This window comes from Tursiops truncatus, chromosome 12, assembly GCF_011762595.2.
Source record: "Tursiops truncatus isolate mTurTru1 chromosome 12, mTurTru1.mat.Y, whole genome shotgun sequence".
In the NCBI taxonomy this organism is placed as follows: Eukaryota; Metazoa; Chordata; class Mammalia; order Artiodactyla; family Delphinidae; genus Tursiops; species Tursiops truncatus.
Window position 1 is genome coordinate 41087845 of NC_047045.1, and position 288358 is coordinate 41376202.

Sequence of the window (288358 nt, forward strand, 5' to 3'; positions counted from 1 at the left end):
TAATTTTCTTTTTTTTTAAATTAATTAATTTTTGGCTGTGTTGGGTCTTCATTGCTGCACGTGGGCTTTCTCTAGTTGCGGCGAGCAGGGGCTACTCTTCATTGCGGTGTGTGGGCTTCTCATTGCTGTGGCTTCTCTTGTTGCGGAGCATGGGCTCTAGGCGCACGGGCTTCAGTAGTTCTGGCACACGGGCTTAGTTACTCCGCGGCATGTGGGATCTTCCCGGACCAGGGCTCGAACCCCTGTCCCCTGCATTGGCAGGTGGATTCTTAACCACTGCGCCACCAGGGAAGCCCCCCCCCCCTTTTTTTTTAAAGGATATTTCCCCTAGAGATGTTTTAAAAAACTGTCATTTTGCTTCTGAGGTATTTGCAAGCCTTGCCTCTTTGGTTTTTTGATGTCATAAGCATCCTGAATAAAATGACATACTGCAGCTCACAGGGAGACTTTGCATCTCTGCAGGACAAGTGTAATCTGAAAAGCTTCGAGGCACACACATAAAAATTTAACATTAAAAGTTGTTGTAGCAAGAGTTTTTCCTATATTTAAAAAATTCACACTGAAACAAGTCAATTAAATTTTATTACAACCAAGAATATAAAATAAATGCAATGTAATTTATTTTTGTCTTAACAGTCATTTCAGGAAGGATGTCAGGACAACTCAAAAGCGGGAAACACTCGGCTCCAAAGCAGCAGCTCATCCTGCACCCCGCGGAGCAAGCCTCGCTGGAAGGCAGGGTGCAGGGGCGGGGGGCAGCTGGCTCTGAGTGCACACCTCGCAGCAGTGTGTGGAAAGCACACACAGTCATGTCTATAATCGTATAAAGAGGGACGCGTGCAGAAAATGACTGAAAAAAGAGACGACGACAGGTACACTTCACAAATAGGAATTATGGGAAATACAAACTAGGCAGTTTAGAGAGGATATACTACATAACATATATAAAAAGTACTTTAAATTGTTAAAAAGGACATCTTCAGTCCAGATTTTGTGTAATACTTTTAGTGTCTACGCAGACAAATCTTTAAAAAAATTAAATAGTATTAATTTACTAAATATTTAAGAGATAACAGTGCATTAAGGATTTTTTTTTCATATAATACATACATATCACTCCTTTGCAGTGATAGCACAGAAGAGTAAGTATGGCCTTAGGTACAACACATTTTAAAAAAATCCTAAAACAATGAACTTTGCTTTATGATATTTGTGACTATTCTTGAAGATTAAGGAAACCTAAACAGCTATGTTTTATATAAAATATTATTTATACTTGAATCCTTCAAGCCTCCTTTAGTCTAACTGCCATTTCACTGCCTTTCTCCATTCCCCAGAAAGATAACACCATAGAGGTTAGGATTCATAATTTTCATAGAATATTCCTTCATTGTATAGTTTCTGTTACATACAATTATTCAAAGCAGATTAAGCTGCAAGTCTTATTGTCCAACTATTTTTTCTTTTATCTTTAGCAGAGAAAACAGCATCCTTTTAGAGGCATACAACTAGCAGTTGCTTCACCAGGAATGAGGCAGTGAACACGTAAGCAAATGCCATCCCTTTCCATTCTTAAATGTAAATTGCGTTTACAAGAGCAAAGAGTAGTGCAGAAGTTCAAAGTTCTAAGTACTAAAGTTTTAAAACCACACAGATATAAAAATATACATGTCCTTGGTTTTTGTATGTTACTGCATGATCTACTTCATCATAAGGATTGTTTCAGCCTCATAGTATCAGTCCTGCCACCAGGCTACCTTACCCTTGACTCAGCTGTCCTGAAACCCTAGAGTCCCTTTTCCCAAACACACAACTTACCAGAAAGCTAACTCGGAAACTGATTTGTACTGTGGAGTGCAGAAGACCTTCACTTTGCTTGCTTCCTTCCTTCCTTCCCATAACCTCCCCTGGTTTGGAAGTCCACCCTGCACTCTCAGGGACATTGATGGTAATAAATTTTTAAAGAGGAATGGGGTCATTTGGGGACCAAAAAGGTAAATTTTAACCTCAAAAAGCTTCACAGGTCTCCTTCGAGGTCCCCCAGTTTTAGGGCCCATAAGTATGTTAAAGGCTTTGTTCCCTTTACAAGGAAAAGGAAATTATGAACCAAAATTATTTCAAAGGGTAATGAGCACCAGTGGCCATCACCAACTCTCAGGCAAGAGCACAGGAGGAAAGGGCCAGTACCAGTGCAGTGACCAGAAACCCAGTCACACGTGTAATTGGCGTATCTGGCTAGATCCTGTGTGGAGAACACCGGGAGCAACTGAGAACATCCCCTCACGGTTTCTGTATCAGTTCTGCCACTAAAATTCACTACATACAAGGAAAGCAGGGTAGTCCCATGATCATATAAGCGCATATCACAAGGATTTATATCAAAGTTGCTTATAAAGTATTAAGGGGCATGATATTTTGGTTCATGCACATATTTGGGTTCGTCTTTTACTAAATGTAAGCTCTCCTTGAGGGCAGGAACAGAGCTTCTATTTTCACTGTAATTTCCTACAAACACTTAGTTGTGTTCTGCCTACAAGGGCCACCCAACTGTTGCTGAAAGGCTGCTGTGAACATTTCAAATATATATTAATGCCTGTGGTGATATTAATTGCTGGCTTTCTTGAAGGTAGACAAACATAGAAAACTCTCCATGACACTTGTTTATTACAGAGCAAAATTTGGAATAATAACTCTCTCCAAGTGGGTTTAGAAGTAAACGAATAGACCTTCACGTTCTAAGATGGTTTCATTTATGAGCCTGTCATCCCAGGAAAGCGTCCTGTCATGGAATCAATCATAAGCTCTTCAAGGACAGGAAGTAGGTCTTGCCCTTTGTGTCTCACCCCCCAGCATAATGCTGGGCACGAGGTAAGGGTGCAGTGAGCATCTGATGACAGTGAGGCTTCAGGTCACAGGACAGAACTTTACTTGGGTAGCTACGTTATGCAGAGGGCTACTAATTTCTCATTTGCAAAAATGGAAGGGGTAAATTACTATGGAGACAATCAGAAATTCCTTCCAGTGGAGCATGTCAACAGTTTCATCTTCAGTGTTGATGAGTGTCACTGTATAGTCTTTGTTATTAACAAGCATTATTATGCTGAGATCAGTAAGGTCCTTGCTGGCTACAGGATCACATCAATAGTGCAAAATGTATACTGGCTTCTGTCTAAAACTTATTTTACTTGTATATGGACCCAGAGTATCATAACCAGGTAGATAAGTTCACAAAGAAGAGTTAAAAAATGCATATAACTTGCATATACAATAATCAGCTATTTCTTCTAGCTCAAGAAAACATTAAAACGAGGCTGGTGCTGCTAGTAGCATTTAGAAGAACACAAGTTTCTTGCCCCTTACATTACAACGGGAGCTCTAAGTCTTTACATTTCCTTGTGACTCTGCTGAGCGTCCTCACGCTGGCTAAGAAAGAGCTCAGTCTCTAAGTCATAGATCATAGAAATGCAAATAGCACTTATCTAATAGGTCGTATACTATCTGCCCATAGTTTAGGCACAATTATTAAGTTTTCTCCTAGGGGCAAAAGAAAGCATTCAGTGCAATGAAAAGATTCTTGATAGAATTAAGTTTCAGTAATAACAGCAAAATTATGCATACATAATACATACTTTAAACATGAACAAAACCTAAATTTTTAACATGCTTTAAAAATAGTCACTCTATGTCTAATGCAAATACGAATGGAGAACACTGCTCTTTATTTTAAAAGCAGATTAATTTGCAGGCTTCTATTTGAGTACCCTTGATTATGTAAGAAAGTTACTCAAACTGACCCAGATGTGAAGAAACCAACAGTTCTTTAGAGAAGCCAACTTTATGTACAATACACACTAAAAGCTTTTCCTTCCCTTTGATCAACATTACTCCTTAAAGAAATCCTAGTGCAGTTAATATTCTCTTCAGTTTTCTGGTGTGGGTCACCAGAGGACTGTGTTTCATCAAAGCTCTTGAAACCCTTTTTAAAGTAGACGTAAGCTACATGAAGGTTAAAATTATAATTCTTAATTACTGGATACTATTCAGAATAAGATGATTCTGGGAACTAAGTTCCATATGAATGGTTATATAAAAATTACCACGTACTTTAGTTCTTCATAGCATAAAGCATAGTAACTGCAAAGATCTAGGCTGTTTTTGGTTGCAGGTTCCCTCTGTACCACCATTTGTCTTTTTATTAGACCTTCCCTGAAACTAGAGAAATAAAAACGTAATAGTAAAGTACTGTGGGACAGTAACAGTTCCCATTTAAGACTTCCATGAGCAAAAGAGTTATATTCTGTGAAAACAACATAGTGCTTTAAAAGGTGCATATTTACCTGTGTTGCTAGATCAGTTCATGAAGTACAAAACTATACACCACTGGAATTCTGTTTCTAAAACATTAAAATCCTAGTAAAAGAGCTTTGAAAAGATAAATCATAGAGATTGCTACAGCATGAGAAAGGTGCACCAGGAAATCCTCCCCCAAAATGCTGAAGGTGACAGAAGTTAAGTGCTGGGATTAGATCAGACGCTTTATCAGAGAAGTCACAATGGAACACATGCAGGGAAAGGGTGCTGGGGAAACCACAAAAATCTTCTTTAAGTCAATAAAGACATCAGTCAGTCCTGCAAAATGCTCAGTAAATAGTTTTCCTCCTAAGTGGATGAGTTTTAAACAGCATCAGAGTTTGCATTTTTGGTTCTCTTCAATGCAGACGTCATATTGCTGGAGTCTGTGCTCTGGCTGTAGCGGGTCAGTAGCGGTGGGCCTGGTGAGATGGGTGGTACTGTGCGCTCTGCTGAGATGAGGAGGAATAGCCTAGTGAGCTCTGGGACTGAGAGGATCCCTGAACACTGCTTTGGTAATTCAGGCGCGAACTGGAGTGCTAGGAGAAGGAAACAGGAAAAGGGAGTGACTGATGGAGGAAGGGAACAGCTCAAGATGCTAATCACAACAGGACGGAGAGATGAGCCATTCTCATCAGAGGCTCCCGGTTCTGACCCATCGTAGCGACAGTTAATTTAGTTTGTTAATACATTTTGCTGACTTGACATCACAGCCTGCCACCACTGTTCTGGCATGCACGAAAGTTGGCTGGATTTCTTTGGGAGATAAGCTACACTGGCAACGAAAGGTAGAGGGGAAACTTAGGCTAATTCTGATTAGTTTCTCTTTGCATAACTGAGATTTGCAAACAGGAATAATCAGTTTGGCATATTGAATCAGTGGTGTTCATAATGTATACTGATGTGCTGTTAGTTTTCTCATTATAAATAACAAAGTTGTTGTGATTAAGAAAAGAGTTTTCAGAGGGAGAGGCTAGAGTGGCTTCAGCAGCTTCACCTACATGACAGAGCCAGGCAAGGCTGGGTAGGGGTGGCAGCAATAAGTGCTTTTTATAAACTTCAGGTGACATTTATTTTTTTTAATTAATTATTTATTTATTTGGCTGCACAGGGTCTTAGTTGCGGCACCCGGGATCTTTAGTTGTGGCATGAGGGATCTAGTTCCCTGACCAGGGATCGAACCCAGGCCCCCTGCATTGGGAGCGCGGAGCCTTAGCCACTGGACCACCAGAGAAGTCCTTCAGGTAACATTTAGAATTTTAAAAAATTTCATATGTGAAAATTCTCTCAAGAGAAGGCTGAGACAAATGTATTTCAGTTCAATGTATTTTTATTACCTTAAGTGAAACATTCATCTTCATAGTACCAAGGGCAAATATGAAAAAAATATGTAAAAGAAAAATTCACCTATAGAATAAGAACAGGGTGCCTGGTTAAATATAAGCATAGCTGGAACCAGTGTCTTTGGCTATGCCCAGAAGGCTGGTTCTTCCTGTGAGCGAAGTGGGAAAGATCATATGTAATAAAGCTATTACTTGGAGTTAAAAATGTAAATGACCTTGAGGTGGCACTGGCGGTTTGCGGAAGGACAAATAAGCAAGCGTGCCCCACTCAGCGCACAAGAGGCAGCCAAGCTGGACTTGCAACATCGGGTCCAAGATAACAGAGCAATAAGATAGTCTTGGTTAAAAATAATCTCGCTTAACTCCTTCCTGTGTTACACAACTCTGACGAGTTGTGTTGTTGTAAGAAGCCTTTCCAGATTCTAACTATGTTTTATTGTCAGTTTATTATGGGGAAAAAAAATGTCCTTTCCATTCACAAGGCCTACAGTTGCTGAGCTGGCTACGACTGCTTTCACTTTAGCTGATTAGACTCAGCATAGTAGCTCCTCCGTACTGGATAAAGAACAAATGTGTCCATAATATGAGAGTTGCAGACAGGTGCAATGGGACTCCCTCACCCCTCATGCTAGTCTTTCCAACTAACTAGCTGAGAAAGCTACCCATTTCACAGATATGCTGTTTTATTTTTAAGTAGACAGCTCAGTATGGACAAAGAAAAGCATTTGAAGAACTCCTGGATTTGAAAGGAATAAATACAATAGCTAAGTAATCTGTCCATGATCGACTATAATCAGGTTAATATAACACAATCAGAGACACAAAGATGAGCCAGTATATAGTAAAGGTTTGTTGCTCATATAATAAGAATAAACTAATGTTAGGGGGAAAACTGACTTTATAGTAAAATTCAAATATGTTCATGACTACTACCCAAATAGCAAGCTGTTTTTAGCAGATCAAACTGATGCCTTGATTACTTTAATTGGAACCAATGGAAGTGCTATTATATACTCCTCTGCTTGCAGGGAATCTTCCAAGATAAGTTCTCAAAGTAGTTGTGCTGAGATATTCAGAATGTAAAGCCAGTTAGACAGCTATTTATTATGTCTTTCTTGTTAATGTTTCTCTTGTTTCCAGTTCCTAATCAGTGAGTTTATGTCTTCCTTGCCCACGGTTTTGTTTTCTGTTATCTATCTCCTGTGTGCTTCTTCTCCACCAGTTCCCTGAGGGACTGTGGTTCTAAACCTTTTTTTTTTAAACCTTTAAATTCCTTTCCCTTCTTAGATCTTTTCTTACCTTGTTACTACCTTGAAAACTTTTTTTTCTCCCAAGAATCCCTACAGTTTTCACCAGTATTTTTACCTCTCTCTCCAAATACCAATTCTTAGACTTTTTTCCTTTAATTTCCTGAATTGGTAATACCTTTAATTTCCTGAATTGGTAATACAATTGTAGTTTTCTTTTAAATCTTAATAACAAAACGTATTTTCTAGCCTCAAAATTATTTCTAGTGAGATTTAACAGTTATTCCTGAGAAGTCTCAATCTTAGTCCCTTTCTCTTCTATGTTTATGTGGCTACTTACTGATTATTTCCTCCCAGTGATGGCAGATCCTTCTGAAGTATGCTGCTTACTTTTTTCAAAATAAGCCGCCATTCCTCTCCCTTTTCAATTGCTTATCTATCTAGGTATCTTTTTCTGACTCAAACCTGATAGGCAGCTGTAAGGGTAAAATGAGACATTTTCTTTGAGGAGGAGCTGCCTGCCTCACCTTCCCTCCTCAGGGTTTTAGGATAATCAAATCAAGAAACAAAATATCTTGCAATTACATGAAATGACAAAAATCTTCATTTTCATATAACGCCCTAGAAACAGGATTGTACAGTTTGTATAGTCAAACTTTAGAGTTAAGTACCACTTAATTCTAAAAGGATCTACTATAAGTCTACTTCCCATTTTATAAAATGTATTGTTAAAAAAGAGACGACAGGCTCAAAATGGAGTCACTTGTGCTAAGCCCACATCACCAAACTGAGACAGTGCCTAACCTAACTGCAGTTTCAGCCCCTCCCAGGAATGTACTCCTCCCCAGTCAGTCTGGAATCTCCTAGTCAGCATTAGAGAAGTAATCTACTTGGTAGACTCCTGTAGTCCCCAAAGGAAGGTTCCCCGGGCCTGAAACAATCATCTCTCTGTTAGTGTCCTTGTCCCACCTCCTTCTGCCGATAAACGTCTTCCATTTTGTACAGCTCTTCAGAGCTTCTCTGTATTTGCTAGGGGAGATGCTACCTGACACATGAATCACTGAATATAGCCAATAAGACCTTTAAAATTTACTCAGTTGCATTTAGTTTTTTAACAGTATATGAAAATTAAAAAGTACAAAATTCAGGGGAGTACCTGATAATCTGACGGCATTACAGGCCCGCCTGAGTTTGTGCCTGAAGGCCCTAGCCGCGGTTTCTTGTTTGGAGGCACCTGATTAAGGCCGGAGTCCTGACTGTGCTGCAGCCCTGCTCCGGCGGCCCCGGGCCCCGCCCCGGCCCCTCCTGCAGTCCCGTTGGCCTGGGTGCTGTTCTGCTGCTGCGGGGCTGCCTGTGGAGGGGCTGCTGCCTGCTGCGGCGGGGCTGCGGGCTGCGGATGTTGGTTCTGCTGCTGTTGCTGATTCTTGTAGAGAGGGAAAAAAAGCAAGCTTGCTGTGGAACTAAATTACATCTTCCATGACACGATATGCACGTGAGACTGCTGACCAACCTGGGGAGGGACCTCTGTGGGACACCAAAGTGACTGGAATGACCAGAGAATGGAGCAGCCAGGGAATACAGCAGCTCCAGAAGTCAAAGTACTGAGCCCCGAACAGGACCCGTTCTCTGAAGTTCATTTAGATTTGCACAGTAACCCTCCAAGTCAGTCACAGACATCCCACTGAAGAGCACAGGCACACAGGAAATAGCAACTCATTAAAACAGCTATAATAGTCTTTTCAATCAATTTGGAAAAGTAGGGCTGTGTGGGGAGGAGTCAACTGCAATCAAAGAATAGAGCGATGCTTTAAAAGCAGCCTGCATAAAGTGACGGCAATGACATGAACAAACAGAAAGCAAGAATTAAGAATCAGGGAATAAAACAGGCAATAGAACGAATCAGGAAGTTCATTTATCTGTGAATGCATATTTCAAATCGCAAAGTACATCTACAATAAAGTAAGTACATAATTAAATAAAAGGCAGTTAAATATATGGGAATTATTAAATTATCCATTCCTAAGTGCAGTATATACCTTGTCACCTTTCTCTTCAGGTTCATCTTCATTAAGGAATTCTCGTTTGGGGTATGGAATCTGGCAGCCAGCAAACACACTAAAAACCATGAAAAGGAAAAAAAAAGAATTCATGTCATGACGTAAAATCTACAATATCACTGACCTTGTTCATTTAAAATTCCACTATTTTTTCTTAAAAAAATTTTTTTTTCTTAAAAAAAATTCCACTTTTTTTTCCTACTCTTCATCTGTGGCTGGTTATGCCTCTCAACACAATTTAAGCAATAAGAAAAGAACAATTTGTCATCTAAGTTTACATGAATTGCCACTTTCAATAACACATCTTAACTGTGGTTATAGCTAGTTGACATATATGACACAGAAATTTCTCCACACAAACTTCAGCAGCACTAAGAACAACTGAATGTGCGTTTGCTTCAACAGTGAAAATAATTTTCTCAAGAAAAGCTGCACCTCTAATAAATCCAAGCACAATTTATATATGTGGGTGTAACAAGGATGGGGAAGTGGAGGAGTCTGGTTGTACAGTAGACACACAGAATTTTAAAATCTCAGTTCCCTACTGATTTGGTGTGAACTGTTCTGGCTGACCGATCTATAAAAGTCTCCTCTGTTCTCAGCTTTAGTTTTCATCTGTAAAACGGATTAATGGTCATTCCTAAAATACTTGTTTTCATTCACACCTCTCTACAGCTTTGCCTGTTTCAAAATACAGGACCTCCCTCTTGACTAGTTTTTCTCTGCAGCAGTATTAACAAAGAAAGTAAAATACTTCAGTAACAAGTGCTTCTCTTGCTTTCAGCCACCATCCAACATCCTCAGCCTGGAGCACAGCACACAGAAAAGGAAGGATACATACTCTAATGTCGGCAAGGGGTCCTCCTGAAAATAGGGATCCTGCAGAGCCTGCTCTGAGGTAATTCTCTTGGTTGGATCCATAGTAAGGAGTTTCTGAAGCTTGAATAACACATAAGAAATTGACAGCACATGAAAAGTTTGTTTCCAAGTCAATGTTTTGACTTTTGTGTTAATGTCTAATAGAATATCAAATGCAATTTTGTATAGCTCACCACAATATTAATACACTAGACACATTTATGTGAGACTAGCAGAAATCATTAGCATTAGAGCCCTTTTAGAATTTAAATTTTTTTCTGCTGATAAACCACTGGACAAGGCTAAAAGTCAAGGGTGACATCTCAAAAGAGAAAGATTTAATTTTGCCCCAGCATCCACCAATTTCCTTTCTTTCTAAAGAGGAGGAAGAGCTGGGACAATTCCGTGGTAAGCAGGGCTGTGCTAAAGGATCCAAGTTCCCAGTCTGGGAGAGATGCACCTACCAAGAGGAACACTTTGCTGTCAGGCTTGACCTTGTGTTTCTCCATGTACTTTATGAGGCTACTGTTGGCGTACCTGTAGACATGAGAATCACACACTATTAAGAACACTCACACAATTTACAATTTTTAATGGAAAGTTCCAAGATTGGTTTTCCTATATGGTATGTGTTAAGTTAAGCCATTGTTTTTTCTAATTAAAAAGGAACACATAACCAAATGTTGGTAAATGTGTGAAGAAATAAGAATTGTTACACACAGCATGTAGGAGTTTATATTGTTAAAATTACTTTGTAAGATAATGACTCATGAACTATAAGAGTTGAAAATGTGAGTATCCTGTGACCCAGCAATTCCTTTCCTAGGTACATACTCTATATCAGGATATCAACCCCTCAGGCTGAAGGGTGAGTAAATGGGTATTATTCATTTTATTATCCTAAATAGACTACATATTTTCATCATATATATTGTTTCCTATATATGAAATACTTCAAATTAAAAAGGTCAAAAAATAGGTGATCTATGTTCATGGTAGAAAATTTAGAGAATATAGAAAAGCATAAAGAAAAAAATTGAAATCACTCATAATCAACCTAGCAGCAATAAAAAAACACTGTCATCAAGATTTTGATAATTTTCTTTTGTCCTTTTTCATGCATATATATGATACAAACACAGGCATTTTTGTCTTTATAAAATTAGAATCATACTATATAAATTGTGCTAACTTTTTTCACTTAATATTGTTTCATAAACATTTTTCCTTGCCAAATGCTCTTTAAACTTATTATTTGTACTGAATGTATATTTTCTACTGTTACTAACGATGTTTGTTTCACAACAGTTGTAAAACGCAGGTTCTTGAAGGTCAATCTAGTACACATGTAGGGAGACAATACTGCATGGCAGGTGAGAATCAGAGACCCCTACCAGACCCTGGCACAATCATTTACCAATTGTGTGATCTTGGGCAGTTAGTTAACCTCTAGGAAAGCCTTAGGTGCCTCATCTTAGCTATGTGTGGCTGCTTTGACTGCCTTCTCAGGATAAATTCTTAGAATTATTAGGTCAAAGGGTATGTACATTTCAAAGCCTTCTTGCTACACAAACCTGGCCCTCAGACCAGAAGCATGGGCACCAGAGAGCCTGCAGTAGGAATGCATGTACTCAGGCCCTATCCCAGATTCTGAATCACAATCCACATTTTTAACAAGGTCTCCATGTGATTTGTAGGTACATTAAAGTTTGAGAAGCATTCATTCTCTCACCAGTAGCATATAAGTAAGCGTGCCCATTATTATATTACCCTTGCCAACACTAGGTATTTTTATTTTAAAAAATCTTTGCCATGTATATTAATTTAACAATTATTTTCCTCCAATACCAGGAACATTTTTATTGGCAAGGTAGCCATTAAGTTTGGTAATGGAAAGAAACTTTAAGGTTTATGTAGAAATGGAGTCTGTCAACATGGCTTTAGTCTTTATGTTGAATCAACTGATTTCTTGGGTTAACTCCAGATTCTAGGTTATTTGTTTCTATCATAATATAAAAAGTCTTGAAGTTGAGAAATCCTATTGCTCAATTCCCATTGTGGTTTCTTATTTTTCCTAGTATTAAAGCTAAGATAAATTCTTTGTCATTTTCTGAATTATCCTCTTCCAGATTTGCTACAGTTTAAGAGCTGAACAGTTTTCAAAGTGACTCAAACTTTTTATACACATTATAAAGCATTTTATCAGACCATGTTTATTCAAACATTCAATTTTTAAAGTCAACTTACTTATTTCCTTTTAATTCTATTTTCACCTTGCCTTCTAATGAGCTAATGAGAGCTGACAGCTGACATTGGAAAGATTACAGCAACTTCCGTTATTATCCTTCACAATTCACTTTAAGGGTAATTTTTTTGGTTCTTTTTATCTAATATAAACAAGTTATTATTCGTTTACTTTTTATGTCATCTGATATAACATTTTCTGGAATTTTTTTCTTTATTATACTTTGACATGTATGTATTGTATTAGATTTAGCTAATTTTTAATAAATTCTTGTCTTATGCATCAGTAGCCTGATTTTATGTGGATAAAACTGTCTGCTTAGGAAGTATGGCTCTTATCTCTGAACTTTTCCTATTACCTTTCTAACTGAATTTCAGTTATCTTTTAAAATTTCTCTCCTTTTATCTCTGGTTATTGTAAATACTATCATTTTATGTAAAATTCTTCCTCTGGCCTTTAAATACTAAGATAAAATGTTAAGTGCCTTCATTAATTTTCTCTATCTATCTTTTATATTACTAGTGTATCTTCAATTACTTGAACCACTTTCTCTTCTTTTTTTTTTTTTTGAGGTACGCGGGCCTCTCACTGTTGTGGCCTCTCCCGTTGCGGAGCACAGGCTCCGGACGCCCAGGCCCAGCCGCTCCGTGGCATGTGGGATCTTCCCGGACCGGGGCAGGAACCCGTGTCCCCTGCATCGGCAGGCGGACTCTCAACCACTGTGCCACCAGGGAAGCCCGAACCACTTTCATTTAATACCCATTTGACAAGTAACTAATGAGACTGCACTATGTACCAGGCCCTGGGGATACCTATAATGGTGTATAAAATAGGCACCATCCATATTCTAGAGGGAAAGATGGTAACTGTTCAAAAGCCAACTGCAGAGCAAAGTGATCAGTGCCAAGAGAAGCAGCACAGGATATGCTATGGGAGTACAGAGGGGAAGCACCTAACTCAGACTAGCAGGTCAAGGGGAAATCTCGTCAGGATAGAAAGGATAAATAAAGGAGTTAATCGGATGAACTAGGTGGGAGGAAAGTATATCCCAGACTGAAGGAACAGCATGTGTAAAAATCCAGAGGTCAAAGGAAACTTAGGGGTTTTGAGGCTCTTAAAGAAATTCATGATGTCTAGGCTATAGAGTACAAAGTGGACAGAGGTTTAGGAGATGAACTTGGTGATGTAGAAGCCAAGGCTCTGTAAGCTATATTAAGAAATTGAGAGCAATGGTGAATTAAGAGCAACTTGAAGACTGACATGATCAAATGTGCTTCTGGCAATGACTGCAGTACAGACAGTGAGGTGGAGTGAAGACTGAAGGTAGAAATCACTTAGGAGGCCGCTGCAGGATTCCAGGCGAGAGACAGTGGTGGTCTGGCCTACAACAGTGGAACGGTAGATGGAGAGAAATACAAAGATCCAAAGGATATTTAGAACAAAGAATTTACTGGATTTGCTAATTGTTTAGACACTGGGGGGTAAAATGGAAGACAGTGAGATAGAAGAAGGATCAGGGATTTGGCTTGAACAATCAGATGCATCATGGAGCTATTTCCTAAGATAAGAAATATAGTGGGAGGAGAGGTTTAGGAGGACAGATGATGAGTTCAGTTTTGGACATGTATTTTGAAGTGTTTATGGGACATTCAAGTTGGGATTCCATAAGGCAATTAGATAAATGGGTCTGAAACTTGGGAAAGAGATCTGAGTAGGATGTATAAACTGGGAGCTATCAGCATAACTGATGGTACATTGTGGCCATCAAAATCACGGAGACTGCCTGGGGAAATGTCTAGAGTGAGAAGAGAGCCCAATTCAGACCCTTGAGCAATGTCAGTGCTCTCTTTAAGGGATGAAAAGAGGCAAGGACCCTACCAAGGACTGTGTAAAAGAGAGGCCCAAAATGATTAGTGCCATTCCCTGCTTCTCTTTATGATGTCTGCTTTTGTTCCTACAAGCCCTCCAGTCCTGAAATTTTTCTGTTAAGATGCCCAAGAGAGAACCTCTTCCATCTTTTCCTCTGGGTGTGCACATTTATAACAAACTTCTCTCACTTCTACTCAGCATACATGTCCCCACCAGTTTGTTTTACTCAAATCCCAGGCCATGTGTTCTTCCTCCTGCCACCCTTCCTGGTTGCCTAGCCCAGCATTTCAGTCACCAGTCATTAGTTAGATAAAGACAAAATCATAGTTGTGGCCTTGAACTGAGCCTTTATCAAGCTAAAACAGAAGAGACATTTAAACTATCCACTGACCCTTAAATTCTTAAAAGTTTTTAAATACTACAGCCTAAGCCTGGCATATATGTTAACAACATCTGGAATATCTTCTTTAAATCATAAACATAATTAATACACTAAAATCTAAGTTTCTGGTTGAAATAATATCTTTTTAAAAAAGGATTAATTTAAATATTCCCATTGAATATTACTTATATGTAATATGGAATTACTTACGTCGTTCTTCTAAAGTCTTTTTGAAGTGTGGGGTATTCTGGCATCTTTCTAATATCTTCCCAGTCTTTATCTTACAAAAAATATTGAATATTGTTATAGGAAATAGTGTTACTTATCAAAAATCTAGTTATTTTAGCTTAAATATATATATTAAAACTAAATATACATTAAAATATGCTTTTCAAAAAGAATGTTTTTGAAATATGACTCATTATTTTGAAATAAATAAATAAATTACCTGCAGGAAACCCCATGACACTAAATATCCGATCTAGTTGATCATGATGAAAGGGATTGCTTGTTTTTATATCTTCCTGACGACAGTGAAAAATAGGTTCTGAAGTCAACAATTCAGCAAATATGCAACCTATTGCCCATATGTCTATAAAGGAAGAAAAACAAGTTTTTGCACACATTTATTATATTTCTTTGGTTATAATTTCTGGGTATAATCACAACCTACATATAAAAATACTTTTGGGGGTAGGGGGATGGACGAAATAGGTAAAAGGGATTAAGAGGTACAAACTTCCAGCTATAAAAAAGTCAGAGGGATGTAATGTACACATAGGGAATACAGTTGATGATACTGTAACAACTTTGTATGGTGACAGATGGTAACTGGACTTATTGTGATTATTTTATAATGTATAAAAATATCAAATCACTATGTTGTACATGTTAAACTAATATAACATTGTATATCAAGTATAACTTTTATAAAGTAAAGTATCCCCAAAATAAAAAAAATTTTTTTAAACTTTTCAGTGAAGCAATACACAAAATACAATAAGTATATTAAGAAAACATATATATCACATGAAATAGCTGTATCATCACATAACATACTGAAAGCCAAATAAAATACATTTTCTTGTAAATTTCCTGATCAAGATAAGCTTGGGAAACTCAATTTAGCAAGCAATGCATTTACATTTAGGCAAAAGCCTTTCAAACCACTATTAATAATTTAATCGCCAAAGGAGTCAACTGATAACCTACTACAAGGCATAATACTCAAGATCTGACAGACTGAAATAATATCATCATCAGGTGCGGTGATACATTTCTTTAAAGCAATCAAATGCATAATGACAGAGCAGAATTTCTGAGCTGTCAGTCTAGACAGACAGTACAGATCGCACAAGATGATTTGGAAAAACTCAACTTTTGTCTGAAAGACACCAACTTCAGTTTTTTCAACAAATAGTGAGCTCTAGAAGCTGATAAATACAAGTATATATAGACACTGCACGACACCAGTAGAGATAGATGTGATCCGAACATATTCACTTAGATGGTGCCCCAACTCTCCAATGTGCCAAGATAAAATTAGGCATCTTTCAAAGTTTTATTAACTATTTCAAATAACCAGTTATGGATTATTCTATTTGGATTTTATACATTGAAAGACTATAATAGTTTTAATTTAGATTCTAAGAGTATAATGTTATATTCACAATGTTTTGCCAAATGTACATGTGAATTTTTGTAAGATGTATGTTCATACTCGCCCACTTAAATAAATGCTGTTTAATAAGTGTTTAAAGTATTTTATTTATTTTTTTAAATAAATGCTGTTTAATAAGTATTTTTTTTAAAAAACAACACACAGGACTTCCCTGGTGGCACGGTGGTTAAGAATCCACTTGCCACTGCAGGGGACACGGGTTCGATCCCTGGTCCGGGAAGATCCCACATGCCGCGAAGCAACTAAGCCCATGCACCACAACTACTGAGCTTGTGCTCTGGAGCCCATGAGCCACAACTACGGAGCCCACGTGCCATAACTACTGACACTCGTGCGCCTAGAGCCCGTGCTCCGCAACAAGACAATCCGCCACAATGAGAAGTCCTCGCACCACAACGAAGAGTAGCCCCTGCTCGCCACAACTAGAGAAAGCCCACGAGCAGCAATAAAGACCCAATGCAGCCATAAATAAATAAATAAATTAATTAATTAAAAAAAAAGAATGAGTGAACGTGTATTTATTACATCTGCTATGAATACACTTCAAGCCTAAAGATAACTAATGTGGGGATTACTCTTTTTCTATGTCTTAGCTTTTTTCTTAACTGCTATCCAGAATAAGTAATTGGGACTTGACTAAAATTAGAAATTAGCAATTATGTTTTTATCTTTAATTCGTAAATCTTATTTTTACTGAGCAAGTAAGTCGCAAGCTGGTTAAAATTCAATTTCAGTTCTCTTTACCCTGAGGAAATAAGAAATATAGTTGGTTTCCAATTCATACCCAATTACCTTTATTTCCAAAAAAACACATCTATTTTTTATTCCAACAGTAGAGCAGTTAATCAGAAAATATTCATAAAACTATGCTTCTGAAAGTGTGGGGACCACATACAACAGAATCACCAGTGGTACCTGTTAAACAGAGGCCTCACTACCATGGGTTTGCTAAGAATCTCAGAGTGAGACAGATTTTGGTGGGGCATCATTTAGTTGGTTTTTGGCTGAACCTGCCTTTTCTTCCTGGAAATCTCCCTTCTAGACATAGACTGCACAGTGCTTGGTAAGAGCCCAATGCACATGGGTGTCTGCTGTTGTCACATCCTGTACTCCCACCCTATGCCCTGGGTTATCTCATCATCAGTCCTGTTCTAAGGCACCCCCTGTTGCTTCCAACTGACACTCCCCTTCTCTCTGGCTTACATTTGGTTTCTTCCTATCCTCTGGTACCTTCTGAGATTGTCTAGATTTTACTGTTCTCAATAGAGAGACCTAATAACAGAAAAAGCAAACATAATTCTAAATGTCTCAAAAATATAGCCCCTCAGTAAAAGTCATTCATTGGAATGTAAATAGAGTCAGGGTCTGATTTTCACTCCTCATTCTAAGGACCGCTCCATCCCTTCCATTTGCTTTTTGTAGTTCTCCTTTATTCAAAGACAGCTGCCACTGTCCTTGGCAGACAGAGTGGCAGCCTCTGGTAAGGGGCCTTATTACTATAAGCTCAACTGCCAGGGGACAGGTCTAAGGTCAGTCTCACACTCCTCTACTATCAAACACAAACTGGTTTTCCTCACAGTGCTGTGGCTACTCATAGCCTTTTTCGCTAATTTAACAAAATCCTTTAGCAGTATTTACGGAGAATTATAATATTCTGCACTGTGCTAGTGTCTGAATCCCTAGACAAAGAAAGTATAAATGTGTTCTGGGTATCTGAGTTTTGCAGAAATCAGACCTCCTGACGAATGAGGACGTTACTATATTTTTGTTTCCCTTTTTACCCATGAATAGGTTAATTATGAGTCTAATCTTTTCAAACGTGAGAACTTCATTTATAGTTCTTTGGCTGCCAGCAGGTTTTTCATAAGCTTAACAAAAAAAGGATTGAGCTGACTTGTCTATTTTTAATAATTTTACAGCTTAAGTGCCTTTATCAAATAGAACTCAACAAAAGCGGCTAAACAAAACAGATATTAGTCTAATACAAGTAAACAGAAAATTCAAGAAAAGGAAAATTTAAAGAAACACACTTAGAGCAAATTTAAGTACCTTACAGAACTAGCCCTTCACATTAACAGTACTATTTACTCCCTCCCTCCCCTCTCTTTTTACCTCCTTTAAAGCAATATCTAGGTCTGAGGACAGCTCTCTCTTCCTGACTCCCTCAATTAGCAGCTGGGACCTCTGAGGACACTGTAATGACAGGTAGCAAAATCTCTGATGCCTCTGTTCTGAAGGAGACTTAAAATTTTACAGAGTATGTTTATAACAGGTTTTCTTACTCAGTTTTTTCACTTGGTGAGATGGCAAGATGCTGAGCACAGCTAATCTACCCAGGCTCTATTTCCTACCTTAATGGAGAAACTGCCATTCTGAAAACTGTAATGGCAAGAGAGAAAGATTAGTCATATTGTTTCTTGCTTAGGAAAGGACTGACTGACTAACTTTTCCCCAAATAGAAGGGGCTCTCTCCAATAACTACACTACTCCCGTTTTTCTGTTTTTTTCTTTTTGTGAAGAAAACAAGTCTAAACCTCTCTCCAGTTCTTCTGATTGATAGTAAGTAAAAAATAACATTTGCATGTTATTGTTTCTATAGCAACTCAACAAGATCAGATACTTCTATCCTCTGAAAGAAAATTTCTTTTTTTAAAGGAATCATATTCTCCTATACAGTTAAAAATCCAAATCTACCAGATTACAAAATCTGGGAATATAAACAACAGGACTTTTACAAAGAAATTTAAAGTGGTTTTTACAAAGCAGCTTTATTATTATACCATTTAGTATTTATGATAATGCAATATCATATGATAATGATATGATAATGTAATACTTACCAACTATAAGTAAATCATTTTAGACTAACTTACCAATGGCCTTTGTATAATGCCTTGCACCAAGCAAAAGTTCTGGAGCCCGATACCAAAAAGTCACAACTACTGGATCCAAATCTGCTAGTGGCTTTAGAGGAGAATTGAATAATCTGGCAAAACCCATGTCAGCTAAAAAATAAAATAATAAGAAATCAGGTTGGCATGCTCTTATAACCATGCAAGGTTGATGACAATAGCCACTAACCTTATAAAGCAATCCTTTTTCCTCTCTTTTCAACCAGTGGTCTGTACCAGGCACCAAATCTCCCCTTCTGAGGTAGATACTACTATTGTGCTTATTTTACTGATGAAGAAACTGAGGCTTAGAGATATTCTGACTTGTCCAAGGTCATAGAACTAGTAACTACAGAGTCAGAATTAGAATCCAGGTCTGACTTCAGATTCCTGGCTTTCAGAGACAGAATAATATTCTTAAATATTTTAAAAATAGAAAATAGTCTAAAAGTTTCCATGATTGATTATGATTTCTGTATGCCTATATATCGAAAAAACCTGACTATATCTTAGTTCAGTGTGTGCTAGAGTTGGTTGGCTCTCATGGACCCAGCAGAGCCAATTCATACACATCTTTTGAACTCTGTTCAGTAACGTCATGTTTGTGGCTTGAAATTGGCTATGGTGGGAGTATTTACATCATGGAAAACAGCAAATGCTACAAATTGGGGTTTTTCCCCCCAGAGAGCCAGTTGTTGTATAGTTATCAGCACATCACATACATGGTTCCAAGAACACAGAACACATAAGAGAGAATGTTATAATTCAGCATTTAACGAAGGTCTATACCAAAGATAACTAAAATATTAGAGGTGCACAAAAGTAGTAAAAAGACTATTACTACAATAAGGTGTTGGTGACTAATTTTCTTAAGATTTCCTAAAGAATAAATACCTTATACCTATAAAGCACTTCAGATTTACAAATGGTTTTCACATACATCATACATCACTTCGTCTAATCCTCATAAGAATGCTGGTTTAATAAGTACTGCCCTTGCCACACTTCTGTGATGAAGAATCTAAGGCCCAAAGCAGTTCAATGACTTGCCCAAAGTCACAGGGATAGGAAGTGAAAATGCCAGTTTACAAACAAAAAGCATGTTATAATTTAGCAGCTACATTCTTAACCATGGAACTGATATCCAATAGATTACACATATGATAACTGCATGTCACAAAGGCAAAAATCACAAAAATGATAAACCTCTATAATATGAAATAGATTCACAGTAAGTATATTTTGACTGTATAAGGGTCCCTAGTGTACTATACAATGCAAAATAGTACAGTAAAGTTTCAACTACAGAGTATCATTTAATCTAAAACCAATATACTATGATATACATTAAATTTTTAATTTACAGTGACTTTGTTTCTTTAGAGTTTGAATAATTTACAAGACTTTCTGAGAATGCTTTGGAGGACCCAGGTCTTAAAAAATAAAGCTACCCAAAGATGCCTATGCTGATGCCTACACTTTCTTAAGCAAATTTCCCTATAGCAAACACAAATATTCAAAACCATTCTACCAATATTACACCTACCTCAAAGCACTGCTCTATATATTTAGTAGATGCTGATTGTTGTTGATGGCAAAGTAATATGATGGAATACTCTTTCATACAAAGAAAAGCATGCTATTTTTAAGTAAAGGCTAAAGCCAGTATTTCTCCCCTTATTCTCCACCTTCTAAGTTTTATATAAGCCACATCTATTCACTGAAAAATGAAATCAAGGCCAGACGAAACAATAAATATTCTTAAAAACAATTCCCATCTATTGTATGAACTTTAAAGGAGTTTCAAACCATTTTTCAAATAATTACTAATTTAGACAAAAGGTAATTAGCCTAAACATTCCTAACACCTATTTTCCTAATAGGTGTTTCCTAATAGATATGAGTGAAATTGTTCAATTCAACAGACAGGGGTAGTAAAATTCTGGTGTGGGTGCTAATTAGACAGTATCAAATGATAGAAAAGCAGCAGAAGGCAGTGTCTACTGCCAAGGAGCTTACATGAAGGTGAGATGACAAAACACATGGAGTAGATAAAAATAAAAAGGATAAGTACTGTAAGACTAAAGGAGAGTTGCTGCTGGTTTCTACTAGACTTGAAGTCCCTTGAGGGAAGGGGTTATGTCTCCTTCACAGTTTTATCTGGAACAATGTCTGATAAACATTTGTAGGAGTGGACTAAATCGAAAGTGGAACTTGAGCTGGATTCTGAAGGATGGATCATTGTGAGCAGTAAAGGCGGCGATGAGCATTTTAGGTAAGGCCTGGAAGTCTTCAGGTTGCTGGGGAGGGGAAGCCTCAGATACAGGGAAGGGCACAGTATGTTTTCCATTTGACTATGCTTTCTTTCCCTTTCAGTCAAAAAAGAACTGTTACAAAGTGTGAAGCATAGACATCAGAGCATTACTGATTTTTTTAAAAAATAATGTGCTATTAAAACAAAATTTAAAAACAATTTAATCAACTAGATTAATCGTTCACTAGACCTTTAATACCAATTATTGCTTACTTTTAACCCTGATTTTATCTTTAATCTTGGATAGAATTATAATCCTAAAACTCTTAACAATAAGGCAATTAACTGGCCTGGCTAGAATACACAATTTATGTTGAGGAGTAGTAGGGCTATTTGGGAGAATAAGGAGAAGACATTAAGTTTGGTGACTGGCATAAATGTGATGACTGGTACCGCATGGGAAAGTATAAGATGATGATGATGAATTTGGTTTGGAATTAATGCAATATAGGTTGCCAGCAGAACACCCAAATAGAGATAAACATTTCATCTAGGGTGAGAGAATAGAATCTGAGATGCAGATCTCAGAATCATTTTCATAGAACCCAAGCTTTTGAGGCCACAACATATCAATTCCCTAAAGAAGTCATTGTGGAGGGAGGCCATGTCCCAAGCCAGTACATAGGCTGTCTTGAAACAAAAGGGTAATAGGAATAAGAGGCAAAAATGAATAAAATACAGAAGTAACAGCAAAAGTAGTAGATAGAAAAATAGAATTACATGATGTCATATAGACCAAAGGAAAAGACGGTCACAAGGCCAGACTAGCCAGAAGAACAAATAACAAGACAGTAAAGGAAAACAACAACTAAACACAGGCCATTAGATTTGGTAAGACAGATATCATAGATGGCCTTTTAGAGAGCAGTTTCAATAGAGGGGCAGAATTAAGACATCAGATAATAACAAATTAGGGTAAGTGAAAACAATGCGTAAACATCATGTATTTTAGAAGTAGAGGAACAAGGGGAAAAATTGAACAAATTGTAAAGAAAACAAAATGGATATGAGAAAATTTATGTTAAACTGGGGTGAGGACTATGGAGAACAGTATGGAGGTTCCTTAAAAAACTAAAAGTAGAACTACCATACGACCCAGCAATCCCACTACTGGGCATATACCCTGAGAAAACCGTAATTCAAAAAGAGTCATGTACTACAGTGTTCATTGCAGCACTACTTACAATAGCCAGGACATGGAAGCAACCTAAGTGTCCATCGACAGATGAATGGATAAAGAAGATGTGGCACATATATACAATGGAATATTACTCAGCCATAAAAAGAAACGAAATTGAGTTATTTGTAGTGAGGTGGATGGACCTAGAGACTGTCATATAGAGTGATGTAAGTCAGAAAAACAAATACTGTATGCTAACATATATATATAGAATCTAAAAAAAAAAAAGGTTCTGAAGAACCTAGGGGCAGGACAGGAATAAAGACGCAGACATAGAGAATGGACTTGAGGACAGGGGGCGGGGGAAAGGTAAGCTGGGACGAAGTGAGAGAGTAGCACTGACACACACACACTACCAAATGTAAAATAGATAGCTAGTGGGAAGCAGCTGCATAGCACAGGGAGATCAGCTCGGTGCTTTGTGACCACCTAGAGGGGTGGGATAGGGAGGGTGGGAGGGAATGCAAGAGGGAGGGGATATGGGGATATATGTACACGTATAGCTGATTCACTTTGTCATACAGCAGAAACTAACACAACAATGTGAAGCAATTATACTCCAATAAAGATGTTAAAAAAAAATTGGGGTGAGGATTATGAATGTTTAAAGGAGAAGAGGAGAAACTTGAGAAGGAGAGAATGGAGATACTGTAATAAGAAGGGCTCAAGTACAGCAGGAAGATATTTAGAAGCTAGGAAGGACATCAGATAGGACTTAGGAGAAAGAGACACTCTTTCTCTGAGACTGTTTCAAAGGCAGAGCTGTGCTGACAAAAAGTGGTCAGTGAGGTCATACCAGATAACTCCGATATCACTAGGCAGCAGTGTTTGGAGGGAAAGAGACCCCAGACTTGGAATTCAAGTCCTTCCTTTGAAAGGCTGAGTAAGCTACAGTCTCTCTAAATCCAGCTTTCCTTATCTGCAGTATCTACCATAGAGGGTGGTTGTGTAAAGCAAATGAGATAACGTTTGAAAGTATCTATCTTAGTGTCCCCCATAGAAGGACCATCCTTTATTTCCCTTTCACGAGGGTCTAGAAAAACTAGGTACTCAATAAATGCCTCCAAGTAAAAGTGTGAGAGTGAAACAGAAAAGTGAGGAGCGGTAGAAAGGGGATGGGAGGGAGGAGGAAGGAAAGTGGAAAGGGAAGGAAAGCAGCCACCTGGTTCTTAACTAACAACAACAGAATTTTTTTATGACTCAATCTCAGTAAACTCAGAGTAGAGGTTTAAAGAAAGAAATGTTGGTTTAGAACAGCTTCTTCAGGAACTGGGCTAGTGAATTAATTGAAGAAGTAGAAAACCAAGCAGCAGGGCACGCTTGGTTGAAGCAGGACAGAATGAATTTGTAGTATGTCAAGTTAGCACAATTCCGCACCACTTCGACCATGATATATTCTAACAGCAAAGAAAGCAGGTTGCTGAAACAAAATTTACTTTAAGATCTTTCTAAAAAGCATTGGACATTCAATAAATGTTAAGTTCTATTATAAGAAATTAGAACAAAGCATTTCTTAGCTCATTTTCTCCCCAAATATGTCATAGGTATAAATGATGGCAATTTCTTTCAGAACTTTCAAGTTGCAAAGAAATTTTTAATTCAGAGACAAGACTTCTGCCAGTGCCTTAATCTAAGACTGGCAAGCAAGAGAGTCTATAAATATATACATTCATTTGGAAAAGATATGTTGGTACCTGGCACAGGACATGTGGTGGAGGGAGGGGAGGGCGGGGGGAGGTATCTGTGAAGATCTGTATGTACTAGGTCAGGGTGAGAGGGATGTATTCCGGGAAACATTTGGTAAAGCTGAGACAAAAGTAAGATTCAGAGATTATGTTTAGGGTGACTGTGCAGGACAGTAACAGTAGCATAAACACACACTTGGGGTATTGTATGGGAATGAATTTTTTGCTTGCTTCAGCTTAGAATTATAGAACCTTATTTTGGGAATAAATCTGAGGGATTTTACAAACTATCTATCTACATTTCCCAACATCTTTTCTACAAATATTATGAGGAATTAATTTTTAAATTAACTACTTAAATAAGAGTATTAAAAAGGGAAACCATCTTTGCAGTCACTTCAGTTTCTTAGTAAATTATTTTAGAAATAATTACCTACCTATTTTGACTCTCCCCCTCTCAGGACCTTCTCCCATTACTAGGATATTTGCTGGTTTCTAGAAATAAAAATAGAGCATTCAAATTACTATATTTATTCTTTTGACATGCTCTAAAATGGAAAAAAGTTCTTATAATATGAAAATATCACTTTTGGATTTTCATCAAAACTATAGTTGAATATCAAGTACCCTCTATATAGTTAAAGCATTTGACATACTTGAAGTTAGCACTAACTTTCCAAAAACATCCTTGCTATAGAAACATCTTATTTTCAAAATCATATCATACAAAAAAATCACAAAGGAATTAAAGCTATCATTTCTATTTACCCCACAAAAGTAAAGAGTAAGAATAATTCTTAAACCTGCACAAATTATAAGCTGTCCTATTGCTGCCCACAATAAAGGGCTTTTGTGGTTGAAAATTTTTACATAAAATTTCCAGCCACAATATAACTACCTTCATTTAAATGAATCAAGTGGAATATTCCTTGCTAAATATTTCTAAGCTACTACTATAGGAAAACATGGTAAACATTCAGCAGACTCCATTAAAATTCATACACATTTTCAGCCATAGTTCATGTAAAAGTGAGAAATTCCAAATATAATCTCAAGATGTAGGAAAATAAAAGCCAAGGCTAATACAGAGCTATATAAAGAAAAGAGTAGGCTGCAAATGTATCCAGCATCTTTTAAGTCATCCTTTTTTGTAGACATTTGGAAACAGAGAAACTGTGAAGATACACACTTTTGGGCAAGTAAGTCTCCTCTGCAAACTCTTTGGAGAGAAAAATTTATGATTCATTTATTTAATCAATGAATATATTTTTAGTGTCTTCTAGGGAGAAAGAACCAACCATACTAACCATACAAAGAATTAAGAGGAAAAATAAAGGCACAGTAAACCAAGTTCCTAACCTCCAGATGCTCACTACATAAGTAGAAAGAAATATCAGAAGTTTTGTATAATTCTAGAAGGTAATGCTAATTATGAGTTATGGAGAGGACTGAGATCTTGGGTTAGAGGCTAAACTAGATTACTTTTAAGATCTCTTCCAATTTTCCAGCTCTTTTTAAAGTTTCAATGAAAACAATAAGCATTAAAGAAAAAAAAAGTTCAAAGAAGGAACTGATTAACAAGAGCTTCCATTGTTAAGGGAAATGTTCACTGGAGGTGGGGCAGCGGCTATGTCCATTATCCAGATCCTGAAAAATGAACAGAAGCTAGAATGGCAGAGCAGAAGAAAGCTAAGGGCTGGGCTTCCCTGGTGGCGCAGTGGTTGAGAGTCCACCTGCCGATGCAGGGGACACGGGTTCGTGTCCGGTCCGGGAAGATCCCACATGCCGCGGAGTGGCTGGGCCCGTGAGCCATGGCCGCTGGCCTGCGCGTCCGGAGCCTGTGCTCCGCAACCTGTGCTCCGCAAGCTTAGGAGAGAGTAATAAGTCTGACTTGACAGAAGGCAGAGGACTCATGTTGGAGGTGGTAAAATGAACCTAGACCCTGCAGAGTCTTAACTGCCAGGTGAAGTAATCGGACCTTTGTACACATTACAGGCAGTGAGATTACAGGAAAGAGGGAGGTATCAGAACTGGGTGTAAGGTGATAAGCGCTTCATCCAAGGACTTCTCAGCTGAAATGACGAGGGAGTTATGGAGCTGAGGAACATTTTAAAGGAGAAATTAACAGGACTTTGTGACTAGTTGAAGGCAGAAGATTAAGACAAAGGGTGATAAAGATTTCATTAAGGTTTTGAGTTTATGTGACTGGAAGAATGGTGCCCTTGTGATAGAAAATTTATGAGAGGTACTGATTTGGGAGGGGGAACAACAAAGAGAAGGAGATGGCACATTGAGTTTGAGTGATATGAGAGGCCTAGTTGTACTAGCCAGGGGAGTGGAAATAGGAAGATTTAGATTTTTTTTAAAAATAAATTTATATTTTATTTATTTATTTTTGGCTGCGCTGGGTCTTTACTGCTGCATGCGGGCATTCTCTAGTTGCGGTGCGGGGGCTACTCTTCATTGCAGTGCGCGGCCTTCTCATTGTGGTGGCTTCTCTTATTGCAGAGCACGGGCTCTAGGTGCATGGGCTTCAGTAGTTGCAGCACGCAGGCTCAGTAGTTGTGGCTCGTGGGCTCCAGAGCGCAGGATCAGTAGTTGTGGCGCATGGGCTTAGTTGCTCCATAGCATGTGGGATCTTCCTGGACCAGGGCTCAAACCTGTGTCTCCTGCATTGGCAGGCAGATTCTTAACCACTGTGCCACCAGGGAAACCCAAAGATTTAGATTTGAAAGTTATTGTCACTGGAGTGTGATAATTGAAGACATGAGACAAGATTAGTTTACTGTAGCAGAAAGAGAAAAATGCATCAGACAAAAAACCAAACCTTCAAAATGCAAGTTTAACAACTATTTATCAAAGATCCATTATGTATAAAATACTGTCCTGCAGACTTTCAGGAAACAAAGAGAAATAAAACATGAAGCCCTTGACTTCAAGGAGTTTAATATCTAGTAGGGAAAGACAGACAGATTACTTTTTAGAGTACAAGGCAGATTACAGAAAGTACCAAAACAGCAAAATAAATTGCCAGGAATAGATGATTCTTCTCAGTGAATATCAGGATAGTCTTTAGGAAGGAGATGACTTTAGATGAATTTAAGAGTGCCTAAGATTTTGATAAGCATAAACAGAAGAATGACTTTTCAGGCTTAGAGAACCCTAAAAGTAAGAGCCTGGTCACAAAGAAAACCCAGGGACATGACATACTGGGAGAGCCTACAAGTATTTTGATTTTGAGTAGAGCATAGAATGCTCAGTGTAGAGCATTCCTAAGGCTAGGAACTATGTTGGAAATTAAACGTCACATTAAAGAAACTACAATTTATGCTATAGGCTAAGCCGAGACAAGACAGTGAGACAATCAGATCTATATTTAGGAAAAAACTCTGGTAGCACTGTGAAGGATGAACTGAGAAGGAAAGGTGGACCACAAAGTAGAGACAGAGACCAGTTGGAAGTGGTTACAATAGTCAAGGGAAAAGTAAGGGGTCCCTAACTTGTGACAATGGTCATGGAGCAACACATAAGAGCATTTCAAGGGAAAAGTTCAAGATTTGGCATTGCCTTTTTGCACCACCTTCACTTCCCTCCATAGTCACTCATTCAACAAATACTGATTGAGTATCTAGCAGTGATTTAGATGCTAGAGATACAGTAGTAAACAAAACCAGGCAAGATCCTTGACCTCATGGAGCTTACATTCTAGTGGGAAGAGAAGGGCAATAAATAACAAATGTACAGTACATCAGTATTGATAAGTACTGTGGATAAAAATTAAATAAGGAGAACACAAAGAGATTTCCGCATCTGGTATTATGGCTGAGTAGGTGCTCTAGGAGACCCTGCCATTACAGAACAACAATATATATGCTGCCTAAGAAACGTTCCTTGAAGGATCCTTGATCTCACAAGAGATAAGGCAGGGGTCCCCAGCCCCCGGGCCGCAAACCAGTACCAGTCCGGCCGCACAGCAGGAGGTGAGCGGCAGGCAAGTGAGCGAAGCTTCATCTGCTGCTCCCCATCGATCCCCATCGCTCGCATTACCGCCTGCACCATCCTCCCCACTCCAATTCATGGAAAAACTGTCTTCCATGAAACTGGTCCCTGGTGCCAAAACGTCTCGGGAACCACTGAGATAAGGATATCTACAACAACCCCAGCCCCACCCCCAAATAAGGGCTGGAGAAGGAAGGAAAGGCAGGATGGACCTGGGAGCAGATGCCAGTAACACACTTCACTGGGGACACTGAACCCTGGACCACCAGCAAGGTGAAGAAACTGAGCCTGTTCCCTGACAATCAGTCAAGACTCCCAGGGGGACTAAAGTAAACCAGAAGAAGCAAAAGGAAACCCTCTCTGTAGGAAAAACTTCCTAACTTAGGCCTAAGGACTAAAACAATACATTTTCCTGCTGAAAACATACTTTAATCCATTCACATACTATTTACAAGAGATCCATCTAAGTGGAAGGACCATAAAAGCTGAAAGTAAAAGGCTATTAAAAAAGCAGGCAAACTACTAAAAGAATCAACTATAGTAATGTCAGACAAAATAGCTTTTAAGACAAAAGCATTATTAGGAGTAGAGATGGTCACCATGTAATGATACAAGATTCAATTCACCCGGAAGAGAGAACACTCCTAAAACTCATTATGTACTTGAAATATATATGTATTTGATATAATTTCAGGGAGGGAAAAGACCAAGGATAACAAACGTTTCTCAATAATTGATATGTCAAGCAGACAAAAGATTAGTAAGATATAGACCATCCAAAGGACACAATTAACAAAGTTGATCTAACAGGCATATACACAACTTTTTACCCAATAATTAGAGAGTACACATTTTTTTTTTCAATCATACATGGAACATTTACAAATGTTGTTAGTGTACTAGCAGGTCTCAAGAAATTTCAAGGAATTGTTATCAAACAGACTATGTTCTCTGACCACAATGAAATTAAGTTAAAAGTCAATTACAGGGACTTCCCTGGTGGTGCAGTGGTTAAGAATCAGCCTGCCAATGCAGGGGACACAGGTTCGATCCCTGGTCCTAGAAGATCCCACTTGCCGTGGAGCAACTAAGTCTGTGCGCCACAACTGCTGAGCCTGCGCTCTACAACTACTGAAGCCCATGTGCCGCCAACTACTGAGCCCACGTGCTGCAACTACTGAAGCTCACACGCCTAGAACCCATGCTCCGCAACAAGAGAAGCCACTGCAATGAAAAACCCACACTCGTCGCAACTAGAGAAAGCCCACACACAGCAATGAAGACCCAATGCAGCCCCCCCCCAAAAAAAGTCAATTACAAAAGTATAAATCTAAAACTCCATATATTTGGAAATGTAAAAATACCTCTAAATTATTCAAAGGTAAAAGGAGAAAGTACGAAGAAATTTAAAATACTCAGAAATGGAATAATGATAATACGACCTATCAAAACCTGTGGAACTTACAAGGGAAATGTATAGCCTTAAATATTTACGTTAGGAAGAAAGGCTGAAAATAATTATGTGCCTAAGTTAAGAAGTTAAAACAAAACAAAATTCAACAGACTAAAACAAAAGAAAGTAGAAGTATAAAGGTAAGGACAGGAATTTATGAACAAGAGAGGATTTATGAAGCCTTTAGGATAACTACATCAAAAGGAGAGAAAATGCAAATAGATGATATTACAAATTTTAAAAAGGAACATAACTATAGATTCAGTGGAGGTTAGAAAGATAAAAGAACCCTATTAAAAAACTATATCTATTAATTTAAAAATATATACAAAATAGGCAAATTCAAGAAACTGTAACCTACAAATTGACTCAAAATGAATTAGAAAACCTGAAGAAACCAAGAAGTAGTAAATAAAGTAAAACTGGACTTAAAAATCTTGCTACCAAAGGGTAAGCTGGGACGAAGTGAGAGAGTGGTATGGACTTATATACACTACCAAATGTAGAACAGATAGCTAGTGGGAAGCAGCTGCATAGCACAGGGAGATCAGCTTGGTGCTCTGTGACCACCTAGAGGGGTGGGATAGGGAGGGTGGGAGGGAGACGCAAGAGGGAGGAGATATGGGGATGTATGTATATGTATAGCTGATTCACTTTGTTTAAAGCAAAAACTAACACACCATTGTAAAGCAATTATACTCCAATAAAGATGTTAAAAAGAAAAATCTTGCTACCAAGAAAACAGATGATCACAGAGGCAAGTTCTCCAAATTTTCAATGAACAGATTGTTTCAATTTTATTCAAATGTTTTCAGAGAATAGAAGAAGAGGGAATACTCCCAACACATTCTAGAAAGCCAGTATAACCTTGACAGAAAAACCAAAAAAGGATAAGAAAGAAAAACTTCAGGCCAACTCCACTCAAAAATATTAAACAAAATAGTAATAAGCCAAATCCAGAAAAAGGAATGCCAGGATGGCTTAATATAAGAAAATCTATATAAGTCCATCACCACAGTGACAGATTAAAGAAGAAAGATGATTTAATTATCTTGATAGAGGCTGAAAAAGCAGCTCATAAAATTTAACACCCAGTCATGATAAAAACTCTCAGCAAGTTAGACTAGAAAAAACCTCCTTAACCTGATAATGGGTATATATCAAAAACTAAGAAAGAAACATTGAAATCATTTCCTTTAAAATCAGGAATAATGTAAGAATACCCACTATTAACACTTCTAAAATCAACACTGTACTATAAGTCTATTACTATAAAACAATAATTAAAGACATATATATTAGAAAGGCAAAAATAAAACTATTGTTATTTTCAGATAATATAATTATCTACATAGAAAGCCCAAAGTATTTACAGGCAAATTATTAGCAAAAGTAAGAGAGTTTAGAATGTCTGGCTACTTGAACAATATGAACAAGTCAACTGTATTTCTGTATATCAGGAAAAAAAAGCTAGGAAATATAATTTTTCAAAGGCAGCATTTCTATAGCAACAACAACAAAAAAGTATAAGGTGCCTAGAAATAAATATATCAAAAGATTTACAAGATTTTTATACAGAACACCTTGAAACCTTGTTTTAAATGATATTAAGAAGTTCTAAATAAATTAAGAGCTCATGTTAATAGATAAGAAGACTCAATATAGTAAAGACATCAATTCTCCCAATACTTCTCTGTATATTCAATGCAATTTCAATCAAAATTCCATCAGAGTTTCCTTGTGGAACTTGAAAAGCTGATTTTAAAATGTATGTGAAAGAGCAAAGAGCTAAGAATAGCCAAGATATTCACAAAGTGTTAGGGGTAGGGGATGAGGAGAGGAATCTTGCTCAAAACATTATATCAAGATTTATTTTAAAGCTATAGTGATTAAACAGTGTGGTTCTAGTACAGGGATAGACAAACTGATCAATGGGAGAGAATGGAGAACCCAGATGGAACCAAAATACTGAGAGAGAACTTCAGATCAGTGGAGAAAGGAAGAGCTAACCAATAAGTGGTGCTGGCACAACAGGTTATCTAAGTGGGAAAAAAATAAGTAAAATGAATCCTCACCTCATATCATATAAACAACAATTTCAGGAGGATTAAGGAATTAAATGTGAAAAGCAAAACTTTAAAACTTTGGAGGAAAAAAAAACTGGAGAATATCTTTCTGAGGTGAGGAAGAATTTCTTAAACAAGATACAAAGAATAACCATAAGAGAAAAGACATAAATTTGTCTATTAAAATAACTTCCAATCATCAAAGATAAGGAAAATAAAAAGACAAAGCACAGACAGGCAGAAGTATTTGCAACACTTATCAGTAACAAAGGTTTAGTATCCAGAATAAAGAACTCCTACAAATCAATATAAAATACAAGCTAACAGAAAAATGGACAAAACATCCAAACAGGGATTTAACAAAAAGAAGAAAATGTTTAACCACTAAGCATATGAAAAGATGATGCTATACCTCATCAATAATGGGGAAAATGCAAATTAAAATCACAGTGAGATACCATTTTACACCTAGTAAATTGGTTAAAAATTAAGAACAGTTGAGTAGGAAGTAGCTCAGGGGAGCTCCAATACATTGCTGGTGGGAGAATAAATTGGTACAACTTTTTTGGAAAACAATTTGGCATCATCTTGCAAAACTGAACAATTGCATACCCTTTGACTCAGTAATTCCATTTTTAGAAACACCAAAGAATGTTCATAGCAGCACAGTTTGTAATAAAAAAAAAAAATCTGGACGCAACCCAAATTTCTAGCCAATAGGAAAATGGAGAAATTAATCGTGGTAGAGTCACACAATGAATTTTAAAACAGCAGTGAAAATCACTGAATTACAAACAAAAGTAAAAAATGTTCAGATCTTGGAAGCATTATGTTGAGAGAAAAAAAGCAAGTTTTAGAAGACTATATACACAGGATGCCATTTTCATAAAACTTAAAACCGAGCAAAGCTAAAAAATGTTCTGTTCAGGCATATATACAAATGTGATAAACCTATTTTTTAAAAGGAGTGAATAATAGGTTCAAAATTCAGGATATTTGTTACCTCTTGGGAGGAGACAAGAGGACAGGATGAGGGAAAAAACATAAATAGAAGCAAGCTATTGGTAATATTCCAGTTATTGTGTTAAGTGATAGGCTCTTGACTGTCATGCTTTGTAAGATAATATATAAAGCAAGGAATGGGGATAGGTACTGTTGGGAGTGGGATGACAGGGTGTTATTTCCAACATCATTTAAGCATAATTTTAAATTACTTACATAATGCCTCTCTGAGAAGGTAACATCTGGGATAAGACGTGAAGAAAGTGCAGTAATAAGGGAAGAGCAACTTGAAAGGCTTAAGGCACAGGTAAAGCAGAGACACGCTACGGAGAACAGTGGGCATCGGGGAGAACAGAGTGGTAAGGCACTGATGATTCTAAAGAGAAGGAAACCCTAGGTAGTGCTTGCTTGCTGTTTGCAGTGGTTCTGCTTTTGGCACAAGTCATTTGGGTAGCAGAACTGGATGGGTTTCTGTTTTTGTGTGTGTGTGTTTGTGGTACGCGGGCCTCTCACTATTGTGGTGTCTTCCGCTGCGGAGCACAGGCTCCGGACGCGCAGGCTCAGCGGCCATGGCTCACGGTCCCAGCCGCTCCGCGGCATGTGGGATATTCCCGGGCCGGGGCACGAACCCGTGTCCCCTGCATCGGCAGGCAGACTCTCAACCACTGCGCTACCAGGGAAGCTCCTGGATGGGTTCTTGAGCACTGTCTAGCCTGTGTTCTGAGAGTTGATGAGGGCTGCCACGAGATCTGCAGCAGAGCAAGATCATGGTGTTCGGAGAAGTGAGGAAAAACCTTGGTGAGCTGGCAGGGTGACTCACTGGAGAAAGAGCAAGGAGGTCAGTGCGGTTGCAGTCAACGTGAGAGGAGGGGAGTTTGCCCAGGGGCAGCAGAGGAGGGGTGGGGCAAAGGTTAGGGAGGGGTGCCGGTCAGACAGAATGACGTGGGGGCTCGGAAAGACTAGGTTTTTCATGACTAGAATTAGCATCGTTTTGTTATATTATCCATCTTACCCATAATTTTTACAAATTGCATAATTTATTTTATATATATCCTGCCCAATCTCTGATAGCAGGGTTTGGAGAGATTACCATTTTCTACTATATTATATATTTCCATAATGTTTGATTTTGTATATTTTGGTATTGTTTACAAGTAGATAAATGGTATTTTAAAAATATAAGAAAAAAATAATGCTGAGAGGAATAAAGGGTAGAAGAACAAGAGCCAGTGAAAGAACTGGTGAAAGAGCATCCAAGGTAAGAAAACGGTCAGCATAGGGTTCTAGAAGCTAAGAGTTTAAAAAGGAAGAGGTAGCCTTCAGGTGCAACAGAATGAAAGCTGAGAAGAGGCAACCTTGGGACAATGAGAAGGTCACTGGTGACACAGAAAAAATAATTTCTGTGCATTTACAGAAGCTAGACACAATAAATGAGACCCAAATAAGTGGAAAAAAGGTAAAGGCAGATTTAGAGTACATTTTTCAAGGCCTTAGTGAGAATGGGAATCTCTGGGATACAACAATTTTTTAAATTGTAAAATCATCAAATAAACCATTTTATGTACCATTTGTTACACTTCGCAATTCCTAAATTTTGGATTTAGGAATTAAATCCTTTTAAAATAAATATATAAGATAAAAACACAAAGCATGATATAAGGGAACAAAAATTGCTTCGTATAAGAAATGAAAATAGATTATGAGCTGCTGAATGGGAGAAAAGCAGGAAGTTCATCTTGGACCACTGTTAGCTCTTATTAGAAGTTCCTGCAGTCACACCATATGGAAACAGAGAATATGAATATGAGCACAACCACAATGGAATGAGGAGAGAGAGAGAGAGAGAGAGAAAAGAGGATCTAGCTAGTTCTGAAGACAGTAGAGAATACCTTTGACGTGATCTACTTGAAGCCCATGGAAGCTCTAAGAGTGAGGCCTGAGATGAGGGCAGAAGTGGTGACATGGTTTAGGGGAGCAGCGACTGTGAGCTCTTTTGTACAGTCTGAGAAAGGAACCTAGAGCTTGGGCAGTATCCATAGAGAAGGGTTCCTGTAGTCAAGTAAAAATCTTGAATCACAGAGGGAATCTTTTTCTTTTTTTTGCGGTACGCGGGCCTCTCACTGTTGTGGCCTCTCCCGTCGCGGAGCACAGGCTCCGGACACGCAGGCTCAGCGGCCATGGCTCACGGGCCCAGCCGCTCCGCGGCACGTGGGATCTTCCCTGACCGGGGCATGAACCCGTGTCCCCTGCATCGGCAGGCGGACTCTAAACCACTGCGCCACCAGGGAAGCCCGGGAATCATTTTTTAATGCACACCTCTTAACTGGGATTTATCTGTCCCCTTCAGGACGAGTGAATGTGTTATGGTCATAAGATACTTGATGTTTCAAAATAACAACAATAACAGCAAAATAAATAACATGATCACCATGAAAATGCATTTAACTTAGGGAACTATATTCAATAGCCTGTAATAAATCATAATGGAAAATAAAATAAATAAAATGCATTTAACTTTTCAAAGCATTTTCACATCGATTTTCTTCTTCTTAAGGGAAATACTCAAGGACCTACAGGGCTAGGGGCAAGTCTCTGAACAACTCCATATAACCCTCAAGATTCCACACTGAGTTGTGTTTACAGATATTATGCTGAATTTTCAAAAGACTAACTTTGACAGTGATTAATTAAGTGAAGGTATATGCTATTAAAAAACAAAGGAAACTGCAGCTCATGCACACACACCCACACACACACGTACAAACCTAAAAGAATGAAAAAAGGATACCAAAATTGTTCTGACCTAGTTACATCCCAGTTAACACAGACTATGCTTTACTAAAACCCCTCTTCTTACTGTGAACACAAAATGCCAGCTGTGAAAGAAAGTGATACTGCTGGGTTTGCACACTTTAGTTACCATAGAAACAGTAGAAATGGCAGGAGTTGGATGTCTCATATTCAAGTTATCAGCAATAAAATTGGACAGACAAATCAAGGCTGCAGGGTTCGTTTTAGTTAAATTGTATTTTAAAGGCAAAAGTCAGGGAATTAATGTGATAAACAGTATGGTTACTCAGAAATTATTCTTGAAATATCTATATTTTAGCAGAATTTAGTTAATTCTTGAATGTACATTCATGATGTTTTGCATGTATTCTAGATTTGCTTTTTCCTTTTATAGAATCAATTTTTTTCACAGGGTTAAATTTATTTCAGTTAATTGGCACATCATAAATAGAACAGCCTAAAGATATACAATTATCCTACTACATTTGCTTTACATTTCCTACACCAGGACATTTGGAACAAAAATATGAAACCCACAAGATGACTCTCATCAGCACCAGTAAAGAAGACAGAAAAACAAACACAACTGTCTACAATCCTGAATAATAGGAAAAAACCGATCAGACATCAACTGGACTAGTTTCTGAACAATGAACAGTGCTAGCCTAATATTAATGGCTACAACTATTCTTTTCTTTAAATACAGAAGTGGCATGACTCTCGTCACATTTCATACAGAAGTACATTCCCAGGAGAAAATTTTCAGTTTATGTTCCTTTCTTTACACTGTTCTCCATTGTTCACCTTGAACAAATAAGATTCTGTATTGTAACAAACAGGACAAAGAACTAAGAGTGAGAGACATGCTTTTTTTCTTAAGCACAATAGTCATTTGCTAGTAGCATCAGTCTATCATAATTTTACCTCTTAAAATAACTTCATTGACAGTAAAGGATTTAAAAATATAGAGAATCTGATTATTGTGACTGCAACCTCCTAAAGGACAGGGAAGATATTTCTATCACCACTTTATGTATCTGCTGAAATCCAGGCATACAGCGTTTAATAAATATTTGTTGAATGGGTTCGCAGAGCGAGTTGAAGGTGAATGCCAGAGGACTTGGATCTCAGCTAAAGGACAGTATTCCAGTTACTGAACTTTCAGCAAGTGGACCTTTTGAAAGTCATGATCTTCTTCAAAAAGATTTTTCTTGTGTGAAAAATGAACTTTTGCCCAGTCATCCTCTCGAATTAACAGAAAAAAATTTCCAGCTCAACCAAGATAAAATGAACTTTTCCACACTGAGAAACATCCAGGGTCTATTTGCTCCACTAAAACTACAAATGGAATTCAAGGCAGTGCAGCAGGTTCAGTGTCTTCCATTTCTTCCCAGCTCAAACCTTTCATTGGATATCTTGAGGGGTAATGATGAGACTATTGGACTTGAAGATATTCTTAATGACCCGTCACAAAATGAAATAATGGGAGAACCACATTTGATGGTTGAATATAAGCTCGGTTTACTGTAATGCAGTGTGCTGTTCATGGAAATAGAGGGGCTGCATCTTTATAGTCATTTTTTACTATAATTTGATGTGCACAACATTAAAAGTACTGACACATGAGAATTTTTGCCTAAATAGTATCTGTGATCATTTGAAATTATTTGGGTCTTTGGTTTATGTGATAATTGAAAGCACTAAAGGGAGATGGTTTTAAAACTTCTAATTTATATTAAAACAATAGCTTTCTATATCTTTAAAAAATGTTGCTAATTAATATCATAAAACTATCCACAGGTTCCAATTCAGCCTGTTTTCTAGTTATTCCATAAATTTACTTTTACGTAACGATTATCAGTATTTGAGTCTGCAAACTTCATAGTAGCATCTTTCAGAATAAACATCTGTTCAGTGGCAGCATTTCAAAGTAAGTACAAAATAAGAGTATTATATTTTACCTTCTTTCAGTATAGTCCATTAACACTCATAAGAATAACACTTGCTTTATTGATGCTACTTTAGAATTATAACTATATTCTTTGATTCTTTCAGGTTGAAAAGTATAAGTTCAGAGGTTTTGATTTTGGTCTTGTTTTTAAAGTGAAAAATTAAATAAAACAATCAGCAGATGTCAATTAAAAAAACAGATTTGTTGAATGAATGAACAATTAAATGAATGAATGAAAATTGCCAATGCTCAGTATTCATCGTCCTTTGGTAGGCAAGTTCTCAATTTTGAAAGAAATTGTTAAGAAACCAGAGTGAGCACTTACCATGAAATATGCCAGGCTCACTTCTGAATATAGATTTTTTAAAGACCTAATTTTAATTCAGTCCAGGGTTTCAACAATCCCTCATATGCCAATGACTCCAAAATCTATACCTCTAGGTCTCTAAGCTTCTATATATCTAGAGAGATGTCAACTGTATGCTGGCTATCTCCACAATCATCTCAAATTCAACTTGTTCAAACTGAATCTTCACTGTCTCTCTTTCTGATAGTATTCCCTTCTCAGTCACTCAATCAACAAAAGCAGAAGTCTGAACACCTGTCCTTTATTCCTAAAATCTAACCAATCCTCAGGCCTGATTATCTTACCTCCTAAAGATTTATCTGCTATCTCCCTCCCCATCTTGATTACCTCTGACCTGATTCAGGCCTTCATCATTTCTCAACCAGCTCATTACAACAGCCTGAGAAAGCTGCTATCCCTGCACCCTCAAACCAATTCTCCACATCCCTGTCTCAGTAGTGTTTCTCAAGCAAAAACCTGACCAGCTCAGCTCTGACTGACCACAGGAAAAACCCATGCTTCTAAACGTGACAATTAAGATCCACTGTAATCTGGTCCCTACTTCTTTCTTCTTCCTCTTCTTTCACTACTTTTTTGCTTTGCCCCAGTAATATCAAAGCGCTCACAGTTTCTTACCCCATTCCCTTATTCATGCTGTCCCCTCTGCCTGGAATGTTCTCCCCACCCACGTCCCCCAAGTCATTCTTATAAATTTCTACTCATCCTTTCAGATTCAGCTCAGTCCTCCAAGAGAGCCCCATCCCAACTGGTTAGGTATGCTTCTGTACTCTCAGTACCTTATGCATAGCTAATCCCTGAACATACTTTACAGTTTCTCTTTTGAACCTTACTATTTTATGATTATCAATTTATGTGTATCTTCCCCACCACACATTCATTAGGAAAGGGACTGTATTTTACCCATCCCTGTATTTCCAGTGCCCAGCATACTGTCTGGAACACCTTAGAAGGACGAAATATGTTTATAAAGCAAACATTCTAGGTCTAAAAACCAGTACTTCCCCCACAGAAATCCAGAAAAATGGACATTAGGTTCCATAGTTCTATTAGTGTCATACTTTAGGTGTACTGTGGGTTAAATAGGCCTTTGTATTCAGAGAACCTAACCACTATTTAAAGTGCTCTTTCTCAGCGAAAATTCCTTCCCAGTTAGAAATTATGTATCAATAACTAGATGTAGGCTGTCTTAAAATGAGCAGTCTATAATACTAAAGGCTGTGATTAATTTCATTTTACCTTAAAATGGTCTAGAGGTATCTGTAACGGGTACTTATGTTAATTAAACCTCGGTATTCATGGTAAACAGCTGCCAGCCCAGCTCTGCACAACAGTTAACAATGCACTTCTTTGTCTTTGCCTTTTAGGAGTGGTTACAGGCCTGAACAGCAGAGATAAGGTTTTCTTTTCTCTAACAAGAACCAATAAAAAGCAGCCTTTATAAAAAGCTTTATGCAAGACAAACACATGTATCTAGAAGGCAATTTACCTAACAAACTTCAAGGTCACCAACAGTATAATCAAGATATATTCCACACTGACAGCAAGGCCAGGAAACAAGGCTACAAAGGTATTCACAGATGCTATCCTGTTCATTAACTAGTACAATCCATCTGCAGAGAAGCAACACTGGTAGAAAGTAGTTTTCCATTTACATTTGTGACAGTCACATTCAAATCAAATAATTTATTCTTATTATCATGAGAAATTAAGAATGCCAGAGGTAGAAGTTATCAAACAGCCCTCTCATTTTACTCATGAAGAAACACAAAAAAACCTATAACCTCAACTAAGTCCACTGTCCACAGTGGCAGACCCAGGCTTAGCACCTAAGTCTCTCAGAGATGCACTCCAGGCCAGGGTTATGAGAACAAAAGCACACTTGGCAAATAAACAATACTTAATTGACTTACAGTCCTCACCAACAGAAGACTTCTACCCAGATGTGTGCTTAGTTGAAAATATGATCACACAAAATAACCATCATAAATAATCTCCCAGTGAAATGAATCATCAGTCCTTAAATGCAAGGTCCCCTCTTGACGAAGACACCATCATTCTCAGTAAGGGATCTTGAATCATCCTACGGTGTTGGTCAAATAGAATGCCTGTGGTAGCATACACATTTGTCCTAATTCATCAATTTGTAATTAAAATGGGTATATTTTATTGTACATAAATTCTACTTCAATAAAATTAATTTAATAAAATAGTATGTCTGAATTGATTCTTCAGTTCTAAACATAGGCCTCAAAGTACTGGGGCTCCTTCTGTACGCCTTCACTCCTAACCAGTTTCTGCCATTGCTGTCACTGTGGAATGTATCTTGACTATATACCCTTTTAGGGACTATGAAGTTAACTTGGCAAATAGCCTTCTAGAAATGTGTTTGTCAGTACAGGCTAAGAGAACTATACTAAAGTCAGGATCATCAAAAGAGCCCTGTCGCCGAGCTGAACCTTCAGAGGCCTCATAAGCCACTGTGAGTCAAACCACGTCCCCTTTGAAGCTGGCCCTCTTAGAAGTGCGATTCTTAGTGTGTATCACCTGCCTGTCAAACAGATGGTAGAGCACTATGCTCTAACTCAGACCAGCAGATGTGCAGGACTCTGCTGCAAGCTCTGGTTACTGGGCTATGGTATGGATGATGGAAAAACTGACATGCCAGAAAGAATCACAGCCCCGTATCTAGAACACACCTCAATAATACCTTCTTACATTTGTAAGCTGTGTGTCACAGTATCCAGAGCATTGTAAGAAATGTTACCATACCTATCTTTACAAGGCCTTGTACAGAAGCAGTAGAAGCATCTGTACACAGATGACATGACTACCATCAAAGGCCTTTAGGCTGCCATCACGAGCAGCTGAGCCACAGACTGTGGAGGACCAGCTCTAAGGAACTAGTTAGGAACCAAAGGTCACCAGCAAAAGCCCTAGTGTGATTCTTCAGCATGACAAGATCTGTAATTGTCCAAAATCACCTAAAATTGAAGGTTGGAAGATAACCAGGCCATACTTAACTTTTTTCATTGTTAGCTCTGCATTCTGAAAGAAATTAGGGTGACTAAATCATATTAAAATAAATGCTGCTTTCTGTCACAATTTGTCAAGTGAAACGTTAATAAATCAAATGAAAAATAATAGTCATTTGATTAGCATGGAATTGTTAGAATGAAAAGTTAAGTGAAACACTAACTTTGATCTATTTAAGCCGGTTTTTTTAAACTTTTTAAAATATAAAATATTTAGCAATATTTAAATATAAACTAGATGAAACATGGCCTACTTTTTTTTTTTTTAAACAGCAAGAAGCATGTTTCACATATTTACAGTAGGGCTCTACTCTGTAAAGCATAAGTGGCTAGGAGGAGTATCAGGCTACAGGAATTCTGGGGAAGCAAGTGGTTAAAAGAAAGGGCATCGCTGCACTGCTGATGATATTCAGAAGAATGGACAGAAGCTTCTACAGAAAGGAAATCAGGAGGAATTCAGAAACTCTGGAGCTAAGACAATGGAATCAACAACAATATAAAGCACTTATCATTATTGCCATTTTACAAATGAGTAAACTGAGGCTTAAGTAGCAAGATTAACTATCTTGGAAATATTTTTTTTATTTTTTTTTGGCTGTGTTGGGTTTTTGTTGCTGCACGTGGGCTTTCTCTAGTTGTGGCGAGCGGGGGCTACTCTTCGTTGCGGTGCGCGGGCTTCTCATTGCAGTGGCTTCTCTTGTTGCGGAGCACAGGCTCTAGGTGCGTGGGCTTCAGTAGCTGTGGCCCATGGGCTCAGTAGTTGTAGCTCGCAGGCTTTAGAGTGCAGGCTCAGTAGTTGTGGCGCACGGGCTTAGTTGCTCCGTGGCATGTGGGATCTTCCCGGACCAGGGCTCGAACCCGTGTCCCCTGCATTGGCAGGTGGATTCTTAACCACTGCACCACCAGAGAAGTCCGGAAATAATTTTTTTTTTAATCTAGGATCTCAAAGCTCCCATATCATAAGAACTAAGCAAAGCTAAAACTCTAAAACATTATGAAAATGCTTGCAAAATGCTGCCATGATGGCTACAGTAAGATTTTAAGGGTTTCTTTGAATTATAAACATTTGCCTTATCAGGCCCTGTTTAGCACAGACAAAATTAAAGACTTGATGCATCTCCTTGTCACACAAGTTATGAAGAGAAGCTGTGAGGCAAAGAGAGATTTCTAGACAATTCTCCAACAACCAAGCATTTATTTTAATCAAACTTTCACAAAGAAGAACAGCACAGCACTTTTTTTCCAGCTGAGTAGAAAACAGAGGGCCATCTTTGACTTCATATATTGGATTCTCATGCTGTGCTGTTCCTAAAAAGTCTTCAAATGCTCTTTTTGGCTAAAGGACTATATTTCATGCTGTCCTTTCACTGCTTGTCAGCTAGCTGTTACAACTCAGCAGCATTACCAAACTTGGAAAACAAAGGATTTGCTATCATTTAAAGTTTCCTTTGCATTTTTACTTTTGCTTTACACAAATGTGTGAAAAAGAAAAATAGAAATAAAAAAGTACTAATATTAGTGATAAGCATATGCCTCAGACTGCATAACAAAGAAAGAACCTCTAGGTATGTTCAAAGTGAAAAATACTGGATCTCAATTGAACACACCCTCCAGATTTAAGTGGATTAAACTTGTGGTTCAATGCAGGGTGGGACAGGAGGGAGGGAAGAGAAGAGGAGGGGAAAAGTAAGGAACATATACCAAATTCTGGGAATAAATCACTGAAGAACGTAAAAGGGAAGGAATAATTGGTACACTATAATGTTTTTTCACTCTCTAGAACTATCCCGAAACTCTTACTACACAAGCAATTTTTATACATGGAAAAAATTATATATGAAAGGAGGGGGCTTCCTGCATTTTCTATACTATATTATAACTAAATTAAAAGGACAATAACAGGATCCAAACATCATTTAAAAGCCTCTCAGACTCTATGGTACGCAGCTTCAGACACGGTTTCCAATCATCCCCACCCCCAGTATACACACTCTTACGTAACTACTCCTCTTGAGTGTAGGCTATACCTAGTGACTTCTAATGAACAGAATACGGCAAAAGTAATGAGGCGTCACTTCCATGATTAACTTACAGAAGACTGTGACTTCCATCTTGCTAACACACATTCTCTCTCTCTCTCTCAAGTTTGCCACTCTGGTAAAGAGAACTGCCATGTTTTGAGATGCTCTATGGAGAAGTCAACGTAACAAGGAAACAAGGAGGCCTCCACCCATCAGCCTGTGAATTCTGCAAATAACCACGTGAGTGAACTAGAAGTGGACTCTTCCCAATCAAGACTTGAGTTGACTGCAACCTTTCAAAGAGACTCTGACACAGAGAATCCAAGTAAGCCACACCTAGATTCCTGACCCATAGAATCTGTGAGATGATAAATGTTGTTTAAACTTGGGACTTGCTGATTAACTAAAATGAAGCAACAGACATTCTAGCTCCAGAGAAATGTGTAATAAATGACTCTGGGTGATCTTGGCATATTAACTGGCAAAACTACATAGTTTTGGTTTGGCGATATTTTTTTTTCTTCCTTATGACACACCGTTGGTTCAGGCAGAATTTTTACTGGATTTTCAACAGCGCTGTAGGCTGTTTATGACATGTTGGCTATGTATATTTTACGTGTCTATTAATAACAAATTGCCCCCACATGTAGTATCTTTATTTTTAAAATAATTAATTAATTAATTGTTTATTTTTGGCTGTGTTGGGTCTTTGTTGCTGTGCACGGGTTTTCTCTAGTTGAGGCGAGCGCGGGCTACTCTTTGTTACAGTGGGTGGGCTGCTCATTGTGGTGGATTCTCTTGTTGCAGAGCACGGGCTCTAGGCATGTGGGCTTCAGTAGTCGTGGAACGCGGGCTCAGTAGTTGTGGCTCACGGGCTCTAGAGTTCAGGCTCAGTAGTTGTGGCGCACTGGTTTAGTTGCTCCGAGGCATGTGGGCTCTTCCCGGACCAGGGCTCTAACCCGTGTCCCCAGCATTGGCAGGCGGATTCTTAACCACTGCACCACCAGAGAAGCCCAAGAAGCTCATAATTTTGAAAAAGAGATAAACTATATCTTGGCATTCTTCCAACCTACCAGAATAGTAATCCCATAAAAATGAGTCATCCTGTATTTCATCTTCTTACTCTTAGCTATATCCTGCTGTAAAATTAAAATACATCTTTCCTCCCTTGGTGTTTACAAGTTCCAAATATTTATAAACTTATGTCTCAACTGTCTCTCTGCTAAGATGAATATATTTAGCTCCTTTTCTCCTTTCCTTTTAAAGCAATTCCTCAATATAAGTCATCTTTTTGGTGACTTTATTTAAATTCTCTATTTCTGTATTAAATTCTAGTATTCAAATGACATAATTAAAATACTGTTCCAGATATGAAATCAATCACAATGAAGAACACCAACCTCACTGATGATGTAATGCTTCTTTGTGTGAAGTCCAAAACACTGGTTTTTACTTACTTTTTAAATTTGTTAGGTTATACTATTACTGCAAATTTATATTTACTCTAACACCTTTAATTGTATGGATTTTCTAGGTTTCTCACACCAAATTAAAATTTAGAGATGGTAGGCACTCTGAAACAGTTGTGACTAACAAATAGTGTAAAGCCAGATTCCCTATCATAATAAGAAATGAAGCATTTAAAAACCCTAACTCATTGACTAAAAATGCAACTCTACTCTTCAGCTCACATACAAAATAATAATTTTTCAAATGTCTCCAACATATCCCTTTTAACCATATTCATACTTGATATATTCTATCTTTCTGTATCTACCACTGAATATATCTATAAAGTAAACATACAGTTTAAATCTTCTACTCCTGAAAATACTTTGGCAAAACCATGAGAATATGACAATATGGTCCAGATAGCAGACCTCATGATCAGAGAAAGAATTGAGTAGGCTATCACAGACTATATTCCTACTGGCTTAAAGTTTCAAATCTTATTAGAGTTACTTAAGCAGTAGAGGCACTAGGGGAATGTATAGATAAAATACAAACAAGTGTTATACTAGGTCAGAACCACCTTCAGAACACATCTTCGATATTGTGTCCATGCTAATACAGACGGCCAATAGGCACATGAAAAGAGGCTCCACGTTCCCTGTTGGCACAGTGGTTAAGAATCCTCCAATGCAGGGGACACGGGTTCAAGCCCTGGTCCGGGAAGATCCCACGTGCCGCGGAACAACTAAACCTGTGCGCCACAACTACTGAGCCTGCATTCTAGAGCCCGCGAGCCACAACTACTGAGCCCGCACGCCACAACTACTGAAGCCCACATGCCACAACTACTGAAGCCCACATGCCTAGAGCTCATGCTCTGCAAGAAGAGAAGCCACCACAATGAGAAGCCCACATACCACAATGAAAAGTAGCCCCCGCTTGCCACAACTAGAGAAAGCCCAAACGCATCAACAAAGACCCAACACAGCCAAAAATTAATTAATTAATTATTTTAAAAAAGAGGCTCCACATTACTAATTATTAGAGAAATACAAATCAAAACTACAATGAGGTGCCACCAGTCAGAATGGCCATCATTAAAAAGTCTACAACTAACAAATGCTGGAGAGGGTGTGGAGGAAAGGGAACACTCTTATACTGTTGGTGGGAATGTAAGTTGGTGAAGCTACTATGGAAAACAGTATGGAGTTTCCTTAAAAAATTAATAATAGAGTTACCATATGATCCAGCAATCCCACTCCTGGGAACATATCCAAACAAAACCATAATTCACAAAGATACGTTCACCCTTACATTCATAGCAACACTATTCACAACAGCCAAGACGTGGAAACAACCTAAATGTCCATCAACAGATGAATGGATAAAGATGTGGTACGTATATAAAATAGAATACTACTCAGCCATAAAAAAGAATGAAATAATGCCATTTGCAGCAACATAGATGCAACTAGAGATTATCATACCAAGTGAAGCAAGTCAGAAAGAGAAAGACAAATACCATGTGGTATCACTTATATGTGGAATCTAAAGTATGACACAAATGAACCTATCTATGAAACAGAAACAGAATCACAGACATAGGGAACAGACTGGTGGTTGCCAAGGGGGAGGGGGTTGGCGGAGGGATGGAGTGGGAGGTTGAGGTTAGCAGATGTAAGCTATTATATATAGAATGGATAAACAACAAGGTCCTACTATATAACACAGGGAACTATATTCAATATCCTATGAGAAACCATAACGGAAAAGAATATTTTTAAAAAGAATGTGTGTGTGTGTGTGTGTGTGTGTGTGTATAAATAAATATAACTGAATCACTTTGCTGTACAGCAGAAATTAACACCACGTTGTAAATCAACTATACTTCAATTAAAAACATACATATTGTGTCCATGCTATGGATGAAGTAATAATAATCAATGGTGGCTTCTTTAATGGAGAAAAATAATTTCATTTGGGAAAAAAAAACTTCATTCTGTTGCTCACAAACTTTTAGCACTTAAAAACAAACAAACTCCCTAGCCTGATATTAGGGCCTTCCTCGATCAGGCTCCAACCCATATCTTCCTAGTCTTACTTCATACTACCCTAATTCAGCTTATCCATTTTTGAGCCAGACAGAACTACACACTCTTTCTGGGATAATTCAAGTGCTTTCTCACCTCAGAAATGTTACATCTAACACTTCATTAGGTTACCCTCATCTCTCAAATCTCTATTTAAATTCTACTCATCCTTCAAAGTCCAGCTCAAATGGCACCTCTCTGAAGCTTGTCCTTATTCCCCCACTCAGAACCTCTTCTAACCCTGAATAGCATTTAGTCTGTACTTCTCACATTGCCATGTTCACATTCTCTCTCGTCTATCGGATAGTAAAATTGTTTGTGTACATGTCATTATTTCTTCTCTCAGACTAAACTCCTGAGAAGATCTTGATACAGTCATGTTTGTACTGTCCTCACCCTTTCATGCTTTGAACATACAAGGAAATAATAAAAATTTATTTTGAGAAGTGTGCTGAATACATATGTTACCTGATCCAAAAACATTCCGTAGTAATTAATATTCTTACTGATATTCATTCACTAAGGAAATATTTACTCAGTACCTATTGTGTACTGGAGCAGTAGTGTACCAAAATGAGTCATAGACCCCACTCTCTCAATAAGTTTATGGTCTAGAACATCTTCTAGGCATCTATATAAATTACTATAGTACTAATAGGCAAATGCCAGAAGAGAAGTAAAGATGAAGTACAACAGCAACCAACAAGGAGGAGAGATTATTTCTAAGTAATGATGGATATGAGGATAAGTTTTAACATTTGTGCAGGTCCTGAAAGACAGGTAATATTTGAATACGTAGAGACGGGGTAAGGAGTTTTAGCAGGAGAAATAAAGGCCACTGAGGCAAGAACTCTCAGGAGGATCCAGGGAACAATCAATAGTTAAACAGTACAGTGTAAGTAAAAGATTACAGGGATACAGAAGAAAATTTTTAAAGGCAGTTGGAGCTATACCTGAGAAGACCTCAAAAGCCAAAAAAGGAACTATAGCTTTAGTCTGTAAGCGATGAGAAACTGTTTCAAAGTTCTTAAGCAGGGGCTGAGTAATTATTCAGAAGATCTAAAGTGGACTGGAAGGGAAAGAGATTGTTGATAAGGAGACAATTTAAGAGGCTAGCACCATACTACAAGAAAAAGATAATAAAGGCCTGAACTAGGAATGAGGCACTAGGAATGGAAACAGATGAATGGAAGAGATATTTTAGAGGTGAAACTGACAGGATTAGGCAAGTTCTGGATGTGGAGTACAAGGGTCTGCAAGTGGTAAAAGAAGTTTCTAGGCTAGGAGGCGGGTGTTGCCATAACCAAAATAGAGGACACTAAAGCAGCAGCAAGTTTGGATGGGAGAAAACTGAATCCTGGTTATATTAGGTTTTAGTACCACTGGATATTCAGGCAGTGACATCACAAATAAAATGTGTTAATCTATGCTATGTAGAACAAAATATACAATTTTGTGACAAAAAGAGCTGAGATCAGTTAATCTTCAGTAAAGGATTCTGATCAATGATTCAAACATGAATATGACCTCAAAAATATAACTCACATAGGCTATGTTATATACAGCAAATTAAAATCTAAAACCATTTATGAAGGAAGGTTTGACCTAGAACAACTTCAGGTACCCAAGGATCATTTTAAAACATGCTGATTCACGGTTAATAGTAACGTGGATAAGTGGAAGGCTTTGAGAACCTTAGTTTAAAATTATGAGGTGAAATGCTTCTATTGAAATGGTAAATGCATTTTTGTGGTCCCTGTCATTTGGCCCCAATGTAACTTCAATGCCACATCAAGAGATGCTCAAGCCAGAAGACTAGGCCTGACTGACAAGGTAGCAAGGGGTACTATCTAGATCCCCTTATGTATTCATTCCTTTCTATAATAAATACTTCTCCTCAATTAAAAAAATTGAGTCGACCTAGATCTATCCCTACTATATCCCTAGAATCTGCAAAAGCCTAAGCAAAATAAAACTTGCAACTATAAACTCAGTGGTATTACAGCTATTAAGTACCCATATTTCTTAAGAACAAAAAATCTCATCAACATAAACTAAAATGATAACAATGAAAAGATGAATAAAATAACTTGACATTAATAAATGTTTGTTATATGTGTACTGAGTAAAAAAGTAAAACCAAACATCAAACATTTGAATTATGGATAATATGCCTAATAAGTATTGATATATTTCCCCTGTTAGTTACTTATTTACTTATTGTTAATACTAATAACATTCTATTTACTGGAGGCAGTGTCATTATTTCAGTTTAGCTTTGAAAACAATGTGAACTCAGTCTTTAATTATTAAACTGTTTACTAATGGTGAGCAAAATTATGAAAAACAAAATGAATCAAAAGGTACTTGTTTTGCATATGGCCATCCCATTAAGATTACGCTCATCGTAAATCAACTATACTCCATTAAAAATTAAAAAAAAAAAAAGATTATGCCAATCATTTGTTGAAAATCACAATGACATTTTATAGCTGTGCGTAAATGTAAGGGAAGAATATACACCAAAAGTTAATAATGGTAATCTTTTGATCATAGGCTTATGGCGATTTTTATTTCCTTCTTTTTTGCTTATGTGTATTTTCAAATTTTTCTATAATTCATGTTCATCGTAACTGTACCAAGAAGAAAAGATATTTCTGAAAAGAGAAAGACACATATTGAGCGATTTAAAAGAAACATACTTACCAGATCTCTGTGAAGCACCCAATTTGCATGGAGGTAATGGATACCATCAAGAATCTGGTAAAGTAATGATTTAACCATAGATCTTGGCAACTGCATGGGCTTTTTATTTGCTTTTGATGCACGATGAAACTTAATAATATGCTAAAAATTAAAATATATATATTATAATAACATAGTCTTTGCCTGTGTCAATAAAACATAATCAAGGCTGCAATAAATTCTCTACATTTTAAGATTACTTATTAAAGGCCAATAATGACACAAAGAAAAATAATTTGAATAATAAGAACAAACCAAAACAATCTATATTGAGGGTAAATATGACAGTATTAATGTGGTTATAATGACTAGATTTACTGAAACCATTAAGATTTTCATTAAATAAAACCAAGAAGTAAAAAGGGTTGGTATTTAAAAACCTGCCTAAAAAATTGTATTAGTTGTATTCCCTACTGACAGAAAGAGTAAACAAAAGGAAAAAAACCCTGTAAATCTTTCTTATTCTATAAAAAGTTAATGCATTTGGGTAACATCACTGGCTATATGTATTATTAGAATTATTGGAAAGTTCACCTTCTTTGGCACATAATGAAATTAGGATATATTCTTAGTAGTCAATATTAAATAGCAAATCACTACTAGAAAGAAGCAGGGAGAGAAAAAAGAAGAATTCAGTCCCATTGAAATAAGTACAACCAGATCATCATATTCAAATTTTTATGTACACATGTTACACTGTGGGTTATAAAACTTTGTAATGAAGGGGAAGAAATTCTACCTGCGCCCACCCCTCACATCCACCTCTATCTCCACTCCACCCTTGTCCAAAACATGCCAAAATGGGTACTAAATATCCATGGCAGAGGAGATTGTTGTCAATATCTGCTATAAAAGCATAAACTGAAATCTCCTTCAAGACCTATGAGTTTGCTAAAGTTATTCCTAAAAAGATTTATAATTTTTATAGATGACAAACCACACTATATTGAATCAAAATTTAATTATCCAAAATTTGAACTTACTGCCAAATTGGAATTTTTTTACTTTTGGCAACTCCTGGGATAAAATGTTTAAATGCCCTGATTCCTAACTTTAAACATTTGGAATTAAAAATTTTGGCTTCTTTTATATAGATAAAAACAACCCTAATATTTGCAAAACCGTAGGTACTCTTCCATTTGGTGGAGTCCATTTTAAATGGCAAAATGCTGCAAGATTGACCTTAATTTAGAGAGAGAAACTATTCACAGGTACATAACTGGTTAAATTTGAACTACTGTGTGGACCACAAAAGAAAGCAATTTTCACTACACATATTAGTAAACTGCCATTAATTACCTGGCTAAAATTACAATTTCCCACTCAGTAAGATTTTTTGAAGTGAAATTTCTGAATGTTACAAATACTATCTTCTCAGTAAAACAGGATGCTAATGTTTATTGCTCTAATTCTTTTAAATCAAAATTTACATTTAGTATATTTATTTTGAACTATGGTCAACAGAGAAAGTTTTCCTTTCTGTGCAATAGCAGTATGGAACACATACATTTATTTCTTCATACCTATATAAAATTACCCTAAAAACAAAGTGAGTTTAGACTTACCCATAAATCATGCTCGGCATAATCAAACAGCAGCCACACCTTCCTGTCACTGTGAGAAAGGAACACCTTCTGCAGGGCGATCACATTAGGGTGCTTCAATTCTCGCAAAAGCTGAATGCAAGAGGAAGAGAGGGGTCACTATCCTGTTAGCAAGGGGAGGGGGGATGATGCATACTGGCATGCTAGTTTTGCCTTAACTCCCATAACTTCAAAATGAAATTTTTGAAAATTTAGACAATCCAGATAAGCAACATTAAACACACACACACACACACACACACATGCACACCCAAATACCGCTACTCAGAGATAAGCTTTGTTAACATCTTGGTGCATTTCTTTCCAATCCTTTTTCTATGTGTATGTGTGTGTTTTTAAAATGGGATCCTTTTACATGGTAAAATGTAAAATAGTAAAAGCAAAAGTAATATCATATTGCTAAATAATTAAATATATTTTACATGTGCGTATTTTTTTTTTAACTAGAGGAAAAACTTGGGAAGCAGAAATACTGTTTGTATCCACTCCAGCACAGTATGTGCTCAATAAATATTAGACAAAAGAAGGAAAGATATTTAACAATCCCTAACTTATCCATGCCTAGAGCATGAGACTGAGGTTTTTTAGAAGAGTAATGAGCATAAGGCAATGATTCTCAAACCCACTGATAAAAATTGGTGTGGAGAAGAGGTCCTGTAAATAGGGAAAAGAATAGGCCTACACAAAGCAGAAAGCTTCAAGCTGGACTCTGATAATAAGAAGGAAAGATAGACCAGATCAGCAAGTGAAAACTTAGTACTTGGCACATAACAGGCAGTTGCTTGATAAAATATTTAGCAACAATAACGTTAGCTGCTCAAGGTGAAAGCCTTATAAATATGCCTGCCTCATGCTGTCCTTAACCAGGGTTCAGACTTAATAGGTAGAAACATACTCAGTTTGATAAATATTTCAAATGCCTTTTAAATGTAAAGCTCTGTGGAAGATACAAAAAGGCAGAGTTTATAAATTGTCTTTCTCACACTTAATCCTCCTAACAACACTATGATGCACACAGAAGCTGAGGTTCAGTGTCATAAAAATAACTTGAGCAAAGTTCAACATTAGAAAGAGAAGAGGTTTGGATTTAAATAGATCTGCCTGATTCCAAAGTCCATGCTTTTTCCAGTTCAGCTAAAGTCCTTGTCTTCAATTCCTACAATGTGGTAGGGAAGACAGACATACAAATAGATCAATGAGGCAGAGAAAAATAAATCACTTAGTCATCTTAATAACTTTAAATGAGTAGCGCATACCTTGAATGCTTGTGCTGGAATCATGTCAAAGTCATCTGAACTCCACCTCTGCAACTTTTATAGGCCACTTCCCAGTTGTGTATTTCTTCACTACTTTCAATGACAGATTTCTCAATTCTCTCATTTTGCCTCTGTCACTCAGCTCTTTCTCTTCACCTACACCTTGACAACCTTGCTGGAAAGTGCTCTACCAGCTATAACTTGGGCATGATTCCCAGATGTGACTCCCTGGGTTCTCCCTCCAAACCATATGCCCTGGAACACAGCTAAGAAATAAAAGTAGGATGGGCTGAGCTGCCCCTAGCAGGTCTTTACTTCTCACAGCCTGCCTCAGGATTCTACCTGTATTTCCTGTTGGATGTAGGTGGGAAAGAAGGAGCTGGAAGAAAAATGACCAGAGAAGATACAACAGTCCTACTCCCTTGCTGAGGGGTAGGGTTGGGGGTGCAGAATTAGGTGGGTGCTCAGCTATCAGCTACTGTCTCTGCTCCCATGGCCTAAGAAATCTTAAGCAGTCCTGCTTCTGGCTTCAGATGCAAATGTTACACATCATATGTTCCTAATTAATGATGGAATCAGAGAAAGCGGCATTTTAGATTAATGCAGAGCTATATTCAGACAGTTTCCTGCTTTTTGAATGCTTTAGGCTCCTAGACTCAGTCAAATGATGTGTTTAATGATGACCTCACTTGCCATGGTCAACCTTGCTATTGATGAACTTAGAGAATTTGATTTTATTAAGTGTCTACCCAGAATATATGTTCTCTTTCCTGCTTGCAGGGGAAGGAAAGGTGAAACTCACTTCTGCATCTAAACCAGGCTCTTGAAACACCAAACACTGGCACAGACTCCTGAACCCTGGACCCCACTTGTCTGGGAGAGGGCACGTCACATGTAGCAATATTTAATCAATACCTCTAAAAAAATTATGTTTTTTGTGACTACAAATTACTGATCACTCTACAATGAATCTACCTTAAGTCCTATGTTATTTTGTTTTGGTTTTTTTTGTTTGTTTGTTTTTTGCAGTACGCGGGCCTCTCACTGTTGTGGCCTCTCCCGCTGCGGAGCACAGGCTCCGGACGCGCAGGCTTAGCGGTCATGGCTCACGGGCCCAGCCGCTCCGCAGCATGTGGGATCTTCCCGGACCGAGGCAGAAACCCGTGTCCCCTGCATCGGCAGGCGGACTCTCAACCACTGCACCACCAGGGAAGCCCTTAAGTCCTATGTTTGAACATTATTTTGAATAGGTTATACATCTATATAGTTCAAAAATCAGAAGTACATAAAAGGAGATACATTGAGATGTCTCATTATCACTCCTGCTTCCAGTGACCACAGGCCCTCTTGCCTCCTAGAAGTAACAACTTTTATTAGTTACTTGTTCATCTTTCCAGTGTTTGTTTACGCAAATAAAAGCAAATATGAATATTTACACAAAAGATAGCACCTATTTATTTTTAACTTTATCCTGTAAATCTCACATTACCAGTACAATATTAGTTTACAGAAATCCTTCTGTTCTTTCTTACAGCTCCATGATATTTCCAGGTCACTTTTTTTGTGGTAAAATATATATAACATAAAATTTACCATTTTAACTATTTTTAAGTATGCAGTTCAGTGGCAGTAAGTACATTCATATTGTTGTGTAAGAACCACCACTGTATCCTTTCTTCAGAATGTTTTCACAAACTGAAACTCTGTGCCAGTATGCATCTCCCATTCCCAGCCCCTGGTATCTGCTATTCTATTTTCTGTCTCTATGAATTTAACTATTCCAGGTACCTCATATAAATGGATCTGTGCAATATTTGTTCTTTTGTGTCTGGCTTTTTTCACTTAACATGTCTTCAAGATTCATCCATGTTGTAGCATGTATCAGGATTTCCTTCCTTTTTAAGGCTAAGTAGTATTTCATCGTATGTACATACCACATTTGCTTATTCATTCATCCCTCCCATCATCCCATGGACATCTGGGTTGATTCTACCTTTTGGCTATTATGAATAATGCTGCCTTGAAGACTGATGTACAAACATCTGTTTGAGTCCTTGCTTTCAATTCTTTTATATACTCAGAAGTAGAATTGCTGGACCCTATAGTAATTCTATGTTTGATTTTTTTGAGGAATTGCCATTCATTCAGGTTACCTTTTAATATGACATACAGGAGGGAAGAGGGTAAAGTTTGCAACTGCATGCATTTACTAGAAAATTTCCCCTTATCTCCAAAACTGCATTATAAAGAAACATACACTTTCCATTTCTGCATACCTACTATGCCTTTTCTACCCTACAGGTCTTTTTGCTTTTCGGCCACACCACACGGCATGTGGGATCTTAGTTCCCCAACCAGGAATCAAACCCGTGCCCCCTGCAGTGGAAATGCAGAGTACTGACCACTGGACCACCAGGGAATTCCAACCCTTCAAGTCTTTATAAGTCACTAAATATCAATGTGAAGGCAGGCTGAGGCTAATAAACAGCAAACTATGTCTGTTTCATTCCCTCTCCTAATTCATTTTTCACTCTATAGCCAGAGTGGTGTTTAAAAAATACAGAGTTGCAGCCATAAAAAAAGAAGGAAATTTTGCCATTTGCAGCAACATGGATGGACCTGGAGGGTATTATGCTAAGTGAAATAGGTCAGACAGAGAAAGACAAATACTGTCTTACATGTGGAATACACTTACACGTGGAATCTAAAAAATACAACAAACTAGTGACCACAACAAAAAAGAAGCAGACTCACAGATATAGAGAACAAACTAATGGTCACCAGTGCAGAGAAGTGGGGAGGGGCAATATAGGGATAGGGGATTAAGAGGTACAAACTATTATGCATAACATAAGCTACAAAGACATATTGTACAACACAGGGAATATAGCCAATATTTTATAATAATTATAAATAGAGAATAACCTTTAAAACTGTGAAAGACTAATATTATATGCCTGTAACATATAATATTGTACATCAGCTATACTTCAATTAAACAAAAAGAAATCGATCATCTCTGTCACTAGGGACAGAACTGAGGAAGTAAAGCAAGAGATAAGGCAAAGGGCAAATAATAAGGAGGCTTGTAAGCCATGCAGAAGTGTCACCAGCGAGGTTCTCCAATATCACTAGAAACATGCTGGGTACGGTGGGTTAGTGGAGAAGTCAGCTGATATACAAGGTACCACGCTGTGACTTTCTTCCGTGCATGTCTCATGGTCGGGCCACTGAATGAGTGACTTTGGGGTTGATGGAGTTTAGGATGACTCAGATTTGACTTCCCTGAATCATCTGTACTTGATATGTATTTATCTTAGTAGACTTGATATGTATTTATGTTAGTATACTTGATATGTATTTGTATTAGTATACTTTTATACAGTATTAACTGTTTACATCCACCTCCTCTAGCAGACCATAGGCTTTTTGGGGACAAACACAATTTTAAATATATCTCTACAGGGACCAGTACAATGTGTGGCATGTAGAAGTGATCTCATCCAGTTTGGAGGCTTTAAATGTCACCTGTACATATTAACTCCCAAATGTTTATTTCCAGCCCACACAGATTCCCTGAAGTGCAGCTACGCATGTATATACAACTGCCTCAACATCTCTACTTGAATGGCTAAAAGCCGATACTGAGGTTGTGATCTCCACCTCCCCTGCCCTCTTCTCCAACTGCTCTTCCCCAATCTCAGTTAGAAGCAACTCCATCATTCCAGTTACTCAGGCAAAAAAAATCTCATCTACTTTAGCTCAATCCTCAATATCACCTCCTCAAGTCTTCTACAGTCCTTCTATTTAAAATGATAACCACCCCTGTGCATCTTTATTTGTCTGCAAAGTACTATCACTATCAAATATACTATAGTTCTATATCCCTTATCTATAATTCTAGAGAGCTCAGAAAACCAAAAGCTTTCTAGTAACTCAGGTAAGAGAAAAAATTTACACTTAAGTGGAAAAATGCATTGTCAAAGGCACATCATTTCAGGTTATCTGATTCTGATTCTATGGAAGCTATTTTACAACTCTGTACATTATAGATAACTGACAATGATGCAGAATAAGTCATGTCTATCTACACACAAATTCTGTCCTGTCCAGTAGATGTTCATTGACTTCCCTCTCCCATTGTGGGAGATGCTAGTTTTGCCTTAATTTGCACATCATTTCAATATTCCTGATCTATAAATGTGTCTGTCCTATGAATTCTTCTTTGAATGGGTTATAACATCTACTTGGTTCCTTCATTTAATAAGTTAAATAAAATCTTTAAAATGTGTTCATTTTACATCTGGATCACAGTCATAATTTTACCTATTTTGAAAACTCCCCTTTAATACTCATTTTATAGAAGTATCTCATTTGCACTAACATGAAGTGGCTATAGTCTTTATTTAGTCCATTGAGTGTGAATGCTCATACTTTTATTATAAAAGAAATAATAATAGGTTTGGTTACTGCATCAGAATTCCCCCTGGGTGTTAGGTAATACATAATATATATACCACATTATCTTCCTAACAATAATTTACTTTATGTTGTTTATTGTCTGTTTCTCTCCATTAACATATAAACTCCATGAAGGCAAAGTTTCCACTGGTTTTATAACCCCAGTGCTTAAAATGGTACCTAGCACACAGTAAGTACTCAATAAATATTTGTCAAAAGAATTAAATATACTGAACTTACCTGGTTCTTAAAAAATCAACCAGTAAATAGCTTGGAATATTATAAAACGTTGCTATCCTTTCAAAAGGCGTTTTGAGAGATTTTGTTTTTAATAAATTGAATAGACTGTGTCTAAAATAGTTCTTCTAGGGACTCTAACTTTCCACAAGCTCCATTTACTTTAGGCTTGAAAAGGCATTTTTCTCTCAACTAGCACCCACTCTAGCAAAAGTATGAGTGCTGGCTTGATGTAAAGAGCAGAAACATAGCTCTTAATAGGTCAGGGTGAGATATTTAACCTGGTACAGAACCGAAAGAGCCCCTAAGGGGTACTATGAGGGTGTTCCTTGAAAGGACTGTGAATGCAATAAATGCTACAAAATCCTGAAGAAAATGATACATAGGGGGCTTCCCTGGTGGCGCAGTGGTTGAGAGTCCACCTGCCAATGCACGGGACACGGGTTCGTGCCCCAGTCCGGGAAGATCCCACATGCGCGGAGCGGCTGGGCCCGTGAGCCATGACCGCTAAGCCTGCGCATCTGGAGCCTGTGTTCCGCAATGGGAGAGGCCACAACACTGAGGGGCCCGCGTACCGCAAAAAAAAAAAAAAGATACATAGGAACAGAGAACAAAGGGAGACACACTGAGGAACTAATAAAGCACAGATTAATCAAATCACTGTTTACTTTCAACGCTAGCAAAAATAAATATGCTAGGTCCTAGACAAACGCCACATGAAAGTGTATTCTGTCTCTATTTACTGAAACACACAAAAAAGTAAATTTCTCTACTGCTATTTACTGAAGAAACAAATGAGCAAAAACAGTAAACAACACAAATGGCCAGCCAATAGTCAGAAAACTGATAATTATGGTATATCCACGTATCACTGTCTCAAATATATATGCCAAAAGTTTTTAAATACATGAGAAAAGACTTCTGCTCTAATGTTATAATAAAAGGCTGTGTGGTGATCGTTTTGTAATGTACAGAAATATCGAATTACTATGTTGTGCACCTGGAACAAAGATAGTATTGTAGGTCAATTATACTTCAATTTTTAAAAATCAGAGAAAGGGAAAAAATGTGTTTTTTTCCCTAGCCAGGCACACTGGTACAGAATTTCCCATTTATTTGCCTTCATCAGATTTAAATTTCATCTTTTATTTTGCAGGAGGGTGAAGGGGATCAGAATATGCCACTCCAAAATATGACACTTTGGCATAAGAATGATTTTGAGCTGAAGGCATTTGACATTCAACAGATGCAGAAAGGAGCCTTCCTGCAGCTTCCCTTATCTGACTAAAAGTAGAAACTCTAAGAATTGAGGACTGCCATAAATCCCCTCTCCCAGGGAAGTTTTATGACCATGAAGAAGACATAAAGTCAGCATTGCCTTGGACCAGCACAAACAAGCCATGCTAAGACAGCCCTTATCTTCCATTGGTTTCCCCTATACATTTACCTTCCCACAGTTTGCAGCCCCTAGAAGTCTAAAAACCCTTTCCTTTGTCTTGTAATGTCTCTGAAATTTATTGCTCTTTGTTAAAAATGACATCAGGCCTCAGGCCTACCCATTTCTTGGCATCTTCATTTCTTTTCTAGGAAAGGCCCTGTGTCACACAAAACTTAACATCAAATAAAATTTGTATGCTTTTCTCTTGTTAAAAAATAAATTAAAATAAATAAAGGTTGCAAAATATAAAATATGTTTATAAACCAGGAAATATATCAAAACATCAACATAGTTATCTCTGGGTAGTGGGATTATGTGTGATTTTTCTTTCTTCCTATTTTTCTACTTTACAAGTTTTCTAAATGAGCGTTACTCTTATAATGTACACATACACGTGAGCGCGCACACACACACACACACACACACACACACACACACAGAAAAGATAGCTCTTTCTCTCCAGAAATCTACCTGCTAAGATATCAATACTATCATGCTAGCTAAGCTTCTTACACAGTTGATCTGAGAAGGGATAAAAGAAAGGAGATGATCATGCTTGTACTTTCCTGAATTCTTGGCAAAATTAGATTTTACCAACGGAGTTTAATCTCTTGTCACACAAATACTTGTTCAACATGACATCATGCAACTACAAATATGCTTTAATCACATAAAGAGCAGTTAAGTATAGCATGATTTTCCTGTGAAAATCCCACACTAAGTGATAACATCCCCTGTGCCAGACACTTACAGAGTACTAACGTGATCCAAAAGGAGCCTAATGAAGAATGTGCAGTGGGCATGCCAAGACTTGTATCTGATCCCCCTTCCAGGGCATCTAAGTGACTATTTAAAGTGTCTACTCTTCACTATCCTAAACATAAAACAATCTAAAGCTATAATCCTAAACTTTTTTCTCTAAAGCACTATTTAGGATCCTGACTCCATTGAGCCTTGTGCTAAATTAACATTTACAGAATCCATTTGTATTTTTATCCACACATCTTTCTTCCTCTTTCATCCGTACTTTCTGTTCTCCAAGTCTCTGATGCCCCCAGGGCTTCTAGATTTTTCTTTTTCAGGGTATCTCATTGGAAAGGGTCCTCTTATACTTCAATAACGCACTTATCTCAAAGTAAATCCAATTTTTTATTCTTATTTGATCTGTTATAAGTAATGGTATGATTCATTTGACCATTGATCTTTATTTTTAGAAAACTTTATTTTAGAGACTTCCCTGGGGGCACAGTGGTTAAGAATCCGCCTGCCAATGCAGGCGACACAGGTTGGATCCCTCGTCCAGGAAGATCTCACATGCCGCGGAGCAACTAAGCCCATGTGCCACAATGACTGAGCCTGCGTTCTAGAGCCCATGTGCCACAACTACTGAAGCCCGCGCGCCTAGAGCCCGTGCTCCTTAACAAGAGAAGCCACCGCAATGAGAAGCCCGCGCACCGTAACAAAGAGTGGCCCCTGCTCGCCGCAACTAGAGAAAAGCCCGCGCGCAGCAACGAAGACCCAACACAGCCATAAAGAAATAAATAAAATTTTTTAAAGAAAACTTTATTTTAGAAAGCACTCACGGAGTGTATCTTTTTTTTTTTTAATGTGTAACCCTCCCCTCTCTGCAAAAAAAAAAAATGATGATAAATGAGGCAACGTACTTTATGGCAAATAGGAGATTCACCTAACTTCAAAATGCCCCAGCATTCCTAAACTGAAATTTAAAAACTTACATTTTGAAACCTGACACTTTCACACCTGTGACAACCTTTTTGGAAGGACTTTACAAGCACGTAGATACATTATAACCTTCCAGCAGGTGGCACTCACATGCTGAAGAGGGGTCTATAAAACAGTTAACCAGCCCTGGTTCAAGGCGGCCCTAAATTTTCTGCTTTATTTTACTCTAGTGACACTGCTTAGGTACCAGTCAGAAGCTTCAAGGAGGTCAATGTTCCCCATCGCCACCCGACAGAAGTAATAGTGAGGTAGCAGGTATAATGCAAAAAGTACAGATTTTAGAATTCAGAGACCTGAGTTTAAGCCCTGACCCAGCTCTATGACAAAGCAAGTTGCTTAACCCCTCTAAGCGTTATGGAGGAATAAAAATATCTACTGACAAACATACAGTTTCTGTAAGGATTTAAAAAAATGTACATTAACTACATAACACAATGCTTAGAAAATATTAAATACTTGACAAATTATAGTTATTACTCTTATACCTACCACTATTGGCAAGAACGTTGTGAGGACTAAATGAGATAACAGATGTAGAATGTCTGGCATGCTACAAGTTCTTGACAAACAATAGCTGTTACTTATGCTGTACATAAGTGAGAAAGGTTAAGCACTCCAGGCAGTCAGAGATACTTGTTTGAGAGATGCTGCAATGGGAAATGCCATCTCATCTCCTTCCCAAAGTGCCTAAAACACTCCTCTAGTAGATTCTATAATAATAGTATAGCTATAGGAAAGTTATTTCGCTTTCCATTTGCAACAAACAATCTAGTTTCCTCTTCTCTGACTTCAAGTACTACATGTACTTGGTCTGAGAAAGATATTTGAAACCAAGTGCAGTCTGTAAGAAATAAGTTTACATCCCCTTGACTACAAAAGCATATATGTTCTTTTAAAATATGAGTATTTAATCTTTTATGTAACATATTCCAAATGAGAAAATTGGATACACTTCTTGGATACAGGAAACTGGTTGAATAAATTAAGGTCCATCCCTACAGTAGAATATTATATAGCCATTAAAAAGAATGCAGTAAGAATAAGATAGACCTGTATTTTTGGTTTGGAATGATTAGTAAGATATAGTACTAAGTGATAAAGATGGAACAGAATATATAGCATCCCTTGGTATTTTTAAAAGATATACATACATGCTGGTATATGCTTAAGAAGCACTGGTAAGGCCAGAGGTCAGCTACAGTAGTTACTTTTCAATGGCACTCTGAGTATATAAACTTTAAATACAAAAAATAAAAGATACAAATCAAAATAAAGAGTTTACAAAGTAAAACCTAAATTACCTGGAATTCTCAGGGGCATTTTGATTCATTGAGGGGTAATAAGAAAATCTTTCCTTGCTTCAATGATCCTTGCTGTAAACCTTCCCTACCTTCACAATTATCAAAACTAAATTTATCTTTGACTTTAGGCATATTTTCAGTGTTTTGGGGTTTCAGTAAATATGAACTCCTAACAAATGTTTATTTCCTCCTCATTTATCCTTTTTTCTCCTTGAAGTAAAATGAGGAGAAAAAAAAACTAACTTAAAACTCCTTATTTAGATCCTGCCTTCAAAAGAAAAAAAGTATTTTCTTATTCCCCTCTGTCTCTAGTCCTCTTTTCCTTCTCCTCTATTCTGCAGTCTCTTTTGATACCTTACCCATGTGTCCGAGGTTTAGCTACTACTATTGAGAATCTCAAACCTCATTCTTTACCCCTAATCTCACCCCTAAACTCTGACATCAGTTTCCAACTGTGCATTCTATACATCCATATGGAAATCCCACTGCACCTCAAAACCCACAGATCCAAAACTGAACATCACTTGCCCACCTCCACCCAAGAATAGTGGGTCCACTATTCTTGCAATCACACCAGTATGTCCCAATCACCAAGGCAAATTCAAAACCTTAAAACCAGTGTTCAGTTACTGAAGAAGTGCTATATACTCCACCTTTTAAATATCACTCATGAATTCTCACCTTGACAATTAAAATAAACCTTTAACTGGTATTTATACATGTGCTCTTGTCTCTGCCTGGAAACATCTTCCCTACCCTCTTCACCTGATTAACGCCTACTTGCTTTTTAGAAAGGACTAATTTATCACTGCCTCTAAAAAGCCTTCCCTGAAACTCCTAGTCCAAGTGGGTGCCTCTCTCCTGTGTTTCCTTCCATCCTGTATTTCTCTTAACATGCCACTAATTAAATAAAATTATAATGTAGTTTAATTATCTATCTCCCCTAATAGATTGTAAGGTTCTAGAATGCAGGAACTATGTCTTCCACCTCTACATTTCCATTGTCTACAAGCCTGACACAGGGTTGGTATTTAACAAATGGTGGCTGAATTAATGAGTGATGATCTATCGCCTATCTTTTCACGCATTGACATGCATATCGCCTACATCTCATGCACTGACATCAAGATATCTTCCTAAAATGAAGAGTCTAATAATGTTAATTCTCCCATCCTAAAATCTTAAATGGCTTCAAAGGTAAAACTCCCAAATAAAACATTCAAAACCATCCACTCCAAAGGCTAAATCTATTTTTCCTACAAATAATTTATTGGCGGGGGGAGACTGAGATTCAAGATAAAACTGCACTGTAAAGATTTTAACCAGGGCTTCCCTGGTGGCACAGTGGTTGAGAGTCTGCCTGCCGATGCAGGGGATACGGGTTCGTGCCCTGGTCCGGGAAGATCCCACATGCCGCGGAGCGGCTGGGCCCGTGAGTCATGGCCCCTGAGCCTGCGCATCCGGAGCCTGTGCTCCGCAACGGGAGAGGCCACAACAGTGAGAGGCCCACGTACCGCAAAAAAAAAAAAAAAAAATTTAACCAGCAATGAGGCAGGTAGATAAGATCCAACTTAAGGACCAGTGAGCTTTGCCCTGATAAAGGGAATATCATAACTGGCATAAGTTGTGGCCTTCACCTTTGGGATACTCCCTTTACAATCATCATGAATGGGCTCCCAAGGTCTCCACTGCACAGAATTCTACCCATTACCTATTGTCTCTTGTAAAGCCTTGCCCTGGGACATGGGGATGAGGCAGAAACATGATGGAAAGTACCCATCAGGTAGCAATGACATAAAAAAGTCAAAATTCATTAATAAATATTTAAGTGCCCAGCAAATTTCAGGCACAGGGAGCCTCAGGGAGTTTATGGCCTAATAGAGACCAAAGAGAAGGCAGATAAAGCAAATAATTTTAAAACTATAATTATGATGAGGCTATTAAGAAAAATACAGAATATGCATATACAGCAAACATAACCTAGTCTGGAAAGTCAGAGAAGGTACTCCTAATGAAGTATGCTTGTTGGAAAGAGGGAACTGAGAATTACAGAGACTCAACCAGCAAGAAAAGTGTACTAGCAGATATTCTCATCATGTCATGAATATACTGAATCTAAGAACTCCTTCATTACTCATCTTCTAGGAGTAAATATTAAATGAAATCCCTACTTTATTCTAAATTTGCTATGGCAGACTTCTATCATATGTAATAGAGCATAGCTCTCTTCTTTCCAGATGAATATTTATAAAACCACTTATAGCACAGGACCTGGCACAAAGTAGGCACTCAACAAGTTTTCTTGAATAAGAAAATGAAAGCAATGGTACATGAATTGGTTTTTGAACACGTTGGTTAGATGACATTTATCCCACATTGCGAGAATATTGTTTTCAAAACTGCCATTATCAATAAGAAACTGACAAACAGAATTAAGAATGTTCAAAAAAGTTAATGTCTGAAAAATAACTTGAAATTGGTAATTAATTAATTCAGCAAAATAATGTAGTAGTAGTTTTATCTTAGATACCCATAATAAACCTTATTCTTATCTCAGTGCACTCTCAAGCTATCTGGTTTTATATCTAACCCATATCTTTATAACTTGGTTGGCCAAAAAGTTCGTTCGGGTTTTCCATTAAGATGTTATAGAAAAACCTGAATGGACTTTTTGGCCAACCCAATACATTTCTAAAATGCACAGTTTACATTTTCTTTAGTAAAAACAGGCAGCCAAGTAGCCCTGGAATTCATCTCTTCCCCCGCACCGCCCCCCAGTTCCTAGACAGTACTGGCTGAGGATGTATAGGGAGAGGGTAAGGCTTTTGCTTTCTGAAGGAACTTGTCTAACGTGTGTTAGATGTTCCACTTTTCAGAATGACTGGTCTGACAACCCACCCCAGATGCTACAACGAAATGTACTAACATTTACAATTTATAGCTAAGGGTTTTAATTATTAATGGCTAAATTATCAGTACCAATAATCCAATGTATTTCATATCACTGTGCTTCTAGAGAAGATAAATGCAGTGAAGTCAAGGCTCAAATAAATTAATCATTTGTAGTTCCTGAAGACCTCACAGGAATTTTAACAGTAGTAATAAGGAAAGCTACTAAATGATCTAACCAAAATATAATCCAGGAAATGTCTACTGTATTGTTTCCATTAAATAGAAAATCTACTTCCTTCCTACTCTGCTAAGAAATCTTTATACGCATTATGAGAAAACACAGAGGGGGATGAGTTTCCACAATGAAATAAATTACTTCTTTCTTTTAAAATTATTTCTTTTATTATTTTCTTTTAAACATCTACTAGATTTAATCAATAAATTCTATTTCTACTGAGTGTTAACTTTAATTTTTTTTAAATAACTACAATGTGACATATGTGGTTTTTATGAAAATATGTTAAACACTGTTTAGGAAAAAACTAGAAATCACCATAATAATTAAAATAGTTCAGGGCTTCCCTGGTGGCTCAGTGGTTAGGAATCCGCCTGCCAGTGCGGGGGACACTGGTCCGGGAAGATCCCACATGCCGCGGAGCAGCTAAGCCTGTGTGCCAGAATTACTGAAGCCCACGTGCCTGGAGCCCGTGCTCCGCAACAAGAGAAGCCACCGCCACGAGCAGCCCACGCACCGCAGCGAAGACCCAATGCAGCCAAAAACAAAAACAAAAAAAATAGTTCACAACACTATAACTTTCCATAATTTTGTGTTTATCAGAGCACATATGCAAAAAGGACAACATTTAAGTAAGCTTTCTGGGAATGATTTTGGAGCTTTGAAATTTAATATCTACTCAAGGCTGTTTGCAATGTACATATAAAATGTCAAATCTCACTAGACTGTTCTCTTTGAAATGTTATTCTCCAACATAAGTTCTGATCACACTCTTTAAACTTAAAAGAAACAAACATCCACTCTGGGGAAAGCTCCTTTTAAATAAAATCCACAGGGAAAAGGTGGATTCATTTGACTACAAAACTATCTTTCACAGAAAATATATTCTAAACAAAGGCTAACAACAAACTTGGAGAACATCACCAAATTGTAAGACATTAGAGGGAATTTGCTTGATTTATAGAGCTTATAAAAAATCATTAAGAAAAAAAGAAAAACACTTCAACAGTGGGTAGGGAATACGAACAGACATTTCAAAAAATAGATACAAATTTAAATAGTCAAAAATTATATGAAAATATGGCTATCTCACTTAATTTAAGAATACAAATTGAAGCAATGGAGACATATTTTTCATCTATCAGACTGGGGAATTTTTTAAAAGCTTAATAATATCTAAGTGGTATCAACAGGAAACTGATTGAATAAATTAAGGTCTATCCCTACAGTAAAATATTAAATAGCCATTAAAAAGAATGAAGTAAGAATAAAACAGATCTGTATTTTTGGTGATATTAAGTGATAAAGATGGAACAGAATGTATAGCATCCCTTGCTGTTTTTAAAAGATATACATGTGCTAGCATATGCATAAAAAGCATTGGTAAGGCCAGAAGAAGTCATCTATAGTAGTTACTTTTGTGTAGGAGGACTAGGTTGAGGAAAGTAGAAGTGTAAAATTTTTCATTTTAAGTCTTTCTATATCTTTTGAATTCTTATTATGTTTATATGTTCTTATCACTCATATTTTTCTTTAATATTTCTGAAATGTCAACAGGAGTTACCTAGAGGAACAAATTATGAATAATTTTGATTTGCTACCCTATAATGTTCTACAGTTTTTAAAAATTAATTTTTAGAAAAATCTACTCTAAGATATTGTCAAACTGCAACTTATAACCCATTAGTGGATTATGAAATCAGTTTAGTGAGTTGCAAACAGCATTCCCCACCCGACTCCCCAAGTGAAATCATTGAACTGGACTGGAGTAGAAAATAATTGAAAACACCAGTGCACATCATAGGTTATGAGCAAGAGAGAGCGCCAGAGCAAGAGTGGATCACAGTCAAAAAGTTTGAAAACCACTGCTCCAGGACATTATGTTAAGAAGTATTTTGAATAGAGCAGTCAGGAAAAATCTTAACAACCTTATAATTTCCATTTCAAAACCAAGAATTGTTTTATATTAAACTGAGTTTTTATGTGTCAATTCTTACTTTTAGTACGACCAACTTGAAAAACAGTACTAGTTGAAATGGTAATGAAGAAAAAATATAATTTTCAAAAGTCACAGAGAAAACTCTAAAAAGAGGAAAAAGATGTATTAATAAGACAGATGACATACGCTAAGACTTGAATGATTTCTAAGAAATGAACCTATATACATATATTTGGAATGCCCCCCCATTGTAACTTATACATATTAATAATCTCTGGAATTGACAAGATTGAAATTAAAAGTTTAGTTAAGATTGTTTATAAAGAGATCACCAAAATAACAGATTTTTGAAAATGCTAGGCTATCTCAGAATTTTAGAATATTGACAAAAGACCACATAGCTCAGATACACGTACAACAGATCATGAGGGCATGTATTTTAAGTTGTTTTTTTGGTGTCAAAGGATGTGTTTGTTCTGGTTACAAACACAATCTATTGCCTAATTGCATGTTTGATAAGAGCAGATAACTACAAAATGACTAGCCAGGATTAGGAACATAGTCCAGTCCCTAAATTAAAGGACTACAGGGCAATGAAATCAAAAGACTTTGGTTACCAAAGGGGAAAGGTGGGGGGGAGGATAAATTAGGAGTTTGGGATTAACATATAAACACTATTACCTATAAAATAGATGATCAATAAGGACCTACTGTATAGCATGGGGAACTCTATTCAATACTCTGTAATAACCTATATGGGAAAAGAATCTGAAAAAGAATGGATATAATGTATATGTATAACTGAATCACTCTGCTGTACACCTGAAACTAACACAACATTGGAAATCAAGTATACTCCAATATAAAATAAAAATTAAATTTAAAAAAAAGATTTTGTTTTCACTAACATGGCAACCACACCATGTATTTTAGGCAGCCAGAGTATCCACAGAAAGCTTGTTTTTTAATTTTACTAACTTCCGTTTCATGTATCTTTATGACTTACCTTACGTTATCTTTTGCTCCCTTTTATCCACTCCCGATCCTTCACTAGCCTTGCCAGCTGTCTACTTCCTTTGTTCCTTTCCATTCATTAAGGACTTTACTATTAACAATCTCATGCCCTTCAAAACTCCTATGGCAATTATATGTACCACTCATTTGGAATTTAACAAATGGCCTCTTGAATTATTTATATTTTTATACATATCCTAATGTTTTTATATATAGATATATACCTATATTAACTACTTGGTAAACTCTATGGTCATTCCATATATGAGTATAGTCAGTATCAGTAAATCCTTTTAGTTATATTTTTAAGTTCTCATATAACCTAGAAGTCAAAAGTTGTTCAAGGCATAGGTTCCATGACTAAATAAATTTAGATAATTTATATATGCCCAGGAGTGTGGGAGCATAGGCCAAAGCTAATGCTGGAAGTGATGAGGCCAACAGTTCTAAACGAGAGAGGGAGGGAGGATAGCACCTGACATGGGTAACAGCAATAAGGATAGAAAGATGGATAAAAAGAGGGCAGGACAGAATCAGTAGGATTTAGTAACTGATAGGCTGATGGCAAATGATCTAGGATGCTATAAGCACGTGAATAGATAATGTTACAAATTTCAGAAAAAGCATTACAGCTTTGAGGTGGAGAGAAATGTTGACTTTAGAACCAGACCTAATGAGTTTGAGATGTCCATGGGGCATAAGGATGGTGGTCTTGGATATGGATCTGGAACTCAGCAGACAGCACTCAATTGGAGGCAAAAAAACTGGGGAGTCATTAGCACAGAGATGAAGTTGCCCAGGAAGTGTTTTCATGAGAAGGTCAATTAGCAGAGAGCTCTTTTGAGGCAAAAACACACACACACATTTAAGGGACTGAAAAAGAGACATTTAAGAGAAAGAGGATCACACAAGGACTCAGAATATGTGCTCAAGAAGTAGAAGTCTCCTCCTCTGAGGAGAGAAAAATGTACGGTTATAAAATCCATGAAGAATTTCCTTCCTCTCAGAAGGGAGAACAGATAATGATTTCAAATGTTGAGAGAAGTGTCTATTGGATTTGTCAACCTGTGTCGGAGGCATGGAGGAAGCTTAAAAAGAATAGTTTTCTCCACTGAAACTATAAATTCCATGCGGATAGATACCATGCTTGTCTTACTCATCGTTATTTACTTCAAGGAGAACAAGGCAAGTCATGTGGTGGGCACTCAATAAATACTTTTTTTTTTTTTTCCCGGTACGTGGGCCTCTCACTGTTGTGGCCTCTCCCATTGCGGAGCACAGGCTCTGGACGCGCAGGCTCAGCAGCCATGGCTCACGGGCCTAGCCGCTCCACAGCATGTGGGATCTTCCCAGACCAGGGCACGAACCCATGTCCCCTGCATCGGCAGGCAGACACTCAACCACTGCGCCACCAGGGAAGCCCCTCAATACTTTTTGAACCAAGGTGGAAGGTGGAAACAAATCCAGATTACAACAAAAGCTAGGCTGCCCTTGATAGTTAATGGTGAGGAGAAACCACTTGGTTATGAATGGAGGGGCACTAAGGGCTCAGAGAGGTGGTTTTATACTGTTTTGCTCTGTTACTATAGGAGAGATTTCAACATTTTTTAAATATATAGAGAGAAAAATCCATAGAGAAGAAAAAGTAAACATCTGCTCAGATGTTTGCACATGCCCATTTCCAGAATTATTTGCTAATGTTAGCCTAAATGAATATCTAACTGGTTGAATATTTGGATTTAAAAAAAAAAAAAAAGAGTAGAAGAAAAACAAATCAAGGGCTCCCCTGGTGGCACAGTGGTTAAGAATCCGCCTGCCAATGTAGGGGACACAGGTTCGAACCCTGGTCCGGGAAGATCCCACATGACGCAGAGCAACTAAGCCCGTGCACCACAGCCACTGAGCTTATGCTCTAGAGCCTGCGAGCCGCAACTACTGAGCCCACGTGCTGCAACTACTGAAGCCCGCACGCCTAGAGCCCGTGCTCCGCAACAAGAGAAGCCACTGCAATGAGAAGCCTGCGCACTGCAACAAAGAGTAGCGCCCGCTCACTGCAACTAGAGAAAGCCCGCGCACAGCAACGAAGACCCAACGCAGCCAAAAATAAATAAAATAAATTTTTTTAAAAAATCAAGCAACATAGGATTATGATACAAAACAGCCTCCTTATGAGCGAGTGAGTATGGTGAAATCAACAATTAAACCACTATATCTTTTCCCAGCTTCCTCCCTTCCTTTACTTGTAAACTCACAAATTCTTTAAAGATGTCCCTGTAACAGTGGCAACAAGACCTTGTAAAAGTCATTGGTTGGTAAGGCTGAGGTGGTGAGGAGGGGGCAGAACTAAGGGAAAAGGGAAGGAAGAAGAAGGAGCTGAAAAATCCTTCGGGAAGGATATTCTTAAGTCAGGAACTACTACTAACATAGTCTCAGTTGTCAATATAGTGATATGGTAAGATCCACACCATATAAAAAACAAAAAACATGATCTCACATAAACTCCCATGGTTCAGAACACCTCAATTTTAAATCTATGCAATCTATTAAATGTGAGCACTTTCTTGAAAAATCTGATCAAACAAAATAATGCTACTTTGTCAGCAGTTGCTCTTATCCTAAAAATATTCCTGAAAATATCAACACTGAAGCTCCATGACAATCCTGATTCGCCCGCTTTCTCACTGACTGGCCTCTTGCTTGCATCCGACCTCGGCCACACCAAACCGCCTCTAGGCTACCTGATGCACCATGCTGCCTCATACCACAGCTCCTTCCTTGCCAGAAAGTAATTTACCCCAACCTGCAAACACTCAGACACTCACTTTCAAGAGTCAACTCAAGCACCCTGTCTTTTTTTTTTAATTTTATTTATTTATTTACACAGCATGTTCTTATTAGTCATCAATTTTATACACATCAGTGTATACATGTCAATCCCAATCTCCCAATCCATCACACCACCACCTCCACCCCCCGCGGCTTTCCCCGCTTGGTGTCCATACGCTTGTTCTCTACATCTGTGTCTCAATTTCTGCCCTGAAAACCGGTTCATCTGTACCATTTTTCTAGGTTCCACATATATGTGTTAATATACAATATTTCTTTTTCTCTTTCTGACTTACTTCACTCTGTATGACACTCTCTAGATCCATCCATGTCTCAACAAATGACCCAATTCCATTCCTTTATATGGCTGAGTAATATTCCATTGTATATATGTACCACAACTTCTTTATCCATTCATCTGTTGATGGGCATTTAGGTGGCTTCCATGACCTGGCTATTGTAAATAGTGCTGCAGTAAACACTGGGGTGCATGTGTCTTTTTGAATTACGGCTTTCTCGGGTATATGCCCAGTAGTAGGATTGCTGGATCATATGGTAATTCTATTTTTAGTTTCTTAAGGAATCTCCATACTGTTCTCCATAGTGGCTGTATCAATTTACATTCCCACCAACAGTGCAAGAGGGTTCCCTTTTCTCCACACCCTCTCCAGCATTTGTTGTTGCTAGATTTTCTGATGATGCACATTCTAACTGATGTGAGGTGATACCTCATTGTAGTTTTCATTTGCACTTCTCTAATAATTAGGGATGTTGAGCAGCCTTTCATGTGCTTCTTGGCCATCTGTATGTCTTCTCTGGAGAAATGTCTATTTAAGTCTTCTGCCCATTTTTGGATTGGGTTGTTTGTTTTTTTAATATTGAGCTGCAAGAGCTGTTTATATATTTTGGAGATTGATCCTTTGTCCGTTGATTCGTTTGTAAATATTTTCTCCCATTCTGTGTTGTCTTTTCTTCTTGTTTATGGTTTCCTTTGCTGTGCAAAAGCTTTTAAGTTTCATTAGGTCCCATTTGTTTGTTTTTATTTCCATTACTCTAGGAAGTGGATCAAAAAAGATCTTGCTGTAATTTAAGTCAAAGAGTGTTCTTCCTATGTTTTCCTCTAACAGTTTTATAGTGTCCAGTCTTACATTTAGGTCTCGAATCCATTTTGAGTTTATTTTTGTGTACGGTGTTAGGGAGTGTTCTAATTTCATTCTTTTACATGTAGCTGTCCAGTTTCCCCAGCACGACTTATTGAAGAGACTGTCTTTTCTCCATTGTATATCCTTGCCTCCTTTGTCATAGATTAATTGACCATAGGTGTGTGGGTTTATCTCTGGGCTTTCTATCTTGTTCCCATGATCTATGTTTCTGTTTTTGTGCCAGTACCATATTGTCTTGATTACTGTAGCTTTGTAGTATAGTCTGAAGTCAGGGAGCCTGATTCCTCCAGCTCCATTTTTTCCCCTTAAGACTGCTTTGGCTATTTGGGGTCTTTTGTGTCTCCATACAAAGTTTAAGATTTTTTGTTCTAGTTCTGTGAAAACTGCCATTGGTAATTTGATAGGGATTGCATTGAATCTGTAGATTGCTTTGGGTAGTATAGTCATTTTCACAATATTGATTCTTCCAATCCAAGAACATGGTATATCTCTCCATCTGTTTGTGTCATCTTTAAGTTCTTTCATCAGTGTCTTATAGTTTTCTGCATACAGGTCTTTTGTCTCCCTAGGTAGGCTACTTCCTAGGTACTTTATTCTTTTTGTTGCAATGGTAAATGGAAGTGTTTCCTTAATTTCTCTTTCAGATTTTTCATCATTAGTGTATAGGAATGCAAGAGATTTCTGTGCATTAATTGTGTATCCTGCAACTTTACCAAATTCATTAATTAGCTCTAGTAGTTTTCTGGTGGCATCTTTAGGATTCTCTATGTATAGTATCGTGTCATCTGCAAACAGTGACAGTGTTACGTCTTCTTTTCCAAATTGTATTCCTTTTATTTCTTTTTCTTCTCTGATTGCCATGGCTAGGCCTTCCAAAACTATGTTGAATAATAGTGGTGAGAGTGGACATCCTTGTCTTGTTCCTGATCTGAGAGGAAATGCTTTCAGTTTTTCACCATTGAGAATGATGTTTGCTGTGGGTTTGTCATATATATGGCCTTTATTATGTTGAGGTAGGTTCCCTCTATGCTGACTTTCTGGAGAGTTTTTATCATAAATGGGTGTTGAATTTTGTCAAAAGCTTTTTCTGCATCTATTGAGATGATCATATGGTTTTTATTCTTCAATTTGTTAATATGGTGTATCACACTGATTAATTTGCATATAATGAAGAATCCTTGCATCCCTGGGATAAATCCCACTTGACCATGGTGTATGATCCTTTTAATGTGTTGTTGGATTCTGTTTCCTAGTATTTTGTTGAGGAGTTTTGCATCTATATTCATCAGTGATACTGGTCTGTAATTTCCTTTTTTTGTAGTATCTTTGTTTGATTTCAGTATCAGGGTGATGATGGCCTCATAGAATGAGTTTGGAGTGTTCCTTCCTCTGCAATTTTTTGGAAGAGTTTGAGAAGGATGGGTGTTAGCTCTTCTCTAAATGTTTGATAGAATTCACCTGTGAAGCCATCTGGTCCTTGACTTTTGTTCGCTGCAAGATTTTTAATCACAGTTTCAATTTCATCACTTGTGATTGGTCTGTTCATATTTTCTATTTCTTCCTGGTTCAGTCTTGGAAGGTTATACCTTTCTAAGAATTTGTCCATTTCTTCCAGGTTGTCCATTTTATTGGCACAGAGTTGCTTGTAGTAGTCTCTTAGGATGCTTTGTAATTCTGGGGTGTCTGTTGTAACTTCTACTTTTTCATTTCTAATTTTATTGATTTGAGTTCTCTCCCTCATTTTCTTGATGAGTCTGGCTAATGGTTTATCAATTTTGTTTATCTTCTCAAAGAACCAGCTTTTAGTTTTATTGATTTTTGCTATTGTTTTCTTTGTTTTTATTTCATTTATTTCTGCTCTGATCTTTATGATTTCTTTCCTTCTGCTAACTTTGGGTTTTGTTTGTTCTTCTTTTTCTAGTTCCTTTAGGTGTAAGGTTAGATTGTTTATTTGAGATGTTTCTTGTTTCTTGAGGTAGGCTTTTATTGCTATAAACTTATCTCTTAGAAATGCTTTTGCTGCCTCCCATAAGTTTTGGACCATTGTGTTTTCATTGTCATTTGTCTCTAGGTATTTTTTGATTTCCTCTTTGATTTCTTCAGTGATCTCTTGGTTATTTAGTAACGTAGTGTTTAGCCTCCATGTGTATGTGTTTTTTACCTTCTTTCCCCTGTAATTCATTTCTAATCTCACAGCATTGTGGTCAGAAAAGATGCTTGATATGATTTCAGTTTTCTTAAATTTACTGAGGCTTGATTTGTGACCCAAGATGTGATCTATCCTGGAGAATGTTCTGTGTGCACTTGAGAATAAAGTGTAATCTGCTGTTTTTGGATGGAATGTCCTATAAAGATCAATTAAATTTATCTGGTCTATTCTGTCATTTAAAGCTTGTGTTTCCTTATTTATTTTCACTTTGGAAGATCTGTCCATTGGTGTAAGTGAGGTGTTAAAGTCCCTCACTATTATTGTGTTACTGTCGATTTCCTCTTTTACAGCTGTTAGCAGTTGCCTTATGTATTGAGGTGCTCCTATGCTGGGCGCATATATATTTAAAATTGTTATATCTTCTTCTTGGATTGATCCCTTGATCATTATGTAGTGTCCTTCTTTGTCTCTTTTAACAGTCTTTATTTTAAAGTCTATTTTATCTGATATGAGTATTGCTACTCCAGCTTTCTTTTGATTTCCATTTGCATGGAGTATCTTTTTCCGTCCCCTCACTTTCAGTCTGTATGTGTCCCTAGGTCTGAAGTGGGTCTCTTGTAGACAGCATATATATGGGTCTTGTTTTTGTATCCATTCAGCAAGCCTGTGTCTTTTGGTTGGAACATTTAATCCATTCACGTTTAAGGTAATTATCGATATGTATGTTCCTATGACCATTTTCTTAATTGTTTTGGGTTTGTTTTTGTAGGTCGTTTTCTTCTCTTGTGTTTCCCACTTAGAGAAGTTCCTTTAGCATTCGTTGTAGAGCTGGTTTCGTGGTGCTGAATTCTCTTAGCTTTTGCTTGTCTGTAAAGCTTTTGATTTCTCCATCAAATCTGAATGAGATCCTTGCCGGGTAGAGTAATCTTGGCTGTAGGTTCTTCCCTTTCATCACTTTAAATATGTCATGCCACTCCATTCTGGCTTGTAGAGTTTCTGCTGAGAAATCAGCTGTTAACCTTATGGGAGTTCCCTTGTATGTTATTTGTCGTTTTCTCCTTGCTGCTTTCAATAATTTTTCTTTGTCTTTAATTTTTGCCAGTTTAATTACTATGTGTCTCAGCGTGTCTCTCCTTGGGTTTATCCTGTATGGGACTTGCTGTGCTTTCTGGACTTGGGTGGCTATTTCCTTTCCCATGTTAGGGAAGTTTTCGACTATATTTCTTCAAATATTTTCTTGGGTCCTTCCGCTCTCTCTTCTTCTTCTGGGACCCCTATAATGCGAATGTTGTTGCGTTTAATGTTGTCCCAGAGGTCTCTTAGGCTGTCTTCATTTCTTTTCATTCTCTTTTCTTTATTCTGTTCCACAGCAGTGAATTCCACCATTCTGTCTTCCAGGTCACTTAACCGTTCTTCTGCCTCAGTTATTCTGCTATTGATTCCTTCTACTGTAGTTTTCATTTCAGTTATTGTATTGTTCATCTCTGTTTGTTTGTTCTTTAATTCTCCTAGGTCTTTGTTAAACATGTCTTGCATCTTCTCGATCTTTGCCTCCACTGTTTTTCCGAGGTCCTGGATCATCTTCACTATCATTATTCTGAATTCTTTCTCTGGAAGGCTGCCTATCTCCACTTCATTTAGTTGTTTCTCTGGGGTGCTATCTTGTTCTTTCATCTGGTACATAGCCCTCTGCCTTTTCATCTTGTCTATCTTTCTGTGAATGCGGTTTTTGTTCCACAGGCTGCAGGATTGTAGTTCTTCTTGCTTCTGCTGTCTGCCCTCTGGTGGATGAGGCTATCTCATCCTGTCCTTTTTGAAGCCTTTTCCTGATGGCCCCTTTTTATCTTTCTCTGCCCACCACCCACCCTCTCTCAAAATACAACTGGACACGCTTCACTGGTACCAAACTGAAACAGAGTCACTTATGTCAGGGATAAACTGGAGATGGTCAACCCAGGTGCATAAAGGAAACTAACCTAATCTTACAGGAATTTAGAGCTCCTATCAGAAATCAACAGAGGACACCAGCCAATCCCCAAATGCCAAGTCTTTCATGTCACCTCTGGACTTCCTTGTTCACATGACTCAGGCAACCATCCAAAGTCAAGAAAGAAGACCACTAGGCAATCAATCAGCTGAAAAAACCAAGTAACTGCCATATCTATCCCATAAAAATTCCTTAGTCTGTGAGCGACTCAGAACTCATTGCTCCTGTAGCCTTGAGTTTCCCAGCTTACAAGTTGAAGCCTCCCAATAAACTCATCTTTCTGCTTTGTTTTATTGAGTATGCAGAGTTTGTCTTTTTACATACCCCATTATTCTCACTTACCTCTATCATACCACTTATAACATCTGATTGTTTTATAGCACCTGACCAGACAGTCACCTGCCACTTTTCCAGGCTGGAACAATCCTTTTTCATTCATCTTATTCCCCAAATCCTATGACAGAACTTGACATATAACATGGCTAGGCCAAGTGAAATACAAAAGATTACTGCCCAAAGCTTTGGAAATACAAAATTCAAGACTATCCACCAAAGCAACACCCTAACTAGATATCTATAGCTTTGCCAACAATCCACATCACCATTAGACCTACTGAATTTGAACCCTAGAAATAAGCAATAACAAAACAGAATCATTTCCAAATAGAAATAAATGTACTATTTTTGCCCTGATTATGAAGGATGTAAGTTAAAACATAACTCAGTGTATACTATATTTCTTCCCAGATGTAAATGTGATTAAAACTATAATTCTACATGCAGAAATGTGTTTCAATTATATTGCTATGTTTCCATCGGCCTTAATTTTACAGATTTTCTATAGCCACAAAAATGGCTGTTGCAGTTCTGAAAAGAGTGATGAAATCTATATTAGAAGTCATAAATCTTTCATTCATCTACCATGAGTCATTTTTGCTTAATTGGTATATCTTATGTTAATGACTTAGGGTAGGGACATAGAGAGTTTTAAACATTTTTACATTGTAAAAGTAATACATGCTCAATTGCAAAATCTGAATCAGAAGACAGAAAAGCACAAAGAAGAAAATGTACATCATTGGTAATCCTACCAACCAAAGACAACTTGTTAATATTTTGATATGTATCTCCTAAACTTTCTCCTATGCACATATACATATGATAATAACAATCACCATGACCATGAAAAGGCTGCCATTTTTTATGATCACAGAATAATACAGGAACCATACTAAGCAATTCAGCCACATTATTTCATTTAATCTTCAAAAAAAACCAATGAGATAGGTACTGTTTCTAGCTCTCTTTCAGAGCAGAAAAACTAAGGAGGCTTAGAGGCTGAACAACTTGCACAAAGTCACAAAGCTAATAAATGGCAGAATAAGAATTAAGATAAATCTTTTGATGCCTAGGTTCCAGATCCTATCTGTCTATGTACATGTGTATGTACACTCACATACACACACATATTTTCAAATATGTACACCAAAATATAGGAACACACTAACCACAGTTCTGTAACCAGCCTTTTTTCACTTAACATATTGGAAACAACTTTTCTGTCAATAAATGTCTGTATCAGCAGTTTTGATGGCTGCATAGCATTCCACTGTCTGGTTACGAAATAGACTGCTTTAAATAGTACATTTGTGTTATTCCAATATTATATATGCTTTTAATAGTATAAATATTAATATTATTAAAATTATGATTATAATTATCAAAACTATAATTTATAAAAATTATAAATATAAATAAGCATTTATCAATGCTGTGATAAATAGCTTTGTACATTTGTCTAATTAACTCCTTAAGATAAAAATAGCCAAAAGAGAAAAGCTCTTTTTTAAGGCTTTTGGTACTTATTCAGTTCCTAGCTACATTTCAAGTGCTCAGAAGTCCTACAACTGGTGGCTACAGTATTGAACAGCACAGCTACTTCCCTCATTGCAGAGTTCCATTTGACAGCGCTGGTCTAGATTGTTCTAGATCATGCAGATCATTGTTCAATTTTTAAATAGTGCACAGCTTCCCCTCTCGACGTGAAGCTGGTTAGGGTAGGAAGCCCCTCTATATACACATACTCCTGGAGACCACCCTCTGCTCTGACCCTACAGCTGCATCACACAGGATGTGCTCTAGAGCAGCGGTCCCCAACCTTTTTGGCACAAAGGACCAGTTTCGTGGAAGACAATTTTTCAATGGACCGGGGTGGGGGGGTGGGGGGGGGGTCAGGGATGATTCAAGTTCATTACATTTATTGTGCACTTTATTTCTATTATTATTACATTGTAATATATAATGAAATAATTATACAACTCACCACACTGCAGAATCAGTGGGAGCCCTGAGCTTGTTTTCACTTGCCACTCACTGATAGGGTTTTGATATGAGTTTGCAAGCAATTGACTTATTATGGTCTCTGTGAAGTCAAACCTCTCTGCTAACGATAGTCTGTATTTGCAGCCGCTCCCCAGCGCTAGCATCACTGACTCAGCTCCACCTCAGATCATCAGGCTTTAGAGTCTCATAAGGAGCGCACAACCTAGATCCCTCGCGTGCGTAGTTCACAGTAGGGTTCGTGCTCCTATGAGACTCTAATGCCACCGCTGATCTGACAGGAGGCGGAGCTCAGGCGGTAATGCGAGCAACAGGGAGCAGCTGTAAATACAGATGAAGCTTTGCTCCCTCGACTGCTGCGCACCTCCTGCTGTGCAGTCTGGTTCCTAACAGGTCACAGACTGGTACCAGTCCGTGGCCCAGGGGCTGGGGCCCCCTGCTCTAGAGTGTCAGCTCCCTCCTGCAGCTCCACCGAGGCTAGGAGATCGAGATTTTACCTACTGATATTACTGTTCCTATTCTTGTCTCCAGCCCTGGCTCCCAGCCTGAACATGTTACTAGGTTTACATGGAGGAGCAGGCTTTCTGACCAACCTTAGTAAGTTTCCCTTGAACGTGCTGGCTGGCAACTGGCAAGTGTGCCCTCACTCTACTCTTACCTTTACTGTTTCCTACCAAAGCTCTTCAATATGATGACACTGGGAATGAGACCCTTTTTTAATTTTCCAAGAGTGAAATAAATTCTTCTGAATTCTACCATTTGGGTTCTTTCCACAGAAAACTGGTAAGAGGGTGAAAGGTGAATCACTACCTTGAACTCAGAAATTAAAGCTTTTAAAATACATAGATATTAAAACAGTTTCCAATAACAACTTGATATCTAAACTGGCTCTCTTTACTCTTCCATTTAAAATCTACTTAAGAAATCAGTACCTGGAAAAGGTTTCCCTTAGTAAAGTGTCAGAATATAATAAGCAAGAAACAGCAAATTTTCACAAATTTATTTTGTAAACAGCAACTGGACTCTACATAGTATCACTATTCATGGAAATGCAATTTCCTTGAGGTAGAAAGGAAAGACGTATTGTCCAATTTTCTACATAAGAAAATAAATATCAGCTCCCATGTAATTACAGAATGAAAGAGCAAAGACAAAAAAACAGAAATTCTGGGAATGTAAATTGATATAGCCACTATGGAAAAGAGTATGGAGGTTCCTTAAAAAACTAAAAATAGAACTACCATATGACCCAGCAATCCCACTACTGGGCATATACCCAGAGGAGACCATAATTCAAAAAAACACATGAACCCCAATGTTCACAGCAGCACTATTCACAGTACCCAGGACATGGAAGCAACCTAAATGTCCATCAACAGAGGAATAGATAAAGAAGATGTGGTACATATATACAGTGGAATATTACTCAGCCATAAAAAGGAATGAAATTGGGTCATTTGTAGAGACGTGGATGGACGTAGAGCATGTCATACAGAGTGCAGTAAGTCAGAAAGACAAAAGCAAATATCGTATAATAACACATATATGTGGAATCTAGGAAAATGGTGCAGTTGATCTTATTTGCAAAGCAGAAATAGAGACACAGAGAACAAATGTATGGATACCAAGGGGGAAAGGGGTGGGGTGGGAGGAATTGGGAGGCTGGTATTGACACATATACATTATTGATACTATGTATAAAATAGACAACTGATGGGACCATACTGTATAGCACAGGGAACTCTACCTAATGCACTGTGGTAACCTAGGAGGGAGGGGATATCTGTATATGTGTGGCTGATTCATTTTGTTGTGCAGTGGGGGCTAACACAACATTGTAAAGCAACCATACGCCAATAAAATTTTTTTAAAAAACAGACATTCTAATTCAAATTCTAATTCACAATCATACCAGGAAGCCCATTTTAAGAAGCTGTATTATTCTTGAAAATTTTATACACCATCAAAAATATATATGAGTACAATCTGACCAAAATTAATATTAAAGATAAAACCTCTTATGCGCAATCACGTTATTTGTTAGCGATATACAACTGTACTGCATGACATTACTGTTTTGCGAAGCAGACAAATAGGATTTTAACTTAAGGAATTCATCATCACAAAAAAGATTGCAGTATCAATTCTTACTTCATGCGCAAACTCACTCTAATTCAGTCAACAAAATACGTACAGAGTTGAAAATATTATGACATACAAAGTAGATCACATATAACAATGCAAAGTACATACTAGACACCATTTAAGAAGGATGCTTGTGACCAGAAAAAGCAAAAAACAATAGAAAGAAATTAATTTCTAAACAAAAAAACAAAACTAGTCTTCAAGCCAACTCAAACAAAAACAGTTTTGTTATATAAGCTTTCACTTCATGCTTTGTCTAAGTGCCAAGACTGTCTTGTGAGGGAAGATCTGTTCTGTCTCCTCAGCAACTCACCTGGGAGTCATTTTATCTCATCTGGGAGAAGCTCTGAAACCACCATGTTCTATGACTGCCAGACCTGGCTGACTTGTACATAGGATCAGGAGCCAACCACATAGAAACAACTCTGAACAGTACCCTGGGGCAACAGTCAAAAGATAGAGCAGGTCTGAATAGAAATATAACACACCCCTAAAACACACAAGAGGAATCTAATCCACAATGCTACAGACTTCACTTCCCATTAGATTCAAGTACTACATCCAAAAAACAAAAAAGAGGCAAGCCACAACTGATCTAATCTTATCCTGTCTATATAATAAGAGCTTCAAAATAATTTACAGCTATTAGGGGTGTCCCTTATAAAGTTCTCAAAAGCAAGAAAGGCAATGTAAGAAATGAGAGCCATTTTATACAGAAAAGAAATTCAAGTACATGAAAAAGCTAATGCTTTTTCAACCTAAAATCCGACACCAATTAAACCTGATGAAAAGAGAAAAAATGACACCTACTATAGGTTTCTTAGGGATATACTGTGATACATAATATTAGTGTCTACATATTTATATGTTAATAATAGATAAACACTGAATGCCAGCTATTTGCTGTAGGGCAGTATTAACAAAGTAATGAATTGTGCCTATTTATTAATTATAACTTCTACATCCAAGGCTAATTACTTTTTTAAGGAAGGGCTTGTCTTTTTTTTTTTTTTTTCTTGGTACGCCGGCCTCTCACCGCCGTGGCCTCTCCCGTTGCGGAGCACAGGCTCCGAACGCGCAGGCCCAGCGGCCATGGCTCACGGGCCCAGCCACTCCGCGGCATGTGGGATCTTCCCGGACGGGGGCACGAACCCGCGTCCCCTGCATCGGCAGGCGGACTCTCAACCACTGCGCCACCAGGGAAGCCCAAGGAAGGGCTTGTCTTGACAAAAGTGCTTAGTAAATGAAAACATGATTTGGATTTCAAAAGGGTGTTTGAATTATACAAGTCTTACATTTTATACCGGGCTCAACAGACTTTTTATGTACTACAGCTTTAACAGAGGTAAGCAAATTTCATCGTCAATTAAAACTGGGAAAGTCCTAGTGCTTTATCCATCCCTCAAAAAAAGATTTTGGTATGATTAAGTAAGAAGGAGCAAGAAAATCACTGAAAGACAACAATCTGACACTTGTAAGTAAAAGGAAAGAAAGTGAGATTTATCTTAATGGAGAATTTATAGGCTAACTAAATACATATATTGGATTACCCAAATAGTTTGCTCGTGTTTTTCTGTAACATCTTAACAGGAAAACCCGAATGAACTTTTTGGCCAATACAAGACAATAAGTTTATTAAATAGATCATATGAACCGCAGGTATTTTTTGGTACTAGCTGGTAAGAGTAGCTACCTTTTTCTTTTCTTTTTTTTTCTTTTTTACTGCAGTTGTACAAATTCGCCATGCTCTGAGATAGTGTCTCCTCGACTGATGTTATGTAAGACTTCAATAGCTGTGCTCTCCCCTCTCTCCCCTGCCAAAAAAGTTCTGGGCTCAAGTAAGTTTGGAAATCCTGAGTTGAGCAGGTTTCTTGATTACATCTCAGAGCCCTTAGCATGCTAAGGTATGCTATGGCCCTCCAGCAACCTTTCCTAAATATATTTGACCATGGAATCCTCCCCCTTCCAAAGCAGAGCTTCCAGTAATATTTGCAGGTACCAGTATTCTGTGCAACATGATTTGGGAAAGAAATACTACTCTCAAGACAGCCTACATGTTCTATGTTGAACAGACACGTACATTTACTAGATAAGCTGTACAATAAACATTAAACAACACTGGATCTTTGGAAATAGCAGGCTTATATGGAACCATAGTGCTAACGTCTATGGACAATTTCTCTTCTAACAGATTTCACAAAGAAGACAGGGCCTTTGTTTTATTAGCTCTCACTCTCCCCTCCTCCTTATCTGCGGCGAGCCGTTTCTGACCGGCAGAATAACGAGCCGCCACACGCAAGATTCTTCTCGTATCACACTTTATTGGAGCACAGCTTGGTTGAAGAAAGATGGAAGGAAGACCCCGCAATCCTATAGCAGTCTGCTTATATAGGGATTAAGTACATGTGTCGCTCTGTGATTGGCTTTTGCCGATGGTGCGATTTGTGAGCCAGCATCGGATAGGTCGCTACTTTAAAACCTCATTAGTATACTTAGCGCAAGCGCAGTGGCCACAGGAAGGATGACTCAGCTTATTTCAGCTTCCTGCCGCGTAGCAGTTAGCTGACCGCGCCCTACACTTATCCCTGTCTTTAGGGTCCTTGCTATCCAGGTTTCCTTGGTAAGGCAGAGGAAGCAAGGATGATGAAACATAAAAGGATCTATGTAAGTGAACAGGATCATGGGGAAGCAGGATAAACGATGTTTATCCACAGTGGCTGGAAACTGTCACTAGAGGAGTAGGTTAGTTAAAGAAAGGGAGCTAGGGCTTCCCTGGTGGCGCAGTGGTTGAGAGTCTGCCTGCCGATGCAGGGGACACGGGTTCGTACCCCGGTCCGGGAAGATCCCACATGCCGCGGAGCGGCTAGGCCCGTGAGCCATGGCCGCTGAGCCTGCGCGTCCGGAGCCTCCGAAACGGGAGAGGCCACAACAGTGAGAGGCCCGCGTACCGCAAAAAAAAAAAAAAAAAAAAGGGGAGCTAGATTAGTGCTAATCAAGGAGAATATAGTTTCACCTCAGAAAGGCATGCATGAAGCTCACAACAGCAGGAAGTCAAGCAGATCTAGAGTAAGATAGCAAGGGAAAGTGTAAAAGGTCGCGAGACACTGTTCATGACTGAAAAGAGAGCCGGCTAGTTAAAAAGCAACATACTAGCCACAATACGCTGCATGAGACTGCCTTGTAGTGCTTTATTCTAAGGTTCTTTGTACCTAACAAAATTCCTTTGAATGAGGCCTAAAACAGACATATCTTTAATCAAAACCTCTAAAGAATGTTAATTTGACTTCATATGTATTTTCACCAAACAATGTTTTATAAGTACAAAATAACAATGTTGAAATAAAGTTTCCTTTGATTTTAAAATTTTTTACTTTGGTAATATTTTACTAAGAAAAGGATTATAATCATACTGCATATTCTTTTTTTTACTGGGATAAAATTTATATAACACAAACTTTACCATTTTAAAGAATATAATTCGGTGACTTCAAGTACATTCATTCATAATGTTGTGCAACCATCACCACTATCTAATTCCAGAATATTTTCATCATCCCAAAAGAAATCCCATACCCAGTAAGCAGTTACTCCCCACTCCTCCCTCATCCCAGCCCCTGGCAACCATTAACCTGCTTTCTGTCTCTATGGATTTGCCTACTCTGGACTTTTCATAAAATGGAATCATCTAATATGTGGCTTTTTGTGTCTGGCTTCTTTCACTTAATGTTATTAAGGTTCATCCATACTGCAGCAAGTATCAGTACTTTACTCATTCTCATAGGTGAATAATATTCAATATATAGATACACCACATTTTGTTTATCCATTAATCAGCTGGTAGACATGTGAGTTGTTTCCACATTTTGGCTATTATGAATAATGCTACTATAAACATTTGTGTACGAGTTTTTGTTTGAACACCTGTTTTCAGTCCTCTTGGGTATATACATAGGAGTGGAATTGCTGGGTTGTACGGTAATTCTATGTTTAACTTTTTGAAGAACCACCAAAATATTTTCCACAGCATCTACACTATTTTACATTACCACCAGCAGTGTATGAGGGTTCCAACCTCCACATCTTCACCAACAGTTATTATTTTCCTTTTATTATTATTGTTGTTGTTGTTGTTGTTATCATTCTAGTGGATATGAAATGGTATCTCACTGCGGCTTTGATTTCATAATATCTAACTTATCAAATAGTAGCTTACTAAGTGAGGCTCAACATTATGTTAGTAGGTTAACGGGGTCAAAATTAACTTGGTCATTTAAACTCAGCCAATATTTTTTGAACATTCTTATATACAAGACACGGTGTAAGCTTTAAGTACTTAATTAATTAAAAGTCTAACGAATCTTTAATGTCTTTACAATGGTGCTATCATTCATTTTGTGTGTTCAGCTCCTTGGCAAAAACTTTATTTAAATGATCATCAAATCTCTGAACCTTGAAATGTCATGCAATTTGCTTTTCATAGCATTTTTATATGATTAAGTAATAAACCAAAAACAATGGAACATCTTTCTTTCATAAGAATAATTTTAAAGTATTTTTGGATTGTAAATATTTTTATATTAGCATCCTAAAATAGTTGGCACTACTCAGTGACATTCTTCATGAACAAAAGCATATTACATTTATTAAGAAAGCATACATTTTCTCTATGGAAGGAAGTGTAACAATACTAATTGTGTTTTTAATCCATGGGGACCATTAAGTTGAGTTACATAAATAATATTGTAACTTCTCTTCTGAGCTTGGGATAGGCAGATAATGAAAAATATATATAAGGTAATTAATTTACAGATGTAAAATGTTTCCTTAATTCCACATCTAACACAACTTTTAAGAATTTTTTAAAAATTTAAATAATACTAAAGTAAATTTGTGATTACAAATTTACCAACATATTTATCATTTTTATCAGAGTATTTAACATATTACACCATAGAATTAATAAGCACTCTCTCTGTATAAAAAAATAAGCCAAGCCATAAAACTCATACTTCATCTATTTATAAAAAGTATCCATCACTGGACCATCTGTGAGTTCAAGCATTTTATTAAACTTTAATTTGAAAATCATGACAAAGAAGAATATCTAATGAATGACATGGGAACAGTGTGCACTGTGTAATCCCAGGTAATGCTGGTGCTGAGGATTCAGTAAACACACTGTGAGAACCACTACCTTAGATCACTGCAAAGAGTCTTCCTACAGAAAGATCCATTTAGAGAAGTATAAAATAATCTTTCTAGAATATTTAGTCAGACATGCCTAGGATAGTCGCAGGCTTTGACAGACTCCTCAAGATAAACAGGAAACAGGGGCTCAAGTGTATCACTCCACAAAGTCTACATATTTCTCAAAACAACACTTTAAATCCTTTGGTGGAATAAAGCAGACAATCAATCAATCAGAACTTAGACCTCTGTACATATTATACACTTCAACTAACATTTACAACAGCACTCTGGAAATCTGAGATGGAGAAATAAATCTTGTTTCAAGTCTTTGATTCCATTAGAAAATAACTCTTGTTTTCAAGACTTATTTTTTGATTCTTCCTGTTGAACACATTTTAAACATTGAATATGAAGAGACAAAAAAGGAAGATTCCCAGGTGCCAGGAACAAAGAGAGAAACTGAATCAGAGCCAAAAGAAGGAGCTGATATGAAAAGCCCATGGGGATTTGAGACCTGGAAACAGGTCCTAGAAGCTGGGGTTCTAAATTCGTACTCAAAAACAGAAGATGATGTCTTAGTTGTGTATGTTTGAGGCACTGGAACGAGCCTCCTCCACAGAGCCCAGAGCCTATGAAGAACAACAGTGAGAAGTTGGTGAAAAGAGGACTAGAAAAACTCTATCCAATGGCCTAGTGAAGCAGTAAGAAGTGTGCTGCATGTCCTGGGCCTTGTGTTGTGCAGTATGTAGAACACATGCAAGGCAAAGAGAAACCTTAAAATCAGAGAGAAAACAGATTTCCTAGAAAGGCAAGGCTATTACACTGACAGCAGACATCACATCAGCAGTAAACAAGGCCAGAGGACCATGAATCTTCAAAGTGCTGAAAAAACTAACTTCTAATTCTATATCCAGCTAAATTCTATTTCAAAAATGAGGGCAAAATAGACATTTTTGGTCAAAGTCCCCCCAAAAAATTGTCGTTAAACAAGCCCTTGATGGAAAAAACACTAAAAATATACCTCAATAAGGAGTGTGCACAAAAAAGAATTATGTAAGTAAATCTAAATAAGCCCTGACTGTAAAGAAACTAAAAATATACCAAGTTGGGGGGGGCGGTGGTTAAATTAAAAAACGGTAGAACTAAAATAATAGAGAGAAATAACAGGAGGGAGAGAGCTAAGTTAAAGAGTTCTAAAGTTCTTGTACTACTTGGAGGAAGCTGGAAAAACTTGAGAATTTAAGTCAAATATGTATGTAAAAATGCAAGAGTAATTATGATTACTAAATCAGAAAGAATATGTTATTTCCAAATCAGAAGTCTAGAAAAAAAGGAAACAAGGAAAACTCGATCCATACTTCAGAAGTCAGAAAAGAAGGGGGAAAAAAATCAAAGCATGGGACATAGAAAACATGAGAATAAGACAGAAATAAATCTAAATATACAAATAAGCACATTAATGTAAACAGATTAAATTCTCCCAACTCAAAAAGGATGCCTAGATTAGAAAGGATATTAAATTTAAAAGAGAATTAAAAATAATTCCACTTTAAAATTCGTGAATCACTATATTATACACCTGAAATTTATATAATATTGTACATCAACTCTACCTCAATAAAAAAATAAACAATTTTTTAAAATTATAGTTCCACAAAAATCAATTTCAATTAGAAGGGTGTTACTGTTTCTCGGGAATAAAGAGCTAGAATAGTAAGCAGAATGGTTTTTTAACATGCCAGTGATTTAACAATCTGATAGATTACAAGTGTTCTGAAAATCCTGATTCATGAAGCTATGTAGCAGCAAATGGAATCAGCATCCCCCAGTGCTTTGAGACTTGTACTTTGGAGAATCAATGAACTTCTCTGCAATAGAAAACAACCTTACATTGCACTGCCATTTCAAAAGAAGCTTTTGACAAGGCAGTGATTCAGGGCCCTGACTGGGATAAAGTGTGACTTTCAAGACACTGGACAAGACTTCTTTCAGGATCTTTGGCAGAGTCTCTGATGCTAATGTAAAAGCAATGATTCATAGAGACCTATGGAGCGTCTTCCTTCACCAAAACAGCAAAACCAGATGTGTTACCAGGTACCCCATCAGCTTTGATGGCAAGCCACTTTTCACTGTTTTATCTCTCAATGGTCTTTCCAGTTCCCAAAATGAGTTCACAAAACAAGAATTCTTGATGGCATCAGCATGCTCTTAAAGGACAAAAAAAAGAAACTAGCTTCACTAAGTATCATCAGAACTCATTCGGTTACATGCTGGAAGAAAACAGCATAAGTGCTGACTCTTTTAAAAGCTTGTTTGAGGGACTACCAGGAAAAAAATGTCCATGATTCTAGAAGAGGCCCTCGTTGTTCTGCTCTTGCCCACAAACCATCCAGAGTTCAGAGGGCTTCACCCAGGCCTCCCCAATCTTACTGCTAGTTTAGCTTACAAGATTTTTAAGATAAGCCTTTTGTGTTGGGGCAAATCCAAATTTAGGTAAGGTTCCAACCTTTTCAAATTAAGCCACCTTCTTGTCAAAACAATTTCACACTGTCCAGTAAGCTTTCTATCTGGGCAGACATAGGGGCCTCTTCAGCTTTGCAGGCTTCCGGCTTCCATTAGCAAGAACCTTGCCAGATGAGAGAAAGCTCAGCTCTGTATCCCTGCACCCTCAATCTTTTAGAGTAAGACCAAAAGACACGCAAGTTTTGCCCTACTTTCTTTTTCTTTTCTCTACTTTTTCCCTTTTTTTACTGTAGTATTTTTTTTCCATTTAAACTAGACTCTGCATAAATACAGATGACATAGTAAAGTTTCATTGATTCTTATCAATGGGAAACTGTTCAATATAGTCGCCTATACATGAAGCAACAATGAAAACTACACATAATCTAAATGGAAACACTAATGATCCATGAACCCTGTACTTGTGTAAAGTAAGGGAAGGGAAAAAAATACCTATACAGTTTTGACTTAAGGAGAAAAAAAGCTTTATAAAGGCAATTTTCAAAGTAACAGAAAAATGTATTTTTAAAACCCTTTTTTTGTTTGTTTTCAACCTTCAGTTCACAAACTCCTAAAGTCCTAAAATCCATTCATGGATAAAGAATTCCTGATCTCTTACCTTTAAAGTCATAAAATATGGATTTGCAACCAAAAAAAATACTGGCAAATATTGGACTTGACTACAATAGGCAGAATGTATTTTCCAAAGATGGCCACGACAGTAACTCTGGTACTACATGCTCTTCTAGAGGTTGCCACTCTCCCAGCAAGAGATGACATCTATCTGGGTATGCATATGATCACTTGTAACCACCAATGCAGTGAGTGAAAGTGACAATGCATAGCTTTTGAGGTTACCATGTTGTGCAGAAGCAAGGCCACATGTAGGCACTGTGGTCAACAGTCCTAGCCTCTTCAAGTGCTCCCAGACCAAGTGCCAGACATGGTGGTGAACAAACCTTCAAATTATCGAATAATTTTTCAAATTATTCCAGCCCGGGACTTCCCTGGTGGTCCAATGGTTAAGACTCTGTGCTTCCACTGCAGGGGGCTCGGGTTTGATCCCTGGTCAGGGAACTAAGAGCCTGCATGCCTCGCAGCCAAAAAAAACAAAAAACAAATTATTCCAGCCCCAGCAGTTGATCCCAAACTTCAAGTCTTCCCAACTGAAACCCCAGCCATCATACAACTGAGAAAACCATCCCTACTGCGCCCTTTTGGAGTCCCCAACTCACAGAATCCATGTACATAATAAAAACGGTTTTTATGCCACTAAGTTTTGGAATGGGTGTTAAGTAGCAATACTAACTGGAATAGCTATCTCAGGGGGGAAAAGTTAATCCAATCTCTAAAATTGCATGTTTTTTTAGCCTAAACAAAGTTAGTCTCCCTGTCTTCCAACAAAAGATTGATAAAATTATATATGGGCTTTCTCTTGGGTCTACCACCCCAAATTTTTAAATAACTAAATCAAACTTATACTAGCGACTCCTGATTTTCACAACTGACATTAAAGGCCTTTTATACTCTTTTTTTATACACTTTTTTTTTTTGGCTGCGCTGCACGGCTTGTGGGATCTTAGTTCCCCGACCAGGGATTGAACCCAGGCCCTTGGCAGGGAAAGCGCCGAGTCCTAACCACTGGACCGCCAGGGAATTCCTATACTTCAACTCTTAAATAAGTCCCACAGAAATTATATGAACAAAGTCATGGCCACTGGCTCATGCTAGCTAAATTGCTCATATAAATTGTGATACTTCCCCCTGCTGAGTATTAGAGAAATATTATCTCCCCATTATTTAGAAATGATTAACAAAGTCCAATAACTCCTAATATGTCTTTTTTACGTAGTCAACATTTGATGGTAATCATTTCTTGCAAAAGCTAAGAGACTAGAAAATATACAAACATTCTGAACAAACCAATTTTAAAAGGAAATAATAAAAAACTAGCCATTATAAATGCAACAAAGTACATGAAATCTTACTAAAGTGCAATCATTGACTCAAGGCAATAGAAACTGGTTCTGAAATACCCTCTCTAGCACTATTATTCAGAAGATCCCTTTTGTCTATTCCAGTATCTGGAAAAAGAGAAGGAAAAACACATATCAACAAAACAAGTACATAACCTTGTGAGAGGTGAAAATGTATGACTGACCATTGCCCACTGATCCATCCTCCAAGGGACAAGAAGGTTGGGTAGCCTAGCACCACTTCCTTACCAAATCTTAGTGTAATGGTTCTCATTCTAGCTGGAAACATTCTGGAGCAGAGGAGTGATACAATCATATTTATAGTTTAAGAAGATTAATTCAGTGGCTATATTTAGGATAGGGTGGTAGAAAGGCAAGAACAGACTACTACTGCTAAAGTTTAGGCACAGAGAGATAAGGGCTTAGATAAAGGCAGTAAAAGTAAAATTGGAAAAACTAAGGATGAAATACTTCTTGAACAAAAAATTAACAAGATTTGGAAATCAAGTTGGGTAAATCTGGAACTATTACATAAAAGACTCCTTTCAATAGATGAGAGAAGATATATAGGTAGATAAGATTAATTTTTAGTTTCTGTGCCTGAATTAAATATGAAACTATAGCGCAACATCAGGAAATATTAATATACAGGCTCTTTCCTAGCTGGAAAATAAAATATACACAATCACCTAGACTTCTAAATTATACAGAATGAGGATGGTATCAGCCAGCGGAGTCTTTGAAAATGGCACTGTGAATATAGAGATGAATAGAGCCAAGTAAGCAAATGCAAAGGGTCTTGACAAAAGCATCCAAAAACAGTTAAATCTCCAGCTGATATCCATCCACTAAGTAAGCTACGTTAGGACAGAATTATTATTGTCTGTGTTTTTTTCACTACTGTATCTCCAGCATCTGGAATTTATTGAATGAGCCAGTAATTAAAGTACATTAAATACAACCTCCATAAAATATAATCTATGACAGCTTCAAAGGATTTCTTATGGATCCGTAGCTTTCAAAAATTCCAGCAAGAGAATGGAAACGAAAGAGAATGGTGGCCAAACTAGAACATATGGAATTAGTTCATGCTTTTAGAACCTTGAAAAAGCCAACAAGTCTGAGTTAACAGAAATTAAACCAAATTTAGAGGGAGAAAACTAAAGTAAATAGAAGAGGAAAACATAGGATTAATAAGCTTACTTATAAACATAATGTCTTTCCCAAACCCTCTTGAAAAAATAATGAATTAAATGCTGATATGAAACGTAATATTACTAAAGATCAATAGTATTGTAATAGTGATAGTAAGAAGAGCTTAAAATGGATAATATAATTTATACAATTTAAATGTAAAAAGATTTAAAATATCTTGACATTGATTTTACAAAATTGGTAGACCAAATAAATAAATAAATCAGAGGAAGAGATCCTGAACAAAATCCATCATGCAGCCTAAGAGGTTAGAACATCATTATAAGAGTATTATGGGCTTGCTCTAACAGTCTCATAAGCAGCCCATAAACTTCGGGATACAGGTATTATATTTAAATAGAACTTAAGAATTATTTAACTGAAATCTGGCAGGATTTAAATTTTCTATTTAAACTGTTCAAGTCTAATTAAAAGAGGAAAAATATTGATTTAATACAAATTCAAAAATGAACTTCTACATAAGCAAGAAACTCACTGGGAAGCTCACTTTACATCAACGTGTAAAATCCTTGGTTACAGTCTGCTTAAAAATGCTTTTTAAAAAATAAATTGTTGGGCTTCCCTGGTGGCACAGTGGTTGAGAGTCTGCCTGCCGATGCAGGGGACACGGGTTCGTGCGCCGGTCCGGGAAGATCCCACATGCCGTGGAGCGGCTAGGCCCGTGAGCCATCGCTGCTAAGCCTGCCCGTCCGGAGCCTGTGCTCTGCAACGGGAGAGGCCACAACAGTGAGAGGCCCGCGTACCGCAAAAAAATTAAAAATAAACTGTTAAGTTCCATTGGCTTGATTTTATAAATAAACTCTTTCAGGAAGCATTTCTCTTTTTCAACCCAACTTGTAAAAGATGTAGTTTTTGCCATAAGAAATCGGTAGGGTGTTGCTATGGGAACAATATTTTAATATCCTTTTAAAACACCAGTAGCTTCAAAGAACAATGAGGTAAAGAAAAGAGAGGGGGAGAAGTATTTCACAATACTATTGTATTCCTAGTATTTCACAATACAACCATTATAATCATGCTGCAACAGAGCTTCACATACTTTTTTCATTCTGTACTTTAGAGAGAAAGTATTAGGAGATACTTTAGGAGCTAACAGGAGAGTATTAGCAAAGGCAAATTAACACCAGCTGTTTTGAGACAGAATAAAGAATAAACAGATGTAATGAGGTCCTTCTCTCAAAAGTTAAAGAAAGGAAAGGATTCTGATGTGAGGTAGAACTACTGAAGGACTATCCCCACTGATAATCCTGGAAAGCCCTCAGAATCAAAAAATGTGTTCTTTCAACTCAAGCCTGGAGAAAATGGGGAAGGGGGAATTGACTAAAGGAGGTAAGGCCCGAAAATGTTTCCCACTTATTGTTTCCTCTCCCCTCCTCACTTACTTATCCTTTAAAGCCCACCTTAACTATTTTCTTACCTATGAAACTTTGAGAACACCTGTCCAAAGTGGCCTCACTCCACTTACTGTACTACTCTTTCAGAATGTATTCAATCACATCACCATAGTACTAATCACACTTGAAAATGTGTCTTAGCTCTCTGACCAACATATAAGCTCTGTGATGGCGCTTCCCTGGTGGTGCAGTGGTTAAGAATCCACCTGCCAATGCAGGGAACATGGGTTCGAGCCCTGGTCCGGGAAGATCCCACATGCCACGGAGCAACTAAGCCCGTGCACCACAACTACTGAGGCTGCGCTCTAGAGCCCGCAAGCCACAACTACTGAGACCATGCACCACAACTACTGAAGCCTGTGCACCTAGAGCCCATGCTCCGCAACAAGAGAAGCCACTGCGATGAGAGGCCTGTGCACTGCAACGAGCGGTGGCCCCTGCTCGCCACAACTAGAGAAAGCCCGCGCGCGCAGAAACAAAGACCCAACGCAGCCAAAAATAAAATAAATAAATTTTTTAAAAAAAGCTCTGTGAGGGAAAGAACTATATTATTTGCACAATCTGTTGTACATCATCTTCACCATCCAGATCATCATTTTCTCCTCTCCCTCCTCCTCCTCTTAGATGTCTCTAGGCATCTCAAATTCAACACGTTGAAAAAGAAAAATCCATCCCTCTGCTCTCCAACCTAGCTCTCTGCTAGGATTCCCCTCTCAAAAAGAGCCATCACCATCTACTAAACTAGCTGCCAGAGCCAGAGAAATCTAGAAATTCTTGCCACCTACCTCTTCCTCACTACCCGTAGGCAATTCAACAATTTCTATCAGTTTGACCTCAGAAATATCTCTCAATTTTTTCCACTTCTTTCTATCTCTCCTAGGCTGAATTTCTGCAATAATTTTCTAACTACCCTCCCTATATCTTCTTCCTCATCTCCACTCTCATCTATTGACACTAGATGAGAGTAGTAATTTAAAAAAATAATCTGGGAATCCCTGGTGGTCCAGTGGGTAAGATTCCATGCTCCCACTGCACGGGACCTCGGTTCAATCCCTAGTCAGGGAACTAGATCCCGCATGCTGTAACTAAGACCCCGCACAGCCAAATAAATAAATAAATATTTTTAAAAAAAATCTGATCATGCCCCAAATCTTTCCTACAGCCTACACAGTTCCAAGTGCTGGCCCTGTTTTTTTCTCTTAGGTCATTTTCATCCTCACTTGTCATTCCAGACACACTGGCATCCTCTGTACCCTCAAATGTGCCATGCTACCTCATACTTCTTTCTACACAATGTTCCCTCTACTCTGCCTAGTCAGTGCTTATTCATCCTTCAAATCCCTGCACAAGCATTACTTCCTTGGGGAAATCCTCCTTGATGCCCTAACTTCAGCTGATGTACTTTTGTTATTCTGCCATGTACTTTTCCTTAGCTCTTGTCAAACTGTACAAATACTTGCTTATGTAAACATTTGCTTATTAACTATGTTCCCCAACAGGCTTACAGGGCCTAGCACATAGAATAGCCAAAATATACTTACTAAACGAATAATAATAATAGAATCAAATATTTAATGAACCCTATATACCAGACACTATGCTAAATCTTCCATAAATTAGCTCATTTCATCTTCCAAATCCTTATTAGATAAATAATATTATTATCCCTATTTTTTACAGACAAAGAGAGATTAGTAATTTATCCAAGATCACAGGGCCATTAAGTATTAAAAGCTAAGACGGGAACCTCAATCTCTCAAATACAAAAACTCATCCTTTTTACCATTAATTGAATTTGCCTCCCTCAAACCACTGCCTATAGGACTAAATACTTGTTGATTATTTTAAATGTCTACTCAAGCTAAACAGATAGATATTAAGATACTTTCACACTAAGATAAAGAGTAATGGCAAAAAGTATTTAACCAGAATTTCTTTTAATTTGGAGATATTAATCCACTGAGTTAACCAACATAGCAGGGTTACTAGCTGGGTCCCAGAAATAAAGAGGTAGTTGTCCTGGAACTAAATAGCTGGGGAGACAGGCCTCTGCTGATGTGGAGCAAGGCTCTGTGCTAGTGTAACATGAGCCTTGCTATGGGCAACTCAGCCCCTACTTCTGACTTCACTAGGAGTCAACAACCAAATCCAAGGACCCTTCATGGGATTTATTATACCCCAATTAACTGGAGATTAGGGAAGAATCTTAATGAATTCTCAAAATGTTTTTCTGTGTTCAGCTTAACCGGGCTAACTTACCGAAGGAGGTAGCAATCATGGTTGTTTTACTTCCTGGCAAACCTAGTCAACCCAAAGACAGTACAAGGAAACCCAGGTCTACCCAGAACTGGATGGACAGAGAACTTGATTTGAGTTTGTCAATAATCTACTAATATGAAATTTGTAAGAAAGCTTCTTTCAGAAAGAAGTCAGAGCTGAGTATTGGAAAATGTTTAAACAAGAACAGAGTCATACTTACAGAACAAGCTATAATTCAGCTTTCTTAACTTTGATTTCATTAACCTAATTATGGGTACAAATAGGGCCATAATTAAGCGGCCTCATACATGCAAACAGTCAGGATGTACAGAGAAATCACTTTCAAAGATAACTGACAAAGAAACACTACTAAGTAAACTCAGTATATTAGAATATTTCCCCTAGATTCGAGCCAGCTGCTATTTAATAATTCACTTACATTTAGAGTTCAATTTCTTCTGATTGAGACATCTTTGAGCCTTACTACTCAAAGTGACTTCTTGGACCAGCAATATAAGCATTCTTTGAGAGCTTGTTAGAAATTTAGAACATCCGGTTCCACCCTAGACTTACTGAATGAGAATCTGCATTTTAACAAGATCCCCAGGTGATATGTAGGCTCATGAAGTTTGAGAATCTCTGGATTACGGAATGACCAGCTGTGATAATGCTGTAGACAGCTAATATAAAAAGAATATAAGAAAAAAAAAAGAATATAGGATAACCGATTCATTTGCTGTACATCTGAAACTAACACAACATCGTAAATCAACTAAATGCCAATAAAAATTTTAAAAAAAGAATATAGGATAATCGATTCACTTTGCTGTACATCTGAAACTAACACAACATTGTAAATCAACTAAATCCCAATAAAAATTTAAAAAAAAAAGAATATAGGAAAATCCATAAAGACAGAAGGCAGATTACTGGCAGCCAGGGGCTGAGGGGAAGGGGGAAAGGGAAATGTGTCACTACTCGGTACAAAGTTTCTTTCTGGGATGATGAAAATGTTCTAGAATTAGACAGTAGTGACCATTGCACAACTGTGTGAACCAATGAACTGTATACTATAAAAGGATGAATTTTATGGTATATGAATTATATCTCAATTTTTAGAAAAGAAGAATATAATAGCACTGGGCCCTTTGCAGTCTCCCCCCATGAAGGAGTCTAACTGGTTATTTCAATACTTTATGGTTGGCTGGTTTCAATACTAGCTGTTGGCTATTAAAATTAAATATGGAGGGGGGACCTTCAAGATGTCAGAGGAGTAAGACGTGGAGATCACCTTCCTCCCCACAAATACATCAAAAATACATCTACATGTGGAACAACTCCTACAGAACACCTACTGAACGCTGGCAGAAGACCTCAGACTTCCCAAAAGGCTAGAAAATCCCCACGTACCTGGGTGGGGCAAAAGAAGAAAGAAATAACAGAGACAAAAGAACACGGTGGACCTACACCTCTGGGAGGGAGCTGTGAAGGAGGAAATGTTTCCACACATTAGGAAGACCCTTCAATGGCGGAGGTGGGGGGTGGGTGGGGGGAAGCTTCGGAGTCACGGAGCAGAGCGCAGCAACAGGGGTGCGGAGGGCAAAGCGGAGAGATTCCCGCGCAGAGGATCGGAGCCGACCAGCGCTCACCAGCCCGAGAGGCTTGTCTGCTCACCCGCCGGAGCGGGCGGGGGCTGGGAGCTGAGGCTTGGGCTTCGGTCGGATCCCAGGGAGAGGACTGGGGTTGGCTGCGTGAACACAGCCTGAAAGGGGCTAGTGCGCCACAGCTAGCCGGGAGGGAATACAAGAAAAATTCTGGACCTGCCTAAGAGGCAAGAGACCATTGTTTCAGGGTGCGCGAGGAGAGGGGATTCAGAGCACCGCCTAAATGAGCTCCAGAGATGGGCGCGAGCAGCGGCTATCAGCGCGGACCCCAGGGACGGGCATGAAACGCTAAGGCTGCTGCTACAGCCACCAAGAAGCCTGTGTGCAAGCACAGGTCACTGTCCACACCTCCCCTCCCGGGAGCCTGTGCAGCCCGCCACTGTCAGGGTCCCAAGATCCAGGGACAACTTCCCCGGGAGAACACACGGCACGCCTCAGGCTTCTGCAGCATCACGCCAGCCTCTGCCACTGCAGGCTTGCCCCGCATTCCAATTATAACTACCGTACCCCTCCCTGCCCCCGGCCTGAATGAGCAAGAGTCCCCTAATCAGTTACTGCTTTAACCCCATCCAGTCTGGGCGTGGAACAGACGCCCTCAGGCAACCTACATGCAGAGGCGGGGCCAAATCCAAAGCTGAACCCCAGCATTTGTACGAACAAAGAAGAGAAAGGGAAATCTCTCCCAGCAGTCTCAGGAGCAGTGGATTAAATCTCCACAATCAACTTGATGTACCCTGCATCTGTGGAATACCTGAATAGATAATGAATCATCCCAAATTGAGGCAGTGGACTTTGGGAGCAACTGTAGACTTGGGGTTTGCTGTCTGAGACTGATTTGTTTCTGATTTTTATGTTTATCTTAGTATAGTTCTCAGCACTTGTTATTGGTGGATTTGTTTATTGGTTTGGTTGTGCTCTTACTTTTTTATTTTATTTAATAATTTTTTTTCTTTCTTTTTTTTCTCCCTTTTCTTCTGAGCTGTGTGGCTGACAGGGTCTTCGTGCTCTGGCCTGCTGTCAGGCCTGAGCCTCTGAGGTGGGAGAGCTCAGTTCAGGACATTGGTGCCCAAGAGACCTCCTGGCCCTACATAATATCCATCGGCGAGATCTCTCCCAGAGATCTCCTTCTGAACGCTAAGACCCAGCTCCACCCAACAGCCAGCAAGCTCCAGTGCTGCAGGTCCCATGCCAAACAACTAGCAACACAGGAACACAACCCCACCCATTAGCAGAGAGGCTGCCTAAAATCATACTAAGTTCACAGACAGCCCAAAACACACCACCAGATCCGGCCCACCCAGCAAAACGACAAGATACAGCCCCACCCACCAGAACACAGGCACCAGTCCCCTCCACCAGGAAGCCTACATAAGCCACTGAACCAACCTCACCCACTGGGGGCAAACACCAAAAACAATGGGAACTACAAACCTGCAGCCTGCGAAAGGGGGCCCCCAAACACAGTAAGTTTAACAAAATGAGAAGACAGAGAAATACGCAGCAGATGAAGGAACAAGGTAAAAACCCACCAAATGAAACATATGAAGAGGAAGGAGGCAGTCTACCTGAAAAAGAATTCAGAGTCATGATAGTAAAGATGATCCAAAATCTTGGAAACAGAATGGAGAAAACATAAGAAACATTTAACAAGGATCTAGAAGAACTAAAGAGCAAACAAACAATGATGAACAACACAATAAATGTAATTAAAAACTCTCTAGAAGGAATCAATAGCAGAATAACTGAGGCAGAAGAACAGATAAGTGACCTGGAAAATAAAATAGTGGAAATAACTATCACAGAGCAGAATAAAGAAAAAAGAATGAAAAGAATTGAGGACAGTCTCAGAGACCTCTGGGACAACATTAAACGCACCAACATTCGAATTATAGGGGTCCCAGAAGAAAAAGAGAAAAAGAAAGGGTCTGAGAAAATATTTGAAGACATTATATTGCAAACTTCCCTAACATGGGAAGGGAAATAGTCAATCAAGTCCAAGAAGCACGGAGAGACCCATACAAAATAAATCCAGGGAGAAATATGCCAAGACACATATTAATCAAACTATCAAAAATAAAATACAAAGAAAAAATACTAAAAGCAGCAAATGAAAAGCAACAAATAACATACAAGGGAATCCCCATAAGGTTAACAGCTGATCTTTCAGCAGAAACTCCACAAGCCAGAAGGGAGTGGCAGGACATATTTAAAGTCCTGCTTTAAAGATGAAAGGGAAAAACCTACAACCAAGACTACTCTACCCAGCAAGGATCTCAGTCAGATTCGACGGAGAAATTAAAAACTTTACAGACAAGCAGAAGTTAAGAGAATTCAGCACCACCAAACCAGTTTTACAACAAATGCTAAAAGAACTTCTCTAGGCAGGAAACACTAGAGAAGAAAAAGACCTACAATAACAAACCCAAAACAATTAAGAAAATGGTAATAGCAACATACATATCAATAATTACCTTAAATGTAAATGGATTAAATGCTCCAACCAAAAGACACAGACTGGCTGAATGGTTACAAAAACAAGACCCTTATATTTGCCATCTACAACAGACCCACTCCAGACCTAGGGACACATACAGACTGAAAGTGTGGGGATGGACAAAGATACTCCATGCAAATGGAAATCAAAAGAAAGCTGGAGTAGCAATTCTCATATCAGACAAAACAGACTTTAAGATAAAAGACTATTAGGAGAGACAAAGAAGGACACTACATAATGATCAAGAGGTCAATCCAAGAAGATATGAGATAGACCATATCTTGGGTCACAAATCAAGCCTTGGTAAATTTAAGAAAATTGAAATCGTTATCAAGTATCTTTTCCGACCACAATGCTATGAGACTAGATATCAATTACAAGAAAAAATCTGTAAAAAATACAAACACATGGAGGCTAACAATATGCTACTAAAAAACGAAGAGAGCATTGAAGAAATCAAAGAGCAAATCAAAAAATACCTAGAGACAAATGACAATGAAAACATGACGATCCAAAACCTATGGGATGCAGCAAAAGCAGTTCTAAGAGGGAAGTTTATACCAATACAACCCTACGTCAAGAAACAAGAAAAATCTCAAATAAACAACCTAACCTTACATGTAAAGCAATTAGAGAAAGAAGAACAAAAAAACCCCAACATTAGCAGAAGGAAAGAAATCATAAAGGTCAGATCAGAAATAAATGAAAAAGAAATGAAGGAAATGATAGCAAAGATCAATAAAACTAAAAGCTGGTCCTTTGAGAAGATAAACAAAATTGATAAACCATTAGCCAGACTCATCAAGAAAAAAAGGGAGAAGACGCAAATCAACAGAATTAGAAATGAAAAAGGAGAAGTAACAACTGACACTGCAGAAATACAAAGGATCATGAGAGATTACTACAAGCAGCTATAAAATAGACAACCTGGAAGAAATGGACAAATTCTTAGAAAGGTATAACTTTCCAAGACTGAACCAGGAAGAAATAGAAAATAGAAACAGACCAATCACAAGTAATGAAATTGAAACTGTGATTAAAAATCTTCCAACAAACAAAAGCCCAGGACCAGATGGCTTCACAGGCGAATTCTATCAAACATTTAGAGAAGAGCTAAGGCCTAACCTTCTCAAATTCTTCCAAAATATAGCAGAAGGAGGAACTCTCCCAAACTCATTCTATGAGTCCACAATCACCCTTATACCAAAACCAGACAAAGATGTCACAAAAAAAGAAAACTACAGGCCAATAGATGCAAAAATCCTCAACAAAATAGTAGCAAACAGAATCCAACAACACATTCAAAGGATCATACACCATGATCAAGTGGGGTTTACCGTAGTAAGGTAGATAGCTAGTGGGAAGCAGCCGCATGGCACAGGGATATTGGCTCGGTGCTTTTTGACCGCCTGGAGGGGTGGGATAGGAAGGGTGGGAGGGAGGGAGACGCAAGAGGGAAGACATATGGGAACATATGTATATGTATAACTGATTCACTTTGTTATAAAACAGAAACTAACACACCATTGTAAAGCAATTATACCCCAATAAAGATGTTAAAAAAAAAAAGAGGACTTGTTCTAGGGCTTCCCTGGTGGCGCAGTGGTTGAGAGTCTGCCTGCTGATGCAGGGGACACAGGTTCGTGCCCCGGTCCGGGAGGATCCCACATGCCACGGAGCGGCTGGGCCCGTGAGCCATGGCCGCTGAGCCTGCACGTCCGGAGCCTGTGCTCCGCAACAGGAGAGGCCACAACAGTGAGAGGCCCGCGTACCGCAAAAAAAAAAAAAAAAGTCCACAAACAATAAATGCTGGAGAGGGTGTGGAGAAAAGGGAACCCTCTTGCACTGTTGGTGGGAATGTAAATTTATATAGCCACTATGGAGAACAATATGGAGGTTGCTTAAAAAACTGAAAATAGAACTACCATACGACCCAGCAATCCCACTACTGGGCATATACCCTGAGAAAACCATAATTCAAAAGAGTCATGTACCACAATGTTCATTGCAGCACTACTTACAATAGGCAGAACATGGGAGCAACCTAAGTGTCCATCGACAGATGAACGGATAAAGAAGATGTGGCACACATATACAATGGAATATTACTCAGCCATAAAAAGAAATGAAAGTTATTTGTAGTGAGGTGGATGGACCTAGAGTCTGTCATACAGAGTGAAGTAAGTCAGAAAGAGAAAAACAAATACTGTATGCTAACACATATATATGGAATCTAAAAAAACAAAAAAAGGTTCTGACGAACCTAGGGGCAGGACAGGAATAAAGATTCATACGTAGAGAATGGACTTGAGGACACAGGGAGGGGAAAGGGTAAGCTGGGACGAAGTGAGAGAGTAGCATGGACATATATACACTACCAAATGTAAAATAGATAGCTAGTGGGAAGCAGCTGCATAGCACAGGGAGATCAGCTTGGTGCTTTGCAACCACCTAGAGGGGTGGGACAAGGAGGGTGGGAGGGAGATGCAAGAGGGAGGGGATATGGGGATATATGTATACGTATAGCTGATTTACTTTGTTATACAGAAGAAACTGACATAACATTGTAAAGCAATTATACTCCAATAAAGATGTTAAAAAAAATTAAATATGGAGAGTTACAATGTAAACCACTCTCAAATAAAATCACCCAACTTTCTCTTTCCTACTGTGTAAACTATCCAATGTTCAGTAGCTGTACTATGCATAGCCTATGAATGGCAAATCATCTAGCTCTTCATAAAGACAGAAGAAGGGGTAATGAATAGCTTGAACAGAAATAAATATATAATGATTATATTGTAAAAAATCCTTGAAATTTTACAGTATTATATTTCTTATTATAATATTACTCTTATACGATATTCTATATATTTCCCCAAACAATTAAGCAATCAAGTCTGAAATTCAGTTCACCATCCTCACCTAACTACCCCCTCGTGCCCAACTCTCCTCTTTTGCTCAGTAAACTGGACCATCATCTAACTAGCTGATCAAGAGAGAAACATTGTGTTCAACCTTATCTTCTCTCTCATTCACCATCACTAAATGTCTCCTTCCTCCAACCTCTCTGCTACGATCTAATACAAACCACTATCATCTTTCATTTTGGCTTCAGCAAAAACTTTTTAACAGGTCTTCCTACATCCATTCTTGCCCCTCTCCAACCCACTCAGAAGGCAAAGATCGTTTTAAAATTCAAACTTAATATTATCGCTCTTAAAAATCTGCAATGGCTTCCTGATGTTCTTAGGATAACCCTTGGTAATTTACGAAGTCATTCAAGATGGCTCCAGCCTATCACTTCACATTTCTACTCCCAACTCTTCTTCTCAAGCCAACCATATTAGAGTTCTTTCGTTCCTTTGATGCACCAAGCTCTCTAGTTTTTACTTTGTATTTTTTATACCACTAGTACTTTATTAAGTTACAATTTATATACAGTAAAATGCATAAATCTTAAGTGATTAGCTTGAATTTCGACAAACTTATACACCTATGCAACCACCAACCAGATGAAGGCTTAACATTTCCATCATCCCTTTAAGTTCCTATGTGCCCCTTTCCACTCAACCCTTCCCCCCACTCCAGGAAACTATTCTGATTTCTATCATAGTATGGATTCTGTTGTTCTTGAATTTCATATAAGTGAGATCATGCCCATATGTATTCTTTGGAGTCCAGCTTCTTTTGCTCAACTTAATGTTTCTGAGATGCATCCATGTTAGTGTATGTATCAGTTTTCTTTTTTAGAGTTGAGTAGTAATTTTTCTTATAGGTATACCATGAATTGTTCATCCATTCTACTGATGGACATTTGGATTGCTTCCTGTTTGGGGTTATGAATAAAGCTGCTATGAACATTCTTTACAAGTTTTCTGTGGGCATGTGTGTTAATTTTTCTTGGATAAATGTACATAGAAATTGAATTGCTGGATCATACAACAGATATGTGTATAAATTCATCAGAAACTGCCAAACTTTTTGAAAAAGTAGCTGTACATTTTTATGCTTCCACCAGCACGTTACTCCATACCCTTACCAACAATGGTGTAATCAGTCTTCTTAATTTTAGCCATTCTAGTGGATGTACAGTATTTTTAAATTTAGTTTAATTTTTTATTAAAATAATATATTTATACTGTTAAAAAATAACATAGCAGATATTATACAGTAAGTCCCCTACATACGAACGAGTTCCATTTGGAGAGAGCATTCGTAAGTCCAATTTGGTCGTAAGTCCAACAAAGTTACCCTAGGTACCCAACTAACACAATATGTACTGTATTGTAATAGGTTTATAATACTTTTCACACAAATAATACATAAAAAAACAAACACAAACTAAAGAAAACATTTTTAATCCTACAGTACAGTACCTTGAAAAGTACAGTAGTACCATACAACAGCTGGCGTAGAGGGGCTGGCACTGAGTGAACAGGCAAGAAGAGTTACTGACTGGAGGAGGGAGAGGAGGTTGGATATGGTAGAAATGAAGGATCGTCAGCAATAGGAGACAGAAGGCAAGCTGCAATTTCACTCACGCCTGACACTGATGGCACAGGTTTTGGTTACTTGCTGGAACCAGATGCATGTTCGCATCTTTGAAAGTTCACAATTTGAAGGTTCGTGTGTAGAGGACTTACTATAATTAAATAATCCTCTGGTCCATCCTTCCCCTTCCCTATATACAACTACTTTAAACTTTACTGTTTTTGGTTCCTCTGATTATTTCATATCTCTAAGTAAATATTTATATCACTATTCTTGACTCACCAACTTTAAACATTATTGATTTTCTGATATAATAGATGCAACTATAGCTCATTCACCAACCCCCATCTCCATCTTCTTATATTCATATGATCATTTTCAGTTTATCTACTGTTTACTTTAAAAATTATTCTTAACACCAATTTTTTGTTTCAACTTTGGACAATGCCTCTATTATTCACACATTAGTGAAGGTAATCCTAGCTGCTGCAGTAAATAAATACCCAATTTCAGTTGCTTAACACAACAGAAATTTACATATTGTTGCCGTAATAACTAAATAATTTGGTAAGCTTGAAAGGACTTAAACCAGCACACTCCTCCATAGTTGTTCATAAAACTAAGAGTACCCATGCTCTCTCTCACTTCTGGGCCTTCCTACATGTGTTTCCTCGGGCCACATGCTCTCCCCCACTTCCTTCCTTCTCCTTCACCCAGCCAACTCCTATTTGTCTTTCAGACTTGTAGTACCTCAAAACGCCCAAGGAGTCGTCCCAGACTCCCAGGAATGGGCTAGCTGCTCCTCTAGCACTCTGTGCTTATCTCGTCTTGGCCTTGATTATAGTGTTGAAATTGGTGTTTTCTTCTATGTCTCCTCCAAAACTATAAACTTCTTCAGGGAAAAATTTTGTTCACTACTGTATCCTTAGCATTTAACACAATGCCTGGATTATAACAGATACTCAAATATTTCATGAAAAAATCAACTTCTTTGAATAATTATTCATATAAATATTATTTCCACCAGTTATTCATTAAATCATACATGGTTATGGGAATCAGAACGGATCCAAAATTTTAGATAATGAAAACAGTTCACAAAGTTTAATATTAGATTTCAAATAATAATTTGCCCAAACAGAAAGTTTAAAATCTAGTATTGAAAAAACTTCAGCCTGTAATTGTTAATATTGTTAAAATAACAAATTCAAATAAACTGTTGCATTTATTCAATAATTAATTAAGAGCCCACTTTGTTCCAAGCACAGTATTAGACAGATTCCAAGGATTCAAGAGTGAATATATCAGACACAATCCCTGACCTAAATTTTATGAAGGCAGAGTGAATCCACACTAAAAATATTTTTTAAATGCTAATGTATGAACAAAAACAAAAAACCTACAACAATGGAAATCTCAATTCCATAAAGCCCACTGGACTGTTAACTTTTGTTTTAGAGAAAAATGAAAGCATTTCAAATTGTGAATTAATAACTTAGTTGAGCAATTTTTTATGTAATAAAAAATTTCCTTATGCTTCTGGGGAAATTCTGCTATAAAGCTACCTACCATCTGAGTATGAACCTACATACCATGCATAACTGAATAGATAGGAAGACAGTCCCAGATAAGAAGAAAAACAGATAACACAAGTACAGACATTCTTTGTGGAATTACAAACAGCTACAGTGATGGAACAGACCTACTTTTGGCAAATGGTAGAAAAAAAAGACAGAAAATACATAAGACATAAGAAACAAGAAGAGAAACAACAAACAGGATAAGCAATTAGAGAAAAAGAAGTGAAATGAAAAATCAAACGACGAGATAAAGATATTAGTTAGCATACTAATAAGCTTCACACTGTTTTGAATTCCAGGTAAGAATTTGGGGAACAATTAGAATTTCTTTTCCAAATCTCCTACTGACTTGTGAAGCCCACAAGCTCATCAATTCACCTATACCACAGTACAGATTTAGCACAACACACACAAAAAAATGATAATGCAACACTACCCAAACCACACACTGAGTGTCAACTCGATTACATGTTCCACAATTGGGTATGCATCTACGACCTGATTAGCATTTAGATATTATAATTAAAATGTCTGATTCTTACATATTTAAACATGTTATTTCATTATAAATTATTACCTTTTTATTTTTTATAATATATTAAGGGATTATGGTGATTTTTTAAATTAGGCATATCATCTATGAATTTCAGTTCAGGATAATAAAGGGGACTAGGGATTAATTATTATAAAATGGGAGATTGGGTCCATTGGGGCTGAGACGCACTGCTACAGCATAGATATCTAGGAATGAAGTTGTTCGGTAAAAAGGTATGTGTATCTTAACTTTGCTAGACAAACAAACTGTTTTCCTCAGTGTTGCAATATAATAATTTACAATTCCACTAATACTACATGCCAGTTCCAGTATTCTACATCATTGCAAATACTTGATACTGTTTACCAATCTGGAGGGCAAAAAAGTATATCTTACTATGGTTTTATATTTCTCTGATCATTAATATAATTGAGCATCTTTTTTATTTATTGGCTATTAATGTTTCAATTTTTTAAAAGTTCCTGTTTAACTCTTTAGCCTGTTTTTCTACTGGATTAAAACAACCTAACTTTAAGAATTCTTTCTGAGGAGAATTAAAGTATAAATACCATGCCAGCAACATCCAAAGACCAAAACCACAAATAAAGTTAAGCTTATTAATCAGATTAATTTAACATAAGGTGGCAAAATTCAGAAAGGCTGGCAATCCAGAAGAAAAAAAAAAGCTTCTTTTTAAAATTAGAATTTACTTACAGAGAAAAAAGGTGACAAAACAGCTTGTACCCATAAATCAACTATACTTCAATAAAATAAATTTTTTAAAAAACAGCTTGTACCTAAACCTTAGTTACTTACTACTCTGCAAATAAGATTTTCAAATATCTTTTTCTTTTCTAATATTATTTTACTATATAAATACCAGGCGGGCTTCCCTGGTGGCAGAGTGGTTGGGAATCCGCCTGCCAATGCAGGGGACAGGGGATAGGGGTTCAAGCCGTGGTCCAGGAGGTTCCCACACACCGCGGAGCAATGAAGCCCGTGCACCACAACTGCTGAGCCTGCGCTCCAGAGCCCGCGAGCCACAACTACGGACGCCCGCGTGCCTAGAGCCCGTGCTCCGCAACAGGAGAAGCCACCGCAGTGGGAGGCCCGTGCACCGCAGCGAAGAGTAGCCCCCACTTGCCACAGCTGGAGAGGGCACGCACACAGCGAGAAAGACCCAGCACAGTCAAAAATAAATAAATAAAATTAATTAATTAATTAAAAAAAAGAATACCTAACATTATCTTAAGCAAACTGTAATCTGCTGGCAGTCATTTTGTTTTAAATGCTGATTTTCTTCAACTATTTGAATGCTATATTATCTAATAACATCACTACAATCTAAAAACTGTAAAATTTCCAATTAATTAGAACAATCTTCTAAGAAAAATAGCCCATTCAAGCTTTGAAATTACTGAGCTGCTGAGTATACTAAGAAGCTTGTAAACCAATACAGTAAGTCCTTCTACATACAAACAAGTTACATTCTGAGAGCGCATTTTTAAGTCCAATTTGTTAGTAAGTTCAACAAAGTTAGCCCAGGTACCCAACTAATACAATCGGCTATATGGTACTGAACTGTAATAGGTTTATAATACTTTTCACACAAATAATACATAAAAAACAAACAAACATAAAAAATAAAGAAAACATTTTTCATCTTACAGTACAGTACCTTGAAACATACAGCAGTACCAGCTACATCACCGCTGCTTTTACACTTGGTTCCGGACATCCTGGGCTTGAAATAAAGATACTGTACTACTGTACTCTATACAGTACTGTACAGTAAAGTACACAAAAGCACAACACTTGGGCTTCCCTGGTGGCACAGTGGTTGAGAGTCTGCCTGCCGATGCAGGGGACGCGGGTTCATGCCCCGGTCCGGGAAGATCCCACATGCCGCGGAGCGGCTGGGCCTGTGAGCCATGGCCGCTGAGCCTGCGCGTCCGGAGCCTGTGCTCTGCAGCGGGAGAGGCCGCAACAGTGAGAGGCCCGCGTACCGCAAAAACAAACAAACAAAAAAAAAGCACAACACTTGTAGAGGATGCATGCATGTCAGACCCGTGAACTAACTTAACGTGATTGGACACGCGAACACAGGTTCACATCTTTGAAAGTCTGCAACTTGAAGGTTCATATGTAGGGAACTTACTGTATCTATGTTTTATCAGTTTATCTCATTCCCATTATAATAATATATAACTGTCCATTATAATAAAATACAATTATCTGGTTTTGAACTATAATCTTCATCCTTTCCAAATGCAGTCTATTAACTCTAGTTTGTATCTGTTAAAGTTCTACTTCATCTTGACTTTGCACTGTTCTGATTGGTTACTGTTTGTTTGTTATTTTATTTATTTATTTATTATTTGTTTGGCTGTGTTGGGTCTTCGTTGCTGCATGCGGGCTTTCTCTAGTTACGGCGAGCAGGGGCTACTCTTCGTTGTGGTGCATGGGCTTCTCATAGCAGTGGATTCTCTTGTTTCGCAACATGGGCTCTAGGTGCGTGGGCTTCAGTAGTTGTGGCACGCAGGCTCAGTAGTTGTGGCTTGCAGGCTCTAGAGTGCAGGCTCAGATGTTGTGGCACACGGGCTTAGTTGCTCCATGGCATGTGGGATCTTCCCGGACCAGGGATCGAACCCATGTCCCCTGCACTGGCAGGCGGATTCTTAACCACTGCACCACCCGTTCGTTCATTATTTAAGTCAAAGATCTATATTAAAAATGTGAACAGCTTATATCACCAGAAGTCATATAAGGCCAAAGTAAGAGAAGAATAATATGTGAGACTATGTCATTATGATAATCTACTGGTACCTGAAGTAACTAAACTCCTTTTCCCAAATAATCTAAATTTTTTGTTAAAATGTGTTATTGTACCAAAATCCTAATTACGGCCTTTCCCTATTTGTGATCCCTATCACTTTAGACTTCCCTGTCCACTAGCTCTCTCCACTGACTCAAGATGGCTACTGATCGGCCAAGTGCCTTCATTCCTCGTTTTCCTGGTTACTACCTGAAACCCTACCAGCTGCCTAACAGGTCCCCCAGCCTGCCTTAACTCCCTCATTATCTACTCCCTACTCTTTTTCTCCCAGGTGAAGAACTATCCCCCAAACCCGCTGCTTGGATAATACAATTTCCATTCCATACTTCTGGGTGCCATAAAACCACCTATCCTCTGACACTATGGCTTATCTCCCCCAATCCCTACTCTAATTTCTAATGCCTTGAATTCTCGGCCAGTGACCTGAACCTGAAGAACCTGTTCCCATTTAAAAAACTATGACAAGGCAAGATGTATCCTGGCATGTAAGATTTTAATTCTGAATGTGTTCTCCATAGAAACAATGTTATAAGTAGCCCTCAAGTACTACAGTACTAGAGTACCATAATTCAGCTACCCATAGGCCAAACAGGTTTTGGTGGCAGAGACCAGTAACCTGGGCATCATTTATGTCAATGTTTCCTGAGGGAAAAGACATTTCACATTCCCAAAAACTGATTTAAAAAGACTGCCACCTTCCTGAAAATACTGCTCTGTATTCTCTCAGCAAGCAACACTATGTGTTCCAAAGAGTAGTGATCAATATCTGTTAACTGACTGATATATTTGAGGAAGGGGCACAACTGTATCTGCCGCTGAAGTACATTTTAAATATAACTTAGCATTCAGAGACCACAACAAAGTGACTGAATTTTTAAAAGACATTTACCGGCCCCCTATTTATTATTACTGATCTAAGCTAAGGCCACCCACAATTTACTTTTCCATCACACTAACAAATTCAACTTAAAAGAAAATGGGAAAGCTAACCTTCACTGGGAACTGAAGGTTATGAGCCAAAAGGCTTACATACTTTAATTTATCCTTAGTACAATTCTGTGAGATTAGGTACTATTAATCTAATTTTAGACATGAAGAAACTAAGGTTAACAGAAATCAGATATGTTGATAGTTGGTTTATAGGATTAATAATTTTTATTAGGCCAAAAAAAGAAAAAAAGAGACTGCACAGACTGAGAAAGATGTTTAATTCCAAATCCAGATAAATCAAAGTAGTCTGAAAGATGAACTAGAAATAAGAGTGGAAATTAGCCATATTTTAACCCAAGAACTTAGATGCAGTATGTACCACTAACATATATGCAAGGCTCAGACTCTCTCCTCTCACATGCAACTCCTCCCTCCTAAGAACTTACATGATTCTTGAACATATTTGAAAAGAAGTGTTTTGTCAAAATATTTATGAGATTTAGTTGATAGTCTGGTTATAAGGTGAAGCTGAGGATGATCTGGAACATCAGCAAGTTAAGAGGCTCAGGGATTCTGAGAATCCGAGCAACCTGTGGACTGCTGCATGGCCTGCTTCCTTGGCACTGCCAGCCCTCGAAGCAAATCAGGTACAACCTGATTCTCCCTGAAAACACCTTCATTTCTACAGCCACCTAGAAAATGGGTCCTTGCTCAAGATATAGAGAAGTAATGGTGAAGTCCAGATACAACCGCAAGTCTATCTGATACCAAAGTCCATATTCTCTCCCCCTTTACAATCTGAAACCTAAGGCATATTTTTTTTTCAAATAAATACTTTGTTTTCCCACTTCAGTCTCTTATTTTGAATGTAGAATTACCAAGTTTGTTAAATTTTATAATTCAGTATCTTCTATAATAATAAACTTTAAAAATTAAATGTGTAGTTCCTTAAAAATAATTTACTTTGACCACAGAAAACAACTTTAACTAAAAGTGATGATTTTTTAGTCAGAGTTTAAATAGGAAAAAGTTACTATCAATAATAATAATAAAACAACCATTGACACACACACACGAGAAACTGGTGAGCAAGACCAGTATTATCTCTTCTCAAACTGTTCCTTCTCACATTTGTCACCTTTATACAAAACCCCAGAAACTTATATGGCCCACCTCTTTTCTACCACTGGCAACAATAGGTATTTAAATCTGCTGCTGAGAATACAAAGATTGGTCACTTAGTCTTCTCAGAGGAAACATAAAGCAGCTTGAAACATACTCCAAAAGGTGCATGCATGCACACACACGTACACGTATACACACACACACACAAATAATAATAACTTTGAAGAGACTCATGACCTAATATCTACAATAAGGTAGACAGATACACGAAAGGACTGGAGAATCTATCTTGCTTGCTGACTCCTTCTACCCGCCCCCTTGCACTTTTTCAGCTTTTGAAAGGATTTATTTTCTATCCTATGATGGTTCCTCCCTCTGTGCTGACCCTATATCCATCTCCCAGACTCATCCTAAAATAATCCCAAACCCTACTCCCCAACTCATACAAGGCTTCATTTTTCATTACAAGAGTCAGCAAGAATATATTTATTTAAATGCCAAACAAACTAAATATATTATCTTCATGAGAAAAGTAGTAACTATCACTATCCAATGCAAGGGGAAAAAAAAAAATCCCCACATTTTAAAGAAGAAAAAAATCTATGCTGAGTCTTCAATCCCAAAAGTAAACTTCTGTTTGTCTCTAAGGAGAACACAAAGATCATACCAAAGAACAGATTTTGCTCCAAGATGATTTCATACATGATTAATTTAGTTCTAGTCTCCCAAATCATGCCAAACTTTTTATGAAAATAATTATTACAGAAGACCATGTTAAAAGTCTACTGAAAAAAGAAAACTTTTTATACCTTTAGTATTTTTCACAAAAATCTTAATATTATATTTTGATTTTGTCCCTTGCATAGAAAGGGTAAAGTACCTGAATCACAGATTTATTTCCACAAATCTATACTCTTAGAAAGTTGGACACATATTTAAGAAAAAATCTGCACTCAGTGCAACATAAAAGCAATTGAGATACAATTAAATAATCTTAATGAAAATAAACAGACATTTCTCAATTTTCATGAAATTTAGCAAAACAGTTTTAAGATTGATAAAAATAAATGTATTAGTAAGAATTAGAGCTTTGAGACTTCCCTGGTGGCACAGTGGTTAAGAATCCACCTGTCAATGCAGGGGACACGGGTTCGAGCCCTGGTCCAGGAAGATCCCACATCCTGTGGAACAACTAAGCCCATGCACCACAACTACTGAGCTTGCACTCTAGAGCCCGCATGCCACAACTACTGAAGCCCACGTGCCTAGAGCCCATGCTCCACAACAAGGGAAGCCACCACAATGAGAAGCTCGTGCACCGCAGCAAAGAGAAGGCCCCGCTTGCCACAATTAGAGAAAGTCTGCGTGCAGCAACGAAGACCCAACAGAGCCAAAAATAAAATAAATAAAAATAAAAAAAGAATTAAAGTTCTCAAGGAATCCACAGCAAACACACATTTTACCATTTCCATTTCATTAAAAAAAAAAACAAAAAAAAACAAGGGCTAATTCCTTGAAGACAAGGGAAAGTTCCAAGCATTCCACTTAAGTTTACATAGCGGCCTGCTACTCCACCAAGGTGGCAAGACAGGGAGAAAAAATAGTAGCAAATAATGTTTTAACTGCCACTCCACCCTGCCTGCTTTGTGCTATGCAGAAAAACGGCAAGCAACAATCCATTACAACTGATCCCACCTGTCACCATGGGAGCATCGATTCTGGGATGCTGGCAGATACATACACTGGGCAAAACTGAGCAGAGGTGACTGAGGAAGTGGCTTCTCAGCAACACAAGGCAAAACTGAGGAAGACGCAATCTGACATGAAGTCAGGTTTTCTCTATTCCTCTTCCCTCCTCAACCTATGCCCTCCATCCTTCTTCCCTTGACTAATTTTCCTTCCAGTCTGTCTTCACTTTCTTTGGGACCATCTCAATTTTTTGAAGAGTACTCCAGAGTTATAATTTTTCTTATATCCCACAGAACTAGCATAATTTTTTTTTTTTTTTTTTTTTTTTTTTTGCGGTATGCAGGCCTCTCACTGTTGTGGCCTCTCCTGGACCGGGGCACGAACCCGCGTCCCCTGCATCGGCAGGCGGACTCTCAACCACGGTGCCATCAGGGAAGCCCACAATTATTATTTTGATAGTTAAAATTTTACCTTTGTATTACCCCAGATGAAATTACATTTTATAAAAAATTGATGGACTCCTCACTCTTATGGGAAAAAAATCCTCTGTATTTTTGCAAAGAAAAATGTCTAGAAGACTATACACAAAATATTAATACTGATTATTTCTAAGTGTTAGTGTTAACAGATGCTCTTAACATGATTCTTCCACACTCTCTGAGATTTTTTTTTTTTTTTTTTTTTTTTTTTTTTTTTGCGGTATGCGGGCCTCTCAGTGTTGTGGCCTCTCCCATTGAGGAGCACAGGCTCCGGACGCACAGGCTCAGCGGCCATGGCTCATGGGCCCAGCCGCTCCGCGGCATGTGGGATCTTCCCGGACCGGGGCACGAACCCGTGTCCCCTGCATCGGCAGGTGGACTCTCAACCACTGTGCCAGCAGGGAAGCCCTCTGAGAATTTTATAATAAACATTTTTGAATTTCATAACCAGGAAACAAGTTAATAGGATCTGAATTAATGGTGTTTATCACTTTTTCAACCTAGCAACCTTGTGATTACACAGGCCACAAAGGTAAAAAAAAAACTTTACATTAGAACTCCCCTGTAACCCCAAGCTAAAAGGGCTCATGTTCACATGTTCCTAGTATGTTCATCACCCAGAATTATTCCCTGTTACGGCATATTGTAAACTGTAAAGCACTGTACAAAGATATGGGGTTATAATTCACCTGTGATCAATAAGGTTCAAATGAAATTAAAATGTGATACGATTTTCTTTATTGGTGACACTTGAGGTAGTGATGCATCTTAGTTCTTTAACTTCTTCCCATCCTGTACACATTCTTCCAAGTTCACTCCATGGCTACAAGTTCTTTGACTTCTTTTCTCATCATTCAACCCTGCTCTCAGAAGGTGTCCTGCAGTCACAGTCCCATCCTTTTAGAGTAATGAGTGAAATTGTTCCTAATTTTCTCCAAATCAAAAGCCTCCTACCTATGTGTCTATATATGAACGAGAAAATGCCAGGAGGTAGATAATATTATGGAATACAGAAGGAAAAAGGCAAAGAACAAGTTCTATCTGCTTTTTCATTTATGATGTTGTCTACATTCTCCCCAACCTATCAGTCCCTCCTAACCTCTCTGACTCTCTACCACCTTACATTTTCTGTCCTACTGCATCAGTCAAAAAAAATTCGAATTCTCCCTTCTTACACTGGGCTTATAATGAAGAAAACAGTACAGTCATGCAGACTGGTGCCATGACTGGTCTCCTACTTTAGGTGGACTATAACACTTCTATAACCTTATTTTTGATCAGCACATTTTCACATAGCCTTCAATAACTTAAAACATTCACCACATTAACATTCACACACACAAAAAAAGAGGCACACAAGAATGTAACTACCTCATCATCTCCCTAGCAAACTGACATATGTTGACACCATCCTTCCTTCTGTCACTGTAGGTTCACAGGATGAACTATCTGTTCCATTTCCTATTCAAGGCCAATCCCTCCAGTTTTGCTTGTGATCCATTGATTCTTACAAATTCCTCTTTCACAGACCCTTGATCCACTAATAATCCCATATGCCTTTACTGATTTCCCCCTGAATTTACTGAGCTATAAGTGCATACCATTTTCGAGTTTTATTGTTGATACAAACCCATGAAACCATCATGACAATCACAATGATGAAGACTTACATCATCCCCAAGAGACTCCTCATGCTCCTTTGTAATACATCCCTGTTTCTATTCCTATCCCCACACAGTCAATGATCTACTATCCACCACTACAGATTAGTTTTCATTTTCTAGAATTTTCTATCATTGAAACTAGGTAATAAAGACTGTAACCATGCCAATATGCAAAGCTGTGGGTATGTCCAGGAAATATCTGAAAAGACTCTAATCTCACATCTCTTAATGCCATACAAGCAGGACTTAAAGGCTAAAGCAGAGTTTCATTAAACAACAAGATACCACTACACACCTATTAGAATGGCTAAATCCAGAACACTGACAACAACAAATATTGGTGAGGATGTGGAGCAACAGGAACTCTCATCCACTGGTAGTGAGAATGCAAAATGGCACAGCCACTTTGTAAGACAGTTTGGTGGTTTCTTACTAAACTAAACATACTCTTACCATGCAGTCCAGCAACTGTGCTGATATTTGCCCAAAGGAATTGAAAAGTTATGTCCACAAAAAACCCTACACACAAGGTTTACAGCAGCTTTACTCATAAGTACCAAAACTTGGAAGCAACCAAGATGTAGTTTGGTAGATGAATGTGTAAACAAACTGTAATACATCCAGACGATGGAATGTTATTCAGCACTAAAAAGAAATGAGCTATCAAGCCATGACAGATATGGAGGAATTTTAAATGCATATTATTAAGTGAAAGAAGCCAATCTCAAAAGGCTACATACTGTATGATTCCATCTATATGACATTCTGGAAAAGGCAAAATTATGTAAACAGTAAAAAGATCTGTGATTATGGGGAAGGGGGGTGGGGAATGGGTTTAGGATGAACAGGTGGGGCACAGAAGATTTTTAGGGCAGTGGAACTACTCTATATGATACCATAATGGTGGATACATGTCATTAGACATCTGTCCAAACCCATAAAATATACAACACCAAGAGTGAACCCTAATGTAAACTATGGTCTTTGAGTACCAACATAGGTTCATCAGTTGTAACAAATGTACTACTCTGGTGGCGGATGTTGATAATAGGTTAGGCTATGCATGTGTGGGGGTAGGGAGTATATGGGAAATCTCTAGAACTTTCATTCAATTTTGCTGTAAACTTAATACTGCTCTAAAAAGTAAAGTCTATTTAAAAAAAGAAGAAGAACCATACAGCAATTTTGGAATCAAAAAGTAAAATAACTACAATGAAAATTTCACTAGAGGGGGGCTTAGCAGCAAATTCAAGCTGGCAGAAGAAAGAATCATTAAACTTGAAGATAGGCAATTGAAAACATCCTGTCTGAGCAATAAATAGAAAAAGAGAATTAGAAAAAAATCAACAGAGCCTCAGTGACCTTTGGGAGACCATCAAGCCTATAAATATACTCATAATGGCAGTCTCAGGAGGAGAGGAGAGAAAGAAAAGGGCAGAAAGAATATCTAAAGAAATGATGGCTGAAAACTTCCCAACTCTGATTAAAAAAAAAAAAAATTAATCTCTACATCCAAGAAACTCAATGAATTCAAAGTAGGTTCCACACCTACACATATAATCAAACTTTCAAAAGACAAAGAGAGAATCTTGAAAGTAGCAAGAAAATAACTCCTAATGTTCAAGAGATTTTCATGGATTAACAGCTGACTTCTCATCAGAAACCATGGAGGCCAAAAGGCAGTGAGATAACATAGTCAAGGTGAAGAAAGAAAAAGACTGTCATTCAAGAATTCTATATCCGTCAAAACTATGCTGCAAAAAACAAAGGAGAAATAGGTGATAAAGGAAAAAAAGAAGAAATTAAGATAGTCCCAAATACAAAAACTGAGAAAATTCATTCCTAGAAGATCTGCTCTACAAAAAAATACTAAAGGGAGACCTTCAGTTAAAATCAAAGAACTATATATATGACAGTAACCCATATCTACACAAAAAATAAAGAAAACTGGTAAAGGTAACAACATGGGTAAATAGAAAAGACAGCATAAATGTATTTTTGTTCTTAACTCTTTTTTCTTCTATGTGATTTAAAAGACAACTGCATAGCACATATATACAATGGAATATTACTTGGCCATAAAAAGAAAGGAAATTGAGCTATTTGTAATGAGGTGGATGGACCTAGAGTCTGTCATACAGAGTGAAGTAAGTCAGAAAGAGAAGGACAAACACTGTATGCTAACACATATATATGGAATTTAAGAAAAAAAAATGACATGAAGAACCTAGGGGTAAGACAGGAATAAAGACACAGACCTACTAGAGAATGGGCTTAATGATATGGGGAGGGGGAAGTGTAAGCTGTGACAAAGCGAGAGAGTGGCATAGACATATACACTACCAAATGTAAAACAGATAGCTAGTGGGAAGCAGCCGCATAGCACAGGGAGATCAGCTCGGTGGTTTGTGACCACCTACAGGGGTGGGATAGGGAGGGTGGGAGGGAGGGAGATGCAAGAGGGAAGAGATATGGGAACATATGTATATGTATAACTGATTCACTTTGTTATAAAGCAGAAACTAACTAACCATTGTAAAGCAATTATACTCCAATAAAGATGTAAAAAAAAAAGACAACTGTATAAAGCAATAATTATAAAACTGTGTCCATGAGCTTATAATTTACAAAGTATGCACTTAGCCACTATGCAATAACATACATGCTAACTTTCTGTCAAAATCCCTATCATGTTGCAGTTAAGTCATTCAGGAAATGATAAAAAAAAATTACTCAATCCAGAAACTCTGCATACTTCCTAAAGTTCTATTAGGCAAACCCTCAATAAAAATATAGAGACTGTGAATGAGTTTAAGAGTTAAGTTTTTCCAGCTTCCGCACAACAAAAGAAGCAATCAACAAAATGAAAAGGCAACCTACAGAGTACAAGATATTTGCAAACTATTTATCTGATAAGTGGTTAATATCTAAAATATATCAGGAAAGCATACAACTCAATTGCAAAAATCATCAACATCATCATCCAATTAAAAAATGGGCAGAGGGACTGAACAGATATTTTTCCAAAGAATAAAATATACAGATGGCCAGTAGGTCCATGAAAAGGTGCTCAACATGACTAATCATCAAGGAAATGCAAATCAAAACCACAGTAAGATATCACCTCACACCTGTTAAAATGGCTACTATCATAAAACAAGACATGACAAATGCTAGTGAGGATGCTGAGAAAACGGAACCCATGTATTCCTCAGAAGATATGTCTCTGTTTCAAAAAGAACATCTAGAATTGGGTTTTCATTTCCTAATAATCAATACCTTAAATTGCAGCTATTAACCCAATTAACTCACGGAAGTTGAATTAATGCTATACTAAATTATGGTACTCTAAAATAGCAAAATTGCACACCAGTAATATTCATATTGATTGAAATAATAATGTTTATGACTTTCAGGGAGTTAAAAATCATATATCAAATGCTTATTCTGGTAGGGCATTATAAACACCAATTTACAGTTAATGGAAAACTGCCAAAATGAAAATTTTAAATAATAAATTTATATTCTAAAGCAAACTTAGGATCATATAGAACTTTTTTGTTCTGTTTATTTATTGATTTATTCAAAAAACATTTATGGGGCACCTGCTATGTGCCAGGTAGTTATGCTAGGAACTAGGGATAAAAAGACAAGGTCCCTGCCCTTCAAACTGTGCACAGTCTAGTGAGAAGCTCCCATTCTGAAATCAAAGAATTTATGACTAGAAGGGACCTTATAATTCCCTTATTTCACAAATAAGGAAACTGAGACTCATGGCTAGCTTAGCCACTAAGGCAGACACTCAGTTGTAAATAAATCCTGCCTCATGTGTTCTTTGCATCATTCTTTTTCCTATGATTAAGAGTGATGATGTAGTGCTTCCATGTGAGTGAAGTAGAAATATGGAACCATGGGCAATATATGTAATAATTACCAAATGAGAGACAGAAATATCTAATGGATATGGACAATATATTTAATAATTTAGAGACAGAAATCCCTTATAGATGTGATATCATGATAAAGCCCCAATAAGAAACTACAACACTAAAATAAGAAACTGAAGAACTATAATAAGGGAACAAAATATTAAGACTTCTAAGCCATAATTATGATTTTGCCTCTGTTTACTGATCTGTAAAATGGGGATATTAAAAGTACTTCTTTCATGATTGTGAAAATTAAATTAATTAATACTTAAAAGCACTTAGTAAGCCTGGTACCTGGTAAATACTCAGGAAATGTTAGGTATTCTTATGGACAATCATTTCTTAAATGTACAAGTATGCCATATAAAGACAAAAAAAAATGATCTTTCTTTAAGGAATTCTCCTGTTACTATGATACTTATTTTTCTAGCAACTAGTAAAATGTAACACCAAAACACTTATTTCAGAAAAAATATTTTATATGCATAGTATCTAACAGTATCACCCTCTTCTCTATAAAGACATATATCACTCCTAAAACTACAGAAAAGACAGATATTAATTAAATTACTAATTTAAATTAATAATTATACTCAATCATAATTCAAATTAATTAAATAATCATTTAGCTCAGTATTCCTAAGATTATAAATCCTAAATATCATTAAGACAATGTTCAACGATGACTTTCAAGTAATCAAAAAGTTTATGCAACTTTTCTCATCTTATATAAAATATCCTTAAACTAATTAACATCTTTGAAATAACATGCATTCTATATATTAGTGAAGCTTTTATATTAATATCAATCACCATCCAATATCGTAACAAAATAAATAATGTATTTATGTCCACTTACTGCAATCTCTCTACAAGCCGACATGGATATTCCTGTGCCTTCAATTTGCTTCAATGCATATTCCTTTTCATCTTTTCTGCATATGAACAAAAAAAATTATTTTCTTCTACAAGTTATTTTCAAATTCAAAACTGTAACTACAAAAACAATGAAATGCACAACTCTCAGTAATATGTAAACACCCTCACTATGCATGCATTGCTTATTATTTCTGATAATATTTCCATTACAATAATGTGAAATATCAAACAAATTCATGTCACAATGAAAACACTAGACAGAGCCAAAACACGAAGTACAAAATTGAAACAGAACAGGATACTAAACACAGCATTAGTTTCAAAAAGTAAACAAGCATAAATATAAACTCAAGCATATTGTAAGATAATTCTACTGTCTTAATTATCTGGAGTCCATGAAAGCATTCTGTTATAAACATTAATTACAAAAATAAATGACAGATGTAAACTTCTACATTTGTTTAAAGTAATTTCACAGTATAAGACCCACTTAATAAATGGGGGAGTTATAGAAGAATGTTTACCCACTAAGACACGCTAGTTTTCACCTAGGACAGGGGACATTCAAAATCCCTAAGACCTCAACCAAAAGCCTTGGAAACACTTCAAAATTGGCCACCAACACCTCATTCTCAAGATATCTAGGAAAAACTCAGTAGTTACAGTGAATTTTCCAATTAATGGAGGTAGAATTAGGAATTCTGGGAAACCCCGCTAGTTACCAGGGTGCTTAACCAAGGGAAGACAACAGATCAATAATGGTGATAGGTCCATAAAAACAGTAATAGTATCAGATGAGTGTCTAGTGCAACACTGTATCCTCAGGGTACTGACACCAGAACCAGCCACAGCAAGGCCCCAGCTGAATGTCACAAATGTGATTCCTACCACTGGTTATTCTGACAAGAGGAGTATAATCCATGCCCTCTGAGTTTTGCCTTTTGATTATATTAGAGCCTCAACAGGGTATCACCATGTCATGAAGGTTTTGTCAAATGATAGTACCTAAGTAGTGCTGCATCTGTCCTACTTACCTATTCCTCATTTTCCCCATTCTGTGTTTACTAGCAGATAAAGCAGTTTAAGAGGTTACTCATAATATGCATTTTAAAACATCATTTTACGTGCATTTTGAAGATTTTCACAATCGTCTGTTTTGAGCAAATAATTGAGTTATGGTTACTTTTTCCCACAGTCTGAAAATTAGATCCATTTTTCTTCCAATATATGACATTCAGGAAACAATTAAGCAGCATTTTGATAAACAGAAATTGTACCACATATGTCAACAGGATAGACTGTTACGCAATTATTAAAATCATAATCATGGAGATCACTGGAAACATGGAAAATGTTTACCATATGTTGCTGAGAAAATACATAAATCATACCGTATAAAAATATGTACATTTAGACATATGTTGAAGGTGATATAAAAAAAGAAAAAGTTGTGTTAAGATATAGAAAGTTATGTTAACTACCTTAATGCCAATATTATATTGTCTTTTAAATTAGAATTAGAGGGAAAAAGAAAAAATACAAAGTAATTTGATACTCTGAAAACAGTCACCTATTAAAACAATCTTTAGTATTTTCAAAGTGATATCTTAGGCATGTTTTAAAGAGCAAAGTGTTCCTTTTTCTCCATCCTGTTTCCTCCAAACATAAAACTACACGTTTTTCAGACCACCCAGAGGCCACTAAGCAGTATAAGCAGCAGGTGAAGGTGACTGAATGTAATTAAAGCCAAATATCCCCCCTACCTTGAAAGTATGTATGGGTATGTGTGTGAAAGCATTTGTGCCTGAGATGCTTAACACAATGCTTACAATGTAAATTTCATACAATTAATAATTAAATTAACTACCAGGTATCTACTACTAAATATTTAATTGAATAAATTCTTAAAGTTATACATGCTTTCTGACAAAACTTTCATATGGAATTATAATTTTCTTTTAAACAGAAATATTTCAATCCCCAGTTCCCCTAAATGAAGTGCTCTAAAAGCTCATGTAATTGCATAGTTTTATTTTTAATACTGTAAAGAATATTACACAATCTGGATAGGTTATTGTTGCTATGGAAACTATAAGATTTTTGCAGTAAGTCAAAAAGTGCAAAATTAACACATCACATTAATGACTTTTGAATTTCACATCCAGGCTGTCAAAAGAATTTGAAAGCCTGAGCAGAATAGACTGAAGCATAGGCCTCTTACTCTGAATTATATGGATAGGATCTAGGAACAAACCCAGTAATTATTTCACTTAATAAGTTTAAATATAACTTCCATCTGCTAAATTAATAAAATACTCAAAAATCTGCAAACTTAAGATTTATCTGCAGCTTTTGCATTGAGAATGAAATAAAGTGCATATATCATTACCAGTTCTCTTGTATATTAACTGTTGGATGATAAGCAATGATGTGGCACCTCTGAGGTTCACCATATGAAGAAGTGGCAGAATCCCAGCGGGCATATGGACTCACTTTCATCACTGTGCTATTTCAATGCGAATCTGTGGTCAGATGCCAATACCTTAGTTATGAAAACTAAAGATTTGTCCTTTCCCACAATGCCCACAAATATTTCAGTGACTGGCACACGGGGCAGAGAAGCCTTATTGCTCTCATCCCATGTGAGAGCCCTTCTCCGGGAGCTCGTGTGAAAATTCATACCCCATGGCTTATATGTTTCAGGCACACATAATATTAAGTATCATAAAGGTATAATTTGTTCTTTTACCTGACAAGGCTGAAAAGGAGGTGAACCTGGCCTCCATGGCTGTGATAACCTGGCTTTTAGAGGCAGCCCAGTTCTTCCCTAAAACTATTTTATTTCTAAATTACTTTTATCTAAATAAAATAAGTTTATTATTTACTGTAATAAAGACAGAGCAATTCCAAAGCCTTCAGGGAAACTGCTTTCTAAATTTTAGTGCATATTAGATACTACCGTTAGAGCAACTGCACATTGAAAATAATTAAAGGAGTTTACTAAATAAATCCAGGTGAATTAAAAATAAATTTATAGTATAAACATGGATTTATTTAATACAGAATATTTTGAATTTAAAGACATTTCTCCTATACATCTGTAATATGTATCAAAACCATGCCAGCTTCCCTCTCAGCATTCATCACAAAGAAAAACAAGTGTTCAATGGGAACATTATATAACTACAAAATAGAAAAATTAATTTGGCAGAGACTGGGATTCTATTACATTTTCCATCTGAGACACTATGTTCTGGAAAACTCTTGATGCAAGCAATTCTATAGATAGTACAAAAAATAAGAAGCACATATTTGTGCAAATTGTAGAAATCACTGCCTTAAAATGAAAGCATTATCTCAGGCAGAAAACTAGGCTCAGTGGTAGAATTTAAATGTAATTCAGGGAAGAATTTCTCAAGCCTAAAGATGCAGTTTCAGTAGCAACAACTTTTGAATGAACTATTAGGAACTGGTCTGATGAAAAAAATAGTCTTATACCTTTCAAAAATGTCCAAGTTTGATGACCAGCCTCCAGTCACGTTTAGCAAGGTGAAGCACCATACAGCAGCTCGTATGCACAAGTGTAGTTAAGGTATGGTCAAACCCCACTCGTTACAATCATAATTAGACAGGTCCAAGGCTTTTTGGCTCCTATTAATAATACTACCAGGTGTCCAGATCAGCCCTGGGCCATCTTTGGTCCCAAGGACCTATGACAGACAAAAAATTTAGAAGAATCTTTTAAGAAAAGATGAAGGAATTCAAGCTCAAGCAAAATCAAGGGAAAAATTTTAGTCTTCAAACTAATAGGGTTAAAATCCTTTTTTGTTTCTAAGGAAAACAGAGGCTCCTTACTGTTTTATTTTACATCAAGCAACAAACAAACACAGAGTCAATATTTTATGTTCCAATACTGTGCCAAACTCTGAGGATGAACAAAATTAAAGACTAGCTACCCTAGATATCAGAGTTCACAATCCACCTGGAAAGAGGTTCTGAGTGGGAAATATAAACAGATAACTCTGATATGACCCCCTCTGCATCCAAGACGTATGCATAACAGGCACAGAGAGAATGAGATTAGTATTTCTTCTCAGAGCTTTAAGGAAGATAACTACATAGTGATGCCTTTGAGGGAGGAGTTTCCCAGGCAGAAAAGGGATGAGAGGGTCAGAGAACTCCAGGTAGAAGTAGAGCATGAAAGAAATAAACAGGAAACCTCTGGTATTCAGTATGGCTGGAAGCTGGGGGCATGATGACAAGGTGCAAGAGATGAGGTTAGGTTAGAAAAGTAAAGGGAGGGGCTTCCCTGGTGGCGCAGTGGTTGAGAGTCCGCCTGCCGATGCAGGGGACACGGGTTCTTGCCCCGGTCCAGGAAGATCCCACATGCCGCGGAGCGGCTGGGCCCGTGAGCCATGGCCACTGAGCCTGCGCATCCGGAGCCTGTGCCCCGCAACGGGAGAGGCCACAACAGTGAGAGGCCCGCGTACCGCAAAAAAAAAAAAAAAAAAAGAAAAGAAAAGTAAAGGGAAGGGACCAAATGAGTTCTGCAAAGAAACTTGTACTTCATATATAAACAGTGTGGAGCAAAAGGTTTTGAGAACAGAGAAGATACATAACAGATCTTTGCTCAGAGAGATAAATCTGGTAACTACAAACTGGTGGTAGAGCAAACATCTGGGAGGTTGCTCAAACGTCCAAAGAGAAGATGAGGACTAGATTAGAATAGGCAGAGGAGAACAAATATGGACTCAAAAGACATTCCTAAAAAAAAAAAAAAAAAGACATTCCTGCGTCAGAAGTGATATAATTTAGTAACCAATTTGATTCTGTAGGTGAAGGAAAGGAAGGCTGTGAAGATGGGTGAAGCTTCCACTTTGCCTAATCGTGCCAATGATAACGATTAAGCAGAGAAATGATGACATGAATAAATGGAGACCAGGAAATATAAGATTTTATCCTAAAGGCAATGAAAGTTACATATGAAGACTAATCTTATTAGGAAGGACTGAGATTAGAGGTGTGAAAAACAATTAGGAGTCACTGCAATGAAAGGGTGAGAAGGAAAGACCCTGGATTAGTATAACAGAATGTTAGCTTCCAAGAGGGGCTCACGACAATCCTGTTACAACCTCCTCATGAAGATGAAGAAGTTAGGCCATCAGCCAGAAGCAGAGCTCAGATGAAATCTTCCAAATGCAACATTCTCCATAACAGAATGGTAACTAACAATAAGACTGGAGAAAAGAAGAAATACTTGTGACAGTCATTTTTAAAGAGGAATTGGCAGGACCAAATGAACAAATAAGGAAAATCAAGAAGGCTGAATCAAAGATAAGTCTGGGGTTCTGGCCTGGTTGATGGGGAGGATGATACCATTGAGAACAAAACTCAGGCCACATCTCAGAAGGTTCTTCAGCTTGTAAATGATTCCTTCAGATAGAAAGAAACTCTAACCAAAAATATCTGAGAAGTTCAAAAAGAAGATGCCCTGAAGATGTTACCAGGCTTATTGTGGTGATCATTTCACAATACATACAAATATTGAATCATTACAATTTTTTACACCTGAAACTAATATAATATTATATGTCAATTACACCTTGATTTAAAAAAAAAAAAGATGTTTACTGAGAGCCTGCCATAGGAGTTTCAGATTTAAAGGACTTGAGCTTACAAACATGATATTGGATTGGAGGAAGTAGCACGTAGATAAATAACTTTTTTGGTGCCCAGGAAAGAAGTTGAGGCAACATGGGAAGGAGGAAAGGAGAACAAGAGAGAGGGAAGAAAAGAAGAAAGACAGAACAATTTCTGAACACTTCTCTCTCACATCCCTTAGGAAGACAAACAATTCTATGAATTCGTCCTTTAAGTTTTCTTTTCCAAACCTTAAGACTAGAATTCAAATTAATGGAATCATCAGAAATATAGTACTCAAGATGGCACAGTATGACCATCTACAGATTTTATAACCAGGTGTTACCAATAAGACTTTATTCAAACAATATGACACCTGAGTCTTGCCAACTTTTTTTTTTTTTGCAGTTTTTTAAAATTGAAGTACAGCTGATTTACAGTGTGTCAGGTGTACAGCAAAGAGATACAGTTATGCACATATATAATCTTTTTCAGATTCCTTTCCGTTATAGGTTATTACAAGATACTGAATATAGTTCCCTGTGCTATAACAGTAGGTCCTTGTTCTTTATCAATTTTATATATAGTAGTATCTGTTACTCCCAAATCCCTAACTTATCCGTCCCCCCTTTATGTCTGTGAGTCTATCTCTGTTTTGTAATCGTATGGTATTTGTCTTTCTCTGACATACTTCACTTAGTATGATAATCTCTAGGTACATTCATTTTGTTGCAAATGGCATTATTTCATTCTTTTTTATGGCTGAGTAATATTCCACTGTGTATATATACCACATCTTCTTTATCCATTCACCTGTTGATGGACATTTAGGTTGCTTCCATGTCTTGGCTACTGTAAATAGTGCTATGAATATTGGGGTACATATATCTTTTCAAATTAGAGTTTTCTCCAGATATATGCCCAAGAGAGGGACTGCAGGATCATGTGCCAACTCTATTTTTAGTTTTTCAAGGAACCTCCATACTGTTCTCCATAGTGGCTGCACCAATTTACATTCCCACACCAACAGTGTACGAGGTTTCCTTTTTCTCCACACCCTCTCCAGCATTTGTTATTTATAGACATTTTTTTTTTTTTGGCTATGCTGCACAGCATGTAAGATCTTAGCTCCCCAATCAGGGATCGAACCCATGGCCCCTGCAGTGAGTGGAAGCATGGAGTCCTAACCACTGGACTGCCAGGGAATTCCTGTAGGCTTTTTAATGACAGCCATTCTGCCCAGTGTGAGATGATACCTCATTATAGTTTCAACTTGCATTTCTCTAATAATTAGTGATACTGAGCATCTTTTCATGTGCCTGTTGGCCATCTGTATGTCTTCTTTGCAGAAATGTCTATTTAGGATTTCTGCCCATTTTTTTATTGAGTTGCTTCTATTTTTTTATATTAAGTTGCATGAGCTATTTGTATATTTTGGAAATTAATCCCTTGTCAGTATCACTGTTTGCAAATATTTTCTCACAGTCTGAAGGCTGTCTTTTCATTTTGTTTATGGTTTCTTTTGCTTTGCAAATGCTTTTAAGTTTAACTACGTCCCATTTGTTTATTTTTTGGGTTTGTTTTCCATTACTCTCAGAGATGGATCTAACAAAATATTGCTGTGATTTACATCAAAGAGTGTTCTGCCTTTGTTTTCCTCTAGGAGTTTTATAGTGTCCAGTCTTACATTGAAGTCTATAATCCATTTTGAGTTTATTTTGGTATATGGTATTAGAGAATGTTTTAATTTTATTCTTTTACATCTAGCTGTCCAGTTTTCCCAGCACCACTTACTGAAGAGACTGTCTTTTCTCCATTCTATGTTCTTGCCTCCTTTGTCATAGATTAATTGACCACAAGTGCATGGGTTTATTTCTGTTCTTTCTATCCCGTTCCATTGAGCTATGTGTCTGCTTTTGTGCCAGTACCATCCTGATTTGATTACTGCAGCTTTGTAGTACAGTCCGAAGTCAGGGAACGTGATTCCTCCAGCTCTGTTCTTTCTTCTAAAGATTGTTTTTGCTATTCGGGGTCTTTTGTGTTTCCACACAAATTTAAAAAATTTTTGTTCCAGTTCTGTGAAAAATGTCACTGGTAATTTGAAAGGGACTGCATTGAATCCGTAGACTACTTTGGGTAGTATAGTCATTTTCACAATATTGATTCTTCTAATCTAAGAACATGGTATATCTCTCCATCTGTTTGTGTCATCTTCAATTTCTTTCATCAGTGTCTTACAGTTTTCAGAGTACAGGTCTTTTGCCTCCTTAGGTAGGTTTACTCCTAGGTATTTTATTCTTTTTGATGTGATAGTAAATGGGATTGTTTCCTTAATTTCTCTTTCTGATATGTTGTTGTTAGTATATAGAAATGCAACAGATTTTTGTGTATTTATTTTGTATCCAGCAACGTGACTGAATCCACTGATGAGCTCAAGTAGTTTTCTGGTGGCATCTTTAGGATTTTCTATGTCTAGTATCATGTCATCTGCAAACAGTGACAGTTTTACTTCTTCCTTTCCAACTTGGATTTCTTTTATTTCTTTTTCTTTTCAGATTGCTGTGCTTAGGACTTCCAAACCCATGTTGAGTAAACATGGCGACAGTGGGCATCCTTGTCTTATTCCTGATCTTAGAGGGAATGCTTTCAGCTTTTCACCACTGAGTATGATGTTAGCTGTGGGTTTGTCAATAATTGTTTTCTTCAAGAAAAATGCTGCCATAAATCAATGTTATATCACTTTTGCTTAATATATGATGATTTCCCTTAGCAGATTAAGAGGCTTCCATATCACATAGAAAATAAGAAAAAAACATTCTTGGGGGTGAGGCTAATGGCGGACTCTGGGAAGGCTCACCCCAAGGAGTACTTCCAGGAGCTTCTGCTGCCAGTGTTCTTGTCCTCACAGTAAGCCACAGCCAACCCCCCCTCCTGCCTCTGCAGGAGACCCTCCAATACTAGCAGTTTTTCAGGGCAGAAAAAGCACATATTTGAAAATGAAGCACAGATATCTTCAGCTTCTCCAGTGAACAGAGCAACTGAAATCAGATATTCTAATAAGAGTACTCTTAAAATCATAACAGGTATGCTGATAGAGGTAAAAAGATAAAAATAGCCTGGGTCAGAAGATCTTTGTAAAATTTACACAATTCTTCCACAAATGTTCTTCATACCAAAAGAAAAGAAATTTTCCGCCCAGATAACAGACAGCAGAAGCAAGAAGAACTACAATCCTGCAGCCTGTGGAACAAAAACCACATTCACAGGAAGAGAGAAAAGATGAAAATGCAGAGGGCTATGTACCAGATGAAAGAACAAGATAGAACCCCAGAGAAACAACTAAATGGAGATAGGCAACCTTCCAGAAAAAGAACTCAGAATAATGATAGTGAAGATGATCCAGGACCTCAGAAAAAGAATGGAGGCAAAGATCGAGAAGATGCAAGAAATGTTTAACAAAGACCTAGAAGAATTAAAGAACAAACAAACAGAGAGAATGATACAATAACTGAAATGAAAACTACACAAGAAAGAATCAATAGCAAAATAACTGAGGCAGAAGAACGGTTAAGTGACCTGGAAGACAGAATGGTGGAATTCACTGCTGTGGAACAGAATAAAGAAAAATGAATGAAAAGAAATGAAGACAGCCTAAGAGACCTCTGGGACAACATTAAACACAAAAACGTTCGCATTATAGGGGTCCCAGAAGGAGAAGAGAGAGCGGAAGGACCCAAGAAAATATTTGAAGAAATATAGTCGAAAACTTCCCTAACATGGGAAAGGAAATAGCCACCCAAGTCCAGGAAGCGCAGAGAGTCCCATACAGGATAAACCCAAGGAGAAACATATCAAGACAATAGTAACCAAATTGGCAAAAATTAAAGACAAAGAAAAATTATTGAAAGCAGCAAGGCAAAAACAAAAAATAACATACAAGGGAACTCCCATAAGGTTAACAGCTGATTTCTCAGCAGAAACTCTACAAGCCAGAATGGAGTGGCATGACATATTTAAAGTGATGAAAGGTAAGAACCTAAAACCAAGATTACTCTACCCAGCAAGGATCTCATTCAGATTCGATGGAGAAATCAAAAGCTTCACAGACAAGCACAAGCTAAGAGAATTCAGCACCACCAAATCAGCTATACAACAAATACTAAAGGAACTTCTCTAAGTGGGAAACACAAGAGAAGAAAACGACCTACAAAAACAAACCCAAAACAATTAAGAAAATGGTCATAGGAACATACATATCGATAATTATCTTAAACGTGAATGGATTAAATGCTCCAACCAAAAGACACAGGCTTGCTGAATGGATACAAAAACAAGACCCATATACATGCTGTCTACAAGAGACCCACTTCAGACCTAGGGACACATACAGACTGAAAGTGAGGGGATGGAAAAAGATATTCCATGCAAATGGAAATCAAAAGAAAGCTGGAGTAGGAATACTCAAATCAGATAAAATGACTTTAAAATAAAGAATGTTACAAGAGACAAGGAAGGACACTACATAATGATCAAGGGATCAATCCAAGAAGAAGATATAACAATTTTAAATATATATGCACCCAACATAGGACCACCTCAATACATAAGGCAACTGCTAACAGCTATAAAAGAGGAAATCGATAGCAACACAATAATAGTGGGGGACTTTAACACCTCACTTACACCAATAAACAGATCATCCAAAATGAAAATAAATAAGGAAAGAGAAGTTTTAAATGACACAACAGACCGGATAGATTTAATTCATCTTTACAGCACATATTATCCAAAAACAGCAGATTACACTTTCTTCTCAAGTGCGCATAGAACATTCTCCAGGATAGATCACATCTTGGGTCACAAACCAAACCTCAGTAAATTTAAGAAAACAAATCATATCAAGCATCTTTTCTGACCACAACGCTATGAGATTAGAAATGAATTACAGGGGAAAAAACATAAAAAACACAAACACATGGCAGCTAAACAATGTTACTAAATAACCAAGAGATCACTGAAGAAATCAAAGAGGAAATCAAAAAATACCTAGAGACAAATGACAATGAAAACACAACGATCCAAAACCTATGGGATGTGGCAAAAGCAGTTCTAAGAGGGAAGTTTATAGCAATACAAGCCTACCTCAAGAAACAAGAAACATCTCAAATAAACAAACTAATCTTACACCTAAAGGAACTACAGAAAGCAGAACAAACAAAACCCAAAGTTAGCAGAAGATATCATAAAGATCACAGCAAAAATAAATGAAATAGAAACAAAGAAAACAATAACAAAGATCAATAAAACTAAAACCTGGTTCTTTGGGAAAATAAACAAAATTGATAAACCAATAGCCAGACTCATCAAGAAAAAGAGGGAGAGAACTCAAATCAATATAATTAGAAATGAAAAAGGAGAAGTTACAACAGACACCCCAGAATTACAAAGCATCCTAAGAGACTACTACAAGCAACTCTGTGCCAATAAAATGGACAACCTGGAAGAAATGGACAAATTCTTAGAAAGGTATAACTTTCCAGGACTGAACCAGGAAGAAATAGAAAATATGAACAGACCACTCACAAGTAAGGAAATTGAAACTGTGATTAAAAATCTTCCAACAAACAAAAGTCCAGGACCAGACGGCTTCACAGGTGAATTCTATCAAACATTTAGAGAAGAGCTAACACCCATCCTCCTCAAACTCTTCCAAAGAATTGCAGAGAAAGGAATATTCCCAAACACGTTTTCTGAGGCCACCATCACCCTGATACCAAAAGACAAAGATACTACAAAAAAAGAAAATTACAGACCAATATCACTGATGAACATAGATGCAAAAATCCTCAACAAAATGCTAGGAAACAGAATCCAACAACACATTAAAAGGATCATACACCATGATCAAGTGGGATTTATCCCAGGGATGCAAGGATTCTTCAATATACGCAAGTCAATCAACGTGAGACACCATATTAACAAATTGAAGAATAAAAACCATATGATCATCTCAATAGATGCAGAAAAAGCTTCTGACAAAATTCGACACCCATTTATGACAAAAGAACTCCAGAAAGTGGGCGTAGAGGGAACCTACCCCAACATAATAAAGGCCATATACGACAAACCCACAGCAAACATCATTCTCATTGGTGAAACTGAAAGCATTTCCTCTAAGATCAAGAACAAGACAAGGATGTCCACTCTCACCACTACTGTTCAACATAGTTTTGGAAGGCCTAGCCACGGCAATCAGAGAAGAAAAAGAAATAAAAGGAATATAATTTGGAAAAGAAGATGTAACACTGTCACTGTTTGCAGATGACATGATACTATACATAGAGAATCCTAAAGATGCCACCAGAAAACTACTAGAGCTAATCAATGAATTTGGTAAAGTTGCAGGATACAAAATTAATGCACAGATATCTCTTGCATTCCTAAACACTAGTGATGAAAAATCTGAAAGAGAAATTAAGGAAACACTCCCATTTACCACTGCAACAAAAAGAATAAAATACCTAGGAATAAACCTACCTAGGGAGACAAAAGACCTGTATGCAGAAAACTTATTATAAGACACTGATGAAAGAAATTAAAGATGATACCAACAGATGGAGAGATATACAATGTTCTTGGATTGGAAGAATCAATATTGTGAAAATGACTATACTACCCAAAGCAATCTACAGATGCAATGCAATCCCTATCAAACTACCAATGGCATTTCTTACAGAACTAGAACAAAAATCTTAAACTTTGTATGGAGACACAAAAGACCCCAAATAGCCAAAGATGTCTTGAGGGTAAAAAACGGAGCTGGAGGAATCAGACTCCCTGACTTCAGACTATACTACAAAGCTACAGTAATCAAGACAATATGGTACTGGCACAAAATCAGAAACATAGATCAATGGAACAGGATAGAAAGCCCAGAGATAAACCCACACACCTATGGTCAACTAATCTATGACAAAGGAGGCAAGGATATACAATGGAGAAAGGACAGCCTCTTCATTAAGTGGTGCTGGGAAAACTGGACAGCTACATGTAAAAGAATGAAATTAGAACACTCCCTAACACTATACACAAAAATAAACTCAAAATGGATTCGAGACCTAAATGTAAGACCGGACACAATAAAGCTCTTAGAGGAAACCACAGGAAGAACACTCTTTGACAGAAATCACAGCAAGATTTTTTTTGAGCCACCTCCTACAGTAATGGAAATTAAAACAAAAATAAACAAATGGGACCTAATGAAACTTAAAAGCTTTTGCACAGCAAAGGAAACCATAAACAAGATGAAAAGACAACACTCAGATGGGAGAAAATATTTGCAAACGAATCAACAGACAAAGGATTAATCTCTAAAATATATAAACAGCTCATGAAGCTCAATATTAGAAAAACAAACAACCCAATCCAAAAATGGGCAGAAGACCTAAATAGACATTTCTCCAAAGAAGACATACAGATGGCCAAGAAGCACATGAAAGGCTGCTCAACATCATTAATTATTAGAGAAATGCAAATTAAAACTACAATGAGGTATCACCTCACACCAGTTACAATGTGCACCACCAGAAAACCTACAAACAACAAATGCTGGAGAGGGTGTGGAGAAAAGGGAACCCTCTTGCACTGTTGGTGGGAATGCAAATTGATACAACCACTATGGAGAGCCGTATGGAGGTTACTTAAAAAACTGAAAATAGAATTACCATATGATCCAGCAATCCCACTACTGGGCATATACCCAGAGAAAACCATAATTCAAAAAGACACATGCACCCCAATGTTCATTGCTGCACTGTTTACAATAGCCAGGTCATGGAAGCAACCTAAATGCCCATCGATAGACGAATGGATAAAGAAGTTGTGGTACATATATACAATGGAATATTACTCAGCTATAAAAAGGAATGAAATTGGGTCATTTGTAGAGACATGGATGAATCTAGAGACTGTAATACAGAGTGAAGTAAGTCAGAAAGAGAAAAACAAATATTGTATATTAACGCATATATGTGGAACCTAGAAAAATGGTACAGATGAACCAGCCTGCAGGGCAGAAATTGAGACATAAATGTAAAGAACAAACGCATAGACACCAAGGGGGGAAAGTGGCGGGGGGTGTGATGAATCGGGAGATTGGGATTGACATATATACACTAATATGTATAAAATGGATAATAAGAACCTGCTGCATAAAAAAATAAATTCAAAAATTCAAATTTCTAAAAAAAGGAAAAAAAGAGTAAAATATGCAATAAAATTTTTGAAAAACAAAAACCAAAAATATCATTTAGTTTTACATTGGTAATTCTGAATTATTCAATATCATGAACTCTATATTCACTCAGCCTAGCAGCAATGATTCCTTATTTGGGGACTCTTTCCTTTATTATACAATACCATAATGTTTTTTAATTTATCATGAAATTTTCCAAAAATGAACAAACAAAAAATCAAAATAAATGACAGTGATACTCTATGTAACTCTCACACAGCTTCAACAATTATCAATACGTGGCCAATCTTATTTCTACTGCCTCCACTTTTCTTGATTATTTTGAAACAAAACCCAGACATCCTATCATTTGCCATAACAATTCAATACCATAGCATTTTTAATTAGCAGGATTTTTTCATTTAAATGACAATAGTCCTTTAAAAATAATTCTGAAATATTGAAAATCTTGTACCAGAGGATACTGTTATTATTTTGTATTCCCCTTATTAACAAATAATGTCAAATAACACTAGCACCTTCTTTATGCTTTCATGTACCATATATTTCATCTACTCGTTCTCTAAGTATCACCAAAGTACAGTAATAGTCTCTCTTATTCAAGCTCAGTATTTCCCTGCAACATGGAAATCTGACAGTTTATCTTTTTGCCTTCATTCTTTAGAAAGACTGCTTTTTATTTAGTCTCTTTTCTTAAAAACTAATTTATTAATATATCTCTTTCTCTAAAAAACAATCTTCATTTTATAATATTTCTTTTATTCAGAATTCTAATTCAGATAAACATTTACTGTTTTAAAAGCTCTAAAATAATAAAATTCCAGAGACTCCTATTATGGCAAATTCTTATTGCTCAGAAGTGATTTTAATTAAAACAAACATATCTGCAGTAATGCTTTAAGAATTCAGGTATCAAAAGTGTTAAGTTTAGGGCTTCCCTGGTGGCGCAGTGGTTGAGAGTCCGCCTGCCGATGTAGGGGACATGGGTTCGTGCCCCGGTCCGGGAAGATCCCACATGCCGCGAAGCGGCTGCGCCCGTGAGCCACGGCCGCTGAGCCTGCGCGTCTGGAGCCTGTTGCTCCGCAGCGGGAGAGGCCACAGCAGTGAGAGGCCCGCGTACCACAAAAAAAAAAAAAAAAAAAAAAAAAAAATCCATGCTACATTCAAGAAATTAGCAGAAGACAAGTATAGCTAGAACACAGAGATGAAGTAATACATAAAAAGAGTAAAGAAGATGGAATTACCATAGTCTTGTATGGTATGCTAAAAAAGCTGGCATTTTTCCTGTATAATGGGAAGCCATCACAGGTTTTCAAGCAAGAGAAATATATGATCAAACAAGTATTCTCAATTAGCAGATAGTATGCAGGATGAATCAGAAGGTTTAAAGCCAGAGGTAGGCAGACCATTGTAAAAGTTCTGGGAAGGACTGCTGAAGGTCAAAATTAGAGTAAATAAGGTAAGAATGGAGGGAATGCATTCAAGAGGCCATCCAGATATAGACTTATCTACTGTGGTCAAATATATATATAGAAACACTGTGGGCATTAAAGAAGTATTTGATGAATAAATGTGTATGCACATATGTGTACATGTAAATAAGAGAGTGCTAAGCAGACAGCCAGAGAAACAGCTGAAGATGACTGAGGTTTCCAGTGAGTGAAAGCAAGGCTATTTACACCACACCTTCTACTACCCCTGCCCAAGAAAAGAATAATACTGACAATGAGCCAGCTAGCAAGTAAAGAATAAATTCATTTTGGATGTGTAGATTTTGAAGTGACTACTGGATAGCCAGGAGAAGATGAACAAAAGGAAATAAAGTGCAATTTAGAAAAGAAAACATCACTACACAGGCAACTGTTAAAGTCACAGAAGTAAACGTGATCAAAAAGAGAGCACAGAAGAGCTGAAGATGGTAGCCTAGGCTCTTTCACATCATGGCACCTACTTAATGTTAACATTTATATTGCTTACCAGAGTCAACTGACAGTGCTCATGGGCTGCCACTGCCCCAAACTCCACCAGTGGCTGAAGAACTTAGAGGATTAGTAATAGGACCCATAACCTATTCACAGTAGCCGTGCCACAGGGATTGGGAAGCCCTTCTCTGCTGAATGCCACTACCTTCAACAGGCTGCAGGAGAAACATTTAAAGGTCCTTGATAATAGGTAAATCTAGATGTGAGACACTAAAAGAAAATTGGTCTGACTTCTAAAAAAAAAAAAAAGAAGAAAAGACTCATAAAAAAGGTAGGGTTGGGGGATAGTCTACTCAAGACATGTAACAACTAAATATTATGCACAAAAACCTTATAGATTGTAGTTTATAAAAAAACAGCTACAGGGCTTCCCTGGTGGCGCGGTGGTTGAGAGTCCGCCTGCCGATGCAGGGGACACGGGTTCATGCCCCAGTCCGGGAAGACCCCACATGCCACGGAGCGGCTCGGCCCGTGAGCCATGGCCGCTGAGCCTGCGCGTCCGGAGCCTGTGCTCCACAACGGGAAAGGCCACAACAGTGAGAGGCCCGCATACCGCAAAAAAAAAAAAAAGTTCACCAGAAAGCAACGATCTCCTTCTAGAAGGGAAGGAGAAAAATATAAATATTTTGTCATTCTCTAGTCTAGCACTATCAAATCAGATAGAACTAGATCATCAACCTGCTCCTTTAGGTACACTTTCAGATTTCAGTCTTCATGAAATCATCTCAAATCATAAGTATCAATGAGAAAACAAACACTCAAAAAAGAAATCCACAAGTCAAGATATCAAAATCAACACTTAAAATTTAAATATATACTAGTTTTTCACCATACTCCTGAAAGTTCAGCCAAACTGCTGTGGCCTCTCCCGTTGCGGAGCACAGGCTCCGGACGCGCAGGCTCAGCGGCCATGGCTCACGGGCGCAGCCGCTCCCCGGCATGTGGGATCCTCCCGGACTGGGGCATGAACCCGCGGCCCCTGCATCGGCAGGCGGACTCTCAACCACTGCGCCACCAGGGAAGCCCAGGAACCTTCTTTCGATAAAGTTTAAGCTATTACATGTTTTTCTTGGCTGATCTTAAGTACTATGATAACAGAGAATGTGATACTGTGATATAATAAGAAAACATATCGTGGGGTCTTCCTCAGGGGTTCCTCGCTCACAACTCCTAAAATCCTTGTAATTTCCTAAGTGATTAGAGCATATGAGCATCTTTTCTTATAATATTTGGTTTTTATTCCTGGAATAGCTTCAGAAGGATAAAAATAAAAGAAGCTCTTTTGTTATTCATAACAAGCCCCTTTCAACCACACCTGAGTTTATGTTAATGAAGTGACTTTTGGAAAGTCCTTAGAGAACCACTTGATGGGGACTGGTTGCCTGGGGAACAAACCAAGTAATCAGAACTTTGAGCATGCCCACCGCCACCCCAACCCCAAATGGGGCCCTGGGGATTTAATTATTCACCAATGGTCAAGGATTTAATCAATCACACCTACATAATGAAGCCTCCATAAAAATCCCTAAAGTACAGAATTCAGAGAGCTTCTGGGCTGGTGAACAAGAACACATCCACTTGCTGGGATGGTGGTACACCCCAAAACTCCACAGGGACAGAAGCTCTTGTGCTTGGGACCCTTCTGGACACAGACCTAGCCCTATATATTCTTCATCTGACTGTTCATTTGTATCCTTTAATATATCCTTTGTAATAAACCAGTAATCTAGTAAGTAAACTGTTTTCCTGAGTTCTATGAGCCATTCTAGTAAATGACTGAACCTGAGGAAGGGGTTGTGGGGACCTTCAATTTGTAGCTGAGTCAGAGGTTGTGGGCAACCTGGGGGACCCAACACTTGCCACTGGCATCTGAAGTGAGGGGCAGTCTTGTGGGACTGAGCCTTTAACCTGTGGGGTCGAAACTGAGTTAAATTGTAGGATGCCCAGCTGGTGTCGGAGAATTGGCCAGTATGGGGAAAAAACCTGCACATCTCTGGTGTCAGAAGTAATTTGGGAAGTGTTGGGTGTAAGGGGAGTTGTGAATAGAGAGATAAACAGAGTTTTTCCTTTCAGATAGTCTATTTCCTAATACAGTAAGTATCCGTGCTAGAATCCGAACCATTTGAACCATTATAATCCACAATCACTGAAATACACTTGAAAAAGCAAATTCCTTTAAATGACTTTACTTGAAACTTTAATCAACATGACATATATCATAAAGTAAAAAGTCAGCTATTAGCTATAAAGAATTAATTTTTTTTAGAAGTTTCCATATAGGTTAACCTGGATTAGTCTGTATAAAAATTCAGGTAAACCTAATGTTGTCAGATGATCCATTTCATAGAAATATCAACCTAAGATCAAATTCTAGTCACTAAAAAGCTAAAAAACAAAACAAGAAGTTAGGAAAATAAAGCTGTTGCCCAGACAAGAACAAAGATAAATACCAATAATAGGGACTTCCCTGGTGGCACAGTGGTTAAGAATCCGCCTGCCAATGCAGGGGACACAGGTTTGAGCCCTGGTCCGGGAAGATCCCACATGCTGCCGAGCAACTAAGCCCGTGCACCACAACTACTGAGCCTGCGCTCTAGAGCCCGCGGTACAACTACTGAGCCTGCACTCTAGAGCCTGTATGCCACAACTACTGAAGCCCGTGTGCCTACAGCCCGTGCTCCGCAACAAGAGAAGCCACTGCAATGAGAAGCTCGCACACCGCAACAAAGAGTAGCCCCTGCTCGCCGCAACTAGAGAAAGCCCGCATGCAGCAATGAAGACCCAATGAAGCCAAAAATAAATAAAATAAATTTATTAAAAAACAATAATAATGAATCAAGTCATAATTTATGAGAAAAAAAGCATTTTTCTTTTATCATTAAATCACCTTTAAAACTTAAAAATTTATGCTATCCAGTACCACAACACATTTATAATAAGAGTTATAAAAGTAGCTACATTTATATAGTACTTAGTATAAGGTAGGTATCGTTCTTTGAGCCTCAACCACATTAACTCTTTTAATCCTCACAACGTGCTAGGAAGCAAGTACTATACTCTCTCCATTGTACAGATGAGGACACTAAAAGCAGAGAGGTTAGATCACTCTAGGTCACACAGCTAGTTAAGGGGCGGATCCAAGATTCACCAGGATCTAGGAAGCCTGGCTCCAGAGTCTGTGCTTTTGGTCACTACAGCTTCACTTCTTCTTATCCCCCTTCTGCAAAAGGGAATAGCACGTGTCAAGGCTCAGAGGCAAAAAAGAACGATGAATTTGAAGTTTGGTAAAGCTGGTTTAGAATAGGGGAAAGCAAGTTAAAGCTGAATGAAAAGAAGGCAGGGCCAGTTCAAACAGGAACAGGTAAGCCACATTAAGGAAACTGGACTTCATCCCAAGCAGAAAAGGATTTTAATCAATCTGTGTTTTTGTGAATAGTTTGGAGGTGAAGAGGGAACAAGGAGACTAACATTAAAAGGCCTTTGCAGTAATTTAAGAGATGACTACAGTCTAAATTAGAATGGTGGCAGAAGAAATAAAAAGTAGATGGAACTGAAAGATAATTAGGAAACAGTATCAACAGAACATGCGGTTAAGAAACAACAGAAAGTAAAGCAAAAATGATTCTCACTTTTTGACTTGGACAACTGGGTGACAGTGGTGCCATTCACTGAGCTAAAAAGAACAGACTGGGGAAGTTTCTGTAAATTGAAGTTGAGAGAACTTGTTTAAATGGAGATGTCGAAAAGGCATTTGGATAAACCTAGAGCTTAGAAGGAAGATGTGGGCTAGAGACAGAGAGTGAAAAAATTTAGAAATGAAACTCATGACAATAGCAGAGAGGACAGAACCCTGAAGAACATCATTTAAGGAGAAGAACCTCCACAGTATTAACAGTGTATACTACACTACATGATGCTTAACACTGCTCAGTGGTTTCTAATTATGTTACTTTACTCTGGTCTTCCCAACTAACACAAACGTCACTGAAAGCAAGGACTCGTTCTATTAGGGCTTTGCAACTCCCCAGCTTTTAACATATCAATGGCTAGTTGTGGGGTACTTAACCAACTGAGATATGCGAAAGGGATACATAAAATATAATTGACTTTAGGAAGTTCCTTTTTTTAGGGTTCCTCTGATCTTTCAATTTGCCCCAGGCTTTTGCTCCCCTCCACACTTGCTGCACTGATTGCTCTAACTCAGCAAAGAAGTTGTTGGTAATTGATGATGTGGGACTTACACAATGGTTCTGTGGTAGACTCTCTCATTCTCAACACCTATAAGCAAATCCAGTTGAAATTAAGAGAAAAATGGAGGCGTTCTTATTTAAGATAATAGACACAGTTTGTTCTATTGCATTTTACTACAACAGTAGAAATGTTTATATTTTTATATTATACTGTCAAATCACAAAATACTTGTTGTGTTTGGCCCTCGGTCTTTTCCACACTGATTGATCTTCCTGATCTCTCTTTCCTTTATTCTTCTCTACATCAGACAAGGTTGACCTTTCCAGAAATTTTGTGAACACTCTACTCTAGCCTGAGGTCAAAGCTCTCTGCTCTGCATTCACCAAGCACATTTCTGTACTATACACATGACATGAGGTCAAAGCTGAGGTCAAAGCTCTCTGCTCTGCATTCACCAAGCACATTTCTGTACTATACACATGACATGCATCATATACCACTTCGTAAGGTAACTTTTCCATAGTATGTGATTTAAAGAGCTTAGATGATGGAATTATACACCTATTACATTGATGCTAAGTCACACAGCTAAGAAATTACTTATACCCTCATAGTACCAGTTTTTGCACCTGTTAATTAAGAATAATACTAACATTGCACAATTTTCAAGATAAATGAGATCACATATGTAAAATACCTAGAACAGTGTTATAGCTGAGATATAGTCTTTGCCCTACAGAAGTTCACCAGAGAGTAGAGGAAGTAAGTAATGTGCACAGTTACTAAATATAAGGTATTATGTGAAAAAGTGCCTGAATCCCATCATTTAAAATATTTTTACAACCATCAATTTAATCCTATCTTTCTCAAAGAAGTTTAGGTGAGGGAAAGGGACTGCAGGGTGGGAGAAGAGTCCTCTTATGACCTGATATGAGCAATACTTCACATCTTTTATATCACTAATTAGGATAATCTATTGAGATTATCATAGGTCATGAAAAGAAACTAGATGGTTTCCCCGATAAGATCAGGAACAAGGCAAGAATATCTGCTCACTCTACTCCTGTTGAAAATCATACTGGAAGTCCTAGCCAATACAATAAAATGTGGAAAGGAAATAAAAAGTACACAGATTAAGAAATAAAATTGTATTTGTATAACTGTCTGGAGAAAATCCAAAGAACAAGAGAACTCCTGGAACAAATAAGCAATGATAGCAAGGTTGCAGGATACAAGGTTAATATACAAAAGCAATTGCTTTCTTATATACCAGCAATGAAAAGTTGGAATTGAAAATTAAATACACAATAATATTTACAATAGCACCCAAAAAAATGAATTACTTAGGTATAAACCTAACAAAACATGTGTAAGATCTATACAAGGAAAACTATAGAACTGAAGAATCAAAAAATATCTAAATGAAGGGAGAGATATTCCATGTACATGACTAAGAAAACCTAATATTGTCAAGATGTAAATTCTTCTCAATTTGATCTATAGATTCAACATAATCCCAATCAAAATCCCAGCCAGTTATTTTGTGGACACTGACAAACTGACACTCAAGTTGATATGGTATAATCACATTGGAAGACAGTTTGGCAGCTTCCTACAAAACTAAACATACTCTTATCATACAATCCAGCAGCTGCACTCCTTGATATTTATCAAAATGAACTGAAAACTTCAGTCCCCACAAAAATCTGCACACAAATGTTTATAGCAACTTTATTCATAACTGCCAAAACTTAGAAGCAGCCAAGATATCTTTCAGTAGGTGAATGAATAGATTAACTGTGGTATATCCAGATGGTGCGATATAATTCAACACTAAAAAGAAATGAGCTATCAAGCCATGAAAAGGCATGGAGGAAGCTTAATGCTTATTACTAAGTGAAAAAGGCTCAACTGGGGCTTCCCTGGTGGCGCAGTGGTTGAGAGTCCGCCTGCCGATGCAGGGGACACGGGTTCGTGCCCTGGTCCGGGAAGATCCCACATGCCGCGGAGCGGCTGGGCCCGGGAGCCACGGCCACTGAGCCTGTACATCCGGAGCCTGTGCTCCGCAACGGGAGAGGCCACAAGAGTGAGAGGCCCGCGTACAGCAAAAAAAAAAAAAAAAAAAACCTAACCTGAAAAGGTTACGTACTGTATGATTACAATTATGACATTCTGGAAAGAGAAAACTATATAGACAAAAAAAGATCTGTGCTTGCCAGGGGCTCAAAGGAAGGGAGGCAGGGATAAATGGATGGAGCACAGGTGAGAGACAGGAGGGAAGGGAGCAGGGCAGAACCATTAAAAGAATAACACAGCTGTTGAGGATATGGCAAATACTGGTTAGAACAAACTAGGCCCAAGATGGAGGAAGAATCTACTTCCAGTAGATCCTGAGCCTCAATATACGCTCATTGTAATACACCCACAGGTGCCATGACAGTTCCAAGGCTGACCCTAAAAGGCCAAAAAGTGGGCAGTGGCCCAATTCCTAGAAATCCCCACCCCTTCTCCAAGATAGTTAGAATATTCTTCCCACTTGTTAGCCTATGAAATTACCCAGCCCATAAAAACTAACCACCCCACAGCACGGGGCCACTCTTGCCTTTGGAGACATCTGCATTGTGCCTATGGAATGTGTATCTCTCTAAATAAACTTGCTTTCACTTTACTATGGCTTGCTCTTGAATTTTGCCCTGCACGAAGCCAAGAACCCTCACTTGGCTGCCCGTCCCAGGAACTCGCCCAAGACCTGTGACATGACCAACCTCTTGTGCCCCATTCTCCTGCAACAGGGGATATGTTTAGAGCAGTAAAATTATTCTGTATGATACTGTAATGGTGGATACATGTGATTATGCATTTTGTCAAACCCACAGAATATACAACACAAAGAGTGACCCTTAAGGTAAACTACGGATTTAGTTAATAACAATGAATAATAATGGCTCATCTATTGTAGCAAACATACCACTAAAGCAAGATGTTAATCATAGGGAGATGGGGGTGGGGAGGATAGGGTTGAGGCAGTAAAGGGTATATAGGAACTCTCTGTACTTTCCACTCAATTTTTCTGTAAACCTAAAGCTGCTCTAGGGACTTCCCTGGTGGTGCAGTGGTTAAGAATCCGCCTGCCAACGCAAGGGACATGGTTCAAGCCCTGGTCCGGGAAGATCCCACATGCCGCGGAGCAACTCAGCCTGTGCGCCCCAACTACTGAGCCTGCACTCTAGAGCCTGCGAGCTACAACTACTGAGCCCACGGGCCACAGCTACTGAAGCCCGTGCGCCTAGAGCCTGTGCTCTGCGACAAGAGAAGCCACCACAATGAAAAGCCTGCACACCTCAACGAAGAGCAGGCCCCGCTCGCCAGAACTAGAGAAAGCCCACGCGCAGCAACAAAGACCCAACGCAGCCAAAATAAATTAATTAATTAAAGAAAGAAAGAAAGAAATTACTTCCAATCTATTGTTGGTAAATAGAAAATATCCTCCAACTGGCCAGTGAAAAAACCAAAAGAGGGACTTCCCTGGCAGTCCAGTGGTTAAGACTCCGTGCTTCCAATGCAGGGGGGTGCAGGTTCGATCCCTGCTTGGGGAACTAAGATCCCACAGCCTGCCTAGCGTGGCCAAAAAATTTTAAAAAAAAGAAAAGAGAGAGAAAGGAGAAAGGGCGTAGGAGGTAAAATTGCAGCTAACTCAATAAAAAGCCTGAAACTCCTCTAGTTAAGAAGAGCAGCTCCTCTGAATAGAAGGAAAGTGAAAGAAATAGTGAAATTGGGTTGATCGTAAAATGGAGTGATCCTGTGCAGGGCACAGAGTAGAAACTTAATAAATATATACTCCCCTAACTTCACATAGGTGTATATCCTTAATATACAGTATAGTATGCAGTCACTTGATATCAATACAAATATAATTTCCAGAAGACATAAGAAAACCATTCCTCTACTTCCCATTCAGAATCTATCTGAAAACTAGCCATGTTATTAACTTTAAGAATACAACACTGTTAGCTGCTATAGGTCTTAAAAAAAAAAAAAACCCTACTCAAGTATCATCTGAAGAAAGTTCATAAATGGTTTCATAAATTCAAAGAAAGTAATATCTGTGATATCTGACACCTAAATGGCAACATATTTGTATTTTTTTAAAAAATCAAAGAAGTATTACCCAGGAAAGTTATGTCATATTATTTTCTGAAAAATAACTCATTAAGAAAGTCTCTATAAAAACATATTTTACAAATGTGTGGGATCTGTCTGTTTCTCTCCTGAAACAAGAACTAACTTGAGAGAAGAGCATATTAACAAGTTCTGAAGAGAGAGGTAATTAGCATATTGGAAACTCAAGATTTTTGGCACATGGGTCTGTCCTCCAGTCATGAGTCATGGACTAGGCTGCCTATTTATTGTGAAGCAATCTTTCAGTAAAAAGGGCAGCAAGGAAGAATACAACATGAATAATGACTTGGATAACTTCTGAGGAAGAAATCATAGTGAAATTAGGTCTGAGAAAGTTAGATAGCATATACTATACATTATGCTAATGCTCTTTTCCTTTTACTCTTACTGTTTAGTTAACAGCAGAGAAACTGAAATTTAGTCCTTAGTTCTATTTAACGTTTTCCATTTTTTATGGATTTTAGTAATACTGAATAAAATTATTCAAGTATTAGCTTGGCTTTACGTTTTGTGAAATGCACCATTATAAATTATTTTGTGATAACATTTGTGAAAACCTCTCACCTGTCACATACCCACCCCAGCACACACACACAATGACACCAGAAGGCAACACTCTGCTTTACCTTCTGCTGAAAAGTCTGCTACCTCCAACGCTTGAGGTCCATACACGAAGCCCTCCTGGAATCTATGAACACAGCAGAGGCAAAAGGCAGAGAAGTTTATGTAGATTTAAAGTTACACTGCCCAAAACATAAAATGCCAAATGCCTACCACAAGTCTACATATCTGCCAAGGATATCAGATTCTGGATTTGACAATGAGTAAATCAACACTATACTGATATCATTCAGAGTTCATTATACATTATGCAGCTAATTACCTGAAAAAAAACAAAAGTTGAGCCTTAACTAATATATATTCTCACCAATATAGGTGATTTACACTATCAAAAATGTTAATAACAAATTTTTAAAATCATGTGAGAGAGCCAATACATATATAAGGAATATATAAGAAATTAAGTAGAAAAATATACTTCACATAATGAAGTGTGATAGACTCTACAGCTCAAGGTACATTCTTTCTTAGGACCGGAGACTGCTGGGAATATAGGAGAAAAACAATTAGAAACAGACATGCATAGGGGAAAGGGAAAAGTAGAACTGTAAAGATATTCTAATGCCAAGATTTAATTTAAGTCTGACAGCAATGTTGAAATGAGTCAGATATTACATATGCTAAGCAGTATAGGGGAAATCTACCTTGTTCGAATCATATGAAATATAAACATGAAATGCTTTTCAGAAAACATTCATGTAAAAAAATTAAGAATTTAGGGACTTCCCTGGCAGTCCAGTTAAACTCTGCGCTCCCAATGCACAGTTAAAACTGCATTTTTAAACTCTGCGCAGTTAAAACTCTGCGCAGGTTAAAACTCTGCGCTCCCAATGCGGGGGGGCAAGTGTTCAATCCCTGGTCAGGGAACTAAGATCCCGCATGCCCCACAGTGCAGCAAAAAAAAAAAAAATTAAGAATTTAATCAGGTGTATAGCTGATTCACTTTGTTATAAAGCAGAAACTAACACACCATTGTAAAGCAATTATACTCCAATAAAGATGTTAAAAAAAAAAGAATGAGATACAAATAAATTACACTATATAGCAAAAAAAAAAGGAATTTAATCAGGTAAAACATTTAGATCTCAGATTTCATTTCATTCTTTGCTGATGTTGGGCTTAAAGACTACAAAATGCAGCTAGTATATGAGAAAAGGAGTCAGATAAATTTTACTAGCTATTAAATTTAAAAGAGGGAGGCATGCTATCTTTATGTAATATCGAGAAATCCTTAAAAATACCATCAAACAATGAGGAAAGAAAGAACGAAGCATTGTCTTAAAACATGATGATATGTCGGGCTTCCCTGGTGGCGCAGTGGTTGAGAGTCCGCCTGCCAATGCAGGCGACACGGGTTCGTGCCCCGGTCGGGGAAGATCCCACATGCCGCGGAGCGGCTGGGCCCGTGAGCCATGGCCACTGAGCCTGCGCGTCCGGAGCCTGTGCTCCGCAACGGGAGAGGCCACAACAGTGAGAGACCCGCGTACCGCAAGAAAAAAAAAAAAAATCCGCCTGCCAATGCAGGGGACTCGGGTTCGAGCCCTGGTCTGGGAAGATCCCACATGCCCGTGCGCCACAACTACGGAGCCTGCACTCTAGAGCCTGCAAGCCACAACTACTGAGCCCACGCACCACAACTACTGAAGCCCTCACACCTAGAGCCCGTGCTCCGCAACAAAGAGAAGCCACCGCAACGAGAAACCCACGCACCACAACGAAGAATAGCCCCTGCTCACCACAACTAGAGAAAGCCTGCGCTCAGCTATGAGGGTCCAACACAGCCAAAAATAAACTTATTTTAAAAATAGTAATAATCACAGAATGTTATATTTTGCAAAAATTTAAATCAGTGCATTTGACATAAATTAACAATTTAATAAAAGTTGTTAACTAAGAAACACAGAGAATATAGAGTGCCAAGCCAAAAAATTTGGGGAGGAAACCCAAAGAAGCAAAGCAAAAGGCTGAGCTGGTCAAAAGAGCCTAGAGTAACAGACAGGGCTAAATGGCAGCCAGTAGGTCACAGTCTCCAAGAGATGGTTGTATCGTGTTACTAATTTAGCAGTTTGCCCAGTACTCTCTGCCTTGGGTGTATCTTAATTCCCAAAACAACCTTATAGACTACACCCTCCTCTAACACAGTGCTTGTGACATTTTAAGCTAAGGACCTGATACACAGTAACTACTTTCATATTGCATATATTTTTAAAAACCTGAGATAAGATCCCACCTAATAAAACAATAATGGAGCAAAAGCTTATCTAGTATGTATGATGTGCCAGGCACAGTTCTAAAGCTCTACAAGTACTAGCTCACTTGGTCTTTACAACTCTGAGATAAGTTCTGTTATTATCCTCACTTTACAGATGAAAAACTGAGACACAGGGAGCTTAAGAAACTTGCCTAGGGACTCCCCTGGTGGTCCAGTGGGTGAGACTCCACGTTGCCAAAGCAGGGGTCCCGGGTTCGATCCGTGGTCAGAGAACTAGTTGCATGCTGCAACTAAGTTCGCATGCCACAACTAAAAGATCCCGCGTGCTGCAACAAAGATCCCGCATGCTGCAACTAAGACCCGGTGCAGCCTAAATAATTAATTAATTAATTTAAAAGGAAAAAAAAAAAACTTGCCTAAACGCACAAAGCCTTAAATGGCAGACCTGCGATTCAAACCCAGACTGTCTACTTCTAGACCACACTCTTAGTCACTGTATCATCATCCAGACTATGGAATTAAAATCACACAAACCAAGCACTTAACTATAGGTAAAAAGTTAAACAATTAAAAACTGTTCTTAAGTATTCAATCATGTTATATATATTCTTCAGCATTTGCGACATTTCCTTGGAAAATTAAAATTCAAATGATTGTTGTACAAAATATGTTAAAAAATGAGAAATGCTTACAATACAAAACCAAAAGAAAAAATTTAAAAACAAAAAAAGGCCTAAAAAAGACTAAAGAACATATATCCAAATAACATTCAAATAATATTGGTGTTAGAGTAGCAAAATTGAGTGATTCCATTTCCATTTATTAAAACGTGTTGTCATATGATTACACAACTAAGACATTTTTAAACCTTCAAAAAAATTCAACACAATGGATACTACCACATACCAATTAGGATGGCTACTATCAAAAAAAAATTTTTTTAAGGAAAAAAACAACAAGCGTTGGCAAGGCTGTGGAAAAGTTGGGACCCCTATATACTGTTGGTGAGAATGTAAAATGGTGCAGTTGCTATAGAAAATACTATGACAGTTCTTCAAAAGATTAATAACAGAATTACTACATTATTCAGCAATTCCACTTCTGGGTATATAGCCAAAGGAGTTCAAAGCAGGGATTCTCAAAGAAATATCTGTACACCCATGTTCACAACAGCCTTATTCATAACAGCCAAAAGGTGGAAGCCACCCAAGTCTCCATCAATGGATGAATGGATAAACAAAATGTGCTATATACATACGATGGAATAGTATTCAGCCTTGAAAAAGAAGAAAATGCCTGCACATACTACAACATGGCCTAACCTTGAGGACATTACGCTAGATAAAATAAATAAGTCCCAAAAGGACAAATACTGATGATTCTTCTTATATGAGGTACCAGAGTCATCAAATTCATAGAGATAAAAAGTAGGATGGTGGTTGCCAGGGGCTGGGAGAAGGGGAAAAATGGGAAGTTATTCTTTAATAGGTACAGGGTATCAGTTTTACAAAATGAAAAGGATTTTGTGAATAGATGGTGGTGATGGTGGCACAAAAACATTAATGTATTCGATGTCGCTGAACTGTACACTTAAAAATGATTAAAATGGTAAGTTTTATTTTATGTGTACATATGTTGTCACAATTCTTTAAAAAAGTAATAGGTGTTAAGTGTATAACATACAAAAAGGTATGTATAAAAAAAGATAAAGAAAATTATGTTATTTCATCTTCCAGAAAAAGTACTATAAATCCTTTTTTTAAAATGTATTTCTTTTATTTATTTATTTTTGGCTGCATTGGGTCTTCGTTGCTGTGCACGGGCTTTCTCTAATTGTGGTGAGTAGGGGCTACTCTTCGTTGCAGTGCGCGGGCTTCTCATTGCAGTGGCTTCTCTTGCTGCAGAGCACGAGCTCTGGGCTCGTGGGCTCTAAAGCGCAGGCTCAGTAGTTATGGCGCTTGGGCTTAGTTGCTCCGCAGCATGTGGAATTTTCCCAGACCAGGGCTCGAACCTGTGTCCCCTGCATTGGCAGGCAGATTCTTAACCACTGCACCACCAGGGAAGCCCTATAAATCTCTTTTTAATGTATATTGTTACATGGTTGAAACAAGTATACTATACACTTTTTTTTAAAAAAGTAATTACTATCAATGCTATGCTTACCAATGTCAATCCTCCTTAGTACTGAAATAATTTTACTAAACATTTAATTGGAAAAAAAATTTTTTTAACTCAAAAGTTAAAATAATTAAAGCATTAATTTTGCACCAAGAACTTAAAGAGTATAATATCAAAATAATAGTTTAAATTTTCTAGGTTTCCCAGCAGAACAGCTTCTCTACTCAGAGTTACCAAAGTTACATTCTTGTATTTTAAGACTTTCAATCAAATCTCTTTTGTAAGAGATTACACATGTATTATTACTACTTAGGCTATATTGGTCTCCCTACCTCCATTCTCAATCCCTTTTGCAGCAGACATACTGGCGGCCTACCATATACCCATTCTCCCTTTCTTGCTTAGTAACAGACCCTAGTTTTACTCTGGGCAGCATACCCACATAAGAGTGTACACTTCCTAGCCTTCCTTGCTGCTAGGACTGGTGAATGAGCTAGAAGTGGAAGTCATTGGATGGGACTTCCAGGAAAGCTACTGAAAGGGGATGATTTGGTTGTGTGTCTGTCTGCAACTTGGACACGATGAATGGCACTCCAGCAGTCATTTTGGACCATGAGGTAACAGAATTTATGCCAAAGGACAGTGAGGCAGACAGAAGGAACTCAGGTCCTTGATGAACTCAGATCCTAGAGTCACCATACAAAGCTTCAGTGTGAGAAATATACCTCTATCTTGTTGAGACCACTTGTTTTGTATCTAGGTAAACCAGAATCTAATTAAATAACTCACTTTTATGCTGCTATTAGTGATCTTTCTAAAATGTAAATCATAATTATCAAAATCCTTATCTTGCCACATAGGCCCTTCCATGACTTCTTTGGCCTCTGCTTATTTCTGCAGCCTTACCTTAACCTTAAGCTCCAGCCATAAAGAACCACATGTAGGATGGTGACCGCAGTTAACAATACTGTATTGCATGTTTGAAAGTTGCTAAGGGAATAGATCTTAAAAGTTCTCATCACAAGAAAAAAGAATTTTGTAACTACGTATGGTGACATACTAAAAAGAAATAGGGAGAGAATATGTATTCTGCACCCAGGATATGGTGTACAATCTATGCCATTAGGTCAATTTTATTAACTGTGTTACCTAAATTGTCAAAATCCTAAAGATTCCTAACTGTACTGTTGTATCATTTACTATGAAACGTATATTTAAACTTTTACTCTGGAAAAAATAAGAAAAGAAATTCAAATGTGATTCATTTCAAATCACAAAAATTCTGATATTAAGGAATATATTAGAAGACATCAGGATTCTAAGCCAGTTGATAATACTTAATTTCGTTAACTATAAAATATCATTTCTCTTCCCAAACAAACCAAGTATCCTGAGTGGATAAATAAATCTTTTTTTTTTTTTTCAGTACAACTTTTGAGGTCTTGAGGAGAAAAAGGCAACAGAGAACATTTTCTCTCTTGCAAGACATCCTTACAACAAATATTCACTGAGTATCATTTATGTGCCAAGCATTGTACTAGGCAGTTAAATACAGAATAATGAGCTCTTTGAAAAAGCACCAAGGTACTAAGAGTGTATTTATCCTCATCTACGTGAGATGAGAAAGCTTAGAGGAGATGGCATTTAAATTGTTTTAACGGGAAAATGAAACTTAAGAAAAAGAGGGATTTAATTTTCCATATTTTATGAGCTCCATTTGTTTTTAGGTAAAATAGGAGGAGCCAGTGTCTTTTTAGTGCCCACTATGTAGCCCTGTACCAGGTTCTTTACATTTAATTATCTCAATTAAGCCTCATAAAATTTCTGTGAGATACTTCTTAACCTCATTTTAAAGGCTAAGAAATATAATACATAATTTGTTAAACAGCTAGGATCTGAGCTCGGAAATCTCTGCCTCTAACAACTGATACTCATTACACATTAGCTCTTAAAGTTTTAGATATAAACATAAAATATAGGGGCCAAGAGAAAGTTATCAATAAATAACTCACCAATTAACTTAGCTTCCATATGCTTCATCACTAACTACAACAGTTTAGCTGGGTATAAGGAAGCCACTTTTTAAGTGACGAGGAAAAAACTGACTTTAAAGAGCACAACTGATAGAATCAAAATTCAAACTTTCTGAAGTAAGCTTTAAAGCATAAATAAAAACCAACAGCAAAACTTCAGAATAAATCTTTCTCATTACAATCGTCTTTCATTCCCTCCAGTATTAAGTAGGAGAATACATTGCAAGAGATAACGTCTCTCCTAAATTCTATGTATGTTTTACAATCCCAATCGATGACCCTGAGAGAAAGCCTATTTCTCACCACATAATACTGATATTTAGAATAATACCTCAGATGAGTAACTACATCCATTAAAAGTTTAGTAAAAATACTAATAATAATAGAGTCCAAACAAGAAAATAACTCTAGGGAAAAAATTAATTTAATGCTATGACTGTTGTGATTCAACAATCCTTACCCAGATCTCCTCAAGCCTCAAAAGAAATGTATTGTTACAACAGTGCATGTATCCAGGCAACTCTTTATAAGAGGTTCAGGAAAGGATATAACCTAAAACTAAGTAAGAAGTCCCCGGAAATGGTGGCACAAGACATTTCAGATAGGTAGAATAAAGTGTCCCAACAGTGAGGATGGTTCAATGCAATGGTGAATAACCAAAAAAGCTTTAAATTTTCTCCTATGGGAATATTTTAAAATTCAGAAAATTTTATCTATATGAAAGTTCATGTTTAATCCTATCTGAAAACAAAAGAGGTTGGCATCAGCAACCTAAGTCTTTCTCACCCAGGAACAAATGCCTTAGCCCCATAACCCCCAGCCATTAACCACCCAATCATATTTTAGTCACCTGGTTACTGAGGATCTTCCACTGGGTCCCAGAACTCAGAGTCCACATCAATAATGCCTTGTTATGCATATTTTTACACAACATAGAACAGAGGTTTCACACTGCGAATTTTACAGCCCTGTTCCCCATGGTGAGAAACACAGCAGAACCTGATGAAAGTAAGATCCTACTCAGAGACCCAAATAACCCTTAATTCAGAGTCAAAGAACCTCTGCCAACAACTTGCCCAGGTGCCTCTCCCACTGCACTCTGATCCCAATTCCTCAGAATAAAAATTTAAAGATTCTAACAGGAAATTTGTGAAATATAAAAACTAATGCTGGGACTTCCCTGGTGGTGCAGTGGTTAAGAATCCATCTGCCAACGCAGGGGACACGGGTTCAAGCCCTGGTCCGGGAAGATCCCACATGCCATGGAGCAACTAAGCCTGTGCGCCACAACTACTGAGCCTGCGCTCTAGAGCCCACGAGCCACAACTACTGAGCCCACGTGCCACAACTACTGAGCCTGTGCTCTAGAGCCCACAAGCCACAACTACTGAGTCCGCATGCCACATCTACTGAGCCTGCGCTCTAGAGCCCGTGAGCCACAACTACTGAGCCCGCGTGCCACAACTACTGAAGCCCGCACGCCTAGAGTCCGTGCTCTGCAACAAGAGAAGCCACCGCAATGAGAAGCCCGTGCACCACAACAAAGAGCAGCCCCTGCTTGCCACGAGAGAAAGCCTGCATGCAGCAACAAAGGCCCAACGCAGCCAAAAATAAATTAATTATTTTTTAAAAACCACTAATGCTACAGTTACACACCAAAACAGAAGCAGCTTCTCAAAGGAACCTGCTATCCTCAACTAATTCAAGGGAGAAACACAATTAGTAAGAGAAAAGGACATGATATAACAGTTCTTACCTGTCAAAACAGAACTGAATTCTTACTTTTATACTACCTGTCTAAATAAACCTGGAAATACAGGAAGAAAATAAGAACAAAGGATACACTTTCCACTCTGTAATTATGCAGTTGGTAAAACTGCTATTTTTCCTTTTATGCCACCTCACTGACCCCACAATTTGGACCCAGGTTCTGGGCAACCCACTCAGCTACCTTCCTGGCCTTTTTCAGAGCTGCAAGAGCGGGCTCTTCACCCCACTCATCCAACTGGTCACTGAATCCCACTTATCTCCTAAATATCTTTTGACCTTCCTCCCAGCTTTGCCCCTTTTCTTTCTTTTTAAAAAATTTTCAATTTATATCGGACTATAATTGATTTACAATGTTGTGTTAGTTTCAGGTGTACAGCAAAGTAATTCAGTTATACATATACATATATCTATTCTTTTTCAAATTCTTTTCCCATTTACGTTATTACAGAATATTGAGCCGAGTTCCCTGTGCTATACAGGAGGTCCTTGTTGGTTATCTATTTTAAATATAGTAGTGTGTATATGTCAATCCCAAACTCCCAATTTATCCCTCCCCCCACCCCGGCAACCTTTCCCCTTTGGTAACCATATATTTGTTTTCTAAGTCTGTGAGCCTGTTTCTGTTTTGCAAATAAGTTCATTTGTATCATTTTTTAGATTCCACATATAGGTGATATCACATGGTATTTGTGTTTCTCTGTCTGTCTGACTCACTTCACTTAGTATGATAATCTCCAGGTCCATCCATGTTGCTACAAATGTAGCTTTGCCCCTTTTCTACCCCCACAGCTGCCACTAAGAAACAGGTCCTCCTCATTTCTCACCTGGACCTCTCTAACAGCCTCATGCTCCACTCTCCTCCCTCTCTGGTCCACTCCACCATCCACACTGCTGCAAAACTGATAATGAAATTCCACTCTGTGAGGTTACACACCCAACTGTTAGCAGTAGTTATCTCTAGTGAATGCCTACATTTCTGGTGTTACTTGTTTGCACTTTATAACAAGCATGTGTCCCTTTTACAATCAGAAAAGAATGTTTACTATTTCCATTTTGGGAACTATTAGAATCTATTCCATTTGAAATCTATTACCCCACTTCATCAGGTTAAAGGTCACATTCTTTATCCAGGCACACGATGATCATGCTCTGCCTTTCTCAGACATATTTCTAATCTCCATCCCCAGTACTTACCTTAGCCATACTGAATTACCTGCTATTGTGTTTCTTGATATCATAATTTTATTTTTTTAACATCTTTATTGGAATATAATTGCTTTACAATGGTGTGTCAGTTTCTGCTGTATAACAAAGTGAATCAGCTATATGTATACATATATCCCCATATCCCCTCCCTCTTGCGTCTCCCTCCCTATCCCACCCCTCTAGGTGGTCACAAAGCACCGAGCTGATCTCCCTGCGCTATGCGGCTGCTTCCCACTAGCTAGCTATTTCACGTTTGGTAGTGTATATATGTCCATGCCATTCTCTCACTTTGTTCCAGCTTACCCTTCCCCCTCCCCATGTCCTCAAGTCCATTCTCTACATCTGCATCTTTATTCCTGTCCTGTCCCTAGGTTCTTCAGAACCATTTACTTTTTTTAGATTCTATATATATGTTAGCATACAGTATTTGTTTTTCTTTCTGACTTACTTCACTCTGTATAACAGACTCTAGGTCCATCGGCCTCACTGCAAATAACTCAATTTTGTTTCTTTTTATGGCTGAGTAATATTCCATTGTATATATGTGCCACATCTTCTTCATCCATTCATCTGTTGATGGACACTTAGGTTGCTTCCATGTCCTGGCTATTGTAAATAGTGCTGCAATGAACATTGTGGTACATGACTCTTTTTGAATCATGGTATTGTCTGGGTATATGCCCAGTAGTGGGATTGCTGGGTCGTATGGTAGTTCTATTTGTACTTTTTTAAGGAACCTCCATACTGTTCTCCATAGTGGCTGTATCAATTTACATTCCCACCAGCAGTGCAAGAGGGTTCCCTTTTCTCCACACCCTCTCCAACATTTATTGTTTCTAGATTTTTTGATGATGGCCATCCTGACGGGTGTGAGATGATATCTCATTGTAGTTTTGATTTGCATTTCTCTAATGATTAGTGATTTTGAGCATCCTTTCATGTGTTTGATGGCAATCTGTATATCTTCTTTGGAGAAATGTTTATTTAGGTCTTCTGCCCATTTTTGGATTGGGTTGTTTGTTTCTTTAATACTGAGCTGCTTGTAAATTTTGCAGATTAATCCTTTGTCAGTTGCTTCGTTTGCAAATATTTTCTCCCATTCTGAGGGTTGTCTTTCATCTTGTTTATGGTTTCCTTTGCTGTGCAAAAGCTTTTAAGTTTCATTAGGTCCCATTTGTTTATTTTTGGTTTTATTTCCATTTCTCTAGGAGGTGGGTCAAAAAGGATCTTGCTGTGATTTATGTCATAGAGTGTTCTGCCCATGTTTTCCTCTAAGAGTTTGATAGTGTCTGGCCTTACATTTAGGTCTTTAATCCATTTTGAGTTTATATTTGTGTATGGTGTTAGGGAGGGTTCTAATTTCATTCTTTTTACATGTAGCTGTCCAGTTTTCCCAGCACCACTTACTGAAGAGGCTGTCCTTTCTCCATTGTATATTCTTGCCTTCTTTATCAAAGATAAGGTGACCATATGTGCGTGGGTTTATCTCTGGGCTTTCTATCGATATCCTAATTTTATACATTTTGCTTCCCCTGTGTAGAACACAGAAATGTAACAATAATCTTGAGTCTGTTCCTAATAATCAACCTACCTCCCACTAATAGCTATGTCATTAATCTAAGAAAAATAGACTTATCTCACCTAGCAGCACATTATGTCTAATTGTAGCCCACAGTACCACAGTGGTACCAACATACTAAATTCTTTCCTTCTAACCAGGGAGGAACTGGCGTTTTTAAAAGGATAAATTAAGAAGGCACTCTGCATCCATAGCCAAAGAGATGATATGGGAAGAGGCACAATGCAGAGCGCTCAATTTGGGTAGGGGATCGAAGAGTAGAGAAAAATAGGGCAAGTACCCTGGATACATTTGCAGCACAACTTCTCACTGAGTGGAACAGCTTTATCTGAAGTGTTACAAATTTTCATCAAGTAAAAGCATAATAAAGTTAAACTGGAAATAGTACGAATATTTATATTATTTTCCCTTCTTTTAGCATGAAAATTTAAAAGTTGGCCACTTTTTCAAAGCACATCATTGGTTTCACCTTCCTTCAGTTTCTTCTACTACGTAAACAAGTACAAACAACCATATGGAAATTACAGAGACTATGTGTAACTTAATGAAATCTCTTCTTCTGATTATAAATTACACACAATTCTCTCTTTCAAACCATGTTAAATACAGAAGCAAAACAAAGATCTTTACAACTACAAACCAAACACATGAAAATAAGTCAAAACATTCCTTTCATTTGATTGTGTAACTGGGTAAAATAAAACCAGCAAATTGCATTGCCCAATACAGATTTCTACCTAAAGAAATAAATCAAGAAAAAGATAGGGCTTCCCTGGTGGCGCAGTGGTTGGGGGTCCGCCTGCCGGTGCAGGGGACATGGATTTGTGCCCCGGTCCCGGAGGATCCCACATGCCGCGGAGCGGCTGGGCCCGTGAGCCATGGCCGCTGAGCCTGCGCGTCCGGAGCCTGTGCTCCGCAACGGGAGAGGCCACAACAGTGAGAGGCCCGCGTACCGCAAAAAAAGAAAAACAATCCGCCTGCCAATGCAGGGGACACAGATTCAAGCCCTGGTCTGGGAAGATCCCACATGCCGCGGAGCAACTAAGCCCGTGCACCACAACTACTAAGCCTGCGCTCTACAGCCCGCGAGCCACAACTACTGAGCCCGTGTGCCACAACTACTGAAGCCCACGCACCTATAGCCCGTGCTCTGCAACGAGAAGCCACTGCAATGAGAAGCCCACGCACCACAACAAAGAGTAGCCCCTACTCGCCACAACTAGAGAAAGCCTGCGCACAGCAACGAAGACCCAATGCAGCAAAACATAAATAAATAAATTTATTTTTTTAAAAAAAGAAAAAAAAAGATAGGGAAAGAGGGATGGGGACAAGGACAGTTCAATAGGTTACAATGGCTGAGAAGCAAATCTAAGGATTTTCATACTTTTTGTGCTACATTATATAATCTTCATTCTATTAAAAGAACAAAATTACCATGTTCTTACCTGTAATAATGGTATTATGGTTACGCAGGAGAATGTGTTTATTTTTAGGAGAGGCATGCTGAAATATTAAAGGCTATAGTGCCATGATGATTGCAACTTAGTTTCAAGTGGCTCAGAAAATATATATACGTATGTACAAACATATTTACAGACAAAGCAAATATAGCAATCTGTTAACTATTTAATCTGGACCTGAGGATGGCAAACTACACCCCAAGCCAAATCCAGCTGAGCCTGTTTTTGTAAATAAACTTTTACTAGAACACTGCCATGCCTTTTCATTAACCTGTTGTCTACAGCTGCTTTCTCTCTACAACTCCAGAAGTAATAGTTGTAACAGAGACCATATGGCCTCCAAAGCCTAAAATATTTACTGGCCCTTTACATAAGTACAGAAAATATCTGGCCCTTTACGGAAGAAATTTTGCTAACTCCTATGTAGACAGTGGATATATAGGTGATCATAGAACCAAGTCTTTAAGCTTTTCTGTATGTTTGAATTTTTTTACAATAAAAAGTTGGAAATACATACACTTTTATACACACATCTTTTGATTTCTTCAGAATACAGACAAATACAGAAACAGATCATTGAAAAAGAGAGCTTGGACACAATCATAATACTGGTATGATACTAAAAAGAGTTATGCAGTTTTTAGTGCAAATGGAACAACTTTTTAGGACAGCAATTTGGAGATATCTAATTTTAAACACTCCTACCCTATACCTATCCTACAAAAATACACAAGTGTGAAAAGATTAGTAGCAGTGCTTGTTATCTGTCAGACCCTTCACATGTCATGCAATCCTCACAACAACCCTATGAGGTAAGTAAGGACCACTATTCTCCCCATTTTACATACGAGGAAACTAAGACATAGAGTTAATTTGCCCAAGTCACACAGCTAATGGTATCACTGGGATTATGAATTCAGATAAAACTTCAAAGCTCAATCGTAATCACCATATAACACTGCCTGTTGAAAAAAAGGACAAAGGAAGTAAATGCAAAATAACCAAAAGATGAATACATAGAACCAATACACAATGCAGACATTCAACCTCCCTGGTAATAAAATAATAATAACATAAATGAAAGCAAAATATCATCTGCCTGTCAGCTTAGATAAGCAGAAAAAATCTAATGTGGGCAAGAGTAAGGAGAAAGAAGCAGCACCGTGCCCTTTTGATAGACGTGTAAGTAAAGTCAACCTACTTGGAGAAAAGAGTGTGGCAATATGTTCCTAAATTCTAAATGGGCATATCCTGTGATCCAACAATTCTGCTTCTAAGAATTTATTCTAAAGGGATAATCAGACAAGTGGGCAAACATAATAAGCATTATTTGCTACAGTAAAACAAAAATAAAAACCCAGAAACAACATAAATGTTTATTAATAATAGAAAAATACAGACAATGGAATACCATAAAGCAGTTCAAAATGATTATATAAATCTCTTACTAACAGAAAGATACCAACATATAGCATTTAGATATTTAAAAAGAACAGATTAAAACCACATACGGAGGATGATCCTACTTCTGTAATTTTTTTTTTAAAGGTGAGTATGTTTGTTTGTATACAGACCACAAATGGATGAAAAGATGTCAGGAAGGAAATGCACCAAAATATTAAGTAATTATCTCTAGATGGTGGGATTTTGAGTGTTTCTTACTTCCTCCCTTATTTCTTTCCTTATTATCTAATTACTTTTGCACATTGTATAACTTTTATAATTATTTTTAAAAACCAATTTTAAATATTTGCTTTTTACAGCTCAATAATTACTATTTCCTTATTTATAACATGTAGTATATATTAAGGAGTTCAGAACAATTTGTTAAGGACTTAATGACACTCTAGAAATAAAGAGATACTGAATAGCCAATGATCACCAAAATTTCATGTTAAAAAATTAATGGTAATAGGATTAACACTTTTTTTTTTTTTTTTTTGGCCTCTCACTGTTGTGGCCTCTCCCATTGCAGAGCACAGGCTCCGGATGCGCAGGCTCAGCGGCCATGGCTCACGGGCCCAGCCACTCCACGGCATGTGGGATCGTCCCGGACCGGGGCACGAACCCATGTCCCCTGCATCAGCAGGCGGATTCTCAACCACTGCGCCACCAGGGAAGCCTCATATATTTTTGATAGTATAAAAGCATCATCTCCTTTATTCCTCACAACTCATTCCCCATTTTTACATACTACTCTTTTCAGACCCTAATCCTTTCCAGTTCTTCCCAAGGTATTAAAAACACTTTTTATACACGTTTAGAATTTATCTTGCCCAAACACCTCCAGATCTCTGAGTTTATTATTTCTTTTACCTCTACACTATGTATTTACCACTCATCCTACTAAACTAAAAATCACTTCTCTGTCTGGCTCACTCTTCATCCTTCAAAACTCAGCTCTCATAGGCTTTCCCTGCTCTTGGAAGCTTTCCAAATCACCCGCACAGTCCTGGGTCAGTTCAGTGTCCCTCCTGGTTACCCCCACAGCATCCTGTGCACACCTGTAAAACAGAATTTATAGCCCTGTATTGTAATCTATTTCATTCTCTCACTAGATTGTAAGAAAAGGAACTGTCTTCTATCCTTACACTCCTAATTCCTGCATAGGGTTATTCAGTAAGAGTCAAATAAATGAGTGAATGATATTGCTTGTTATCTTTTTTCACTGTATATTTTTAATTTAGCCCAATATACTATAAATCCTTAAAGGATAGAACTTTGTCACATGTGTCTTTGCTTTAAAAAAAAGTTTTTAATTGGAAAAAAAATACTATCAGACTTAAATGTAAGACCTAAAACTACAGAACTCTTAGAAGAAAACAAAAAAGTAAATCTTTGCAACCTTAGATCAAGCAGCAGTTTCCTAGTACAAGCAACAAAAGAAAAAAAGACATAAAGTGGACATCATCAAAATTAAAACCTTTTGTGCTTCAAAGGACACCATCAAGAAAGTGAAAAGGCAATCCACAAAATGAGAGAAAATATTTGCAAATCATAAATCAGATAAGGGCCTAGCATCCAGAATACATAAAGAACTCTTACGATTCAACAACAACAAAGAATAAAAAGACAGCCCAATTAAAAAAATGGGAAAGGGATTTGAACAGACATTTCTCCAAAGACTATACACAAATGGCCAAAAAGCACGTGAAAAGATGCTCGATATCATTAGTTATTAGGGAAATACAAATCAAAACCACAATGAGATACCATTTCATACTCACTAGGATGGCTAAAATAGAAAAGACAGACAATACCAAATGCTAACAAAGGAATTGGAACCCTCACACATTGCATTTCGGAATGTAAGATGGTACAGCGGCTTTGCAAAACAGTCTGGTAGTTCATCAAAAGGTTAAATATAGAGTTTACATACAACCTTAGGTTCCACTCTTAGCAATTCCACTCTTAGGTATAGGCCCAACGATTTAAAACATATGGTCAAAAAAACATTCTACATAAATGTTCATAGCAGCATTATTTACAATAGCCAAAAAGTGGAAGCAACCCAAATAACCATCAACTGATGAATGCATAAACAAAATATGGTATATCCACACAATGGGAATATCTTCGGCCACTTACAAGACTGAGGTACTCATAAATTCTACAACATGAATGAACTCTGAAAACATTATGCTAAGTGAAAGAAGTCAGAAATAAATCACATACAGTATGATTTCAATTATATGAAATGTCCAGATTAGACAAATCCATAGAGAGAGAAGTAGATTAATGGTTGCCAGGAGAATGGGGAAATAGGGAATATTGCTAATTGGTAAAGGGCTTCTATTGGGGGTGATGAAATGTTCTAAAATTAGATACTGATAATGATTACACAACTCTGTGAATATACTAAAACCACTAGGTTGTCAAAAAATAAATTAAAAGCCTCTGCTATGATGGACCTAAATAAATATTTTACTGATGAAAAATACAATAACTTATCAATCAATCAATCAGTATCTTAGAAAGTTTATGGAAAAGTGCACCCTGACAACTGACAATAAATAATTTGCCTTCATCAATCTCTTCAATAATCATCATGGATGCTCCATAGGCAAATAGTTCTCATTACATTTATATTAGACATCTCGTTACAGATAAGAATGTTGGGGTGGGAATTAGAAAAGGACACCAATATATTAGAAACTGAAACATACTTATGTGATCTTAAGGGAGTTATTTAGTGTTTCTGGACTTCTTTTAAGGCAAGCGATTTAACAAGATATAAGATTCCATGATTTTTTTTTTTTTTTTTTTGACCGTGCAACATGTGGGATCTTAGTTCCCCAACCAGGGCTTGAACCTGCGCCCCTGCACTGGAAGCACAGAGTCTTAACTGCAATCACTACCTTTAAGTACATCTGGAAAGAGATTTTTAAGTTTTTAATTAACTTATGTTCTTAAAACACCAACTTTGGGCTTCCCTGGTGGCGCAGGGGTTGAGAGTCCGCCTGCCGATGCGGGGGACGCGGGTTTGTGCCCCGGTCCGGGAAGATCCCACATGCCGTGGAGCGGCTAGGCCCGTGAGCCATGGCCGCTGAGCCTGCGCGTCCCGAGCCTGTGCTCCGCGACGGGAGAGGCCACAGCAGTGAGAGGCCCGCGTAACGCAAAAAAAAAAAGAAAGAAAAACACCAACTTTATGCAGATCAATATAGTAATACTAGGCAATACTAGGAAACACCAGTTCACTTTGAAGCTCCTAATCATAATCTCCACTTTAAAGTCAAATATTGTTGAGCATAGTTTGATTTATGTACTCTCTCTTTTCACTTTATATTTTTCACTTTAGAAATTCCTTCTCTCAGGGACTTCCCTGGTAGCGCAGTGGTTAAGAGTCCACCTGCCAATGCAGGGAACACGGGTTCAAGCCCTGGTGTGGGAAGATCCCACATGCCACAGAGCAACTAAGCCCGTGTGCCACAACTACTGAGCCTACGAGCCACAACTACCGAAGCCTGCAGGCCTAGAGCCTGTGCTCCGCAACAAATAGAAGCCACCACAATGAGAAGCCCGCACACTGCAACGAAGAGTAGCCCCTGCTCTCACAACTAGAGAAAGCCCATGCATAGCAACAAAGACCCAATGCAGCCAAAAATTAATTAATTAATTAATTTTTAAAAAAGAAATTCCCTCTCTCAGAAAAACAAAGTTTTAACTAAATATCTGTTGATCACGGTGCTACATGTAATAATAAAAAGTTACAACCTAAGCATCAATCAACAAAGTAAACTGGTTAAACAAATAATGGCACATGTATATGGAGAAAGTCATTAAAAACATAGAACAGTGACTTTCTGAGGAAAGAAGGTCAGAAAACAGACTTTTAACCCAAACCCTCAAGAGTAACTGCATATAATTGATGCTATTATTGATGGAAGGTTTGTATATGGGAATGGTATAGATTTTCTTGAAAAGAAAACCACTGCTGAAAAAGAACATTTCATGAATTGAGACAATATCCATTACATATTGTTAAACAGAAAACACAAGTTACCAAAAATCATGTAGAATATGATCACATTCTTGAGAAAATAAAAGCATATATTTGCTCAGAAAAACATGTATAAAAATATATACTACACCATTCATAGTGTTCATCTATGAATTATTTGAATCCTTTTGCTTATCTTTAGTTTTTTCCAGCTTTGAGAATTATATAAATTTAAGGTGTACAATGTGATGATTTATGTGTATATACTGCTGATTATCACAATAGGGTAGTTAACACATCCATCATCTCACAGTTAACAATTTGTGTGTGTGTACTTATCTTTAATTTTTCTTAAACATGTTCTATTTATAAGAAGAAAATTTTAATTAAAAAAAATAAGACTCTCCTCTTTCATTTACAGGCTTAAAGTAAAATAGCCCATCATGGAATCCATTTTTCTTTCCTAATATAATAAAGTTTCTTATAATAATTAATTGTAGATGGGGAAAAAAAATTCTATCTTCCTACTGAACCTAATAAGGTTAATCCTCATTTTCAAAACTACAAGGTGACTATAATTTTTACTCAATACCTACCCTTTCTTTTTATTTGCTAATTTAAGCCTCAGGGAAATTTACTGAGGAAACCCCCTTATATTTTTGGAGAAAAAATAAACCAGTACTTTGGTGGGGACTTTTATACTCCTCATAGCAACCACATGAGATGGTAATTTATCATCATATAAATTTTACAGGTGGAGAAACTGAGATTGAGATATATTTTACCAAAATACCACAGCTAGAGAGTATTAGCCCAGATTTGAAATAAGTTTCCAGTTCCAAGGTTTCCTTATACCACAAGTGTATCTTTATATTTTTATCTTTAATTGAGAATCAGAAGTAAAAATCCCTCTCTGAGAAAGGAAAATTCAAGTGGTTCTTTAAGAAGGAATAAAGTTTATTTAAATCATTTGAACCCAAAAGTACTTTGTTTATTTAAAGGCCTTTGTGACTGGAAAATGTCTTTCTGATAAAGGCACTGAATTTACCACCTCAATAAACTGGACCAAAAAGCTTAGTCAGTTGGTGTGGAGCAAGGGTCACATGTAAAATTTAATATGTCTAACTCCTGTTCTCTTACAAGCACCAAATTTCTCTGTTGTGTTTTCCTTTCATTTGTACAAAACAGACAAGGAGCCCCATAATGCAATATGGCTTTATTTAAAAGCCCATCTTTACCCATCTAAATTTTAAACCTTTATATTTACATGGATTTAAAGGTCTACAAAATTTGTATTGGTTAATTATGTAAAGTCTTTACATAGTGTGAGAGACAGTGATACTTCATTAACTGTATTTATCATTAAGCACTTTGGTAATAAGGCCCAAAATAGAGTCACTTATGCTAAGCCCCACACTAACAAACCTTGACTTAATTACAATTTTGCGCCCCCAACCCAGAAATGGAATCTTAAAATGAGTCAATCAGGAATCACCTGATCGGCACTAGTTAGGTAATCTGCCTGAGAGACCCCTGCCATCCCCTAAAGGAAAGCGACCTTGCCATAACCAATCTGCTTATGTGCCTAGTATAACGTCCTTGTTCCTGCTGCCTTCTGCTTATAAAAGTCTTTCATTTTGTACAGCTCCTTAGAGCTCCTTTCTGTTAAGATTGAATGCTGTCCAATTCATGAATCATTGAATAAATCCAGTAAGATTTTTTAAATATACTCAGTTGAATTTTGTTTTTAAACAAGTTTGGTGGCAGTGATGGGATCCAAAGGAGACTTCTGATGACTTCGTGGATGAGAAACACAGGCATTGGTACTGTGAACCCTTTGAGTTCCGTGTCTTTCCAAGAGCCATCGGTAAGCTCCTCTTGGTTCTGAGCTCTTTTCTCTGTGTTGAGCTCCCAATCTAACTGGCTTCCCAGTCCAAGGCTTAGAGGGTCAGTTTGAGCTGCCAGACAGTTCCACCTGGAACCCGAGTCCCTAGCCATTGGTTAGTCCACAGTGCCCATTTGTTGGGATCTACTCGTTCAGTCCAAAATTCTACTTTAGAAACTACTGACAGTTGCACTTAGAAACATCTAAGGCCTTCTCTTGGCAAGTCCACAATACCATCTCTTTGGTTACTGCTGGTGTCCACAGTTCCATTTCCTTGGTTACTGTTGGGTTCTGTTACTATGCACATGAGGTAAAGGAATAATAGATCTACTGTGAATGGGAATCTCAGAAGCCAAAGTGACAACACTGATGGGTACGGGTCAGGTACTTAAAAGTTGTTAGAGTACTCACTGCTCTAAGACACCCATGCTAGAATAAGTTGGTCATGGAACAGGTTAGATTTAACACTAGGTCACCCACCAACCTCAAGAAAATTTCTGTGCAACAAGATACACTGTAAAACATCACAAAATCCCCAACCAAGCAGCACATCCCTATCAGGTATTAATTTGCTCCAAGAGACCCAAAGTATAGGTAAAGAAATAGGATCCTCAAGTTTCAAAGGATTGAGCACATCACCTTCTGATACAACTGCTTATTTTAATTCTAAGAACTATGGTCCTGGAAGCTGTTGATATCTATAAAAATGGCAAAATCTTACTAAGACAACCTAGAATTATAATGGTCATTAAGGGGAACATTCCAACTAAACAAGATCAATCATTTAAAAAGTGCAGGGGCTTCCCTGGTGGCGCAGTGGTTGAGAGTCTGCCTGCCGATGCAGGGGACATGAGTTCGTGCCCCAGTCCGGGAAGATCCCACAGGCCGCGGAGCGGCTGAGCCCGTGAGCCATGGCCGCACTAAGCCTGCGCGTCTGGAGCCTGTGCTCCGCAACAGGAGAGGCCACAACAGTGAGAGGCCCGCGTACAGCCAAAAAAAAAAAAAAAAAAGTGCAGTTGAAAGCAAGGACTCCAAAGCAAACAAACAGAATGGGATACCTATTTTAATTAACATGCAGAAGCTTCCAAAAGGCTTCAAGATTCTAAAATAGCTTGGGACTTCCCTGATGGTCCAGTGGCTAAGACTCCACACTCCCAATGCAGGAAGCCCTGGGTTCAATCCCTGGTCAGGGAACTAGATCCCCCATGCTGCAACTAAGGAGCTTGCAGGCCACAACTAAAAAATCCCGTGTGCTGCAACTAAAGATCCTGCAGGCCACAACTAAGACCCAATACAGCCAAATAAACAAATACATAAATGAATAAATATTTTAAAATAAATAAGTAAAATAGCTTCATTGAAAGACTTATAGTAAAATGCTAATGAAAAATTAAAGACACAAGAGGTACCTAAAACAGGACTACAAGACCTACGTGAGTCCTACTACTCCCCTCTATCCTACTTTACTTGAGCACTTATTCTACTAATCCTCTGTCTGAATCATCTTTCCACTCTGAAGAGACTACAAGACCATAAACAAAAGTCTCCCAATTAGTGGCCTTACAGACACCCCCATATTTACCCTCAAAGGTGGGCCCCCATGTGGGCCTCTCTCAGGGTTGACAAGATTCTGGGGGATTTTCTGGTTATTCCCTTAAACAACCAATGGGAAACTAAAATTAAAATTAATGGAAAATCTTGCCAAATTCTGGTAGATACCAAAGGTACACTCTCTACTTTAACCCCCACTCTGAAGTCTGCAGATGGGATCCTGGGAAAATCATCAGAACCTGGCAAAGGATGAGAATCTTACCAGAGTCAGCGCTCCTGAATATATGCTTGTAGTGCCAGAGAGAGAAAGGTAAAATTTCATGTTGTCCCTTCCTTTCCAAATCCACACTGGTTATCCACGCTGGTTATTAATCCTTTCTCTCCTAGAGACACCTATTGCCTTCTTGTGTGTCTCTTTTTTGTCCTGAGAATTGTCTAAGTCTTTCTTTCTTTCTTCCGGGTATCTTTGAGAGTGACTCAGGCTCTTGAAAAGGTAGTATATTTTGCACCCTCTTTGGAGATGCCTCTTGAGTCCAAGGGGTTGTCCAACACTGCCAGGAATATTTACTGTTAGTCCCAATTGAAACCTGATAAGATATTTGAAAGGATTTTTTTAAAGTAGCTCTGGGTCAGAAGTTGGCCAAATTGTAAGCGATATTCAAAACCTGACAGGAACTTTCTTTTAGGCCTTCTCCCCTAAGCTGAAATGAAAGGAAACTATATCCCCAGAGTGGGGAAAACTACTCCAAAGACAAATAGGTCTAGATCTAGAACACAGGAATCTTTTGATTTCTATCTTAGTTGAAGATCTTCTCCCTGACATAAAGAAGCAAACTGAAAATAATGCAGTCAGATGGGAGGGTCAGCCCTTTGAAGTCATTTTGGTTGCAACTCAATTCTTCAAGGAATTAAAAATAACTGTCCTCGTCTTATAAATGCAGCTCTAGAAGAAATTCAAAACCTACCTATCCTTTTTAACCAATCCCAAAACCTCCCCTATTCATCTCAAAAGGTTTATAGGTATTATTAACATTCTGGCCTTAGGAAACATAAGTCCTTCTAGGAGGAACTTTCATTCTTTCTCTGTGCCTTCAAGATATAAATGTTCTGCCTGGTCTTCCCTAGAAACTGAAGGCCCTATCTTTGAAATGCGAACTTCAGGGAGGTAGTTCTTATCAGAAGGAAAGAAAAAAAGGGGGTGAAATGTTATCTGGAAACTAGGTGAATGAAAAATCATAAGTGTCTTCTCCACAAATATTAGTGAAAAGTTCAAGCATCTGAGCAGGTAACCTGAACTTATTCCATCTGCCAGAAACACAATTTGGACCCAACTGTTCTTTTATAATCTACTGATTTTTGCATATCATACCTATCTCATAGCTAAAATGTTGGAATGGAAGCTACAAGATCTGTTTGCAGTCTGAATGTTTATGAATGTCCACACATGTATGTTATAGATGGGTGATATTTTCCTACCTTCAGATGATACTGCCAGAATTAATTTGTAAAAAGCTCTATTTAATTGGCTTAAAAACAAACAAGTGCTATGCAAATCAAGTATGCGTTCAGAAATTTAAAAACCCACTTTTTTCAAGTTCATGTGATCTAGAATAAATCTTTAGTAAATAAAAGCCAGTGTAAGTTTGTTGGTTTAATTAGAATAGGCAAGTCCTTAGAGTTATCAACATTAAATATAAAACTTACTCTACAAAAAAAAAAAAAAAAAATTACTCTACAAAGGTGTACCAAAAGTCAAGCTCATGTTATCTGTTACAGAATTTGTCAGCAAGAAAGGTAACTTAAGATGATAGTTAGCTGTTAATGTCTCATGAAATTCTCATGAGTAATCTAAACTTGTTAAGAACAAGTGACATAAATAGATGTAAGTTTGTAAATAAACTTCAAAAATAATTGTGCTTTATGGTATATGTACTTAAAAATAGTTTCCAAAATCTTTTCAGTAACTAACACATTGTAAAGCAACTATACTTCAATAAAAATTAATATAAATAAATAAATAAAAATCTCTTTCGTTACTTGAAACCTTAAAGATATACTGAGATAAGTTAAATGATGGAGATTCATTGAATAGCTAGACCATTTCCAAATAAGATAAAATACTAAAACATTAGTTATTGAACATAGGTTTACCAAATTTGGGCTTCCTTTCATAGAGGAACTAAAAATATTTGGGTCTTTTATTAAAAATATTTTGTGTTACATTGTAAAATTTAATATGAGGAGGAATATGCTTAAGAAATTATGAAATGTATTCATAAATTTGCCAGTAACAGTTCACAATTGTTTACTTCTTAATTTTCACTGGAAATCAGGTTTCTAGGATTAAAAATTCTAATATAAGTAATTAAAATGACTAGAAATAATAAGGGAAACATCTCTGTATGCAAGGAAAGTAGGATGTGTGTTTTCAAAAAGAAAATGTATGAGAAAAGGAGATGTATTTTGGTTAAAAGAAGGTAATGTTGTCCTAAAGTATAGATGGTTATTTCAGAATGGGAAAGAAAAGAAAAAGGGACAAATTATGGACACAAAAAGTTGAGGAGAGAGGGAGACAGACAAAGAGAGAGAACAGGAATCTTGTGTGGTCAAACTGGCTAAAAATTGAATTATTATTATAACAGTTTTTAAAATAAGCTTTAATACCTATACTGTACTTATATAAAACGAAAACTTAATTTTCTTTCATCTGCTCAAATTCTCTTTCATCTGCCTAGAAAGTAACAATTTTGTGTTTTATCAAAATAATTTCCTGTGCTTCGTGTTATCTTTATCACCAGGTCTTTGATTACTTGAAAAAACCTAGTTTTCTCAATATTAAAGTTTTGCTCAGAACTATGTAGTCTTCTGTATTTGCCTTTGAAATCCTTAATTGTCACTTTGGTTAAATGGATAATTAATTATTGTTTCATAATGATCTGTGATCTTTTTTAGTCAAGTGTTCAAAACCTTTTGATATTTTGACAAACTTCCCAATATTGAATTCTAAATGAAGTCTTTTTGACCTCCAACTAACTTTGGGATTTTCCAGAGGGCCCCTGGAAATTTGTTCTCTCTCCTCATAAAAAGAGAGATATTAAACTAGTTAGGCTTATTTGATATGTTAAATTACATGGGAAGCATTGTCAAGTAAGAAGTAATGCTAAACTTTGTATCAAGATACGTGTTCTAGAAATTGTATGAAATTCCTAGAAACCTGATATGCCCTGGTAGAATATTATTAGTTGTAAGATTATAATTCTAGTTATAATCTTAAAATGTTTTATGTCACAGAAATAACCAAATTTCCTTGTCAATAATGAACTCTCATCAGATCTTTAGCAATGGACATTTTTAAGTCTTTTGTCATTTACAGACAGTTATTGTTTTACTCTGATGCTTTTGCAAAAGTGAGACTCACGGAAAGGACGCTACCAAGAACTCTTTACCACTGACACCACTGTAAATTATAAGGTGTAAAACCTTGGGTACATATTTTACAACTGAAGAAGGTTCCACGTGGCACCTTGTCCTGTGCAAATGCTGGAGGCTTCGAAATCAAAATGACTAGGGAACGAAGTAGCCAACATCTATGTAGACTGCTTCCTCCTAAGATGTCAGATCAGGAAAGTTTCTTTCCATTCCTCCTTCCCTCTCTGACCATACTTTTCCTAATTCTTACACCATGAAGGTATTTATGATTCTTTTGTACACTTCTTACCATGCTCTGGCCTGGAAATAAAATGCCATTGTCTACATACCCCAGGCCACTGCAATCCAACTTCCAAATGACTGTTGAATTTGCCATGATTCTGGTGATCCTATAGTTCTGCCTGTCACAAAATTCTCCCTGATGTCCAATGCCTCAATTTCTTGGAACAAACTCAGTCCCCCTCTATCATGTCATACTCCCTAAATTTGGGGGTTTATTTCCCTGTCTCTGGTTAAACCCCCCCTTTGTAAAGAGCCTAAATACAGGGAAACCTGTATTTAGGCTCTTTACAAATAAAGGGACACAAGGGAAGGTAACCAGAATAAAAATGCCTGTGTGGTCTACAGAAACCTTAAATTTTAAATTATCAGGAGGCATTCATGATTCAAATTCGCTTCCTTTGGCAGATCCCTCCTCCCTTGGCTAGGGAGTAAGTGCAAATGAGGCTATGATCAAGAACGTCTCCTTAACTGTTAAAGATACTGCAAAAACTACTGCTAAAGCAACAGCGGCCCAACAAAAATCTCTAGACTCTCTGGCCAGGTTGTTCCTGATAACAGGATAACCCTTGATTATCTTTTAACTGAGGAAGGAGGTATCTATGACATGGCCAAACACCACTTACTGGACTTGGATTGACACTTCTGGGAAAATTGAGACCCAGCTACATAAGATCACTAAACAAGCCAGTTGTCTTAAGAAAGTTACTTATTTAACAGAGTCTTTCTTTGACTTATTTGATTCTGATTGGTTTGGGTCTTGGGGACCATGGGTCTGAAGTACACTCCAGACATTGGGAATTATCCTGCTTATATAAATAACTATAGTAGTCTCCCTGGAACACTGTATTCTCTCAAAAGTTTTAAATACATGTTTGCAGCCACTACAGCAAGTAAATGATCTCCTTAGCTAAGACCAGAATGTCAGAAAAGGAACAAAGAGGGAATTCCCTGGTGGTCCAGTGGTTAGGACTCCGCACTTTCACTGCTGAGGGCCTGGGTTCAATCCCTGGTGAGGGAACTAAGATCCCACAAGCCGCAAGGCACGGCCATGGAAAAAGAAAAGTGTTAGTCTTTGCTAACTGACATTTCTAATGGTCCCTTTCCCCCTTCAGCGATCCCTTATACTAGTGCATCTGCCTATCCTGACTGACCTCTGTTGCGCCCTTCTTGATAGCTGTTTGAGTAAGAACATTTTTAAAGAATTATAACCAGCTTTTACAAATTTAGGAAAGTGTAAACCAGAGATTTTGTTTCAATCCTTCCAACTATATTATAAACACAGGAGCCTCAAATTTGCAGCTAGCACAGGATCAGACACAAAGTAGAATTCAGTAAGTTATTATATTGATTATAATTCCCTACACATTGATAAGTAAAATATAATTTCTCTATGAGTGAAAACAGAAAATGTTCCCATTGTCTTGGTCTAGCACTCAGATTATAAGAAAAAGAAGGAAAAGCTAAAAATAGCAAAAAGAACCAAAAAATCACTAAAGAACTGCTTATAATGGTGAAACATCAGAAACAACCTAAATATAAATAGGGAATTTATTTATTTTATTAAAACAATGCCTTGTTGAATTCAGGCAGACTCCTGAATCCAGTTCTTGCTGAATAAAAGAATAGCAACCCCAACTGAAGACCAAATTGGTAATCTAGAAAATTAAATAAAAGAAATCGTCCAGAATGGAGATGGGAAGGAGTTGAAAATTTTGAGAATGAATTTGAGACAGGGAATATAGTGCATAAAAAGGTCAACATTTCTTAATAAGCAACCTGAAGAAGAGAACAAAAGAGGTAACAGAAGAAGAACTAAATAACAGGAGATAAAAATTGCCCTAAACCAAAGACAAAAGAAAGGGCCCACTTAAAAGATCTGTAAGAAACTGGCAGGATTGGAAATGGGAAGTGAAGGCATGAAGGTAGGAGGAATGCTACTAAAGCTATTGAATACCACCTTTTAACTTTTGAAGTTGAAGTTATGTTCATAGATCATCTATTCAAAAAATAAATAATGTGTAAAAGACACAAGAAACAAAGCTAGATAAATGAAGGGAAAAAAAAAAAAGACTTACACTTTCAAGACAGACTTTGGTGAAACTTTAGAATGCACGGATCAAGTGAAAACTCCTAAGAGTTCCACAGAGGAAAAAAACAAGTTTCCAGAAAGAAACTTCCAATGAGCAACAAGAAATGCCAGAAGCCATGAAGCAATAGTTTTGGGTTCTGAGAAAAAATATATTCTTAATATAGAATTCTATATTCAGCCCAACTATCAATCAAGTATGAGGACAAAAAACACTATCAGACATGCAAGAACTCAGAAAATCTACACATCCTATATGAAAAAGCTACTTAAAAAGATATCCTCAACTAACCAACAACAACAAAAAAGAATCCAAGTAAAACCAACCATGGGATATAAAGAAATCTGCTAGCTGAGTATGACCCAGAAGACTTGAAAAAAGGGCAAAATAAAGAAAATCCATTGGGCATTAATACCTGGAGGACTGTTTCAAGCAGCACTTATTTGGTACACAAGCCTACATTTCCTTCTCTATGGGTCTCGATATACTAATTCATTCACCAATAAATAATTTCATAATCATAATATTTTAAAGCTGCTGAATGGCTTCCAGTGTTCACTTTTTTAAATCAACCCATAGACAAAAAGCAATGGATAAACTAGAAAGCTATAAAAATTATACTTTAAAAATCAGGAGATAGAGAAAAAGAACAGGAAAAAAATTTGTTACTTTCCTTAACATTCACACGAGGAAGACCACAGATAATATCTGAATTGACAAACCAAGAAAAAGAAATTTAAGTTTATAGCTTAAAGTCATAAAAGTAATCACCACCAAAAAAATTTAAATAACAAAGATAAAAAATTTGAAGGTTGAGATGGGAAAACGGAAAACAGGGGATAGTGAAATCTCTCAAAATTGCTCAGCTTTTCTAATGGAAAGTCAACAGAAACTGCCTAAAGTTGATAAATCAAGACAGAATTATACGTATGCTACTTAAAGTTATAATGGTAAGCAGCAGCAAAACTTAAAACGGAAACAGTTAACACTGGTTATCTCTGAGAAGTGAAGGGGGCTTGGGAGTGGGCAGTGAGAAGGAAGTACTGTTGGAGTTTTTTAATCATGTGCAACTATTATTTGATAAATTTTTATTTATTTATTTATTTTTGGCTGCATTGGGTCTTCATTACTGCATGCAGGCTTTCTCTAGTTGTGGCGAGCAGGGGCTACTCTTCATTGCAGTGGCTTCTCTTGTGGCGGAGCACGGGCTCTGGGAGCACAGACTTCAGCAGTTGTGGCACGACAGCTCGGTAGTTGTGGCTCGCGGGTTCTAGAGTACAGGCTCATTAGTTGTAGCGCATGGACTTAGTTGCTCTGTGGCATGTGGGCTCTTCCCGGACCAGGGATCAAACCCATGTCCCCTGCCTTGGCAGGTGGATTCTTAACCACTGCACCACCAGGGAAGTCCAATTTGATAAATATTAATAGCATAAAAATAAAAATATTTCCACTTTGATACAAATTATAAAGATGAAAAGATTGCTGAGAACTTAGTTAATAGAACTTTGGATTTCTAAATTACACAAGCTCAAATTACATATAAATTTCCAGAAGAAAGGAAGGTCACAAACAGTTTTATAATTTGCACCAAAATCCAAAACAATAGGATTCACTCAGGTTTAAGTCACTCTTAAAATGCAAATATAATTAGGGACTTCCCTGGTGGCGCAGTGGTTAAGAATCCACCTGCCAATAAGCAAATAAGCCCATGTGCCACAACTACTGAGCCTGTGCTCTAAAACCCACGAGCTACAACTACTAAGCCCGCATGTCACAACTGAAGCCTGCATGCCTAGAGCTCATGCTCTGCAACAAGAGAAGTCACCGCAGTGTGAAGCCCACGCATCACAAGGAAGAGTAGCCCCCACTCGCTGCAACTAGAGAAAGCCTGCACACAGCAACAAAGACCCAATGCAGCCAAAAATAAGTTACTTACTTAATTTTTTTTAATGCAAATATAATTGTAAAAGGGAAAGGGAAAAAGGAAACTAACTTTTGTAAAAAGCAACAATAGTTTGTGCCTCAAACTGCTTAGGTCTCTCACCAATGAGCTTATTTAAAATCATAACTAAAATAACTTTTCTACAGAAGGATGCAACTAACCCACCTATGAGGTGAAAGTTTTACCTTATTTTTCCAGCAGCCATAGACTTACCTTTCTGTCCAAATGTAAATATCTATAGATATCTGCAAAAGTTTGCCATGACAGGGCTTTGGTCTGTGATCACAGAACAAAACAAAGTTAGCTGGCCTACCTGGTAATTAAATCCATATGCTGATCACGTTCATCTTAGTAACTGAGATCAACCACAAAGTCTCACTGAAATAATATTTTTAAATAGAAAATATACAAGTTCAAAGCCTCTGTAAGGAGGGTATATTTTTCCTTTAGAAAGGCTGACTCAATTAGAAATTAAAAGTATTTTATAAGGACATAAATTATTTGAGGACTTTACAGGTTATTTCTCTTTGATCCATCACCCACTTCTGTATAAGAACTCACACCCTCAATAAAAAACTACTGCTGCACACTTGTATCTTGAATTACATCCTGTCCTCTCTCTCGAGATTCTTTTATCCTGCACAATGCATGCTCAAAATGGCTATTACAGGAAGTGTTGGACTATCAGCTATTTATAAATGGACAAAAACCTTTAAATAGCTCTGTTAGCTACCTCTTTATGGTTCTAGACCTTAAAAACTACCTGTTTTCAAAGACATAGTCATGCTGGTAATTCAAAATGTTCAAAGTGTCCTTTTATTTTGGAATCCAAAGCTGCACTAAATTATATAGTCACAATATTACAAGATAACAAACAAGCTGATCTTTAAAAACACATTAGTCGAATACTCTTAGTCTAATCATTTACCACCAAGAAAATTCCAAATTGCAATATATTGCCTTCAAGCCTTCTATATTGATGTCTAACCCACACTACACTACTTCAGAATTTTGCAAAAGACACAATTTAACACCACATATTAACTTTTTATCCAGTATATCCAGTTCAAAAATATAGTACACAAAAGTAAAAATTCTTAATTCATCAATATTGATATCCATTGTACTGAAAAAGAAAACCCTTTCCATTGATCTACTTTTTTCCTATCTAAAACTGACATGTCTTTCCCATGCTGCTAAAACAGTAACTTGCATTTCCTATGCAAACTAATAATTTAGAACTCATTTTGTATGTATTAATAATTATTATTTTTAAAGTCTTAACATTTCTCTTCCTTATTCTCAGCCCTCCTGTCTCCAGTCTTTAGAGATTTATATCGGGTACATCACCATATTTGCAGATCATTTCAAGGCATTACTTCCAAAAGTAAGCAGCTTTTAGAAACTTAACTTACAGGGATACTAATATGCACAAAATACTGTACCTACTAAGGATATTCACCACAGTGTACTTGCAAAAGACTGGAGACAGCCTAAATGTCCATCAAGAGGGATAGTTAAATGTATGTAAGTACAATGTAATATAATGAAACTATTATAAGGAACTAGGCATCACTGTACATAAGATATGTAATGATCTTCAAGGTTATATACAAGGTTAAAAAATATACAGCAGGAACAGTACAGCACACTACCATTTATCATTAAACACACACACCTCCGAGAAAATCTCTCTAAAAAGGAAAACCAAGAATGGTTGCCTCTAGAAAGGGAAAAGGGTGACTGGGAAAGGGAAGGCTTACAGTATGTTGTATAATCTTTTTTTGTTGTTTTTTTTTTTTTTTTGCCATTGAAGAATTTATTGAAGCATCAGAATACTCGGAACAAACACATTGAATGTATCACAAATTACAGATTTGGCAAAACATGGAGGGTGGCAACCAGATTATATAAGCTTTTTTATGCACACACATTTACTACTTACTAAACACATATGCTCTTTTTGTAAAATGAAATACTTTTTTTTGAATAGTAATCAAATATCCTTGATAGATTCCATTCACAAATTGACAGCTTTTCAGTTCAAGTATTAGTTTGCTTTATCAAACTACTTCAGCCTCAAATTTTCTATTACTTGAAAGAAAAAATACAAACTTTCCTATTTCATTTGTCCACACCATCAGTTATACGTTTTTATTAAAAGGTCACTTCATGGATTTACGAATTGCGTTGCTAAGCCGCTTGTTCCAAAAAACTCTAAACCTGAGAAGTCCAATATCACAGCTACTAGCCAGTTTCTCGGTCACACTAACTGCATTTCTTGAGCCACACGTGGCTAGTGGCTGCCATACTGGACAGCACAGATGCATTTTCATCATTGCAGAAAGTCCTACTGGACATCACTACACTAGACTAAGGGCTGGCAAACTAAAGCCTGTGAACCAAATACAGCCCACCACCTTTTTTTTTTTTTCCTCCTGGAACACATTCTAATTTGTATTCATTTATACATTGTCTGTGGATACTTTGGCACTACTATGACAGATTCAAGTAATTGTGACATAAATGGTAGGTATGGCCCACAAAACCTGAAATATTTCGTTTCTGCCTCTTTACAGAAAAAGTTTGTCAGCCAGTGCTCTAGACAATCAGATTTCATTGAAAAGAACATTCCCCTGGGCTCCAAAAACAAAGTTCTGAAGGCTTGCAGTGCATAAAGAACCAATTAAACAAGCTGATGTCCACTTGATTTACTAACTGATAAAAGTATTTAGGTTTTTTTAACATGAATCCATAATACCAGAAAATTTCCTAAAATATGTTTGAACGCTGACGTTTTCTAAGCATCTCTATAACATCGCTAGTAAAGCACAGAAGACAGATTACTACAGTCTAGCAATTTTAGAAGAACTGGCCTAAGAAGAAAAAAAGTGCTTAATAATTCAAAAAATTACCCATGTTATTTATCAAACTATTACAAGAAATGTATCAACTGTCTTGAAAAGCAGCACATTATTTCTTACAGAAAAAATTACACTAGACCTAGTTAATGTTACATAAATATTTACATTGAACTGCTTATCTCATGTAGCATCCCCATATTTCAGGCTTTCAAAACAATTACTGAAAACACCAGTTAAGTATGTTTACCAGAACAAATATACATATGTTTTCCAATTTAGGGCATTTTTTTTTAATTCAATACAATTTTTGAGTGTGCTTACATACCCAACCCTGTACAAGTTGCTGGAAACAGGATGATGATGATCCATTTGTAGTTAATAGTTTATGGAGCAGACTAGTATCACAGTGATATTATACACATAAGAACAAGAGGGGCAGAAGCACAGATAATGAGTACACTGGGTAACTAAGGGAAGACTTCTAGAAGAAAAGCTATTTGAATTGGGTATTGAAGTGGGAGCAGGACTTTCCCAGGTTTGTGGGAGGGGGAAGGAAGAAAGGAATGGCAGAGCAACACCATTCTGGTTTGAGTGCAGAAAAAGAAAATGAGACATGAAAAGGACTTAGCAAATCCTAGGGAAAAAATGAGCAGTTGAATGCTACAGAAGCATATGGCTTGAACACACTGGGAAAAAAGGAGGGAGGTGGTGGCAGGCGTAAAGGCTGTAAAGACTAAAGACTTTAAGATCCAAATGCAAATGGCTTTACACGCCAAACTAGGGAATTAAGATCTGATGTAACCGTATGAGCCACAGAGAATATACAGCTTTACAAGAAGAGATATGACATGATTGATTTTATTTTGTTAACACTGGCAGCAACTTGGATCTTGGACTACAGTGAGGGAAGACTAATGGCAGAGACCAATTCGGCTATTATGCAAATCAGAGATGATGGCCAAAAGTAATGAGACTGAAGATGAAGAGAAACCAGATAAAGAGAAGCAACTGCATGTGGTAGAATCTCCAGGCCTGAACTCCTATGTTTTTAAAATGCCCCTGATATGTGATACTTTCCCTTTTCCATATTTTTCAGTACAGATATAGTACCCTTTGCATGGAAGAAGTTTATACAATAAGATTGTCAAAAGTGGAAGCAATGTGGTCTTTTTTGTTTTTTCTCCCAAGGTATTAGGAGGGAAAACACATTAGGAAATACAAGAGCTCAAGAGTCAAGAGATCTGGATTACAGGCTTGTCTTTGCCAAGACTATGGGCATGACAACCTCTAAAAGCTCTGGTTTTCTAATTTGTAAAAAGAAGAAATTAGACTAGATGATATGAAACTCTTGAAAGCTCTAAAATACTATGATCACAGTGATACATCTTTAATCTTTGGGAGGTCTCCAAAAAAATGCAAATACAATTATCTATTTTAACTACGAACAAAATGTGAAAAACCCGTTAAAAACATACTACACTTATTGTGAAGGATTCATGACAGACATTAAAACATGTAGTTACCAACTACTTCTCATCTGAAACCCTAAGGCAAAACTGAAACTCAGTAAGGTAACTCTGTCAGCCATTTCACTTTCAATTACTATATTTCAAAATAACTCCAAAAAGCAGCATTCTTTTATTGGAGTGGTTCAAAAGACTAAATGAATGTCTGCAAAGTTGAATGGTAGTATTGTTGGGTACAACAGTTTTCAGACATAACACTAGTCTATGGAATCATGTTTGCCTGAACCTCTTATTCACAAAAGAACTTTTTAACAATATTCCTTTATCAATCAAAACAAGAAGTGTTTCAAACTTGATAAATATGGTCTTGAGATTTGTAACCATACTGTTATGTGACTTTTTCCTAATGTTGAAAACTGTATTACAAATTCTTGCTCATAAAAAGTCTAGAAATATTCTAAACTGGTTTCTCTTCAAGAATAACTTCTAAGCCTGATTTTTTATTTAAAAAAAAAGGATAGCTGGGTCAAAAGACCCCCTTCCTTCAAAACAAAAAGATGGAACAAATAACATTGCTATTAAAGGTGAAAAACCCAGATGTAAATCTTGCATTTCCAGTCCATTATAAATTTATGTAGCATAATTAATACAGCCTAAGTTAAAGTCATATTTCAAGGGAAACAATATTCTAAGGTTCTGTGAACTCTAGTATTAAACTATAAGCAGAGGCTTTTCTAATGATGTTTTATGTTACATTACTTCTTCCAGTGTTTCTTCTAGAGACCTGAACAATTTTGGGATTATATGCTACATTACATACACCAGAATAGTTCCTCTTTAAGGTACTCACGTGATTTCTCTCTTGCTCCCTAAAATAGCATTATACATCTGAGTTAACCAAAATAAATTCTGGAAAGAGCTATACTGTAATTTACTATGATCTGAGTGTAAAATCCTTTACTATGCGAATCTGTATCAGTTTAGAACCATTACTAAAAACTTTCTGTTCTTTCAAATCACCGGTATCAATGAACACAAAACTAATCCTGCTACCAACCCACAAGAGACGTGGGTGTTTACTATAAAGCCTTAAATCTCAACTAGACTCTTGGTCCAAGAAAAAAAAACTTTATACTGATTTTTCTTACATGTAATTTAGTGATTTAAAGTAATGCTTTCAGATCCTGAAAGTTTTTTTTAAAAGCATATATTTTGAAGATATACAAACTGATCTTACTCTACTAAAGAAGCTTTATTAATTCTAATTAAACAAATTTCACTCAAGAAGGAAGTGTATGCAAATCAAGAATTTTATTAGAGAGGAAAATATTCAAAGAACAAATATAAGCGGGAATTAAATTATCTGTTCTTTGTTGTAGCCCGTGCTATCCAAATACAATTCAGAAGCAGAATTTAGCTTTTCCTAAAAGCTGCTTGCTAAAAAAAAAACAAAAAAAAACTTTTTTTAGAAACAAAATTAAAATACATTTTTAAAATTCCAGTCCAAATATATTACAAAGTTAGCATGAGGAGTATGAAAAACACCGCCTCTGATTTGTTTTGTAATGCCAGTGCCGAAATAGGAAAGCTAGATGTGCTTTCTCCAAATATATCTGATAAGATTCCCACAGGAACACCAATATAACAAGTAAAGTGGATATTCCAAAGACAAAACACAAGTTAATTACAGTACTTCACATTCCAAGACACTCATCCAAGGACACCTGGCAATTAACTAAGGAATTACGAGAAAAGTTTACAAACAACTGAGTACTATGGGGTCCGTTCACTTACAACAAGAGAAAAAATTATTTGTAATAATAATAATCCTTTACACTTGTAAAGTACCTTGTAGTTTTCACCATGCGCGCGCACGCGCGCGCGCACACATACACAAACCCCCCTACCTACTTTGGTCCTAGAGTTCATCAATCAACCCAGAGAGTGTGCAGAACGATAAGCAGCACTTCAGGTCTTACTAATATCACTGTGGCTGATATTCAATTCATTCAGAAATGTTTCGCTATGATGCTAAAAACTCATCCACATAGTTTGATCGTCTTTAAAGTTTAAGCGGGATACGCAGATGTTCCCGGGCTCCCTAATGCTGGGGAAGGGGAACTCCTGCCAGGATGGGCCCTGAGGTGACGAATGGTTTTAACCCATCCTTCGCAGGCAGAGAACTGGTTCCACCTGTCCTGGAGTACGAGCCGTGTGCCCTCCAGTACGAAGGATAGGCATTCTCAATACAACGTCCAACTCTCCTTCTCCTATGAGAACAATCAGTAAGGGCTTCCTAAGGGGTTCCTACAATTCTCCCTCAACTCCCAGGAAGACAAAGGTTCAGACCCACTGTGTTACTCGAATTCCGTTCTGGATAATCTAGGTGCCCCATAAACCTCAGCACGCAGTCATTTGGCAGAGGATGGAGGGGAGGACCTAAGAATACCCAAGGTGCGGGGAAAGGAGCTACCAGGGCAAACTCTGAAGTTCTGCGAGCAAAACGCGGTTAATCTCTCAGAAGGTCCTACATTCGAGGGAAGGTGCGGAACTGAGAACGTGAGAAATCGAAATCGGAGGCAGGCGAAGCGGCGTGGAGAAGTGGCCGGGTATACGACTGGGACTGAGAGACTGCGCGGAGGGGCCATCGGGTTGGCTGGCCCCAAGGGCGAAGGTGCCCAACAGCTCAGATCCGTGAGGCTGGCGAGGACCCAGACGCACGGCCGGCCGACGGACTCCTCGGCTAGGTTTCAAACCGCCGCCCCCGGGAGGCGCTCAGCCGATTGGAAGTTCCACCACGACCGTCACCAGCCCAAGGCCGGAGCGGCAACTCCTCGGCAGAACTCTCCCAGCCCTCCGCGTCTCCCCTGGAGACCAGACACCCACAAACTCCACCTCCCACCGAGGTCCCAACTCGAGTCCCGCCGCCAGCTCCATGCACGCAGAGGGCGCCCCGCAGGACCGGACCTACGCCCCCCGACCGGGCTGCGCCGCGGGAGTTCAAGGGGTGCGACGGGGCCGCGCGGGGGGCGAGCAGAACCCACGTCCCTCAGAGTCTGCCCCGGGACGCGGCCCCGCGACCACCTCCGCCTCGCCCCCCGGGCACGGCCCGACCCGGCTCCGACCCACCCATCCCGCGCGGTCGCGGGCAGAGCTAGGACCCGAGCAAGCCTACTCCCCCCCGCCCCTGCTCTTACCCATCTTTTCGCCTCGCCTTGTAGACGTGCCCGTAGGTGCCGCGTCCCACTTTGCACCCTTCGTACTCAAACAAATCCTCCACCCGCTCCCGCTCCGCCGCCAGCTTCGCCTTGAAATCATAATCCATTGTCTGCTTTCCCCATAGAGGCACCGGAACGCGGGGGCCGCCGCCGCTCAGTCCCTCCTCCTCCTCCCCCCGCGACCGCCGCTCCACTTCTCGGGCCACCTCTCGGGCGCGCGCGCGCGCCGCCCGCCGCCCTGCAATCCGCCTTCAGCAAGGGACTCCTCGGCGGCCGCGGCAACCACCTCCTCCACCTCCTCCTCCTCCTCCGCGGCAGCGGCGGCGGCAGCTCCCGCAGGAACCCCCAGTCCCGCCTCCCCCCTTCATTTCCTTGTTTTGGAACCTGGTGGGCCGCGCCGCGGCTTCCTCGAGCTCATTAACGAACCAGCCCGCCCGCCCCGAGATCGCGGAGACTCCTGGGAAATGTAGTTCCTCGGGCCTCAAGAATGGCTTGAGTTTCGCGGCTGAAGGAAATACAACTCCCAGGCTGCCGTGGGCCACTACAGCCCCACCTTCACAAGGCGTGCACGCCTGCGCACTGAGACCGCCCCCCCTCAGGTAGCGTTGGACTACCACCAGTTCTTGTTAAGGTAGAAAGTGCAAAGTTGTGGTGTGCTTTCTGCGAGTTTGTGGGAGCTGGTGGAAAGAAGGCGCTTGTTCTGGTGCAAGGAAGGTACTCTATTATAATTGCCCCCGTGCGAGAAGGAGAGTGGAAAGTGTTTAACAAGTGCCTTGCCCAGGAGCTTGCTCCAGTGGTTTACGAGGGAAGGACTGTGGTTAGGGCAGTTGTACTGAAGATTGTTGTTTGTTTTTTTGTAGCAATTGTCCCGCCTCTTACCCCGCCCCCATCCAGCCGCTCATTGGCGGAGAAGAGAGAATGACGTCCTCGTTGGTGCGTGGGTATCCCCAGGCTTTGGCTTCTTTCCGACTCTTGATTGGTAATTGGATGTGCTAGGTTCTTCCTGATAGGATAATCTTTTTTCTTTACGATGCAAAAACCGTATTTCAAAAGCTGAACATTCAGCGGTTTCCTACTTCTAGCATCGGCCAGAGAACATGTAACTTCTGCGCCCTAGTCAGCCAATCACCCTTTTCTTGGCGCTCTAGTGATGGTCTCCTCTTACCATATGTGATTCCCACAGCCAAGCTTTTGGCCATCCGTCTAAGGACAATTAAGGTGCCTGCGGAACGCAGCGTTTTGAAAACAATCATTTGGGTTGGATTGTAAAGGGATTTTTACGGTTTATGCATAATGGTGTCGTTGTCCTAGAATGTTTAAGAAAGTCTCCTTTATCAAGGTGAACGTTGATTCATTATTGCATGCATAAAACATAGCAAATGTTTGGGATGCAATCTTAAACATGGTTGGTGCTAGGATGGGACTTACACACCACATTCAGTGGGAGCATAGAGCAGGAAATAGTCAATTCTACCTGAAGTGGTAAGGAAAGTTAATAGTAGTGACCCGCCTGCTAGGTTTTGGAAGAAACCTGGAAAACTAGAGAGAGGCGTGGGGGTGGGGTGGGGGGAATTGTTTACTTACTACAACAATGTTTCCTGGGAAACTTCCTCAGATCTTGAAGTAAATCATGAAGTATCTGAGTTTCTGTTATTTCCAAGCACTATGATAAGTGCTGGAGATACCAGATGAAAATTGGTCTTTTCCATCAGGGACTAAAATGTATTGAAAAAATAAACATGCAAACAAATTAAAAACTATGTGGGTACAAAGAGCAATAGTAGAATAGGAGGACTTCCAGAAGTCAGGGTAGGCATCATTAAGGGGGTAGTTTTCAGCCAAAATTTAAATAGTCTTATTTGAAGGACAAGTGGGGAAGTAGCAAAGAATTCTTTCTGGCAGAATGGCATGTGTATATATCATTGACAGAACCTGATATATTCTGACAAATGCAAATAGCTTGAACATTACAGATTAAGACAGGAAAAGATGATGGCTAAGAAGAGACTGGAGAGATAAGCAGAGGTCAGAATATGAAGACCTATATATGTCAAGCAGAAGCTTTAGATTTCCTCATTCTATAGGCAATAAAAAGCCGTTGAAGACTTTTGAGCCAAGAAGTAATCAATATTGTGTATTCAAAAAAAATACTTCTGGACTTCCCTGGTGGCACAGTGGTTAACAATCCGCCCGTCAATGCAGGGGACGCGGGTTCAATCCCTGGTCCAGGAAGATACCACATGCCGCGGAGCAACTAAGCATGTGTGCCACGACTACTGAGCATGCATGTCACAACTATGAAGCCTGCGCACCTAGAGCCCGTGCTCTGCAACAAGAGAAGCCACCGCAGTGAGAAGCCTGCGCACCACAAGGAAGAGTAGTCCCCGCTCGCCGCAACTAGAGAAAGCCCGCGCACCCCAACGAAGAGCGATGCAGCCAAAAATAAATAGAATTAAATCTTTAAAAAAAAAAAAAAGAGTTTGACCACACCGTTGTTACCAAGGATGGGGGAAACAGACATTCTCCTGCATTGCCAGTGGAAGTATATATTCACAAAATATGTACCAATACATACATTAGATTTTGGTTTGGCAATATCTATCAAAATTACATAACAGTATCCTACAACTATACTCCTTGTGGCAGATGCTCTGATACACACCCCTTCAGGACTAAAGGATGTACTATTCCCCCAAGCTGCTGGGAGTGCTGCCGCAGCCTTCAGCTCTCAGCCCTCTTCAGGAATTGCCTTGTCTAAAGAGCCACCTCATCTCACCTCACCTCACCATTTTCCTGGAACACCCTACATCCAATGACTGATTAATGCAGGGATATAAAGGCCCAGACCTCTCACCCCACTTCAGGACAACCCTGATCCTATCTTCAGAACTCCCTGTTGGGCTGACTCAGGCCGTCACTGAGAATGCATTGCAGACCAACTTCTCAATCTCCCCCATCCTGCTTTCTTCCTTTTCCTTCCACGAGATTGATCCCATCAACATTCTGTAATAAACTGATTACATGTTAATCTCCATATCAAGGTCTGCTTCCCCAGGAGCCCAGTTTGTGGAATTCCCCATGTGTGCAATATGATACAACTTAAGGTTATTCATTGAGCATTGTTTCTACTAGGAAAGGACTGGGAAACAACAAAAGTGTTCATTAGAAAAGGACTGGATAAATAAATTATGGCACATGCACCAATGGATTATTATGCAGCCCTAAAAATAATTCACAAGCTATGAAATATGCCTCTCAAATCTCCTCCTTGCAAGAAAGCCCCAGTTGCTAAGCTCTGGATCTACCACTGCATTTGCAATGAGGCCACAGTCCCCAACGGTTGCTCCTAGCCTATGACTGACCGTAGCAGGATACTATGCTGGGAGTGCTGCATAGGCAGGTCCATTCCTGCAAGATGCGGAGTTCCTCTGACAGATGAGTTGAGCTTAAGGACTCCCCAGGCATAAGCCTGTCTGGCACTTCCTTTGAACTCTGTTGCAGTCTGAGTCACTGCCTACCCAACCCTCCTTCCTTCCCTCTCTCCTTCACAGGGGCAGATTAGCCTCACGATCTGACAGCTCCTTCAGCTCCCCACCCCCCCACCCCCCACCCCCCACCCCACCCCCGTTCTCTTCCTCACAGGCATTTCCTCCAATAAGTGTCTTACAGGTCTAATCCCATCTTGGCATCTACTTTTCAGAAGACCTGATCAATGAGGAAATTGTTTAGGTATTGAAATGGAAAGACCTCCAAGATATCAATATATTTTTAAGTGAAAAAAAAAAGCAAGAATCAGGAGAGTGTCCATAATATGCTAACATTTTTATACAAAAGAAAAAATACATACTTTCTTGTGTATGCATGACTTATCTGTAAAAGGACCACAAGAAACTGTTTGCTCAGGGAAGGAAAACTGTGCTTGAGAATCAGAGGTAGGAGGGAGAATTTGTACTGTATACCTTTCTGAATTCTGATCCATGAAATACTGCCTTTTCAAAAGGTAAGTAAATAAAATTTAAATGAAAAAAAGTAGAAACTTGGCTAAAAAGGAAGGAGAAAGATAGATAGGATTGTAGCTACCATGGTCAAGGGAGGTTCAGAGTTTTGTTATTAGTTTGTGTTTAATAAGGGGAAGGAACTTTTCATATATATATTTTTATTGGAATATATTTGCTTTACAGTGTTGTGTTAGTTTCTGCTGTACAGCAAAGTGAATCAGCTATATGTATACATATATCCCCTCTTTTATGGATTTCCTTCCCATATAGGTCACAACAGAGCATTGAGGAGAGTTCCCTGTGCTATACAGTCAGTTCTCATTAGTTATCTATTTTATACATAGTAGTGTATATATATCAATCCCAATCTCCCAATCCATACCACCCCCCTTCCCCCCTTGGTATCCATACATTTGTTCTCTACATCTGTGTCTCTATTTCCACTTTGCAAATAAGTTCATCTATACCATTTTTCTAGATTCCACATATAAGCGTTAATATACGATATTTGTTTTTCTCTTTCTGACTTACTTCACTCTGTGTAACAGTCTCTAGGTCCATCCACATCTCTGCAAATGGCACAATTTCGTTCCTTTTTATGGCTGAATAATATTCCATTGTATATATTTACCACATCTTCTTTATCCATTCCTCTGTTGATGGACATTAAGGTTGCTTCCATGTCCTGGCTATTGTAAATAGCTGCAATGAACATTGTGGTGCATGTGTCTTTTTGAATTATGGTTTTCTCCAGGTATATGCCCAGGAGTGGGATTGCTGGATCATATGGTAGTTCTCTTTTTAGTTTTTTAAGGAATCTCCATACTGTTCTCCATAGTGGCTGTATCAATTTACATTCCCACCAACAGTGCAAGAGGGTTCCCTTTTCTCCACACCCTCTCCAGCATTTATTGTTTGTAGATTTTTAGATGATGGCCATTCTGACCAGTGTGAGGTGATACTCATTATAGGAACTTTTCATATATTGAAGGAAAAGAGCTGGTGGAAAAAGAAAAGGTGAAACCAATACTCTTCAGTACGGGGTTCAATAAATTACATGAGATATTGAACACTTTGTTAAAATAGGCTTTGCGTTAGATGATTTTGCCCAACTCTAGGCAAATGTAAGTGTTCTGAGCATATTTAAGGTAGGCCAGGCTAAGCTATGATGTTCAGTAGGATAGGGGTATTAAACACATTTTCAACTTAACAATATTTTCCATTTAACGATGGGCTTAATGGGACATAACCCCATCGTAAATCAAGGAAGATCCGTAATAACTTTTCATTTCTATATGACATGGGAAGCATGATCAAATGCAGAGAAAAAAAGCGGTGGCAGTAAGGGCAGGGGGCTTGAAGAAGGAATGATGATTTTGGCAAGTAAGTGGAGTGAGAATGAGAGCTAACATTTACTGAATCCTAGGCATTTTGTATAAGCTAGCTAAATATATAATCCTTACAACCACCATGGGAGGAAGGTATGCATTATCTCCATTTTACAGATAAAAATACTGAGGCTCCAGGAGGATAGTTTGTGTAGTCAGTCAATGATAGGATTTAATCCCCAGTCTCTAAGACAATAGAGAACAAAGACTGCACTGCCAAATATCAGTGTCATTTATCAAGATCAAAGTATCCCAATGAGACATTTATCCTTTTGTCGCACTCTATTTTATATGTTAAAATTACTGCCTCTGCTTTTTTTTCTTCATATTTGGTTGATATCAGTCACTAGTTCCCCTTTCTCAGTGCATGGAAGAGTCATAGAGCTTATGAAATACAGAAAATTTATAGTTGCCACTGCCACTGAGATGTTCATTGTCTCAGTATGTATAAGAGGCCTTCCTTGCCTTTGCTCTTTCCACTCAACCAGCAACAGTTCTCTGGCCAATCAGATTTTACATGTAAATACCTGTTATGCTTCTGGGAGGCATATTCATTTTACTTAAACATTGGTTTAAAGTCTGAAAACAAAGCTCCTTTTAATAAGGATGGTCTAAGCTTAAAGGCTGTTGGAGAAACAGATTCTGGTCTCTTCAGTACAGAGTCAATGTCAGGGAAGCTGAAGAAGAGGAATGGGAGGCAATGGAATTAAGAATCAGACCTCTCTCCCTACTGGATGAGGATGCAGGCCAGACTAAGGGAGGGATACCCACCTGCTGCTGATAGGGTGTAGGAAGAGGTTGATGCCTGTGTCAGTTTCCTAGCGCTGTTGTAACAAATTACCATAAACTGAGTGTCTTAAAACAAAAGAAATTTATTCTCTCACAGTTCTGGAGGCCAGAAGTCTGAAATCAAGATGTACAGAGGGTTGGTTCCTTCTACGGGCCCAAAGGGAAAATGTGTTCCATGCCTCTCCATTAGATTCTGGTGGTTGCTGGTAAGCCTCGACATTCCTTGGCTTGTGGCAGCATAACTCCAACATCTGGCTCTATCTTCACATGGCCTTCTTTCATCTGTGTCTGTGTCCAAATCCCCCTCTTCCTAAAAGGACATCAGTCATATTGGATTTAGGCCCCAACCTAATCCAGTATGTCCTTGTTGTAACTTGTATGCATCTACAAAGACCTTATTTCCAAATAAGATCACACTCAGATTCCAGGTGGACATGAATTTGGGGGGGACGCTATTCAACCCAGGATAGTGCCTGAGCTTTGACTCTGTCTCTGAATGAGGGGCCATCCTGAAAAAGGGAAGAAAATGGTCCTTGACTTAACTCACACCACATTCAGTGGGAGTGAGAGGGGATCTTTGGGATCCGCAGACTGGGCTTTATTTTGTGGTTTTTTTGGTTTTATAAATTTTATGCTACATGTATTTTCTTTTAATGAATTTGATTTTTAAAATTTATTTATTTATTTATTTTGGCTGCGTTGGGTCTTCATTGCTGCACGTGGGCTACTCTTTGTTGCGGTGCGCGGACTTCTCACTGCGGTGGCTTCTCTTGTTGCAGAGCACGGGCTCTAGGTGCGCGGGCTTCAGTAGCTGTGGCTCGTGGGCTCTAGAGCTCAGGCTCAGTACTTGTGGCACACGGGCTTAGTTGCTCTGCAACATGTGGGATCTTCACGGACCAGGGCTCGAACCCGTGTCCCCTGCACTAGCAGGCGGATTCTTAACCACTGTGCCACCAGGGAAGTCCCTATCCTTTCATTCTTTAAATTTCTTAGCCCCACTATAGCATGAATTGTTCCCAGACACCAGAATGCAGCCTGCCCTAGGTGTTAAACAAAAAAACAAATAAATGATAACCACCCAGAAATTAATAGGGCCTAATCACATGCCAGTAAGGAATTTGAAAAGTTTGATCTAAACATTTAAAAAATGAGTTTATTTGACATAGGTAGAGAATGAAAGAATAAAGTGATGGTTTCAACAGTTTGTTCAAGTCAAAAGGAAAGGTTGGATTTCCCTGTTGGTGCAGTGGTTAAGAATCTGCCTGCCAATGCAGGGGACGTGGGTTCAAGCTCTGGTCCGGGAAGATCCCACGTGCTGCGGAACAACTAAACCCGTGCACCACAACGACTGAGCCTGTGTTCTAGAGACCACGAGCCACAACTACAGAGCCCACGTGCTGCAACTACTGAAGCCCTCGCACCTAGAGCCTGTGCTCCGCAACAAGAGAAGCCACTGCAATGAGAAGCCCCCGCACCACAACATAGAGTAGCCCCCACTCGACGCAACCAGAGAAAACCCGCGCGCAACAACGAAGACCCAATGCAGCCAAAAATAAATAAATAAATAAATTTAATTTTTAAAAAAAGGAAAGATCGGTGTGCCCAGCTTCCAATGGGTTAGTCGTGAGGAGAACTGAGCTGCAAATCTTGCATATCAGGTTCTCTGCATATGTGATGGAATTAGTAAGCAAAGTCATGAATTTTTTAATGCTTATGCCCTTAGTCATGACCAGTTTATAAGCTATGTGGAAGTCAAATTTGAATATGGATAAAATTTCTCTTAACAGTCGTATCTAAGTCAAGGAAATTTATTGAAGTGATTTACTAAGTTGTTTCCTCATGGTTTAAGGCTCAACTCGAGATCATCTCTTTCAGGAAGTCTTCTCTTCCCTCCCCCAGTCTAGGTTGGGTGCCCCTCATCCGTACTGGTAACAGCCTGTGAGACCTCTCTGCACTTTGCTTATCTTATGCATACCATGTTTATCTGTCTTTCTTCCCAGATAGTCTATGACCTCCTCAATGAGCAAGGATTAGATTGGTTGCTTTCCACATTCTTATATTTGATTATTTTTTTTGTCTGGGTATACAATTCCAAGTTAAAAATGAATTTTTCTCAGAACCATGAAGGCATTACCCCCACTACTTTCTAACATTCAGTGGTTCAGATGTGTTATAAGACTGTTTTACCCCTTTTTAAGTGTCCTATTTTTTCCATAGAAATGTTTAGCATCTGTTCTGTAATCTTGAAGATATAATCTTTCACAGGGATGTGTCTGGTTGTGGGTATTTTTCATTCATTTTGCTCTGTCATTTCCTCTGGTATTTTCCTTCCTCTTCTCCAATGCTGTCACGTCACTACCCCTTTTTGCACCCTTTTCCTGTAAACTGAATCACTGTGCTGTACACCTGAAACTAAGACAATATTTAAATCAACTATACTTCAATTTAAAAAAAATCAGGCGAGCTAGTGTCTTTGGCAGGTGATTAATATATGTTAGCAATGATACTAATCAGTCTTAACACTTCTGAAATGTTAATTCTTTATTAGCTGAACCTAAAATAAATCAATAAGAGTATTGAAACATAATAAGGATGAAATCCAAAATTTGTTGAACAGGAACAATATCAATGGTATGTCCTATATGAAGATTATTGTGTGTGATCATTTGGTTTTATGATTATGATATGTTTTAGTAAATGCACTAGTTATATCCTTGCTGATGTATTTTTGCTAATCTTTCATAAAGTGAAAGTTTTGTTGTGATGATACATATCAGACGGTATTCAGTGTTACAGAATCAGTATTCTACAGAGAATGAAGAAATAAAGCACTAACTTAACTGGAAAAAAAAGAAAAGAATCAGGCAAGTGTGCAGTTATATGTACAAAGATGAACGTGACTATGGTTTTTATGATAACAGTTAGAAACAGTTTAAATAATGGTTAAATAAATAATAGCATATCCCTTCAGTGGATTACACTGCAGCCATTTAAAAGAATGGTATAGGGCTTCCCTGGTGATGCAGTGGTTGAGAATCTGCCTGCTAATGCAGGGGACACGGGTTCGAGCCCTGGTCTGGGAAGTATACCACATGCCGCGGAGCAACTGGGCCCGTGAGCCACAACTACTGAGCCTGCGTGTCTGGAGCCTGTGCTCCGCAACGAGAGGCCGCGACAGTGAGAGGCCTGCGCACCGCGATGAAGAGTGGCCCCCGCTCACCGCAACTAGAGAAAGCCCTCGCACAGAAACGAAGACCCAACACAGCCAAAAATAAATAAATTAATAAAATTAAAAAACAAAAGAATGGTATAGATCTAATTTGTATTAATAAAAAGGAATATCCATTTATAGTGTGGAGTAAACAACAAACAAACAAAAAACCTCACAATAGTTTATAAACTATGGATAATTTGCCATACTATTTTTCATATAGGGTATCTCCCAAACATTTCTGATCATGCATTTTTGTTTTAAACTGTTAGGAAATTCATAGGAATTCTATGCTAATATTTTCATATTTAAATCATAATAAAACATAAGATATCAAATGGCTTAAGTTGGGAGGTTTTAAATATCTATATACACCTTCATTTATTTTACTGAGAGTGAACCTCATGGGAAGAGCAAGTTAATAATATTTATAAGCTGATGAAGGGTTGGTCCCTATTGGTAGGTACAAAAGGATATTTTCCTCCAGTTGTCTACATGCCTTCTATAGAGATTAGAAGAATTCTGCCTGAAGTTTTAGCATCCCCGTCTGTACCTGATACATAAAATATTCCTCTGATTGTGTAAATTAAGTCTTCCAAGAATTAGAGATAATCCATTTCTAAAAAGCTTATTAAGAATTTTTTTCAGCCTCTGCTGGGTTTTAGTAATTAAGGAAGAAGAAAAAATTCAGTCTATATTCCATCTGTATTTAGTCTGCAAGTATAAAGAACCATAGACCCCGTAAAAGTCACATTTTCATTTTCTTAACAACTACTTTCCAATTGCACCCTTGAAATATATCCCATTAAATTGTTTGATGCTCCTTGGAAAAGGACCTATGTTATGTGATACATTCCTTTTGGACCTTAATACCAAGGAAATTGTCTCTGGAATAATTTCCTTATGTAATTTACTGAGTTTTCCTTTTTGATTTGGTGATTAGGAAGCTCAGTGTTAATATTTCAAACTCGCCTATAGTAACTGTGTTAGGCTATGTGGTAGGTGTTTTCCTATTCTACTTTCACTGATTCTAATTTGTTTTAATTTAAACTTTTCTGTATGTGTCTCATAAACTATTTCATTCTTTATGGAAACTTTTATAATTTATATCTTACCTATTCATGAACAACTGGTCATTATTTTAATACCTATCATTTCTTATGGATTTATAAAAATGGTGTCTCCTACACACTTGAGTGATAGAGGGAAAAGTTACTTTATTCTCTCCAGGCAAGACATGAAAAAGGAAAGTAAATAAACTAGCATTACTGCATACCTACCATGTGATAGGCACTGTCATAGGCAGTTTTTAGCATACATTATCTTTTTATCCCTTTAACAATCTTGTGAAATAAGATCCTACATTTAGATATGTTAAGTGATTTGCTGTCACACTGTTATTTAGGAGTGGACCTCAAATTCTGATTCTTTAAATCATGCTTTCTCCATTGTATTATAACCACCTCCAAATTTTATTACTGCTAGAGTCATCAGCAACTGCACCTTTAAAGCATTTTTCTAGGGCAGTACCTCTCAAACATTAATGTACAGATGAACCACCTGAAGATCTGGTTAAAATGCAGATTCTGATTCAGTAGGGCTGGGGAAGGGCCTGAGCGTCTGCACTTCTAACTGCACGCAGTTGGTGCTGATGCTGATTCTTTTGATCCTGGGCCACACTGAGTAGCAAATTTTCAGAGCGTGTTAACACCACGGTTATCTAAGTAGTTACTATGTCAAAGGTATGAAATTGAACAGATGCAGCATTTCTAAAATTGCCAACAGGGCTCCCCTGGTGGCGCAGTGGTTGAGAGTCCGCCTGCCGATTCAGGGGACACGGATTCGTGCCCCGGTCTGGGAAGATCCCACATGCCGCGGAGCGGCTGGGCCCGTGAGCCATGGCCGCTGAGCCTGCACGTCTGGAGCCTGTGCTCTGCAAAAGAAGAGGCCACAACAGTGAGAGGCCCGCATACTGCAAAATAAATAAATAAATAAAATAAAATAAAATTGCCAACAAAATAATCAACGAATGCAGCTGAAACCTCACACCTAGTCTCACAATGGGACTCAAACCCAATCACACCTCACATGGGATTCGAATGTAGCCGAAAGTCAGATTGGGACTTGAGCCCACGGGCCGGGACTGAAACCCACGTCTTTTAATTAAAATCACTCACGTGGTGTCCGGACCTACTGAAGCTCAGATTCTTTTATATATATATAGGCTGCGTTGGGTCTTCGTTGCTGTCTGCAGGCTTTCTCTAGTTGTGGCGAGCAGGGGCTACTCTTTTTTGGGGTGCACGTGGTTCTCTTTGCGGTGGCTTCTCTTGTTGCGGAGCATGGGCTGTAGGCACACGGGCTTCAGTAGTTGTGGCACATGGGCTCAGTAGTTGTGGCTCACGGGCTCTAGAGCGCAGGCTCAGTAGTTGGGGCGCACGGGCTTAGTTGCTCCGCAGCACATGGGATCTTCCCAGACCAGGGATCGAACCCATGTCCCCTGCACTGGCAGGCGAATTCTTAACCACTGCACCACCAGGGAAGTCCTGAAGCTCAGGTTCCTTATGTCTTGGCACAGAAGGAATTCAGTGAGAGGCAAAGTGACAGGCAAGTAGATTTATTAATATAGGACTCTCGTGAGGGATACAAGCAGGCAGCCAAGGGGACTCTGCCCTGAGGACTAAGTGGGAAAGCAGGTTTATTCAGGGAGATACACACTCCATAGACAGAGTGTGGGCCATTTTTATGGCCTGGGTAATTTCATAGGCTAATAAGTGGGAGGATTATTCCAACTATTTTGGAGAAGGCACAGAGATTTCCAGGTATTGGGCCACCGCCCACTTTTTGGTCTTTTATGGTCGGCCTTGTAACTGTCATGGCACCTGTAGCATGCTAATGTATTACAATGAGCATATAATGAGGCTCAAGGTCTACTGAAAGTCGAATCTTCTGCCATCTTGGGCCGAATCAGTTCTAACCAGTTTATGTCTTATCCTCAATGGCTGTGTCATTCTTTTAAAGGTAGTGCCCTGCCCCCTTCCTTCCTGTTTCACAACTGTGTGCAGTGACTATATACAACTTAGAGAATCCTGAGGCTTTGCTTCCTGTGTAAAACAGCCTTATGTGGGGTGGTATTACTCCCAAAGCAGACAATTCTTCAGATAACTAGAGGAAAAATCTAGTCAACTGAAAAAACCTCATTTCCTAATCATGTTGGTTAAGTATATTCTTTTCCAAGCTTGCCAGATTTCTGGATGAATCCAGCATTCATACAGATGACTCATGATACCCTAAGCTCCAATCTTTATTATCTTCCCTCCATTTCAGCCACCCTAGCAGTATGGGAGATTAGAGACACAGAATAACGCTCTCTCTCTCTCTCTCACACACACACACACACACACACAAACACACACACACACAAACCTTCATAGAACATGAGAAACATCTGTTCAAATACATTATTGAGCTAGCAAAAAGTTAAGGAACACTCAGAGGCCAAAGCCAAGTGAAAGCAGGAATTTGGAGAGGAAAAGAAGCACAAAAGGAAGATTTTATAGGGGGTGGAGGGTATCTTCTAAATTCTGGTGACCTTGAACTAGAGTTCTAATGGTCATGAAGGATATGGGAACAGGAAACAAGGCCAAGACCCCAGCCAAGGTAGCGAGTCTAATAGGAGATCCTCACAAACAAACTAGGACACCTTACCTGTCTTGACCTTGGCTTTAGATAGAAGGGAAGGAAAAGCTACCCAAATAATTTGCAAATACAAGCAAAGATTCGTGGCCCAATTCAAACTACCTTTTTTTTTTTTTTGCGGTACGTTGGCCTCTCGCTGTTGTGGCCTCTCCCGTTGCGGAGCACAAGCTCCGGATGCGCAGGCTCAGCGGCCATGGCTCACGGGCCCAGCCGCTCCGCGGCATGTGGGATCTTCCCGGACTGGGGCACGAACCCACGTCCCCTGCATCGGCAGGTGGACTCTCAACCACTGCGCCACCAGGGAAGCCCTCAAACTACCTCTTGTTAGGAGATAATTCTTCATGACTCTGTCAAGTTTCTGCACATCTTGTGAGCAGAGGTACTGTCTTTTCAACAGTTTATATAATGAGCAGTCTTGGAGGATAATGATGGCAGCTCCTTCTGGAGACAGATTTGCTTACAACCTTGGAAAATAGCCATAACGTCTACCTCTGGGAAAAAAGGCAGTCATGCTTACTGCCCATTATAAAATATGCATGTTCTATAAGTTCTGTGTTCCTTTCCGGTAGCGAGACCTACTGCATGTATAGATGTCACCTAGCCCACTTTGTGTGCCCTGTGGGAATTGGGACTTGGGGAGCCAACACAAATGCTGACACTCTGTTATTGGTTTGAGTAATAACCTGCCCTTAGTCTCTGTCACAAGAGTAGCATGTCTTCTGCTAAAATCCATGCAACTATGGCAGGCTAACTGTGGCAGGTAAAATCTCAGACCTTTCACAGTTCTTAATGTCTAGGTGGCCCCAAACACTTTATGCTGAAATTTTATTTTAAATTGGTCCTAGATTGGTAGTACCCATAGACAGCTAGTATAAGCAAAAGAAAATCCTCTCTAGAGAACACCCTTCAACTCAGGCCTCAAACATTTCCCACAGATAATGTAAAGGAGCCATGAGCTTTTAGTCAATTTATAAAACACACAAGAAAAAAAGGCATGATGAGTTAGAAGCAATTTCAGAAAAGCTTCAGATATTAGAATTGCTACAGAATATAAAATAAGTGTGTTTAACATCTTTAAAGAAATAAGAGATAAGGTTGAAAATTTGAGTAAGAAACAAGAGGTTGTTAAAAAATGACTAGTCAATTTGCAAAGGAACCAAATAAGACCTCTAGAAATGAAATATATAATTGTTGAAGTGAAAATTTTAATGAACAGGTTAAACATCATTAGAAATGTAGCTGAAAAGAGCATTAGTACACTGGAAAATAGATCTAAAGAAATTACCCAGAATGTAATAGAGAGCAAATATGAAAGCAAGATTACAAGCCATGAAAGATAGAGTAAAAAGGTTGATATATGTTGAATCAGAGTCCAGAAGAAAAGAATGAAGAGGCAATATTAAAGTGATAATGGCTGAAATTTTTCCAGAATTGGTGAAAGAAACTGTTAGTTTCCTACCACAATGTAACAAATTACCATAATTTAATGGCTTAAGACAACACAAATTTATTATCTTACAATTCTGTAGGTGAAAAGTCCAATTCAAGTCTCACTGGGCTAAAATCAAGATGTTGGCAGGTCTGTGTTCCTTTTTGGAGTCTCTAGTAGAACATCTATTTGCTTGACCTTTGCAGTTTCTAGAAGCTGCCTATATTCCTTGGTTCCTGGCCCTCTTCCTCCATCTTCAAAACCAGCAACAGCAGGTCAAGTTTTTCTCATATCACATCATTTCTGACCCTTCCTTTTCTGCCTCCCTTTTCCATAATGAAGGACCTTTGTGATTATATTAGGCTCACCTGGATAATCCAAGATCATCTCTCTATTTTAAAGTCATCTAATTAGCAATCTTATTTTCATCTGCAACCTTAATCCATCTTTGTCAGGTAACCTAACATATTCATAGGTTCTGAAGATTAGGACATGGACATCTTTGAGGGTTTATTAATCTGCCTACCATAGACATTAATCTACATGTCCAAGAATCCCAATAAATTTTAAGTAGAATAAAAAGAACCTATGCCTAGTCAAAATCCATAGTCATGTCATAAGGAAACTTCAGAATGCCAAAGACAAAGAGAATATATGAAAACAGCCAGGGAGAAGAGAGATTTCCTACAAGTGGACAATAATTATACTAATAGTTGACCTAACGCAACAACTCAAGTCAAAGGCAAAAGAATATCTTTATTCTTTTAAGAACAAATAATAGTCAACTTACACTTATTTACCCAAAAATTATATTTTAAGAACAAGTGATGGGGAGGGGATAAACTGGGAGATTGGGATTGACATATATACACTAATATGTATAAAATAGAAAAGTAATAAGAACCTGCTGTATAAAAAATAAATAAAATTCAAAAAACAACGCTTTGGGTGACTTTGATTGCTGATTTTCAGAAGTGTTTTGTGTGTGTTTTATGGGGGAAAGAGAAGGAACTCTTAAATAAATCTAAAAAAAAAACCACGTGATTAACAATTTTCTAACCAAGTGTAAACTCAGAGAATTTTCCACTCAAAGACACTCAAGATCTTCTAAAGGGCACACTAGGCTGAAATTAAGCACACATGGATCTGAGATGCAAAAAAGAATGATGAAAAAAGAAACTGCAGAATATGCATTAGCCAGACTTTTACTACAATGTGCTGCATAATAAACCACACCATAAATTTACCAACAATAAGCATTTATTCTCATGCTTACTGGTCTGCAGGGCCACTATGGTTTAGCTGATCTAGGTTGCCTCAGCTCTGCATCAAGCTTCAGGCTGCAGGTTGGGCTCAGGCTTGCTCTTCTTGTCTCACTCTGGGTGCAAGGGCTGAAGGGGAAGTAACTATTGTTGACCAGTGTGTGCATCTCCCACTAGATTGCAAGTACTTTGGGGAATGGCGAGGAGCATACTTTATTCACTATGGAATTCCTGGTAGCTTGTACTTTGCCTAATACCAAGTGGGAATTCAAGAAGTTTTTGCTAAAGAGATGCATAAATCAACCATAATTGCCATTATGAATTGTAAGTATGTTACAGTTATGGATTGCATTCATAATTGCCAAAGAGCCCAGCAAGTGTTAGTACTTAGTACATGTCCAATAATATATTTCAGCACTTTAAAGGAAAGAGAGAGGCACTTCCCTGGTGTTCAGTGGCTAAGACTCTGCGCTCCCAATGCAGGGGGCCTGGGTTCGATCCCTAGTCAGGGAACTAGATCCCAAGCACTGCAGCAAAAAAGATCCCGTGTGCCGCAACTGAGACCCAGCGCAGCCATATAAGTAAGTATTTAAAAAAAAAAAAAAAAAGGAAGGAGAGAGGGAGAGAAGAAAGGAGGAAAAAAGAAAGGAGAGAATTTGATAGATTTTTAAAGTAAATGTATCTAAAATGACCTGTGCTTACCTACTAAACCTTTCAATCACTTGGCCTGTTGATAACAAAATAATTTTCTATTGTTAACATGGCCTTTTGAAGATAGGTCTCCAAAATACAGAGACAATTTTTATGTTGAAGTATAGTTGATTTACAATGTTGTGTTAATTTCTGCATTAGAGCAAAGTAATTCAGTTATACATAGATATACATATTCTTTTCCATTATGGCTTATTACATGATATTGAATATAGTTCCCTGTGCTATACAGTAGGTCTGTATCTGCTTTATATATAGCAGTTTGTGTCTATTAATTCCAAACTCCTAATTTATCCCTCTTCCATTCCCTTTCCCCTTTGGTAACCGTAAGTTTATTTTCTATATCTTTGAGTCTGTTTCTGTTTTGTAAATAAGTTCATTTGTGTAATATTTTAGATCCCACATGTAAGTGATATCATATGGCATTTGTCTTTATCTTTCTGATTTACTTCACTTAGTATGACGATCTCTAGGTCCATTCATGTTGCTGCAAGTGGCATTATTTCATACTTTTATATGGCTGAGTAGTATTCCATTGTGTATATATATATATATATATATCTCACATCTTATTTATTTTTTAAACCAGCTTCATTCACTTTATTTTTCTCATATAAAACTATGTGGTGGCTACAGCTGGAGCCTGGGTCCTCTGCAGGGAAGCTCTGGTGTGGGTCTCTACAAGGTGGTCAGTGAATTGCTGATATGGAGACTTGGTAAACACCGTCTCTTTCCAGAGATCAGGAGTAAGATAACTGTAGGTCTTGGAATGGCATCAAAAGTGGTCTTGGGGGCTTCCCTGGTGGTGCAGCAGTTGGGAATCCGCCTGCCAATGCAGGGGACACGGGTTTGAGCCCTGGTCTGGGAAGATCCCACATGCCGTGGAGCAACTAGGCCCATGCGCCACAACTACTGAGCCTGCACTCTAGAGCCCGTGAGGCACAACTACTGAGCCCACATGCTACAACTGCTGGAGCCCTCGCACCTGGGGCCTGTGCTCCGCAGCAGGAGAAGCCACCACAATGAGAGGCCCGTGCACCACAATGAAGGGTGGCCCCCACTCGCCGCAACTAGAGAAGGCCCGCACGCAGCAGCAAAGACCCAATGCAGCCAAAAATATATAAATTAAATAAATAAATTTTTTAAAAATTAAAAAAAAAAAGTGGCCTTAGTGAAGTTACCTAGTGTGGTGGTGCATCTCCTGGGAGAGGTGTAGCAGTCATTAATTCTGGCCATCTTCAGTAGCTCCTTGGGCACAGGGGCTGAGATGATGCCAGTGCCCCTGGGAGCAGGGATGAGGCACACCAGCACAGAGCCACAGTGGCCAGTCACCCTGCAAGGGACGGTATGGGGCTTGGCTGATCTTGTTCCCTCAGTAGCATCACCACACATGGACGATGGAGAGCTTGACCAGAATGATGGCCTCATGGGTGGCAGTGGCTACCTCCTTACAGCGCTCGACACCCAAACCAACATGTCCATTGTAATTCCCAATGGCGACAAATGCCTTGAACCTGGTCCACTAGCCAGCACGGGTGTGATTTTACACAGGCATAATCTTCAAAACCTCGTCCTTGAGGGATGCCCCCAAGAAAAAATCAATGATCTCAGATTCCTTGATGGACAGAGAGAAGAGATAGATCTTCAGGGACTTGATCTTCATGTCCTTGACCAGGCAGCCCAGCTTGGTGTTGGGGAGCCACTCCTTGTGGCTCCTTGTCCTCAGCCTTGCCTCTGTGAGCTCTGCCGTCTCTGCCCCCACCGAGACCCGGGCCAAAACCCCGGACCCAGACGCTGCTACCAAAGCCTCTGCAGAAGACACTGGGGCCTGCCATTCCAGGGCCCCGGGGCCTCTGGGTCCTCCCGCAGCACTGCCGTCATCCACCATTTGGTGTTTTTACAGCGAAGAAGCTATACCACATCTTCTTTATCCATTCATCTGAATATGGACATTTAGATTGCTTCCATGTCTTGGCTATTGCAAATAGTGCTACTATGAACATTGGGGTGCATGTGTCTTTTCGAGTTAGAGTTTTCTCCAGATACATGCCCAGGGGTAGGATTGAACGATCACATGGCAACTCTGTTTTCAGATTTTTAAGGAACTTCCATAATATTTTCCATAGTGGCTGCACCAGTTTACATCCCCACCAACAGTGTAGGAGGGTTCCCTTTTCTCCACACCCTGTCCAGCATATTCTACTTGTAGACTTTTCTTTTTTTTTTTTTTTTTTTTTTGGCGGTACGCGGACCTTTCACTGTTGTGGCCTCTCGCGTTGCGGAGCAACAGGCTCCGGACGCGCAGGCTCAGCGGCCATGGCTCACGGGCCCAGCCGCTCCGCGGCATGTGGGATCTTCCCAGACCGGGGCACGAACCCGTGTCCCCTGCATCGGCAGGCAGACTCTCAACCACTGTGCCACCAGGTAAGCCCTATTTGTAGACTTTTTAATGATGGCCATTCTGACCAGTGTGAGGTGGTACCTCATTGTAGTTCTGATTTGCATTTCTCTGTTAGTGATATTGAGCATCTTTTCATGTGCCTTGTGGCCATCTGTATGTCTTCTTTGGACAAATGTCTTTTTAGTTCTTCTGCCCATTTTTTGATTGGGTTGGTTTTTTTTGTTGTTGTTATTGAGTTGTATGATCTGTTTGTATATTTTGGAAATTAAACCCTTGTCAGCTGCATCATTTGCAAATATTTTCTCCCAGTCTGAAGGTTATCTTTTCATTTTTGTTTATGGTTTCCTTTGCTGTGCAAAAGCCTATAAGTTTGATTAGGTCCCATTTTGTTTATTTTTGCTTTCATTTCTGTTGCCTTGGCAGACTAACCTAAGAAAACATTGGTACAATTCATGTCAGAGAATGTTTTGCCTATGTTCTCTTCTAGGAGGTTTATGGTGTCATGTCTCATACTTAAGTCTTTAAGCCATTTTGAGTTTATTTTTGTGTATGGTGTGAGGGTGTGTTTTAACTTCTTTGATTTACATCAGCTGTCCAGCTTTCCCAATACTACTTGCTGAAGAGACTGTCTTTTCTCCATTGTATATTCCTGCAGAGGTATTTTTTTTTAATTCATAAGTTATCTATCTGCTTTTATATTTGAACTTAAAATGTTTTTTAAACTCTTATGAGAAGTTCTGAAATGAATTTTATAAATTTACATTGAAACATGACTATTTATGCCTGAAAGTTCTTTTGAAATTAAAAGATTAGAAAACCTTATTTTAATTTTCTTTAATTAAGGGTTTTTAAAAATTTTTTAGTTTAATATTTTTATAATATCTAGATTAAGGCTACTTTATTTCTAAAGGAATCACTGGGTCTGAAGGTTTTCCCTGTCTACTCCTGTTCCCCCTCCTTTTATCTTTCACAGACATTACCCTCAATAAATCTATTGTGCTCCTAATTCCTTCTTGACATCTATTTCCTACAAGACCCAGTCTTCATAAACACTGACCATATATTCATTTTTCAGTAAACAGACTCTCAAGAAGAGAATTTGGGGATTGGATTGTTTACCTAGCATAGCATAAATGAAGTGAAATTAGAACACTAGTAAAACATGCAGGGCTGCTTCATGGGCCTCTGGGCCTCACTCTCAGAAAGGCCTCATACTTAATTTTATCTTTGAACTTGTGTTTTGTAAGTGAAGTTCAACGGGACAATAAAGTAGTCCTTTGGGTAAGGGAGATACACTTGGGGAGAAAGGAGGCAGCACATGCAGACACAGGTTCAGACCTGTGGGCATAGCAGACAAGCCTGGGTGTTCAGCAATTGGTCTGACAGCCCAGCACACTTGCCTATAGCTGGGCCAGGGTCTGGGTCCAGACTGGTATTGGTGATGGTGGTAGCAGCAGCACAGAAAACAGAGGTGGCACCCCCTTCTTCCTATAAAAGCCTTTCATTTTGTACAGCTCTTCAGAGGGAGCTCCTTTCTATTTGCTAGATGGAATGCAGTCCAATTCATGAATCATTGAATAAAGTCAGTTAGACCTTTAAATTTACTTAGTTGAATTTTGGTTTTTTAACAATTCCAAGAGTTTACAAATAAAAACTGAATTTAAACATTGTCACATTTAACAGAAAAGAATACTGTTTTCATACAAAGCTTCAGGTGAACAAATTATTAAGAATGACGACAATTTTAAATTAATTTTTCCTTTTAATTGAAGAATGCATAGACAGCCATCTTGAATTTATACAAATCAGAAAACCACTTTCAATTTCTTATATGACTGTTACAATTACAGGAAATGTCAGAGGAAACATTAAATTTTCATTTACAATGAAATTCAGACTTAAATGAAACTGATGTATATGCAGAGTTGTCTTTTTAGAAAACTTATTCCATCTGAATTATTAGATCTATACAAATTAAAAGATATATTTCAAAATAATTTATCAGAAACTTAGCCCAATATTATCATAGTCTGTATAATGCCTTTTTTTCTATAAAATACTCTTAATAGCTCCAGTAACAGTTGCATCAGCAGAAAAGTCCTTTTCAAATTTTAAAATTATCAAAAATTTTTTGCCATCTGGCATTTACCAAGACCACCTGGTGTAGCTTTCAATTACACTGATTGAAAATGAAGTTGCTAAAAGTATCATGATGGCCTACTATAATGAATTTGCAGACAAGCAAGCCAGAAAAATCTTATGATCAATCAAGATATCACATTAATAAAGTATTATTTATTAAACATTATGACACAAAAATCAGTTTTTAGTAATTTTATGTTGCGACTCACCTCTGTATGTTTTATAAATAATAAAAAATTTTTAAAGGAAAATGTTTTATATTTTAGTACCTTTGATAGCACTTGTTTCCTGCTTTTTGAACAAGGGTTCTCATGTTTTCATTTTGTACTGGGCCAGGCAAATTATGTAGCTGGCCCTGAATCCATGACATGTGTATCAGTCAGGGTTCTACCATACAAACAGAACCCATCATATATATAACATATACATACATGTACTGTTTCTCTCATACACACACACACATATATATATATATATATGTATATTGCAAGAACTGTTACCTTAAGCAATCTTGGGGGCTGGCTAGGCAAGACTGAAGTCTTGAGGGCAGGCCCTCAAGCTAGGAACTCAGGCAGAAACTGAAGCTACTGCCCATTAGATGCAATGTCTTCCTTGGGTGTTTTCTTAAGGCCATTGTACTGACTGGATGAGAATAATCATCTAATTAATAACAATAATAGAGGATAATCTCCTTAAAGTCAAAGACAACAGAAATTAATCCCATCCCACCTACAAAATTCCTAATAGCAACATCTGGGTTAGTGTTTGATTGAATAACTAGGTGCTATAACCTAGCCAAATTAACACATAAAACTAAGCATTACAGGATGGGACAACAACATGATTCCTTAAAATGTAATCTGTTTGGGAGGAAGTGTCCAAAAAAACAAGGCTTTGAGAATTCAAGTATGGGCTAGTCTAGTATAGTAATAAAGATGACCACAAGGTGAGATTTCTTTTAGTTGTACTGGAGAATAAAAGAATATTCAGGACTTTCCTGGTGGCGCAGTGGTTAAGAATGCAGAGGACATGGGTTCGATCCCTGGTCCAGGAAGATCCCACATGCCGCAGGGCAACTAAGCCCTGTGCCACAACTACTGAGCCCTCGTGCTGCAACCACTGAAGCCGATGTGCCTAGAGCCTGTGTTTTGCAACCAGAGAAGCCACCGCAATAAGAAGCCCGAGCACCGCAATGAAGAGTAGGCCCTGCTCGCCGCAACTAAAGAAAGCCCGCGTGCAGCAACGAAGACCCAACGCAGCCAAAAATAAAAAAGAATATTCAGTAAGAACATGAGCTCTGAGCTGAAGGAATAGGTAGAGAACCAGAGAAATTCTATGATAACCTTAAAAGAATTGATCTCGCAACTGCCTAGCAGACAAGGCCCCAAATTTAATTTTGCAGATAGAATTACAACAGAATACACAACCTCACCAAGTCTTTTCTGTTAAGATTAGGATATTAGTTGGGAAGGAGGGAAATTCTTGAGACTTGAGTTAGGGATATTTGGATGGACTCAGACAAAACTGGGAATCTTGTACCTTCAAATTTCCCTGCACCTGCCTTGCTGGTGAAGATAGAACCTCCTTGCCTACCTGAGTTTAAGGATCTATCAAACCTTGCCTTAAAGCAGTAATCTTGCTCTAGGGCAGCAGTCCCCAACCTTTTTGGCACCAGGGACCGGTTTCATGGAAGACAGTTTTTCCATGGATGGGGTGGGGGTGGGGGTGGTTTCAGGATGATTCAAGTGCATTACATTTATTGAGCACTTTATTTCTACTATCATTACATTGTAATATATAATGAAATAATTATACAACTCACCATAATGCTGACAGGAGGCAGAGCTCAGAAGGTAATGAGAGCGATGGGAGCAGCTGTAAATACAGATGAAGCTTCCATAGCTTTCCCACCACTCACCTCCTGCTATGCAGCCCAGTTCCTAGCAGGCCAAGGACTGCTACGGGTCTGTGGCCCGTGGGTTGGGGCCCCCTGCTCTAGGGGATGCCTAATCTCCTGAAGACCCACCCCCACCTTCCTTTCTGCCTCCAGAAGCCAGTTAGCTCCCAGGATGCCCTAAGGGGGAAAGCGCACTGTTCCGAAGAGATATGCAAATGTGTGTTAATAGGAAACTGGGAAACTTGTGAGAATGGATTCTAAGAGTTTTAGAGCAAGGAAGATGGAACATAACACCAAGTTGGGCAAAATTTATCAATCTAAAGGTTCTGACTTGTGAGTCTGAATTCAACATTCAAACTGGAGCAGCTGAGATTAGTTTGCTTGATGAGCAACTAACAGCTTGCTTGATTAGTTGACTGAAACCTAGACTGAGCAGTGATTATTTGAAAAGAAGACATCCTGGTTTAAGTTCTATTTGTGATTGATTTTTCAAATATTCAAAGTAGTGTTTGAAATGCAGAAGAAACATATGATCATTGTAAAACCATTTATCTAGTAAAAAGGTATATAATATAAAAAATTAGTACCCAGACTGGTGATTTCATTCCCCAGAAGTAACCACTGTTAACTGTTTGGTGTGCATCTTCCAAATCTTTTTCTTTTAATGTGTATGTAAATATGTTTATTCTTTTTTTATATTGTATGTGAATATAAAGACATACTTTTTAAGGACTGAGAGTAGGAATAAATCACATTACTACCAGGAATGCAGGAAAGAATGCAAGGAGTGTTGAAACCCTGCAACTCAGATAGGGACTTGAACCTGGTCTTTTAATTGAGATCACACACCTGGTCTCAGGAATTAATGAAGCTCAGGTTCTTGATGTCTTGTCGCAGAGAGAATTCAGTGAGAGACAAAGTGATAGGTAAGAAGTTGGATTTATTTAGAGAGAAACACACTTCACAGAGTTTGGGCCATCTCAGAAGGAGAGAAGCCCCGAAATATGGCGTGGTTAGTTTTTATGGGCTGGGTAATTTCATAGGCTAATGAGTGGGAGGATTATTCCAACTATTGGTGGGAAGGGGCAGATATTTCCAGGAATTGGGCCACTACCCACTTTTTGGCCTTTTATGGTTAGCCTCGGAACTGTCATGGCGCTGGCGGGTGTGTCATTGAGCATGCTAATGTATTATAATGAGCATATGATGAGGTTCAGGGTGCACTGGAAGTCGAGTATTCCGCCATCTTGGACCTAGTTCTAACCAGTTTTTGTCATGTCCTATGGCTATGTCATTCTTTTAAAGGTTGTGCCCTGCCCCCTTCCCTCCTGTTTCAGTGTCATCACTACAAGGACTCTACATCCTAAATTTTCTAAGCTGAAACAGATTTCAATATTCTACCCCCTTATTGGACTATCAATCAAATCAAAAACTAGATACCTCAGAAACTAGATACAAAAGCCCTGTACTTGATTTATTTTTGATTTGGATTTGGAACTGTTACAGATCTGACAAAGGATGTATCCTGCAAACAGTTATGAAATATTCCCTGTGCCCTGGCCCTCATATGACAAACAGATCCACCTCATGAAATCCTGCAAATTCAGCCTTCTAATTAGGGCTCAACTAATACATTGTGAAGTGTCTTTTTTTTTTTTTGGCCACGGGATTTTATTTCTCCGACCAGGGATCAAACCAATGCCCCCTGCACTGGGAGAGCAGAGTCTTAACCACTGGACCACCAGGGAAAACTTCCCCACTGTGAAGTTTTGAGTAAATTTTTCACCTCTCTAAGCCTCAATTTCCTCCTTAATAAAAAAGGGCTGGGGCTTCCCTGGTGGCGCAGTGGTTGAGAGTCCGCCTGCCGATGCAGGGGACACGGGTTCCTGCCCCGGTCCGGGAAGATCCCACATGCCGGAGCGGCTGGGCCAGTGAGCCATGGCCGCTGATCCTGCACGTCCGGAGCCTGTGCTCCGCAACGGGAGAGGCCACACCAGTGAGAGGCCCGTGTACCGCAAAAAAAAAAAAAAAAAAGGGCTAATAACACCTACCTCACAGGATTAATGGAAGGAACAAATGAAAGGATATTTATATGAAGATGGATTTAAAACATAAATCATCATAGAAATAAAGGTCATTATTATCTCAATATTACTTTATGTAATAATAACTTACTATGTGCAGGCACCCTTCTAAGGGCCTTACGTGTATTAACTATTTCAATTAATTAAAACAAGGTTTAATAAGATGCATAACAAATAATTATTCATTTTATATACTGTGAAGACTTTAATTATTTCATTTAATCTTCAAAACGACTCTGTAGGAAGTTACTACTAACACAATCTCCATTTTGCTGATAAGGAAGCTGAGGAATACAGAGCTTAAGTAACTCGCATGAAGTCACTTACCTGGAAAGTGGCAGTGCTGGGATTTGAATTCAAATGCTACTGTACCTATCATTTTGTGTGCAAATTATGTGAGCCAGAAATCTTGATAATTTTTTTCTTTATTTTATATTGTGCTTAATTTTGTAATATTTCTCTTAAGTAATCTATTTGGAAGTATTAGGAAAACAAGCCCAAATTTCTTTTCCTTTTTTTGGCCATGCCATGCGGGGATTTTAGTTCCCTGACCAGGGATCAAACCCAAGCCCTGGTAATGAGAGTGCAGAGTCCTAACCACTGGACAGCCAGGGAATTCCCCAAGCCCAAATTTATTTATTGGATGTCATAATACAAAGCTAAATTTCATCCTAAATTTTCATGCACAGCTATAATAAAACATGTTTTCTTCATTTCTGGTGAAAGACCATGTTTTTCCAGTTCCCCAAATGGTGAGGCATATCAAAGACATTGTTAGCAACAGATTCCTGGGCCCCAGTCAAGACTCAATGAATCAGGATGTCCAGGGTAGAGACCTGATAATCTACAAATTTGATAAGTGGCCCAGATTCTAGGGATGTTTGGGAAACTAAAGTATAGAGGAAATGGGCTCCTGAATCCTAATAGCCCTTAGCTTTGCTTAAGATTTTTTGACCATCCCTTTCATAGAAATATGTTGTCTTATCACTCCTTAGAAATTTAAAAAATTATTTCACGATTTTATTATGGTCTGTGATGAAGAGCTGATTTTAAATATAAAATACTTTAGAATTATTATTAAAAATAATGTCAGTTCATTTTAATATGTTGTTTAATAATATCGATCACACACATCTTTGTGTCTGAGGGAACCCAGTAAGCATTATCTCTCTTCCCCACCTGCGATCTGAACTAATTGAGAGATAAGACAGGGTAGGTATGTGAAGAACCAAGTTATCCTCTTTATTAATATTAAAAGCGGATATTAGAGAATATGGCTTACATCTGTGGGCATGAGGGCTTCCTAACTCTGAACTCCTATGCAGGCATATTTGCCTGTCTTGTCACAGGTAATGCTGAAAAACCACAGGCTACACTTGAGGAGACCAGCCCCTTTCCCCATATGACATTAGTCAGGACACACCTAGAGGCTGCCAGCTATCAGGAGGATGGAACTGAGTGGGATACACATACCTGGTTTCTTCCCCCAAATTCATTAATCAAATTACTTACCTTAGCTAAGAGGCATAGGGGAAAGTAGCTTGGATTGTTAGGCTAGTGAATCCCTCTTCACAGAAAAGGAAACATTTCCCATTTCACAAGAGAAATATGCTGTTTAATTTACTTTAAATTCATCGTGTTAAAAAAAAAAGCATAGTTTGTTGATTTTTAAAAATCTTTAGCATGTTCTTGGTTTTGTTGTTGTTGTTGTTTTTTGCGGTATGCGGGCCTCTCACTGCTGTGGCCCCTCCCGCCATGGAGCACAGGCCATGGACGCGCAGCTCATGGGCCCAGCCGCTCCACAGCATGTGGGATCTTCCCGGACCAGGGCACGAACCCGTGTCCCCTGCATCGGCAGGCGGACTCTCAACCACTGCGCCACCAGGGAAGCCCCATGTTCTTGTTTTTAAGACAAAATGCGTGGGCTTCCCCGGTGGTGCAGTGATTAAGAATCTGCCTGCCAACACAGGGGACACAGGTTCGATCCCTGGTGGGGGAAGATCCCACATGCTGCGGAGCAAATAAGCCCGCGCGCCACAACTACTGAGGCTGCATGCCGCAACTACTAAAGCCCGCGTGCGTAGAGCCCATGCTCCACAACAAGAGAAGCCATGACAATGAGAAGCCCGCGCACCGCAATGAAGAGTAGCCCCCGCCCACCCACCGCAAGCAGAGAAAGCCCACGTGCAGCAAAAAAGACCCAACACAGCCAAAAATAAATAAAATAAATTAAAAAAAAATTTTTTTTTAATTGCTGTACGCGGGCCGCTCACTATTGTGGCCTTTCCCGCTGCGGAGCACAGGCTCCAGACGCGCAAGCTCAGCGGCCATGGCTCACGGGCCCAGCCGCTCCGCGGCATGTGGGATCCTCCCGGACTAGGGCACGAACCCGTGTCCCCTGCATCGACAAGCAGACTCGCAGCCACTGCGCCACCAGGGAAGACCCCTAGTTCAACACTTTTAAGTGTTAGAAACATCTTGATGTACCATATGAAATTTTTTTTTTCTTTTTTAGTTGCATTGGGTCTTCGTTGCTGCGCGCAGGCTTTCTCTAGTTGCAGCGAGCCCCCTCTTTGTTACGGTGCAGGGCTTCTCACTGCGGTGGCTTTTCTTATTGTAGAGCACGGGCCCTAGAGCGTGCGGGCTTCAGTAGTTGCTGCGCATGGGCTCTAGGGTGCACTTGGGCTTCAGTAGCTGTGGTTCGCAGGCTCTAGAGCGCAGGCTCAGTAGTTGTGGAGCACAGACTTAGTTGCTCCATGGCATGTGGGTACTTCCCGGACCAGGAATCAAACCCATGTCCCCTGCATTGGCAGGTGGATTCTTAACCACTGCGCCACCAGGGAAGTCCCTACCATATGAAATTTTGATCAGGAAATGCAATGAAGCTCATGGGGAGTTGTATAGCATAGTGATTAATGGGGAGGGTTCTGGAGACAAACTGCTCAGATTTGATTCTGTAGTTCAAGCTGTATGACTTTGGGCAGCTTACTTAACCTTAGTTTTACTATCTATAAAGTGGCGAATATGACAGTATCTACTTAGAATGTAAAGGAGATGAAGCATGCAGAATTAACATCTCTCCAACTTGTATAAATTAGGTGCTCAATATTAGCAGTGTTTATATATTTTAGGCATATTAAGTTTGCCAGAAAAAAAAGGAAAGTTATCCTAGACATAGAATAGGGGATGAATATGCAAAAGTAAATAACAAGCACAGGTCACTTTAGACAATAATATGCTTTTATTTAAAAATGTGTGTAGGGCTTCCCTGGTGGCGCAGTGGTTGAGAGTCTGTCTGCCAATGCAGGGGACACGGGTTCGAGCCCTGGTCTGGAAAGATCCCACATGCCGCGGAGCAACTAGCCCCGTGAGCCACAATTGCTGAGCCTGCGCGTCTGGAGCCTGTGCTCCGCAACAGGAGAGGCCGCGATGGTGAGAGACCCGCACACCGCGATGAAGAGTGGCCCCCACTTGCCGCAACTAGAGAAAGCCCTCGCACGGAAACGAAGAGCCAACACAGCCACAAATAAATAAATAAATAAATAAAATTTTAAAAAAATAAAAATAAAAATGTGTGTAAACTGGATTAGAGTCAAACCAAGAGCTTCTTGTTTAAAAGGGAACTCTGGTAAATTCTTCTGTAACAATATATTTTCTAATGTGTATTATGTAGCTATTGATGTTTGGATTTCCTCTCCACCTTCCATAATAATTGGGAAATATCTGTTCTGTAACCCATAGCCATATCAAATAAAAGCATATATTCTAGCCTTATCTTAAAAGTAAATACTAAATGTTATTGCAACGATAATAAATATTTTAAGGAATTGCTGATTTTGATCTTTATGCTTTTTCATTTTGATAACAAACTTCTGATGGAAACCTCATGATATCAATATATGAGTCTCAGTTTTAGTACTTAAGATGTAACAATGCCATAATAGGTACTCGATGGATAGTTGTTGAATGAATAAATGATTGAACTAATTCATGAGTTCATGAATACAAAAAGATGATACCTGACCCTAAAAGTGTCCGGGGAAAAACAAGACTAACAAGAAAAATTCAAAGGTATAAGTAACCATATCATTCTTAAACTACCTGATCTTTTAGAACTAACAATTGAGGTTAGGAATTCTCTGTTTTGCCTCTCTGTATCTATATAATATTGCAGCTCTTTTATTATATTGTGGAAAGATTGTGAACCAGCAGAAGGCTCGAGGTTGTGTCATCTGATAGGCCCACTACAGAACTGTACCCCGTGTGTTACTTAGCAACATTTCCCTGCCCCTCCTCTCTCATCTCCTGTTGGGAAACCTGCTCGGAGGCTGTGGAGCTTGGCAGGGATGAAGGAAAATCCAATGACTGATATAGATGACTTTTGGTTTTGGGATGGTGTTTTTTCTCTTTTCTTTCTAGCTTTTTCCCTTTATTTAAGGATTAGAACATATATATCAGAGAGTTTACTGCACAGTGGAAGATGAGGAGCAGGAACATGTTTGACTGGAATTGGGTTATTTGGTACCGGTGGTGCCACGCCTTAATTGCTAAAGACGTTGCTGTTGGGAAATGCTGACACTTCCCTTCTCACACTTCAGGTTACAACCCTGTTGTAAGCAATACCCTGCTTCACACTGGAGACTTGAATTGAAATAAGTGACAACTAACTTTTTTGTTGTTTGTCTTAATTTTTGAATTTTATTTTATTTATTTTTTTATACAGCAGGTTCTTATTAGTCATCAATTTATACACATCAGTGTATACATGTCAATCCCAATCGCCCAATTCATCACACCACTATCCCCACACCCCTGCGGCTTTCCCCCCTTGGTGTCCATACGTTTGTTCTCTACATCTGTGTCTCAACTTCTGCCCTGGAAACCAGTTCATCTGTACCATTTTTCTAGGTTTCACATACATGCATTAATATACGATATTTGTTTTTCTCTTTCTGACTTACTTCACTCTGTATGACAGTCTCTAGATCCATCCACGTCTCAACAAATAACCCAATTTCGTTCCTTTTTATGGCTGAGTAATATTCCGTTGTATATATGTACCACAACTTCTTTATCCATTCGTCTGTTGATGGGCATTTAGGTTGCTTCCATGACCTGGCTATTGTAAATAGTGCTGCAATGAACATTGGGGTGCATGTGTCTTTTTGAATTATGGTTTTCTCTGGGTATATGCCCAGTAGTGGGATTGCTGGATCATATGGTAATTCTATTTTTAGTTTTTTAAGGAACCTCCATACTGTTCTCCATAGTGGCTGTATCAATTTACATTCCCACCAACAGTGCAAGAGGGTTCCCTTTTCTCCACACCCTCTCCAGCATTTGTTGTTGGTAGATTTTCTGATGATGCCCATTCTAACTGGTGTGAGATGATACCTCATTGTGGTTTTGATTTGCATTTCTCTAATAATTAGTGATGTTGAGCAGCTTTTCATGTGCTTCTTGGCCATCTGTATGTCTTCTTTGGAGAAATGTCTATTTAGGTCTTCTGCCCATTTTTGGATTGGGTTGTTTGTTTCTTTAATACTGAGCTGCATGAGCTGTTTATATATTTTGGAGATTAATCCTTTGTCTGTTGATTCATTTGCAAATATTTTCTCCCATTCTGAGGGTTGTCTTTTCGTCTTGTTTATGGTTTCCTTTGCTGTGCAAAAGCTTTGAAGTTTCATTAGGTCCCATTTGTTTATTTTTGTTTTTACTTCCATTACTCTAGGAGGTGGATGAAAAAAGATCTTGCTGTGATTTATGTCAAAGAGTGTTCTTCCTATGTTTTCCTCTAAGAGTTTTATAGTGTCTGGTCTTACATTTAGGTCTCGAATCCATTTTGAGTTTATTTTTGTGTATGGTGTTAGGGACTGTTCTAATTTCAACCTTTTACATGTAGCTGAGTGACAACTAATTTTATGTAGGAAAATAAAAGAGTACAAAGGAGAAAGGAATCACTCCTTTTTATGTAACTCCTTAGACAGAAGTATAAATCTGAGTGGATAAAGTAAATATTCCTTGAGTGTAATTAGAATTCTGAGTGGATAAACTATATACAGTTGACCCTTGAACAACACAGGTATGAACTGCACGGGTCCACTTATACACAGACTTTTTTCACTAAGTACACACTTCAGTACTATGTGATCTGCAGTTGACTGAATCTGTGGATGCAGAACTGCAGATATGGAGGGCTGACTGCTCAAGGGTCAACCGTACATCAACACCCGCCTATTTGGACAGAGCTAGGCTAAATTTACTGCAAGAGAGTTTGGGGGTTTTGAGCATGAACCACCCATTCTCCTTGCTTGGCCCTGCAATAAAACTTCCTCTGCTCCGAAAAATAGAATAGAATAGAATAGAATAGAAAGAATAGAATAACTGCAACACTTTGTTCACATAATTGTTCTTTAAAAAAAATTAAGCTTTAAAATATCTAATGGAAAATTAAAGTAATAATTAGGTAAATTGAATACTGAATCACTATGTTGTACACCTGAAAATAATATAATATTGTGAATCAACTATACTTAAATTCTTAAAATTAGATAAATTTGGGACTCCGCTGGCAGTCCAGTGGTTAAGACTGCCCTTCCAATGCAAGGGATGAGGGTTCCATCCCCATTCAGGGAACTAAGATCCCACATGCCACATGGCATGGGCAAAAAATTAAAAAATAAAATAAAAATAAAAAATTAGATGAATTGAAGTGATTACCTCCTTAAATATTGTTTTTCTTAGGAAAAGCTTATACCCTTTATTTATTTATTTATTTTTGGCTGCGTTGGGTCTTCTTTGCTGTGTGTGGGCTTTCTCTAGTTGTGGTGAGTGGGGGCTACTCTTTGTTGCAGTGCACGGGCTTCTCATTGTCGTGGCTTCTCTCGTCATGGAGCACAGGCTCTAGGTGCATGGGCTTCAGTAGTTGTGGCTCATGGGCTCAAGAGCGCAGGCTCAGTAGTTGTGGCGCATGGGTTTAGCTGCTCCACGGCATGTAGGATCTTCCCGGACCAGGGCTCGAACGCGTGTCCCCTGCATTGGCGGGTGGATTCTTAACCACTGCACCACCAGGGAAGTCCCACTTATACTCTTTTTAAGGTTAAGTGAAAATAATGCTAGATATAAAGTAGGTTGTAGAAATATCAAGGTGAATGGGAAAGTTTCACGTTTCCTTTAGGTATGAAACTAAATAAACAGTATCGTGACTTCACTATTCAGAGTAGATAAGAATTGTCATATATAGTTAAACATATAAAATATTCTACTTTTTAATTAACTAAGGATAAAAATAACTTATTTCCTTTCATCCAAAATTATGATGATTTTCATTTTTGGTCTTCCCTACTGTCATAAGAATTTAATGAGTGTAAATAGTGTGACCAACTTATAAATAAACATATGGTTTTTATTATCTCAGAATTTGAAAGTCATTTAAAGAGGAAGCTGCTTTAAAAGTGCAACTTTGTGATATGACCTCATACAAAAGTCTACATAATTATCTGATGTTTACCCATACATGCTTTACACACTTTACTACTCATAACAGTGGCATCTCCCCTACTTCAAATTTTTGTAACTCTTACACTCTGTGGAATAAAATTCATTAGTTGAGTTTATACTGAAATGTATAAATTCCTAGTTTCATGCATTTCATGTATAGTCCTTTGAAGGGTCCTGATCTTTGCTTTCACATAGTACAAAGCACACAGGAGACAAAACAAAGTTTTGCTAAGTTGAGAACTACGGTTGTGGATTTTGAATGAGTAATACCAAACTGGTTCTGTAAAAATTATGAAGGTTAGGTTTGTTCATGAATATCAGAGAATGTTCTCTCCACATGCTCTGAATACATGACTGAAAACTGATAATTTCTCAGCAGAGGCTTTCTCAAATAGAGATATCAATAGCACATAGTTTGTTAAAATAAAGATTCAACAAGGAACCAAGAAGGAAACTGCATCCCCACCAGAAAAAAAATGTGATTTTATTTTTTTAATTTTTTGGCCACACTGTGCGGCTTGCAGGATCTTAGTTCCCTGACCAGGAGTCAAACCCATGCCCTTGGCAGTGAAATAGCCGAGTCCTAACCACTGGACCGCCAGGGAATTCCCCTCCACAAAATGTAATTTTACATTTTTTAAAACAACAAAAAAGGGACTTCCCTGGTGGTCCAGTGGCTAAGATTCTGCACTCCCATTGCGGGGGGCCCAGGTTTGATCCCTGGTCAGGGAACTAGATCCCACATGCTGCAACTAAGAGTTGGCATGCTGCAACTAAAAGATCCCACATGCCACAACTAAGACCCAGCACAGCCAAATAAATAGATAAATATATTTTTTAAAAAGTAACTATCTTGCCTGATGTGGAGCAGTGTTTTCAACGTCTGGTGGTGAGGAGCTCGGAGTATTTTTGTCCAGCAGAGCATTGTCAGTTCCATTAATTATGTCAGTGTATAAAGGAGAGTTTTTAGACTTTAATTTACTGAGTGTCTTAAGGTTATAATTTTAAATAATAACTTTCTCTATTGTTTTAGAATCTGCTCTCTCTAGCAGATAAAATCTATCTTGGATGATAGTTTAATCAAATTCATTTTGGTTTTTGCAAAATTCCTTTTTTTTTCAGATTTTTAAGAATCCCGAGGTCAAGGAAATAAATGAAAAATTTCTAAAAATGTTCATGTATACTTAAAATACTGTAACTATATGTATTAAATCTACAGAAAAACTGATGGAAGGAACCTGCAACTAAGGTTTAATAGCTTTATTTTACAAACCATAATAAATTTAATAACTTTATTACAACATTTACTTATAAATTACAGTTTGACGTAATTATAAATTAATAAATGGCATCAAATTATATGGATTATTAATCCAGTGGCTGATCATCTGGCTGCTTCTAGCATCTACCAGAACTACTGAAGAGCAGGCTGAGTCTTGAAGAAGGTGATCCTTTAAGCACCTATGAATCCCTGTGACTAGAAGGATCCAGGCATCTCTTCTGTAGGACAATGCAAAGGAAATGTCTTCTCCTCTCCGATATTTCCCTGCCCCCAACCAACATAAAATATATTACAAGAGAGGTATGAAAACGTGGAAGTGTGGGGTTCCAAACATGCACTTTATTTTTCATTTATTTACTTATTTGGTTGCACAGGGTCTTAGTTGTGGCAGGCGGACTCCTTAGTTGCGGCTCAAGGACTCCTTAGTTGTGGCATTCGAACTCTTAGTTGCGGCATGCATGTAGGATCTAGTTCTCTGACTAGGGACCGAACCCGGGCCCATTGCTTTGGGAGCGCAGAGTCTTATCCACTGCACCACCAGGGAAGTCCTGCAAAAATGCACTTTAAAAAACTGTTGGGTCAAGGATTCTTTGGTTATAAGCAAAATGAAGCTATCCAGGGCTTCCCTGGTGGCGCAGTGGTTGAGAGTCCGCCTGCTGATGCAGGGAACACGGGTTCATGCCCCGGTCCGGGAGGATCCCACATGCCGCGGAGCGGATGGGCCCGTGTGCCATGGCCGCTGAGCCTGGGCGTCTGGAGCCTGTGCTCCGCAACGGGAGAGGCCACAACAGTGAGAGGCCCGCGTACCGCCAAAAAAAAAAAAAAAAAAAAAAAAAAAAAAAAGAAGCTATCCAAATTAACTCAAGTAAAAAGCATGAGGTTAGAAATCCATAGGGAAATCTCATGGATCCCAAATACAAGTATAGGAATCATCAAAGCTATCAGACCACTGTTCTCTCAGTCCTTCACTAGGGCTGTATGATTTCTGCTTCCTTTAGCACATCTAGGTTATGGCTTATTTCTGAACGGTTTTCTCAGTTTATTTGTACGCACACATCAAAAAATGGCGCCTGTCCTGAGTCTACCTGACCTTACAGCTCTACAGCCTCTATGGAGTTACTGACTCAGTATCTAGGTCTCTGGTTAAATAATCAAACAGAAGAATCTGTTTGGGCTAGGTTTCTCCCCTGGTCCCATCAGCTGTGGGTCTGGAGACAAAGTCTAATGCCAGTAGGGCTGCCGCTACCAGGAACTGTGGGTGGGGCAGATTCTCTGAGAAGGGCATGCGGGTGGGAATGAAACAATTACTATCTCAAGTTCCCAGATACAGGATATGTTGAAGTTGGACTTTCTCAGTTGGTTTCTCCCTCTCTCCCTCCCTCCCCCCCTTCTTCCCCCTCTTCCTCCCTCCTTCCCTCCCTCTTCCTTCCTTCCTTCCTTTTTCTTTCTTTTCTTGCTTTCTTTTTTGTTGGAAGTTCAGGCTATGGAAGACAGAAGCATATTCTCCTTAGAGAATATCAGCATATTCTCCTTATTTCAAAAAAAGGCAGGGTTTTGGTATGTGGCAGGTATACCTTACTCTATTAAAAATGGGAGAGGACGGACTTCTCCGGTGGTCCAGTGGTTAAGATTCTGCACTTCCACTTCAGGGGACACGGGTTTGACCCCTGGCTGGGGAAATAAGATCCCACATGCCAGCGGTACGTGGCCAAAAAAAAAGGGAAAGGGGTATACTAAGGCTACTGGTTTCCCAAGTAATTTTCTAGTGTCCGGGTTGAGAGGAAGCTTTGAGTAACCAACTAAAACCTGTTTCCATTTGCCAGAATAGTTTTTGTTCTAAAGCTCCAAATAAAGATATCCTAAGAGACTGGCATCTCCCTCGTGGTCCAGTGGTTAAGAATCCGTCTTGCAATGCAGAGGACACCGGTTTGATCCCTGGTGGGGGAACTAAGATCCCACATACTGAGGGGGAACTAAGCCTGGGTGCTGCAACTACTGAGCCTACACACCACAACTAGAGAGACAGTGTGCCTCAACTAGAGAGCCCACATGCCACAAACTACACAGCCCATGTGCTCTGGAACCTGTGCGCCACAACTAGGGAGAAGCCCCCACACCGCAAGGAAAGAGCCCATGTGCCGCAATTAAGACCCGACACAGCCAAGAATTAATTAATTAATTAATTATTTTTTTAAAAAGACATCCTAAGAGAGATAACATATTGCTACTGATAGTTTATTGATCCAATTATTCCTTTAATTAACTTTCTCAAACAGGAAGATTACAAGAGAATAAGCCACGAACAGAACTTAATTCTTTAATATTTTGATTCCATTGCCCTAATTGTAATACCATTCTATGTGTGATGAAAACAGAAAAATCACATTTTACTTCTGATTTTTAATAGTTTGAGGGATCACTTCCTTTTATTAATTAATTGTTAATAGGTTATAATAAGTTGTAGTGACAATTTGCTTTTGCTAGTGCTTTGCATAAAACATGATACATTCAGTTTAGTACAGTGCCTATCCAGAAACCAAGGTACTAATGTACAGCATGGTGACTGTAGTTAATAACACTGTATTCCATATTTGAAAGTTGCTAAGAGAGTAGATCTTAAAAGTCCTGATCACAAGAAAAAGAAAAAGAAAAAAATTTTTTGTAACTATTTATGGTAGCAGATGGTAACTGGACTTATTGTGGTGATCGTTTTGCAATGTATACAAATATCGAATTATTATACTGTTCACCTGAAACTAATATAATGTTATATGTCAATTATGCCTCAACAAAAAAATAAATAATTGACAAAGAAAGAAAGAAAGAAAGCCTAGGTATAGAGTTCTCAGGTAAAAATACTTTTTTCTCAAAATTTTGAAGATATTGCTCCCTTGTCTTTAAGCTTCCAGTGTTGCTGCTGAAAAGTTCAGTGCTCTCTGATTCTTTATTCTTTGACCTTTTTTTTCCCCCCACTTGGAAGCTTTCAAAATCTTTACCCAATGTGTTCTGAAATTTCAGTTATATGCCTTGCTTTGGGTCTTTTTTTTCTTTCTTTCTTTCTTTCATTGTGTGGGGTACTGAGTGAGTCCTTTCAATCAATATCCTTTGTTCTGAAATTTTTTATTATATTATTTTTTTGATAATCACCTCCTCTCTCTTCTTTCTTTCTCTTATTATTTGGGTATGGGGACTCTTGGACTGATCAACTAATTTTCCTAATCTTTTCTATCTTTCATCTCTGGCTTACCCTGCTTTCTCAGAGATTTCTTTAAATTTATCTGCCACCTTTTTTTTTTTTTTTTTTTTTTTTTTTTTGCCGTACACGGGCCTCTCACTGTTGTGGCCTCTCCCGTTGCGGAGCACAGGCTCCGGACACACAGGTCCAGCGGCCATGGCTCACGGGCCCATCCGCTCCGTGGCATGTGGGATCTTCCCGGACCGGGACACAAACCCGCATCCACTGCATCGGCAGGCGGACCCCCCAACCACTGCGCCACCAGGGAAGCCCCCACCTTTTTTTTTTTTAATCACTCTCAGCTATCCTATTTTTAATTTCCAAGTACTCTTTCTTGTTCTTTGAACGTTTCTTGTTTATATATTTTATGTAGTATTCTATTTTTGTTTGTTTTGTTTAGTTTTTATGGATAGACTCTCTTCTCTTATCCCTATGGAGTATAATTATGGTCTTTTTTTCTTAGAAGTTTACTTCTACTTCCTATTATTATTTGTTTTTTCTGGCTTCTTTTTTTTCCTATTTTCTTTGATCTCCCGTCAAACACTGAAGGCTTCCTTCAATCTGATACTTGGCTATTAGTATTTAAGCGTGAAGCACAACAGAACAGATTGTAAGCTGTTGGATTCTGGACCTCACCATAAGAAGACCAGGTTGCATTTTCTTTTATTGAAATGAGCCTCAAATGTCAGTATGTAGATAGAGCTCTTTCATTTGGAGCTACTCAGTGTCTACTGAGTAGAAGCCTCCAAACTCTGGGATATAAACTTGATTCTGCTTTCTGATATTAAACATTAGCACTGGGGGGAGGGGGAGAAGAGGGCTAATTTTCTCTAAGACTTATAAATTAAGTACTCAAAAGAACTTACTTCCTGTAGTACTTGACTTAAATATTTACCATAAGCAATAGACACAATAACTAAATTTCTCTAAATATTTGTCCTTAGAAAATGCGGACTTTTAAATTTCAATCTGACAGGTTTTTTAAGATGGAATGGACAGTGGGACCCAAAAGATTAAAAACCTCTACTCTAAGAAAACTTTATGTTTACCAGCGGCATTGGAAGACTAGAAGAGAACTGGGGGTTTGGGGCTTTAAGCCACAGTTATAAAAGGCTTTTAGAAGCAGCAATCTAGAAATAACAATTCTGTGAACTTTCTGGAACCAGTACCTGAGACCCAGGTGGAAGAGCCCTGCCCTGGACCCCACATGTCACAAACATACCTAAAATGAACTTATTAAATAACACAGGCACCTCTGATACTTGGAATCCAGTGCATATTGCTGGCACAATTGTGACTCATAAACATCCATTCCTGGAAATAACACCATTTAGTCCCCAAGGAAATAATTCTCCACATCTTTTGCCCTACGTCCACAATACAAAAGGCAACTGAATACAAATACCATGGAACACAGTTTATGGTGCGGTTGACACAGGAGAAAGAACTTGCTTTGGAATGTGGGGAGGATTTGAGTAGCAGAGACAGATAAGAGAAAAGACAAAATAATTAACTTGTCAAATTCTTCCTCTCATTGTGAATGCAATAGCTTTTGGCCTAATGAAGTATCTTCCCTAGTGCCAAGTATCCATTTTCTTGCTTCTCTCAGGACACCAGAGATACTCTCAAATTAAAGTAAAATTTCAAACAGTTGAACATAGTAGCTGAGGAACATTTTACAATACTGAACACTTTTATATTATTTTTCAAATTGTGTGTATGTAGGTGTAGACATAGCATACATGAAGTGTGATACAAACTCTACATTAGCAAAATGGACGTGTTATACTAGAATTGCAGATAGTTTGATTTTCATAAAAATATGTAATAAGGTTTCATTAAATTTTCAAAAATTAAATTTAAAAACTTTATAATTGTGACTTTGAGTTGTTAATATTAAATAAAATTCATATATTTATTTTTTTAATTTTAATGGGTAATTATACATTTGGTAGGAAAATAGCTTTTTGAGTTATCTGAAAATAATTTTAATTTGTGATTTTTTTTACATTTACTTTAATTTATATTTTATACACATTCAAAATAATCACTTTTTTAATCCTTTGGATGACAGAATGAGTACAAGTTGAGATCATGACAGATAAAGAAGATAGAAGAGTGGAGCTCAAAAACAGTAAAAAAAAAAAAAAATCTCAAAAGGAAAAATAAATTTAAAAACCTTCAAAGAGGCTACCGGCTCGAATATTTAAAAACTGAAACAATGAAAGTGTTCATGAACCACATGAAATTTGCAAACAGCACATTACAAATTCTTTGCTTACTGAATATTTAATTACTGATGAAAGTGACTAAGAAACTTATGCTAACATATTTGGCCAGGACACTGGTCAACTACACTGTTTATAAATGACTTTGTCCTTTTACATTAAGGTCATTGTATATCTTTTCTTATTTTCAACTTTACATCTACTGTTAAATATTTAATTCGGCTTAGGAAACACCATCATCACTAAATTTGTTATATTCTGAGTTTCTTATTCTCGCTTAGTAGTTTCACTTTCTTCTGTTACCTGTCTTTCCCCTGTGTCTGATAAGTTGAATACAATACAGAAGATGAAGGGGAGTCATTCCAAACAAAACTGCTTTTCGACTTTTGGCATATCTCCTCTTATCCATGTTAGTCACAGCCAAGAAGTCAAATAGCTTCTGGGACAGATTATATCTGGGCACTTTTGTTTCACGATTTAATGTAAAACATCTCAGGCATTGCAATAGTGTTCCTTTCTTCGGTACATTTGCTTCTGTATTTTGTAGTAATAATACCATACCTTATCTACAGTTTCCAAATCACTTTTATTACTTGTAATGCCAGTGAAGCCCCACAACAGCCATGGGTGGTAGAACTCACATTTACAACAGAGCAAACCATGTTTTTAACACTATCAAAGTGACAGATTTGTGACAACCAGTGATATACTGGTAAATGTTTAACAACTGTCTCTTGGAGGATATGGAGAGCCCTGCTTGTAGAGTTTACCAATTTCCTTGAAGTGACTACTCCCAGCATGGCCAATGTCAAGCTACCTATGTGATGTCAACTGGCTCCTAAAAGTTCTGAAAAGTTAACAAAGGGCTCTTGCAAACAAGAGGAAGTGAGCTCCAGCACACCAACAGTCACTTTAAATTGAATCCAAAGTATATGAAACATATACATGCATATGTGCCTTGTTTTGAGATTAGGATTATCAAAATAAAAAAAATTGGATATGCCAATGTAGTTGGTGGATTAAACCAACAATTAAGCTATTAAGTGGTAAATTATCAATATATGTGGTCTCAATTACAAATGCTTTTGGAGTTCTCAGAGGGTAGTGAGTTGATGGACAGTTTCTAAACTGGCCTTCAATGACGTCCAACTCATGGTACTCATGCCCTTGTGGAATCCACTCCCTTCAGTGTGGGCAGAACTTGTTACTTTCTTCTAACCTCCTTAACCAACAGAATATGGCAAAGGTGATGGGATGCCATTTGTGTGATTATGTTATGTTAGACTGTAACTTTTGTCTTACTAGCAGACTCTGTTTCTGGCTTTGATGAAGCAAGCTGTCATGTTGTGAGCTGATCTATGGGAGGTCCACATGGCAAGGAACTGAGGTCCTCAGTCCAACAGCTTGTAAGGAACTGAATTCTGCCAACAACTGTGTGAGCTTGGAAGCAGATCCTTTCCTATTAGAACTTGAGATGAGACTGCAGCATGGACCGATACCTTGCTTGCAGCTTTGTGAGATACCATGAAGCAGAAGACCAGCTAAGCCATGTGCAAACTCCTGACCCCACAAATAACGAGATAATAAATGTGTGTTGTTTTAAGCCACTAAGTTTGTGTAATTTGTTATGCAGCAATAGATAACTAATATAGTCAGTGTGTACTGGAGTATTGTCCTAGAGAATGTTATATGGGATTGTAGTATTAGAAATTTAAATTTTAATGAGTTTTGATAGTGCAGGGATTGGAGGGGGCTTTGAGGGAACGTTGGAAGATAAGCTGAGTTTGAAAGAGTAGGGTCTATTAAGAAGGCACTTAAGGGTTCGTGACCTGGTCCGGGAAGATCCCACATGCCGCGGAGCGGCTGGGCCCGTGAGCCATGGCCACTGAGCCTGCGCATCCGGAGCCTGTGCTCCGCAACGGGACAGGCCACAACAGTGAGAGGCCCGCGTACCGCAAAAAAAAAAAGAAAAAGAAAAAAGAAGGCACTTAAAAATTCATTTATGGGAATTCCCTGGCAGTCCAGTGGTTAGGACTCAGCGCTTTCACTGCTGGAGCCTGGGTTCAATCCCTGGTCATGGAACTAAGAGCCCTCAAGCTGTGCGGCATGGCTGAAAACAAAAATATAAATATTTTTTTTTAAATAAAATAAAAATTCATTTATTCAACTAATAATGATTTAATACCAACCTTATGCCAAATACTTTTGGAGGGCAATGCTATACAGTATTGAGAAAAGACAAACAAGATTTATGGAGCTTAAAATCTAATTGCAGGTAAGAGGGAGCTGGCAATCAACAAAGAAGTAAATACAAGAGAACAATAAGGATTATGCAGAGAATTAAAGCAGAATGGCGTGTTAGGGAGTGACTAGCTGGCTACTGTAGATTAGGTGGTAAGAAAAGGTGTGGCAGGCCTGTAAATTGTCCCCTGCATCCATTTTCTCCCTCTTTCCTTCTAGTAACAGAATCCCCCAAGTTTTCACCAGGCAACTTGAAATGTAGACAGGTATGGACCAGCTTCAATCATGTGAACAAAGATTGAACCTTCTGAACAATCTAGAACAGGCTAGAAGGAACCTGGGTCCCTGAATGATTTCATGGAGCAGAGCTGCCCACTCACGCTTTACCAACTGCCTACCTCTGGACTGTTATGTCAGAGAAATAAACTTTAATGTTTTTGAGTTACTATATTTCAGGACCTCTTCGTTATAGTACTGAGCCTATGCCCTGCTACTACAGGTGACCTCTCAGAAGAGGCAACATTTAAGCTAAGACCTAAGTGACAAGAATGAACACACCATACAAAGAAGAGGAGAAAGAGCATTTCAGACAAATGTAAAGGACCTAAAAGGAGAAAGGTCGGTATGGCTGGGGCACAGGGAGTGAATGGCAGAGATAAGCTTGGAGAATTAGCCTGGGACCAGATCACATAGGGGTTTCAAGGCTACGGTAGGGAATTTTTAGTTTAAATGTTATGGAAAACCATTCGAGAATTTTAAAATATTCAAATAAGAGAAGTGTCATAAATGGATTTAAAAAAATCTCTCTGCCTGCTCAGTGGTAAGTCATCTGAGGGGGCAAAGTGAAGGCACAGAGATTTTTTTTTAAATCTTTATTTATTTATTTGGCTGTGTTGGGTCTTAGTTGTGGCACGTGGGATCTTTCATTGCGTTGCGCGGGCTTCTCTCTAGTTGCAGCGCGTGGGCTCCAGAGCGCACAGGTGCGGTTGCCCGCAGCACGTGGGAGGGATGTTAGTTCCCCAACCAGGGATCGAACCCTCGTCCTCTGCATTAGAAGGCGGATTCTTAACCACCGGACCGCCAGGGAAGTTCCAGAGAAATTGTTTAGAAAGCTACTGCAGTAGTCCAGGGGAACAAATTTTAGTGCTCTAAACTAAGGTAGCAATGAAGATAGAGGATAAATCCTTGAAATGTTTTAGAAGTATCAACAAGAAAGCTAATGATAGATTGGATTGGTAGGAGGAGTGCAGGAAAGAGTGGAATGAAGGATGACTTTGGGCTTGAGCAACTGCTATTATTATTATTATTTTTTTTTGCGGTACGCGGGTCTCTCACTGTTGTGGCCTCTCCCGTTGCGGAGCACAGGCTCCGGACGCGCAGGCTCAGCGGCCATGGCTCACGGGCCCAGCCGCTCCGCAGCATGTGGGATCTTCCCGGACCGGGGCAGGAACCCGTGTCCCCTGCATCGGCAGGCGGACTCTCAACCACTGCGCCACCAGGGAAGCCCAAGCAACTGCTATTTAATGAGATACCTGCTACGTGAAGGATGGACCATAAGGATGCAAGAGCAGAGCAGAAAGGTCAGCCAGGGAGCTTGAATTGAGGAGAGCTGGATTTTTTGTTTTTGTTTTTGTGGGGAGGGGGCAAGTTTTGCTGTGAAAAGGAATAGCTCTCTTAGCCACTTTAGCTTCAATATGCTTATTAGACATTCAATCTGAAATGCCAGGTAGGCAAGTGTCCCAAAGGTCTGGAATTCAAAGGAGATGTCTGGGTTGGAGATATAGATTTGAAAGTCACTAGTATATGGATGTGTTATAAAGCCATGGACTGGATGAAGTAGGTCACTCAGGGAGAAAGTGCACACGGAGAAGAGGGCGGAGGAGAAGCCAAGGGCACTGTAGTGTTGGATAGTATAGATGTCAAAGGAAAACCAAAAAAGAGAGGTGTCACAAAAGCCTGGAGAATTGTTTCAAGAAGGAAGGTGTAGTTAATTGTGTCAACAGTTATTGAAAGACAGTTAAATGAGGACTGACATCATTCTTTGAACCACTGGCTTTGACAAGATGTGGGCCTTGAGAAATATCCATTTCAAGGGTGAAGAAGAGATGAGGAGGTGAAGACCAGAAGTATAGACATGTCTTTTAGGGAGTTTTGCTGTTGAAGGAGAGCAGAAAAATTGGGTGCTAGCTGAAGTCTGAAGTGGGGTCAAGTAAGGATTTTTTTAAATTTGGGTAAGATTTCAATAGGAAGGATTACTAAAGAGAATGAGGGGTGAGGGGTACAGTTAGAGGTGTCTTAAGAAGGTCTAGGGGATGGGAATCCTTTAAGTCCTTTAGGCAATCGTTTATGTGCAAAGCAAAAAATGTTCAATAAGAATTTCTTTTTTAAACTCGTAAAGTGGGAAAAATCATCAGTGATAAAAATAGGGCAGATGGGGCTTCCCTGGTGGCGCAGTGGTTGAGAGTCCGCCTGCCGATGCAGGGGACACGGGTTCCTGCCCCGGTCGGGGAAGATCCCACATGCCGCAGAGTGGCTGGGCCCATGAGCCATGGCCGCTGAGCCTGCGCATCCGGAACCTGTGCTCCGCAACAGGAGAGGCCACAACAGTGAGAGGCCCGCGTACCGCAAAAAAAAAAAAAAAAAAAAAATAGGGCAGATGATAAAGGAGTGACAGATATGTTTTGGACCTATTAAGTTCAGTGAAATATTTAAATAAGATTAACTGACCAACTTAGTACAAGAGACTTTGAGCTTCAAGATAGTAATAATCCTTAAGAAAAACAATATATTTTACAAAGGATCAGTCCAGTTGGCAGACACCATTTAAATTACCCTAGGAACTTCCCTGGTGGTCCAGTGGAACTAAGATCCCACATGCTGCAAGGCATGGCCAAAAAAAAAAAAAAATTATCCTATATAAAATTAACAAGGACTTACCTTGCCAAGATTCTCGGCACTTTTATATTCATTTAAATTGCATTGGGAAAAAGCATAACAGTAATTGAAAAGCAACTAATTATAAGCAATTACAAGCCAAATTATGTTTATACCAAAATTAGTGTTTGAGGTGGTTTAGTAGACTGATTCTTCATTTCAATAAGCAACTATCAAATAATTGAATAGCTTGTAAAACACATAAATACTTCTTTTATCTTTATTCCAAGTGTAACCACCACATTCTCTTTGAATTATTATTATAATAAAATAAGCAACATTCATTATTTTTTGTCCCAATCCCCAGTTTGAGTTGGGTGCTTTTAAAAACAAGGCAAGAGTAGCATATGTACCTAGTGCACAACATAGCTTCTTTCAACAGGTTTGACATAGAAATGCGAACAAATTCATGCTCCTGTAAAGACAACTACTATCCTGCAGGGAATCTAGAGTACAAACTCAAAGCACTTGACGCTTACAACATTGTCTTATTTCACTTGTAGTTGAGGTAAGTCTTTCTCTAAGGATGATAAGGAAAGGTCTTTTGTCTTGTGACTGCTGATTTTTACATCAGGTTGGTTTTTTTCTCCCATATTTCTGAGTAAAAGTCACAACTTTGTTACCACAATTTTGCCACCTCAGGTTAAACTGCTTGACTACGACTCGACAACTTTTACACTTTACTTGATTACTGAAGTTACAGATTCATGACTCTAAATCACGACTAGTGATAGCTCTGAATCCCTGTTACGTTCATTTCCCTGCAAACAATTTCAGATTATATTTATTTTTGGTTCATTTTTATTGAATGAAGGAGTCTTTAAACTCTATAGTGCTTCACAATTTTCAAGTCTCACACAGATGATTTCATACAATCCCAAAATAACCCCCCCTTTCCCTCCTACCCCTTTATGTCCCACTTTCAAATTATACTTAATAAATCAGGTTCTAGAAACAGTTTTGCAGAATAAAGTCCCACCAGTTGACCTAATTGAGCGCGGAGTTGCCAGTGCTTCACTGCAGCTACTGCGCTGGGCCAACTCGGAGGCTTGGCGAGCCACATGCTGGGAGGTAGGTAGAGCCGGAGCCCTTCGAGGCTGGGCGCCACGTTGCTTCTCCCTTTTTGAATAGGGAGACAACGCTTCTGGCTATTGTGTAAACCGGTCGAGAACTGCGTTCATTCGCACATAAGCTAAAGCGAGAGCAGCATTAAAGCGCCTTCTAATCCGACCCCTGGCAACATGTGCGTCACGGACCAATGTTGAGTTTTAATGCCTGGCTTCGTTCGCCTTGGGGAAGCTTACTTGAGAGAATGGCCGAGTACCTCGACAATCGCGACTAAGTGCACAGGATCAAAACCCCCACGCCAGCCCAGCAGTGGCCACCGCCCCCGCCGAACCCCGCCAACCCTCCAGAGGATCCACCCATGTTCCCCGATAACCAGTTGTTTTACGCAGCGCTACACAGCCTTTCCTCACTCCGTCCCCGCTCTCCCACCCACTCCGCATTCGACCCCAGGTTTGTAGTCCCCAGCCGAACAACAGACCGCCGTCTCCCGCCCAGCTGCCAGCCCGAACCCGCACCGCAGCGAGGGAGCCAGCTCCCCGCGCTCCTCGCAGGCGGGCGGCCAGCCAGCCGCAACTGGGTGGTTGGTGATTGACAGGAGGCTGGAGCAATGAGCCGCAGGGGCGGGACGCTGCGTCACTTCCTGGCTTTTCGGGTAGACGGGGTATATAATTTCGGTGCTCACGCAGCGGCCTCGCTCCCACAGTATGGCCGGCGACATTAGCTAGCGCTCGCTCTACTCTCTCTAACGGGGAAACAGCGGACTACAAGAGACTGAGCTGTATCTGCCTCTATTTCCAACAGACTCACGTTCAACTTTCGCTCACACACACACACAAAAAAAGCCGGGAAAATTTTATTAACCCTTTTTTTAAAAAAGTTAATATAAAATTATAGCAAAAAAGGAACCTGAACTTTAGTAACACAGCTGGAACAATCCGCAGCGGCGGCGGCAGCGGCGGGAGAAGAGATTTAATTTAGTTGATTTTCTGTGGTTGTTGGTTGTTCGCTAGTCTCACGGTGATGGAAGCTGCACATTTTTTCGAAGGGACCGAGAAGCTGCTGGAGGTTTGGTTCTCCAGGCAGCAACCCGACGCAAACCAAGGATCTGGGGATCTTCGCACCATCCCAAGGTGGGTGCTCGGGGCTCTCGCCCACAGTCGGGTCTGGGGGCTGTCGCCGCCTGGGAGGCACCAGCCCCAGGCTGGGGGGCGGGGGCTGGCTTCCCGCAGCCTTCAGGTGAGGGCAGGTTCGCGGGCGGGGGTCGTTTGGGCGGCCGTGGAGGGCGGCCCCGGCGCTATCGGGAGAGGCCAGGTCCACGCGCGGCCCGAGCCGGCTTCTCCCGCCACCGTTGCAGGGCCGGGCGCTGCCCGGGGGGAGGGGAGAAGGCCGGCGCCGCCGCGTGCTCAGGTAACGTCCCCCGCGCGGCGTGCGGTGCAGCGGGCGGCGACGCTCGGGGTGGTTTGGCGGCCCTCGCCTCCCAAACTTACCTCCTCCTCCACGGGAGTTGGCGGTTCGGGGCCCTGGGTGAGGTGCCCGGGGGTGGGGGCCGCGCGGGCTCCCTCCCAGCAGGTGTGGCTCGGCGGGCTTAGTCAGGCGCTAATTCGGGCGTGTCTGCCTCGGGAATGGAGGAGGGAGGGAGCGGGACAGGAGTCCGACTCGTTCTCTCCGCGTGCTGCGGGAGGAGGGGGCCCACCCGGGGCCGGGCCGAGGGGCTGACGAGCAGGCCTCCCGCCCGCGGTCGGCGCTGGCAGCATGTGGCGCCCGGGCGGCGGGGATTGGGCGGGAGCAGCTGTGTCGCAGTGGCTGGGCCCCACCGCCGCCCTAACGTGCTCTGCACCAAAGCCTTTTCGGGGCGGCCCAGGGAGCCCACCGAGGCTCGCTCCCGACTCTCTTGACCTTGGGTTGTGTAACCTGTTACCGAGTCGGCGGGGTCCGGGCGAGGTGCGGGGTAGAGTGACGCTTGCCTATATTCACGGGCTAGAGGCCCGTCCGAGCTCGGACATAATACCTTTAATGCCTAATCCAGCAAAGGAATCTGGGGCCCCAGCCTCCCACCCCGGGCAGTCACGCGAGAGAGCTGGGCGATCGCGCAGAAAAGGAGAGGTCTTGTAGTGGCCTTGATCCAATCGCAGACGAGGGCGCAGGCGACCCCTGGGGTGGCTGGGCCGGCTCCCCCCGGCTGGGCTCGCTAAGCACCCCTTGGCTTTCTAGGCTTCTCCGCGCACAAGTGCAGCTAGCTAGAGTGGCCGTGCGGCGGCGGCGGAGCCGGCGCGGCCGCTTCATTGAGAGGCGACGACCAATGAGCTCGTTGGCCCGACCGGGAGCCTGGCCCCGGGGTGTGGGCCAATGGGCGTTTCAGGAATGTTGGCTGCGCTCGCCGCCTTCTCTGACAAAAAGCAACTGGAGAAGGGAATCCAGGCGGACACGTGCTGCCGGGACTTTAAGGCGATCTATGTTGAAGGAATCTCCTGTAGAAGAACATCGCGTTAGCTAAAGTGTGACCGGTTTCGTTTTTCAAGCTTTGTGCGACACTTAAAAATGTCTTAATATATCCCTTTACTCTAAGCACTTTATGTTTATAGGAAGCAGTTACTTACAAAATATGGGGAAGCTTAGTATTTCCTCCATTTCACAGGTGGGGAAGCTCCCTGGTGTTGTTAATGCGCCTTTGGTAAAACGATTGTGATGGGATTATCTAGAAAATGTTGTCAGGAAGAACTAATGAGTAAGAACAGTCTTATAAAATGAATAACAAAATTTTCTGCTCTGGCTCTTTAAATGGGTTGAAGCTTTATTTGTAAGCACGCGTTCTTAATAAAGGGAAGGGAGTGTTTCCTCCCCGAGTTCTTGGGCAAAAATGCCAGAATTTAAGCTTGGGCTTTTTTGGTTAAGAGTTCCCTGAATCAAGGAGGAGAAAGGCTTATAAATGGGCAACTTGCTTTCTTTAAATGTTTGAGAACCGCTTTTGTACTTTAATCAGCTGAAATTGTTTTACTGCTTCAGTGTGGATCTTAAAATGATGGCAAAAGTTATACCTTCAAGGACAGGATGTTCAGTTTTGTTGAATTTGTGATTTAGTGCCATACGTTTTGTAGACACTTAAAATTTGTTACGTCACTGTTGTGAGAGTTTAGCACATTTCAGCTGTTGAAACATCTATTGGATTTAACAGAGATGTCCGTTGGTAACCTTCGAGGAACATTTTTCAGTGACCTCTCAGGCAGAGATCAACTGGTTAGGTTATTTATTCAGAAGTTTTAAAAAAAGTACCTGAAAAACAATACATGCTTGATACATCACCTAAAACCAATGGCCTGGCCAGAGAAAATCACTGGCTTCTGGTCTCCGAGGAGGTGGGGTGCAGGCCCCAGAGACCACAGAGGAGTTATCAGTCATCCAGAAGAGTAATGCATAATGAGATGGTTCGTGGATGACCTATGGCATGTCTAGATTTGAATTCAAATATCATCTAATAGCTAGCTGTTCGATATTTCCATGTCTCTAAAATGGAGAAAATAATGGTACCTACCTCATAGGGTAATTGTGAGGATTAAGTGGGTTAATACATATATAGTACTTAAAAACTGACTGACAAATTGTAACCATAAGTGTTAACATCTTTATATTTGATTCTTTGCCCTTAAGGACAGAATCTTTTTTTCTTTTCCTTTCTTTAAGCAAACCAGGCTGGAGGAGAAAGTATATCAGATACTTAACATTAAAGGGTGCTCTACCAAGTTCATGTATTTTTATTCAAGTAGAGGAGATATGGTGAGTTTTGGGTTGCTTAATGCAGTTAAACCTTAATTCTTCCACAGAATAATCAGCCTTTAGTAGCTTTGTTCTTTTTTTAATGATATAAAAGTTTGGAAGCCAGAAAATCCTTCCTTGTCCTTAACCTCACATCTCCAACCTCAGTAATACTGCCAAAATGCAAATAGACAAAAGTCATAGTCAAAAGGCATTAACTAACAGACTGGAATAAAGTTAACAACTTAACTACACTGTTTATAAAACATAAAACTTAAGGTTATGGAAAGGGTTAAGAGGTCCTAAGAGGGCATCACTATCGATTAAAAGATAACAAGGATATTATGGGGAAATTCCTAGAAAAATACTTTTCCACACTGATGCAAGAAGAAACAGAAAATCTTAATAGTCCTATTACCATTGCATGAATTGAATTAATCAGTAATCATCCCATGAATATAAATCTAGGCCCAGATGGTTATACTGGAGTGTTCTAACATTCAAGGAAGAAATAATTCCAATCTTCTTCATACATTCTAATAGTTAACAGAAAGGGAATACACATCACAGTTCCTTTTGTGGTTTGTATAATTTTGATATCGGACCCCTGACAAGCTGTGAAGGAATCAGAATTTTCATGCACTGCAGATGGGAATGGAAAACAGTATATCCACTTTGGAAAATGGTTTGGCAGTTTCTTAATAAGTTAATACATCTGTCATATGATCCAACCAGTCTAGTCCACTCATGTATCTGTCCAAGTGAACCGGAAATGTGTCCATACAAAGACTTTTACATGAATGTATTCATAACAGCTTTATTTTCCAATAGCCCCCAAACTGGAAACAGGTCTCTATTAAGAAGCAAATAGATAAACAAATTATGATTATTCATACGATAGAATACTACTCAGTAATAAAAAAAAGAGATGAACTGTTATTGATACATGCAACAAATAATTGTGCTGGAGAAAAAATAATAAGCCTCACAAGAAGTACTATACTGTAAGATTTCATGTCTGTAAAACCAGAAAATTCTAAGAATCTGACATGCAGATCAGTGGTTGCCTGAGGATGGAGTTAAGGGGGAAGGGTGGATTACGGAGAGGCATGAGGGACCTTTTAGGGGTGATGCATGTGGTCAGTGTTTTGTGATAGTTTCCAGGTATACATGTATGTCAAGAATCTTGTAGATTTAATGTAAATGAAAAGATTCAAATGAATTTGAAGTTTAGAGTACTATATGTCCCCAAATTCTTTGTACAGTAACAACGATGAATATGAATTTGGAGAATTTGAAAAGCTGCTGAAATAGTTTTATAGAAAAGATTCTGCTATCATCAGGTATAAGGATCCAAAAAAATACTTAGTTGGAAGCAGTGTGGGGTTTGAAGAATTTGTGACATGAAAATTATTCCACAGACATCAACCAAGAGAAAAAAAACCGTAGGGCCATTTTGAAGGAAGTATTCCAGCAGAGCTGGAGAAAGTGGTAATCTGCCAAAATAAAACAATATGATTTGAAAAATCTGACTAATAGTAAAACAGCATATCTTCTGAATACAGATATTTTGGGTTCTTTGAGCTCTTTGTTGAAGCATAACACAAAAGTTAAGAGAATCATGGGCTTCTCTGGTGGTCCAGTGGGTAAGAGTCCATGCTCCCAATGCAGAGGGCCCAAGTTCAGTCCCTGGTTGGGGAACTGCAGCGAAAAGACCCCGCATGAAGATGCCAAGTGCCGCAACTGAGACCCGGCACAGCCTAAATAAATACTCATAAGTACATCTCTGATTTTCACAAATTGATCACATTCATGTAACTAGCCAGAAATCCCCCGTACCTCCTTCCAATTATAACCTATTCCCCTCTCCACCTAAGGGAACCACTATCCTGATTTCTAACATACCATAGATTAGTTTTCCCCATTTTATATATAACATGGAGTCATTTAGTATGCATTATGCCTCCTTTGGCCAGCATTATGTTTGAGGTTTTTTAGTTCATTCTCAATGTTGTATTTTGTGTCCATATGCCACAGTTTATCAAATCTATTGTTAACATGGGTATTTGAGTGATTTCCAGTTTGCTAATACAAATATATGGCTATGAACACTAGTGTGTCTTTTAGTAAGCAATATGTATGCTTTCCTGTTAAATATACACATACCTAGGAATGGAATTGCTAAGTCATAGGGTGTGCATATAGTCAGCATAAGGGTGCTGGTTGCTCCATATCTTCATCCAACACTTGTATTGTTTTTTTAATTTTAGTTATTATTGTGGGTATATAGTGGTCTACGTATTTCCCTTCAGACTAATGGAGTTGAGCATCCTTTCATATCTTTATTCACCATTTGGCTATCTTTTGTGAAATGCTTGTTCAAGTCAGCCTGTTTTTCTTTTGGGATGATTTTTCAGTTTGCAGGAGTTCTTTATATATTATGGATGAATTATCCGTCCAGTATGTGTATTACAGATATTTTATACACTCTGGTTTCCTTTTTCGTTTTATTAATGATAGCTTTAGAAACAAAAGTTCATAATTTTAATGTAGTCCCATTTATCAGTGTTTTCACCTTTAATGGTTAGTGGTTTTGTATCCTATTTAAGATATCTTTGCTCATCCTGAGGTAACGAAGATGTTATTTTTTCCCTCTAAACTTTGTTTTACTTTTCATATTTAGATCTGCAGTCCATCTGGAATTGATTTTTTAATATGGTATGAGGGAATAGAAAGCACATGAAGCAAAGTTGGCCCATCTTTCCAAGCTTTAACTCCAAGTCAAGCTGGAACCCACTCTTTCTTTTTTTGTGGGGGGGTGGGTGGCAGCACTGCGCAGCTTGTGGGTTCTTAGTTCCCCAACCAGGGATGGAACCCGTGCCATTGGCAGTGAGAGAGTGTAGTCCTAACCACTGGACTGCCAGGGAGTTAATTCCCTGGAACCCACTTTCTGTTAAACATTTCCCACTCTCCTGTAGGCCATTTAGTAGAATTGCAGCATTTACCTTCAGTGTAATCTGAACAAATGACATAATACTGAGAATCTTTTTTTTTTTACTAATTTCTCAAGGGAGACAAAAGGGGCACATTATATAGATTTTGTTTTATTTTTTTAAGAAAGAAAATCTTTTCTGGTATGGCTTGGGTTAAATAATACTGGTTAACAATATGTTGGAGAAAAGCAGTAGTCCAGACATCCAGATGAATAAGGAACAGATGATGTGTTCTAAAACTGACTTATTTCACACAGTAATTAAAGTTGAAATATAAAAAGAGGGAGTAGTATATTAGGTTTAACCTTAAGTTTTCTCTACTGAATTTTTCAGATTTCAAATGATGTTGAATAGAAATAGACCATTTATGTCTGTTTCCATAATGTCTTAGAATTGCCCGACTAAAATCCTGGACCAAACAAAAGCCTTTTTATAAGAAATGGCAGCTATGGGGAGGAAGTATGTTAGAAAATAAGAAATTTTGGTGAGGAAAGATAGTTTAATCTGATCTTTCAGGACTCTAAAATTGGCTTTCCTTTTTGCTTTAGAATTCATCTCAGACCTGAGCTATATATATTCTTAGTAATGAGGTAGGTTCACATGGGAAATTGTAGTGGATGGAGGTGAAGAGAATATTTTACTAATTGTGGGAAGGTTAGAGGTGTTAGACGTGTTACTAATTGTGGGAAGGTTAGATGAAAACTACCATCTATAATTTTAATATTGGAAAAGACATTTAGGACTAGTGGCATGTTCTGCTCTTCTTTCTTTCCTTCACTCAAATTTGTAAGCTAAAATAAAATCTTCAGTAAAGGACTGGGGGCAGTTGCAAAAATAGTAAATTACACCTCAGCATTAACTTTCCCAGAACTCATGCCTTACTTGACTAAATGACTGCACCATATTGCAATATCAATAATTTACATTTAAGGAATTTACAACCCCTTGCCAAGAAACCTTTTAGCCTAAACGTTTAGGAGTGAAAAGCTTCTTATTGAGTTAAGCTTCTCATTACACTCCTCACAGCAGTTTCAGAAAAGTTTGAACTGTTATCTTTAAACCACCTTTCTGGGCTTCCCTGGTGGTGCAGTGGTTGAGAGTCCACCTGCCGATGCAGGGGACACGGGTTCGTGCCCGGGTCCGGGAGGATCCCACGTGCCGCAGAGCGGCTGGGCCCGTGAGCCATGGTCGCTGAGCCTGCGCGTCTGGAGCCTGTGCTCCGCAACGGGAGAGGCCACAGCAGTAAGAGGCCCGCGTACCGCAAAAAAAAAAAAAAAAGTTAAACCACCTTTCTTTGAGAGGTACACATTGAAAGTAATAATCAAATGAAAGTAGCAGTAATTATACTCATTTAATTTTTAGGTAAAGTTTGAGATGGAGAATTTAGTACTCTGATTATAATTAACAGTGCATTCTGGGTTGATTTCTTTGAACAAAAGATAAAAGCTTATTTCTCTGGATAATCTGAATTAAATTCTGGTCAGTCTAGACGTTGCTAAAGAATAATCTCATGTTCTAGGATAGGTTTGACTCAGACTGCTATTACTAGTACTACTACTTTGGGTATGGTGTTGAGACCTGAATGTAATGTGATAAGGAGAGTCTCTGAAACAGATAGGTCAAGCTAATAGCTAAGGTCACAGTTCAGGGAAGCTTCAAATAGTTCAGTTGGGTGGCTTTTTGGGTAAATTACTTGATAGTCCTGAAACCAGTGATTTTTGCTTAAAGGAAGAAAACCATTAGAGGAATCTAATCACATGGAGCCCTTTTAAGTAAATGTAGGTTTCGAGGCACCATCTGCAGAGTATCTGACCTACAGTATCTATGGGTAGAATCTAAGTGATAAGAGTGAAATGAAACTCTGCTCTAAAGGGTTTCTTCCACCTGCTTGCAGCATTTTGTTCCCTCCATCATTTACTTCTTTTAATTGATGTTTTAAAAAGTCTAACAAAGTGTACAATTAAGCAGTATTCAGTGTGTGTGTTTACATTGTTGTGCAGCAGATCTGTAGAACTTTTCATTTTGCAAAACAAACTACCCATTAAACACTAATTTCCCCTCCCCTCTTCCCCCAGCCCTTAGCAATCACCTTTCTTTATGATTTTGACTACTTTAGATACTTCATATGAATGTATTGATTACCTCATTTAAGTGGAAACCTACAGTATTCATCCTTTTGTGACTGGTGTATTTCACTTAGCATAAAATTCTTAGATTCATCCACGTTGAAGCATGTGATAGGATTTCCTTTAAGACCACATAATCCATTTTATGTATTATACCATATTGTCTTTATCCATTAATCCCTTGATGGACATTTGGGTTGCCTCCTTCTCTTGACAATTGTGAGTAACAGTGAACATGGATGTGTAAATATTTCTTCCAGATCCTGTTTTGTATTATTTGTGTATATACCCAGAAGTAGAATTGCTGGATCATGTGGTAAATTCTATTTTTAAATTTTTGAGGAATGTCCATCCTGTTTTCCATAATGGCTGCACCATTTTACATTTTCACCAACAGTGCATAAGTGTTAAAATTTCTCCACATTCTTGCCAACACTTGTTCTTTCATTTTTCCTTTTAAATAGCAGACATCCTAATGGGTGTGAGGTGGTATCAAGAATGTGATTGGCGTTTCTCTTATGAATAGTGGTGTTGAGCATCTTTTTACATGCTTGTGGGCCATTTGTATATCTTGGAGAATTGTCTATTTAAGTCTTTGCCTACTTTTAAATTGGGTTATTTTTGTTGTTGGAGTTCTTTGTTTATTCTGGATATTAATCTCTTATAAGATATATGATATTTTTCCAATTCTGCTTTTTCACTCTATTGAGTGTTTTCCTATGATACGTAAAAGTTAAGTTTTATGTAGATCCATATGCCTATTTTTGCTTTTGTTGCCTGTGCTTTTTGTGTAACATCCAAGAAAGCTTTGCCAAATCCAATGTCCTAAAGTTTTTCCCTATGTTTTCTTATAGGTGTTTTGTGTCTTAATTTAGGTGTTTAACATTTTATATATATATATATATATATATAATATTTATTTATTTGGCTGCACTGGGTCTTAGTTGCGGCACGGGGGATCTTCATTGCGGTATGTCGGATCTTTAGTTGCAGCAGCATGCGAACTCTTAGTTGTGGCATGTGGGATCTAGTTCCCTGACCTGGGATCGAACCCCCTGCATTGGGAGCGAGGAGTCTTAGCCACTGGACCACCAGGGAAGTCTGTTAATTTAGGTGTTTAAGTCCATTTTGAATTATATGGTGTAAGGTAAGTATCTAATTTCATTCTTTTGTGTGCAGATCCAGTTTTCTCAACACCATTTGCTCAAGAGACTCTTTGCCCAATTAGTCTTGTACTTTTGTTAAAGGTCATTTGACCTGAGGTGTTTACTTCTTAAATTTTTACATTAAAGAGTGTAGCCAGGGAATTCCCTAGCTGTCCAGTGGTTGGGACTAGAAGCTTTCACTGCGGTTGCCCAGTTCAATCCCTGGTCGGGGAACTAAGATCCCACAAGCCATGTGGTATGGCCAAAAAAAAAAAGAGTACTCAGTTAGCCATTACAAGTGTTATTGAATCAGATGACATAGAAGTCTCTTGTCATTTTAATTGCCTCTCTTACTGTGTTAACACCCCAGTTTGTTCTATTTTTATTAGACCACAGACTCTTTAAGAAAACTTATAAAATATGGCATGCCATTAATGTTTTACTTTTCTGGCATAGTGACTAAGATCATTCAATCCATGTACTGTCATTTGTAAAGAGCATACTATTTGGGATCTTTATCATGATCTGGGTGTGGCTAGGATCCAAAAAAAGCTTTATTTACAAAAGGAGGCTTATTTTCCCCTCAGAAATGTGATATTAATAATTTGCTGAAATTCTCAGCTGTTTGGTTTTCTCCTTCTTCTTTGTGTTCATGTATGGCATTGTATTAACTTCTTCAGTTCTGTATCTCTGTTGCATCTTTCCTGCCCTTTGATTTATTATTTTTTTGAGCCAACAGTGCTCCTAAGATTGTGTTTTTATAATCACTTGGTTGATAGACTGTTCAACTGTGTTTGGCTTAGGGTGTTTTAAAGCAATTCCTTTCATACTGTGACTTTGAAAAATCCTACTTGAAGGTTTCTATTAGGTGAGGAAGGGTTTGGTTGTAGAATTAACACTGATGAATGAGTGCAAGAGCATTCTTGTTCCATCAAGATGGAATAAGCACACTCTATTCTCACTAAATGCAACTAAAAAACCTGGACAGAATGCATGGAGCAGCTATCTGAGAACTCTGAAAAGTAAATGTTAGGTGAATTGGAGAAGGAAGCCAAAACTCAAAATATCACTGAAATAGTCGGGAGTTTGTTTCTTTTTTTCTCTGGTATCTCCTGGGGTGGTCTCAAAAGCTGCCAGAAACCTGGAACTGCACACAAACTGAGCTCTGAGAGAGGTCTTTTTCTGGAATGCAAAGAAGGAAGGGAAGGGGGGCCCCTTTGGGTTAGAGAGAGTGGGGAAAATCCCTTTTTTATTTTCGTATTGCTTTGCTTTTTTTCTGTTCTCTCCTGCCACAGCTCAGGCAGTCCTGTAGCAGACTGCTGCAGAGTGGGGAAACTAAATTGGCTTTCTAGCCAGAGGACCAAGAAGCAGGCCATCTTCACTACCACCCCAGTCTGCCCCCCAACCCCCCCCCCCCCCCCCCCCCCCCCCCCCCCCCCCCCGCCGCCTTGAGCCAGAAGTTGTTGTGGAGATTATGGAGAGAAAGAGGTGAAGAAGGTGATCCCTTAATGATTTATATGAACACTCCTTAGCTGCTCATGTGTGGATCTGACCCTAAACAGTGTATCAAAGGCTTTGAAAACTGACAGATTGGCCACTGGGTAGCACATATGCAGGACAGCTCAGAATTCCATAGCAATGGCTTTCATAACTCTGAAATCGTAACATAACCCATAGAAGTTGGATAAGAACAAGACTGAACTTAACCATTTCAACTGTCTGCTAGCACAATTTTTTTTTTTTTTTTTTTTTTTTTTTTTTTTGGCTGCGTTGGGTCCTCGATGTGGTGCACAGGCTTCTCATTGGTGGCTTCTCTTGTTACAGAGCATGGACTAGGCGCACGGGCTTAAGTGGTTGTGGCTCGCGGGCTCTAGAGCGCAGGCTCAGTAGTTGTGGTTCATGGGCTTAGTTGCTCCATAGCATGTGGGATCTTCCCGGACCAGGGATCAAACCTATGTCCCCTGCATTGGCAGGCGGCTTCTTAACCACTGCATCACCAGGGAAGTCCCCTAACACAGTTCTTTAAAATCAGCATGCTCCATAGGATTTAAAGGAGATGTAAAATCATATAGTGTGAGGTCCAGGATGCGATCATAAATTACTCGACATACAAATAAATGACCAGGAAATTCTTTCAAAGGAAGACAATCAATAGACTCCAGCCTCTAGGTGATGCAGATCAAAATTTAAAAGCATCTATCATAACCATTCTACAAGAAGTAAGGAGAACACTTAGAAGTCTTAGCAGAGACATAGAAGATGGAACTAAAAAATAACTACTGGAATAAAAAGTTTACTGAATGGGCTTTATTTAGTAGGATGGAGATGACAGAGAGTGAGTGAACTTGAAAACAGATCAGTAGGAATTGCCCAGTGTGAACAACAGAGAAAATATGGAGACTGAAAATGAACAGATCCTGGTGGGACAAACCAAAAGTTTTAACATTTTGTGTCAGATTCACAGAAAGAGGAGTGTGATGCAGAGAAAATAGTCCATGTCTAGGTTCATTATAATGAATGGGTTCTATAACAGCTAAGATATTGGACAGTGAAATGACTAAGCTTCATTTATGCAAGTTAAGATAGCATTTCAAGTGGAAGATATATGTGTAGCTCATTAACAGAATAATTCTGTTAAATGAATCTTTTATCTTTTTAAGAACTCACCCTCTAAATACCTGAATTATTATGGTGACAAATTTAAAAAACTGAATGGGATCATGTAGCAGTTTAGATTTTTTAAATTTAAGGCTCTTTGATTTTTTAGTAAGTTTATAAGATCTAATCAAAATTATTGCCAGATGCAACAAATATTTTAGGACCTGCTGTGAACTGGGCTAGGCACTGAGGATGGAAACAGTAAATTACACATTCAACCCCTAACTACATGGAATGATTCTGGTGGGATTAACATGAATACGAAAATAGCCACACAACTAAAGCACTTAGGTAAGCCTTCTGAGTTTTAAAACATTTTAATGGCAGACTTGATCTGGTGGGGGTAGTGGGGTGGCTTGAGCTGGAGGAAGGGAGGTGGGGACAGAGGTTCTAGGTAGAGTGAAATCCATTCAGCAGTATCCAGAACAGTCAAAGTTTGCACCTGTTGTCTCAGCATAATTATAAGGATCTAGTTCACTCTCAGGTGGCTTGATTTGGGTGAATTAGTTATCTATATGTCTGTCAATGTACACTTTATTTGCTTTAATTATTCTTCTCATTGTCTTTTGTGTGTGGGTGGCTAGTTGGGTCTTTGTTGCTGCCCGCAGGCTTTCTCTAATTACAACGAGCTGCGGGGCTACTCTTCATTGCAGTGTGCAGGCTTCTCATTGCGGTGGCTTCTCTTGTTGCAGAGCACAGGCTCTAGGCACGAGGGCTTCAGTAGTTGTGGCGCACAGGCTTAGTTGCTCTGCGGCATGTGGGATCTTACCAGACCAGGGCTCAAACCCGTGTCCCCTGCGTTGGCAGGCAGATTCTTAACCACTGCGCCACCAGGGAAGTCCCTCGTTGTGTCTTTATCATATAATGTGTCAGATGAGAAGGGGGGATCCCAGGAGATCTGAAGATTAGATAATAGTTTACTCTTTGGAGAGAGTAAAACAGGATCTTTCTGAAGTAAGGGAAGCAGGTACAGTTGAGGGGTAGAGTCACTACACGGAAAACAGAATAAAAAGTTTATACTGAGTGTGAGATCCGTAGCCCTTTATCAGCTCTTTTACCTACCAGAAATCTTAATATGCTCCAGGCAAGACAACCGAATATTTGGGTAATCTGACCTACCCAGGAAAGAACAACAGCAAAAAAACACGGAGTTCCCAAGTGAAACAGCCTAGATAGAGAGAGGTCCACTAAACAAGCATAGAACTTCTGACTGGCTAAGTCTTAGCACCCTATTCTTGGCCAAGAACCACTTAAAAGAAACGTTGAAAGAGGAGACATTTGGGGGAACATCTGAGGATAAATTTGGATAAGTGTGTAGAAAACAGAAGCAAATGAAAAAGCAAGACAGCTTTGAAAAGCAAATGAAAAGCAAGTCCAGGAAAAAAACCTATACAAGCGAGGAAAAGTTCTTGTTATACTATATCTAGCTCAGCCACAGAACACGTTTAAAAGTCTTAACATCCTATAGTTAACACTGCTGTTTGATATGTGAGGAAAATGTTAAGAGAATAAACCCTGAGTTCTCATCACACCGAAAAAAATTTTTTTCTTTTAATGCCTTTTTTTTAATTGTATTTATGTGAGGTGATGAAAGCTAACTAAACTTATTGCAGTAGTCATTTTGCAGTATACATAAGTGAAATCACTATGATGATGGGCACCTGAAACGTACACAGTGCTGTATGTCAACTATATCTGAATAAAACTGGGGGAGGGTAGTTAACTTTAATCACCGCTTTTCAGTTCTATTCACTATTTATGTTATGTCCCGTGGATAGAAGAGAATCTTTGCAGGAGTGCTTAATTCTAGTGGGAAGTCAGTATGTAATGACATTAGCCAGTAGCATTATTGGAAGATCTGAATTAGATCTCTAAAGAGATCCCTGTGCTCCAGAATTTTACTTAAATGCTTCTAATGTTTATAGTGGGTATTTTTATTATTTACCTTCATATTCAGTATTTGAATTCTAGTAGGTAAATTTTGTATGCATTATGTAATTTATTATCAGTCATGTGAGGTAGGTTTTATTAAACCAAGCCCAGGGGTAATTGTAAGAAATGTCACAAAGCAGAAAAGCAATAGCTTCAATAAGAGCCTCATGTTTTCCTTTAGTTCTGGTTATTTCTTTTTGCATGAAGGCATATTCTTTGTGGAATTGAAATACTGTGGGTTCTGGAATGTTGTTTGCACATTTAGTGACCTTTGAATCTTAGAAATATGAAACTGAAAGCTACTACTTCAGTACCTAAGACAATCTATAAATTTGTGTTAACTCAGAACTGGGTCTTAATTGCAACTGTTTTTCCTTCCCTAAACAAATTGAACCATTTTTAAAATTTGAAACAAACTGCAAAAACATGGCCAAGTCTAATACGTATTTTCTTCTTTATATAAACAGTAGCACCTCTTAAAAAGAGTAATTGTTAGCTCTTTTTAAAAGTTGCTTTGTAAAAAAAAAAAGTTGCTTGATAAAGTTATGGGCAAATAGGCTTTATAATTAATCATTAGCAAGGCTAAATCATTTAAGTTTTCAGATGGGTCTGAGTAATGTTCAATTTAATCTACCAGTGGGAGGAATTACTACTGCCTTGTGGCTGGTCATCCAATAGCCCATTGGGCCAATAACATTCTTTTTTTTTTTTTTTCCCGCCCCCCGCCCCGGTACGCGGGCCTCTCACTGCTGTGGCCTCTCCCGTTGCGGAGCACAGGCTCCAGACGCGCAGGCTCAGCGGCCATGGCTCACGGGCCCAGCCGCTCCGCGGCATGTGGGATCTTCCCGGATCGGGGCAGGAACCCGTGTCCCCTGCATCGGCAGGTGGACTCTCAACCACTGCGCCACCAGGGAAGCCCCCAATAACATTCTTTTAGAAAAATGATGAAACAGGCACAAAATTCTAGCAGGATTGATTGGTATTATGTTTGCCTTTAATACAAAAGAATAAGCATACCTATTTCTGTGCTGGCTGTGCTGTTGAGGATTTCTCTCACAAGGTCTTAACTGGAAAAGAAAACTTTAATGTGCCATTTTCTTGGGTATACAAGAATGAGTTGCCAAATATTAAGAGGCTTAAAACATATTTCTAGCCTTTAATCTGGTTATTTTAAGCTGTCCTGTGGGAATATTTTATGTTAACTTTCTGTTTATAGTGGGCACACTGAAGAGGAAGCACTACCTTAGGTCTCAATTGGGTAGATTAAGACTAGCCCATGACTTCCTTTTTGCTGTCTACTGCCTTACTGCATTTCAGCCTTGTTGAAATGGGCATTTTGTCATCCCATTAGAGTGTAACAGTATTCCCAAGATCTTATGGGTATGCTTGTACTATTGAATTGTCAGCCAAAGGCATTTTTTGGTTTTTTTTGACAATGCTTCTAGACCTTTAAACAGCACTGGGCATTGTGATTAGCTGCCAATTTGATAGCAGAAAATAGTATCAAAACTGTGTGAGAGTACCAGCTTACTTTTGCTGTCAAACTTAAATCTCTTTGCCAATCTAATTGGTGAAGGAAATGATGCTTTTAAATTGTAATTCATATAGTAAGGTTAAAAATCAGAATTTGAGGGACTTCCCTGGCAGTCCAGTGGTTAAGAATCTGCACTACCAATGCAGGAGGCGCAGGTTTGATCCCTGGTCGGAGAACTAAGATCCCACATGCTGTGTGGTGCATCCCCCCCCCCAAAAAAAATCAGAATTTGATAGGGGAAAAAAGTATCTCATTTTAACTTGTATTTCTTTAATCACTTAGTGAAAGGTAATGTTATCCCTTGGTTTATTGGCCTTTGGTATTTCCTCTGTACATGGCCTATTTACATTATTTTGTCCATTTGTCCACACCCCCCCATTTGTCTTTTTCTTAATAAATTGCAAATACGTAGTATAATTTCCTGGGTTTCGGTTTGCTTTTTTGTTTTTTACATGCTATAGCAAAATGTATCCATCTTATTTGGTGGATATGTCATTTTTTTTTTTTTTTTTTGTACGCGGGCCTCTCACTGTTGGGGCCCCTCCCGTTGCGGAGCACAGGCTTCAGATGCTCAGGCTCAGCGGCCACGGCTCACGGGCCCAGCTGCTCCGCGGCATGTGGGATCTTCCCGGACCAGGGCACGAACCCGTGTCCCCTGCATCGGCAGGCGGACTCTCAACCACTGCGCCACCAGGGAAGCCCCAATATAAATTATTTTGAAACAAAACTAAATGTTGGTATTCATAAGAGAAGCTGGAACAAGAATGTGACAACGAATATAAAATGTGGTCTTAAATCATTGGAAACCTTTGAGACCTTTGTAATTTTTATGAGTGTACTGTTATGAATTAATCATCCTCTTTTTGGTTAAATAATAGATCCGAGTGGGACATACTTTTGAAGGATGTGCAATGTTCAATCATAAGTGTGACAAAAACTGACAAGCAGGAAGCTTATGTACTCAGGTAAGTCCTGTAAAACAAGTGTTGGCTAACCAATTTCAGTCTGAATCATACTTTACATGGAATAGCAAATCATTTTTCTGGATCTTAGTTCTATAATTGTTTTCATCTTATTTTTTAAAATATGATGTAAAATAAAATGTTTACTTCTGATGTCCCTAGGCAGTAGGTTTTTGAAGTCCTACCTAATAGCTCTTCAAGATGGTTGCCATCTTTACTACCTCCTTGAGGTTAGCAGGAAATGTCTGTGAAGGAGGGGAGGGTAGAATGGCACTGTTCCTTTGCCCACAGTCCCTGATACAGGTCTTCCTTTTTAGTATATGCCTCTCTCTCTCAACTTCAGGCAAAGTGAAAATTAGCTTCATCATACAAATAGGATTGCTGTATGTAAGAGAAGAAAGCCATGCAACCTTTTTATAGGTATAAAGATACTATATTGAATTCTTATAATAATATTGTAACGGGCCTTGGGGCTATTGTATTGAACATGGTGCCTGCTTTTTATGAAGCTTGTGCTTGGCATGTACAGATGTTTATCAAATGATTATTATGTGCCAGGCCCTAGGGATATAATGGTGAGTAAAAACAAACATTCCTTTCCTCATAGAGCTTATTATCTAATGAAAAGTAATGAGATGGTTACAGAAATACATGAGAGTGGGCAGTTCAAAATGAGGTAAAGTATGAATTTAGTGTCCTAGGTTAGGTTAGGTTAGGTGAGGAGGAAAGTTGACTACTAAAAGAGAGTTTGTGTAATGAGCTAATATGCTTTATACCTAATTTAAGTTCTGTTTCTGTGGGGTCCTATAACCTTACACTGATTTTTATATAATAGAAGAGGAAGAACACTATAGTACATTATTTGCCTCCTTGAGATCTTAACATTTAAAATTATTAGCCAAAAATTTACATTGTAAATGACAGTGCAATAATAGATTAAGCATCTCAGTAGTACATAAACATTGTTATAATATTGTGACTTTTTTTTAAACTGCAGTGAGAGTAGCATGTTTGTCTCCAAGAGACGTTTCATTTTGAAGACATGTGGTACCACCCTCTTGCTGAAAGCACTGGTTCCCCTGTTGAAACTTGCTAGGGATTACAGTGGGTTTGACTCAATTCAAGTAAGTAATCAAAAATCATTTATCCTTTTGCGGGGTGGGGCGTAAATGTTAGGGTTTGGTGATGTGCCTGGTAAATAAATTTGTATACTTGTTCAGTTTTAATGGGTAAGGACGTTCACAACATGGGGAGAAAGAGTGCCTGTTGCTCATTAATAGCAAAAAATATGGAGGAACCAGAGAATGGGTTGGGATAAAACTCAAATGGGAGAAAAGAAAACCAGATACTTTCAGTAGTTAATTCCTTAATATTATTACTATGAATGGTAGAGAAACTAAGAAAAAGAAAAGCAAGAAAAATCATCCAGTCTTCATAATAAAGAATTGATTATGTTAAAGAGCAATAGTCAGTTAATTCTTGAATGCTATCAGAATTTATACTTAGGGTATAATTGTTCTGATAAGCAAATGTTGAATTTTAATAATTAACTATGGCAAGGATAGCTGTCATTAGGACCTAAAACAGTTTTTGTTAATTATTGACCCTTTTAAGAAAATCAAAAAAAAAAAAAAAAAAAAAAAAAAAAAAAATAAAAAAAAAAAAAAAAAAAGAAAATCTAAATTTAGCAATATGTTCTTAATTTTTGGATCAGTGACTCTTTTGAAACTAAATATACACATGTTCTGCCACAAAATTTTTGCTTACATGCCTGTTATAAAGCTCAGATTAGGGACTCTGGTGGCACAGTGGTTAAGAATCCACCTGCCAATGCAGGGGACACAGGTTCAAGCCCTGGTCCAGGAGGACCCCACATGCCACGAGCAACTAAGCCCGTGTGCCACAACTACTGGGCCTGCACTCTAGAGCCTGTGAGCCACAACTAGTGAGCCTACGTGCTGCAACTGCTGAAGCCCGAGTGCCTAGAGCCTGTGCTCCGCAATAAGAAAAGCCACCACAATGAAGAGGAGCCCCCACTTGCTGCAACTAGAGAAAGCCCGCACGCAGCCAAAATTAAATTTAAAAAAAAAAACAAAAAAGAAACGTATTAGAAACTCCTGCTCTAGGGCTCCCCTGGTGGCACAGTGGTTAAGAATCCGCCTGCCAATGCAGGGGACACAGGTTCGACCCCTGGTCCAGGAGGATCCCACATGCCGTGGAACACCTAAGCCCGTGCGCCACAACTACTGAGCCTGCGCTCTAGAGCCCATGCTCTGCAACAAGAGAAGCCACCGCAATGAGAAGCCTGCGCACTGCAATGAAGAGTAGCCCCCGCTTGCCACAACTAGAGAAAGCCCATGCACAGCAACGAAGACCCAACACAGCCAAAAAACTAAATAAAACAAAATAAATTAATTTAAAAAGAAAGAAAGAAAACTCCTGCTCTAGGGAATTCCCTGGCCATCAAGTGGATAGGACTCCGTGCTCACACTGTCAAGGTTCCAGGTTCAATTCCCTGGTTGGGGAACTAAGATCCCACATGCCACGTGATATGGCACAGAAAAAAACAAAGAAAGAAAAAGAAACTTCTGCTCTAGAAATAAATATTGTACCTTGTCTCTACAGTTGTTATGACCCATCATTAGTAGTTGGGCATTTTTTGGTTTCTAGAAATTCAGTGACACAATCTACATGGTTAATGTTCTATTTAGACTCTCTTCACAGCTGAAAAACAAAGTTGCTCTGTATAACACTAACCCATGGGTATTGGTCTGAAACCTTGCTCTTTGACACAGTGGCCTTTGCTTTTGTTTGTCGGCCAGCAAAGTACTTATACATCTATTAAGCATATTAAAGGAAAAACACTATGTTAGGTGTCATTGGGGAAAATATTTGTGGATATAGTTTTGATTTTGATATGTATATGTAGAAAATAGTTGATTGGTTTAGGAAAGGTGATAGAATTCAGTGTATGAAGTTATCTGTCTGTCTTTTTATAGAGCTTCTTTTATTCTCGTAAGAATTTCATGAAGCCTTCTCACCAAGGGTACCCACACCGGAATTTCCAGGAAGAAATAGAGTTTCTGAATGCAATTTTCCCAAGTAAGTTTTAATAGAATTGAATCCTGCTTTCTTAAAGTTAGAAGATATATTCTCTCGAATGTGTGTGTGTGTGCGCGCGCGCCTATGTGTCAAATGCAGCACATTATATAGTTAAGATAAATATATCAGTGTAGCTGAGTACAATTTTTGGAGTATGTTGTGTAAGTGTTGTTGAAATGATGGGGGGAAAATCAAGGAATTGATCGCCTGCCAGAGGGAGAGCTCATCTTCATCTAGCCAGTTGCCCTCATTTATATCTAACTTAGTGGTTATGAAGGCTGTAATCCCTTCATCCAGAAAAATGCCCAGTCACTTCATAAACCCAGGCTAAGGCACTGGTCCATGTTAAGAAACTCTGTCGTGCATTCTATATAGGAATTGTCCTAGCTTAAAAATGGTCAACTTAGTGAGAGCATAGTGTCACTTCAAGTAAATTGGCAAGATTTTTTCCATCCATTTGCTAAGCTTTTATTTATAGACCTTCCTTTTTGAGCTTCAAGGACAGGGAAGTAAAGTTTATCTAATCTAACACCCTCATATCCTAAAGGAGGCTGAAAACCTGGATTTTAGTAACATGGCACAAAGTTGTCCACAGGGATGATTTAAAAAGAAAATCAGATTTCTATCCTACTGTTCTTACCTCATCTACTAATATGAAATTGTACTAGTTATATAAATAAGAGTGCTGAGTATAATTTAGTTTAAATATCTACCAACTATTAATTTACTGTGTTTAATGAGGCTTTGAAACACTATGGACAGGAGGACGTATTACATAAAATAACTTTTTACTTGAGAGAGTAGATAAATGGGTGACCAAATTCCATTTCCTAATGGAGTTTTAGGGGAGAGTAAACCATAGTTTTCTCAGCACCATTTAGACTGACTCACTAGCTGAAGTGCATCTCTAAATGACAGCCAGTAAAGTTTTTTCTTAAAAGGTGAGGGGGATCCTGCCTACTTGCTATCGAATGGATCTGTTAAATTTATTTTATGTTCTCCTTCAACAGATGGAGCAGCATATTGTATGGGACGCATGAATTCTGATTGTTGGTATGTTGGACCCAATTTGATGGAAGTTTTGTTCTACATAAGATTTACTTTGAACTTGGAGTTGTCATTTTTAGAAACTATTTTGTACTTTTACATAGGTACTTGTATACTTTGGATTTCCCAGAGAGTCGGGTAATCAATCAGCCAGATCAAACCCTGGAAATTCTGATGAGTGAGCTTGACCCAGCAGTTATGGACCAGTTCTACATGAAAGATGGTGTTACTGCAAAGGATGTCACTCGTGTAAGCATTTTCAATAATAATTCTGTATTCTGCTTGGTGACTAAATATTTTAACTCATTCTCCATTTATTTTTCAGATTTGTTTTTAATTCAGTTTTTGGGCTTTTTTCCAGGAGAGTGGAATTCGTGACCTGATACCAGGTTCTGTCATTGATGCCACACTGTTCAATCCTTGTGGGTATTCAATGAATGGAATGAAATCGGATGTAAGTAAGAATATCTTGCTTAATAATTGAAATATTTAAGTGTGCCCTTTCCATTATTAACACAAAACTATTTCTCAAAGGGAACTTATTGGACTATTCACATCACTCCAGAACCAGAATTTTCTTATGTTAGCTTTGAAACAAACTTAAGTCAGACCTCCTATGATGACCTGATCAGGAAAGTTGTGGAAGTCTTCAAGCCAGGAAAATTTGTGACCACCCTGTTTGTAAATCAGGTAAAGTATTTTATTATCGACAATAAAATCTTACAGAAAATAAAGATAGTGAAGCATGTCATAAAATGTATTCTGAGATGGCACATAATCATTCAGCTATTCAGAGGTACTACTAATTGAGGTGTTTGGTAGATGAGAAGCTTTATGTGTTTCATTAGACTTCTGTTGGTCCTTGTTTTTATATCTAACCCAGTTCATGGGCTCCTCTTGTCCTATTTTCCCTGTTGATAGACCTTGGGGTGGGGGGTGCCAGGGGACATAAGGTGCCCCACTTCATCCCACCCCTAAGAAGTCAGCTAAAATATTTCAGTGCCACAGTTTGACTAAAATAATAGTCTTAAATATTTATTGCATGACTGCTTTGTTCGAAAATACTTCTGCAGGTTGGAAGCACTCATGGTTAATTTAATTTTTTTCCCCAGAGTTCTAAATGTCGCACAGTGCTTTCTTCACCCCAGAAGATTGAAGGTTTTAAACGTCTTGATTGCCAGAGCGCTATGTTCAATGATTACAATTTTGTTTTTACCAGTTTTGCTAAGAAGCAGCAACAACAGCAGAGTTGATTAAGAAAAATGAAGAAGAAACGCAAAAAGAGAACACACATAGAAGAAGGTGGTGGCTGCTTTTTAGATATTGATACCAAGGGCCATGCTTTCCATAACCACCACCTTGTAGTTGCAGAAAGCCCTAGATGTAATGATAGTGTAATCATTTTGAATTGTATGCATTATTATATCAAGGAGTTAGATATCTTGCATGAATGCTCTCTTCTGTGTTTAGGTATCCTATGCCACTCTTGCTGTGAAATTGAAGTGCATGTAGAAAAAACCTTTTACTATATGAAACTTTACAACACTTGTGAAAACAACTCAATTTGGTTTATGCACAGTGTAGTATTTCTCCAGGTATCATCCAAAATTCCCCACAGACAAGGCTTTCGTCCTCATTAGGTGTTGGCCTCAGCCTAGCCATCTGGGACTGTTCTATTAAATTGCTACCAGGATTTTGCATCCAGTTACCTCCACTTTCTAGAACATATTCTCTACTAATGTTATTGAAACGAATTTCTACTTCATACAGATGTTTTTGCAGCACCAATCAAAGTTCTTCTTCCACGAGTCGAGTCCTCTACGAAAATGACTGCAGTTATCCATTTTGTGTATTACTATCTCACTGCTTCCTATACTTGTGTGACTTTGATTCATTCCTCACCATGGTGTCTCCCTCCCAACCACACCCCCTCCATAAAGCAATACACTGTTACACTGTGGGTTTACACTAACCTTATACCCCAGAGGGGGAACGGGGTTGGGGGTGGACCCTGGGCTTAATTTTCTTTTAAGGTCAAGGGAGTTTGGCATTTTTCGTTACCATGAGCTCTTTTGGAATAAGCTGGTGTTGATTAGTGAAGAAGGTGTAGATTGATACTAGGGAATATTGGCAGAACTGTATGCCATACTGTGCCCCCCATTAAATGAGATTAGCTTCTCATGGGTACCATGTCTTTATTAACTTGCTAAGTAGTAGTATAGGAAAATTATCACTAAATTTGTTAGCAAGGAGATTTAAGATAAAGGTTGTGTTGGATTCAACAAGTTGAGTCAGCTCAGATGATTCACCTCAACTTTTACTTTCATAGCCATTTCCACTAATTTCTATTAACGATATGCCATAAACTTTCGTTCAAAGCAGAATCGATGTCTTTGCCATCTTTGTGACTTAAAAAGTTCTGTGACTTTGTGATGCATGTGATAGTGTTCTGACGCTTCCTCTTACTGGTATTTCTTTCTCCATGGAGTAACATCAAGTGATGAATGAGAACTGTTCAGGTTATTCAGACATACTACACAGTGAAGCAGAGTGCTATCCATAAAACATAACATATAAAATTCCAAAATGGTCAATTGGAAATGACTAGAAATACAGGCTTAAAAGAGTTGGCATCTTTTAGCTGTATTTGCTAATACGGACATTTATTTAAGCAGCTGAGAAAAGAGCAAAGTTGACTCAATTTTGTATTTCTTCTTGTCCTGAAACAATTTTTGATTCATTCTGGATTGATGCAGTGATGTTTTTGTTCCTTCCGTACTTATAAATGAAACACTTTTTTTTTAGTGTTTCTAAACATAAATTCTACTTGGTTTGAAATCAAGTGGTTGGAACACTTTTGACTTTTAAACATGTTGATTCAGAGCTTCATTGAAGAAGCTTTCAATCAATGGATCAGTCCGATTCTGTAATTAGTGCACAGTACCTAATGTTTTGGTGCTATTATGAGGACCAATGCTCAAAGTGGATTTTGTTCTTGAACAGTGTCCCAGTAGATTTGATGAACACTTATTGGCTTGAGGTCTGATCCCTGCCCCAGCCCAATAGATTTAAGATTTCTATTTAATGTTGAGAAACTGCACAAATTTGTATGGAACAAAGCCTAGAAAAATAAAAACTATAGATTGAATAGTAATCTAAATTAATCCTAGTGTGTATGATAGAGGAGGGAAAATTTTGGTGCCATAATTTCTCTCTTCATGGTGTTGGACTTAAATCAGTTGAAATGTATTTCTGTACCACAATTTAAGCTTCAATAAAGGTTTGCTTAATTCATTGTCTAGTGACATTCAGAAAGTTTTCTGTTGATGTATTTTTTTAAATAGTATACATGACCAAATACTAGACATCTAAAGTTTTTATAATTAATTGAGTAAATCAATATTTAATGATCATTTTTTAAGATTTATGGGAGTTGTCATGAAGATAAGATCTCTAAGCTCCTGGGAGAACAGATTTAAACATTTTTTTGTTAGTGGCTTCATACCTGAAGCTCAAAGGAAATCATCCGGGCTATATACCAAGGTATCAAAGAGTAGAAAGGGTGTAAGTAGTAAGAATAAGAATGCTAGAGTTTGGAGCTAGAAAAGTGAAAAGTTTGAAGGTGGAATAATCTAACATTTATTATGAAATAGGCTCTTGATGGTGGGGTGGGGGCAGAGTTTAACTCATGGTTATTTCTATTAACTAGAACAGAGTTATAAGCTTTTGATCATTGTGCCATGCGGGTACATATCTCATCTGAGTTTAAAAGGGTTGATCATAGAAAAGCAGGTTGTTACATATGTGTGCAATACTTACAGCACCAAATTCTTTTACATGAACAGGTAACTGAGTTTGGCAGACACTTGGTGTTAATCAGATTCAGGGACATAATCTGAAAAATATGGTAAATGTGATATCACACTATGAAAGATAAAAGGCTTTTATTGTCCTAGTCAGATAACTCACCATTTCCTGGCTACCCACCTTCAAACTTGACATTCTCATCTACCCTTTTTGTCATAATGGAAGAAGTATTGGTCCTTTGGATTCTATCCACCCATTCCTACTTTCAGAGACTTTATAACTGAGTTCACTGCAAGCATGTCCACTGTTGATCACCATCAGTTTGTTTTACTTTTCTGGTTTCTTCCCACTTATGTTTGCTCCTTAGGGTCTACTTTATTAGTCCTTTACAAGATGATAAGTGTCAATTCTTACCCCAAACTGAACCCTCTTCAGACTACTTCTTGCAATCTAGCATTTTCCTGAGTTGTTGAAACCAGAAACCTAGGATGAAATTGAGGCAGGGTCAGAGAGATCTGTTATGTGACTAAGTTTGGAAGAAAACCATTGGCAGTGTCAAGAGATGTCCAATATGCTGTTGGATATGTGAGCTAGGAGCCCATAAAAATAGGTTGAGATTGGTAATTAAACATCTTAATTGGATGTATATTTAAAAAAATTGTACCTTGAACCTTCACACCCTAGCTTCGATAGTCCTCAGTTCTGCTTTGGTACATTCATCTGTCCGCTATGCACACCTCTTACTAGGTAAGATTTATTAAAAAATTGAAATACGCAAATCTTAACTACAATTTTGAAAATGGATACTTTTAGCCCACAGCCATATCAGGACAAGGGAAGTTTCCCATATACCCCTACCTAAGCAACAAAGCCACTACCCCTACTTTAGTTGGTAGTGTAACTACTATCCATATTTTTTCACCATAGACTAGGGTTTCCCTCCCCCCCCCAGCTCTGAAACTAAATTGAATCACTTAATGCTTTCATTAGTATAAAGTTTTGAGAGGTTGAACCATGTATTTCTTTTTATTGCTGAGTAGTATTCCATTGTATGAATGTACCACAATTTGTTTAGCTATTCTCCTGTTAATGAACATTTTGTTTCCAATTTTGGGAAAATATGAATAAAGCTGCTATGAACATTTGCATATAAGCATTGTGGCTTCTGAGTATGTAATAGTATCTTGTATTAATCTACATTTCTCTAATGAACATGCTCTGTCAATTAGCCATTTACTATATTCTTTGAATGAAAATAAGTTTTGTATATTTTAAAATTAGGTTGGCTTTTTATTAATGAGATACAGGACTTTTATATATTTTGGATACAATTTTTTGGTCTAGTATTTTGCAGATATCTTCTAGTCTGTCTTCATTTTTCTAAGTGTTTTGATGAGTAGAAGTTCTTAATTTCAAGTCTTAATTTATCAACTTTTTTAATGGATCTTTTCTGTGGATAAATCTGCCTTCCTCCACATTGTGATGGTGTTGTTTTCTTGTAAAAGCTTTATAATTTTTGGCTTTTACATCTATGATCCATCTCAAATTTTTCTAAGTGATACAAGGTAGGGATCGAGGTTCATTTTTATCCATATGATCAGTTAATCCAGCACCATTTGTGCTTTTTCCATTTAATTAATTTGGTGCCTTTTAATAAATTAGGTTGACCATGTAAGTGTAGGTCTACTTATTGCTTTGACTATTTCGTGTACTTTGTATTTCTGTGTAAATATTAAAGTAAGCCTGTTGATTTCTATTTTTTAAAAGCCTGATGGGCATTATGATTAACTAGCATTGAGTTGAATCCATCTGTCATCTTTAATTTTTCTCAGCAATATTTTGTGTAATGTGTGATTTTGATTATGTCATAACTATTTTAGGTTTCTTGACGCTAAAAACCTATCAATGGGATTGTTTTTTTTCCAATTGCTATCTTACACAATTAAAAAAAATTTTTTCTTGTATCATGAGACCTTGCTTAAGCTCACTGGTTTTAAAAATTTTTTATTTTCTTCTCTATTGCCCTGTTAGGACCTCTAATACATGTTGAGTATAAGTGGTAAGAGCAGGCCTACTAAGATGAGGTTGGGAAGACAACCTAGGGAGCAGAATTCAAGGAGGTAGTGTCAGGGTGATGCAAGTGGGCATCTGGGAGTGAGTGCATCCTTGCATTTTGCTCCCTAGGGGCTTTCCTCGCCTCAGCCTTATCCTGGTCTTCTGTTAAGGCATGCTCATCCCAATTTTAGGAAGAAAAGAGCAGTCCGTCAAGAATGCTATTGGTAGCTAGCAGGAACCTGCTGTATAGCAGAGGGAGCTCAGCTCCGTGTGGCGCTCTGTGACAACCTTAGATGGGTGGGATGGGGGGAGGTGGGAGGGAGGCCCAAGAGTGAGGGGATATAGGTATACATATAGCTGATTCACTTCATTGTACAGCAGAAACTAACACAACATTGTAAAGCAATTTTACTCCAATTAAATTTTTTAAATATATTTGTATTAAATAAATATTTATTAAATAAGAAAAAATGCTATTGGTTTTATGTAGATGCCTAGATGGATACCTTTTACATAGTCTACTTCTGTTTAGTTTGCTCTGTTTTTCTCATGAATGGGTACTGAATTTTGGCAGACTCCTTTCCCCCCCATCCCCCCTCACCCACATTTTGCATCCACTGAAATGACCATATGGTTTGTCTCCTTTATTCTGATAACATACTATTCCTGTCCTTGGGGAGGAGGATTTAGTTAATGGAAACTTAAGACTGAAACATCCCCCAAACTGTCCTGTTTAAAGTAACTTGCCCAAGGTTGCACAAGTAGAAATGTCTACATTCAAAACTGGCTCATTTTCTTAATCACTGTGCGGTCTCAGCTAAACCTTTTCCAAATAAGTCTCCCTTTTATAGCTACCTAAAACTTGGGGATTCAGTTATTTCACCTACTTTATTTACAATTGAAGAATTCGTTCCCCATCCTTGATAGTACATTTGCTTCTTCTGACTTCAGTTTTAGCATTTTAGTAGTAAGGTTGAGTTGAACCCTGGAAGTTGGCCGCCTTCATTAACCCTGTGATGTCCTTTACCCTGATGCTCCACACAGCCTCATGGTATCTCCCAGTCAACATTTTCCCCAACCAGCCCTCAATATTTTGCAAGGATTAAAAGCCTGCAAAATAAGGAAAAATAATGAAATCTAATGCTGGTGAAGCTTTTATGGAAATACGTACCAATTCAATGATGGTACCCTGGAAAATAGTTCCTAGGAAGGATAATCTGGCAGTGCGTTTTTAACTTGAGGGAATATGTAGGTAGATAGCCATATACAAAGTCACTTGCAGAAACAACCTAGATGGAAAAAATTAGGGTCCCAGTTAATCTGGTCATAATGTCTATGCAAGTACATTAAAATTTTAAAGGAAATGTGCTCACTATACTAACTAGGTAAAACTACATGAATAGTCGGTTAAAAATACTGGGTGTGAATTAAATGCAGAACATAGTGCTAGATGCTGAGAATATAGAAGTGAGTAAGACGTAATCACTGTCCCTCCTAGGATCTCATTCTAGTAGAGGAAGTAGATTATAAAAGGTGATCTGATGTAGAGAACAAACGTAGGGACACCAAGGGGGGAAAGCGGGATGGGGGGGGGTGGGATGAACTGGGAGATTGGGATTGACACGTATACACTGATATGTATAAAATAGATAACTAATAAGAACCTGCTGTATTTAAAAACAAAACAGTGATCTGATAGTGACGTGCTGCAAGAGCCTCTTACCCAGGGAGGTTAGGAAAGATTTAATGGGAGAAGGTCATCTTTGAGCTAAGAGCTGTGGGAATATACTAAGTAACAAGCAAGGATGTAGCCTTCTAAGCAGATCTTTTCTGAAAGAGTTCCAGGTGAATTGCTTGCTATAGAAATAGCAAGAATCTCCAATTAGGTGGAGGGACTGAGTGTGGAGGGAGGAGGGAAAGTGATTTAAGATGGTGGAAAGATTGCCAGTGGGTACTTTGGTGCTAAATTTGGATTTCATTTCCCCCTTGGCTTGCCCCCACCCCCACCCCAGTACTGGCTACTGGCGGCTCATAGCTGACTCTAGAAATTGTTCTCAGCTAAAGAGTTCTGTATCATAAGGAAAATTTTTTGAAGAAACTTAACTTGGGGGCAAAAAATCCTGGAGGGAGCTTCAAAATGGATTGCAGAAAGTTAGGCTGGGGAGTTCCCTGGTGGCCTAGTGGTTAGGATTCCGGGCTTTTACTGCCGTGACCCAGGTTCAATCCTGGTCAAGGAACTGAGATCCTGCAAGCCGCACAGTGCGGCCAAGGGGGGAGAGAAAAAACTGGATGTCAGGAGACCAGTTAGACTCCTTCAAGAGGAGAGGTAAGAAATGTTACCACTAATGCAGTGAAGTCACTGCAACAGAAAATGATAAACATGAGACACTAAAGAGGTAAGTAGAAGACCTAGTGTTCTCTAGCTTGGCTCTACTGACAGTTCGGGAAAGGGAAGAGGACTGGGGTAGGAGATAACAGGTCTGTTTTTGGACATGTTGAGTTTAATGAGCCAAAAGGTGGATAAAGGAGCCCAGATTTGCTCTGCTGAGATTGTGAGATTATGGGCACTTTCATAAAGAATAAACTTTTATGCAAACTTCTTCAATTTATTTACTTATAATTTGAAAGAATTGCTTAACAGGCCTGTGGGCCTGTAGGGAACTGGTTAAATAATCGTCCATTGAAATGTGTTGAAGCTATCAAAACTTATATGTCTATGTTGGCATGATAACAATTTTGTAACATGTTAAGTGAGAAAAGTAAGTTACGGAGCTATAGTAAATAAGAGTATCTAACAGAAAAGTTCCTGCTGTTGCTCACACCTCCCCTTGAGCCACCTACCATACTCTATACCATGCAGGGACAGTAGTATGAATTTAGAAGACAGCTCCCTCTGGGCAGGCACAGCCCTGTGAAGACATGCTGGGCTGAGTATATTGTGTTTCAGCCCAGATGCAAATATAGGATGGAGGCCAAGGTTGCAGTAAGGCCAGGTGGGTTCAGAGACAGGCCAATGGAATTCACACATTCAAAAAGACAAGGCTGGATTGATGCAGGAATCACTAGGCCTTTTTTTCTGTTGGTATTTGGGCTAAAGGGTCACCTAGAACAGTGTTAACATTTTTGACATGAAGGACCAGTTTTTGTTTCCAATCTATCATGGACGGATGACTGTGTAAACTGCTGTAAGTCAATAACTATGAAAATGAATTTTTAAAAAGATACAGCCTGATTTTTAAAAGTTCAACCGACAGAATTACTCTGCCAAGTATTATAAAAGCTCTTAAACGCTTGCCCTCAGTTTCTGTACTTATCTGGTTGCAAGCTGGTAACAGTTTGGGACTGACAGGAGTCAGCAGACGTTTTGTAGCGCTGATAAAGCTCTGTACTTTAGAATGTAGAAACTGGGGAACAGGGGAGGGGAGACATGACACGAGTGTCATTTTCCCATCTTTCTGGAAGCCGTGCCACCTGATAAAACAGGGATCCAAATGCATTTGGGGGCAGATGCTAACCCACCACACAGCTCACTCATTCATCATGATGTTCAAAAAACACTGAAGTTCTGGTACCGCCTGTCCTGAGGAGATGAACTCTATGCTAAGGCAGAATAATTCTGAGTAATTTTTTGAAGATTTTATTTATTAGGCATTTATAAAACATGTTATTAAAATACACATGAACAAGTGTAACAACACTCACTTCCTATAGAACATAAAGTTCTTACAGCTGAAAAGCAGGTCATCACATTTAAAATAATTTTCATTGTAGAACCTAATTAAAGTGGTTGCTTCACAGTCTAACCTTTCTTGCACCTGACAATTATGACCAATAAGTCACTAATCTAGTAGCTAACTGTTCTATGCCCTGGAAGGAAATTTGATCAGATTCTTTCTTATTAAATTATCAGATCTTAACATTGTACTCTCCTTTTAAAAACACTACATTGTGACTCACTGACACTATATTTGTGATGCACTGCTTGTGGTCATAGTATAAAAAGCTATCATGTGTTGTCAGAGTAGACAAAGGGAAGCCGCCTTTATTTCCATTCAAAAGAATGAGACAGTGGGACTGAAGACCTTTTTTTAAGTATGTAAATTATCTTAATGGTATTTCTAAATTATTTTTAGCTGCGTGGTGTAGCCTGAAGGTTCCACTATGTTTTATCTGCCTCAAAACAACTCCCCTGATTCACTTTGTTATAAAGCAGAAACTAATACACCATTGTAAAGCAATTATGCCCCAATAAAGATGTTAAAAACAAAACAAACAAAAAGAAAACTCCCCTTCTGGCTGCCCTACGACTATCAGGCAGTCATCACTATTAGTATGTAACTCTTAAGTCAGCATTTTCACATATGGCTCCCATTGAAATCAGTCCACAAATACTTACTGAACAGAAGTGCAAGACATAGTAAGAGGGAATGAAAAAAGTATAAAACCCTCTGCTCAGAATCTTCCAATAGTTCCCCATTTCACTCAATTTTATTCCCTCATCTCTAACCTCATCTACTTTACTTGCACACTCCACTCCAGGTATGCTGGCTCCTTGCTGCTCCTAGAACACATCAGGCATGGTTCTGTCTCAGGACCTTTGCACTGTGCCCTAGAATGCTCTTCCTTTAGATACCTACATAGCTCACTCCCTCCCCACCCAAAGTCTTTGTTTAAATATATCAGTACGACCTACTGTGAACATCTTATTTTAGAATTGCAAACTGACCCCAAAGCAATCCTAATACCACTTAATCTTTATTAAATAGTTTTTTTTCCATTAGTTGCTGAGTAATTTATCATGTTATTATTTATTGTCCAGCTGCTTCTACTAGGATGTAAACTTTGAGGGCAGGGAGTTTTGTTTCTCTATTTCTCAAGTGTGGAGGCCACCTTCCAAGATGGCCCCCAGCTATTCTCACATTGATAGTGCTGATTTAAGTAGCCAGTATGATAATGCAGAAATTATAGAGTATGACTTCCAAAGAAAGGTCATAAAAGGCATCTTGGAAATAAATCCTCTAGACCCAGTCAAGCCGTTAGATAACTGCAGTCCTGGTCAACAACATCTTTTCTACAACCTCAGGAAACCCTGACCCAGAACCAATTAAGCTGCTCCCAGATTTCAGACTTATTGAAAATTTATTGTTTTAAGCTGCTAAATTTGGGGCTATTTAACGTAGTAAGAGCTAATGTACCAAGCACCTAGAACTATTTCCCTGGCACATAGTAGGCATTTAAGAAATAACAGAGGAAGGAAGGAACAAAACTGCCAGAAATAACCCAACTTTCATCAATAATAGCCAGGATTATTGTCACTTAGCAGAAAGTGACGTAGGCTTTGAGGTAAGCAGGTATACAGTAGGTAAATTTTAGAAAGAGAAGCTGAGTTTGAGATGTAACATGAAGTAGAAAGGAATGTTACTCTTCCCCAGAATTCCCTCCCATCTTTTATTGCGAATCATGTCTTACACCTAAGAGTTCATTAATTTTTGAGCATTAATAAAGTTGCCTAGGGTACCATCTCTGCCATTTTGCCTATGTAAATTATAAATTAACTATGGTATTATAAACACATAATATTATTTCTGTAAAAGTTGGAGATAAACTTACGCTTCTGGCCAAGATGGACTAACAAGGAAAGGATTTACCCTCTCACCTGAAACAAGTAAAAAACTATGTACTTCACAGGACATTGGATAGGCTGAAGGCTTTTGCTTCAATAGTGAGCCCTTGACCAAGTGCTTCCTGCAAAGCAAGACCCAAAGGGATCTAATTGCTTCTAACTATTGATAACTGGGTCCCAGAACAAAGCTCAAGAAATGCTATCATCCAATACATTACCAGGCATGCAAAGAAGCAGGAAAATACAACCATACTGAGGAGAAAAAAATCAATCAAAATGGACCTAGAAGTAATTCAGATGATCAAATTTTGAAGACATAGCAATAGAAAAGATCCAAAATGGAACAAAAAAGACTAGAAAAAAGAGATGGCATCAGTGAGCCATAGGACAACTCCAAGAGGCCAAATGTACATGTAATTGGAGTTCCTGAAGGGCGAAGATATTTGAAGGAAGACTGGCTAGAAGTTTCCCAAGTGCCATAAAAACTAAAATCTCACAGTTCCAAGAATTTTAATAACCCCCAAACACAGGAAACATGAAGTTTTAAACATGCTTAAAATCAGTGATTAAAAAAGATCTTAAAAACAGCCAAGGGAAAAAAGAGATACATTACCTACAGAGGAACAAAGCTAAAGATGGGAACAAATATCTTGTCAGTGCAAGCCAGAACGTTTTCAAAGGCATGAAAGAAAAACTTCTAAACCTAGAATTCTCTACACAGTATTTTGAAAATACCTTTCAAAAACCAAATGAAATAAAGACTTTTTCAGACATACAGTATTATTAATCATCAGGAAAACGCAAACTAAAAATCACAATGAGGTGTCACTACATACCTATAAAAATGGCTTCAATTTAAAAGGCTGCAGTGTAGGGCTTCCCTGGTGGCGCAGTGGTTAAGAATCCACCTGCCAATGCAGGGTACATAGGTCTGAGCCCTGATCTGGGAAGATCCCACATGCCGTGGAGCAACTAAGCCTGTGCGCCACAACTACTGAAGCCTGCACTCTAGAGCCCGCGAGCCACAACTACTGAGCCCACATGCCACAACTACTGAAGCCTGCATGTCTAGAGCCTGTGCTCCGCAATGAGAAGCCCGTGCACCGCAACAAAGAGTAGCCCCCGCTCGCCGCAACTAGAGGAAGCATGCGTGCAGCAACGAAGACCCAACGCAGCCAAAAATAAATAAATAAAACAAATTTTTAAAAAGCAAAAAAAAATAATAATTTAAAAATTTAAAAATAAAAGGCTGCAGTGTAGAATTAACACAAATGTCCATACACTAGTGGGTGGGTTTTTGGTATAACCATACAATGGAATAAACGGGAATGAAGTACGGATACATGCTGCAACATGAATGAACCTTGAAAACACTAATGTGTGTAAGATGCCAGTCACAGAAGTCCACATATTGTACGATTCCATTTACGTAAAATGCCCAGAATAGGCAAATCCACACAGACAGAACGTAGATTAGTGGTTGCGTACGACTGGTGTTGAGGGCTGGGGAGCGAATGAGGAGCAGTGACCTCGCTGTGATGTGGGGTTTCTTTTGGGGATGATGAAAATGTTCTAAAATTGACTGTGGTGACAGATGCACAGCTCTGTAAATACACTAAAGACAATGTAATTGTATACTTTAAATAAATGGGTGAATTGTATGGTATGTGAATCATATCTCAAAGCTGATTTCTTTTTATAAATATATTTGTTTATTTATTTATTTATTTATTTATTTTTGGCTGTGTTGGGTCTTCGTTGCTGCACACGGGCTTTCTCTAGTTGCAACGAGAGGGGGCTACTCTTTGTTGCTGTGCGCGGGCTTCTGATCGCAGTGGCTTCTCTTGTTGCAGAAATCTGGCTCTAGGCACGCGGGCTTCAGTAGTTGTGGCACGCAGGCTCAGTAGTTGTGGCTCACAGGCTCTAGAGCGCAGGCTCAGTAGTTGTGGCGCACGGGTTTAGTTGCTCCGCGGCATGTGGGATCTTCCTGGACCAGGGTTCGAACCCGTGTCCCCTGCATTGGCAGGCAGATTCTTAACCACTGCGCCACCAGGGAAGTCCCTCAAAGCTGATTTTTAAAAAAGGTTGGAGTGTTGGAGAGAATGTGTAGCCACTAGAACTCCCATGTACTGCTAGTGGGTACAATCACTTTGAAAAAGTTTGTCAGTTACTTAAAAAGTTAAGAATACAACTACCACATGAATCAGCCATTCCATCCTTATATATTTACACAAGAGAAGTGAAAGCATATGTTCATTCAAAGACTTGTACATGTAATGCAATGTTTATAGTAGCCTTATTTGTAACAGTCAAAATCTGGAAACAACCCAAATGTCCAGCAATAGGTAAATGAAAAAACAAATTATGGTATATTCACACAATGGAATACTACTCAGCAACGAAAAGGAATAAACTGATGTGAGGGTTATGGTTGGGAGGTTGGTGAGGTTATAGGAGGGCAAAATGAGAACTTTGCAGTGATAAAACTCTTCTGTATCTTGAAGGGGGTGGTGGATACATGAACCTACTTGTGATAAACTGTATAGAACTGGTGTGGGGGGGAGGACAAATTAGGAGTTTGAGATTAACATATACACACTACTTTATATAAAACAGATAATCAACAAGGACCTACTGCATAGCACAGGAAACTCAATATTCTGTAATAACCTATATGCAAAAAGAATCTGAAAAAGAATGGATATATGTATAATTGAATCACTTTGCTAAAACTAACACAACATTGTAAATCAACTATACTCCAATATAAAATAAAAATTAAATTAAAAAAGAATCAATAACAAATAAATTACTCTTAAATTTAAAAAGAACTATAGAACTAAATGTACCCACACAAAAGACTATAAGATTAGTAGATTGTATCAATGCCAATATCCTGGTTGTCATATTGTACTATAGTTTTATAAGATGTTACCATTGGGGGAAACTGGGTAAAGAGTATACAAGATCTCATTGTATTCTTTCTTTCTTTTTTTTTTTGGCTGCGCCATGCAGCATATGAGACCTTAGTTCCCCCACCAGGGATTGAACCCATCCTGCAGTGGAAGCGAGGAGTCTTAACCACTGGACCACCAGGGAAGTTGCAAGCAAAGGGGTTTCTGGTTTTTTTTTTTTTAGGTGTTGGGGGTAGGAGTTTATTAGTTTATTTATTTTTGCTGTGTTGGGTCTTTGTTTCTTTGGGAGGGCTTTCTCTAGTTGTGGCAAGCAGGGGCCACTCTTCATCGCGGTGTGCGGGCCTCTCACTATCACGGCCTCTCTTGTTGCCGAGCGCAGGCTCCAGACGCACAGGCTCAGTAGTTGTGGCTCACGGGCCTAGTTGCTCCGCGGCATGTGGGATCCTCCCAGACCAGGGCCCAAACCCATGTCCCCTGCATTAGCAGGCAGATTCTCAACAACTGCGCCACCAGGGAAGCCCCTGTATTATTTCTTACAACTGTATGTGGACCTATAATCTCAAATATTTTAATGAAAAAAAATTCTTCGTACTTACAACATAGATAAACCTCTAAATAATTATGCTGAGTGTAAGAAGACAAAAGAGTACATACTGAATGATTCCATTTATATAAAATTCTAGAAAATGCAAACTATTCTATAGTGATAGAAAGCCGTCAGTGGTTGCCTAGGGAGGGGAGAGGGCCTGGAGTGACAGGAGGGAGGGATTACAAAAAGGCACAATTTTTACAGGCGATGGAAATGTCTGTTATCTTGACCGTGGTGATAGCTGTACCCATACCAAAACATGCGCAATTTTTGTACATCAATTATACTTTAGTAAAGCTGTTTAAAACTCTGAAAGTTAAAATATCTGCAACAAAACTAAATTTTGTAATCATGATTTCACCAAATTTGGCCCTCCTAGTTCTGTGAAAGAATAAGGGGTTTCATGATCTAAACTTTGTTTGGGACTGAGTGGATCAATTCAGATTAAAAGCCCAGTACAAGCTGTCCTGTGGGGGTTAGTTGTACAAGAAAGCACAAAACCCCTGAAGCCTTGAGTGGAGGTTGGCCACCAGCTGAACCTATTCAACAGTGTGTCTATTGTATGAAGTGAAACTGCCTCAGGCGTCTTTTGAAACCTTATCTAGAGAATTTTGATTGCTGAGAAGTTTTCCCTACATTAGCCAAAGGCCAGAATACTTCAGTTCCCTTATTTTCACAAACACCAACGTTTTTGCTTGTTTCCCTGCACCAAATATGCACACACACATACTATTTCTTTGACTGTTAAGTTTGTAACATTCTTTGAATGTTACAACTTAGAGAAAGCTCGCTGGTCTATAAAGCGTGTCAAATATTTGAGCGACTTTCTTTGTATATAAAACCTCTATTCCTAGGTTTCTGCTTACTATTTTCAAACCTCAATTTTTAAATTAATACTTATATATATAATATATTCAGTAACTGAATTCATAAAAGTGCAAATGATACAAAACAGTGTAGAGTGAAAGGTCACCCTCCTACCTCTATTCCCCACCTGCCCAATTCCCCTCTCCAAGAGCATCCAGTTTTGCTAGTTCTTCTTATGAAATGCCAGAAAGTCTATGCATACAGAGGCAAATATACACAAACACACACACATACACATATATGTCTTAGTACACAGTCTTATTATCTCAGTTTTTAAAAAACAATTATGACTTTTGAATAGATTACACATGATGTGTTAAAATCCAGTAGGCATAACACTGGTTCCCCTTCTACCCATGCCCGTTTCCATCTTCTTCCCCTCCTAAACAACCAGTGTTACCAGTTTGCTGGATTCCTTCTAGACTTAGTCTATGCATATAACTGTTTTTCTGTGGTTTTTTTTTTTAAACTAATAACACAATCTTGCTCCATAAATGCAGGGACGTGGCCTACTTGGGTCACTCTTCCTGCCCGAGCATGGAACACAGTTCCTGGCATATAGTAAGTGCTCAATAAATATTTTTGGAATTAAGTCATCTAGACACAAACATCCTTACCTTCCTAATCTCTCTCTTCTGCATTTTCAAATATATCTAGCAAGTCTGATTGATTCTCCAATGGGAGAATTTCATCCCTTCCTCACTTTTTTCTGTGATCACAGTCCATGCTCAGGGTCTAATCACTATATGCCTCAGAATACCACAACCTCCTCAGGAATCTCCTAGGTCTCTATCACATAGGTAAAGAGCCCTATGGAGGGCTTCCCTGGTGGCGCAGTGGTTAAGAATCCACCTGCCAATGCAGGGGACACGGGTTCGAGCCCTGGTCCAGGAAGATCCCACATGCCACGGAGCAACTAAGCCCATAGGCCACAACTACTGAGCCCGCGTGCCACAACTACTGAAGCCCGCGTGCCTAGAGCCCGTGCTCCGCAACAGGAGAAGCCACTGCAATGAGAAGCCCATGCACCGCAACAAAGAGTAGCCCCCACTCGCAGCAACTAGAGAAAGCCACGCACAGCAACAAAGACCCAATGCAGCCAAAAATAAATAAAATGAATAAATTAAAAAAAAAAAGAGCTCTATGGAAAGAGAGGCCACGTCACATAAGGGGTAGGAACACCAGGTTTAGAGTCAGACAGCCCAAGTTCACATTATAGGTCTGCTATATCAGAAGCACTTTAACAGATCTTCACCTCAGTTTCCTTGTCTGTACAATAGAGATGTCAGTGTCTTCCTCATAGGGCTGTTGTAAGATGAAATGGGCTAATACATAAATCACTTACATATATGCATCTGGCACATAGTAAGTGTTCAATAAATGTTAGCTATTATTGTTATAGTGCAATTCATCTTCCTCAAGTGCTGTTTTTTTTTCAAGTGCTGTTTTGAATACATCGCACATCTGTAAGCAGCTCATAGACACTGTCCATAATTTACACTGAGCCTTCTGCTCCCTTTTCAGTTTACCTCTTCCTCCTTACTCTACCATTCTCTTAACCTGCTGCGGCACGTGAGCGCCACTCCAGCAACCCAGTCGTTTAAATATACCACACAGACGTCATCCCCACTCACCCCAAAGCTTCACACAGCACCATCCCTCCTTCCTAGGACCCATTCTCATCTCATCTAATCTCACCTCCCCTTCCTTCCTTCCTTCCTTCTTTCCTTCCTTCCTTCTCCCCTCTTCTTGCCTCTCTCCTTCCCTCAGGCCTTCTTTGATTACTTCTGGCTCTGGTATAGAGATAGAATTGTTCATATATCATATATACATTTGTATTTCTATGTTATACATTCTTACATATTTTCAATTGTGTGTATCCAGAGTATCCCATTAGATTATACTGAACTGCAGTGTCTATAATGTCTATTCTTTTGTTACCCTTTGTACAGTATGTTCATGATTAACCCTTGGAAAAACATTTTGACTTTTTTTTTTAACATTTGATCTTTCTCCAAATCCCCTGGCTTCCAGAAAAACTATGACAATAAAATATAGAGAAGGCTATGGCTGGGTACAAGCTGAGTCAGGGTGCAGGGATTTGGAAGGGAGGCCTGTACTGAGGAACACAGGAGCAAAGCTGTCACTCCCAAAGCACTTGCCTCCTAGAAAACATGTAAGTGAAGTATTTGGGGTTTGCTATAAGCAACTGATCTGAACCCTCAACAGTAAATCACTTATTATTGATCATTACGATCACTGAGATCATCATCAAGAAATTATTTAGCACCTATATTGTGAAGGCACCATGTTTACAGGATACAAGGAGACATTGAACTCCTCTTCCCTATGATAAACTGAAAATCTAATGTGATAGAGACCCAATATGCTCAGCCACCTGAGTGGTACAAAAAAATAAGCCATCATCAAAGGCTGTGACAGCCAATTAGTGCTTCACGGAGAAGGCTGAACCTGATCTGATTCTGAAGAAAGGGTCAAACGTTTAATGAGCATAAGGAAAAGCATACATTTTAGGTGGTAGGTACTATTTGAATATTATATTCCTTATGTGAACCTCTATTTAAGAGTTCGGTTTCAAAAAAAAACCAAGGGCTTCCCTGGTCGTACAGTGGTTAAGATTCTGCGCTTCCACTGCAGGGGGCGCGGGTTTGACCCCTGGTCGAGGAAGTTCCGCCAGCCACACACAGTGGCCAAAAAGGAAAATAAAAGAGGGGAGAAAAAAAAAAAAAAGAGTTCGGTTCCATTATTATTTCATTAACAAAGAGATCATTCCAATGACATTTATTGAGTACCGACTATCTGCAAAGCACTATGCAAGGTAGAATGGGATACAGACCTAAATGGGGTGTGATCCCTGCCCTGTAAGAGATTACAATATAGTGGAGAACACCAACATTTAAATCCCGGACTAACAGCTTGCAGAGTAAAGGAAGCTCAGAAAGTTGGTCCAGGACAGAAGCAAAAATCTCCTGACTGCCACACTGTTGTGTAGTCCATTTCCAGAACACAGTAAACCCCTTTAAGGGCAAACTCTGGCAAAATGCTCTAATTGTGGATGACATCAGGTAAATAACAAGAGGGTCTGGTACAGGGCTACAGAATGGTGATACTATGTATTTTTCTATCATCATCCTTTTCACTATTCTCATAGGAACTGTTTTTTGTCAATTCCTTGTCTCAGCCACGAGACCTTTTTGTTCCTGAAAAAGCATTAAGCAAGCTGTGTGGAAGGGACCTTAGTATTATCCAATCCATTCTTCTAATTTTATAAATGAAACAGCTGATGTCTGTTACAGAACTTGCTTAAAGGTCATGAGGCTTTTTCTTTAATTCATTTCTTTAATGATAACGGCACTTACATTTAAGTTTTATGTTATAATTTGCCATTTTTAGACACTTCTTAAACTTATCTCATGACTAATCCAGGATGTGACACTGGTGACAGTAAGTTAGACTGATATAATTAAGTGCTCTGAGAAGCTTCTGCTGCCCATCCCCATCTCCCCACTAGTGATGCAACACTTTCTTTCCGTGACAGTTAAAAAAGAACCTTTGGTACCTCTCCAAAGAAAACTATCAAACACAATAATACATAAGAAATTTAAAATTACTTTTTATTAGTACATATTTTTTCCCCCAAGCTTTAAATGACACCCAATTGGATTTGGTAATATACTTCTGAATAGAAATCTATGTGGTTTTAATGTTAGGAACATTAGAAGAACTGAGGTTGCTTTGTTCCCCCAAGTCAATCCTTTTTTGCCCTTATGTACTGAATTTTTATCTGCAAACTGGACTTTTGCAATGAATTGTTCCAATTCATCAAATATGTATCAATTTCCTACAATGTGTACTGTTTTATGCTTGACACTGAAGGACACAGTAATAAGTAACACATAGTCCTCTACTATCCAGTTGCTTATCAGATACTGGGCAGTGTTTCATGGAACACAAGTTCATGAGAGATAAACAGCTGCTGTTAATTTAGCATAATGTGAGTAAGATATTTCTTCTTTTTCCTAAAGTGTATCTAAAGTTATCAGAGGCTTATGAAAAGCCACGGGTGATACCCATTTGTGTTCCGAACATACCAGAGTGACTTCCATATAGAAAATTATGTGATGAATCATTATAGGAATTCTGTGACACTGAAGCGAGCACCTCCCTCCAAGGGAAAAACAACCCCAACCCTCCCCCCCACACACAAAAAGCAGGTGTATGAATTAACACCTGAGAAAATACATATAAACAAAAAACAGAACATGAGGGAATCCAGTCAAGATGAAACTTAGTAGTGCTCATTGCTTACAGTCAAGATGTCATTTTAAACAAAGAATGAGGTGAAACAAAATAAGAGGAAGATCCAATGACAGCTACTTAGTCAGGTTCTTTTTTTAAAACACTGGAAATTTTCTGTTTAACGTTGGAAGCTCTTATCCTTAACTAGTTGCTATCCTGTTTCACTCAAAGCATGAAAAGAAACATTATCTTCGTGGAAAAAATCACAGCCTCATAAATCATAGTGCAGACTAATCAAATTGCATCATCAACTTTTAAATTTATTTCCACATTTCACGAATATGTAAAAGAGTATCTCGCGTAGCAAGGGAGCTTGATAAATATTCACTGACACTACATTTCTACAAAAGGCAATAAGGATAGCTGGGATTTTTTTTTTACCAGTAGCCTTTGGACTATCAACACAACAAAAATAAGGTGTATTTTACTTGTGTTCATGTTATAAAGTATTTTTCTTCAGACCTTAAATAACCAAAGACACATTGGCACCAGAAAGATGGCAATACCCTCGCAATATCTGATGCTGCTAAAACAGTAGGTCATGTTCTATTCATCTGGTAAGAGGCCAGTTTCACATCAGGGAGCACAGAATGATGAGGTTATAACTAAGGTTTAGACATCTTTCACAAATGTGTCCTCTTAAATATGAGAAACAATTGTGTTCTAAAGGCTTTGCTTAAAACCAGGAACAAGGGTCTAATTGTTGCCAACAATTTGTTGCTATAGAACCTTCTTGCTCATAGACATGAGCTTGGCCATTTTGTGCTCTGATTATTTACGCTGATCTATATAGTGATGATAACTAACTTTCTACCCAAGGGTGCTTTGTTTGGAAAAGACAGCACTGGAAATTTAAATGCTTAAATAAATGCCAAGTATTATTACTGACCCTTTGTCCTCTTTTGCCCCTCAGAGCTCCTGTGGCAATTTTAATATAAGGGCTCCTGTGTTAATTGTCCACTATACCCTTATATGATCTCACAAACTCTATTGCTATTGATGCCAAGGTAATCAGGATTCATGTGGAGATCTGGACTGAATGTGTATTCAAGGCTGACAAGGGAAAGGGTTTCCTTAAGTACTGCAAGCATCCAGTGAATGTTAACATCATTTGGAAGACAATGCAATAGAAGCAAGTAAGAGAAACTTCTTAAAGATCTGTTCGACACCATCCAATTTCAGTGCAACTTCAGCAAAAAGGAAACAGCTAACACAATAATGAAACTGCAGAAAGCAAAACTGAATCCTTAGAGAGTTCAGAACTGGTCGTTTTAGATCTCTGATTTGATACTTTGATCGTTCATCCATAAGCAAATGCAATTTTATTTTAAATTCTCTTCTCACTCTGAAAGAAAATGCTTCAGTGTATTAGGGGAAAATAGGGGAAAATACAGAGAAGTCTTTGTTGAGCTCAGCAACTCTCAAATGAGCAAACTATGAACATGTTTTATTCTTTCATTCATTTAGGGCACCAAAATACTCTTTAGTAAATACCTGTTGAGCGAAAAGACTGTATTAATAATTCTTACAGCTAGATTTTTATCTACCATTGTTCAAGTCAGAAGATGCTACAATTTGAAAATGATGCTATCAACAATGATTATTATCTGCCTGAGTGGGTGTTGCTGAAAAAACCGATACTGGATTACTCTAGAGTTACTGGGTGTGGTACACTTTTTCCAGTTAAGAATTAAGGTTAGAAGGGCATCATGCCTGCAACTCACTCTTTTTATTTTTTTTATTTTTTAACATCTTTATTGGGGTATAATTGCTTTACAATGGTGTGTTAGTTTCTGCTTTATAACAAAGTGAATCAGTCATACATAAACATATGTTCCCATATGTCTTCCCTCTTGCGTCTCCCTCCCTCCCATGCAACTCACTCTTAAATGTCTCAGAAAAAAAAAAAAAAAAAGTGGATACGTGAATAAAACTAAAGAAATATACTATATGTATGTAATGTTTTAAGATGAAGACTAGCCAGGAGATTCTTTATACTATTCTTGCAACTTTTCTGTATATCTGAAATTATATTTAAAAATCTTTAAGTATAATTAAAGTTCATGGAATTGAAATATACTTTTGATGAATGATGGAAAATTAGAATCATTTTTAATTGAGATATATACCATAATGAAATAATTTTAAAAAGAATTTTTTCATTAAAACATCAATTAAAATTATGATCCCAAATTATTATGAAAAATATGTATTCACAGAAACCATAAAAATTCTATATCTTATGTTTAACAGCAAAGCTTCTATTATATTCTCATTAGATGAAATACTAGAAAATAATTCTTTATGTTTTTATTCATTAGCTAGATTGTCAGAAATAATACCAAAAAAGTAAAATACCAATGCATTAAAATTTTTGGCCTTCAAGCAAAAATTTCATCATTTCCCCAATTTTATCCCTTTGTTAATAGCAAAATTAACTAAATTCCACATGTTTTATTCCTGACCCAACCACTTACTTGCTCTTTAACCTTAAGTAAGTCCCTCAACCTCTGTGGACCTAGCTTCTTTATAAAAATTTACTGAGTTGTATTAAATTCTTAGATGTTCCTTCTAGCACTAACATTCTAAGTTCCTTTTTACAAATAGGGAAATAGAAATTCTAAGTAACTTTCTAGAAGTCACATGATAAAAGTCTAATTTTAAAAGAGTCTATTAATCATATCCAATCTGGAGTCATACACCAACATGAAACCCATTGTCAAAAAACCTTCCTAAACTTCCCAGGCACACCTGCTGTCAAGGACTCATCCTCGAGTCATCAGTTGCCAAAGCTCATCTCACTCTATGAGGGAGAGTTATAAACTCTCTGGTTTGGTCTTGGGAATGTTTTCCATCCACCAGAGGCTAACAAGTGTCCTGGAGACAAGAGTAGGAAGGAAGAAGAGGCCCCACAGTCAAGGTGATCTCCACAGAGACTTGGGACAAGAGATGACTTGGCTGTAGGACTGTGGCTACAATAGGCTGTTTTGTTACTCTTTGTAGCTATCCAAACACTTTCTGGTAAGTGAGAGAACATGTTAGACTCATTTGAATCCCTGCCCTTTTTATTTGATTTTAATTATGGGTAAGCTGTACAAAAGACTGAATACTGCTCTCCGGCTCAGCAGGATGTGGCAAAAGATCTAAGCTTTCTTTGTGCAGGTTTGCTCTGCAATAAGGTAATACCCTATCCTGAAGTGTCTACTTTAAAACAGAAAAGGAGAAAGGAAATAAAGAACAAACTCTGTGGGTTAGGTCTTCTTACAATAAGACAGGCTATATATAGAAATGTATCTTTTTGTTGTAAAGTACATACTTTTCTGATAATGAGAAGTATAAATATAGTATTTACACCGCCAGGCTCTGTTCTAGGCACCTTAACGTATATTGACTCATATAACCCTCACAACAACTTTCTGAGATAGACTGTTCTTCCTATTTTATAGATGAGGAAACTGAGGCACAGAGGTTAAATAGCATGCCCAGAACATACATTTAGTGATAAGCTAAGGCAATCTGGCTTCAGGGTCTGTGCTCTTAACTGCTGAGCATTCATGGGCCTTGTTTATTAATCCTACAATACCTTTTACTTAGGGCAATGGTGCTCAGACTTATGGGAACATCAGAATCACCTGAGGCATTTGTTATAAGTGCATATTTCTGGTCTTTACACCCACCTACCCACCCAACCTCACCCCCAGAGATTCTGATTCTGGTAGGTCTGTGGCTGAAGAATCTCTATTTCTAACAAGCATCTCAAGTAATTCTAATATAGGGGGTCCAGTATCACACTGAGAAACACAGACTTAGGGAAGGAAGACTCTTTCTTCTAAGGGTAAAACATTTTTCTTTGCAATTTATTCATCCACTCCGGAAACATTTATTAAGTATCCACTGTAAATTCAGAATTATATTAATTCTAAAAATTTGTGTGTGAAATTACTTCAAGTATTGGGCCCCTGCAATGAAAGAACTTGTACCATTATTGCAAAGGCAACATTAATTCCTTTTAATAATTAATAAGTGTTTTCTGAACACTTAACATGTGTCAGTCACTGAGTCAAGTCTTCTGTAGAAAAGAAATAATGTAAACAGTAAATGAATAAGGGTAAAAATTGAGTGATTCCAGTAAAAAATGCTTATGGAGGACTGCACAGTATATAGAGATAGGTCACTCAGCTGAATCATCTACAACATAACCCTCAAAGCTGTTTGGACTTAGAATGACTTTCTTTAAAAAATAAATTAATTAATTTATTTATGGCTGCATTGGGTCTTTGGTTGCTGCATGCGGGCTTTCTCTAGTTGTGGTGAGCGGGGGCTACCCTTCGATGTGGTGCGTGGGCTTCTCATTGTGGTGGCTTCCCTTGTCACAGAACACGGGCTCTAGATGCGTGGGCTTCAGTAGTTGTGGCATGTGGGCTCAGTAGTTGTGGCTCACGGGCTCTAGAGCACAGGCTCAGTACTTGTGGAGCACAGGCTTAGTTGCTCCGTGGCATATGGGATCTTCCCGGACCAAGGCTCCAACCTGTGTCCCCTGCATTGGCAGGCAGATTCTTAACCACTGCACCACCAGGGAAGTCCTTTGAATGACTTTTATCTAGTTAAGACTTAAATTCTAGTTAAGTATTCCCCTCAAATCCTCTGAGTTAAACCAGTTTCACATTATTTAATTCATCCATCCACCCATTCATTTAATGATCTTAATGAACCCACAGCAGTGTGCAAGGAAGCCAAAAAAATTAACTCAAGGCACTTAAAATCAAGTTGAGGGCTTCCCTGGTGGCACAGTGGTTGAGAATCTGCCTGCCAATGCCGGGGACACGGGTTCGAGCCCTGGTCTGGGAAGATCCCACATGCCACGGAGCAACTGGGCCCATGAGCCACAATTACTGAGCCTGCGCGTCTGGAGCCTGTGCTCCGCAACAAGAGAGGCTGCGATAGTGAGAGGCCCACGCACCGTGATGAAGAGTGGCCCCCGCTCGCCACAACTAGAGAAAGCCCTCGCACAGAAACGAAGACCCAACACAGCCAGAAATAAATAAATTAAAAAAAAAAATCAAGTTGAGAAAAAAATACACATACATGAACTAACAAATACAAAACAGATGTGAGCAATATGATATAAAGTTGTCTTAAAAGATAAAGTGAAGCATATTAAAAATTTTAAGAGTTTATTTGAAAAAAAATCGGGTCCCATTAGGCAGTGCCAAACTGGAAGTGGTCAGGAGTGCTCCATCCACAGAATCTGGGGACAGACTTTTTTAGAGAAGACAGGGAAGCAAAGTAAGGAATTTATTGGTTGGTTATAGCTTAAAGCTTAGTTGGCTGTTTGTGATTTGTTGTCCTTAGGTTTCAATTTCATAACCTTGAGGCATGTACAGGCTTAGATCTCCAATTGCTTACTTAGGCTGCCACAGAATTAGAACCACTTCAGTCTAATGTCCTTTTTGTTTAATTAACAGCTGCATAGAGAAATTCATAGGAAAAGTAGAGGGAGGGTCTGGCATATATTAAGTGCTAGTAAATGTGGGTTGAATGAATGAATATACTATTAGAGTAGGCTAGTTAACAATAGTTAAGATGGTAAATTTTATTTTAAAAAAGAATAAAAAATAAGTGCATAATTTTTTTAAAAGGAATTATTTCTATTAAACTTTTGCTCCATCTACTCTGGAGCTATATCAGCTTTTTATGTTTTAGGAGCACAGACTCACAGGTCACCTCAAGTAACTGGAAGCCTATCTATTTTAAGGATACACATGACAATAAAAGAGATAAGAATATCATAGGTACCTAAGAATAGCAGTATGATTAGGCTTCACTTGGGAACTGAAATGAACATGGAACTAGACAAATTCCATGTGCACCTAGAGACTGGGTTAACTTGTCACTCTTGGCTGCCGCAGGAATGCAGTATTCCCCAGCCATAGTGTGTCATCATTCCTGTATCCCTGTGACTACCAGCCAACCACCTCATTTAGTTAGTTATAGCTCTGCTTACTCATAATTCCAGCTTACTCATAGTATCTATGGCTGACTTCCAGCTTCTCTCCCCACAAGCAACAGACTGATCCTCTCTGTATATCCATTTCAAATTCTTAAAAGGAAAAAAAATCTGGCCTAGCTCCATTTTCACCTTAAGTGTGCATCAGAATCACCTGGAGAGTTTGTTAAACCACTAATTGTTGGGCCTCATTCCCAGTGTTTCTGATTTAGTAGCCTGGGGTAGGATCTGAGAATTTGCATTTGTAGCAGAATCCCAAGTGATGCTGACTACACGGGTCTGGGGACCACACCTGAGAACCACTGGTCTGGTTAGTCCCTCTTGTATCTGTTTTGACAGAGCAGATGGGGCTCTACCTCATGTTGTAAATACCATACTTCTGACTCTCAGGCTCATAATTGGAGACTTTTTAAAACTTCCATCTCTTAATGGCCTCTTCATTTAGGCAGTCACCCAAGTCCTATTGCTTTTTCAGCTGGAATGTCTCTGACCTGCCCTTTTATTTTCCTCTGTCACTGCCCTAATCCAGGGTCTCATCTGCCCACACCTGAACATCTACAGAAAAGCGTCCTGTTCCAAGCCACACCAAACTACCTTTCCCACTGACAGTCCCAAAGTGCTTTTTCTTTTTCTTTTTTCTTTTTTTTTTTTGTGGTACGCGGGCCTCTCACTGTTGTGGCCTCTCCCATTGCGGAGCATAGGCTCCGGACGCGTAGGCTCAGTGGCCATGGCTCACAGGCCCAGCCGCTTCATGGCATATGGGATCTTCCCGGACCAGGGCACGAACCCGTGTCCCCTGCATCGGCAGGCGGACTCTCAACCACTGCACCACCAGGGAAGCCCCCAAAATGCTTTTTCCATTGGCTCCCTTTGCCCATCTCATGAAACTAATCACTGTAACACCTCTAAACTTTTCCCTTTTAAGTCAATAATATTTACATGCTTATTTTCCCACACTGACGTTTCCTTTCTATCATGACCTCCTACTCTTTCCCTTGAGAAACCCACCTATTTGAGAGCTCTTAGGACCAGATTTACTTAGAAAAAAACTTCAACTTCTTTTTTATAAAGATGACTCTAGAATTTAACCTCTAAACCCTCTCAAGTTCCATCACTACATTTCAACTACTAGCTGCTAGCTCCACCTAACTACTCTGAGAAGCTCGAACTTGGTGTCCAAAGCCAACCTCAACATTTATCTACTCATACAAGTTCCTCCTCGAGTTTTTCTTATTCCTTTAAAAACAAAACAAAATAAACAACACACACACACACACACACACACACACACACACACTCCCATTGTACCAGTCATCCAGGCTCTTAATCACAGTAATTTCGATTTTTCTATCTGCTCCTCTTCTTTCTACTCCCCTCACCCTACTCCATCTAATGAGAAGCCAAGTTCTACGGATTGTACCACATATCACAGGTGCTGCTGAAACCTGGCACTTTCCAACTATGAATGTCATCATGATGTTCTAAGCCATCAACCACTTTTGATCTACACCAGTATTCCTCCAATGTTTCTACAAAAGTACCTCTAACAGCAGAGAAAATATAAACGGTGGGGAGGAGGGTACCCTTATGGAATGTAACCCTTAGCGGCTTTTAAATCTTTCTATACCCACTTTGGAGAAATTTCTTTGTAGACTCCTGTTATCTTTAAAAAGTTAGGCAGATTTCGCATCCTCCCCCATCTTTTTTTTAAGAATACAAAAGGCTTATTTATATATCCAAGGTACTCAGATCCTACAGATGTGGACATGCTAGCTCCTTCTTTTAGAATAAACTGATGATGGGCAATAATCAATATCTGAAACTTTGTATTACTCTTTTTTTTTAAAATTAATTTATTTTTGTCTCCACTGGGTCGTCATTGCTGCACGCGGGCTTTCTCTAGTTCCAGCGAGCGGGGGCTACTCTTTGTTGCGGTGCGCGGGCTTCTCATTGCGGTTCCTCCATCTATTTTCGCTTTAACATTCTAGGAAGCGTCTAGTTAGCTGTCGGTGAGACAAACTGATGCTTTGAGAACATTTTCTACGTTTATCAGGAGCTTCACATGGCGTATCTGTGTTCTGGTTTGAGAAGAATCCCTGTAGACCCCACCTGGTCTCTCTGCCCTCGGTCTGTGTGTATGTGCCATTTTACTTCATCACACACTCCAGTAGTGCCACGCTGCTACCAAATTAAGTATAAGCTGGTTTCTTTTGATTCAAAGCCCTCCAAAAATGATCACTCCAATTTTATTTCTGATACTAAGTTACTTTTTTGCAAGCTGAAATGCTTTGATTAGTATGTTCTCAGTATTTTAATTGAATCTGGTTGTTGGCATGTGGCTTACTTCCATAGCCATTTAGCTAGCACAGTGGTTCTCAGAGTGTGTTCCCCAGACCAGAAACATCAGCATCACCTGAGAACTTGTTAGAAATGTGTATTTTACGTCCTGTCCTATACCAGACCTGCTGAATCAGAAACTCTGGCTGAGCAATCTGCGCTCTAGCAAGCCCTCCACGGTGATTCTGATGCAGCTGAAGTTTGAGGGCCGCTGGTCTAGCATTTAGTTTTTGAATTTCAAATGGAGTAAGAAATGGATTTCAAAAAAAAAAAGAACCACCTAATGGAATATAAACTATTATTTAAGTGCAAAATCTTTTTTTAAGACAAAATGTTAACACTCACTAAAGGCTCTTTTACTAGAATTCTGCTACTAAATATAATTTTCATATAGGTTCTTCTTAATTTAGAAAATGTGTTCTAAAGGAAGACCAGATTAAACAATTTTTAGTTCATTTGTCTCCTCCTAGTGGCAGGCTTTTAAATATTGACCACGACAACCTCATTTATGTTTCATTTATGTTTCTCAGAAATCATAGTTCTGAATTTTTTTCATGATTCCTCTTATTAGCTACAATTAAAGTCAATTGGCCCTCCTACCAAATTACATAGATTCTTCTATATTAGCTCCAACTATGGCTGTAGAAAACCATGTAATTTATCTCTTCCTTGGCTCTTTTTTTTTCTTTTTTTTTTTTTTTGCGGTACGCGGGCCTCTCACTGCTGTGGCCTCTCCCGTTGCAGAGCACAGGCTCGGGACGCGCAGGCTCAGCGGCCATGGCTCACGGGCCCAGCCGCTCCGCGGCATGTGGGATCCTCCCAGACCGGGGCACAAACCCGTGTCTCCTGCATTGGCAGGCCGACTCTCAACCACTGCGCCACCAGGGAAGCCCCCTTGGCTCTTTTTAATCTGACTTGTAAATCTTCCCTCATTTTGTTACCAACTTCTTAGCAGTAGAAATTCATTACTTAGAACATTTGAAATGAGTTTTCTTCCTTTACAGAATGTCAACAACATCCAGGTGTTTACCTTTATTCCTCTCACCACCGCTCCCTTTCTGGCAATGCCACGGGAACCACACAAAATCTCCAGGGTACTGGGAGAGCCACTGCCTCCGAATCTCTTTTCAGTGAACACTTTGAGCCCTCAAGCCCCTAGGCTATATTGACTTAGGGTGTGAACAGATTCCTTTGACTCTTAAAATCAACAAGACAGGTTTGATTTCTTCCAAAAGATTTTATCAATATGGCAGGATAATTTATGGAGATACTAGTACACTACATTTTCCCCTTGATCTCTTCCAAGCGGGCAGCCAGGCCATTTGTATTCCTTTGTCTTGGATGTCTAAAGGATGGAAAGCTGAAGCTACTTGAAGACCGTGGCTTTTCCCATCTATTGTTAGAGCCTGAGCTCACTGAGGAAATTATGCTACATGTCTGAGAGGTAAAAGGGAAGAGGTGCCTTTATTTACACTGGAGGAAATAAATGAGATTTCCTTAGGCTGGGAAGGAGTGTAAACTGGTGCATCCTCATTCCCCTAGCAGCACCCTGGAGAAGTGTCAAGACCTATGGTCTGCTTAGAAAGGCTAGACCGCCAACACTAATTGCCTATAGAAAGGGGTGCTGGGGGACAGGGATGGAAGGCTTACTTTTCAGTCTCTATCCTTTCGTAAATCATTCAAAATAAAAATAATAATTATGTCTTAAATAGTAAACAATAATAACCTCGACTAGAAGTATGAGGTTTGTTTATTTGAAAGGGACATCTTGAGTCATTACACTGACCTCGTAAAACATATTTTCATTCCTCAAGCCTTCCTTCACTGTCTGCTGCTCCCTCAGCTTGGATTGTCCTTCTCCTCTTTATCTTCCCTGAACCTTCAATAAAATCTGACAATTTATATCATTTTTCAATTTACAAAGCACTTTTTAAAAAAAATTTTTGGCTGCGCTGCAAAGCATGCAGGATATTAATTCCCCAACCAAGGATGGAACTCTGTGGCCCCTGAATTGGGAGCAGGGAGTCCTAACCACTGGACCACTAGGCAAGTCCCCTACAAAGCACTTTTAGATACATGATCTAATCTTCAAACAAAAAAATATATACAGTGAAGATGAATAATTTTATCCTCATTTAATAAATAAGAACACAGGGGATGAGAAAGTGCAGCAGCTTGTGCCAGGTCACAATTCTTATATTTCAGAGCTATAATTCAAATCTACAACTGCTAACAAGTCCAGTGATTTTTCCCACTTTTTTTAAGCTACGAAATCCTATTCATCTAATGGAGGAACTGGGTAAAAATGCACAAAGATGTTTACTAAAGTGTTGTGCAATATCAATATTGCACAATAAATACCATCACATAGATCTGTATTTATCATGGAAAATATGGACAAACATCCATAATACTACATATAGTGAGAAAAGTAAGTTTAAAACAGATGTACACATAAACAATGTGTTTATGTAGAAAGAAGCTGGAAAGATATGTGTAGGAAAATGGGTTTTTTAAACAATGTGTTTACGTAGAAAGAAGCTGGAAAGATATATTGTGTAGGAAAATGGGTTTTTTGATTTTTTTAATAAACTTTTTTTTTTTTTTTTTTTTTTACTTTTTATTATTATTTTTTGGCCGTGCCATAGGGCACGCAGGATCTTAGTTCCCCGACCAGGGTTCAAACCCGTGCCCCCTGCATTGGGAGCTCGGAGACTTAACAACTGGGCCACCAGGGAAGTCCCCTCGTTGTTTTCTTTGTTTTGTTTTGTTTGGCCGCACCGCGTGACTTGAAGGATCTTAGTTCCGGGACCAGGGATTGAACCCAGGGCCACGGCAGAGAAAGCACCAAGTCCTGCCCACTGGACCGCCAGGGAATTCCCCCGGAAAACGTTTTTTAAAAGTTGTAATACTCTAAATTTTTATATATTATTACTAATACTAGATTAAATGCACATTAGTGCTTAATATGTGAATAGTGGGATTATCTCATTTAATCCTCACAATAACCAACTTGCCTAAAGGCTTACTGTTAAGTAACGCAGCAGAACCGGACGGGTATCAAACCCCAAACCTCATGCTCTTTGAAGGTAGATCATCCTGTCTCACGTACAAAGATCATTTATTTCATAATCAGAAAAATCCATGAGGTTAGTTTAAGAAAATTCTGTTCAAAACTTCACTTCTCGGAGTCTACTGTACTCCCCAAACAATCTGGGTCTCTTACAGCACCTAGGGCCATCTGATTAGCATTGGTTGGTCCCTTATTCTACCTCTCCTAGCGGCCTGAAACCCCAGCTCACTTCCTCGCGCAGTGGGCGCCGGATACGTGGAACACTGAGGACTGCCCTTTACTTAGCTCGTGGAGAACCTGAATTGATGATCAGTGCTCACACGACATTAGGAATTTCTTTCCAAGCATTGTAGGCTGGGGCCACACGAGGCCTCTCCATTTCCCTCGCGCACCGTAGCCTCCTTGCCTGCACCTACTTCATCCCCTCGGCTTCCATAGTGCTCTCGTCCCAGCTGGGCCGGGAGCCCGAGGGTTCCCTAGGTCGCGGGACCTGCCCGGCCGACCCGCCAGGGCCCCGGCTCCGGCTCTCGGGACAGGGACAACAGGTTCCACGTGGGCCTGGGAGCCGCCATCTCGCGTGCTGGCAGGAGCAACTGGCGCTGTCGGAGCCGCGGCGGGGCGGAAGCTGCTGCCCGTACTCAAGATGGCGGCCCCGGCGGGCGGGGCCCACGGCTCGGAGACCGCGCGGAGGAGCGGCGGCATGGCGGCGGTGGCCGAGGAGCCGAGTCGGGGATACTGGGACGACGAGGAGGAGGAGGAGGAGGAGGCAGTGAGTGCGACGGCGGAAGCCCGCGCGGCGGTGGAGAGGGTGGCTGCTCGGCTGTGTGCGGGGAAGGGAGTCGGGACGCGGCGGGCTTGCGGGGGCTCCTGGCGGGATTGTGCCTCAGGGCGCGCGGAGCGGCGGGCAGCTGGCCCCAGCCTTATGGGCTACACGGAAGTTCGAGGGGGAAGGAGGGAAGTTACCTTAAGTAACGGCGCGCGCTTCCTCTTGTTGAAAGCAGGACCTAGTTTTCACAAAGGTGGGGTCGTTGCACTGGGGGGGTTTGGCTTCTCTCGTTAATGCCTGCTTCTTCCTGCACACTCGCAAGCTAGCGCCTTTAACCCCTCTTTCTTCCACCAGGAGCAGTTGGTTCTGGTGGAATTATCAGGAATTATTGATTCAGACTTTCTCTCAAAATGTGAAAATAAATGCAAGATTTTGGTGAGTCTTGTAGAATTGGGGGGTTGTTGTAGATTTTCTTAAATTTAAAACAAGAATGAGTGGTGAAATATACCCGTCCCTAAGATTGATATATTAATTTCACGTGAACAAAGCAGTGAACGCTGGAGACAATTACAGGAGTACAGGGGGACTGTGGGAGCAGCTGGGAGAAAGTTAATGCCTAACTCTGCCTGAGTGTCTGCCTGTGTGGCTGGAGAGAGGTAAAGATTTGGAGGGTTAAAGCATTTTGATATGGAACATTAGGTTTTGAAAAAATACACCGTTTTATATAGTGAGGAGAGTGAGTAAAACACAAAGGCCAGAGAGGATAATTAGATATGCACACAGAGGTTAAACAGATGCAAACTGGTATATATAGAATGGGTAAACAACAAGGTTCTACTGTATAGCACAGGGAACTATATTTCAATATCCTGTGATAAATGATAATGGAGAATATGAAAAAATGTATATATGTACAATTGAGTCACTTTGTTGTACAGCAGTGATGACACAACATTGTACTTCAACTATACTTCAGTAAAAAACAAAATTAAAGCGGCTTCCCTGGAGGCGCAGTGGTTGAGAGTCCGCCTGCTGATGCAGGGGACACGGGTTCGTGCCCCAGTCCGGGAAGATCCCACGGGCCGCGGAGCCTGCGCCTCCGGAGCCTGTGCTCCGCAACGGGAGAGGCCACAACAGTGAGAGGCCCGCGTACCGCAAAAATAATAAAAAAAATTTTAAAAACTTCAAAAAATAAAGTATGGAAAACAAACAAAAATAGTGTGGAGAAGGGAAAGAGAATACCTATTAAGAAAGGACTTCAGGGGCTTCCCTGGTGGCGCAGTGGTTGAGAGTCCGCCTGCCGATGCAGGGGACACCGGTTCGTGCCCCGGTCCGGGAAGATCCCACATGCTGTAGAGCGGCTGGGCCCGTGAGCCATGGCCGCTGAGCCTGTGCGTCCGGAGCCTGTGCTCCGCAACGGGAGAGGCCACAACAGTGAGAGGCCCGTGTACCGCAAAAAAAAAGAAAAAAAGAAAGGACTTCAGGGCTTCCCTGGTGACGCAGTGGTTGGGAGTCTGCCTGCCGATGCAGGGACGCGGGTTCGTGCAGCCCGTGAGCCATGGCCGCTGAGCCTGCGCGCCCGGAGCCTGTGCTCCGCAACGGGAGAGGCCACGGTGGTGGGAGGCCCGAGTACTGTTGACTTGAGCTATGGTATCGGGAGTTACCGTCTGTTTTATGTTTAAAATCTTTTGAGCTTTTTTTTTTTTTTTTTTTTTTTTGCAGTTCGCGGGCCTCTCACTGTTGTGGCCTCTCCCATTGCGGAGCACAGGCTCCGGACGCCCAGGCTCAGCGGCCATGGCTCACGGGCCCAGCCGCTCCGCGGCATGTGGGATCTTCCTGGACCGGGACACGAAGCCGTGTCCCGTGCATTGGCAGGCGGACTCTCAACCACTGCGCCACCAGGGAAGCCCTCTTTTGAGCATTGTTGACAAAACTTCCTCTGTTCTTACTTTATGTTGAAGAGGATGTTGATTGAAATAGACCTTGCTACTTGGGTATGAATTAAGTAGTCTTCAGTTTGTAGCTGCTGTGATGAGAGCAGTTTTAGCTTATCTTTTACTTGCTAGGACAAGAAGCTCCAAAGGTTCCCCAGCTTTGGAAATCAGTCTCCTTGGTAGCAAGGTTTCATGTAAACGTCTTGTTCTTTTTTTGCCATGCCACACGGCATGCGGGATGTGGGATGTGGGATCTTAGTTCCCTGACCAGGGATCGAACCCGTGCCCCGTGCAGTGGAAGCGCAGAGTCTTAACCGCTGTACCACCAGGGAAGTCCCTTGTGCTTTCTTTTTTAAATTGAGAAATAATTGACATATAACATTATACTAGTTTCAGCTGTACAACGTTTTCAATGTTTGCATATATTGTGAAATGATCACCACAATGTCTAGTTAACACCCATCACTACACATCGTTACAATTTTTTTTCTTCTGGTAAGAGCTTTGAAGGTTTACTCTCTTAGCAATTTTCAAATATAAAGTACAGTATTATTAACTATAGTCACCATGATGTTCTTAAACATCCCAGGACTTATTTATTTTGTAACTGCAAGTTGGTATCGTTTGAGCCCCCACTTCACCCATTCCCCCCACCCCCAAGGCTTTTTCTAATGATGATTTTTTTTAATGATCCTATATTCTGTTGTAGGGAATTGATACTGAGAAGCCCATTCTGCAAGTGGACAGCTATGTCTTTGCTGGAGAGTATGAAGGTAGGAGGAAGTCAGAGAGATGAAACTCCCTTTTTTTTTATATGCCTTTCAAAGAAAGTAGCTCTGTTACTTCTCAACAAGTTGCCTTCATGTTTTTCTACAGACACTCTTGGGACCTGTGTTATCTTTGAAGAAAATGTTGAACATGGTAAGTGATTGCTATGTTGACTCAACTCTTTTTACTATGAAATATTTCAAACATACTTATGTATGGTGGATATTAAAATTATAAGATCTCATGTACCCCTTGTCTAGCTGTATCAAATCCTCCCTTTTGGTTAGGTAGTTAAAAAACATTCCACATACCTTTGAAGCCCCTTGTATACCCCTCTCCAAACCTACTCCCTTCCTCTGTCTTCAGAGTTAATCACTCTCCTGAATTTGGTGTTTTTCTTTCCTATACCTGATTTTATATTACATATGTATGTATGCGCACACAATAAATAGCACTTTCTGTGTATTTTCACACTTGATATAAGTTATAGCATATTACACATATTATTCTATGTCTTTTTTCCATTAGAGATGTTTCGAGATTTATACGTGTTGATATATATCTGTTTTCCCTGTTGCTTAAGATTCTATTTGTGACTATACCACAGTTTATTCTCCAATTTATGGACATGTAGGTTGCTTCCGTTTTTACCAGTAATTATTAATAACTACTAAAATTTATTGAGTGCTTTCTGTATGTCAGGCACTGTTCTAGGTGCGATAAGTATTAACTCATTGAATCCTCACCACAAGTCTATGAGGTAGATGCCATTGTTTTCATTTTATATTTGAAGAAACTGAAGCACAGAGAGGTAAATAACATTCCCGAGGTCATACACAAAATAAGAGGCAGAGCCAGGATTTGAACCCAGGTGGTCTGCTCCAGAGCCCGTTTTCATAATTATGCTTATTAACTCACTACAGAAATGCTGCCATGAATAGTTTTATGTTTCCTTTTGCATATATGTAAAAATGTCTTGATGAGTGTGTGTACTAGATTCAACCATATGAAATTACCAATTTGGGCCGAATAGCGACAGTTTCATGTGGTTGAACTTAATAGATGTCACTGTGTTGCTTTCTAAAGTGTAGTATCAGCCACACAGTGGCAGGGTGTGGAAGTTTTCCGTGTGCTTCACATCCTTAGCACAGAGCCTCATCCTCCCTCCTGCCTACGCCCACAGTTTTTATAAAGCTGTGACCCCCAGCAGCAGGTTGGCAGTGGTTTTTTTCTCATCTTCCTTCATGATCGGTAATGTTCTCCACTCCAGTCCGGCTTCAAGCAGTAGGTCTACCTTTGGTCCTTCACTTTGAGTGGCAGAGTTTTGGACCTCATTACCCTGTAAGGCCAAATTCCTGGCCTCCCTTTCCTGCTTCCGAGCTGGAGCCTAATAGGCCCATAGCTTTAATCTCACTTTGTGTTTCTGTCCCGTAGAGATGTTTGTTGTCTTTGAGTTCACTGTGCCTTTTGTTCTTATGTATTTTATCTGATATTTCTCTGTGCTTGGAGCTGGAGGAAACTGGAATCATTAAGGCTTAACATGATTATTTGATGGCATCAAGCAGCATAATAGTGTTCATTTTATATTCTAGTGGATGCAGAAGGCAATAATAAAACAGCGCTAAAATATAAATGCCACACAATGAAGAAGCTCAGCATGACAAGAACTCTTCTGACAGAAAAGAAGGAAGGAGAAGAAAACATAGGTTAGTTCACTTAGTTCTCTGAAAATAGGTGATTTAGTATTGGCTTTATGAAACACTGCTGCCAGGATGTTCTTTGTACTTTGTAGTAATAACTATATGTGATAGGTAAAGTATATTAAAATTGAGGGTACTCCATGAAAAGTACCAAACATAGATTTAAAATTGAGTTGAATTCTCACATAGCAGGGGGCACTGGAGACATATAAGAAATTTCTATCTTCTTTGCATTGGAAACGATTGTGAGGAGTTTGTCAAGAAACTTGACATGATTTCAACCCCAGGGAATTCAGCAACTACTCCTCTCTCTCTCTCTCTCTCTCTCTCTCTCTCTCTCTCTCTCTCTCTCTCTCTCATTAAAACTTCTTCGTAAGTGCAGAAGATATGATGATAGCAGTTCTCGATTCCCAAGGAGTAACCCCATAGGATCTCCTGAACTTTTGGCAGATGCAGTAACCTTCCCCAAGATGCTCACAACTGGAAGAAACTGGCTTTATATGTGGGAGGGACTCTAGGACCAGAGTTGTTAGTCCTGGGTCTCGTTCTTTAATAAGCATCCATTTAGCCTTCTCCAGTTGCTCGTCATCCCACACTAGAGACCTTAGGCCAGTGCTTCTTGCACCCATAGCAGGCGCATGTTTGTGGAGATGAGCAAATAAACACTTGGTGGTTTAAAGCCCATTGTTCACCACACCAACCTCCTTCTCTTGCCCTAGGGAATTTGTGACACAGTCAGAATAAAGGTGTTTGTCCACCAAAAAAAAAAAAAGACTTATTGCTCAAAGACATATTTGAAACTCTAGTAAATGAGACCCTATTGATGAATATTCATGGTTTGATTTATTATATTTTAAGGAATAAACATTTGAAGGTACATTACTCATTTAGAAATTAATTATACCAGCTACACGTAACTATATAACAAATCTTTGTTCTTATATATTCCACAATTATCCCTTTTTTTAGGCACTCCAAAAATAATAGGAAGTAGGCACTTGAAGTTCTAGAATGAATTCGAAAGGCAGATACATACCAGATAGCTTAGCTATCATTTAGGTATTCTTTTTAAAGGAAGTTATACAATTTCCTCTCCTATAGTTCTTAATAATCTAATAGATCTTTGGGAAGATTTGTGTGTATCCTTCAATCAAATAAATTAGTAACGAACTATTCAAGGCTGTATTGGTTACCTGTTGCTGCATAAAAAGTTACCCCTAAACATAAAGGCTTAAAACAACAACAGAACACCATCTTACACGTTTCTGTGAATCAGGAATTGGGGAGCAGCTTAGCTAGGTTGTTCTGGCTGGGGTCTCTCATGAGGTTGCAGTCATTGTGTTGGCTGGGCTGTAGTCATCTGAAGGCTTGAGTAGGGCCAGAAAATCTAATTGTAAGATGGCTCACTCACATAGCTGGTGAGTTTGTGCTGCCTGTTGCAGGAGGCCTCACTTCCTCACCTCCTCACACTACTGTTTGAGTGCCCTCCTGACACGGAGGCTGGCTTTCCCAGACCAAGTGATCCTTAAGAACAAGGTAGAAGCCACAATGTCTTTTATGAACTATCCTTAGAAGTCACATTCTGTCATTTCTGTGATATCCTATTCCATGTGGGAGGGGACGACACAGGGGCGTGCTTGTCAGAAAGGTGAGAATCATTGGGGACCATCTTGGAGGCTGTTTGCCAAACATGGCAAGATGCTGGAGGCAGAACAAAATACACAGGAAATGTGGTCCTTTCTAGGAACTTGTACTCTAAAGCAAATCACATTGAAACAGACATGGATGACTATGACTCGACACCCATTTCATTCAACTTATTTTAAGTATCTGTTATGTGCCAAGTATTATGCTAGATAACAGAGTAGGCTTTAGGATGGCTTTGAGGTTTTAAACTTGGTGACTAGGAGAATGACGTTATAGCAAGAAAAAACTATGAAGTCAATAGTTGAAGCTGACCTGGAGGGAAAGAACAAATCGATTTTTGAAAGAGGGAGACTTTATAGTAGTAATACATGAGAAAAGATATGGGATCAACAGTAAGGATGTTTCAACAAACAGCTGCAGAAGAGTTAGTTTATGAATGGGGATAGGAACAGATGGATGCGTGAACAGGGTGACAAGATAGGTTGGTATATCTTACAGATATCTAATGGAACTTTGAAGGTGAGAGTAAACAGCTTGGGCTATAGGAATTGAGGATCCATTGAAAATACTTAACTGAAAGGGTCATAAGGATGAAAGAAAAAAATGGCTAGCATTATTGGAGCAATTTTTTTTTTAAGATTTATTTATTATTTATTTATTTTGTTTATTTTTGGCTGTGTCAGGTCTTAGTTGCAGCACACGGGATCTTCGTTAAGGCATTTGGGATCTTTCGTTGCAGCGCATAAGCTCTTCGTTGTGGTGCACAGGCTCCAGGGTGCGTGGGTTCTGTAGTTTGCAATACGCAGGCTCTAGTTGAGGCGCGCGACCTCAGTAGTTGTGGCATGCGGGGTTAGTTGCCCTGCAGCATGTGGGAGCTTAGTTCCCTGACCAGGGATCAAACCCGTTTTCCCCTGCATTGTAAGGAGGATTCTTTACCACTGGACCACCAGGGAAGTCCCTGGAGCAATTCTCGATTATGGGAGTTCATTGACAGGTAAGGGCTTTGACTGTGAGTATGGAAAGGAACAAAAAATTTTTTCAAGGGTTTTTTTGGAGAGGTGTCTTATTTCACAATCGGATTTTTCAACTCAAAATGACAAATAAATGTTGACTCAAGATGACAGAGTGGTATCATCCATTGTATTATGAAAACTGAATGGGTAGGGAGAAAATTGTAGGGAAGTGACAAAATTTTCTTCAAGACAAAAGATGGCAGTGGGAGCTCAGTTATCTCTCAGAATGGGTTGGGAATTGGACTCTGGGAAAAGGGCTTGGAATAGTAACTGAAGTTGATTACTTTTAGTGATTTTGATGATGCATACCCTATAGGCATTCCAAGGTCTCCATGTAAGATGGAAATTATATGATCATTTATCAGTAGGTACAGGCACCATGTTCCTTTCTTTATGTTGGGGTTTTATTTTGATAAATATTCATATGAACAATTAAATTAAAAATATATGTAAGTAACTGAAATTCCTTTTTCATGTTTCTTGGTTTGTCCCCCTGCCTCCTCCATTAGGTGGTGTGGAATGGCTGCAAATCAAGGAAAATGATTTCTCCTGTAGACCCAACATGATTTGTAGTTTTCTGCATGAAAATGAAGAGGATGAAGTTGTAGCTCCAGACCCAGATAAATCTTTGGAGTTGGAAGAGCAAGAGATTCAAATGAAAGATAATTCAAACCTGAGTTATGAACAGGAGAAACCACCAAACTTGGATATAGAGGATTCTGGTCCTCTTATTGATATCCCTTCTTCTGAGACAGAAGGCTCTGTTTTTATGGAAACTCAAGAAACTGCCTTAGAAATCACTCCTAGATGAAATGTTCCTCATAAAAACTAGTCATGATGTTTTTAGAGTTTTTATATGAAATAACTGGCTTTGTAGTTTTCAGTTCACAATTTTATTATTTTTGTTGGCTATATACACATTTCCAATTATTATATAGTTTAATATACTAGAATCATTAAGGACCAGATACGAGTTTTTAAAAATATGGTTTCAATGACTGTAGGGACCCTTCTGTGATGAGTCCTTTAAAAGGGGGTTTTACTAAGGTAAGTGTGAGTTTCTATTGCAGCCATCACAAATTACCACAGACTTAGTGGCTAAAGTGTATTAAGCTACACAAGTGTATTGTCTTATAGTTTTGTAGGTCAGCCATCTGATATGGGTCTCACCTGGGCTAAAATCAAGGTATTTGCAGAGCTTCATTCTCTTCTGGATGTGGCATGGGGGACTCCATTTCCTCGTTCATTCAGTTGTTGGCAGAATTCAGTTCTTTGCAGCTGAAGGATCGCGGTCCCATTTCCTTGCTGTTGGCTGAGAGCCATTCCCAGCCAAACCACTTCTAGAGGCTGCCTGCATTCCTTCACTCATGGTCCGCTTCTCTTCAAAGCCAGCAATGGTCAAGTCCCTCTCAGTCTTTGAATCTCTCCTGCTTCTTCCATAATCCTATTGATGATGGACCCTTCTGCCTTCTTTTAAAGGTCCATTTGATTACACTGGGCACATCTGGGTAACTTCCCTGTTTTAAGGTCTATAACCTTAATTCCATCTGCAAAGTCCCTTTTGCCATGTAATTTAACCAGGCATAAAACTGAGAATTATGGCATGAAAACATTTGGGGGGCCATTTTCCAGTCTACCAATGTCAGTACTACTCCTGAGAACAGAAAAAGAATTCAGAAGTGCTTAAGGGTGAAGGTACAGTTCTGATATTCCAGCTGTAATTTCACTTCTTTCCCACTGAATAAAGATGGTTGGAATTCAGCTGTAACATTCTACAATATTATGGTGATAACCTAGATCTACCCTAACTTGTATTTTTTAAGTAAATTAGTCACACACTTTGATACAGGTTGAACTATATGAAATTACCAATATTTGTTTCTGACTATAAAACTGCAATTTTATATGGTTTAACCTGGTACTAATAAGTTAAAACACTCCTCACGTTAATTATATCTCACAACTGTTGGAGGTGTAACTGTTGTGACAGATTAGAGAACTAATGTTCTAGGATGAGGAATTTTTTCCTTCAGTAGGTTTTGTAAATTTTTACTGTTTATTTGGAAAACAACTTACCCTGATTAAAAGCATTTCCAAATCATAAGTGTGTATCCTCCCAATTTTTATATGACTTTAGTGTCAGCTTTTG

At 38.7% G+C, this 288358-nt stretch overlaps 3 protein-coding genes and 2 pseudogenes across 9 annotated transcripts; 3 read left to right on the forward strand and 2 right to left on the reverse strand.

The window, feature by feature from the left end:
• Positions 1–564: 564 nt before the first annotated feature.
• CDK19 (cyclin dependent kinase 19) lies at positions 565–180280 on the reverse strand. 7 transcript variants are annotated; one of them, XM_019929576.3, is made up of 15 exons: positions 180023–180156; positions 143920–143984; positions 143507–143568; positions 118615–118690; positions 50636–50746; positions 49032–49172; positions 24540–24597; positions 18906–19037; positions 14800–14943; positions 14562–14631; positions 10320–10392; positions 9839–9936; positions 8977–9055; positions 8097–8363; positions 565–4889 (listed from the first exon to the last, which is right to left on the reverse strand). In XM_019929576.3, exons 1-15 carry the CDS (start codon positions 180141–180143, stop codon positions 4758–4760), a joined length of 1629 nt encoding a protein of 542 aa, XP_019785135.2. In that variant the 5' UTR covers positions 180144–180156; the 3' UTR covers positions 565–4757. The 7 variants fall into 7 exon arrangements, with proteins under 7 accessions (XP_019785135.2, XP_073645606.1, XP_019785137.1 ...); XM_073789505.1 differs by having other exon boundaries at positions 143920–143981; positions 180023–180148; XM_019929578.2 differs by lacking the exon at positions 143920–143984 and having other exon boundaries at positions 180023–180162.
• Positions 36493–36999, forward strand: LOC109549070 (proteasome maturation protein pseudogene; annotated as a pseudogene).
• Positions 180281–197146: 16866 nt separating the features above from the next.
• On the reverse strand, positions 197147–198415 carry LOC101333106 (small ribosomal subunit protein uS5-like; annotated as a pseudogene).
• A 27805-nt stretch (positions 198416–226220) lies between these two features.
• On the forward strand, positions 226221–252559 carry AMD1 (adenosylmethionine decarboxylase 1). The gene is made up of 9 exons (XM_004328711.4): positions 226221–226669; positions 242556–242642; positions 243637–243763; positions 245639–245741; positions 246752–246794; positions 246893–247037; positions 247150–247242; positions 247323–247478; positions 247901–252559. The coding sequence occupies exons 1-9, from the start codon at positions 226560–226562 to the stop codon at positions 248039–248041; spliced, it is 1005 nt and encodes a 334-aa protein (XP_004328759.1). The 5' UTR covers positions 226221–226559; the 3' UTR covers positions 248042–252559.
• Positions 252560–279001: 26442 nt separating this feature from the next.
• On the forward strand, positions 279002–288313 carry GTF3C6 (general transcription factor IIIC subunit 6). Its single transcript, XM_019929580.3, has 6 exons — positions 279002–279150; positions 279502–279582; positions 281791–281854; positions 281958–282002; positions 283442–283555; positions 286719–288313. Exons 1-6 carry the CDS (start codon positions 279025–279027, stop codon positions 287018–287020), a joined length of 732 nt encoding a protein of 243 aa, XP_019785139.1. The 5' UTR covers positions 279002–279024; the 3' UTR covers positions 287021–288313.
• Positions 288314–288358: the final 45 nt, after the last annotated feature.

Bases quoted from the DNA above. Each gene is read 5' to 3' on its own strand.
- CDK19 (XM_019929576.3), bottom strand. From the start codon at position 180,143: ATGATTTCAAGGCGAAGCTGGCGGCGGAGCGGGAGCGGGTGGAGGATT. The intron at 143,985-180,022 runs GTAAGAGCAGGG...CTATATTCCCAG, and splicing joins AAGGCGAGGCGAAAAGATGG to CAGTCTCCGGTCCTAAGAAA. The intron at 118,691-143,506 runs GTAAAGCAGAGT...GTTCATATGCAG, and splicing joins AGCAGACTTTTCAGCAGAAG to AAAAGATGAAAAGGAATATG.
- AMD1 (XM_004328711.4), top strand. From the start codon at position 226,560: ATGGAAGCTGCACATTTTTTCGAAGGGACCGAGAAGCTGCTGGAGGTT. The intron at 226,670-242,555 runs GTGGGTGCTCGG...GTTAAATAATAG, and splicing joins GATCTTCGCACCATCCCAAG to ATCCGAGTGGGACATACTTT. The intron at 247,479-247,900 runs GTAAAGTATTTT...TTTTTTCCCCAG, and splicing joins CCACCCTGTTTGTAAATCAG to AGTTCTAAATGTCGCACAGT.
- GTF3C6 (XM_019929580.3), top strand. From the start codon at position 279,025: ATGGCGGCCCCGGCGGGCGGGGCCCACGGCTCGGAGACCGCGCGGAGG. The intron at 279,583-281,790 runs GTGAGTCTTGTA...ATTCTGTTGTAG, and splicing joins AAAATAAATGCAAGATTTTG to GGAATTGATACTGAGAAGCC. The intron at 283,556-286,718 runs GTTAGTTCACTT...CTCCTCCATTAG, and splicing joins GGAAGGAGAAGAAAACATAG to GTGGTGTGGAATGGCTGCAA.